General features: G+C 42.8%; 5 protein-coding genes, 1 long non-coding RNA gene and 1 pseudogene across 21 annotated transcripts; 1 reads left to right on the forward strand and 6 right to left on the reverse strand.

Moving 5' to 3' along the window:
- Positions 1 to 452: 452 nt before the first annotated feature.
- Positions 453 to 33,671, reverse strand: CAPRIN2 (caprin family member 2). 7 transcript variants are annotated; one of them, XM_063154035.1, is made up of 20 exons: positions 33,649 to 33,671; positions 32,239 to 32,501; positions 30,506 to 30,568; positions 27,366 to 27,452; positions 25,244 to 25,482; positions 23,786 to 23,868; positions 21,806 to 21,970; positions 21,264 to 21,307; positions 19,093 to 19,938; positions 13,852 to 13,983; positions 13,567 to 13,654; positions 13,068 to 13,123; positions 12,381 to 12,482; positions 10,692 to 10,802; positions 9,906 to 10,058; positions 6,808 to 6,991; positions 5,084 to 5,269; positions 3,707 to 3,807; positions 2,930 to 2,996; positions 453 to 1,365 (listed from the first exon to the last, which is right to left on the reverse strand). In XM_063154035.1, the coding sequence occupies exons 2-20, from the start codon at positions 32,485 to 32,487 to the stop codon at positions 797 to 799; spliced, it is 3,525 nt and encodes a 1,174-aa protein (XP_063010105.1). In that variant the 5' UTR covers positions 32,488 to 32,501; positions 33,649 to 33,671; the 3' UTR covers positions 453 to 796. The 7 variants fall into 7 exon arrangements, with proteins under 7 accessions (XP_063010105.1, XP_063010110.1, XP_063010109.1 ...); XM_063154040.1 differs by lacking the exon at positions 33,649 to 33,671 and adding an exon at positions 33,281 to 33,344 and having other exon boundaries at positions 19,552 to 19,938; XM_063154039.1 differs by lacking the exon at positions 33,649 to 33,671 and adding an exon at positions 33,281 to 33,344 and having other exon boundaries at positions 5,084 to 5,206.
- A 17,601-nt stretch (positions 33,672 to 51,272) lies between these two features.
- SINHCAF (SIN3-HDAC complex associated factor) lies at positions 51,273 to 68,525 on the reverse strand. 3 transcript variants are annotated; one of them, XM_063154043.1, is made up of 6 exons: positions 68,467 to 68,525; positions 58,806 to 58,953; positions 57,312 to 57,411; positions 56,235 to 56,361; positions 54,744 to 54,894; positions 51,273 to 53,845 (listed from the first exon to the last, which is right to left on the reverse strand). In XM_063154043.1, exons 2-6 carry the CDS (start codon positions 58,931 to 58,933, stop codon positions 53,683 to 53,685), a joined length of 669 nt encoding a protein of 222 aa, XP_063010113.1. In that variant the 5' UTR covers positions 58,934 to 58,953; positions 68,467 to 68,525; the 3' UTR covers positions 51,273 to 53,682. The 3 variants fall into 3 exon arrangements, with proteins under 3 accessions (XP_063010113.1, XP_063010114.1, XP_063010112.1); XM_063154044.1 differs by lacking the exon at positions 68,467 to 68,525 and adding an exon at positions 68,007 to 68,342; XM_063154042.1 differs by lacking the exon at positions 68,467 to 68,525 and adding an exon at positions 65,725 to 66,110.
- Positions 68,526 to 87,142: 18,617 nt separating this feature from the next.
- DENND5B (DENN domain containing 5B) lies at positions 87,143 to 192,956 on the reverse strand. 6 transcript variants are annotated; one of them, XM_063154045.1, is made up of 24 exons: positions 192,825 to 192,956; positions 148,989 to 149,054; positions 144,276 to 144,385; positions 138,551 to 139,217; positions 127,096 to 127,283; positions 123,364 to 123,897; positions 121,791 to 122,022; positions 120,881 to 120,967; positions 119,593 to 119,743; positions 111,059 to 111,152; positions 109,950 to 110,060; positions 107,572 to 107,703; positions 106,459 to 106,611; positions 105,933 to 106,011; positions 104,657 to 104,738; positions 100,055 to 100,183; positions 99,218 to 99,339; positions 97,420 to 97,565; positions 95,650 to 95,768; positions 94,413 to 94,600; positions 93,117 to 93,199; positions 92,845 to 92,971; positions 91,942 to 92,116; positions 87,143 to 91,098 (listed from the first exon to the last, which is right to left on the reverse strand). In XM_063154045.1, the coding sequence occupies exons 1-24, from the start codon at positions 192,934 to 192,936 to the stop codon at positions 90,915 to 90,917; spliced, it is 4,071 nt and encodes a 1,356-aa protein (XP_063010115.1). In that variant the 5' UTR covers positions 192,937 to 192,956; the 3' UTR covers positions 87,143 to 90,914. The 6 variants fall into 6 exon arrangements, with proteins under 6 accessions (XP_063010115.1, XP_063010116.1, XP_063010117.1 ...); XM_063154046.1 differs by lacking the exon at positions 148,989 to 149,054; XM_063154047.1 differs by lacking the exon at positions 120,881 to 120,967.
- Positions 192,957 to 206,004: 13,048 nt separating this feature from the next.
- Positions 206,005 to 213,677, forward strand: ETFBKMT (electron transfer flavoprotein subunit beta lysine methyltransferase). 3 transcript variants are annotated; one of them, XM_063154052.1, is made up of 5 exons: positions 207,182 to 207,743; positions 208,503 to 208,616; positions 208,850 to 209,281; positions 211,807 to 211,937; positions 212,658 to 213,677. In XM_063154052.1, the coding sequence occupies exons 3-5, from the start codon at positions 208,962 to 208,964 to the stop codon at positions 213,020 to 213,022; spliced, it is 816 nt and encodes a 271-aa protein (XP_063010122.1). In that variant the 5' UTR covers positions 207,182 to 207,743; positions 208,503 to 208,616; positions 208,850 to 208,961; the 3' UTR covers positions 213,023 to 213,677. The 3 variants fall into 3 exon arrangements, with proteins under 3 accessions (XP_063010124.1, XP_063010122.1, XP_063010123.1); XM_063154054.1 differs by lacking the exons at positions 207,182 to 207,743; positions 208,503 to 208,616 and adding an exon at positions 206,005 to 206,055; XM_063154053.1 differs by lacking the exon at positions 207,182 to 207,743 and having other exon boundaries at positions 208,481 to 208,616.
- Positions 213,678 to 215,211: 1,534 nt separating this feature from the next.
- On the reverse strand, positions 215,212 to 227,541 carry AMN1 (antagonist of mitotic exit network 1 homolog). Its single transcript, XM_063154055.1, has 7 exons — positions 227,391 to 227,541; positions 224,041 to 224,173; positions 221,298 to 221,442; positions 220,714 to 220,931; positions 219,280 to 219,336; positions 217,287 to 217,398; positions 215,212 to 216,717 (listed from the first exon to the last, which is right to left on the reverse strand). Exons 1-7 carry the CDS (start codon positions 227,435 to 227,437, stop codon positions 216,644 to 216,646), a joined length of 786 nt encoding a protein of 261 aa, XP_063010125.1. The 5' UTR covers positions 227,438 to 227,541; the 3' UTR covers positions 215,212 to 216,643.
- Positions 227,542 to 241,270: 13,729 nt separating this feature from the next.
- Positions 241,271 to 242,080, reverse strand: LOC134417926 (uncharacterized; annotated as a pseudogene).
- Positions 242,081 to 257,291: 15,211 nt separating this feature from the next.
- LOC134417972 (uncharacterized) lies at positions 257,292 to 270,263 on the reverse strand. Its single transcript, XR_010027656.1, has 3 exons — positions 270,128 to 270,263; positions 258,959 to 258,998; positions 257,292 to 257,817 (listed from the first exon to the last, which is right to left on the reverse strand). It is a non-coding gene; the product is annotated as an uncharacterized LOC134417972 (long non-coding RNA).
- Positions 270,264 to 277,093: the final 6,830 nt, after the last annotated feature.

A 277,093-nucleotide genomic window follows, 5' to 3' on the forward strand; every position in this document is an offset into this window, starting at 1 on the left:
TCCACATTTATGCTTCATAAAGTTGAATTCAACTTCAAAATATATTGCAGCTGAATAACAGCATAAGCCAGCCCCTTGAGTGACTGTTTGCAGGTTGAAGAATTTCAACTAGTTCACTTCTGAAGGACTGATGCTATGATAACCATGCCAGATTTTGACAGGGTATGTATTTAAAAGCAGTAGTTCTGATGAAGTATGTAGCATTGCACTTAGAATTTTTTGACCTTTAGAAAGAAAAAAGGTAGCTAAACCTTGAATTGATTTTGATCAAGGTAAGACTCTTGAAAAATGGCATTAAGCAGGAACTAAAACAATCCTAGTTAAATACAAATTACCCTAAATTATTGAAACTTGCAGACCAGCTCTATGTAATATTCATATTCACCCCACATCAGGAAAAAGGTCAGTGATGTGTCTTAAAATTAAAACCACGGGCAAGATTAATACTAAAATGCATATTAACTTGTTTTATTGAGGCACAACAAGGCATTGTGAATAGCCCATACTTGAGGCAATCAATAGTGTAGTAAGCTGGACATTAATACAGTTTAGGGTAAGTGCAAACAATATACATTCACAGCTTTATTAGCAAGGCTACATCACAACTGATAAAGTGCCAAATTAGTGCTGATTCAGTACCCCAACTCCATGATTTCACCTTGCAAAACAGGACCACCATTTCCCACCAATAATGGAACCACATATCCTCTATAAAGTCAGTAATAAGTGCAAAGCTAGTCCCACCCCCCTCACCAAGGTGTTTGGAGCAGCTCTTTTGTAAACATTGCACTGGATTTTAGTCCTGATAAAGGAGGTATCCCGAAAAGGTGGAGTATTTCCAGCTGCTTCCATAGATGGCTCCCCGGTGCAGCCGTAGCCAGATCTGATCTCCCTGGAAGAGCTGCAGCACTGCATGGTTACTGGCTGTCTCATGGTCAGGAGCCCCATCGTTGGCATAGGCCGACACAAGGACCTCCTCATTCTTCATGAGATTCACGTACAGAGGGACATTGACAGCCAGTTTCAGCATGTGGAAGATGAAGACGTAGGTACCATTCACTGGACAGTTGAACCTCCCAAGCTGGATATCAAAAGTTTCTCCGAGGTTATTGAGCAGCAGGTCAAACACAATGGGCTGGTCCAGAGTTCCAGGGGCCAGGTTGGATGTGCGGGCGGCGGAGAAGGCGACCCTCATCTGCTGCGGCAGCGGGTACACGTGCACCGGCAGGATGGTGGCGGCCTGGCTGCTCACCGGCATGTCCACGGGGGTGATGCTGCGAGAGTCCCCCTGCCCAGAGTCCCCACTGGTAAAGGTCTCATTGTCTCGTTCTGGGCTGCTCACCTGAGAGGAGTCACTCCACCCTGCTGTTAAAAACCATTAGCAGCAGTGAGTATTGTAACAGACAGATACCCTTAAGCCTGTGGCCATAATCTTAAGTGTACAGGCTTGGCTTTGCAGCAGATTGTTCTTTGAGCCACAGCAAATTGTCAAAGGAGCCCAGTGAAAACACAACTTTGAAGCTGGCTCACATTGATCACACTTGTATTGAGCAGAATGAGACATAACTGAACCATGAACAATTATTTATACTTCCAAGTAGGAGAGGGCAGCAGGTTGTAACACAGGGAACAGCTGTTTTTTCCTGGTCAGGTTTTTAGTGAAGTTCAATAAGGTACCATTGTGTCAAAATTTTGACATGAACGCTCCAGACTAAAAATAGTGAAATTAAATCCTCTGTAATTGTAATTGTTTTTGCTTTTTTTTGCTTTAGTGTATCATATGTGAACTTAAAAAGCATATGCTAACTTCTGAGAAGAAATAAAACGTAATTCTGAAAACACTGACAAAGTTAGAGGCAAGTTATCTTCAAGATCCCAATTTTCACTTCATGTTACTCAACACTGTCATTCCGCAGTTGCATTTCTTGTAGACCTTCTCTACTTATGATGCTAGAATATTTTAAGTCTGACAAACTAGTGTTGTTTAAGTCTTCTGCACCTCACTCCCCAAAATAAAGCTGTTAATCTTTCCAAATATCCAAGTTAAAAGAGTGTAGAATGAAAACTGTATTATAGCTGAGAAATTTAAAGCAGTCACAGTCAAGCTGCAAACCATTGTTATTTCCACTGGAAAACAACACCTTAAGACAGATATTAAAATAAGTGAAGTTGCAGTGAGATCCTAATGCTAATGAGTACTTTCATCAGCTGTTAATCCACCATCATCTCCTATTTAGTTCCCTTCTGAAACATTCTATCCCTCAAGTTAGGATATGACCTGCATCATCCTAAAACAGCTTCTACAATACACTATAATTTCTCAGATCTACAGCTACTCTTCATCTCACTTCTCACCTGTAGCACTGGAAGTCCATGTTTTTCCAGCACACACAGTAGAAACAATTGATCTTTTTTCCAGCTCTTCAAAACACATGCTATTCATGCTTGGACACAACTAGCCTTATTTATTTCTTTAGGTTTTATACTCCACTATCGAAGTACAAAGTACACTTGTATTACCAAATACATTTTCATGGAAAAAATTACTTTACAAAGTCTCTGTGATCTGACAGCCTACCCAGAATAAGGGAGGACTACACACTTCAGGGGAGAAACCCAGTGCTCCTTCCCTGAACACAGGGAACTGCTTTTTTTTCCTAGTCAGGTTATTTGTGAAGTTCAATAAGGTACCATTGTGTCACAATTTTGACATGAAGACTCCAGACTAAAACTAGTGAAATTAAATCCTCTGCTGTGCAATGCTGTGGAAGAATAGCACTCTAGACTCCAGCTAAGCTTGGTTAACTTACACCAGGCTCCATCTGTTAGGTGAGGGATCCTGTTCTGCTTTTCACACTGCTCCCAGTGACACCCCAGCTGCAAAGCTTAAGCACACACTGGACTATAGGGGGGCTGGTGTTGGCCTTACCTCTTGAATTTGCTCGAGGACCACTGCTTATCCCACCTCGTTTATAGCACTGCTGGTAATTGACATCCTGGAAGAGACGTGTTAGAAGATGGCTATAAGCAAATCTGAACCCAACTGAGGTAATACACTTTTTCACAATGAATTCTATCTCTAAAGTACACTGACAGTTCAGAAACAAGATGCAGATAAACAGCTTTACTTATGGAAAATTTACTTATTTTAACAGCTTGTATGAAATTAAAGATCTACTTTGATGCCAGTTGTAGCAAATTAGCTTCTGAACAATTGAGGCTACTGATCAATACCCTTAAATCTCAAGTCTGTTCTAAGTCCATGAACCTGCACAGAAGACACTGACAGACTTGCCTCACACCAGGAACCTTTGCCTTTAAGTTGTTTTTATTATTATTATTATTGGGGTTTTGGCCTAGCCACATTCTCAGCCAGTCCATTTAGGAGTTCATTATTTTACATTAGAGGCATTTTAGTGAACCAACTCTTTTAAAACAATAGACCAGACCCATACAATATATTGTTTACCATCTGTTTGCATTTTAAAGATTCATTTCAGACTAAAATCAACCCATCATACAGAGATGTTACCTGTCTGAAGTGACTTATTTCAGCTGCTGTCTACCATTCCACAAAAAGGTTTGTCTGTGAAACAAAACTAACCTCTAGCTTGTAAGTAATAGTTCAAGGCAATGAGAAACTACCATGTTAGAAGATTTGGCTCCTATACAGTGGAAGACTACTGTAAATAAAGTCAATACCTACCCTCTGAGAATATGGCATTCCAGCATAATCTCTACCAGGAAACTGTAGCTGGCCATAGTTCCCATTGGTTAATGAAGGTGAACCTCTGTAAGCATCAAAACCTGTTCAAATGAAGTTGATTATTCAGTATCATTTACTGTTTGATTTACAGTAAAAGTCCAGAATTTAACTACAGATCTTTTTTTGGCAATTATGTACTTAAAGTTAGGCAGTAACAGTGCTATTCTTAAATTTGGAATTGAATAGGAACCTTGCTATTCCTGTAACAAATGCATTTCATTAGCTACTCATAGCTTACACACTATGGCTACACCAAAATTGTGTATTTAAAAATATTAACATCGGGCCCTATCCATTGCCTGTGATACTAATGGGATGTCAGAACAGCTGAAAAGCTTGCTAAATCCAGCAATGGGATTGAGAAACACTTTCTTTTCTGTTACATACACTGAGCTTTTACTGGTATACATGTAGGGGTTACTAGAAAGCTTTGCCTCTTCAGCTGTTAACTTAAGCTATTACTTAACTACCAAAGCAGAGCTGCAAGTAATTTCATACCAGACACCAGCAAACCCAGGACTGCTGTTAAGTCAGAACTATGAAACTCACCATCTGCACATGTTCCTACAAGGTACTGAGCAGGCTCAGCCCAACAACTGAAGCACCTATCAGAGACTAAGTGCCCTTCACTTCAAAGGGGAATAGGCCACAACTTGCAGCTGGTAGCTACCAACAACCTTATTTTAGTAACTGCTTAAAGTCTGCTGAAACTCTCCATAGTACTTCAGGTAGCAGCCAAAGAATAACTGCTCTGCAGAGACCAAATAAGCTTCCTCATAAAACTCTTCAGTCTGTTATTTGTCTAGAAGGACTCTTCACTACTGGGAGCCACTCCCCCATCCTGGTTTCTGCTGCTAATATTAAAGTGAGCAGTGCTAAGCAAAAATTACTTTATTTTGCACAAACACAGTAAGTGGTATGTGAAGAGGAAACTGGCCTACCCAGTTTGTCAGCAAGATACCAGGAGAAAGAATTAAGTTGGTAAAAAGTTCAGAAAAAGCAAATTAAATTTCCAACAGAAAAGTCCATATGAGTAATCTAATAACCTATTAGTGAAAGTTTCTATCTTCATATTTAGGCAAGCTGTGAAATTGCTCTGCCATTTGGCCTGACATCAAGTCCAGGGACCAGAAAAAAAAGTTAGAATGAACTTCCTTGAATTCTACAACAGAGGGCCCCATTCTCTGCACATTGCCCTTAGTCTTGTTTTGAGACATTTCACACACAGAACATGAATTTAATAGTGTGTTGTGTTAAGTCACATTCTACTGGCAGGACATTAGGTTTTCTTTAGGATGACAGTAAACACAGACATACCTTTGTAGCCACCAGGGGGGCGATAGGAATTAGCCAGGGACCTTCCACCTCTGGCAGACCCTCTGACAGACCCACGACTGTTGAGGTAAGGCTGAGGGGGTCTGGGAATAACATTAGCCTGTGCTGGATAAAAGGCAAGGCTACCATTGCTAACAGGAACAGCTCCATCAGGCTGATAGTTCACTGCTTAAAACAGAAGGCACAGGTAAATCAAAGCTTTGTATAACTGCAGTAAGTTACCACACACAGAAGCAAGGGCACTATTAGGACATTCAGAGACCAGTTAAGCTGCTCTGAATAGACTGTTCTTCTGTCCCTTCATTACTTCATTTAAGTGACTGGATCCTTCCCTTTGCTTGCTAAAATCTACTGTAGACAGCACAGGCTCCGAGTGCAAGCCCCTAATGCATTCAACAGGAGTCAGTTGCACAGTTGAGAACCACCTTGCCAGCAGCATGAAAATACCCAATCTAGCTTAAAATTGTGTAATATTTGATTAAGAATTTCCACTGATAAACTAGGTCACCTCAGTATTGACATCCCTTGAAACAGCAAGACAAACTCCATCACACCTAGATAGCAATAAGAACTACGGAAAGCAGATAGTGGGGTTCAGTCTCTTCAACAGACATTCCTACCATATGCTAGGCCCTTCAACTCCAAGCAAAATGTATTCAAGATTGCTTTTCACTCAGAAGGGTGAGTGTGTGCTTAGCTTTAAACACAAACCTTGCAACCATGAATGCATTCCCACAAGATGCTCCTTTATTTCAATCCAAAAAGCTTAAAATTGATCCAGAACAACAGTATAAACCCCTGTATGCAGTGTGTGCAGAGCCATTGCACAAGGCTATTAAGAATTATGATTTTCCACAAAAAAAACAAACAGAAGGCTTACCACCCATAGTCTCAGCGAGGAGAAGGAACATTGAAGCTAAAGATGCTTTCCTGACTGCTACACTTACACTGTTCTTTATGTCTCATTGACTTTACACACTATATCAGTGTGTTTCTAGTCTAAGACCTGTGAAAATCACTCTGGCAGAACAACACTAGTTCTAAATGACCTTGAGCCATTTCATTACATTGCCTTATAAATACAGACCCCTAGTTGCCACTTGCTTTCATCCTAAAACCTCAAGACATTTAGGGGCCAGTTTCATGCCAAATTTAGCATTAGCTGTAAAAACCCACCTCTTGCACTACCTGAACATCAAGTAAGTCAGGTTTGTGTTGAAGACCCCTTACTAGCTCAGTATTTCTCAGGTCAGAATGAAAACTTATCCCAGATTTCCTACTTAGCATTCAGCAACTCTCAGCACTGACAGCACTATTACCAGAGACCAAATTAATGGTGCCAAATAAGAGTATTTCATCATTGCTACTATTCTAAGCAAATCATTGTTTGATTGGCAAGCATCACCACATATTTGAATTTCTCACCTACTGGGATATTCAGGCATGTAAGTGACAACAGTCTGTTCATCTAATATAGAAACAAGTTTGAACCAGCCTTTCATCCTGCTAGCAGTTTTTAAATTAAGTTTACATACCATCAACTACATTAGAGTTGATGTATGCCTATTATTAGACATTTATGTAGCACCTGTTAAGAATTTCACTGGTTAGAAGTATTCACAGCACATGATAGTGAATTTAAATACTATTATAGACTAATCATATTGAAAGACTACTTGAAATACACATGCAAGTGCAGTTCTCACCTGAAGACAGAGATTCTTGTGAAAGAGAGGTTTGTTCTGCAACATGAGAAGACTGCAGCTGGCATTGAGGAGGAGTCTGTGTACTTGCTGTGGAGAAACTCTGGTTATATCCTGCTGAATATGAAGAATCCTCTTTAATTTCCTGGTCTTTACGTGGAGGCAGTGGTGCATTCACTTTAAACACCTACAACATATTTGAAAACAAGTGCTCAACACTACCAGCTAACATCCCTGCCCAATGCCACCACCCTGCCATGCTGTGGTTTCAATCCATATGCTTGTTTAGGGTACTTCTAGAACACCAGGTGTTTCTTAGAAATAACCAAAAACCCATGCTTTTCCCTCTCAAACTTCCAGAACACACTCCTGTTTATGGAGCTACTACCCAAGGAACAGCTTGATTGGCCATAGCTACTGTACTCTGTCAGCAGAACAATTACCATGCAACAAGCTATTGTCCTGCCATGGGAAATCCTCTGTGAAATCCACTGACTTGCTGTCCTACAACTCAAGCTGAACCTGGGACAGCCTATTCTGAGATGAGATATTCACATTTGGGAAGAATCTGGGTCTTTCTGCATGTCTTGGAACCTGATGTAACACTGCTAGCCACTCAAACATCATATTAGACATCATTTGCCCCTTCAGTAAATGGAGCTTCATCTTTCCTACTCATTTAACATTCTCCAAGAGTAAACACTTAACCTAAGCAAGGCTTGTCATTCAAATATTATAGTCTGGGCAAGACAATGATAAGCAGATATTACTGCTAGTTAAACCTACCCAGACTTCAGTCACTAAAGCAGTGAATGTACTGCTTTATAGCCAATAACACAATTACCAGAAATAATGCTGTCAAAAGTGACAACTAGCATCAACATCAAATAGGCCAAGTCTGTTTTGATTAAAAGTATCTGAATTTCATATAAAGAGCTGCCAGCAGTACTAAGTCTACAGGTGTATCTAACAAGACTATAAACTCTCTGCAGACAGACTTGGGCAAAAGCCACAGCTACATGATGCAAGAAACAGCTTCACAGCTTGACAGTTCTTGCCATTTGCAGATGCCCTTATCATTAAAAAAAACCCCAAAATAATACTTTTTCCAGGGTCAAAAAACCCAGTATTGCCTCTAAGAGGCAGTAGAAATGCCTCACGATACTGAAGTGTTGAGCATAAATTTTGAACCACTGTAAAGTAAAACTAACTTATTTGTTTTATTTTTAATTTTTGATCACTTCATCTGGTAAATAAAGTGATCCAAAGCTATCCTTTTCCTAAAAGGAATTTGAGAAGGGAGGGCAGTCAGGCTGTCAACACCCACACCCTGAGGAATTTGTAGCAAGTGGTCTGCTTTTTCCTGCAGTGAGGGTTACAGGTGGAATTCAAATCAAGGACTAGGGCTACAGGTCAGGCTACAGGTCAGGCCTGCCTTTAAGCTTCCATAAGCACAATAGCAGCAATGGGATGTCTGAGGCCCTGTAATCAGATACTTCCATTACTGTCACTGTGATACTGCTATTTGGCAGGGAATCACCCTGGCTTGTCTACTCCAGTCCAATGGCTGTGCTTTCCTGGCAGCAATGAGAACCTAAGGGAAGAAGAAAACCCTGCACTGCAAATTTCAAGATTTCTACCACTACAAGAGGAATGAACATCCTTGTGACTTAGTGACAGATGTTTGTCAGGCTTCCCCAAAAGTCCCAAGAGCAATCTCAGACATTTAACATCTCTGAAAACATGGTAATAATTCAAGTGAACTTTCAGTGGTACTGTTATGATCAAAGCACTCTGAATACAGACAGCAAGTTCAGACATAACCAGAATGACAGACTGGGACTCCATATTGATACCATAACAGATGCTTATCTCATAGACTGGGTCCCCAAAAGACTCTGGATTCCTTAATCACAGCATGCTGCCACTTCTCCACTTTCAGAAAAATCACCACCCAACCACTTAGCATAATTTAAACACATCCAGCTTAGGAAAAAAACACCTCCCTACGACAAGGTGCTTCATTTGTAACGTGTATCACAATTCTGTACCACTGAGGTAGGTTTGACTTGAGCCTCTTCTACAAATACAGAAAACCAACCAGAAAAAAGTCAATGGATTTTACTACAGACCACACCAGGATGTCACAGAAGTTTTAACTGTTAACTCCTGTGATTAAAAGGCTTTTAGACACCTTCCTCCACCAGTTCCTACCACATCAGTCTCAGTACTGCAAGACAGAGGCCAGCAAGTTGTGAACTACATTGGTACTTCTGTTAAAATGGAGAATGCCTTTGGAGACTCTAAAGCTTGCTTTTTAGAAAAACATTAAATCAATGTTTCTATCATCTTCTGAAGAACGTAACAGGAGTAAATAATGTTACCCTCCTTGTACTTAAGGAAGAGCCTTCCTCTGAACCTCTCTAAGCCTACACTGCAGATTAGTAGGAAGTAGCAACGTTTGATACTATTTTTTCAGGCCATATATCATTACAGATTATATTTGCCTTGAACATCTCAGACTGTGTGGTATATTTCCTAGATATGTACATTGACTATTGTTAACAACAAAGGATAATGAGCAACACCAGTTTTCCAAAAACATGTTTTCCATTATTCCAATGGACTGAATTTTACCCCAGTGAAGCAAACAGTATAACAAGACAAACTCAGGCTTCTGAAAGCATTTTGGCCTAATATCTATATTCAGGATTCCCTTTCTCCAACAAAATCTGTTGTATTTGAAATCTTTTCCCAAGAACCGTCTAAGTGCAGTTCACCTTACTTTAGGGCACCGCTATCAATCTGTTGGTTTCAGGCCTGACTTCTCCCTCTTAGTTCCTTAAGGCTACTAAGATATCCTAGTATTAGTTTTTTGGCACTACACAGAGCAAAACCAGGATCTTTGTTGTTAGATCTGTTTTAAGTTCTGAAGAACTGAAGTTCTGAAGTCCTCTGAAGAGAATCAGAGGACTAATCTAGATTTTACTGCTAAAACAAAATGCCCTATCAAGTTCTGTACTATTCCAAGAGGAGCCAAGTCCTCAATGTTACTCCCAAGTTACTCACAACCTTGTCAGTTCTGTGTGCTGCATACTTACAGTCTGCATAGCCTGAAAGGGAGCTGCTGTTATTGTGACAGAGCTGCTGCTTGCTGGAGGAGACTGAAAGCTTTGTGCTGGTGGCACTGAGGGCATGGGGGTGCTTGAAGTAGGCAATGGTGACTGTGGCTCACTTGGGAGGGGAATTGTTGCCTGGGGGAAGAACAAATGTAATGAAAGGTCACTTGATAATTATCAGGCAGTAACAGAAGCAGTTAATTTGCTCTAAAGCCTAGACTGACAGAAGTCAGCAGTTTCTACAGGATGACATTTGGACATAGTAGAGCTACAAAATAGCTTTTGCTTACAATTTCAAATCTTGCTGTGCATCCTCAGCAAACAGTACTTCTATTGCAGTCTCTGCTGATTAAGTGAAATGTGCCTATGAGCTACTATACATACTATTCTTTGGAATAATATCACAATAAAGAGACATTAGGTATTTTTCTCTCCACTAAGGACACACAGAATGCTTTTGGTTCCATTTAGTAGAAGATGATTGTTTGGCTGATATTAGAAATTACTTCTCTCTTCTGGAGGAACTTAGAAAATTTAGGGGGTCTGATTTTTTTTCCCCTTTCCAACTTAATTATGTTTCAGATTAGAAACAATGCTGAGTTGTCCAGACAAAGTATTAACCAGCATTAGGCCTCAGCTGAGCAGATGGCAAAATGAAGTGTTGATTTAGAACACCAATATTTACACAAAACAGGAGTCAAAAGGGGACATGTCTAGAGCCTTACTATTTCAGCAACTTAAATATTTATGTTACTTGTGATAGCTCACCTGGGCAATTTCAATCTTTTTAGGTATCAGTGGCTCAGAAATACGTGAACTTGTCTGATACAGAGGCTGGGAAGTATATTTCTCATTCTCTTGAGAAAGTGATGTTGATGCCTAGAAGAAGCCATAATGCACCTGCTATTGTGAGTAGTACTACAGAGCTCTGGTAAAGCTATGAAACACCAGTACTAAGGTTAAATCAAATGGATTTTGAAAGACCAGGACAAACATTAATTCCAAAGCCAAAGTATTAAACAGTCATCTTAACCAAAGCTTCAAGTAATTAGCTTTAGAGATTCAGATTTAGATTACTCTTCTTACACAACTGGTTGCACAAGCAGCCCTGCAAAGTCAGATCATTTTAAGAACACTAGATTGCTTCAAGCATTTACAGTGAAGTCTGCAACACACACCTGTCTCACTGAATTAAATGGAAAAAAATGGTAAGCTCTGTTGAACAAGGCCTTGCAAAGCCTGTGTGTCCTAGAGTTAGCTCACACCTGTAATGCTACATATAGGAGTTGCTTAATGCCTAAATACAGAGCCTAGGGCTAAAGACTACCAGTCCTGTGCTCAGCATGCACAGATCACAGTGCCTCAGACAGCACTGGGGTGTACTGCACACCAGGAGGAGCACTGCCACCATGGAGTGCATTCCCTGGTTCTGCTGGGACCAAAACTTAACTACTGCTTTCCCTGGAAAACAAAGATAGACTCTAGTTTTCAATCTGAAGGGACCAGAGATAGGCTGGGCACAAGCAACCCTAATTTCAAACAATAAGGTTGCATTCTACAAAAAAATCAGATGTTCCACTTTATAGTACAGCACAGGCCTTCTGGAATCAGATTGAACAGCAGAATTATTGAATTCTTGTCAGCACAAGGAGACCCATGGTACTGTAGAAGTTGTAGAAAGTGTCAAGAATTGGGACAAAACTGCTGATTCAAGAGCCCTACCAGTATATAGTATATTAAGAAATTAAGTACTACATACACAGTATGCTGATAACATCTACATCAGCAAAACAAATGTAAAAAGCAAGAACATTTCCCATTATAATCTACACACTCAATTATAGAGTCCAACAGGAAAGAGCCAGCTGTATTCTTGAACACAGCAACAAAATTCACAAGAGATTAAGACACTGATCTGCATAAAGTGAAACTTTTCAGCTCTAAACACTATTTGAATGCTATTTGAATGTTTATCTGCACATAAATACAACTAAGCAAGCAAAGTTTTAGGTCTTAGCAGAACATTGGGAAATGAGATTCCCAGTATTTCTTCAGCTAATGTTTGAGAGAATAGATCTCAGTCTTCAGGTTACACACAGAGTCTGCAATTTCCTGACAATACCCATCTCAATTTATGCAACCTCTTTGTCATCATTACTCTACACTGTAACCAAAGCAAATATTTATGCTGCTCCCATGTTCCTACAAGAACATGCACCACACTTTTTAGTGAGCACTTCTCATCCCACACCCTTCCTGTGTCAAGCAGCAGACTGTTCACTTTGCATTCATACAGTATTAGCAAGAATTTGCCACCCATCTTTAAGCATTCCAGACTGTAGGCTGTACTACTTTTGTTACTTGCATGTTGTTCCAGCCCAGTTATTCAGGAGGGTCCCAGCTGAGCTTTCTGTTAGGGCTGGCTGTCACACAGATCTGAATGCCAGGGTATGGTACCTGGGGTGTCACCAAGTCTTCAGCTTCAGAGCCAGAAAGAGCATGATCAGCAGATGCTAGGGAAGTGTTTGAACCATGCAGCACCATTGATGAAGCAGCAGTCTTGCAAGGAGAAAAAACAGATATAAGGTTTGGAAAATATCAAAATTTAAATGTTTGGTTTCACTAAAACTCACACCCTCAGCATGTCCAAGTAAACCTCTGAATAATTCAGGGACTGAAGGGTCTTTGACCAGTCAGTCTTTTAGGAATTTTTGTTCATGGTAAGGAAGCACATTTAAAATCAAAAGTCACAAGACATGCAAGTAGAGTGACTGAATTTAAGGTTCATTTAACCACAACTACCAAAGCTTGAGATACAGTCTTTGGTGTAAGGATCTTGAAGTTGAAAACACTATCTAGGAAAGAAATTAGCTGTTCTTCTGCACATGACTACTGGCTATGACCTGAATCTAAAGGGAAAATATGCAAACTATTTCAGTGTGTCTTCAACATACTTCAAGTATTTATTGCCCCTTTTCAACCAAAAGAGCAGCCAGCTTTGTCAGCATTTCAGTGAGCTTACACTCACAAGCTACCACATTGTATGGAACACAAAACTACTGGCAAGAAAAACAAATCAAGTGTAAGTCCATGCTGGTAAATAACCTCCATCTGCCTCCTCAGGCAGTCCTAACTTCAACTTACTTGAAGGGGCTGTTGAAGAAAATCACTCTGACTTGGCAGTTTCTGCTCTTTTGAAGCTGTAACAATAGAATGCATTAAGCAACATTTACTTCTCAATTCAAACACTACATATAGTTTTGGTGTGCAGTTCTATTTTTTAAAAACATTTGGTATGTGAAGATGCAAACTATTTTTACTATGTGGAATTCAAATATTTAAACCTAGCATCAGCAAACTACACCCAATTGAAGACTTCAGGTTTTTGGTAAAAGAAGACAGGTATTCAATGACAAAAATGTTATCACAGAAAAGATATCCAGATTAAGAGATACTTACCAGATTAAGAAAGCAAATTAACAAACTGGGTAATTGAGTTCTACAGCCCAATATCCACCCATTCTTTCAGCATGATCTGTTTTTTATATTTAAACAATCTATCTTCACCAGGCCCACAGCACAAGCAAACCCTGTTAGTGCTTGCAATATTGTACATACCACTTACACTTATAGTACCACCTACCTACAGGACTACTTGCTGGAGTAACTGAAGGAGGTTGGGATGAACCAATGGCACTTGGTGAAGCTTTATCAAAATCCAGAATGGACTCCTTTCAAAAAAAAATATCACCATTGGGAAGAAAAAAATTAAACTCTAGATACAAATGAAACATTTTCACTCCACAAGCTGCTTTTAGCTAATTAGGGCTAAATTTATTCATTCAGTGCCAACACACATTGTCAGCACTGTTCTCCCTAACCCAGTAAGAGCAGGAGCTTTGTGCTACAGCAGCAGAGAAAAACATACTTGCATGAAGTTGTAAGTCCCTTGTATCTGAGTCATCAGATCCTGAAGCTTTTCCCTTCTCAATACTGGATCTTTTGGAAGAGTTGAAGTAGAGCAAAATTCTGCAGCTGGCTGATGTACAGGTTTAGGCACCTAATAAGGAGAAGTTACATTAAATCTAATACTGGAAGCAAGACAAGCTCCTTATCCAATATACTTCCAGAGTAACCTAGAGGTGTCAGACACTGTGGGCCAAGGAATTCTGTGCTCTTATTGATATTTCCTCAATCACATTTTCACTTTATTAGAAAAAAAAATCAGCTTCCTGTTGCTACAACTAATTAAGCCACAGATTTCATAGAATGGTTTGGGCTGAAAGACAGCTTGAAGATTATCTAGTTCAACCCCCCTGCCATGGGCAGGAACACCTTTCACTAGGAATAATTCACTTCAGTTTCCTACAGCCAAATGCAAAGAAGTAAGTTGCCTGCATCTAGTGCAAAATTAGGCACCTCCATCTAAAGAAAGTCACATTTCAGTTGAAGGCCAGAACAAACTTAAAAATCAAAGCTACATCACTCAAGGTTTACTTCTCCCAATAGAGCCTATAACAATAAGTACAGATCTTTTATTAGGAGGGCATTTCCAGACAATCTGAAGAAACTGCACCTAAGAGATCTATTGCAAGCAAGTAACTCAGGATGAGGCCAAAGTATTTCTACTAAAAAGCCAGATAATCTCAATGCACCAGCTCCTGCAGAAAGTATTACATCCCAGTTTGGCATAAATAAACCCATGCTCCCACACAAGAATCTAACATGGACTTCTGCAGGGCTTTATTACTCCTTGATTATTTCAGCTCATTCCTTAAGAGTCCATCCCAACAGGTTCTCACTCCACTTTAAAAGAGGGAAATGTTTTGTCAGGGAACAAGTCAGTCTAAGGTAACAAAAATCACTATAGTAAGCTCCTTAAGCAGCAGAAGCCCTGTTATTTATAAGGTGACAATAATATTAGACTGTCTAGATGGTCTAACATGTCTTTTGAAAGCAGCATGGAGAGGAGGTAGGCTCATTAGAAGTATTTTAACACAATTTTTTGTGGTTTTCCAAAGATTTACTGTTCTTATGTTGGTCTGTGCAGCTAGAGGGAGGCAAATCTGAAGACCTTTAGTTGCATTATTTTAAATGCTGAGATGTGCAGGAACATGTGAAAGCCTTTTTTTCCCTACAGGACATACAGCTGTGTTTTTAACAAGAGGTTACAACTTCAACATATTGTACAGCAGTGTTATTATTTGCATAGTCATTGGAAAATATATGGCAGAAGGGTATTTGTGCTATGATGACAACTGTCACACTAAATCTACCATAAATTGATGAAGTGCTTTTTGTTCACTTTTAGGACAAGCCTAAAACACTTCTGCATTTCCTTTCAACAGTTTTCTGAAAGCAATCTCTGGCCTTTGCAGGAATTCCAATGCCATGCAGAGGCAAGAAGCTTACAGCACATTACTAACTCTGCAGGACTCAGTTTCTACTATGTGGCCCACATGACAACTGCTTGATGAGCTGTGAGAAGTTTTGCTTTATTCTGTAGTTAAAAGAGTGCATCTTGGTGCAGCTCTATCTTAATTAGAAATTCTGCTGCACAAGCACTACCTTTAACTAACAATTAAATACAAGTTTGTATTGCTATAGTTTCCAATAATCAACAGTAACTACAGCTTTTAAGGATATAAGTGTAGGACAAAAGACAGATTAATTAAGTTAATTTCAGTGAGTTATAGATTAAGTTACTGGCAATCTAGATCTTTCTGTCCATCACTTTTAGTCCTCAGAAAAAGTCTTAATTTTACAGCACTCACTGTCATAGTAAATCCATTCTGGGTCAAACTGATTAATGCTTTTGTTACCCTCTTCTTCCTCCACTACCATTTCCACTAAGACACAGGGACATGACCAAACTGGTTCTGTGTGTTTGATAATAGAAGCTACAGAAGCTTTTCACCTTTAGGTGACCTAACTAGGTCAAGTCTGGCAGGGTCTAAAACTCTCAAGATAGTCCACTTGCTATGTGAGTGAGATTTGCACATTAAACACAAAAAAAGGGTAAAAAAGCACCAAGGACATGAAAGCAGAAAAGACTTGTCACTTTTACTTCCAGATATGATAAAATTCCTGTACAATTTGTCAGAGCTTTTATCTCCTTCCCCAGCTCATACTCCGTGCATTCTGTTGGTAGCATTCTTTACTTCAAGAAGTACAAGAATGCAGGGTTACATATATGATATCAGGGCTTTAGGCTAGGACTGAAACCCTGAGACTTCCATTCCATAGAAGTTATTTTCTAGTTCATAGAGATATTAAAATATACCAGCCAGAAGAAGCTGCAGTGAAGCTACCTCATATTGATTTGCTGTTTTGCTGGTACCTAAGGGTTCAGTACTGCAATATAAGATGATACAGAGAAAAGTATCAGGAAACTAAAGTATTTCAGATTTTATGCTTTTTAATAAAAAGATGCTTTGAAGAAGAGCAGGTACTTGACATTCTTAAAATGTTTTCTTTCTAGCCTACAACTAGATGCTGTTTCTGGTAGTCACTAAAAGCTAGTAGCAGACTCTGACCTATTAGTCTGGCTCAGACCACCTAACATTAACCTGAATGCTGCTGCTTGAACCACTACAGTTGAACAGCACTGGTAAATTCAGAGTTTAATTTGTCATAAGAAATGTTTTTGAAACATAACATCAACACTACTCATACATTCAGCAAAATGTATCTTGACTTACATCCAGAGAACTGACTGACTAAAAGTAGAGGTGAAGCATCTAGAATTTTTTCTAGGACCAGTTAAGTCACTGAAAATAAACCAACAACCACTTTGGAATTTGGCTAGTCAGAATGCAAATTTACCAGGGATTCCTGTCAAAGCTGGATTTTTTAGAGACTGAAGGTTTACTTACATGCAACACTAAGATACCACTTCAGCCATCTCATTTACTAGTGAAACTTCACCCTATGGGACAGGACTTGAATTCCTCTTTAGGTTTGTAGGTTATGGAGTACTAAATGAGGTGGAATGGTGATACCTAAGCTGTAAGTAGTGATTGCCATAGATACACAATTAAAATCAGCTTTCTACTCAGAGCAGCATTCACAGTGGGTATGAATTTAATGACATGCTAGCTGACAGCACAAGCCAAACTGTTTTGCTTTCCCACACCAGGCCACAAATTCAGCTCTAACCAAGCTTGCTGGTCCACAGGTTGCACAAACATTTAAACAGAACAATGGTTAAACAGGCTGCACATTAGCTCACCCTGCTGTCTTAGGCTCAGATTCTTAGGTACTCCACTTTACAGTATATTAAGTTAAACAAGCATATTTTAATATCTCAAGACATAGGTTTTTAAGACTTCAGATCTCTAACAGATTCAGCTCAGAGGCCAGCAGCAGTGGCACAGGTCTTTTATCTGCCATGCCTACATCCCTGCATAAAAGCATTTATAGATTTTTCTCAGAGTCAAACAGATCCAGCTACAGCACTGCATTGCCTCTCTTTTATATAAGCAAGGGCAAAAGAAATTATCTGAAAAGTTTAACATGATTTTAATTGCTCTTCATGTGCACTTCAAGTCAAAGACATCTCTTTTAAAAAACTGGTTATGGAAACTAGTTAGGTTGATAATACCCTGCTTTCTACTCATTCAATATACTTTTAGTATTAGGATTTCTCCATAGCTACTAAGCAAAAATAAAGGCAGTTGATGTTATCCTATGGTTTACATAAATCCAGGTTTGAATACTTTAAAATATGTTTTGTTTACTTAGCTCAGCAATCCCCCTTCAGTAACCTCACATTCCAGCAGTTAGTTTAATTTTGTCAGTTTTTGAAACCTGCACACCACTAGGGAGATTCTGAAGCAGTTTACAAGTTTCTCCAGATGACTGGAGACCCTCCTCTTTACTCACTGCAGCAGTTTTCTCAATCACTTAACCCATCCATCTATCCATCCCATATAAAAAGAACAGGAAGCATCTTCTCCTTAGGAAGCATCTTGCATTTCAGGCAATCTGACATCAGAAATTCCAAGGGACTTTACAAGTGCTTGAGACTATTCCAGTACTTAGTTTCAGTTACAGGAATACTGTGCATAGCTGGGTGCACAACACCTATTTGTGCTCAGAGTTACTTAGTGAGGCAACCAGGTCTTCCACCTGTACCACCACCACAGTGGACACAAGATTCTACTCAGCTTGAGTGTAAAGATGGCCCAAGCTGAAACACCTTAATCCCACATTGTTACCCAGTGCTGCATCATTACATACTTTTTTAATCTCATATTCAGCCTTCGGTTTGCGCTCCCGTCTCTAGACACAAGAACATCCATTTTTTCAGTTTTACCAAGTTTACTGACAAGATACAAGCTTAATCATTAGCCACGAGTAACATGGGATATACTGGTTCCTGCTTTCTTGCAAGAAGACAGTTGTGGTTACAATACTGTATACAAAGAAGTGCTCAATTCCCCATATTTTCTTCCTGAAGTCTACCTTCAGATTAACATTTCTCTTAGTGACCTAAGGCAGACATAGCAGAGCTCAGTTGTCTCTTTTGACAGTGACCAGTGTTGCTGCTACCCAGGCACAGGTGAGAAAGAAGGTAATGTGACCAAAGGGTAGCAGCCTGCTCAGCTGTAAGCCATGCAATGGCTTTTCTTTTATACTTCTAACACTATGCTATTGTTAGACTCCCAGGACAGCAATATGGTTTATGCATTCATCTGGAAATACATATTTAAGCCCCTGTACAGTTGGTATTGCTTGATCTAGACATTAGATCTCTCTTGAATCAGCAGCTATTTTAATCAAAAGCCTAAAAATTACTGAAGTGTTATTCACATACAGCCACAAAGTATTTGATCCCTGGATGAGTCATACCTGCTTTGTACTGCTAACAGAGGCCAGAGCCAATAGCTACAGATGAACCAAGTTAATTCTTCTGTCTTATGCATAAAGCAGTTATTCAAGGCTCAAAACCAGCCATACTGTGCTGATGTAAAAAGCAAAGCAGGCCATCTTGCTATTCAAATCTAAACTTTAGCCTCCAGAATTATTCCCCCAAGAAAGAATGAAACAGGAGTCTATATATTGGCCTACAAAACACACCTTAGATTCCCTCTGCTAATAGGTGGCTTTATTCCAATACACTAATGCCAAAAGCTTATGACAGATAATACTACATATGCCAACTCACTTCTTTGGGTTCCATATCAAACTTCTTTGGGCCCATCTGCTCCTTCTGCCCCACACTGGCAGCTGCCCAGGCCTTCGGAGGGTTCTGTAACTGTGGAGGTGACACTTGCTGCTGCCTGTCAGCTTTCTCCCAAGCCTCTCGAGTCTCCTGCTTCTTTTGTTCTGGCTCCTCCCTAACATGTGCAGCCCAAGCCTTCACAGGCTCCTGCTTCTTTTGCTCTGGCTCTTCCCTAACAGGCACTTCCCATGTTTTCATAGGATCTGGCTTCTTTTGTTCTGGTTGTTCCCTAGTTTGGGTTACCCAAGGTTTTGGAGATTCCTGCTTTTCTTCTGGTTCTTCCTTAACTTTGGTTACCCAAGGTTTTGAGGACTCCTGCTTTTTCTGTTCCTGCTCTTCCCTAACTTTTGTTACCCATGGCTTAGGTGATTCCTGTTTCTTCTGGTCCTGCTCTTCCCTGACCTTTGCTACCCAAGGTTTGGGGGACTCCTGCTCCTCTTGGACATGTGCTACCCATGCCTTTGGAGCTTCTGGCTTCTTCTGCTGCTCCTCCTCCACACGGGTCTCCCACGCCTTTGCAGACTCACACTTCTGTTCCTCCTCTTTACCACGAGCTTCCCAAGGCTTTGGAGAATCTGCTCTCTTGAGTTCTTGCTGTCTAACACGAGCTTCCCAAGGCTTTAAGGTCTCTTGTTTCTGCTTCTGTTCCTGCTCTTTAACATCAACAAGCATCTCCCAGGACTTTGGAGGTTCCTGTTTTCTAGCACACTCGGCTTCCCAAGATCTGGGCTCTTCTGGCTTCTTCTTGACAGAGTATTCTGCTTCAGGCAAATAACGCCTGTTGAGAAACTACATAGACCAAAGAAACTTAATGGCTCCCAAGAACACATTTTGCTACTACAGTTCAGGTCAGTTAAATAAGGTCACCCAGCTACTGAAAACTGCTGACTAAAAGCACAGCCTAGACAGTCTAAGCACTAGTCATAGAAACTGTGACCATGGCTTTATCCTACAACACTGCAGACTAGCTTTGCTCGGCATGCCACAGAGAAACAGGGAACAGTGCTGAACAGCACAAGTAAAACCCAGCTGAGCCAATCTACTGCCCTTATCCTCAATGCTCCTAGGCAGTGACAATATCAAGTACAATTGTGATTTTTACAAAAGTAACTCTCCTTCTAAGCACCTAAAAACCTCTGGTACTATATTAGCAGACATTCTGCTAAGCATCCCAAAATATTAGACCCAGTAACCAAGTATAACCCTCATTCTTGGTGGAGTTTTGATACTAAAATGTCACCAGAGTCTCAGATTAAGTACCACTGGACTTCAACTGCAGGCTGTGTTTAGTGCTAGGTCTGGGAGTTCAATGATGTGCTAAGTTTTTCTAAGTTACCACTTGGTCATGAACAGGAAATAAATACATGAAGTGCAGAATGTACAAGGCTCACTGGCTGAGACATTTTTTCTGGCTAGATACCAGATGAGAGTCAGGTAACAGTGTTAGCAATAAGTTACAAAAACTTGTTCTAGAGTACACCCTCTAGTGGGATACCTGGGAAACAGGGATTCAGCATTTTAAGAACCAGTATTTTCATTTGGAAAAAGACACCCTTCCCCACCTTCTGAACCAGGCCTAATGATCTCTATGCTACTGATAGTCCAAGCATAAGTTCAGGAGTCTGAAGAGCTGCTGAAACAGGTCTACACACTCCTGTGCACACAAGCCTGTCCTGGGTTTCCTACCTTCCTGACAAATCAGAGTAAGACCAACATCATTCTCAAACCCACCAATATCAAGCCTACTGCAACAAGCTTAGCTTTTTAGCAGATGTCTATTTTCTCTATTCCACAGTACACAAAAGATCAATGCTCCCACTCTAAAGGCAGATGCTTTGTTTTAGTCAGGAAAGTGCCAGAGCATTAAAGTACTAAACTGCTTCATGTAAAATCCTGCTCCATTCATCCCAAAATACAACACCAGATGCCATAAATTTGGGGTTAAAAACAAATGCAATCAAGTCTTTAATGCCTCCTGCATCAAGCAACACTTAAAATTACTGTTCAGACTCCCTTTTTAAGTTTAAAAAAGGACAGCAGAAGAGCATTTATAAATGTGTGTCTGAAAAAAATCACAATACTAAAGGCAAGCAATTAACAGTAGAGTGTCTTACCTCCTGTGGCTGTATTTCAGATTTCATAAGCTCCATAATGGATTCTAGAGAAAGGATGTTAATTTGTTTCAACTGATCAAATGCAGAAGGCAGATCAAACAGTAGCAACTCTTTAAATCTATTTAAATAGCAGTACAATTTGCTAAACCAGATATTCTGAAAGCTCAGCTTGCCATTCAACAGGCTATTTCTAGACAAGCTTTTATTTTCTAAGTTTTACTGCTGCAGAAGTTTAAAGTTAAGAAACATCTTATAGTATTCATAATTTTGTTATTCTAATATGTAACTTTCCCTACATACCAGACAGTCCCCACATATTCAACTTACTCAGAAGGCAAAAGCATTCTATTACTATGATTTAAAGGGTTTTTGAATGTTTCTAGCTAAAACAGAGCTGCATGCCCTGAAAGTTCCATTTCAGTTACTACACTGCAAGTAAGCTACAGCACAGCATTAGATTTAACACCAAGCTATGCAAATTCAGTGCTCAGTTCAAGCCCATCCCAACACTGATATAAAACTTGAACCCTGTAATATTTCACCTGATTCTTTGGCAGACTCTCCTTTTGACAGCTGTCTTGTTTTCTCAGGTTTTCTATTTACTTCTTCTTCCAACTCTTTCACTGGCACAGTGGTGCGAGGAGTCGGGATACTTTCAAAGTAGCCGGAGTCTAGAAGTTTGGACAGCAGGTCCTTCATGTGTTTATCTAAAGAGTAAAAACCCTTAAAGTTAAAACAGCAAAATCTGAAATTAAGGGCATTCAGATTACAGATTAAGACTTGTTACTTCCTCCCTTTATATGAACTGCAGTTACTCCAAGTTCACACATCTTATGAAGCTATAGCAAAATGTTTTTGTAAAGGAAATTATTTATTAGACTGCTTAATTTAATGCAGTTGAAAACATCTTTGCAATACCAGGGCAAGGCTGCAGCTTGTGTTTAATGCCCACAAGGTAAACACAGAGCCACCTGGTCTCCCATATGCTTGGAAAGGGCTTTGTTTCCCATGTATAAGCTAGCCAGCTTTAATATTAAAATCATGTGAGACTGCAGCAGAGGTAAAGCTAAACAGTCACAATGGAACTACTCTACAAGACACTCTTGCTGATAACAGGATGGTCCTCAAGAGCAAAGTTAAGAACTGTAGAAACAAGCAGGGGAAATGCAAGGGAGTGATCCCAGAACAAGCTTACTCCTCTGAAGCTGGAAAAGATTCAGAGCTGACATGGGTGAACAAAAGCTTAACTGTACTGTGAGAAGCACTGTCCAGTTTGCTACTCTGTGCAAACGAGAGACAGCAGCTGAAAGTACAGAGTAAGACCTCAGAAGTAACAGCGATTCTAGAAATTGTTTCAGAGGAGCTGCAAACAGGGCAGCCTTGAGAACAGGAAGAACTTTCAGTGAAAGATCACTCCTTCCAATGACAACCACACAAACAAGAATTGTAAGCCAGAATTTACTATTGCTATAAAAAACTGTCTTCCAAGGCAATGAACACTAATAAAACAACCTAACAGCATTATCTGAAGTCTAGCTTGCACACAAAGGGATGCAAGACTGACACTAAAGGGACAGAGATACTGATAAACAATCTATTCATGTCAACAGATACAAGGCTAAGGTTACCAGCCTGCAGCAATCCAAGCCTGCAGTTTGTCCACAACTACATGGGAAGATTTAACACCTAGCTGTCAGTTCAGCTACCTCTGTAGAAATTAAACAGATCACACTAATGCTCTGTTCTAACAGTTACTGACATTGTTGTCATAAACACAACAAGCAAGAGCTGTTTGCAATAGAAAGACACTACAACTCAATTAAGGGCAGTTTCCTCACAAGCAAGTTGTAAATAGGAACACAATGTGTATGTTGGCTTACATCCAGGGATTTTGGAACTGTGCCACAAATGGAAGATCTGTAGAGTCCTACAGATTTTGGTGTGCTTGAAAAGCAAGGACACTTCCATTACATCAAAGAAAGACTGCAATTGTGCACGATGAGAAATCCCAGCAAGTTCCATTAACAGCCTGTGTGGTATCCTGCACTGCAGGGAGACAACAGGTATGAGTCTAGAACTCCTACAAAGAAAGGAGACTCTTCAATGCTGTGGAACCTTCAGCCCAGGGCCAATGAAGCTTTGTAATACATCAGGGTACTCAACTAAGCATTTCATGGCTGGGAACTGTTCCAAGCTTAACCCATTTGCACATAACAAAAAGCTTCCCACTGTTCTGAAAGGTATTCATGCATCAGGTTTTGAATTGCTACCATCAGTATTTCTCAAAAATATGCTAGCATACTAATTGAAAAGTCTTGACTGGAAAAGGAAAGCAGGTGGCATTGATTGACCTGCACTTAACTGAACTAGGAACAGCCATTCATCCTTGGATAATCAAGATACACACATCACCTGAAAGTGGTTAATTTGGTGACCTTCCATGTGTATTCACTGGTTTTAAGATGTTTAACAAGCACACAAATTTTAGATCTTTAAGTTATTTCTCTAGATGAGACACTCACATGTTGTTCCAACCACAGGTTTCTCACTTCCTTCTAGAAGGTCCCAGAAATAGAGAGATGATTGCTCCATCTGGTCTTCAACACTGAAACAAATGACAATTTTACCAGGTAGAACCACAGCCAAAATCAAGTGCTGCACTGTCCCAACATCCCCTCATTTTACAACATTCACTAGTGTCCAACCTTCACTTATTTCCTGCACACACAGAGTGAACATAAGCCCTGAAATCACTGGAAGCAATTCAGTTGTCTCTGTCTGAACAGGATTTAACCTAGAAAGCCTAACTTCTTTTGTTGGTCAATATAGAGATCCTAAGCACTGTCCCACAAAACCACATGGCTGAATTTCATTACAAGTCAGGGTTCCCAAACAGGACAACAACTGCTGTTTAATCAGCTGGTCCCTTTTACTGGATGGACTTGTACAGGTGCAACCAACAATAGCTGCCATTCTCGCTGACTAGCAGCTCCTGGGAAACCTTACTATAGGTCCAAGATCCACCTCCTCCAGAAGATGGAGTTTTCAGTGCACTGCCATGAAACACAGTATCCCAAAGGAAAGGATTAAGCTTCTTGTAGAAGTAATACCATAAGAGTCAACTAGAAACAAAGTTACTTCATTGGGATGAGACACTCCTGTTGTGTAGCTTTTTATAAGCAGCTGTTCTTTGGAAGCAGTTAACTAAAGAGCAAAGATTAGGCAAGTCTAGTGTATGACAAGTGACTGGAATTTTGAGGCACTTAAAGAATTAGTCCATAGTCAAGCATGACTTATCCATAAAGTGTCTCAGCTTACCACCTAGTAACTACTTATTCCATATTCAAATAGAATTCTTGCTGCACTACCCTACCAGACAGGCTGTCACACCAAGCATGAGCCATCACAGCACCAGAGCAGTGCCACATGAGCACTGACACTGACATTACCTCTCTAACACCATGGTGACATGCATGACATTTAGTGCAGAGGTATCAAAAACTTCAGGCAATTTTTAAAAATCACTTTAAATCTAACAGCAAGAGCACCTCAGGAGCACCATGTTACATTCCTTGGAATAAAGAAGCACACCTGAATCATCGATGTAAATGGAATACAGAAAGAGTTCTGATTTAACTGCACTTTTTTCATTTCATGAGCAGTGAGACCACAGAGAAACAGCACATCCCCAGGCTCCCTGCTAAGGATGGTATTGGACTGTGTCCCCTCAGTCCCACAGGGAGATGTAAAAGGGCAAAGTCTGTCTGCAACCTGCACCTGAGGCTGTAATTACTGCAGCTTCCCTCTAAAGCTCCAACTGAGGTAAATCTTTACATTCCTAACCTCAGACAAAAGCAAGTGTACTGAAGAGAATGTTCACATTACAAAACATGGTATTTAAAGACACAGCAGTGTCAAACAGAGGACATTTACCACAACAATTGAAGCATACTAATAGACAAAAATCCCCCCGGACTTACCTCAAGTTCTCATTTCTTTCTGGACATGTCAGTTTTGCAAATCTTATGAGGTAGTCTAGTTCTTTAGAAGGCAGGTATATTGCACCATTCACACCACCTTTGAAATCTTTCTGAACATGCTCTTGAGTGAAGTTCTGTAGCACATACTGGACTTGAAGTATCGTACGCAGCTTCTTCTTCTCTGCTTCCAGCTTCAGTAGGCTCTCTCTCCTCTGAGCCTTCTTCTGTGCTTTCAGCAGCTATTTTAAAGCAAAATCCAACAAACACAATTTAGGGTTTAATCCTGTTTACTAACAAGATTCTAGGACAAAACACTGAGCTCTAGTACTGATTATCCTACAATGAGGAAACCAACCATTCATTTTGGTTTAGATAAGCTCCTAATTATTCAGATATCCAGAATTTTTTAAGCTCCTCCTTTGGAAGAGCTCTCCATTTATCTACTAATCATCTACACATCTAACTTTCAGTCAAACTGGATACTGGTAGCTTCACTTGTGATATGCCTTTGTGATATCTAGACCCTGATTATGCATGCTAGTGGTTTTACTGTAACAGATTGTACAGAAATTGATGGAATTGATACCAATGCATCATTCCAGGCCTAGCTGACCTTTAACATTTACCACAGAGTTAGAGAGGCAGAAGTTATCTCAAGTCTCTCCTAGTAAGACAACTGCTCTTCACTTCTGAATATCCCAGCTTAAAGGATACAGCAGAATCCTACAATCATTTCTGTTGGCAGAAGGCTAAAGCACTCATTAAATAAGCAACAACATGAAATTACAGAACACAGAGAATATGCAGTCAAGCCTCTCATCATGCACTAACAGAACTACCCAGCAGAAGCCATCCAAGTAACTGGAGAATTTAAAATGCCTCAATATGTGTCACAATCTATGAAAATTTTGTTCCCTACAACACACTGCAAAGGATGCAAGGATGCTGTTGCCAGAATGGCCCCTAGTGTTCCAGTAATGGCTATTGACTGTAGAATCCATACCAGCAGAAGCACAGCCAAGTTAAAAACAAGGTGGGTTAGCCTTTAAATACAGCATGAATTCAAGAACAAACATGAACTGGTAGAATGCTGGATTACTTAAAACACCTGCACAAGGATACACTGGGTCACAAGGTACCAGTCCTTCAGCATTCTGTAGAAATAATGCCAGAACAGTGACTAATCATGTTTAGCTTCCCTACCACTACCTTGGATCAAATCTTCTATAAGTGTAGAATTTGCTTGAGCCAAGAGACCAGTATCTCCAAAGATAAAACACTTGCTTGCATAAAAATAATGTATGGAGTGGCTTAAATCCTGAACAAAGACCTAAATAAAGCACTAAATCAGTGTCTTGCCACTATTAGAGACAGCTATGGCAGATTGAGTAGCAAACTCCACAAGCTTCAGGTAAATTTTACTGAGGGATGCACTCTTCATTGAAGTCAAAGTGATTTAAAACCAACACTTTCCCTCACCAGAAGCAGTAAAAAATTCATTTTGGAAGGAATCTTGGGACATTGTCTAGCCCAGCCTCCAGAAAGGGAGGGAATCAAGACCAGATTGTTTGGAGGACAAGGAATCCAAGGACAGATTTTACCACTTCCCCAGGCAGCTTGCTTCTAATGTTTAATCACCCACTGAGTGACCATTTCCTCCTACCTGTTAGCATCTATTTCAAGTAAAGATCATTGCTTCTCCTACCACACCTCAGCAAAAATCCCAGCTCCACCCTCTCAGTATTTGCTGTCTGAAGGATAATTGTGCATCTCCTGGCAAGCCTTCACTTCACCAGGCCCAACAAGCCCAGATGCTCCAGGCTCTCCTCCCAGGTCTCATTTTCCAGGCCCCAGCCATTTAGGGACCCACCACTGGAGTCCTGAAGCCTCTTTAGCCTTTGCCTACCAAGTGATCAGAAACAGACAACTGGTTAACAAGCACCAAATAATCAGTTCTCCTTAATCAACTGCTCCTCATATGCCTAAGTTTCACTGCTGCAGAGAAACCAGACAGGAACTTCCTAGCAAGGGGTACACTGGAATAGAAATGTAGCCATTAAAGTAGTAGCACAAAGTTCTGCAGTTACCTCCTGTCAATATAGAGGAGAATAGTTATACTTACATCTTGGCTAAGCCCTGAAAAAGTCTTGTGAAGCTCCTTGGCAAATTCCAGGTTGTGCACTACTTCATCGTATTTCTCTACTGCCTCCTACAAAGGAATAGATAAAAAAATGTATTTTTCATGCCTAAACTACTGATTGCAACTCTATTGCCTTGTACTTAAATTCTCATGGTGAAGTTGTCATTCGGTGTGTTCTTCTCTGAAACTGTAGCTTTTTAAAGATTCTGTGTCTGTGGCTGGTCCTTTAATTGCAAATATCATTCACCTGTAACTGAGATGCAGTTCAAAGCCAGCTCATACCACCAGACAGATATCCTACAAGTTTGCCTATATAGGTCTTGACAATCAGAGGTAAACAGCTATTTAAAAATCAGACTGGTCTAAAAATCCAGAAGGAATACAGGAGAAATTCAGCACAGATCTTCTACCTTCACGCTTAACTGAACACCTTTAAAGAAAATTTGCTCAAACTTTAGAAATATATACACAAGTCACACTTCCAGAAATAAGTCTTTGCAATTTAGTTCCCACAAAAGAAGCCATGTTCCTGTCTTTACTAATGACTTAAACCAATATTTTACTGGCTAGTCTTCAAAAATAACTGCAGTGGATTATTAATTGCATTATGATATACCCCATTTTAACGGGTTAATTAATTTCTCCAAGTTCCCTTGACAGCTCTGAAGATAGCAAAATGCTGTAGTCCAGACATGCTGCCCATATCTTCACACCACAAGGCAAGAGTAACAAGTTTAACTCCAGTTGTTCACATGTGCTTTACACCCAATCTGGTTTATGCTCCTGACATATCACAGGTTTTTCTAGAACAGGCCCATCAGTCTACCATAAAGCTCGTTCACAGCAGTGTTAGTGTTTCATCAGTGCAGTGACAAAAAGCTTAATCTATTGTCCCAATAAGATCTGGGCCATCTGCAAATTCCATATGTGTTCCTAAGCAAATGGAAAACAAGTTACATATTCATTTGCTCAGTTGGATTGCTCAGTTCCTTTTATTCCCCTGTTTGTCACATACTAGACACCACCTGGACTAAATGCTACTCAACACAAAGTGCAAGCTCTCACCTTGGTGGTTTAGGTTTGTCTTCACACAATTTACCAAGCAGCTTTGAAGTACTACTTAGCAATTCACTTAGCACTTGAGAGAATGACTTCTAAGAATCCAATGCCCACACATTTGAGGAAGACTCACAATTAACACCAACAATTTACTAGTCAGGTTACAGTAATTGTGCTTCTAACAACACAAATTGCAGAGTAAAACTCTGCACCTGAAAACATCAGGAACAGCCACCACTGCTCTCATGGCAGGCTGCACCTCAGCCCACAGGAAAGCAATAGCTTTCTTCTGTCACACCTGTTATTAACATTCATTAACAGCACCTTGGAAGAACAGCACTGAGGAAAATCTGCTCAGCTTGCAAAAAGCACAAGCTGCTGGAAGCTCCTCATTCTTGAAACAAATGTTTCCTAATGTAAGGCTAGCACACACATTAGGTCTGGCAGGCATGCACAGTAAGTAATTACAGCTTAATCCAAATTGCTTGCAAAACAAGTTCATCACCAGACATGCACTTCTTCCTCTGTGTGAGAAAATTAAAGTTATAGATGACAGCAAGTTATATTAGAACACCACTGTATTATAAGGCAGTTGGTTTCTTTAGCTGTTAAGATCTATTAAGCTCTACTCCAGCTTCAATTTGTACATACACCACAAATATGCCTCTGAAAGTTAGAAATGTAGTATTTCTGTATCTTAACCACTGAAGCACGGGACTTTACAAGATGGTTAATTAAATATTGAATGCATATGTGCTTCTACAATGGTAACCTCCATTATAAAGGCTGAATCCAGTTCTTCATTTTAGTAGCCTAAGAAACTCCAGAAACTGGGATGAAGACACTAAAGTTGAAAAGTGAAGCCCAGCTAGGAATACTAAAAACCAGTAACCAAGTTAATGCCATTTTCCAAACACTGTCACCTAACAGCTTTTCACAGTGCAGGGCATATACCAAAGCAGTCAATACATCCAGGACTATTCCAACTTACAGAACATTGTTCAACAGTCTCACTGCTCATGGCAGCAAACAGATTGTGAAGAACACAGATGATCTAAACACAAAAGTTTCTTGCCCACCTGATTGAAGATTGAGTTGAGAGGAATTGAAAGGTCATCAACCTACTCCAAACCATTAGATTTAATTCATTTACTTTTGCACTTGATATGGCAAGACACCACATCAGATTTTGTGGCTAAGCACTAAGTGACAATTTACTCCAACAGGTTTGTTCTGCTTCTAAGAAGGTACCATTTTCCCCCTCTTACCCCACTTATGTCTAACTCTTTCACAAATGATTCACAGTAAGAAAATAGAATTTGTGTTCTCAGACTGCTGCACTGTGATCAAGTTAGCAATCAGTGACATTTTTCCAGCTAGTTCATTAGCAGGATCAGCACTATCACTGAAGTGTCAGTACTCCTCATCAGATAATTACTCTTTAACATGTGTCCACTACATTTTAAAAATGTGACTCCTGGATTAGTAGAGCAATAAACTCTTTGGATTATGTGACACTACTACTCAGCTCTGCTAAAGTTTTCAAGTTACAGAAATTTGGTTTCAGATCTAAAATCCATTCCAGACCAAGACAAAAAAGAGCCAGCACTATCAGTTATATTAACAGCTACTTGTAACCAACAGCACTGTGCAGACAACAGGCAATTTCAAGTAATAGCTGCTAATGAAGAAATCATGAGGATTAATTAGCCACCTCAGAATTCTTGAGGCTTAGGTTCTAACACTGCACTGCCATATAGCTCAGCTGTACACAGTTACCTCATTAAGAAACAGAGGTGCAGAAGCACTGAAGCTGAAAGTCTACAGAGCAAAGATAAACAGGGATCTTCTGTTCCTTCAGGGAACACCATGAAGGTTAAAACAGTCAATGGAGCTTATGGGCTCAACATTCAGCCTGATAACCAATAATTTGCTAATTTGGTTTTGTGAAAAATACCTTTAGGTGCTGCTTCTAGAAAAACACATCTCCTTCAGCAACCCATCCTTCCTGCCAGATCAGAAGGTTTTGAGGCCTTCCACTCCTGCATAAAAAGCAAACTTACCAACTGGTCTTGATTGAGGGCTTCCCCCTTCTTCAGACGATCTTTGTAGTCTTCTAGTTTGAGCTGCAGAAAATTCAAAGTAAACATTACACAGTAATCAATTTAAAAAGTAGGCAAGGGGTATGAGTGAAATGCTGTAACATAGAACAAAAAACCTCCTACTTCCTCTTGTTTCTGAAGAAAGGAACACAGAGTTTTACTATGCCTTTGATTTGGCAATTTCAGTCTGCAGGACTGTCTACTTCCTTTCCCTAGCACTGATCTTTCAGTTCTTACTTGCTACTTTTGTTTCATTTAGCAACTATTAATGCATTGATCCAAGATCTTTAAATGGCTTCAAATACATCCAGTGTCCTTGTTTAAGGAAGGCTTGTTTAGCTTTCCCAAGCCAATGCTGGAATTTAGTCATATCATCCTTGAATAATCCTTGTTACGTCTTTCAAAAATTTGGCTTTAGTTACATCAAAAATTTATAGCCCTGTTCCCTAAGAAAGTTAACAAGTGTATTTCCAATATACCAAAGCATTCTTTAAATGCTGATGTAAATAATACAAAACAAAACTATTTGGTATTGCAAAACTTTTTTAGGGAAAAGAAAGGTGACTTCACTGCCATGAAATCAAATACTATTCCATGTGTGTATCTAGAGCTTCACTGGCACAGTACCTATAGGAGTGCAAGACTAGGAATACTTTCTACTTATTTTACTAAGTCACAGTTTTATTTGCTGATAAGGCCATACTGTCATTCATGCGAAAATCAAAGGTACCAGAGAAATCCACAAGAAGAAGCTTCCTTGGACAGAATCAGAATACAACCCATAGTTGTTTAATCATAAAAAGGAAACATGCTTGTCTGATGTTATTCAAAATCACAGCATGATGCATGACATGAGACAGCAGTAATACTGCATCTCCTGCAGGAGGACCAAGTCCCCTAAGCACATGGACAGATGTCTGATCTACTCTCTCTCCTTGCCCTAAGACATAACTAAAAGCTTTTCAGGCATTTAGAGTAGCACAACATATTCATACAATTGCTTTACTTGTGATCCTGATCCAGCACTGAAAGCAACAGCACCTTCACATCTTTTATCCTACAGAAAATAACATTCTCTCAACTCAAAGCCAAGCACACAGTCACCTGCCAATCAACTGAAAAGCCTTAGAATGCAGAAGTCTGATTAGCCCCAGCTACAATAATTATCTCAGTTATTATTGTTACTAACACTGTTCTGTTCCCCCAGCCTCAGGAAAGCAGAGCTTAAAATGAGTGATCAAGTTTTGGACAATTTCTGTACAAAAGTTTTCCAGTCAGTAACATTAGCCTGTATTTAAAATATGTAAGTCAAATATTTATGCAAAATAAAGGGCAATACATATTTAATATAATCTGACATTTCTACTGAGGAAATGTCAGACTATATTAAATACGTATTCCAAAGAGAAAACACTTGCTCTAACTTCTGATTTTACAAACAATTTACATCTAAATTAATATCAGATGCATATAATTGATGAAGGATCTCTGCAAGACTATAATCACGTTTAAATCAGATGCAAGTTTGTTCTGAACTGATTTGGTCAAGAGAAGCATCTTCAGTTTTGATCAACATACATTAGCTCTCTATATACACACATAACCTTATTCCAGCAGTTAAAAATAATAGAAATAACATGAAATATTATTTTAAAGGCAATAAGCTTTAGTATCGGGCAAGAAAACCGAGTTACCTTCTTCTTCTCGATGTTCCTGATCTTGTGTTTGAGGCAGATGAGCCCGTTGTCGATGTAGATCTCGTAGGCCTGCGAGGGAGAGGCCGCCGTGCTCAGCGCGGACTGCAGGGGGCTGGCGGGAGCCGGGCTCTCCCCAGCCGGGGTCACCTGCTGCTTGGCCGCCTTCATCCTCTTCTCCTCCCCTTCCTCCGACCGGCCTGAAGGTGATGATGGACGATGGAAAGGGGCTTGGGAAAGCCGCACCATTGAAATGGATGGAGCTGCAAAGAAATTCTCTTATTTAGCTCGCTCACACCGTGCTCCCCCCTTTTCAAGTTACGTCTTTTCTTGTCACAGAACATTCAGCCACAAAACTGAGCCTCGGGAAGGAGCGACCACAATTTTTCCACGCTTCTCCCTGCCTTTCAAAATATCTGTAGCAAGAATTTCAGAGCAAGGCAAACTTCGTATTGTTAGCAGCCTCCCCACCCATGCAGACACCAAAAATCCTTTACATAGGCAGAATTAGGCAGCACAGGGGATGATTCCAGAAACTCAATATAGTGACCATATAAAACTAGGCAGGTTTCCTGCACACATTACCCACAGGGGGAAAACTGCAAGCAAGCAATTGCAAATCACACCGCCAGCCCGGCATCCGGGCTGCAGCCTGAATGAAAATTTAGAAGGGCCATGCCTGAAGCTATAGCCCCTCTTCTTCTCTATTCTCTTAAATCTATTTCACCCTTTCATGACCTCTGCAGCAATCCAAGCGAGAACTTACAGTCAATTCAATTAAAAAAAAAAAAAAAATCTACACAGACAAATAGAAAAAAAAGAAAAAAAAAAGAAAAAAAAAAAGAAAAAACGTTTGATAAAGCAAACTAAGCCAGCTTAGTTACAACAGCATCATTCTTCGTGAGGAACTGGTCCCTGCCTACACCCATCCCAAAAAACGTGCCTGTGCCACGGCAAAACATCGGCTACCATTGGAGGGGCCGTAACCTTGAGCAGAGTTTCTGCAAGACATGCTCGGCCACCCTCATCTTCAACTACTTACGGACACCTGCTCCTGGAAAGCAATGACACCACAATTCTGCCTGCCCGCCGCCGGGGAGGCCGCACCACATCACCCCAGCGGGCAGCCAGGGCAAATCCTGCCTTTCCCCGGGACAGCCTCCGCCGCCGGGGGAGCCGGGACGAGCCCTCCATCGCGTCCTTGCCAGGGATGGCCAGGGAGCTCCTCCCGGGGGGAGAAGGGCACGGCCGCCACGGCTCCCCGAGCGGGGCGGTGGCGGAGGAGCGGGGAAGGGAGGAACAGCGGCTCCTTCCTGCCGGGGATTCGCCTCCTGCGCCTCCCGCCGCGCTGCGGGGCCCGCCGGCCCCACACCGCCCGGCCGGCTCACTCTCTCCCGCCTCCCCGCTCACCTCGGTGCCCGCACACGCTCAGGCCCGCCCCGCCGCCCGCCCCTCGCCTCATATAGCGGCGGGGCGGGGCGGCTCGGCGCCGGTCACCGCCCGCTCCCAATGGCCGGCGCCGCCTCACCTGCCTGCCCGCCCCGCGCCGCGCCTGGAGGGCGGGCCCGCGGGGCGGCTCCCCTGAAGGTCGGGGCGTCCGCCCGGCGGCTGTGTGGGATGTCCTGGGCATCCCAGGAGCGACAGAGCAATCTCTCGGGTGGGGTCTGCTGCTCCTGCAGGGACCTGAGTGACGAGCGTCCGGGGAGAGTGGCCTTGTTACCGGCTTCGTGGGGAAGGGAGGTCAGGTGTGACACTCCGCCATGTGCCGTCCGTGAGGGCGAGGTTTGGCACGGGGCCCTGGCAAAGCCACGGTGCGCTGTCGCATGGCGTGGATCGCAGCGGCCTGGCACCACAGTGAGCCCGGGGCAGGCGGGCAGCGCTCCCCGAACAGCTCCACACAAGGGCTGCATCCTCCCAAGGCAAGGGCATCCACTCGGCCCTTTCAGAGCCCACTGTTCAGTCACACCCTGTGACAGTAAAAGTGTTGGTCTGTGCTTGTAAACCAGCTCTGAAGGGCTCCTCTGGGCCCGTAAAAACTCCTGGAGGAGATCTGCAGGACTGTGGGTCATCTTACATAGCAAAAAAAAAGTGAATGTCCTCTAATAATCACAGAATTTATTAGATTGGAGTCCAGCCTATGACTGAGCTGTACACTAGACCGAGACACTGAGTGCCACACCCAGCCCTTCCTTACCACCTTGAGGGACATTGACTCCACCACCTCCCTGGGCAGCCCATTCCAATGTCTAATCACCCCTTCTGAGAAGAAATTCTTCCTAATGTCCAACTTAAACCTTCCCTGGCACAGTTTAGGATTATCCTCTCATCCTATCCCTTGTTACTGGGGACAAGAACCCAATTCCCCACCTGGCTACAACCTCCTTTCAGGCCCCCCCTGTTTCTCCTTTTCTCCAGGCTGAACACCCCCATCTCTCTCAGCCACTCATTGTAGGACAACCCAATGCCACCCAACCATGTAAACTCTTGATAACTACTAAAACCATTTGAAGCTAATTGAATATAAATTAATCACAAAGAAACTTCTGTTAAGCCCTCACAATCAATGCTATGGAAGGCTGGAAGACTAGGGAAAACAGACCTTCCGAAGGTCAGAGGACTAAGCTGGAAATCTGATTTCTGTGTTTCTGGTTTTGTGGCCATTACCACAAAGAATAAATAAACTATATGGCAAGTTCATAGCAATCCTGAAATTTGTGAAAGTAATGAAAATAGAGACATTTTGAAAGAGAGAAGAGTGAGTTAGTGAGGAAGGATTGCAAAGACGGGTTTTACAGAACACAAGATGTATTTATGTAGTGCAATGGATGGATGAGAGAACAGGGGAGGTAAGGTTATACATAAGAAAGATTGCTTTTTAAAATAAAACAAGCAAATGATACATGATTCGAACAATAAGGAGAATTCACAGAGTATCACAGAATCAGATTCAGCTGTATGCAACCACCTGTAGCATCCACAATCTTGCCGCTTCTCAATGTGTAAAATTCTTTAATCACATGTCCCAAAAGTCTACATTTTTTTAAAGCCCTGGCTCCTAGAATGAGGTTGCTTTGTGAGGCAGTTTTTATGACTGAAAAGAAATGCTAATGAGAAAGACACAGCTAATGAGAAATCCTGTGTCTAAGATCAGCAGTGTGCTCTGAGAGTCCTTCCAGTAGATTTCTGTGGGGTTTTTGCAAAGCTAACGCGGATGGGCTAGATCCTTGAAAAGTAATTATAAAATGAATGATCAGTTAATGCATTTGTTAATAATGAGTCATAATTAATGTTCATACACCTGGGACTGTTCTGTAAGTCATAGTTACTACTGACAAACTGCTTCATAGTGCACTTCTACAATTATTTGTATAAAAGAGGAAAAATCAAAAGGAAAATTCACACAAGCCAAATCCATATTTAAAATCAAAGAATATTTTAATTTCATTTTAAAAAATAGAGAGTAGCTAATTGAGACTAATGCTATATACATTTATAATATATCTGTGATCTCTAGAGCGCTGTAAAGAGTGTACTAATGTGGTGAGGTCAAGCCCAGTGAAGTTAGGAAATGCCAGGATTAAGCACAGCCTAAATTAATTAAATTCCATCTTGCAGATCCATTGTGAGATCATCTCTAAGATGGTCATAGGTTATGATAGTCAAGCCATGCATCAGTCATAGCCAGGGGGATCTGTGCCTTTTTCTCTTAGGATCAGAACGAGAATACACTCTAATGGCTGAAGACAATTGTTCTGTTCTTTTTGTCATGTTTGATTGATTCTGCTTGACCCCTCCCACTGGGACTGCCCTAATTTCTCCCAGTCTCAGAAGTTCATCCAGCTCTCATTTTTCTCAGATTCCAATTCCCACTCCTGAACCCCAGGCTCAGTCTTCCTCCCCAGGTCTGCACGTTGTCCAAGTCACAGGCTCCTTTGAGAAGGAGGATCTCCTTTGCACACAGTTCCAACCCTTTGCCCAACCACTTCCAGTTTTCCCACCTGACTCTTTATCCAGCCCACTGAACCCCTCCCTAATGCCAGTGACACTCAATGCCAGCTGTGTCCCGCCAGCTGCAGTGGGCCAGCCCACAGCCAGCTGTGGTGAACATTCACCCCCTGCCATCCCTTCTGTCACTGCATTGTGAAATTCCAGCAAGTCAATGATTAGAATAAGATCAGTTCCTTGTTAACTTCAGGAGAGAAAGAGACAGTGAAGATGTTGCCAAGATTATCCACCAATGGACTAGAGAAACCTGCTTCAGTCATGGAACATATTTCAGACAGGCAAGCTGAGGAATTCTGGATCCAACATGAGATGAATACATTAGGTCTCACAAAGAGGATTGTTAGTCAGAATCACACCCAATTTATTGGAAGGCCCTGGAGAGGAAATATGGTACTACAAGGCTATTTTATGCTGCAAGGAGTTTTTTCCACACATAAACCCTGTGGCTCCCTGTCTGCTGTTCAGAACTCAGAGCCAAGAGGTCTGGAGAGAGTTTGTTCCACTCAGTGTCCACCATTGCCTTATCCAAGTTAGAAATCACTGTGATTTCTAACTTTGGAAATGCTTCTTAAACATACACTTCTCCCTTTACACTCCAGCTCCTTGTCTTCTGTGTTTTCATCACAGGATCCTGATTGCAGTTTCCTTGTACAGAAACTTTTCCTCCTTTTTTGCCTCCATGTTCAATCCTGCCCAGCAAACTGGTTCATGTTCCTGCTCTTTGCATGCAACCAGTGCCAGGCATTTCCATTCCATTTCCTTTCCAATTCCCAGATGGTTTCAGTTGCCTGGCTCACTTCTCACCTCACCAGAATTCTAAATTCAATTGATTCCTTTCCATTCCTCTCATTTTGCTTTTCTTTTTTTTTTTTTTTTTTTTTTCAATCACTTTCTGTGTTTTCATCAGAAAAATTCTCCCAAAACTTTCAAGGGAAAGAAGAAAAGGAGCAACAAAATTAAACAGAAACAGTTCCTGTGCCTGGAAGCAGCCATTACAAGATTAGCCAAATTTCACCTACCTAGCTCCAGGCCAAACAGCATGTGTTTAATTAAGGTCCATGTTAACACCCATAAGATCTGCAAGGGAATGGAGTTATGTTGCCTGGCAGAAGCTGAAATTCCTGTTTCCAGGCTGTGGTTTCTGGAATTTCAGTGAAAGTGTAGAAAGGATCCTGTGAACTACTTGTTTTTTCAGTCCCACTGGGAATCACCAAATGATTGGGGTTGGATGGGACATCTAAAGATCACTTAATCCAAACCCTAGTTCATCTCAACTCAATTTGAAGCACTCACCCAGAATGGAAGTGTTCATTTGGAGCTGAAAAATCTTACAGCAAGAGCAAATTTTAAAAGTTCTGGGCAAGCTTACTTAAAAAAGGGCACAGCTAAGCAGAAAGATTATGTGATCTGAGCAGTGAAAGCAGCAGCACCTGCCTCTCTTAATGTCTCTGTCCTTGCTTAGGAGTTAATAAAACCTCAGTTGCAAAAGATGAAATGTTGCAGAGCAGGCATTCATATGGGTTTTCTTTATTGTCTGTCCATGAGGGAAACGTTTTTTTAAAAAATCACTGATTTGCAGTTGTGAGATTAAAGAGTCATGTGCCTGCAAATGCTTCAAAACAGGGACCAGTCCACGAAAGTGAATTCATTTGAGTCAGAAACATTTCTTTTTGATACGTTGATACATGAACACATGTAGAGTGTTATTTTCTGCACAACACCTCTCCTATCCTCTTTTTCTGTTCCTGGCATGAAAACAGTTGAGTTCAGGATACATTCCTAGGTTTTGCAGGATTTAGAAGATTTACAGTAAATGAGCAAAATAACTGCAGGAAAATATATTTTTATGGATAATGCAAGTGAACATTGACTTTTAAACTAAATCAAGCTGTCTCTGCTACAAACCTCTGAGGAATTTAACATGGATGTGTTCCTCTTTTTCTAGATGAATTAGGATCTGGTTGGAGGTACAGAGCATTCACAGCTGCAACTAGCATAAACAAAGGGGGTGCTTTGAGCATAATATGGGCCTTTGAATACAAATATCCTGGAGATTGAGGAATTATGCCTTGAATTATGTACTCAAAGTTAGTAGCATCTATGACTTTTGCCTGTAGAAAAGGGGGATAATCCCACCTCCAGCATTCACAGGAATGCTGATTTAAACTGCCCAGGTTAATTGTCCATCTGAAAGCAACACTGTCTCCAAAACAGATCTTTATTATTTCATTTTGTTGGTCTGTAAAAAATGTTTTCTTTTTCCTAAAAGGAAAGGAGAGTTCAGTGGTGGAAAGAGTTTATTGAAAAGAGGAGCTATAGAACTGCACATACTCATAGTTCTGCACAGGGATTAAAAACATGTTACTGAAATACTGGGTGTGCTACCTTCATCTGCTTCTCTGGCAGAACCTCCATCATCCAGGGATTCTTTGCTTCCCAAGAAGTGCCTATGAATTGCTTGGTGTCCTTTTCCTTCCATCACAGCCCTAAGAGCCCTTGGATAATGCAGGTCTCCATTAAAATATTACTCTTACCTTGTATTTTCCTGCTGCAGCAATATGGTTTTTTGCTAGGGTTTTCACTTCCATGAAAGTAGTTTTCCAACTGTTTTTAAAAATCTTTCTCAGTTCCTTCCTTTTCAGATTTCTGAGTTCTTATGTGATCACATTTTCTTCTCCCAGAATTTGGTTTTCTTGTCCACTGACTCAGCTGCAGAATCCTTAATGGCTCATGGCTCTGGTCTCTGTGTTGCACATCACAAACATGAATCTCATACTTCCTGTACACTTACAACCAGAAATATTTAAGTTAAATAGGTTTTAAAAATATAACAGCCTGACTTGCTTGGGGTTTTGATCCAGTTAATCATCCTAAGTATGGTTTAGATAGTAATGAGTTTCATGTCTTTTACTTCACAACCAATAATCTGGCTCCTCCAGAGAAGCTAATGGATTTTTATTATTCCCAAGGAAATGCTAATGACAGATTTATTTCCTTCTTATTGCCACCTAAACACCTTTGATCTCAGGCTTTTCAGGTGGACCAGTGAAAAATGTTTTCACTTGTGTTTCCCTTTGAATCCTACTGTGTCACTGATGCATTCTGGGGCTCAATTAAACTTAATTTAAAAGTCTGATTTCAGACCATTGCAGATTATCTCTGCAATTTGGTAGCTTCCTCTGCATCATTACCCAATGAGTTGAGAGGAAAGGAAAAAATAGGCCCCACATTCTGATTTTTTTTCTCATTAGGAAGAAAGGATGAGTGGTAGACAATTGACATTCCTGAAATCTCTCTGTGACCTGAATTCAGGACTCAATTTCTGTGCCTCCATTTTTTCCTGCTTCAAGTTCTGAGCAATTTAATATGCAAAATCTTGTGCATCTGTATGTAATTGAATAAAAAGAGGGGCAAAATTTTGCAACTTCACAAAGTGTTATTGTGAGATTCAGTCAGGAGGGAAAAAAACATCCGAAATTATTAGTGAACAAAGCTAGAAGACTTGAGAAACTTGTATTATCAGTTAACTTATTTCATTCATCTCTGTTCCTGTAAATACTTTAATTTTACATGAAATAACAGGATATTTATATAGGAAAAATGTTGACAAAAGTTTAACATACATGGTAAATAGAAATCATAGGAGAAAATCACAAAGCAGAGATCCAAAACTTCTCTCTGGTACTTTTATAAAACAGAGAAGGGTTTTTGAATATGTGCATGCATATGTGTAATTTTATTTTGGTCATTTAGTCACAATATAAAACAATACTGAACACATGAATGCAAATAAACCAAATCAAGATTTATAGAACAGGCCCTGTCTTTCTTGAAGGCTTCCAATGATTTCCTGCAGAATTCAAAGTACAAAAACCAATTTTGATAATAGTCCTTCATTTTTCTACTTTTTAATAAAATCCAGGCTCTTCATTCATTTGTATTCTAAAAAGATATTATCCTGCAATATACCAGTATTTTTTAATACCAGTATTTTTTAAGACTCAGCAGCAAACAAATTGCTCCTAAATCTATGACTATATTTATAAAAAAGCCATCAATTTTTATGAGAAATAAGAATATCATTGACAATTTTTAACAAGGCTGAAACCATCCCAACAATTTCATAAAGCTCTCAGAGAGCAGCATTGTCTAGGGATTCTGACAAGTTGGGTCTTAATATTTTTATACTATTAAAATTAATTCAATATTGGCCATTGATTTAAACCCCTGCCTCACCTAACTCCCATTTTAATTTACTGTTACAAAGAAAACTCCCTCTTAAAATGCCTGCATAGAAACTAATGTGGTTTTCTCTTACCTTATTAAGTTTTGCCACAAGAAGGAAACATTCACTTGAAGCAACTTGATTAAGTAAAATCAAAGTAATTTAGTAAAATCTAATCTTCATACTTTTTGATTAAGTACTTGGCATTTTTTATGTTTGCTCTGTTGATGTAAGTGCAGTCATTCACATGAGTGTCAGAACATGGAACCACAGGGAGTATAAACTGCAGCTGAACCTGAAAATTATCTTTTTTTATTCAGAACCCTTATTAGCCATCTACATAGCCCATTTTTAACCCTGAGCAATTGACTAATCCCACCGACTTAATTAAGGCAATATGCAAGTTTCATTTTTATTAAAGATTAATATTGAAAAGCATGCAGGTTTTTGCCTTTGCTGTTGTTCCTGCTCACAAGAGTTGTGATTTTAATGGGATAGTTCATCTTAAAGAGAAGTAGCAAGTGCTTCCTTTAGATAAAAAATCTAAACAGCTTTCCAGGGCAGTATTAGGATGCCAATAAAAAAGTTACATGAAAGAACTTTACTTCGAGTGTTTATGGATAATTATTTATTCTTGGTATTATTCCTCCATCTAATTCAGATACATAGGTATTGTTATGTTTTAAAGGTTATGAATACTGGTCAATTCAGACATCCTGTTAAAAAATAAATAAATAAATAAAACCTTAGTGTTTCTGCAGCACTTAGAGCAGACATGCAGACATGTAGTTAAAAAAAAGCAATGAATAATATTGTCAAGAGCATACTGTTCTCATACCTCCTAGAGCCAATGGAATACCAGGAACATTTTCTGGTAAAAAAACATCAGAACCATCTCTGAGGCCTGACAGGATATAGGAGAATAATTAAATTTTCCTGCTTTTCAATGGGCTGCACACCAGATAAAAACCCTGTGAAATAATGAGAGCCTTCAGCCTCCAGACAAGGTAACAGCAGCAGAGTGTTTTCAGATCCTCAGAGGAGCAGCACCATCACTGCTGATAACAAACAAAGAGCCAGGAGTGAGCTTGGGAAAACTATAAAAACCTCATCAAAGCACAAATCTTACAGTAAGGCTGAAAGGCAGCATGGACACATCTTCATGTTTCAGTGATAAATAAATATGTATTCATTTCACAGAATAAAACACCCTGGATTGACTCAAGAGTCAAAAGCATGATGATACACAGGATTGTTAATATAAACTGGAAAAAAAATTCCCCTGTGTGACTGGTGAGTGGATCAGAGCTTGGATGCAGAACCAGGAGCCATTCCATCTTAACCTCCTAAAAGACCCCTGGGGTATGTAGGACTCCAGGTAGCCCTAGACCCAGCAGACAACACCACAGCTAAAATCTCCACTTCCAGAAATGCTCAACCACCTAGAGCTCCCTCTGAAATCAGAAGGAACCAGAAAGGTCCAGCCACTCTGAGAACCAAACCAAAAGCCCCAAGGTCTGTAAGTATTTGTTCACAGGTTTATGTTGAAGTTCATAAATAGTCCTGCAAGACATCACCCAGCCTTCATTGAAGGCATAGGGAATTTTGCTGGGGGCTTCTCACCAGTCAGTATTTTGCCCCTCACTCCCTCTGTACTTAGGTATTCAGTGGAGACGTAAATTTGAATTCTGTGCTCACAAAAAAGCCCCAAACCAAAGCAAATAAACAAACAAACAAAAAAAAACCCCACAAAACCAAACAAAAAAAACAACAAACAAAAACCCCTCATTCTGAATATTTGGGTGTATTTTATGAGAAAGATTTTAAATTAAAAATGTCCATATTCCCCCTTACTTTGCCATGATGCCTACACATGATGCTGCTGTTAGTTTCACATTTCCAAAGGTTTACCAGTTTCAGGTTTGCATGTTGAAAGTTTCTTTTGCTGTGCAGTTCAAGTTTCTTGCACCCTTATGAAAAAGTCCCCCAAGCAGTGCCTGACTGCAGGTAGGTGGATGTTTCTGCTCTCTGCAGGGAAACATACAGTAAAAACTCAGAGGATCTTGAAAATTCACTGGGAACTGCATTACTCATCCTGATTTTATAAAGATACTCAGGTGTGATGGCCATACAAAGTGTCAATATAATTTAGAACTGTTATTTTGGCAGTTATTATTTGTCTTCATTCAGTAGATCATGGGCTGAGTGTCAGACTCTCTTACTGAAGAGCTGTGAGGTTTTTTAAATTACACAGGAGATCCACAGAGCTGGAACATCCCCAGAAATAAAATGGTATTCTCTACACTCTACACAAGGCAGTACAACACTGCTCAGCTCCTGTTCTGCTCTTGGCTTTACATGGTGGGATGTAGCAGAGAAAATTCAATATACCAAACCCCAACAATTATGAATGACCTTAGGGTGGAACCTAAATCAGTTGTCTAAATTTCCAATGCAACTTAAAGAAAATATTTTTATGAAACTTCTGTCCCTCCAGCCTCACAGCAAATGACCCAAACAGCCAAACATTTTTGTGATTATTTACACTGAAATTATATATACAGACTTCAAGTAGAAAAATTATAGCAATTTAATGGGCTGCAAAACATTTCTAATTTTTTTTCATGTTTAGCTGATCTTACTCTTGCTGTTAGGAGCTCATTCAAGGCAGCAGGTGCAGCTGAATAGAACTTCACATGGGAACTTCCCTGGAAAACTGGCATCAAGGATAAAAAAAAAAATGTGTAAAGTAGCAGATTGAATTTTAGCAGATTGAATTTTAGCAAATTGACTGGATGCTTTCTCTGCCTTCCAAACAGCCTGCCCCTCCAAATAGACAGAAGAAGAAGAAGTTGCTGTACTTTTACATCACACTCATCACGAGAGGAACATGTGCTCCCTCTGCGTGTGTAGGAACAGGGGGTGTTTACATTTTGTAGATTGAGAAGAAATGGGAGTATTTCTAAGTAGAAGCATTTTATGTGATTAGTATGCTGCCAGTCCAGCAAAGCACAGGCTTAAGTGCCCAAGAAATTAATTTACTCCAATTTAATTTAGCACCATTATGTGATTTTTTTTTTTTTAGTTTCCTTAGACTTTTTAAAATATACTGATTAGTTAATAAGTGTTTAGACTCATGTTAATTGTTGCAACAAGTACTGTAAGTGCAGCATTCAGACAGAGCTCAGTTAATTTCATCCAGTACCTTTCATGGGAATCTCATGGTTGTCTGGAAGTTTCCCATCCTAGGAGAGAACATCTGTGATGAAGGATAGCATTCTGATGAGGGAGGGAAGCTAAACTATGTTTTTTAATCATCTGTTGATTAGTTTCATCCTGTTTCTTTTTTTTATCCGTTCTTCAAATATTACATGGTCCTTAGGGGGTGTAAGACCTGTGTCCAACACTTGTTCATTGATGCTGCTTCTTTCTCATAGCCCCAGGCTACCTGCTTCCCTTCTCCATCAGACAATTACCCATGATGAAATGTGCAGCATGAAGTGGAGGGAAGGAAAGGATGTCTTGAACTCATTATTTGGAGAGATGCGTAACAATGAACTGTTTGTGATGCCGTTGGAATAACATATGAAATAAATCAAGTGGAATCGACTTTGCAGTTTTGCATGTGATAATGGAGAGTCTTAAAGCAATGCTTTAAAAAAATTATGAAGGTGATTGAAATTATTATACATTTGGGTTCTACCTCATACATTAATAAGAGAGTTGTGGCCATGATTTCTAAATAGATAATAGAGAACAGTGAACTCATACACATGCTGTAAAACTGTGATTTGAAAATTTCCCACTTTGTTGCATAGTCATGAGGCTTGTTACTTGCACATCTAATTTCCTTTGAATCCTTTTAGCCCAGTGAATGTTTATAATTATTAAATGAATGTACTGAAGACTGAAGAATTTGTTATTTTTAAAGCTATCTAGACACTAAGGCAGGTAGAAGTAATGAAGAATGTCTGGGGTTTTTAAAAGCCAAATTTACTGATTCTATTGGACATAAGTTTTCAACTAACCTGAAAATTTAAATGAATTTATGGTCTACAAGGGATGACAGAAAGACAGTGCTGAAAACAGAAATCTCATTCTCCTTAGTGTTTCCCAATGGTTACTCACAACTGCTGTACTTATAAGGGCTATGGCTGAAAACAAGAAGTAGTCAGCTAATATCTGCTATTAATTTATATGTTGGTTTTGTTTGTCTGACTTTGGTGGGGGTTTTTTGTTTGTGGTTTTTATTTCAAAAAACCAAACAAGCTTTTAGAAAACCTGGAGTTAAAAAAAAATTTAAATTAGGTGGAAAGTCCAAGGGGAAGGGACAGCTTTATAAAGTTAGCAAGGAGCCTGGGTAAACCCCCATCTCATGCACATACACATATAACTTACACTATTGCTACACTATAAATGAGAGAAAAGACTGAAACAAAAAGATGCAATTTTCACCTTTTTTGCTGAGACAAAAGCAGACTTGACAGGATAATTTTTGTACTGTCTTCTCACTAGGTTTAGCCAATAACTTGACAGTAACTGGCCAAACTCCTCTAAACAAGGAGACAGGCAATAATTTACACAGTTTAAAATACCATTTCCATACTCATTACAGAGCACAGAGCTGTGAGAGCACCCATCCTGGGTAATAGAGTGAGTTTGTTCCCCTGCAGCCACAGGCAGGCAGAAAGCATAATCCCTTATACAAACACTGCCCTTTCACTTTGGCCAGCTCATAGGTACATAATCTCCACATTAGAAAATCAGGAGAAATCCACCTCATGGTTCACAGCTCACAGGCATTGCTGCTTTTAACCTAACACAAGACATGTAGGAAATAGTAAAGCACTAATGTGGAAGGAGAGTGCATGACTTTCCTGACATTTTTGTGCAGAAAATCAAAATTAAATCTCACTATATACCCTTCTGGGGCCTTCAGAAGCACAGGAGAAAACTGATGGCTGCTGTGTGTGAGCATTACTGAAAAGTTGTTCGGGTCCTGATGCTTCTCAGCTCTTCTCCTATTCACTATTCCCACCTATCTCCATATTCTCTCACACTCTTCCTAAAAGGCACATTCCCCACCTGCAATAGGAGCATGCATTATACTCCTGTTTACATTTAGGGAAAAAACATCTTTTCCTTCATTTAGAAAAAACCCATCTTTTCCTTCATTTACAAAACGTTCTCTTTTCTGTTTTATTTTTAAGAGGCACGTTTGCTTAGTCTTCCTATGAAATCCATGTGGATTCTCTGTTCCCACTTTGCATGTGATCTTTGTCTCAAACGTTCAGCTGGTGCCAGGACTGCCATCTACCCCCAGAGCTGCAGAGTCAGCAGCAAACCCAGGATGATTAGTTATCACTCAGACTTCAAAGTGTGTCCAACAGGCTAGACAAAAATGACAGAAATGTTAAAAGAGACAAAGCTGAGAGAAAGGGACAAAAGAGGGGACAGGATCAGACTACACAGGTGATGTTACTTAGGAGAGTTAGTACACAACATGGTTGGATTTTACTCAGGTTTTTCTTTCTAGGTGCCTTGATCCCTGTTCATGACTATTCTGAAATTTCTAGAAGCTCTGTAACTTTAGAAGATTAAAATAGAAGAAAGGAAAAAAAAAAAAAAAAAGGAGCAAACAGATTCCTATTTTCCTGCTTTATTTCAGTGAGACATAAAGGGGCATAATAAATCTGATGCCCCTTCAGGACCTAAGACAACTGCAGCAGTGTCTATGCCACAGCAGCCTCAAGAACAATGCCTATCTTGTTTTGTTTCCTCCCCTGGCATTTCTGTCCCCATGGCTGGCTCAGCAGGAGGCCATGGACAGGCTGTGTGGCACCAGGGCACTGCTGTGCCCGAGGCACATTGCTCTGTGCACACATGGAGCATCCCATCACACTGACACACGTGGCACTGCACCCATCTTGCCCAGCACTGCAACCCTTCCAGGACCCCAGCAGGTTCCTTGGCACAGAGTCCCCTGAGCCCCAGGGAATTGTCTGCCCCAGGAGGTGGTGGAGTCACCATCCCTGGATGTGTTTAAAAAAGGACTAGATGTGGCATTCAGTGCCCTGGTTTAGTTGAGAGGTCAGGAGATAGTTGGACTCGATGATCTTGAGGGTCTCTTCCGTCCTAGTGATTCTGTGAAAGGGTTGGATCACGGGCATTTTGGTAAATCAGACATAAAGAATAATATCAATAAGAATATTAATAATTAAGAGAGTTAATAATTTACAAAGATCTAATCTGGTCCTCGGGAACTCTCCCTGTGCCAGAGAGTGGCAGCCTTTCTGTGAAGGCTGTGCTTTGCTCTCCCGTTCCTCACAAGGTGGCCTTGCAATGAAAGCAATCCTTGTGAGGAGCCATTAGTGACTGACCTGTGATGCTTCACTTGGATTCAATCCACTGCATTTTCCCAATTACTTAGTGAAGTTTCTCAAGCAGGTGGAAGATCTCCTCCCACCAGATCAGAACTCTGCTGCAGCACCAGACTGCTGTGGAATGCAGTGGCCTAATTAAGGCAATGTTAATGAGCAGCAGGAGCACATGGATGTGAAATCTGTTGGAGTGGAACAGAAGTTGTTGATTCTGGTTACGTAGTGTCTGGGAATCAGCTGCAAATTTCACAGCCATTTAATTTGCACCTGTTCTCAGATGAAAGAACAGGGCCTTTTGACTAGATTTCAGTGGCCTGCATCTTTGAGCAGGGCTTGGCCCAGTGCTCTGCAAGTTATAGATGCCATGTGTGCCTCTGCATGTCCTGCACTCCCATTTCTTGAAGAAAAAAAATCACAGAAGGCATGCCAGCAGTTATGGGGCAATGTGGAATGCCAGAACCTCTCAATGCAGCAGCAAAGCCCACCTACTGGTTTGTGACCAGATGTGTGCTCTCCCTAAAGCAGAGTTGGGAAAAGCCTGTAAGTGGATATAAGATGTATTTCTTTCACAGTGACAGGTGATGGGGAAGAGGTCACAGTCCTTGGTCATCTCATTTCAGGGAGAATTGCAGATCAGAGATCACCCCTTGGAGGCAAACACCCAGAATCCAGCTCCTTGATCAGGCAGAGCCATCAGGAAGCAGTTACTGCCTAGATGTCAGAAGGTGAAACACTTGCTAGGTTAAAATTCTTGGGATCAGACCTGGCAGCAGGGAAGCATCTCCAGCCCAGCTTCTAAGAAAATTGCCTGCCATGTGTCCCAGCCTGCAGCAGTGCTGGGCCCGTGCCCTACTTTGCTGTGGAGGTTGGCCAAGCAGAGAGCTGCTCTAAGAACCTCGCAGGGCAGACACATCCTCAGAACAGGGTCAGGATCACCCTGAGTGTGGCTGTGGCTCTCACATCCTCACAGCAGCTTCAGCAGCAAGGAGAGCACACACATGTGCATATCCACCGAGCTGCTTTCCCTGCTAAGGGATCCTGCTGGCTGCAGCTCCTTTGCACCCCTCTTACAGCCTGCAGCTGCTTTTACCGGGCCAAACCTGGTGCCACCTGGCTTGGGTGACACAATGACGCTAATTTACTCAGGCTGACAACCATGAACCTCTGGTATTGCCGAGATGAAATAAAGGCAATCAAAGCCCCACTTTCCTGTGCCTGTGAGCCAGGAAGAGCAGCGCTGAGGTCTGAGCTCGGTTTTTGCTGCGGGACAGCGGGGCCGGCCGTGCCGGGGCAGGGCGGAGAGCCGAGAGCTGCCGGCAATGCCTGAGCCGTGACAGATCCCAGCTCCACACCGGGGCTCCACCGGGACTGCAGCTGGGCACGGCAGGGATGCTGTGCCCACAGCCGGGAATGCCCGGGACGCTGGCACGGCAGGGATGCTGTACCCATAGCCGGGAATGCCCGGGACGCTGGCACGGCAGGGATGCTGTACCCACAGCCGGGAATGCCCGGGACGCTGGCACGGCAGGGATGCTGTGCCCACAGCCGGGAATGCCCGGGACGCTGGCACGGCAGGGATGCTGTGCCCACAGCCGGGAATGCCCGGGACACTGGCACGGCAGCTCGGAATGCCCGGGATGCTGTACCGGAGCGGACGCCGCCGCTGTCCCCCAGCTCCGGGCCGGGCCGGGCCGGCGCCACCTGGCGGCCCCGGGAGCCGCGCCCCGTCCCCGGCGCCTCCCGTTTATGAGGCTTTCCAAGCTCCTCCTTAAACGCCCGTGGTCTCCCTGGTGTTGTCAGGCCGTGCTGTGGAGGTCAGCAGTGAGAGCCACCCATGCCACCCCCTTCTCTGCAGCCCTCAGAGTGCGCGATTCCCCCATTGCTTTCTAAGTTTCAGCTATGGCATGTTTCCCAGTCCAGTTCCAGCGCTCTCCCATCCTCTGGCTGCTGTAGGGATGCGGGGCCAAGGCTGCAGTTGAGGCATGACACCAAGTCTGTGGTGATGAGACTCCAGCAGCGAGGGAAGGGCTGAGCAGGATCAGACCAGTCCCTTCCCATACCCAGAACTGAGGGTTAGGACACCTGGGCTGTCCCTTTCCAGTCACTCTTCTGCTGGGCCAGAGGCAAAGGCAAGGAATGTCCCACACTCCTCTCCCTCAGATACAGTAGAAAGTATTTGCTAAATAAGTCTCATTAATAAATATAAAAGAGACACAAAACCTAAATTCACAATGCTAGATGGCGTGAAATGTGTCACATTCCTTTCAAGCACATTCAGGATTTGGAGTACACAAGGGATCTGCTTACCTTTCTTTTCTCAGAATGTGTAACTTCTCTATAGACACATAACTTACCTGTTCTCCATTAATGGAGCTCAAAGCTGCTGCTGGTCAACACAAACATGGAATTTCCAATAGAAATGCCATGAAAGAGCAAAATGGGGTTTCCTGAAAAGGCTGGGTTGGCTACACGATGCCCATAGTGACCAAATAGCGCCACAACAGCTTTACAAACCCTACATGTAGTTGTCCTGAAAAGGAGCACTGGTTTTGTGCTGCTTTAATGTAGACTGTTTGAAGCCAGCAGCATTTCCCTGGTGCCACTTCCAGAGAACGAGGAGCTGGACAGAAGCTGGACACGTGCTCCCTCTCTTCTTCATAGATGTCCAGGGGAAAGAGACAGAAAACTAAAGCCAAAAAGGAGTTAGATGTATCTCTGACATTAATACTTGTAGGACCACATCTGCAGAATACTTGTCAGACTGCTCTTACCCCTGACCTGGACAACATAAAAAATTACATTAGATACATTAGAACCCTTTACTTTCAGTTTTTCTTACATTATATTCAAATGAAGTTTTTATATGACTTGAGAAGAGCTGTAACTTTTTGGTCACTGGGACTGGATGGGACCCAGTCATCTGCTCAGAAAGCATGTCTCAGGTTCAGTGTTGTAGAAGTCATAGAGACTTCAAAACTGTACAAATCAGAATAAAATTACTCCGCATGCAGCACCACACAAAAGCAAACAGACTTTGCCTTTGCATGCTTCAGCAGCAGCAGCACTGGATGCCCAGCTCAGGCTTGGAAATCATGGTCCACTGGTGACCTCTAACAAAATACCTTCTTGTCCCATGCTGTTCTTTTCTCATCTTTCAATACAATCCTCTGTAAAGCACCTTTATAGTGCACGCACTGTGAAGCATTTTAGCAACACCACACTTGTCATTGTGACAGCTGACCCAGGTGAAACCAAGAGGGTTTACACCCAGGATTTTGTTTCCCATTGCTCTGAAGATGCCTCCCCAGTGTTCCCAGAGGAGCTTCCTCCTCCACAGCTGAAACCCCGTTGGGTCTTCTGCCCTACAATCCCTCTATCCATCAGCACAGATGTCCTCAGTAACCTCCTGATGGTAGCTGCAGTCACAGGTGTGCAGCAGCAGCCTAAGGGAGAGTGAGAAAAGGAGCCAATTGTTTGATACAGGGTGGAAAGTTGCAAATAATGGGTTACATAGTAGGTGACCTGCTTTAAACCACCTTTTGGTGCATTTGCTTCTCTTCAGTGAGTTTACATGGACTTTGCATTTTAGGTGAACTCAATTGTGCCCAAGGTAGGTATAGGCATCTACAACAGATAGTGCAAGTATGTCAAAACCAGATGCTATTGTCTCACAATCTGGCAGTCTATGCAGAGCTTTCTGAAATGATTTCTACATGTATCTCTGAGTATCATCATGCTCAATTTGTAAGAAAACAGCCAGCACATCAGCAGGAATAAATCAGCATCTCCAACGAAGTCCAAAGTAGCCTCTTGCAACAAACCATCGTGCTTAAGGCTGCAATGTTTTCCCCATTATCTTCTGAACTCAGTTACTCCCTGACAGCTCCTCCCAGAGACCTTGCTCCCACCAGTCTGCTGGAGCTCATCCAGCTGCCCGTGCCTGCCGTGGGAAGGGACACACACCAGGCTCCAGCTTCAACAGAGAAGCACAAGTCTCTTCCACAGCTCCTCTGGATTTTTGGAAAGGGATGTTTCCAAATGCTGTCAGCACCAGCCCTTCAGTGCTGTTACTTCAGCTGGCCTTTGATGAATGCTTTGGTGAGCTAGACAGAGAGCAGGGCCCCTGGGAACACAAATGGAACGCCAGCACCACCCACTGCCAGTAAGGGAATGCCTGACACACACTCAGTGCCAGGGGAAAGCTCTGTGACTCTGCCCCGAGACAGCTGTCTGTCATAACAAACACCACCTCCTTCCCTTGCTCTGCTCCTCTTTCCAAACTAAATAGGAAGGGAATTACCTCACACCCCCTCAAAAAAAAGGCTTGTTCTTGTTCAAATAGGAACGTGGGTTGCCTGGGCTGGCTCCAACACTAAATCCAATTAACAGAAGAACAGAGCTGAAATAAACACATGAGATGTTGCTTATTTTCTAAATAAGACTAAATTTATTCATAACCCTAGTAAAAACAAAGTTTGGATTACAAGTGTCTGAACAGTATAAAAGTACAAAACAGGTTCCATAGATTTCTAATACATTAATACAAAGTGCATGACTACTCATTTTGCATTACTACTGGGAATGGAAGAGGTGGGAGGGAGTAGGGGAAGCAGTTGGCGGTTGAAATCCAGCAATAAATAAATAAATACAGAAGAGATGATCCGTATCAGAGCACATCCTACCACCAACACTGCAGCCTTCTGAGGTGTACAGAATTACTGATGCTGAAAACACAAATTCACATGAAGTAGGTGTCTGCAAACACAGCAAGGACTCTTGCTCAAGCCCTTAATAGACATGACCAACCCAGTTACACCTTTATACAATCAAGTATTCATTGTAGCTATGGCTGGACTCAACGGGCTTCGGGCTTTTCCAACCTGAACGATTCTATTTGGTTGAGAATAAAAGCAAGGTAAGCAGCTTTGTCCTCCCTTAAGAGCCCCAGAGTTTAGGAAAAGCAAAATGAGTCCAAGGAAAGCTCTAAGCTGTAAGGCTGTGATAAGTCAAAGCCCTGTTTCCCCTGATTTTCTTTCTCTCCAGAGATTGGCTGATCCAACAGGAGAGGAAAAAAGAAAGAAAGAAAAAAAAGCTTTGAGGGTAGAGGCTCCTCTTAAAACCTGCATATCTTTCCCTACCTATATTTTAATTTGCTAAGTATTCCTGTTTCAGGAACCGAGACTACATGGAAATCCAGTCCTAAACCCTACCCACCACAGTATTATGCCAATGACTCTCACAAAAAAGGAAAGCTTAGAATCATAGAATATGCTGAGTTGAGGGACCCATCAGGACCAACTCCAGCTCCTGGCCCTTCTCAGGACACCACAAGAATCACAACATGTAGCATTCCATTGTAGGATATCCCAAAAGAGTAATAGCAAAAAATAACCCTCCCTCCCTCTAAAACCAGGAAAAAACCAACCAAACAAAAAGCAGAATTCCCAACTCACACAAGTAAAACCTTCATAAAAGGAACATGAAACAACTGGGAGCTAAAACTGCAGCACAACCTTCCAGGAAGCTGCTTCCACCCTAGAGGCAAAGCAGAGTTTGAAGGAGTGTCACAACGATTTGCACATGAGCTCGTCTGGGAATCTGTGTAGATTATCTTTTGATCACATATGCAAACAGAGCTGCTGCCTTGATTCAGCACAGCACCATTTTTAGCAGGACTTTTCAGATTCAGTATTCACAAATGTGTTGACCTGGCAGTTGCTTAAACAAACAAATGGGAAAAAAAAAAAAACCCAAAACAAAAACCAACAAAACCCAAATACAGAGAAGCACTGCAGGGGAAGGGTTTCAAAACAGTTATTGTGAATCCAAACCCCAGGCTGCAACCAGATTATGTCCCTGGACCAGAGCCTAATTTGCTCAGCAAGGGGTTTGGTTCTTTGTCAGGTCCACAACCAGGAGGAGTCTTGTTTGTGGTCACATTTCAGCTGCACTGGTCCTACAGAGAGCAGTTACTCAGTTTGGGCTGCCATCTACACCTGACTTGGGCATCAAGGGGTTTCTTGGTCCATCTCTAACCATCAGGAGTTACTGCACCAAGCTCAGGGTGCCTGCTGCTGGTTTGAAAGAAGTAACCTCCCATTTTGCTATGTTCAGTTCTTAGGTAAGTCTTAATCCTTGGCTAAGGTGGGGAGCTCTCCCACCCCTTCTCAAGAGCACTTTTATGCTGGAGGCCTCCTCAGATAGCTACAATTGAAGGAGAGATGTGTGCAGATAACCAGTCTGTGCACATGGGAGGGATGAAATATTTGTCTTTGTTATGTCAGTAGTACAGGGTGAAATCGCCACACCTTTAAAAATATATATTTATATAACTAGAGAGGTGACTTAGAACATTTCTATGTATTAATTCATCTTATTGACTCATACATGTCTAAGAATGAAATATTTTCTTGGGAATTTAGGAAGTTTGCCAACCATCTTTTAAAGAAATAAAAAAAAAAAAAAAAAACCAAAACCAAAAGGTTTACAACCACTGCTTCTTTCAGTACAGAAACATGAACTACATAAACTTTAATATACAAACCCCATCCTCATATTCACTTGGGAAGTGAGTGTGGGGGAAAATTAGACAACCTTGCAGCAGCATTCAGCTTTGCCAAGTGTTCCATAGCATCTTAAATATTATGTACAGTCTTTCTGAAAGGATACAAACTGGCTTCAGAGTTTGTGGAATTGTAGCAGTAAAACCCAAAAACAGTTCTAGGGAAGAGTCTTTTGGCAGCATAGCAGGTGTCCAAAGTGAACAGTCACTTTTCTAGTATTTTTCCAGAGAATAAGAGGATCTGTATAACCTTCTGCAGCTATCCAAGGAAGTCACCACTCCTCTTGGGTGGAGATTGCTGGAGATTGGGGTCCTTCTTGTTCTGGCTTTTCAGTGGCAGACTTTTTATTGCTACAACAAGGTTTGAAGAGATGAGTGTCTATGAGGACTTCTCCAAAACGCCCTTTGTAAATAATTCCACAGCAGACCTTTTGCCTGGAAGAAATGGCAGGGAGACAGATACTTTGTTTAGAATATACAGAATTCACAAACATGCAAAAAAGCAAGTCTGACCCCAGACACTACTTTATTGAGCTTCCAGCCCAGAGGACTGGGGCAAAAAGACTGCTCACAAACAGAAAACAGGTAGGTGTCTAAATCCACAACAGCTCTTTGGGGAAAAAAAAAAAAAAAAAAAAAAAAAAACAACAAAGAAAAAAAGAAAAAACCCAAACATGTCCATATAAAAACCAAGTCTCCAACTTTGCTTCCCAGAGAAGTTTCAGACACAACCATTTGGTCTGAACTAACCTTGGCTAGAATGCACTTGCAAATATTATTTGGGAGGAGGCAGCAAAGTCACAACAATTCCAATTGAGCAATTAGCTAAACAAGGGATTACTGTGTCACAACATGCAATAAAAGATAACAAGCTCATCAGCTCCCAGAAAACCTTGTGGCTTTCCTCCCACTCCAGAATTTTTTTGTTGTTGTTGTTGTTTTTTTTGGTTTTTTTTGTTTTTTTTTCCAAATGACTACCATCACAGGTCAACCAAATCAAATGCTGTGTTTTGCTGGCAAGCTGGGAGCACTCTTGTATGTAGCAACACATCATATCTACAGGGCACAGTTTTAAGAGGAGATAATGACAGACAGGAACATAATCTGCTATTCCCAAAACCAGCAAAAATATTTCCCAGCAACTGTTTTAATGTTTAGGGAACTGAAGGGAGATAGGGAAAAATGCTTCAAACACAAGGCATTTCTTTCCAAGCATGAACAGACAGGTGTTGTAAATTATATCCTTATACCAGGATGAAGAGGCAGAATCAAGCAGCATGCATGCAAAGTGAGCCTGCTGCCTGCGCAGAGGACAGGTTCTGGTGCTTTTTACCTTTTCCAGTAGGTGAGATCTAGGAAGGAGAACACGGGTGTCCTGCTGGCCCCGGCACTCAGCTCCGTGTCCGAGCCCTCGTCCGACTGGTTGCTGTAGCAGGGCGACTGAGCTGGGGAGGCACTTGAAGTTGTGCTGTGGGCATCAGAATCTGCAGGGCAAAGAGGAAATGCAACGATCAGGACATGCATCCAACAATTTACCCCCCTCCTGACCTGTGGACTGGGAGCAGAGGCACAGATGTGCTTTAATTAACGAGAAAACCTATCAATGACAATGCATTTATTTCACTTGCTCCTGCCTGTTTCAGCACAGAGAGTGTCAGGATTTGTCAAGGAACCTCCAGAAGTGGAAGGAGTCCTTGTACATGAGGGATTGGAAAGAAGTTCAGGATCAGGCTTCAGCTTCTGGCTCTCAAACCTAGCCACGCTCTGAAATCACTGGGAGATCCCTCAAGACAGTGAAGATCTGTGCTCCAGACTCTCTCTCACTGTACATTTTCTTTCTCACCCTTTCAGGTAAAGTGCTGCAAAGCTCTTCCCAATAGTCCATTTTATATATATTCTATATTCTCATTATGTGTTAGGTAGTGTTGAGCTTTTGCTGGATCAGGACCAGGTACTGCAGACCCAGTGCAGACACACACCTGAACAGTGTCTGCTCTCCCACCTTACAGCTGCCATCTCTGGCACCTACAGTGACAAAATTAAATTAACTGCAGTGCCTTGAATGAGGAGATAAAAGCTCATTGGGTCAGGGCCTTTACTGATTCTTTGGAGACCTCTCCTTTTGACTAGGCAGGATAATTGAAAGAGAGAGAGACCGGGTCAGCAACAGTGAAGAAGCTGGAAGGTTTGCTTTAGGAGAAAAGCTTTAAGTACTGACACACATTTAGAGCCTAACTGGCAGATGGTTTTGTTGGAAAGCTATGAATCCAAATCTCTTTGGAGAGTCCTTGTACTACTGGAAGGAAATCACTGAGACTGGCAGAGGATGGTATAAGGAAACATGGTAGGAATTTAAGGGGGGAGGGGGATAAATCTATGTTTAAAAGCACGTATGGAAGAAAAATACTGCAATGTTTTTTTTGGGAAAAGAGAGCTGAAAATGGCCACAGCACATTACTGAAAGCAGGGAGAAGCCTCTTCCAGCTTCAGTTTCAATGAGATCTTTGCCCAAGATGTTCTTTCTAGGGATATGTCATTTAAGAGTGGGATATAAGCTACTGCCTGCACTTTCAAGCCAGACTCCTCACGCCCCCTTGCCACTTCCCCACCTCGGTCTTGCAGCCCACCCTGCACACGAGCTCCTCCTTCTCATTCCACACTCTCCCAAAACTCTCAGAGGATCAGAGGCTGTGAAAACAGGGAGAGCCCAAACGTGGGAGTGCACACAACCAAATCCAAGCAGTGATTCAGCTTGGCCAGTTCATAGTGAGCTGTGTTAGGGGAGGCTGAAGTTTGCTGCCAGAATCTCTCTGGATCCACTTACTGTGCCGCTTGAATTCCTTCTGCAGTTTGCTGATTTGATTGCTCTTTATTCTGCTTCCAGAGAGGGTTTTCATTTTCTTTGGTTTCAGTGTTGTTTTAAGGCTGGGTCCAGCCCTGGCATCTACCACCTAGGACAGAGAAAATGTATGTCTGAGTACTTGTGCATCATGCTGAGGTATTATTGCCACAGTCAAGACACAGGCACTGACTTAGCAGAAGGTATTCTGAACTCCCTGAGTTAATCCAAGGCAGTTCTTGCACTGACACTCTCCTGTTTCATTTAAATCTGGCTAAATCTCTGCAGGAAAACGCAGCAAACTAGTTTAAAAAACACATTTGGTTCTACTTTTGCCAACTTCCCATTTTAACACATTCAGTTTAGAACCAAATAATTGTTTAAGGTAATGCAGGTCCAGTTAAGAGTGTCTGCCAAGCATTTGCTCTGTGGTTTTTTGTTTTTTTTTTTAGTAATAAATTTAACTTTTGAGTAAAGCCAGTGGTAGTAATAACCATAGTTATGGCTCCCATTACTATCAAGGCATCCTGGATAAAGATTATTATATACACAAGGAATCCTGATCATCCTCCCAGCCTTAGGCCTGAATTGAATTAGACATATCAAAACATAATATATGAGTGAAAATAGCTGCAAGATTATTAGTCATTGTAATTATCTGATTAAATGAGATTGATTAATGTGTTGCTTGAGCAAGTCACTTTGTTCGGGAAAAAGAAAACCCAAACAATTTTGGATAAAGGCCAAACTTGATTTGTTTTTTGGTTTTTTTTTTAATGTCATAAGAGACTTTTGGATGAAGTTATGAGCTATTGAAAACAAGAAATTACAAGGCAAGTTGGTCTGTGACTGCATCTCAGGCTTGCATAATCACCATAAGCAGGCAGGAGCCACACAGTAGTAAATACTCCAGGAAGGATTTAGAGATGCTGAGGGTAGAGAGGGTGATTTAGAGATGCTGAGGGAGAGTGTGGGTGAAACAGCAAACCCCAAACCCCTGCCAGCACCCCCCCCTCCCTAGAAAGAGTAAGTTTTGGGGCAGAAGAGAAATTAATTACTAACATGATTCCAGTTTTTTTTGGATCCTGCTGGTAATTTTTTCCATCTTTTCACCAAAAGAACACAGGCATTGCAAATATCTCCTGAGCGAGCCTCGTGGAGCCTGGCAAAAACAAAAGCAAAGATCACTTAACAACAGTTAATAAAAGCACACCCCACTTGCTACCAGCAACAAGTATAAAAACTGATGAATAAGAAGAGTTCTGAAATTCTGTTTTTCTGACGTTACACTTCATCTGGATTGCTCCAACAGTGCCATTTAAAGACCAGGTCTCACTTTCAGAAAGCACTCTTCCACACAGAAATAAAAAGGTGTCACAATCTGCCTCCAGAGGGGCACTGAACACAACAGTCCCATCACCTGCAGGTTTTGGAATCTTTTCCCCCAAAACCAAGACGCAACTGCAGTGGATTGTTTAAGTTTGGAGCAGGAGGAATAATCATGTTATTCAAACCACACTTGGGAACAAACATCAAAAGCTTGCTCAGGTCTTCACTTTCCCACAGAGCTTCAAGGATGAGTAACAAACATCACCTAACACACTCCCACACGAGCACGGGGTAAGATTTCAGAAACAGCACTCAGTGGAATGACAGCAATACTTGCTCCCTCTAACAAGCTTTCCTCAGGAACCATCTCTGCTGCTAATCCATGCTAAAAGAAATACAACAGGGAAACACTGCACAGCTTTTCAGCCAATTAAACAGGAAGATTTTGGATCATTTATAGATGAATGAGGCAGACTCAGAAAGCCATTATTTGCCCAGTCTGCATTTTTACCTTGGCAAACATATTTCAGACAGCACAACAACGATGGTCCTGGTAAACTGCAAATTGCTTTACTGCAGTTAAAAACAACAACAACCAAAAAAAAAAAAGCAATGGATCTGCACACAGCCTTTGCCTGCCAAGGACAGTAGTGAAGAAATATGATAAGGAAAACTGCCAGCACCAGACTTGTGTACAAAAATCCAAGGTAAATACAAAGCACTCTAAAGTTCACTACAGAAAGAGTATTTCTAGAAGAAGTGAAGAAAATTTCTGAATTTTATACAAAATTTCAAAGCTCTTCAAAAGTATCCCAAAAATTTGAAAGCTCACAATAACTAGTACAAGAAATCTCGAGTATTTATAGCTTTGTTTACCAATGCTTTCAAGTAACATTACCTAACTGGAAAGCTAATCACTTTCTAAGAGAATTGTTTTCCAATGAGAAGTTTTAATAACACATTGCTACATCATATTTGAACCAAGACACCAATATTTGTAACAGGGTACTGTGCATAAACCATGCTGAAACTGCTAAATAATTACTCATCAAGTTTAATCTAACATTCTTGAATTTTCAGAGCCACAGAAAGCCCCCATGGATGTGTAGAGTTCATTATTTTAGGTAGGTGTTTACAGACCTAATCTTTCAGAGCAAGAAGGACACTACATCAGGTTTGCAGCTCAGAGATCAATGCCAAAACTGCTGACCAAGGTGGGAATCTTACCCAAAACAATTCTGGAAATCCTTTTCATAACGTTTGCTGTCAGTGAACCGAGAACTGGAAGACTTTGCCCTGCAAATACAGCAGCCCTCTATACTCCGGTACATCTTCGGTTTGTGAAAGCCAAACATCTTTTCCTCCCAGCTGTGCCCTGTGAAAACAAACAGAAACTGGTGTTAATTATCACTGTTAGATAATGAAAGAAAAAAAAATATGCTAGATTAGGGCATAGTTTATTTTATCGAATGTGTCTTCAGAAGAACAGATGCACCTAGAATGCGGTTGTTGAGAAAATTATATAATTAACAGCTGGAATATTAAGCAATACCCAGCAGGACCTATAATGAGCTCATTTACTGCAGAAATGTACTCCAAGGGCACATGTAGAGGCAGCACAACCCAGATGTGTGAATGCAGCCCACCTGGCCACTGAGGGCCCTGTGCCTGTGGCAGGACAGGCTGCAGTGTGTCCAAGCCATGGGTAAGGAGCTGAACTCTGGGTCACTGAGCTACTTCATCACCACCACCACCACCGGTGCTGGATGGAAACACCCCTGGCAAACTCTGCTGAGAGTGAGTAGGAGTGTTTTAAATGAGCTGCAGTCATTCCCCCGGGCTGTAGGGCAGACATACCTGAAAAGCTGCTCTAAAAACAGCAGGGTGGAGTCGCACCCAGCCCTCAATGGCCCTGTCTGCACTGCAGCACCCGGGAGCACCTCTCTGTTCTCAGGGCCTGGGTGAGCATCCCAGCTCCATGTCAGCACATGCTCTGCTCTCCTGCCTTCCCCACCCTGCTTTCCATGGGAAGGAAACCGAGCTGGGAAAGAAAGGCCAGGGAGCAGGACCCTGGGGCACATCTCAGCATGTGCCTACCACACATGTCCTGCCAAAAGGATGGAAAACTCCAGGCACAGGGAGGTTGTTGCTTTGAAACCACCAGCTCTGCACACTTGGTGCCAGCCCAGAAAGCTGAGAATGCCCTCCTGATCTGTTCTTTTCAGTACACCAAGGCTGGGATTTGCTATCAGAGCAGATATTATACACTGGAGCCATTTTCCAGGCAGAAACTTTTCAAGTCACCATGACCCTCACCAAACCAGCTCTCCCCTATGTTGGCTGCTCCCCAGTGCAGACCCCTGCCAGGCACAGTCTGACACAGCACGAGCACAGTCAGAGCAAACAGGGTTCCCACAGCACCCCAAAAACCCAAACCAGCAACTGAGCAAAGCTGCTGCTCCCCTGGCACTGGGCCTGGACACACAGCAAGTCCTCACAGGCCACACAGCATCATCTCATAATGCAGGCAGGGGCTGTTCCAAGATGTTCTCCTTTGAACAGAGCCTGGTGCAAGGTTTGCCTCCACCACCTGCTGCAAGGGGTGAGCAGCCACCAGCAACCTCTGGCGCTCCCCACACACCAAGGGCTCAGAGAGGGCACAGGCTGCAGGAAGCTCCAGGAGAAGAGGTTCCCACTGCTTTAAAAAAAATTAAAATTGGATGGAGCCATGCAAATAACACAACATTTCCCTCTCTTTCCTTAACAAAAGCCAAGCTGCTGAATTCATTAAGAAGCTAACAAACACCTGAATGACCCAGCAGCTCAGGAGAGGAGCAACTGTGGTGAGAGGGAACTCTCAGTCACTTCTCAGTCCCAGGTAGTACCAAGTCCCAGTAACCCAACTCAGGTTACTGGTTAACACTTGTGCCATAGGCATCTGTCCCCAAATCTTCCACCTTCAGAAAGGTAAGGGCTGTGATCCTTTTACCCTCCAGTGGTACAGAGCAAAATCCTTTTTGAAATCTTGTGCCTACACTGCCAGGACTTGCCACATCATTATGGCAATAAAATATTTTGAAAGACAGGTTCAGGTGAGTTCAGAAACCTGCTTCCACAAAATGTTCATACCCAGCATCACGCTCACCTGACTGACAGGGGGATGGTGTGCAACAGGAAAAGATCCTGCACACTTCTGTGGGACCACAGCAAAAGCTGGGGAACCACCCAGCACCAGGCACAGTCCTCTGCAGAGGTGAAAACACATCCCCCTCACCTCAGGGGGGAAGATCAAGAGTAAAGGAGCACGGCAAAATAAACATGCAGTTTCCCAGACTCTTTAGAACACGAGAAAAGTAAAAATTGTATCCAATATTGTTGGCTAATGCTCTGACACAAAATCCATCAAGGAACCTATTTCCAGCTGAAAGTGTGCATGTTTGCATTTCAGTCCAGCATACAGAGACCACTTGGGGCTCACTGAGGTTGTGGCTCTTTGCAATTACTACTGCACCAACATTCAGGAAGACTCAACTCTCCATAAAGCTTGTCTTGACTTGTAGAGCCTGTGGATGGCAAGGCACTTGCTCAAGCTGAATGCCAAGGAGATCCTGCAGGCCTAGGAGAGAGATGGAGAGGATAAATCCTTCCTTCCCTCCCTCCTGTCCCAGGTCGTGCTGTCTTCCACAGGCTTGAAGTGCTGAATTCTTCACATTTACAGCACAGGGAACTCACCCAGGGTTATATTCTCCCAAGGTTAACTTGTGCAAATATCCAGCAAAGTCACCCCAAAAGGTGTCAGGCTTTTCAGGAGATTCACTGCTCCCTGTATTGGTACAGCAATGGCCTGAAGGCCAGGAGCAGATCTGGTAAGTGAAAGAAGATATCCAAGTAGTGACTGGCTGAATGGACGCATGGAGGGATGGTCAATCTCAGAACTACTCTCAGCCTCTGCTGGATGTGCAGCAAATGAATGCACAGCCAAAGCACGTAAATATTCCTGGCCTGTCAAGAAAATAAACAACAGAGTATCTAGGCAAACACTCAGAGTATTCAGTTTCTTAGCACCTGATGTGCTTCTTTGGGAGATACTCTTGAGGACATTGCCCAACAAGCCTCTGGAGATCCAACAGCATGCTCACCTGGGAATTTTCAACTTACAAACAGCAATTTTAGATGTTGTTTGACTACTCCAATGTTAAATCTGTGGTCTGGTACTTTCCTTCACAAAGTCAAAGACTAATTGCAGACACAAAGGCCACCCATGCTGCCAAACGTAAGTAGCAGGAAAATCTTGACTGCTACGTGGCAAGAAACAACTATCAACAAGGCAGTTTACCTTCTAACCAAGTTTCTTCTAGGAATCCTGCAGTGATAAGATGATCTCTGTCACCAGCTGGTATTTACACCAAGTAGAATAAGATGCATGTTTTACAATGTTCTGGCAAAGACTGGAAAACACTTATATTCTGAAAATATTTTGCCTTGCATCATTGCTGCCATTCTCACAGGAGCAGCCTTTCATCACCACCCTTCAATAGAAGGGAAACTAGTGCCATCTGTTTCCCACTTGATGAATGGTCAGCAATGGCATTACCACACATCATGCCTGAATGGGGAAGAGCTAGCAGCAAAAGCACAAGTTAAACAGATTTCTCTGACAACTGCATCCCAGCGCAGTTATAAATGGAAGGCGTCAGTCCAGTTACACATTTAATCCTAAACAGTTGCCATTTGACCATTATACACTAAATTTTCTGTCAGCTGGGCAGGTTAGTAGATAATATGGACTTAGAAGTAAATATTACTGTGCCATTTAAAAGGTTTAACTTGAAAGCTTTGCAATTTAGATATTGAATTAGAAGCAGGCAGTTAGGATGCCAGCTGCCCTAACACCTGAATCTTGGCTGTGGAACTTGAACCATGCAGAATTTGGGACAGATAAAAAAAGATGGCAAGTAGAAACAAAGTAACTTGCCTAGAAGTTAAAAAGCATTGCACAACATAATTCTGCCAAAGCTAAGCATGCCATTAGTGCTATTTAACTTTGTTATTATTTGCCAAATTTAAGCATGTTATTAAAACGTATCAGCAGTTGCACAGAAGGCACAGATCTCCTAAAAAGAATCCGAAATCTTAGCAGAGCATTATCTGTCATTCTGCAGAAATGAAGATTTACCTGCACTAGTGGGAAAGCAGTATTCCCCCAAGCCAGGGGAAAAGTGATGCTCTTCCCTCCCTGGTGTCCCTATCCACAGCTTCTCCTTGCAGAAGTTGCTATTCCCTCAAGTTCTGCTTTATACAACTGTTTTAGCAACCTGAATGGACTCAGAAAAGTCTCCAGGAAAGTGCTCTCGCCATTCTTCTGCCCTGTCACTTTTGAAAAAGCAGCATCAAAAATAGAAACTTGTCTTGCAAAAGAGAACAGTAAAGTCCGGAAGATAAAAAGTAGTGGGAAATTAAAAAAAAAAAAAAAATCCCCGCACCCTGCTTATTACCTTTGTGAAAGGCTGTACAAAGAAGCATGTGTGTGAAAATGGTTTCATGTTTTTGTTGCCTGTCAGGACTAGAATTTGGTGCTTAATTTTCTTTGCAAAATTTAATTTGATGATCTAAATTAAAAGGAGGCATTGCTTCAGATGCTCATTAAGTTTTCAAGTTAGGGAAGAACTTCTGAACTCTTTCAGATCTCCAAGTAAGCTGAGCCACTTTATTCGCTTTTCCAGATTCCTTCTGCATTCTTTCTGATCACCCAAGAAGAATGAAAACCTTTTATAATAGGAAGGATGGAATTCCTAGAAGACAGGCATGTCTCCCTTTGTAACACAATTACCAGGCCAGTGGGAACCAACACGCTCACCTGCTTCTTGCAAAGCTGAACGAGAAACATTCCCTGGAGTTACAGTCCAAACACAGAGTATCAGAATCCTCCTCTCCTCCCATCTCCCCTCTCTGACCCGGGATCGCTCACCCTCGGTGCAGCCCAGAACTGCCAGCACCTCTGCCAGAGAGGAGAACAACGATTTTATTTCCCTTTTTGTGCCCACAACAGCCTTGGCACAGCCCCCGAAGCTGGGCTAAAGAAAAACACCACCTACCCTACAAATGTGGATGCAGCCGGTTCCTGTCAAAGTAAAACTCTCACAATTGTCGTCCCTACAGCATTTCACTGGAACTAAGAAACACAGTCAAAATTACACCTTTTTTTCCTTTCTTTTAAAGGGAACTAAACAGATGCCTTAATATAGAAAGAATATAAGTGCTCTGGCTTTTGCCTCTGCAGGAGCATACACACCCAGGCACAGGCACACACATGAAAAATGCTTCCAGAGCTGTCCATGGCGCCACAGGCAGAGTCACCCATCTCACAATGAATTCTTGAGCCTGTCCCTCTGCTGAAATAAACTGCAGTACCTCTACTGCAAATCAAGTGCAAGACAGAGAACTGTACATCAGCAGAGGAACTGATCTGTATCAGAGCCTCAACATAAACATACCTCCCCTGAGTTCACAGGCTGCTGCAAAAAACCCTTGGAAGAGAAGATTGGATCCCTCAAAAAAAAAAAAAAAAAAAAAAAAAAAAAAAAAAAAAAAGATTCTGGCTCCCTATATCCTCAGATTTTCCTTGCACTATCCTTCCTCTCTCTACCCAGAACAACTTTACTTGGAGGAAAGCTGCACTTACCAGGAACATCTGAATGTCACAGCATGCTTTCACTGGGTGAGTTCAGCAAAACCAGAAAAGGTCAAAACCACATCTTCAGGAATCTCTCCTCTGACAAAATAAGTAACTCACTCTTTTGCTGGTAGATGCCCACAGCTACTGTTGTAAGTGAAATCTCAGCACAGCCAGTGCACCTAGCAGCAATTACTGAGCATGTATCAAAAATCAAATTGGACACTTCTTTCCCATGTCTGAGTCTCCGTGGCATCCTAGCTGGATCCCAAGCTGTTCCTAGTTCCATTTGCAGAAGCAGTCAAGCCATAAAGAAGCATACTCACCTGTTGGATCTTCCCTGGGAAGGAAGCTCCTAGCTCATTTAGGGAACTGAGGCTGAGCCACGTGGGTGTTCCTCTGAGCTGCCATGTGGCTCGTGCTCCACAAGGGATAGGCCAAAGCATGAAAACAATAATCAGCAAGATTTGCATAAGGGGAAAAAAAAATTCCAAACCTGTCCCACTTGCAGACATTGCAGTTTGAAAGATGACTTCCCCCTGCCTGAAACTCCTGTTGCATAACTCACACCATGCTCAGCCTGAGCCCAGCAGGGAAAACTGGGATGTTCTCAGACGTGCTGGAGTTCAGGCTGAGATGCTTATCTGGGTGCAGCCACCACAGCTGTGATGGTGCTGTCTGCCAGCACCTGCTACTGAAAAAGCATCACAGCCACTCTGGATCATGAGACACTGAACAGCTTTTTTTGGCTAGGTTCTATTATGTTGTTTTTAAAAGGGATAACATACCTGGATGGGGACTTAAACCAAATGAGCAGTAATTATTTGGCAGAACAACTGAGGTGACTTCATTAAAGAGGATACTTTTCTGTGTCCTTAAGCAGTATTACTGGTCATTTCACTTGGACTTTGGACTGAGCACACTCGACAGAAATGCAAAGGCTTGAGTTGTGAAATGGAGCCCTGCCTGGGCAACTTTCAAGTCCCAGCTCACTGGCAACTTCTTTGTGCTAAAAAGCAAGTGCTACAGGGGGTGCAAGAATGAAGCTGATTGTCAAGTAGGATCCTGTGGATGTCGTTCATGTCATTATGAGGGAGGTACAAGAAATGAGGTGTTAAGAATCAATGCAAAGCAGAGTTAGGTAACACAGAAAGCTGTTCAGCACGAGTGAGACAACAAACCGTCACAGTTTAAACTTTATTTTTAGCCTCTGTGAATGTATCAGCTTTTTTAACGTCTTCTGCAAAGAAGTCACTGATATTTTCTTCTTTAAGGAAGACTGAACACCTCGGCAATTAGCTTTTTTAGAGAATGAAGTGAGGAGGAATTTTTCCCAGAGGCTCTGGCACTCAATCCCACCTACTTTCAGTGGGAGCTGGGTGTTGCATGCCTGTGGGTGTGTTTGAAAATCCCGACTTGCTACTTGCTGCTTTTCTACCAGGTACCACTGATCCCAGGAAACCTAGAGCTCACCTGTGTACCAAAGGAGCTTGAGTGTCCACTGGTATCAGCAGAAAGGGACAGACCGCAAACTGGAAACCTGTGGTGCAGAGTTTGTGCAATCTGTAATTTTAAAAAGCTGCAAACTACACAGTGGATCTGCCTGCCTGCAGGCTGGTGAGAAGGGGGTGCACACACCCTGCACACGGCTGCCAGGAGCAGCTTTGGAAGCAAGCAGGAAAGGAGTTTGCTGAGGAACCATCACCCCCACCGACTGCCTGTCCAAAGAGCCGTGTGTCAGCCTGCCACCTTCCTAAGCGCCAAATCAGAGTACAAAAGAGCATCGCAGGCTGTGCCCAAGCACAGCCGCTGCTGTTGGAGCCGTGGGCTCAGGGCAGGACGCTGGGCCCTCTCCCGCCTCCCCGGCCACGCGGGGCCGGCCCGGCTCCAGCGCAGACACGTGTTGGGGCACGGCAGCATCCCGCATCCCTGCCCGCACAGCCACGGCGCACAAGTTCCTGCAATTGTGACGTTAATTGAATAGTTCAGGTCCGAAGGACGGGCCATCGGTCGGGGACGAGGCTCTTTGTAGGATGAACCGGGGTTGTTCCCGCCGGGAGAGCGGCGCTGGGGGGCCCGGGGCGGGCGGGATCCCGGGTTTGGCAGGTCCCTTTAAACCCCCTCGGCTGCAGCATCCGGACAGGGGGCACGGGAGCAAACGGCAACTTTGATGTCTGTAAAGTGAGAACGCAACGCGGAGCGCTTTCCTGGCGCAACACGGCGACTTTAAAACAAAACAAAACCCCACCAAACCCTAAATAACAACGGTGAAAAACGCCCCAAAAAGGCAGAGCTCGGGCCGCCGCGTGGCCCCGGGCACGGCCCCGCTCCCCCGTTAGCGCCGGCGGCCGGAGCCGGGAACAAAGACCCCCCCGGGGCACACGACCTACTTTGGCGGGCGGCGCCGCCGGTCAGGTGGAGCCGCGGGAGCGCACACGCGGGTGGCCACAGCACTCCCGGCCCTGCCGAGCGCTCAGCGCGCCGAAAGACGGGCGAAATCAGAAATAAATGAGAGGAGCCCAGGAAGGGGAAGGCGGCGCGCCAGGGAGGAAAGCCCCAGCGCGGGGGTGGGCGCTGCGAGGCGGCCCCCGCGCTGCAAACGCCGCCCCACCACGCGGCCGCGGAGCTGCCGCCCCATGCGGCGCCACCGGGGCAGCGGCGGGAAGCGGGGACGGAGCGGCGGCCGCACCGGGAGCACCGGGAGCCCCGTTCCGCCGCCGTGCCCCGCCGCCCCCCGTGCTTCACCCCCGCCCCGCGCCGGTTCCTCATGGCTCGGCCCTGACGTAATTCAAACATGGCAACAGTTTCACTTCAAAGGGCCGTCGCGGACCTCCCGGCAACGCGGGCACGCCGTAGCGGGGGCAAGGCGGACCCCGGAGCGCGGGGCAGCCCCGGGGCGGCCGCCGGGCCCTGCCCGCCCCAGCGCCGTGCGCGCAGCGCGGAGCCGTGCGGAGCGCGCCGGCAGCCAAAGTTTCACCGCCCCTCCAAACTCCTCAAAACCGCGGGCAGCCCCTAAAAAACAGCGTCCCGCGCACGACAAGTGTCACCCCAGGGACACCCGGCAGCGCGGGGCCGAGCCCCGCCGGGCGCGGAGCAGCGCTGAGCCCCGGGGAGCCGCGCCGCCCGCAGCACATGCGAGCCCTTTGTTTTCCCTCAGCCGGGCGCTGCCTACGTGCCGCGCCGGGGGCACGCCGCCCGCCCCGCCGCCCTCCGCCGCCCCGAGTCAAAACTTGTTGGCGCCGGCAGGAACGGGAGCCGCTCGCACCGGCGCCGAGCTACGGGAGCGGCAGGACGCCATCGCCGCCCGCCGCACCGGCCCCACGCCCGCAACGCCGCGCTCCGGGCCGGGGGCAGCACGGGGCAGGCCCCACGCCGCGACCTGCGCGACCGACCGACAGCACGTGTCCCGCCAGCCCACGGCCGCACGGCCCGCTCTGTGCAGCGTGCACGGACCCGGACTCCCCCGCAGTTACCAATGATAACTGGAAACAATAAGAGTGCCCCGCTCTCCCCACGTGAAACACGGCGAGGGAGGGATGGCGGCACCGGCGGGTCCCCCTCCCCTCCGCCGGCACCAACTCGAGCGGGCGCTACAGGTGTGCGCTGCGTGCGGGGCGCGCCGGGGCCGCACCTGCGGCACCCGCTCCGCACCGCCGGGGCCGCCCGCGTGGCCAGCCAGGGCAGCCGCGGCCCGGGAAAGGCGCCCTGCAGCCCGGCATCGCCGAGCAGCCCGCTTCTCCCAACCCGCTCCGCACCTTGGAACTGCTTTCGGAGTTAGATTATGGCGAAGTGGCTACTCTTCCCTCCTAAAGACTTGGAGATTTAACCGTGCTTTGGGATGGGGAGCAGAAGTCAGAGTTCCAGGGATGGGTCCGCAACAATGCGGGAGGCGTTCCTCTCCGCTCGCGCATCCTTTAAAACTCTGCTCATGGCAGGAAAACCCGGGCGCAGCGCCGCTCGCAGCAGCCGCACGCGTGTCAAAGCGTTTCAAGGCGGCAAAGTCTTTTTGCCGCTGCAAAAACTGCGGACAAGCTCCGGCGAGTAACTTGGAATGAACGCGAACCACCGGCTGCTGGAAAAAAAAAATAAATCCCAACACCACCAGAAAAAAAAAAAAAAAGAAAAAGGAAACCCACCGAGAGCGAACAACACAGAACAACAAAACAAGCCCCGAACAACAAGCAGCAAGCAGGGGAGGCATCACCCGTCACTCACCGCCGCGCTGCGCCCACCAGGTCCCGTCCGTGCGTGCGGAGCGCGGCGCTCCCGCCGTGCGCGCGCTCCCGCCTCCCCGCGCTCTGCCGCCGGCGGCCGCGCGAGCCCCCCCACGCCCCGCCCACCGGCCCCCGCCCCTCGGCCGCTCTGCGCAGGCGCGGTTCCCACGGCTCCGTTTCTCATCAATCGGGCCCCGCCGGCGGCGCGCGCCCCATTGTCCTTTTAAGGCAGAAAGGGCCGCGCGGGAAGAGCGCGCGCGCGAGGGGGGGCGGCGCCCGCCGTGACGGCGGAGGTGACTTCACCCGCGCGCGCCCCCGCCCCGCACCTGCCTCGCGCCGCCCCGCCCCGGAACGGCCCCCGCGAGACCGCCCCGAAAACACAGCCCGAAACATCACTGAAAATACAGCCACAAACATCACTGCAAACACTGCACAGACCCGCAAACACAGCCCCGAAACATCACTGAAAATACAGCCCGAAACACAGCCACAAACATCACTGAAAACACAGCGCAGACCCGCAAACACAGCCCCGAAACATCACTGAAAATACAGCCCGAAACACAGCCACAAACATCACGGCAAACAGAGCACAGACCCGCAAACACAGCCCCGAAACACAGCGCAGTCCGAAATATCACCGCAAACACAGCCCCGAAAACACAGCCCATAAACATCACTGAAAACACAGCCCAAAACACAACACCGCAAACATAGCCCGAAAACATCACCGCAAACACAGCCCGAAACACATCACTGAAAACACAGCCCAGCCCCAAAACAGCACCGAAAACACAGCACACACCGCAAACACAGCCCCCAAAATATCACTGAAAATACAGCCCAAAACATCACCGCAAACACAGCACAGCCCCGCAAACACAGCCCCGAAACACAGCACCGTAAACATCACTGCAAACACAGCACAGCCCCGCAAACACAGCCCGAAAAATATCACCGAAAACACAGCACTGCCCCGCAAACACAGCCACAAACACACACAGTCCCGCAAACATAGCCCAAAACATCACCGCAAACACCGCACAGCCCCGCAAACATCACCACAAACACGGCCCTCAAACATCCCAACAAACACAGCCCAGCCCCGCAGCATCGCTGCGAACACAGCCCCGCAACAGGGCCCTGCCAGCCCCGGTGACACTCCGGTGACACTCCGGTGACACTCCGCCCCCGTCCCAGCTCATCCCGTCCCCCCGCGCTGGTGCCGCCGCCGCCGCTCCGCACCGAGCGCCGCGGGCGGAGCGCCGCACGGAACGGGGAAAGGTTTTATTTTTATATTTTTTTTTCCGCTCCGGGTTAATTTTAATGTTCCCTTTCTAAAGCGCTCCAAAAAGCCGTCATCGGCTTATGTAACTTTTCCTGCAGCGTCACAATGAGTGAATTGAAAAGTCGCGTCATCGCAGCCTTTGGGTTCACGGCTCCTTTGTGCAATTTGGGAAGGAAGAGCTGCTGGGCGAGGCGGCCGGCAGGTTATGTTGAAATAGATTTCCTTTGAGAACTGTGTCAGACGGATTAGCGTGTGATATACAAGGTAACACCTCAGGAGTTATGATTTAGCACCATCGCAGCCTGTGCCTGCAATAGAGCTGCGAGCTGCTCCCTCCCGGGCTGGCACTCAAACCCAGCCCAAATATGGATTCCTTTCTTTTGAGCTACTTAAAAGTTTAAAAGTTTCCCACAGAATCGACTGCAGCTCTGGCACCACATGCAGGTGTGGTTGAATACTCTAAAACACTGAAATAATGCCAAAAAATATTTCTATAATAATTGGGGTTTTTTCATGACAGTGATCTTTTCAGACTCATCCTGATTTGGGCACAGAATTAACAACTCATCAAGAACTTTTGCTGAAATTATCATTTTGCTTCCATCAACAGCTCTAGTTACGATCTGGGAATTTTCTGAGAGCAGGACAAGTGATTTTCCTTACCTTGGTCTGAGGATTTTGCATCTTCTCTACTTGCTTGTAAATCCATGGTAATTGTACCCCATCTCCTTCCTCAGTGCTGCCAAAGCAGCCACTTGGGGCACAAAGCACAGGAAAACACCATCCAAGGAACCCTCCAGGCTGTTATTTGAATTTTGGGGTTCCTTTTGAATGATCAGAGTGCTGCCTCTGCTACCAGGGCTTCCTTCCACACACACCTAAACCAAATCACATTCAACTTGTGAGCCACAGGTGTACCAAATGCTGAATAATTCCTCAAAATATTTCTGTAATTTTACTGCTTTTAACTGGTCTAGGGAACTCTACCAGCACTTTTGGCAACTTTTGTTTACACATAATGTGTCTGATTTCACCTTCCTCTTTCTTTTAGATTGGAGGGCATGATTCTCCTAGATTTTCTCCCAGTATTTCCCCATTTCTTTATTCTAGCACACTATTTATTCCATTTCCCCATTTCTTTATATTATTCTTCTCAAGCCGCCTTGGTGACATTCTTTTTAGTCCAGCACCACCTAGTTTGGCATTTAAACCCCCAGGTGACAATGAAATGACATTTCCAAGGAGAATTCCCTAAGACACCAAGCAGAACCCAACAGAACAAAATGGATCTCTCAGTGCCCATCAATTGCTGCCCTTGTCACCACCATGCTGAATGTTCACAGAACATCTCAGGGTGGGCTTTGATGGCAAACAAACCAGGGTCAGGACAACTCCTCTGGTATTTATTTCACAGCTCTGTGCCCTTCCACTCCCAATCTCATGAGCACAGGTGTTGCTGTAACCTGGGGAGGATTTGAGTTTCCAAATTCGGTGCTGTGAACAGCTCCATCATCCCTGTCCTCTCAGAGGAAATAAAACCCCTTCTAACCCACAGAATTCCAAATGGCAACACAGAAATGAAAAGCATGGTCCACCCTTCATTTCTGAAGCATCTCTGGTTGCCCTGAGGTGTTTGCTGATGACATTTCAGGGCTCTGCTGTGACTCCACAGTGGTTTGAGATTTCATTTTTGGCTGATAGCCAGCTTGCAAATAAATGAAAGGCACTCAAATACCTGATGAGCTTTCACCAAGGTTCCCCCAGCCCCTTCCCCCTGAGCAAGGCATGTGTGCTCTCCACAGCATCAGAGGGACACCTTGTCTGGCCTCACTGCTGGGAAAGGGTGATGGAAAATAGCCCCAACTTGGGACAAACTTGGAGAGTTTAATTTTAAAATGCAGATATCTGAAACAATGCATGCATCTTCACACTACAGGTGAAGCCTCATTTCACGAGGTTCTGTTTTAAAAAATTAAGCATCTTGCTTTCCACTCAGAGCTTGCTATAAAGCAGGAATATGGGATTTCACAGGGATCCCAGGTGACCTTGAATATGAGCTTTAGACCAGAGGATTTATCCTCATCCAGATCACTTCTGAAAAACATTTACTTTAAGAATGCATGTGGAAAACCAATTGTTTTGGACTGTTGCTGTGCTCCATTTAAACTGGCACCTCCTCTGCCAGGACTCTTAATTATTTTATCTGGAAAGCTAAATTATGTCAATGGTGTAATAATAAAGTGAGCCATGAGGGTTTTTAAAACTTAAAACCTGCATGTGTCATCAATGCTGAGGCAGAGCTGCTAACATGGAGAAAAAGGGGAGCATTTGCCAGCCAAGACATCTGATCCTGTTGTGTTATTTTTCAATATTAATGAATAAGTAAACACAAATAGGCTACTTGTTCTTAGGTGAAGAGCAGCTGTCAAGACAAAGCCCAGACAGCTGTTCCTGCTTTAAGGAACTGCTCAGTGCTCCCCAAACTGTAAAATGCTTTTTTGTAACTTGAGTAATTTAAAAATTTACTTTCTTGGCTTAATGATTGACCAAAAGATTTTGAAAATATTTATCAGGAATTCTTTAAGGGGAAAAAAAAGTGCTGATTGACAAGAGAGTTGTAAATTAGGTTTTGCTAAGGAATACAATTTCAGAGCAAGATGCCATCAACAAATGAGTTCTTTAGTTCTGCTTTCACCAGTTGCCCATGTGAGTAGCAGCATGTTAATTTTTTTAAAGGTGCAAATGCTCTGAAAACTGGTAGTTGTGAGCAAGCAGGTCAATAAAGAAATGGGATTTTCACCATTTTCTGTTTTAGGCCAAATAACAGATGGCTACAAAAACTGACAGCAAAGCTTGATGATGATGAAAATTGATATTATGACATTCATGCTTTCAGAATGAAGTAGTCAAGCTATGAAGCTCAGAGAGACAGAACCCTGGACTGGCTTACTCCTAGGAGCAAGGCAGATCATTTATAGCCCAGCCTAAGAAATCCATCAGGGCTTAACAGAGAATAATAACCTTTCTGAAGCATTTTTAATTGACATTTCAAATTCCTTAAGAGGAAGATAATTCTCTTAAATTCTTAAGGATTCCTCAAATTCCATAGCAAAATGACCATTTTTCATTACTGGTTAAACACCTTTAATGCAGCTTCTCAAGCACTGCTGGTTTCTTTGCAACACTATTGCTTTCATACCCATTAAAGCCAGTAAGACTATTCTATGGGGATTTATATTAAGGAGATTTGAAGACACCATTAAGAAGATCAGCCCTCTCTGCCTGCCAGGCTGTTTCCTGTCAATAAAGTTATCCCCCCTCATCCTGGCATTTAGGGCAGTTTTGAAAACAGAGACCTTGTTTGGAAACATAAAAGAGATTTCTCCTCTGAACAGAGACCCCCATATTTCTCAACAGGAAAAGTGGGGAGCAGTTCCAGATTTTATACTGATGATGTCATAGAAATCTTTAGGGAAGAGGGAGTTGATAACTCCTTTGGAGAGTGCTGTGTAGTGTGGGAACCCAGGGAATTCCTCTGGCTGCCCTGGAGGACTCGAGCCCCTGCCCAGGGGGCTCAGAGACCTTGGCACGGAGCACAAGACCCCTGTGCCTTTGATTTAGCCCTTGGAAAAAACAATTACCAGCCTTGTATGAAGAATTACAAGCCATGAAAGTTTAAGTAGAATGATAGTGAATTTATCACAGGGTGAAAAATAGATTTTTGGGGTTTTTAGAATGGGGATTCAGGGAGGCAAGATGGAGGAATCTGGGCATGTTCTGTCTTTCTCCTTCTTCTTCTTGGCCTCCATCCTCTGCTGTGATGGTGGCACTTTTATATTGGTTTAGAGTAGAAGCTCACTGTCTAACATAGGTGATAGGTATTGGAAAGTAATTGTAAATATTTTACATGTAGTTTTTAGTATAAAGAAATAACACTGCCCCAGGGGTAGGTGGAGTGCCCTGGACTGTCCTGCTGAGCGGACCTCGGCTGGACAGAAGAAAGAATTTTATAGATAAGAAACAATAAACAACCTTGAGACCGAGAAATGAAGAGTTCTGACTCCTTCTTCGAGCACCAGGCTGGGAAAAGAGACTTGCTAATTTTTCTTGGGGGTTGAAATATGTTCCATATTTCAACTAGAGACCCCAAGAGTGTAGGTCTCAGGTGGGATCACTTAGGGACAGAATTTGCTCTTTGAAGTTTCTTACTGAACCAAAGACTCCTGACCAGGTACATCCATCTCCTCAATCCTATTTTCTACCACATGGCCTGAACACAGACAGGGCTGGCTGAGGGAAAATGAAAAGCAAGGCTGGGTGGCTGGGAGAGCATCCATGGTGCCCAGGAAGCAAAGTCAAGTGTGACAGGATTTTCACCTTGACCTCTTTCTCAACAGGAATCAAGGAGGTGAATAGGAATGCTTGGCAATGGAGACTCCTAGGGAAGCAGATTGGTTTTTGTCTGAAATGTCTGATGCCTGAAATGCTCTGCTGGGAGCAGCCAGCATGGGGGGCAGCAGGACCTGCCAGGAAGGGTTTTCTTACAGGTGTAAGGTACTCTGCTAAATACAACCAAGGAACCCGAGGCAGTTCTTTCCAGGCTAAAGCATCACCCATTCTTTTCCAGAAAGGTTTGTCCTCTGTGACACTGCTTAATCCACAGCGCCAGCAGGCAGAATGAAAGGAACAAAGGCACTTTGAGAGGTGACAGAATTTCAGATTTCAGACTCTGACTGCAGAAAGCCAAAGAAAATACAGAAAACCTGTGTCTGTGGGCAGTTTTCAGTGAGCCAGAGCAAGGCAGAGGATGGTGATGTCTCTCCTGGCTCAGGTACAAGTGAGAAGCCTCATGAGGAGAGATAAAGCATTGCTGACCACCTTGCCAAGCTGCCAAAGGCAGACACAGTAATTCCAAGTGTTCTGGTGAGGAGCAAGAGCTGTGGGCAGACTTGGCTAGCCAAGGAAAGGAGGCAGCTGGAGGAGCTGGTCCTTGCAGGAAACCTGCAGGATCTGCAGGCTGGATCACAAGCTTTGATCGAGCAGCCAAGAACCAGGTGGGAATCTACTGCCAAAATCTGGAGGGAGGAGCTGGAGGCAAAAATTTTTGCAAGGGTAGGAGGGAATGGAGTTGACTAACAAAGCCACCACATTACAGAGATAACTTCAGATAGCTTAATTGGACTGAATCAGTTAATTGGGCTGCAACAAATCAACCAAATCTGACACTCAACATCCTCTGAGAAACAAGCCAAGGGCAGGTGGAGGGAAAGAGCAGGCAGGGAGAATGCAGCAGGATACATCCCCCTTCTTCAGAGCAGAGGCATCCCATTCTGAAAGTGAAAAGAAGATAAGAAAATGTGAGAAGATTTCCAGGAGGAAGTATTCGCTCACAAAGCTATGGAGATAAGGGGAGGCCAGAAGCAGCATGAGCAAGCTTCAGGCAAAATTTGAGCAAAAATTGATCATGGGGATCCCCAAAAGCAAATTGGGTCTCATAATGGATGTTCATAGTCAGGGGTGAACTCTACAGGGTGATGAGATAGAAATAAACCCAAAGCAGGAGACACACATGTGACCTCAGTGACATTCCTCAGGTCTGACAGCCTGTTCAGATTGCAAATTACAGCATGCAGAGAAGGCAAGGGAACCCAGATGTTGCCTCCAGGGCAGAGGTGGCAGAGCCAGAGCCACAGAGCCCTGTGCAGCATGATCCCCGTGCTCCAGAGGCACAGAGTGATCTGACAGACACCTCAGGCCCAGCGGGAAAGTTCCTCTGTCCTCACTGTCCCCAAGCTGCAGGGATCACAGGGACACAGTTCCTCTGTGCTCACTGTCCCCAAGCTGCAGGGATCACAGGGACACAGTTCCTCTGTGCTCACTGTCCCCAAGCTGCAGGGATCACAGGGACACAGTTCCTCTGTGCTCACTGTCCCCAAGCTGCAGGGATCACAGGGACACAGTTCCTCTGCCTGCACTGTCCCCAAGCTGCAGGGATCACAGGGACACAGTTCCTCTGTCCTCACTGTCCCCATGCTGCAGGGATCACAGGGACACAGTTCCTCTGCCTGCACTGTCCCCAAGCTGCAGAGATCACAGGGACACAGTTCCTCTGTCTGCACTGTCTCCATGCTGCAGGGATCACAGGGACACAGTTCCTCTGCCTGCACTGTCCCCAAGCTGCAGGGATCCCCAGGGACACCAGGACCTATTCCACCTGCATGTAGGAGAGAAGGGATGCAGGAGGGCACTGCCCTGCAGGCTCAGAGTATTTTGCAACTTATTTGCACCTCCAGGAAAAATGTAAGAAGCCTCTCAGAAAGGAGAGGGTAGGTTTTGAATCAGGAGGGTTTGGGACTTCTATACTACATATCTTTTGCCTCCCAAAGAAGTTTTTTTGGTTAAAGCCACAGCTGGAGTTTTCTGTCTCTTTCTCAGTCAGTAGCGATGCCTTGTGAAGGCTGACCTAGAACAGAAGCTAGGCAGAGCTAAACAATAAGGCAGGGATTTATTAGAAGGCCTCAATGGATCCACCTTGGGCAGCACAAGAGCCCAGCCAGGGCTACACCCAAGATGAACCCAAAATGGTCACAGAAAATGGATGACCAGTCACAGGGTCTCACACTTCTATAAGTTCTGGTCCATTTGCATATTGGAGTTTATTTTCTAATTACTCCATAAGCTTCACCTTATGAAGTCCCATCCTTCTTTTTTTTTTCTCTCTCTTCGGTCCACATGGTTTATGTTCTTGGGCCTGAAATTTGGATCATTTGTCCTTGGTCCCCAGCTAGAGAAGGAATTGTTTTGTCTCCCTACTCTGTGAAGAGAGCTCACCATCCCCCAATATGAGGCTCAGAACTACACACCAAAGCAGCACAGAATCTGAAAAACACAAAAGCTAAAACCTGAGGGATGAGTAGGATGTGACTGGGTTTGTGTGTGAGGATTGGGCTGATTAGGAGAGGAAACATTCCAGCTTGGGCAGAGCTCACCTGGGCAGGCAGGGGGAAGCAGTGCCTGAGGCAGGGAGGGAGGCTCCTTGAGCCAAGGCATCCCCAGCACTGGCTGGAAGGAGCAGCCTGCAGGGATGAGCAGGCTGTGAGGAGCTGCCCTGGGCTGGCATTGTCCTCCAGGCATTTCTGAAAAGCAGCTAAACAAAGTGATTGCTATTTACAGAGTAACACGCTGCCTGGTCAGAAACATTTCAAAAACTGGCCTCTCTAAAACCACCTAGCAGTGTGGTTTCTGAGATGCTATTTTCAACATGCTGTCAAAACAAATCTCTATCCATAGCTGAACTGACTGACTCCTCCTGTCAGGATGACTACCCTTAGCAGTGGTTGAACCAGTCCTAACTCAAGGCTTCAAAAGCAAGAGCAATATTCACTGGTTGATTTGCATTATCTGTAGGAGGAAAGTGGGAAAACAGGATAGCTCTGGAAGTGACCTCTTGTGCTGATCCTTCTTTGCCCTGCATATGTCAGGGCTCAGTGCTCCACTCAGAGTGGATTGGGGAATCACAAACATCCCATTCACATCATGGAGTAAAAAAAAAAAAAAAAAAAAAAAAAGTTTGAACAGGGGTTAAATCCCTCCTGCTTGGACCAACGGCTTCATGGGGAACAAAAGAGTTTGAGGTCCCAGGTAATCTCCTCTGTGCCATCTTGTACCAGCCATAGTCCCAGACAGATCCCAGAGTGCAGATCTGTCCAGCAAGGTGTTCCCTCTACTTCTAGACCCTCAAACTGTTCCAAACCAGAGAGAAGTGACAGTTCAGCCACACAAAAAAGGCAAGAAGGACTCAGCTGCCACCATCAGGAGCAAGGGTGCCCATCCAGCAGATGTGTGTGAGGTGGGAATGTCCAGGTCTTTCCCACTCATGTAAGTGTTCAAATGCTTCTCACTTACACACTCAGGCCAAACTCACCCTCTTATAAAACCCATCCTGTGGTAAATTAGAATAAGCAGCCATTCATAGCAGGTCTGCAAAACAGGAGGAGTTTTGTTTGTGCCATTCTTTAAGGCAGCAGCAGCTCTTTAAAGCCTCTTTTATAAGCTGTGGTAAATGGGCTCCCAGCATGCTCCTAACACCGAGTCAGCTTGTGGATGCTGACTGGGGCACTGGAAACAGCATTCCTAGGGTGTCCTGGGAGAGAGACACCAATGGCCGCACTCAGGAGTCAACTTCAAACCAGCGGCACCCATTTATCTACCCCTCTACTGATTAAAATGTCAGGATGTGAACCTGGTGCAGGCTGACTCAGTTTCTTTGGGAATGACTGGAACAGCTCAGTGCCACAGTCCCCTTTCCTTAAAAACCCCCTGCACAGTGCCCCTGTCCATAGCCACAGACCCCAGAGCTCTGCTGAGCACAGTGTGGGTTTGCAGGCTCTGTGCTGTGACAGTCCCCTCCCAGGCTCCCAACACTCCTTGCCTCAAGGCTGGGATGCTCCTGGCTGGTTTCTACATCCATCCCACCTCCTGGGGATCCATCCCACTTCCTGGGGACTCACTGATGCCTGCACAACTGTTTCCTCCCAAGTATTTTGGTGTGTCTTCATGCTGCCAGCTTCTGCTCTGCAACAGCACCCCTCCCTGCCAGGTTTGTGTAATCTACCGTCACCACTGCTTCCTGCTCCACTGGTTTGAATTCTTTCAATGCAGAAGAAGACTCAGACTCCCCTCCAAGAGGTAGCTGCAGTCATGCTTCAGGCAAGTCATCCTTTAAACAGCCCAGAGGCAGCAGTTGTGATAGCAGTTACTCATTTTCCATTCACCAGGACTGTAATGGTTGGTAGACAATCTGCCTGTGTGAAATTCACATACAGCCCTGGCAAAAACACTGAGAGTAGCTGGCTGTAGCATCTTAACTGCATTTCTCAGAGAAATTTAGGCTGAGTTGCTGGAGTGCATCAATGGGGGAAGGAATTCCCTGCTAAGGAATCAGTCTGATGTGGTGGGGGTTGACAGATTTGAAAACATCCAAAAACTTCCTGAGGAAGCATGACATGTTCCTTTCACTGCTAGCTCTCTGCTGGCACTCAGGGCTTATAAAACCCACCTGTTCTATGTGTGCTCCTGGCACTTCCCTCTCCTTAAACTGGAAATGAGAGTAAATAATTTCTTTGAGGTAGTCAATAACCTGTTGCTAGAAAACTTTTGTTTCTCTCAAGTAGGATCAATAAGCCCAGAACAACAGCCACAGGTAATTAAAATAGCACTCAGCATCAACCAGTTCCCAAGTACCTGTACCACAAAATGATCTTACAGCAAAGGACCCTCCAAAGTGCTCATCAAGGACAGCATCCATTCCACACAGCTGTCCCAAAAGAGACACAGGGCTGGCCACACATGGTGTGTGAAGCAGAGTGGATTTTGCATTTCTGTCCAGGGAAAATAAACTGCACCATTGTGACCAGCTAAGAAATTAATAAACTGCATCATTGTGGCCAGCTAAGAAATTAACCTATCTCTTACCAGGAAGCTGGGGCTGGCACAGAGACCATGCCTTGTTCTCAGGTTGTGAGTGTCTCTGACCAGCAAGAGCACATCCAGGGGGCTAAAGGCAGCAGGGATTATCTTTGGGAAGGCAGAAGGAAGCAGTACCTGGATGTGCAGACTGGTTCTGGTGCAGAGCCAGCCAAGCACACTACAGTTATTCTCTGTTCAGGAATTGGAGGCTGCTCTGAGTGGATGAAAACCACCTGATCTAGATTGTATCAGGTGAACCTTAGTAAGAAGGTCATAAAAAACCTGTCAGCTTTCATGTCTCATGCTGTTCACCAACACAGGATGCACGGGGTGAGACAGAAAGTGAGAGTGATAGAAAGAATAAATCAAACTGGTAATTACTACCTGGTAATTTCTTCCAGACTGTGCAGTTTGTAAGTCCAAGAGCAGCTTACTCTGTATGCACCCAGGTTAGCTGTGCAAACTCTAGGTGCTAAACAAGGCTGGATCTGGCATAAAGCAACATCTTGGAACAAAGTTTTTCACTAGACACAGAGATAAAATCTTCTCCCAAAACTAAAACTAAAAAAAGAGAAGAACTGTGATTTTTGGTTTGACCAAGGCATACAATGATATTTTTGATCCTAGTCTGCTTGCAAGATGGCAAACATTGACTTAGGGGGGTAATTGTGCCTCTGGATCTGATTCTTTGGGAGAAGTAACTTAAACTGAGATTATAGAATGTGATTAACTCCTGCACAATGCAAAGAAAATGCATTTTCAAACATCTGTTCTCATCTGGAACTTTCACAAACCCTTTATGAACTGTTTCAAAAGCCCTGCTCACTGTATTATAACATTTCCCTTTTAGTGAATGGGAAATGCTTTGTTTCTGCATTAAGGCAGAAGCACTTCCCCAAATGTTCCATATTTCAAGAAACAGGTATTTAGGATGGCTCCTGCTCTCTGCTTTGCAAGGCTACAATATGCACGTGGCTTTACGTGCTCTTGTTATCCCAGAGTTCTTAGTTTAGTTACCTTTAGAGGTTTTATATATTCAGATTAGAGTGCTCAAAAATTGGATCAAATTCTTTAAGCTAGTCTGGCATTGCCACAGCTGAAGAATTAAACCAGGCCTGTTCCATAGCATCTTTATCAGGTGCAAGGAACAAGTAAGGAGTTCCACTCACTCACTTTTGCACCAAGGTTCATTCTGGTTCATTCTGTGAATGAAGCACGCTTGGATTTTGATATAAATGTGAATGCACAGGAGCTGTGTCCTAAAATTGGACTTGACTTTATTCCTGGCTTCACATTCATGTTTTTTCCCTTTATTTTACATAACAGCAGATCTGCTGTTGAACAGGCATTGTGCATTTAGACAGAGATTCAAGAACACTCTCTTGTCTCATCAAAACTTTTTCTCCTGCTTTGATGTGTTTTGTCTTCTTGTTACCTTGCTACTTGTGCTAAGAACACAATGCCCTTGGAAAAATCTTGTTTCACTGCATATTCCACACCCTGCATATCTGTGCTAACTCCAGAGAAGGGCAAAGCACAATGCAAAGGTGCTCAGAGTGCTTTGGCCCCTGCCAACTGTTTGCCCTCTGAATTTCATGCATTTTTAATTGTACACACTTCTGTCTGTCTCCAACTTAATGCTTTCATGAAGAAAGCCTGGTATTCACTTGATTTGCAGCCATCCACTTCTTCACAAGCAAAGTCCTGTTTCATAACAGCCTTTCTGTAACTTGGGTGCTGGTTGTACCACAGAACAATGTTTTAATAAATGTTATTTACATTTTTCAGGCTAGCTAGAGGGGTTTTGGTTTTAATTAGCTGAGTAAGAGAGTCATGAGTTGTTATGCAGACACAAAAAGAGCTGCTACCATCATCTCCTTACCCATGGCTCCTGTGCCAACAAAGGAAAAAATAGTTTAGCCCCTTGCAGGCAAGTATTTCTTTGAAAGAGAGGAAGGGGAAATTGATTAAGATGTTACAGTGTGTGTTGTGCCTGGAGTTCTCAGTAGTTTTTCCTTACCTGATTAATTGCCTAAGCCAGGGGTAGAAATTCACTTCAACATTTGGGAGGAGCAAAGGGAGTGCAAACCCTCCTGCCAGCTCCCCCAAGCAGGGCCTTGCTGGGGGAGGCCAGAGGGGTTGCATGGGAACACTGCCTGCTGAGAACCACTTCAAATGAATGACGGACTCCCTCCTGCTCCTCCCTCTTGCTGCTGCTTCCTTCTCCTTCCCAACCCTGATCATCAGCACAAAAGCCTCTCAGAATCCCCCTGCTTGTGACATTTGGAAGGAGCAAGGTGCAAGGGACAGAGGGACATCCAGGGAGTGTGGTGGTGTTCTCAGGGGTACCAGGATGAGGGAAGAGACGAGGATCTGACTCCATGTTTCAGAAGGCTGATTTATTATTTTGTGATATATATTACATTAAAACTATACTAAAAGAATAGAAGAAAGAATTTCATCAGAAGGCTAGCAAAGAATAGAAAAAACAAGAATGATAACAAAGGCTTGTGTCTCGGACAGAGAGTCTGAGCCAGCTGACTGTGATTGGCCATTAATTAGAAACAACCACATGAGACCAATCACAGATGCACCTGTTGCATTCCACAGCAGCAGATAACCAATGTTTACATTTTGCTCCTGAGGCCTCTCAGATTCTCAGGAGGAAAAATCCTAAGGAAAGGATTTTTCATAAAATGTGTCTGTGACAAGGGAGCTCTGTGTGGAGGACCTTGCTCAGCAGCTCAGCTTGTGATATCTCCAGGAACATGGCCAGCTTGGGGGATGAACCAGACAAGGCATGAGGCTTACAATGCACTGTATGAGTTGCATTTTGGTAGCCCTGCACCAATTTTTGATGAAAGCTTCCCAACACTTTGGATGCTCCCAGGAGCAAACAGATCCGTTTGCTCCTAGGAGCATCCAAAGTGTTCAATCCGTTGCAAACAGACTGAACTTCAATGTCAAAGGAAAACTTAATTTGGTTACAGGCTAAGTGCAAGTGAAAGATGGATGTGTGCATCCTGCTGAAAAATGCCTCTGATAACGAGAGGGGACAAAAGGGACATGGCTGTCCTCTGTGCCCAGGTCCTGCTCTGCCCTGGGGAATGAAATGGGGGCTCAGATTTGCCCCCACTTGCTGAGGGGGATCCATCTAGAGCACCCTGCACTTTGTGATAAGGCAAACCCTGCTGTTCACAGCTCTACCCAGAGTCTACACCAGCATTCTTCACCATCAGTGTCCTGCTGTCCCATCCTGTGTCCTGCCACTGCTCTCTCCCAGGCTATCTGGGCTGAACAGAGTAACACCAGGCTGTCCAGTATCTTCCCTAGCACAATTCTGGCCCCTCACAGAGATAACTATTTGTAGTTAAAATGCTGAGATCATCCAGAAGCCAACTCTTATGTGGAGACACGGGCTGTCCTAATAAACATTGTGTGTTGAAAGCAGCAGCAACAACAGTCATTTTAAGATTTTCCCAAAAGAGGGTTGCTTCTCTTCTGTGCACAAACTAATAGTTTTTGCAGACTACATTGTTCATGAATCCCTGTCTAAACTCATCAGTTTTAGGAACTTTCACTGACTTCAGCAAGACATGGTGGATCAACTTGTGTTTGCACTTCCAGGACACACATTTGTGTCATAGACATATTTTATGGAAAATCCTTTCCTTAGGCTTTTGCCTCCTGAGAAGCTGTGAGGCCTCAGGAACAAAATGTAAACAATGATTATCTGCTGCTGTGGAATGCAACAGGTGGATCTGTGATTGGTCTCATGTGGTTGTTTCTAATTAATGGCAAATCACAGTCAGCTGGCTCAGACTCTCTGTCCAAGACACAAGCCTTTGTTATCATTCTTGTTTTTTCTATTCTTTGCTAGCCTTCTGATGAAATCCTTTCTTCTATTCTTTTAGTATAGTTTTAATGTAATATATATAATAAAATAATAAGTCAGCCTTCTGAAACATGGAGTCAGATCCTCGTCTCTTCCCTCATCCTGAGACCCGTGTGAACACAGTCACACATTTGAACTGAAGATCAGCTAGCTCATTCCTCACTTTTTAGCATTGTGCCAGTTAAACAGAAATGACTAAGCCCAGAGCAGCTATCCTATTTCTCACTGAACACAGCCCTGTCTAGCACAAATTCCTGCTGACATCTGAAATTCTCTCCTAACAAAGTCCATTCCTAGGATGAATGAATAGCTTCTCTGGCCTGCAAGTTTTTCCTAGTTCTCCTGTATTCCTGTCACCACGAATGGAAACTTTTTCCACAGCTTTAGGAACTTAAAAGCTGGGCAGAGCCATAGGGCGATGTTTCCACTTCCATTCCCTGAATGCAGTTTTTCTTTAAGCCATTTTATGGGCTGGGGGAGAATATCCTGTGCACCACACCCACTTCTAGCCAGCCTCACACTATTTATACAGTCAGGAACCACAAACCATCTGTGAGGAGTTCAGATCTCAGGCAAGCCAGTAGCCACACTGATTCTGAGCTGCAGGGCTCACATTGCATGGTCCAGCTTAGAGCACATTCTGTTTATCCCATGGGGCAATGACAGCTCAAAAACTGCATGTGTGCAAGAGATGAACTCAGGTGAGAGCACTGAGCACAAGAAACAGGCTAAGGAGACTCCCTGGAAGAGTTCACACTAGCTCAAGTACAGAAGAAGAGTTATTTGAAGAGCCTTTAAATGACTTCCCAGTTCTTTTGAAATTGAATCCATGCCTTTAAAAAAACCCCACAACCAAACACCAGCACCAAAGATGGTTCTCAGTGTACTGACCACTTCTGATTACCATTGGAAATCTCTCCCCAGCACCTCACAGGTCTTCCAGCATGCATTTTCTGGTATGGATGTGGTGGATCTGGTGTGATCTATTTGGGCTTGCAATGACTGTGGGGCAGAGAAAGGACAAGATTAACTCAATGTTCATTAATGTCTGTACCTCCTACAAGAGCTATGGACTCAAGATGAAAAGCCATGGAAAGGTGCTTTTACAAAATATGTTTCCTCCCTTTTGGTAGGGAATCACTGCCATCCCCACACAACAGCCAAGCAAGGATTTTTATGCATTTTTGCAGTGCTTAACAACATTGCTGATACCAACCATAATTCCTGTCTTGTAGTTAAGTAGGAAGAAAGCTTGTTCTTCTGTTTGGACAATTACAAAACTCTCCAACCAAACACAGCTTGCAAGCCCAGAATACCACAAATCAACAGGTTTCACCAATGCCTTTAAACTGGATTTAACCACAGATGAGACCTCAGGGCACTTCAGTCACAGCAGCACTGAGAAGCAGCTCTCAGCCACACAGCAGTGGGTGCTGCAGGGGCAGCTGCTGACCCCAAGGATGGACAATCTTCCTTGCTGAGGCAGAACTGGCTGCAGCAAAGTCCCCCCACTCTGTACATCAGCTCCCTACCTGCAAGATGGAATATGACACAAGCAAACTGGGGCAAGCCAGAGAGACTTGCAAATTGAAGCCACATTTCCTGGTCACTACTGTGTGTCTCTGTAAGAAAAATAAGGAATTTGTCTTTTAAAATTTATATCTAAATTATCATTATATTGTAAAAAATAAAAAACCTGCCTGAGTCCATCACATTTAGATTTTACTCTTGTAAACAGTTTATTTTTTTTTCATGTGTAAATGTATCACAATGGATCACTTGTGTGCCTTTGGAGGAATGAACACTCTATGGGAGGACAGTGCTGGTGGGAATATTCACAAAGATTAATGCCTGCACAGCCTCCAAGGGCAAGCTGCCTCTGTTGGGCTTCTTTAGGCATAATTAAAAGCAGCTAAGTGAGGCCTTGCAAGGCCTACTGAAGGAGCCCAGCTCTTCCCACTGGCTGCAGGGGCAGGGAAATGGCTTTCCTAGGCTAGCACCAGCTTTTGTGGAAACTTCTTTGAAAGCAGGAGAATGCAACATCTGGCTGCTACTGAGTTTAATTTTAGTTTAGATTTGTATAATTTTCCCTCTGACCATGGGAGCAGAGGAAAATCTGCCCCTGAATGTCCTGGGTGAAGATGGGGACATCTCTTACAGATAATTCTGCTACTCAGTGACTGGTGTGAACACCTGAGTCTCTCTTAGGCAAACCACAATTATTTTACACTTATGGATCTCACTGAATCCATTACTGAATGGTAACAAGGCAGTCATTAGATCACCTAGCAGTGAGCTCCTTTTCAGCATGAAAAATACACTGTGGGTAAGGATCTGGGGGGTTTGCTGTGTTTCCTCCTAAGGCTTTTCCCTCTCTCTCCCCTCAGGACAAAGCTGGGCTTGGTTCAAGGCAAAAATAATTGTCCTGGTCATATTCTGACAGAAAAAGTTCATTGAGAGGCTCTGAGATGCCCTGTGAGGTGTGCAGGGATGCAGATGGGCCCTGTGCAGCGCAAAGCCCTCCTGCAGCTCCGCTGACAAATCAGCAGTGGCTTCAGCAGAGAGTTTACCACAACCAGCCACCAGATAGCAGACCCAGACAGGAATTTCCCATTCCCCTCACAGCCTGTGCTGGGCTCACAGCAGCTCATGATACATGACTGAGAGAATAGCAGGGGAGAAATCAGGAATGTCAGCAATGAAATGCTCCCTGACTGCAGCCACAGCAGCCTCTGAGCTGATGGGGTCACAGACAGAGAAGCAGCTTCACTCACCATTTCACTGAACACATTTTTTTTTATTGAACAATCTTACCAGAAATGCTGGAAAGGAACAAACCAGATTGATGAGCTACTTCAACTCCTACCCATGTCAGTTTTCTCAGTTTTCTTCTATTCCTCCTTTGCAGAAAACACTGCAGTGCTCCCAGACTGCATCAATGACAGCACAGTGGAGAGGAAATTATTTGCACTTGCTCACCTGGACAAGCTTAGTTCTGCCCTACTTCCAGTACTGACTGCCTTTAAGATGTCAGATCTCTAATTTACACACATTTAATTTACACACATCTAATTTACACACATTTATTCAGGAGGTGTAAAGGCATGGCCACCCCACCCACTGACATTTGACAATAAGCAGCTCTATAGATTTTATTCACATCTATAATGTTGATAAGCACCAGTATCATCACACAACATATTTCAGGATTCCCACATATATGGTCCCAAGCTCTGAGACTTTCAGTCCTCTCCTGAGATTCTCTGCCTCTTCTAAACAGAGGGTTAAAGTAAGTGAACAGACACGCTGCACCTCACACGTGCCATGCACATACTCATGCAGGGCTCTGCATTTCAAACTGTCAAAGTTTCCAAAAATTCTCCTATTTTTGCCAATTCCAGCATATTTGAAGCTGGGAGGGACATGGGGGAAATTTCTGAAAATCTAGTCCAACTCAGAATAGAGGGCATTTCACTACCTTTTCTTTTTCTTTGCACCTTTTTTGTTGTAGGCATCCATCTCTTGTCCTTCCACCCTCCTCCCACAACATGCTGCCTGACACACTGGAGAGCACAAGCTTCATCCCAGCATTCTAACCCTGAGTTCAAATATCAGAGCAACTCATTCTGAGAGGAAAGAGACCCTTTGCTACAAGTTAATCCCATCCTCCTCCGCCAGATACCAAGGGCAAAGCAACCCTGTTGCTGAGCAAACCTCACCCTGGTAAGAGCTCAGCTTCACTGGGATCCCATTTCTTCCCTGTAATCAGCCACATTTCCCACACAAGCCTTGGAATAAAGAGCTGCTTGGGCTCAGCATGGTCTCTGCCTCCCCTTTGTGCTGGGGAGGCAGAAGGGCTGGTTTTGGGAACAGTCCCTCACACCCCTTCTCCAGCAAATTCCCAGTACCAGAGTCACCACCAGCTGGATCATTCTGTTTGGTTTGCTCCCTCCAGGCTCAGAGCAGCTCCTCAGCTTGAGACCCAAATCTCTCGGTTCCTCTGCAAGGAGAAAGTGACACCAACCATTATTGTCACAGTTTTATTTGTAAAGGACATAGCATGAAAAGCTGTATTTCAATGTACTTCAAAACCTGAAAAACCCATGTCGGTTCGTGGTGTGTATGTTAAAGTGCTTGATATAACAATATTTTACTCATGTTGTCTTGAAAATAATCCAGTTCTTATTCAGTTAGTAATAATGTAAAGACAAAATATACTCAATGGAGACATTTAGGGATCGTTTTAAGCTATACAGGGCACATTTGTACATTTCAAGTGTAACACACAACATTTCCCCTCACAATGCGCACCTTCGTTTGATTGAAAGAAGGAATTCCCTCAAACACGCTGCAACTACCCTAAAAACACATCTTTGAACAATGATAGCTAATTACACAAACCAACTTGGAATAAACATGAGCAGATTTTTCACTAAACAGTACAACTTCATTTATTTCAGAGAATTATAAATACACATTTTGTACATAGTGAGGCATTAGATTCTCTGACTCCCTCACGTTACCATGCTGGCTGTTAGTACAACTGGACTATGCAAACTCAGACAACTGCAGATGGGCATTGGATAGGAATTATTTTTGTTTTTTTACAAAGCAGGTATCAGAGAGCTTTGGTCTTTTCCAAGATTCCCTTTCTCAACCAAAGAAGGTGCTTTAACACTGAAGCAAAAGCTGTGTTAGCTTAGAAGAATCCTGATGGGTTTCTCACCATTCTAGTGGGTAGAATGATTTCTGTAAACCTTACAGAAAAAAACCCTCACAGTTTCTAATCAACAAAAGTATTCCACAAAAAAAAATAAATTATACATAGTAGAATAAAAATTCACTATGAAGAACCATTCTCCCAAGACTGTCCAATAACTACTCCAGGAATCTGAGGCACTCAGCTGTGCCCCTTTCCACATATCTTGGGGTGGTTTATTGCCTGCAAGGAAACATGAGACATACACCATTTTTATTGTATTATTATTAATATGATGTGAAACCTGACAAAACCAAACAAGTCAACACTTGCTGAAAAAGCTGAGGTGAAGTTGTGTTAAGTGCTAAAGGTTTCTTAATGTAGTCTGAAATTGGAAAAGGCCCTGATCTGAATTTTAAAAATTCTCAGGTTTGGACTTCTTTTAACTTAAGAAAGACTTAATGTAGTTATTGCCTTTTTTCTCTGTATGTGGTTTATTCATTTAAATGAATGACCTTTAGAGGTGCCTACATTTCTCCTTTATCCTGCCTGCACTTAACCCTTGCCATGTCAGATGAGTGTTACAACTGCTCCAGTCATACACAGCCTTTGGAGAAGTCTGCAGCAATGTACTTTGGGAAGCTTCCAGCCTGCAAATGCAGATGATGCTGTGAAGAAATCCAAGCACTAAAGAGGTGGTTATTTCAGTAAAATGAAATAGTCACTTAGACTGGGCTGGGCGTGAAAAAAATCCTGTACAGCAGTCATTAGACATGAAAGGCCTGAGTTGTAATAGAAATCAAAACATCCTAAGCAGTCATTACCAAATAATGCTGCCACATGGTTTCTGGTGCTAAATGTATAATTCATTGATAGAGTTAAGTACAGGGACACATTTTTCATTTTCAATTGCTGCTGAAGGGTTGTCATGCTTTGCCTGCTGACTTTAAGCAGACATGCCTGGCTACACAGAAAACCCTAACACCCCAAATTTCACATTTCTGGAAATGTAAGAGATGTCACACAGCTGTGGGCTCTGGCTACTAACTCGAGACAACATTCACAGCCTTTACATTAGTTACTCACACCCACAGCAGTGCCATGGCAGTGCTGCCTGCAGTATTTGGGATGAGTTCAGTCAGTTTAAGGAAGCACAGGCTCAGGAGGAAAGATTGGTTATTGAAAGCTGGAACCCTCACTAAAGTGGAAGGCTCCTTGACAGTGTTATTTTACTTCTTTTTTAGAAACAAAAAGACTTCTATAACATAAAACTCTCCAATGAAACAAAGTTATGAATGAAGAGTTTTCTTCTGGTTGGGAGCCTGATACAAAATTTTGACACTGAAGTGAGTGCTGCTCTAAGAATCCAGCAGCAAAGGGACCACAGGAAAGCAGAGAAACTTGACAAAAGGCAGGTGAGAAAGCAAACCTTAATTTTCATTCTCTTTCTTTTTCCTTATCTCCCATCTCTCTTTCTACCATGTGCACACTATGCCAAGACCTGCCACTGCCCACCATTGCCAAGCCCCTCCTGAAGCCACTTGAGAGCACAGGGCAAGGCAGCACACCCACAGAACCAGTCAGGGGCTCTCCCAAGCCTCAGCTGACTGTGAGACCTCCAAAGAAAGGCTCAAGATTATAGGGAATAAACAAGTGAAAGCAAAAACCTGTATTTAAACTAACTTCCAAAAATTAAAACCAAGTGAAGCTAACTGTGTCATCAGACCCTTCCAACTCCCATCCACAAGAATGGAAAATACACTCTGTATTTACTGCATGGTGTTCACAAGGTGATTTTGATATAATCTCTTGTTCAATTTGTATCATACAGTTGTTCCCAGCTCCTCAATAAGAGCTGTATCTCCATATATACACTGTATTAGTGCATACAAAGAAAGAGTGTAGGAGAGAAGCCTCAAAATACCAACATGAGATTTTTTTTCCCCTCCTTTTGCTTAATTCCTTTTCATTTTGTAGCTGGATAATTGAGAAAAAAAAGTCATCCTGGATCCTGTACTCCCCTAGGAACACTCATTCTGCAGGATAAAGGAAGATTCATCACCTGTCAGCATTTCAAAGCCAGCTGATACAGTTTGGTAGCACAGCAACAGCAGCGTTTGTTGCTCTACAGCAATGATTCTTCTCAAGTACAGCAAGAATTTGGCATAAACCAAACTCCTCATCATGAGAAAAATAAAAAGGTCATCCACAACACAAACTGGCTGAGGGTGAGGGTGAATCATGAGAACATCCAGACAGGGAAGGGACACACTGAGCGAGTCAAGCAAGCCAGCATTCCCCATCTCAGGCTGCAGCAACAAGGCTTCCAGGGGTGTCTCATCCTCTCAGGCTCTGAGGCTGACAGCAGTCCTTCTCTCCAGTGTTTAAGCATTCCAACACTTGTTTCCCCTTTTGAAGATCAACAGGAGTGACACAAAAGACCTTACAGAAAAAAAAAAACAAACCAACAACTCACTGCTTCCATGCATGGAAGGCGAGTCCTTGAACAAACAACAAACTAAGAGAGACTATGTACAGTAGGGTAAACCAGCATATGCTTACAGCATTTCCAAGAGTGACACGATCACAATGGCTACAGAAGGATATTTGCTGTATTAATTTGCAATACCTGAAAAAAGCCCTGCTGAGTTTGCACTGTATTTACACGTTGATTGGCTTCTTCCTCGCAAGCAAGTAGCGGCATCCCTTCCCACCTTAGTCCTTCCCTCCCTCCCCCAAGTCCTTCCCCTGGGTTTAAGCTACTCATAGTCAGAACAAGAACATTCACCCTAAGAAAAATTTCTTAGAGTAATATAATTTCTTAAAGAAAGATAGCATATTTACACACATCTAACACATGAAAATACTCTATTTTTTTGTACTAAATTTCTGTTTCAAATAAACTACAATACTGCATCTTAGCTTTCTGCAGCTTTAGAGGCCAGTCCCCATCGGGCACAAGCTGGGCTTCCCAATCCTGCTTCCACCAGCAGCTCTGCCTTACAGTGGTGCACTACCATGGCATTCAAGTCCTGACAGGTCTCCAATTGTGGTTTGCTTGTTTGGGAAAGGAGTAATGAAGTTCTCAGCAAAGCCACGCTAAACATCCACTCCTTTAATGAGTGACCCTTCTAGGATGATGTTGAAATCCTGCAATGTCTGTAGGACCCGGATGAGGGAGTTGACAGTCATGCGGTCCCGGAGGAGAGCGTTCTCCTCGTACATCCTGGTGATGGGCGGGCACTCTGCCAGCAGCGGGATCCACTGGGACAGCAGGTGGTCCCTGAAAAGGGCAGCACAGGAATTGCTTTAGCACCAACAGATATCACACTGGAATTCTGCTCCAAGAAGAGCACAACCCAAAAACATGCAGCCCCTTTTGGCGAGCGGTGGGTGTTGTTTGCACGTACGAGTTTGCTGCGTAATCGCAACCCTTGATTTGGTTAGTAAAATACTACCCACTGTAGAAATGAAAATTGAAAAGTGTTAGCAGAATTGGACATTTGTAAGAATTCCAGAACATTTTCAGATCAGGAATAGGGAAAGTAAAACTCAAGGAAAAGCTGACAGACTGTTTGCCAACCGGTTTTCCGAGTATCCAGACAGATAAGACAAAAATGGCACTCATTTCTAGATATACCAACTTCTACCCTCCAAAATACAACTAAGTCCCACCCTCCCACCCCTCCCCAAGACAGAAAGTACCCTATTAGGAAAGAAAGGCTCATCAAGAACAGTTCTGTCAAAATTATAACAGGCATCCCATTTTCACAAGCATTTGAATGAGGATTTAGAAATTCACTAGCTCCTGAAAAGGAACTCTGCATTCTCAAAGTCAGTACTTCATCAAAAATAGCATTTCAATAGATTTCATACACATGACTGTCAAGCTAACAGCTATAAAAAAAGCTCAAAACATTTTTAGCAGTTTAGACACTAGCCATGTATTATTAGGGCCTCTTTGCTCCAATTTTTGATGTAGTACTAAAGCTGCCTAAAATAGACACTGGATAATAGATAGGTGTGAGATGTCTTAAAATGGAAAACTAAAGGCAAAAACAATGGTGGAAAAATATTCTTCTACTCTAATGCCAGAGGACACACATAATGAAGAACAGTTGGGTACCTTGTCCCCAGGCAAACCAGGATCTGGAATTTGCCATCCTTTCCAATGTTCCTTGGAGCTGTATTGATGGCATTGACATAATGACAGAAGGTTTTGCATGAAGATCTCTGAAGCAGAAGGGCCTCCTCATTGTCTCCAATCTGATCACTGGTTTCAAAGTAAGCAACAGCTTTCTCTGTGGTAGGGAGAAGATCAGAATCCAGTGAAAAGCAGCACTTCATTGTGACACAGGATCACACAAGGGAATGAATCCTTAAAAACCAACCTGCTGAGAGATATTGCACAGTTCATCTATGAATTCCTGACTCTGAAGACCACAGGCAGGTGGTCACCTCCACCTTTGCCATGGCATGGCACTGGTCAGTCTGGCTGATGTCTAACACAGCTAACACCAAGGAGCAGCACCAGAGCACCCCTCAGTGGTTTCACTCTAAGTGATACCACCAGCAGTGATTTTTCACTTTTTCTGAGTGAAACACCCTCAGGCTGAGCATCTCTGCCTGCAAGCCTGTTCTAAGGGAGGAAGTACATCTTAAATTACCCCTACACAGGCCTGCAGGTAAGGATCACCAGTGCAATGATTAGGAGAGTTCTCACAAAGCAGGAATCCAAACCTTTCACTCCCCGCCCTTTCCTAGCTCTCCCCCCTTATTGCTCCTCTACTCCAACCTCCAGCCTGCCTTGTTTGAACTAGGAACTCATAAAATTTATGTGCAGACTCACACTCTTCTCTTACACAGAGTTTAGTACTTCTCATCTGCCATCAGGTTTCTTACTGACTTTAAGCAACCTGGAGCAGGTGTTTGGCAGGAGAAATGGCGCCCTAGCTGATGAGGATCCAAGGTCTGTGTTTGAGGAGTCATTTTGCCCTAAACCTTCTCCTCCAAACCACATCCAGCTTACCTATGAAATCCCAGATGAAGACATTCTTGTGAAAAATGCGAGCTGATTTGAAGCCATGGTGGAAGACCTGCTCCAGGGCTGCAACCAGACCATTTTCCCCACACAACAGAATGGTAAGGCTCCCTCTCTGTGGAAAAGGGAGAGCAGGTTAGTACAACTTGCCTTGTCTGGATGCCAGAAACTTCTTATCTAAAGGTAGTACATCTACTGGTACTTTAGTGCCATTTCTGTTTATAAAAATTTGCAGGCAAGTAATGAAAAGCAGGAATTACCTCTTTCTCTGGTTTGTGGAAGTGTTTCACAATGTTGTTCACAGCTTCCCCGATTCCCTCTTGGATCTGCCCCGCATTAGGCTCTGTGAAATGATGGAGAGCAGACCAGCTGAAGGTTAATCTTAGCTTGCTTGTCATTTCAGCACTCATGTCCTCTAGTTTTACAGGAGCTGGACAGATGTATGAACAGGATCCACACTGTCCCACCTCTGTGCTTTAGCAGAGAATGCCTTGTGTGACCCTCACAGTCCCGTGTCCTGTTGCAGCCAAGTGCAGTTACTCATAAAAGCTAATTTTAGGGATGTGAGGTCGATGTGCCCTAGGGTCCCTGCAGAGATAAGCTTTGCCAGAAGGCAGCTCCCAGCAGCCACATCAAGCTCTGAGCTGCCCTCAGACTGCAAAGTGAGCTGGGAGGCTGAGCAGCACCAGCTACTGCAGATTCTGCTGCCTCCTCCTCCCTCATCTCATATCTCCATGCTCCAAAGAAAGAGATTATTATCTCTCAACAGTCAAAAGGGGACTTTGAAGAGGCAACATGTACGTCACAGAGCAAACACCAACCACGGAAGGCAGGAAAAGCTCACTGGCTTGCAGCTGCTGCTCTGCACCAAGCCTTGCTTCAGGATGAACCCTCCTGTTCACAGAAGTGTGGAAACCCAGGGCATTGGGAATATTTCTCTGTCTGCTCTGGGGTGCTCTGACCCCCAGGGGAGCACTGACTTTGACGCTCATTCATGGAGAAAGTTTCCTACACTTCAAGATAGACTGGAATCCACAAAAGAGTGAAATAGATTATGGAGAGTAGTGTAGGTGTATCACTTGGTGAGAAATTTAGGATTTGGGATTTTTAGTATGTTGTGGATGGAAGCAATATGGAGAGCACAGGGTGTTGTCCTGGGTTTTATCTTCCTTCTTCTTCATGGGTTTGGGGGCATTTTGTAATTGGGCAGAAAAGTCTGCATTGTGGGTTCTGTGGGATCAGTTATTGGGTTAAAAGGGAAAATAACCTAGGTGTCAGTTCTGAATTGGATAGTTTAGTCTTAAAAGACCTTGTAACAAGAGATTGTTGGCCATTTTGTGCCTTCTAATGAAAAGCTGCCCAACTTACAGTAGTGAGACTGTTTTACTGATAAGAAATAATCAACACTTGAGTCCGAACACAAATTACTCTGTCAAGTCCCTTCAACCCAGACCCAGAAAAACCAATGACTGGTACCCCCACAGAGAAGCTTTTTTCCCCAGCAGCTGGCAGCTGTTCCCTTCCCTACAAGCCTGGGGAGGAAGGCAAGGACTCACTGGTGTTCCTCCCCGTGAGGGAGGTGATGCTCAGGCGCCGAGTCACAGTGGGAGATTTCTGCTGGGGCGGGGTGCGGCACTGCTTGCCCAGCTCCTCGTCGGACGTGGAGGACACCAGCTCCCCAATGAGGATTCTCTCCAGACTGCCATCATCCACGCCTTTTCCCAGCCACCGCCCACAGGGGAACCTGCACACGCCCAGGACAAGCACAGGTCAGCCACACACACAGAGCAGCCTGGTCTCAGAGCTGGGGACAGCTGGCAGCCAACAACACTGCTAACAGGGATGAAGAACCATCTTTGTTTGCTCCCAGAAAATTCTCACCAAGCACAGCTCTGCAGGAGCAGCCCCTGCATCACAACTGATCGTCCTTAGAAACAGGGAAATATGCAAAGCTTGTGTTACACATATTTTATGGTTTGCATCTTGTTTTCTGCTGAGTTATTCTGCACTTGTACCCACAAATGATATGCAGCCTTGAAGAGCACTGTGATGATTAACAACCAAATCCCCACAGAATTTCCACCCGGCTGTGACATCTCCTCCTACTCAAACCTCACCTCTCATTTTACTGCTGTACCTTTGGACCCCATACACAACCCTAATGAAATCCATGCACATGTCCATACCCAGTCATTTTATCCCATGTTCTCCTTTTTTCCCCTCTACACTGCGGCCAACTCTGAGATCTGGAGCTCACCTCTCTGAACTGCAGTTTCCCACATTCACATTTTTAACAAAAACAGCGTCTGCTTAGCCTTGTTTTGCAAAACCAATGGTGAATTAGGAGACCATTTTGACACAGAGGTATGTGCTCAATGTAAGATTAAGAAATCATCAAAATTTTGTATTTTCTTAATATTTTCCCCAGACCGTCATTTCAGCTCTTGGAGTTTCAAGAGTCAATTTGTGCCCAACTTTACCCCACTACTTTAAATCAAGAGATCTAATTACTAGACACAATCATACCAATCACTTCAAAAGTATCCATACTGTCTGTCCTGTCTCAGAAAGATGCAAAGAAAATCCTGCATTCAAATCTCATTAAATATTTATCAGATTATCAGACTTCAACTAGGGCTACTGAAATGACAGAACCAGGGGGGTGGGGGAGACCAACCCAACCCTATCAGGGACTCAAACCAGCTGCAATCAGAGTTAAAGAGAAGGTGAACGCCTCCTTGCTTTCTCTAAATAAAGAATTTCAGACAAGAAAAATGACAACTTGTTGCTTACTTGTACGTGTGTCCTGTTATTTCATTCCTGACCATGACACAATCAACCAGCCACTTGGCCAGCAGCCCTGAGTTGTCATGACCAATCTGAACGGTCGTCAGCTTCCCCAAGTTCTGGCACTGAAATGAGTAACAGTTTTTGCTTCATTTCAAAAAGAACAGACAACACACACCCCCACCACATGCAGGCATATGGTCAAATATAGGCTTTTATTCAGTTTTCTAGTTCTCTGTAGTTTACAGAACAAGTGTTTTCGACCAAATATGCAGAGTATTTGCAAAAGCAGCATAATTATTTTAAGACAAGAGAAAAAGAAATAAAACTCTTAAAAGCTTGTGGAGAGATTATATTCTTTGTTGGGATCACTCACTCTGAATATTTCTGAGAAGTATTAATTACATGTTTCTGTGTAAGGTGATAAAAAGGCGTGCTTTTGCAGAAGAAATAGATCTTTAACACAAACAGCTTTTCAAAAATCCATTTGGGGCATACTGACCTTCAGCTGACTCACTCCACACTATGCAGCAGTCCCTAGATCCTTTATTATCTTCTAAGATTGATTTGCTTATTGTTGGCCCAAACAAAAACCACTAACATGAGACTCAGCATCACAAAGACACAGAAGGAGGAAAACAAGGCACTGTGAATTCCAGAGCAAGATGTAATTGTAGGTGGGGCTGGCAACAACATCTGTTAATGTCACCTTAACACTTTCCTTGAAATACCTTGGTTTTCACTGCTTCTGATGCTGCCAAAAAAGCAGCTTGGGCTGACATTTCTACAAGTGGGTGGCTACCCAAGTTGATATTTTAGGAAAGCTTCAGCCAAAAGAATAATCCCGAACAGAAACAATATGGTCCTTAGAAATATCTAAATATGTCATTTTGCCTGTTAGAAGCCTGGAGATCTTTTCTACAAAACAGTAATATCTGAATGATACGTGGGCATTTATCTCAAAAATATCCTCTCTTTGTCAAAATCAACCTGTATTTGGCAAGGGGCTTTTTTTGCTATTGTTGTTGAAGATCAGTCTGCATATGCTCAGTGGATGCAACCTCAATTTCAGTAGCAGATTTTCCTACAAAATGACTCCTTAATGGATATGGTACAGCCTGGAGCTAGACGAGCTTGATGGGGCTTTCCCTGCAATTCCTGCTACCAGCTGCTTTGGCATGGCACTGAGCCAGCCTGAAATTACTGGGTGGGAAAGCAGAGGAGAAAGCAAAGAGAAAAAAGCCCAGCAAGCCCAGGGGAGAGAGCCCAGGGGGGATGGCAGCTCCTGGTGTGCCACAGACAGCACCTGAAGCTGGGATGTTGAAGAGCAATGCCAGACAACTGGCCCAGAAGAAATTTGGGACTGGCCAGAGGTCAAAAGGGACCTGGGTGGTGGTTAGTGGAAAGAGAGAGTGAAAGAAGGGAAGCTTGGAAGGGAGATGAGGAGGTGGAAATAAGCACTAAAAGGGACAATTAGGCAAGGAGGTGTGGAAGGGAATGAGATGTGGAAATAGATAGGCAAGGTGAGGAATTCTGGGCTGGACAGGGACAGCAGCAAGGCCTGTGGTTAAAAGTGGTGTGTGCTCACAGAAAACCTTCATCTCACACAAGAGGAGCAAGCTATTTTCCTGTACACATTTGAACCTATGTTCATAGTGATGCTGAAAATCAGGACAGACTCTGAAATGCTGTGCTCTTAAAAACCCCTTAACAAATTAATACTTATTTGGAAGCATATTTCAAAGCGTAAGGAAATTGTGAAGAGCATGTACTCACCTCAAACGTCATTTCTAGGTGGTTTTTAGGAATCTGCATGACACCACTATCTCCCAGCTCTCCTGACACACATATCCACGGGTTTGATGTGGTTATTGCATTGCTTAGTTTTTTGATGGGAATTATCACTGACCTGTAAGGGATCACTGCGAACAGGCAGAGTGGGAAGCACGTTAGCCTTCTTTTATTATTTTTCCTTACAGTAATCGCAATTTCTGGGGCAAACCACGCCTTTCCCTTGAAGGCAAGCTCTGGTTGCCGGTCTCGGAGGCGGAGGGGCCCCCTCCCGAGAAGGGCGGCGGTGCCGCACGGTGGAGCTGCAGCCCCGCGGCGGAGCCGGCACCGCACGGGCGGCACGGAGCCGCCGCCGGAGGATGGGGCAGGGAACGAGGGCATGTCACAGCCCTCCAACAGCCTGGCTGGGAAGGGACCTCTAGAAGCCATCTAGTCCAGCCCCCTGCAGGGAGCAGACTGCTCGCAGGCCCGTCCAAGCTGACCTTGAGCACTCCCAGGGATGGGGCATCCCATCCCATCCCCTGTGCCAAGGTCTCAGTACACAAAACGTGAAAAAAACTTCTTCCTTATATCTAACCTAAACTGACCCCCCCCCCCATTTAGTTTAAAAACATCACCTCTTGTCCTCCTGCAACAGGTAAATGATAAAATATTTGTTCCCATCTTTGGTATAGGCCCCCTTCAAGTAGTGCTGACACCACAGCCAGACTCTCAGGTCTGCTGTGTCTCTGTGTACATCCCCCACTTTATTCTTATTCCTGCTCTTAATCCCTTACTCTTCTGCTTTTCAACCTGTGCCACCCATACATGCTGAAGACAAGGACTGCCACCCACCCCAATTTGGATTTGGCTCTGACACTGCACCTCCAGCACTACAAGATCCACTCTCCCCATATGTTTCACAAGCTGCCTTTTGGACTGGGGAAGCCAAGCCAGCCTCTTTTATTTTTGTGTGCCAGCCAATCATACTGCACTCAAAAAATACCCTCAGATTCCAAGCACTTGTCCTGCAGAAGAAAGCTGTTAGGCTGGATACCCCACAGAAATAAGGTAATCAAGGATGAATAAATCTCTTTGTGCTGCGGTAGTTCTGGGGGATTTATTGCTTTTAGAGGGGAAAAAGTAGAATGAGTGCCTGTTTTGACAGCCATGTAAAACTTGCTTCAGTTCACTCTGAACAGGCAGGAAAATTAAAAATAATGGCTGCCCAGGTGAATCCAAATAATTAGGTCACCTAATGGGATCTTGCTTTTTCTGCATTGTCCTGTACTGGAGAGACAAAGATTCATTTCCAGATAGCAATCCAATCTCTGCTCTTCTCCTTACATGAGAGAGTGAGAAAGGGAATCTTTCTGGCATTTAAGAAGAGACAAAAAGAGATTTAAGATACAAAGAGCAGCACAAAGTATTTCATCCTCTAATCTTGCATCTCCTCCTCAGTCTGCGGAGAGCAGACTGCTGTGCACACTTAATGAAGGCCAGAAAGAAGCATTAGGAGGTAGAGGACTTGTCTGGGAGGGAAACTGAAAGAAACCACACAGAGAGCAGCACTCCCTGCTGATTGCTCTCCTTTGTGCAGTGCTCTTATCCAGAGCACTCCCACACAACCTTGGCTCTCCAGCTGGTTTCCCAGAGCAACACCCAGCACCCAGGAGCCCCGCAGCAACAACCAAGGCTCCCAGATAAGGGCTCAGCTACTCAGGCACCACCACCATCATCTCTTACAAACCATGACAGCAACTAATTTTTAGTCAGGGGGAAAAAAATTGATTCTCCAACTCACTGATCGTAGTGAAGACACTTGTGAAGCAGAAATAATCCACAGCATTGAGCGACAGCAGGTGATACAGAAACTGTTCCCGTTCTTCCTCACAGCGCAGGAAAGCGTAACGCTTGTAAAGTTTCCTGGGAGAAACAAGCACATGGCATTTGAGTTGCTGCTGTTGAAAAAGCACCAAGTATCTTAAAAGGTGTTTGAATCTCAAAACACCAAATGAAGAGTGGCTCTTAATGAGACATATGACCCCCCAAAACCAGAAGCTGCTAGAAACCCACAGAGGACATGTAAATGTGCTACAGATATTTTACAGAGCACTCCCACAGCAAGGCTGCTGAGTTATCTCAGTTTGGGGTTTGCTGAAAGCACAGGTAAAAACTAACACTAAAAACTAACACTACTCACAGCAGCAGATCTGAACCAACACACAGCAACCTCATTTCTTCCCCACGCCTTCCCACTGTGGAATGGTCTCCTCTAACAACCACATCTTCCTTCTGCTCCCCACTGTGACAGCAAACTCAGCAGGATGCACCAAGCAGCAGCTGGGGCCCTCCCACCACCCTGTCAGCTCAACATCTGTAGGGCTGCAGTGTGGCTTGGAGCAGTGCAGGCATCTGACCATGAACTAATGCCTCCTTCCTGAAATCTGTGATGTGCTTTCCATGCAGAGGAGCAGACTTTTGCCCTGCTGGGTGGGCAGCACCACCTCTCCCAGCTCCCCCCTGCCCTTCAATCACTTCTACTGGAAACCACAGTACCCAAACAGGGTGCCTGGCTGTACCCCAAGCAGCACCACCTTCACAACATGAAATGAAGGTTTGAAGGAAAGAGCTGGCTTACTTTGCAAGTGCCTGGTTGGAAAGCAGCTGCTTCAGGTGCTGAGACAAAAGCTTCTTCTCCAGAGAAAGTCTAATCCAGGCTCGGGCTCGCCCCACATCCGTCTTTATCTCACTCATGTTCTGAACGTGCCTGAAATGTGTGAGGAAGAAAATAAATAGATGAATCATAAAAATTCTGCATGCTTCAAATGGCAACATGCAGTGTGATGATGCAGCAAGTGAACTGGAAAATGTCTTCTGACATGATTTCTGGAGAGATCCCCAGCAGGGCCCCCAGAACCCTGCAGTGGGGCAATGAGATCCCAGGCTGGCACCAGGACATAGGGCAGCTTTTCCTGGGCATGGCAGCCCATAGGAGCTGCTCTGTGGCTGCCTGGCCAATGTGAGGAGGGGTAAATCTGCTTACCCCTTCATTGTCCAAGGTAGGTGCTTTAATGGACACTGCTAGGACTTAAAAACAGCAATGGGTTGTTTAAAAACAAGTGGCACCTTGTGAGACCCAGTTAAATCTCAGTTACACCTCAAGCTGCTGACCTGAGGTGTGTCTGGGAGGGCAGAAGACAAAGTCCTGAGGGTTTCTCCAAGCCACAGTGGCTCTGAAGGCTCTAACAAAGCCCTTCAAGAGCAGCAGCAATGGCACAGCTGAGAAAAGGAGGACTGCTGAGGCAAAAACAGCAGCAGGAAGCTGCAAGCAGAATCACATTTTTAGGGATAGAAGAAGCCTTCCTGTAAGTGATAATTTGAACAGCCCTCCATATGTTTTATCTGTAGGAAAGCAGAACTGTTCCATAGGGGATTTCTTCTACAGTTACGCGTTTTTCTTTTTAACCTTCCCACATTTCAGTTTGGAGAATGCCAAAACTCTAGCTTTAGAGCACAGGAGTTTTAGAAGAGGAAGAGAACTGCCACGGCAGGACAAAGCTGCTTCCAAAAACTCCCCACTTGGTTAAATAAAAAACAAGAAAAGTGAGTAACAGTTTTCAGCAGGGGAAAGAAAAGGCTCAAATTTCTTAATTTTCATGCAATCTGCATGTTAAGTGCACAGGCAGTTCAGCCCTCCAAATCTCCATGGCAGGCTCCAAGTACCATCAGCTGAAATCTGAGCTAATCCCAGCTGCAATTTACTGTCCAACTCCTGCAACTTCCTTGACAGCCCTCCACGCATTGTTGAGTGTTGTGGAATGTGGCAATATTTACTCCAAAGGAAATCCAACAAAGTCATGCTGTGACTGATGCTTTTTACATTGACTACTATAGTCTCGTGCTTTCCCCCATCTGTTACACCCAAGTGTGTGCTTTGTGTTATATTTAGTCCCTGCATTATTTGAGCAAACTACTCTCTTGTTTATAGAGCCTCTAACAGAGCAAGCCCAGGACCTTTAGGGCAAATTTGCAAAGAACAACTTGGAGCTGTCCAGAAATAGGAGTTTTCTCTGCACAAATGAAGAGCATGCAGAGCCCAGGAGCCCTGCTCTGTGCCAGGCTGACCTGCAGGCTGAAGCCTTGCTCCTGGCAGGGGAAAGCCCTTCCTGGCTCAGAGCATGGCAGCCAGCATTAGACTTTCCAGCAGAGAGCTGGACACGTGACCCCTGCAGTCCTTGAGAAACAGGATGCATGCTACAATCAACTACATCGTGTTGAGACACTCTCCTCAGACATTTCAAGCCTTTTGAGATGGGAATATCAAAGCACAGACTATCATCTCCCTCCCCTTCCCCTGAGTGCTCAGCTTGAATTACATCTAATATGAAACACTGAGCAGAATATGTTATTTCACTGGGAGAAGATTCAAGTGCAGATGGACTCAACCTTATTCCACGCACGCTCTCTGTGCCTCTTCATTACCTGTGTCTGGTTCAGACTAGATAAGCATTAATTGTGCATTTGGGAAAAAAAATAAATATCTGCAAGCATGCAGCTTGCCAGAGATATTAAAAAGATTCAGTAATCAGTCTTGGTGTCAGCAAAAGCAGAGTGTAACAGAACAGAGCATGCAGGGACCCAAATTTATTTCACTGTCAGTTGTGAGAGTCAGAACAGCTCTATTTTTATCAGTGACCTAAGTGTAAGCACCGTATGCTCAGCACTGCACAGCAAATTCTTCTTGTCATAGCACTGAGCAGCCATTTCGATGCAACTCCCCTGGTTTGGACTTGCTTTTAATCCCATTAGTAATAAAGAAAAATCTATTTGCCCTGTCAAATGTAAGCCTGGGGTCTGGTGAACAAACCCTGTGCAAACTGCTGTGCTGACAGCAGAGGTTGCAGCTGCCCAGCACCGCCGTGCCCTGGGGATGCTGTGCCTGCTCCCATGGCAGCACAGTCAGGAAGGAGCCTATAGCTCACCCCAGGCAGGCAGCAGGGCTTTGCTCAGCCTTCTTTTTGAGCACAGCAGGCTAAGGCATCACTGCTGTGGGCCCAGGGGCCAGCTCACATCCTCCAATGCAAGCTCCCTGAGGAGGGAGGCACGACGTGGGCATGAAGCAAGTGCTGATAGCAAGGAAGAGCTTGCCCAAAGGGGAAGGATCAGAAACTTGAATCCAGCTGGACCAAAGGTTTTGGGGAGGCCCTGATGTTGACTGGCTTGATTGGATGCTCAGCAATGCCATGCTGGAAGCAGGCTGTAGCTGGAAGAGGGGCTGGAGAGATGGGGCAGATTGTGCCAGGGGAAAGGCTGGAGGGAGAATCCCCAGACTGGCTTGTGCCACTGGGATTCCATGCACAGAACAAAAATAAACATCCTGAGCATCTTCCTGACCATATTTGAGATGCCTGGCTTTCAGAGGGGAGGCAGAGGACACACCACAGTACCTGTGGCACATGGCACACTCAGAGCATGACTGTGACTCAGCCCTGCTTTTAAGTTGTTTACATAACCTTGCATGAGCCATCAGAAACAAGCCCTGCTTAAGGCAATGCTTAATCCTCCAGCCATTAGTTCAGTCAGCACCACAAGCCCTGCAATTTAACAATTACCCATCCTTCAACTTCAGCCTGGTGTGCAAACAAATATTAGGCAGCATTCCTTCCAAGCAGGAGAAAGTATGCCTCGAGATTACAGATGACAAATTCAACTCACCATCTGCCCAGCACTTTCCTATGACCACACATATTCATGGACAATCACAAATACCCAAGATATTACAAAATATTCTGCTTCTGTACTTCTTCTCTGAAGAGCAGTAAGAAAGACTTTTGTGATTCACACAAGAGAGCTCAGATCCATGCTGGGCTTTCATTACTCCAGTGGAAGACAGATCCATGCATGCAGCAGTGAGCACACACAGCCCCCTCTGTCAGCCACCCCCCCCAGCACAGGAGTTTCCGCTCCAGATCCTCCCTCATCCTTCCCTCACACTGACCCTCTGCATGCCTGTCAGTCTCCCAGGACTGAATTAAGGAGAGAGCTGCCACATCCCATGAGAGGGGTGCTAAAATGGCAGACATATGTTCAGAATGACCTCTTGGCACTACACTCTATGCATTCTCTCTCTCTCTCTCCCTCTTTTACATGTTGTTTTAGCAGTACATGGCATGTCATGCTCTTTGAAATCAGAACAAAAGACTCATACTACAAAGCATCAAACTAAAAGGTTGCACACTGCAGGTGGGGAGTACAGTGATTTTTTTTTTCCCAGAAAAATCTGACTAATCTATCAACCCACATAGTAAAATCACATCACTGTAATCAGGGTTCTCTGAACTAACTACAATAAATCTTATTTTTTACCCTAAGGTTCTTTTGCCATATTTTTAGGTGTGAGAAGAATGTAAGAAGCAGTACTCATGTTGTCTTACACATTTAATTGCTCTCAGCTCTTTACAGATGAGCATTATTGCATTACTCCTCCTCCCTTTTCACGGCATGTTTACCCCACTGCAATCCTTAGCCCTGGCAAGAAAAGTGTCAAAACAGTGGCCTGACCTGGCAGTGGCTTAATCAAGGAGATGCCCTGAAGAACTTCTGCCTGCTGGTGTCACACCAGTCTCCACCTCTTCTGACCCTCTAATCCTTCTGCTTCCAAATTAACACTGCTTGAAAAGGTCTCCAGAGCCAGGCTGTGGTCCACTGGAGAGAAATTGTCCTAACTTCACATCCCAGCTTTAAACTCACCCAACTTCTAGGTCTGATCAAACTTCTAAGCTTGTACATTTATTACTTTCTGCCATGAAATGCTAGTTGAAAAGAAAGAATATTGCTCAGGCATTGTGAGCAATTATGTCCCTTTGCTTTGCCTATCAACTGTACTTGCTGGGTCAGTAATTAAAAAATGAACTGAAACAAACAAACTGAAAATACCAAGGAATTGAACTTATTTGCTGTTATTTGTAGAAGTTGGCTTTGTTACTGGAAGAACCCCCCTGGGAAAACAGAAATTGCAGTAACATATGTGTGGTTTTCATTCTCTGTTCACTAAAAAAGATGAAGTGAACACACAAAAAAGTTTTTCAAAACAGAAAGGCAACACATTGTAGATTTCAATGTGGGCTGAAGAGAAGGTTTAATTCTCCTTAGCCTTTGTAGACCCTAACCCAGTGAGGATGTTTACCTTATGCTACACAATTAAACCCACAATTCATGCTTTAGGAACCAAATTGCATACCTCATGTCTTGTATCAGGGAAACCCTCAATGTAGGCAGAGTAATTCCTGTATCAGACTTTCGTCTTTCTGTTCCACCACCAACTACATGGAGAAAATACACATAGTTAGCACAACTCTACAGTAATAGTCTGCAATACATTTGTTCTACATACAGCTGAAAACAATCTTCACTGGCTGGTTACTGCACTGTTTCTGTGCATTGTCATTAACTCTATCCTGGAAATGTAGAAGCAGACAAAATGAAAACTCTGAATATATTACCTATTCCTTCTTTAACCCAGCACTCAGTTTGGGAGATCTAGCTGCCTTTTTTTGTGTGTGAAATACCTTAGGTTAAATCTGTACAGCAGTGAGTTTTATTAGTGAGAAGTTTCCATGGAAAGCTCACAACTGAGAACAACTCAAATAAAATTAAGCTACAGTAACATATTCAATGCAAAGAATGCTGCGCATTTCAGTTCTCTGCTCTGATCAAACCACTTTGTGGTGACACATTTTGCTCTCAGGAATTTGTGCCTGCCAGCCAGATTGTTTAGTGCATTACTCATTGAAGCTTATTAAAAAGTTCTTTCTTGGGAGAGACTAGTTTGTCCATAAATGCCTCTTTGAGGACTGATCATAAAAGTTTCCATCTGCAGGATCTGAATTGGAGAGTCCTTGCAAGATGACCCACTGAAGTTCAGAGACTTTTACTACAATACCCCATCTCAAAGTTTTTAGAAAACCTCTCTTTAAACACAGAAGTAATTTAGTAATTGTAAGGGGCCAAGCCAAAGCATAAATGGAGCACCTAGACTGATGGAGAGAGATCAATTTCACAATTTCTGAAGTGTACCACCCACCAGTAAAAAGACTTACTGAACATAGAGTTATTCATATTGGGATTTGAGAGACAGATTATGCTCACTGATGGAAAAATGTCAGCTCTCTTATTCCCAGTTCCACACTTTCAGCTTCTTCAGGAATTATTTCTCATGGAGACAATGCTTCTCAAACCTCACTCAATGCTCATTAAAAGGGAATGAAGGTAGTGCACATGCATCAAGTGATTTTCCAGACAAGGATGGGAAATATGTGCCTTGGCCTCCAGTGATTTCAATCCATTTTGTCCAGACATCAAGACATCCCCACAATGATTATGAGAAGTCTCAAGAGGTAAACGTGGTATTAGCAAGCAAATACACCGAAAATCCTGCACAGGTTTCATGTGGTTGCACTGTTCCTACCATGGCAGAGTTCACTTGCTGTGATGGACTGCTCATGCCAAGTACTCACCTGGGGACTCTGCACTGTGCTCTTGCTTCTCTTCTCTCTCCTGGTACTGAAGCAAATGGGACCACAATGCAGATTTCCCCTGAAAATAAATAAAAAAATATACATATAGGCAAAAAAATAACCAGTAATGGCCAATAAACATGGCAGAATAAGGAACAGCATTTGAATGGGCAAAATGTTCAGTAATGGAAGCCAATCCTTCTCTCTTGGGCCATGAAACCTCAGGAAGAGAGAACCACCTCACTGATTCAGCAGTCACACCACCCACCTTGTTTCTTTGTTCTTCCTCTGGGTTTCCTTTGTAAAGGTTGAAAGGGAACAAACCAAACACGTACTTGACAACATCACTGCAATGTCCAGAGGGGAAAACCCCAAAACAATCCCCCCTCAAAAAACCCAAACATATCAAATCTTTGCAAAATATGAACCAGGGACACTGATCCCAAAGACATCTCCTGCTTTATTTTGGGGTTATACCATTGAGTAGCAGCGTAGAATGCAGAGATGACATTCAGTATTTACCAACCTGCTTGACCTGCAGACCATGGCTCCAGATTCTTTCTAGCAGATCACAGAGACTGGCAATCAGTGTGTTTTCCTCCAGACCTGTTATGTTGGCTTCTCCATGTCCCAGCTCAACTGCTTCATGGCCCATTTTCTCTACCAACATGCGCTTAGTCTATCAAAAAAAAAAAAAAGATCCCAACAGTTTCTAAGAATGTTATCCAACAAGGAACAGAATTTACAGATGAATTTACACATTCTTAATCTAGAGACCGTGGCTAACAGAGAGAAACTTCAAACCTATTTGCAGAGACTGTAAATTAACGGAAATAATTATATTAAAAAGTTTTGCTTAATTACTTTGAATCACAGAATACCCTGAGTTGGGAGGGACCCAGAAAGACCATGTCCAGTTCCTGTGCCTGCACAGGACAGCCCCAAGAGTCACACCATGTGTCTGAGAGCATTGCCCAAACACCTCTTGAACTCTGGCAGACTTGGTGCTGTGACCACTTCCCTGGGGAGCCTGTTCCAGCTGTCCTACTTCTATACCCTTTATTAATTGTCTTATTTCATTGCTGGTGATTTATTACCAAGCAGAGTACAGAACACATGCTCAGTCTTACTTAGTTTCCATTTCAATTCTTGTCACAGCTAATAAGTTTAACACTCAGATAAAAGAGTATACTACCAACTCCAACAGACACAAAGAAGTTTTATGTCCATGGCTATGAAATCTTCTTTAACACCAGGAACTGTTATATTTCATTTGCTATGCATAAACAACATGCACAAGCCACTCATGCTGAATTCTTCCCTTTTGACCACAGGTCTCCAGGCCATTCTGTTTAGGCTACATGTAAATATGAACAATTAAAGGAAATCCTCCAGAAGATGTCTGATCATGCTGATTCTCCTTCCTGTCCTTTCTACTTCCATCAACTTCAACTGCATAAAGGGAAGAGAAATGAAAACACGTTCCTTTCAAAACACGTTCCAGCTGTTGAAAAACACTACAGGGCTATCCATCCTGCTACAACCAGGTGCTCCAAAAGAACCATGTCATTCCAGCTGTGAACCAGCAGAACATCTGCAGGTGCCCTTTGAGCTCACTGCAATCCAAGGGATGACCTACCTTCATGCGACATTCCTTCAGCAACCCTTCCACAAATTTCCAGTTGGTCTGCGCAATCACAGCTGGAGAGAGGTCTGACAGTTTGGGCTGCCTTAGGTTTTTACCTAAACTCCTGGCCTCCTGCATGTATTTCTAAAAATAAAGAGAATAATTTTAGATATTACAGGTCAGAGTAAATCTCCTCATCCTAAGCAAGCAAGGTGATGAAAAGAAATGAGCTAGTGTTAATCTAGAAACACAATCTTGATTTGTCTGATGTTTAGGTGTCAGGCTAGAGAAGTGAAATGATCCCCTCTGACAAGAGAAAAAGCAAGATATTTCCCTGGACTGGCACAGAATCAGCCAATATTAGCCAGTGAACCGTGCTGTTAGTCACTAGCATGAGGTTAGGTACAAGTGCATAAAGTGTAATACCTTCATTCACCAATAAAGCCAAAACACCAAGAAAGTTTCTTTCCACTGTTATTTCTCACTTTAAAAAAAAAATGTCTAATTTGTGACCAGACTATATATGAATAGAAAAAAAACCCCTAAAAATAAATTATAAGAAGCAGAAATACACTTAGTGAATGAGAAAGATTTCATCCATTACTTTTCATCTAGATGGTTTATGAAGGAAAAATGAGACTTGATCTTATTCTCAAATTAACTTTTTGATTACAAATGAAGCTCATTTTAAACAGAATTGACACTTGGAATCATTCATGTTCTTACTATGGTAATTGTAAAGTATGGACAAAAATCAGCACACTCTTTAAAAAAAGATCCAAGCTATAATTGCTATAATTGAAGACTTTCAAACTTTCCTGTTCCACTGCATTGTCTTCAGGGTAGGGTATTTTTTGCTTTGGTCTAGTTTTTTGGGGGTGTTTGTTTTTTGGTTTTTTTTTTGTTTTGTTTTAAGCCAAAATCCACAAACCAATCAGCACATGACTTCTGACCCCAGCATCAGTGACAGAGCTACGTGCTGAGCAAGGCTGAGAAGTTGGCCCCAACTATCAAAATGTTGTTTGAGCATTATTCATAATTTTGTCTTAAAAAGAGCAAGATAAAAGAATATTGCCAAATAAAAGTCTTGAAGAACAGAGCTCATAGCCTGGTGTGGGAATGCTCTGTTTCCACAGTGGGTTTGTGTCCTGTTAAGGATGCCTCTCTCGGGGATGGTATGTGACAATGACCAGTCTTTCCTGGAAGGAGCAGGTCACATCCCTCCAGGGAATCCTTGCTGCTGCTGGCTGGGGAACTGAGAGGTCACTACGGCTGCTGCATCCTTGGAGCTTCCTGTCTGGGCAGAAAATTTATTCCATAGAAACATATAATGGTTTGGGTTGGAAGGGACCTTAAAGATCACATAGGTCCAAATTTCCTGCCATGGGCATGGACACCTTCCAGGAGATTAGGAAAAGCAAAACCAAAATCTTAACACCTTGAAATAGCAAATGGCTTCCCCCCCACCTTTTTTTTTTTTTTAATTTAAATAGGAATAGAGTTTTTCTGATGCAATTGGATTTTCTGAACACAGAAATCTGAACAAGAACCACTTAGCACCACCCTAACAGGCCAGACAAGAATATAGGGTTCTGCCATGAAAAAGCTGTATTCCACTAAAATTCTCAGTTAAGTAACTACAGCTCCAAAAATATTGTAAGGATTTTATAATAGTTCAAAAACTATAGGTGGGAATAAAAGAAAAAAAGCTACAGACAATGAAAGTATGTTGTTCAGCAAGCAACCTCACAAGTGACTTCCATCTCAGTGCAAAAATTAACAGCAAAATCAGCAAAAAGTAATACAGGGAATACATAATTAGAAAAATGAATATTTCTTTCTAAATGTGAAGGGATAAAAAGTGTGGTTATAGTCTGAAGAGTACAAAACACAGATAACCTTATTCATTGTATAGCTTCTTATTAAAAAAGAAAAAAAAACAAAATAAAAAAAACCCAACAAATTCTGAGGTTCCAGAGAAGACTAAGGGTGGGCTGAGAGAATCAGCTGATTGCCTTTTGCCTGTTCCAGCATCCATGCACCACCACATTCTTGCACACTGGGATGCAATGGTCCAGCATCCATACAGCAATGCTCTTGGGATGCGACACCCTAAACTGAATTACCAGGTGAGCAACATAGGGGAAAAAAAAAACCCAAAGCAAAACAAAATTCTTGTCTTTTAGCCTTGGAGCCACTGTGTTTTCCAGGGAGCTGATGTGGAAGCTCCTTTCCAGCTACTTTTCTGACTATAACCACACTTCCAAGCGCTACAGGGACGTGCTCATACTCTACAAGAAAGGGGCAGGTTTGAGAGGCAGCAAAGACAGAGGTTCCTCATGCTAACAACATCTCAAAAGCAGCTTTCAACAAGAAGAACTAAAACATACCAGGCAGCATTCAGAGAAGGATTTTTTAGGAGGCCGTGCAGGAGGGGGTGGTCCCTGATCCCACTCCCAGAAGGCCATTGAGTTCTGACGAAGCAAAAGCTCCTCCGAGGGCTAAGAGGAGGCAGATGCCCCAATGGCAGAACAGAAAGAAGAGACAAAGCAAAAGAAGCATGCATATGATCCACAGCCAAAAAAAAAGAAGAAAGTAAATACATGACAAAGTACTGAGAAGGCTCTGCTGCCGTGTACACGCACGAGGCACTGCTTAAAATATACTTGCAAAGCCATGTTAGCAAAAATAGCAACAAACAGGTACAAGTGCTGTTTTGCTGTGTTTCCATGAAACATCGTTCAAAACTATGGTTGAAGAGTCCTCTCATCCACTCAGGTTCTTTTGGAGAGCAAACTCCAACACTGACTATCATTACTGAGTGAGTTTTACCACAAAACAGCATGAGTGTTATATTTTTGCTAGTAACATACAATAGAAGCATATGGACATCAATGGAAAAATGTGGCAGAAAAATATTTAATGGAAGGATGAAGAACTGAAAAGATGGGAAAAAAAAACACATGTGTGTGACTGACATTTACAAGATGCATGGGAGTTTGCAAGCTTTAGGCATAAAAAGGCCCCGAAGTCTTAGCCTTTCAAATATGTAAAATGTTAGAAATCTACGTAAAAGAAAGGAAAAAAGGTTCCTTTAAAAAAAAAAGGGGAAGATCCTGCCTCATTCACTTCTACATGGCTGACATTTACTCAAGGACTTGACTTTTCCAGAGACTTCCACCCTGTCCAGAGTTTGGCAGCTGCACTGCCAGGCTCTGCTGTCTGTGTGCAGTAACACAGCCAGGGTCTACATCAGCAAATCATTTCCCTGGTGACAATGGGGCTGTCTTGTCCCAAAATAATAAAAGCACTTTATTTATGTTGTGTGATTTGAAGTTGTACAGCATTGGTGACAAGCGGAGCAGCATCCAAGCGGGCTACAGAGACCCAACCAAACCACAGAGTAGCCACAAAGCAGCCCCAAGGAATGGGCACATTGCTGTCCAAGCCTCCAGCTCCTGGATCCCAGCTGGTGCTGCCCCCAGAGGAGGCCACCCACCTCCCTCATGTCGTTGTCCAGCGCGATGTGCTCCGAGTGCTGCCGCAGGCGGTCCTTCCTGCGCTGCGTGCTGGCGCTGCGGCTGGCCCAGCGGCTGCAAAACACAGGGGAGACACGAGTGAGAAGGAAAGCAGGGGGGAAAGGCTGCCTCAGGAGCTGAAGGACATCCCATGGGTCTGCAGCAGAAGAAGGGAAAGCCCAAGCTTGGACCTTGCAGTAAACGCGGGTGTGAGCTGGTGTGTGGTCTCCCCATGGGAAACCACCTGGAGGTGACAGACCAGCACCCACCCAAGGGACAAAAATCCCAATGGAAACATGCCCAGCTGCCTGTTAGGGTCTCCAGTGACAGCTCCTGGTACCTGAAATGCAGGTTATGCCACAGCATTGATGCCATCACTGTGCTTAGTTACCCAACATCACTGCTGCATTTGATGAGGTTTGACAAAAACAGCCCCTTTAGCAGAAAACAAAACACAATGATTTATTTTGAGTAGTCATTTCTATGATTTTGTTTTTCTGTGAGAAGTGCTACTTCTCCTTTCTCCACTTTCTATGGTATTTCCAGGAATTATTTGAGACAAACTTCTCTTTGCAATTTTAACAACTGTTATTGGGTGAACCTATGTCTAAAGGTTATAAACAATGCTGATGTTCCTAGGATTAGTCATGTTGCTATTTTCACCTTAACTTTTTGTTTGCATTTAGTTCCCAAGTACCACAGAAAGCCTGGGGTGTTTTTTCCACCTGTTCATGTACACCCAGTTGAACTTATCCTCTCTCCACACATGTGGCATTGGTGAGGACAGCAGTCTCCAGATCCCAAACCCACATATTTCTGTGTGCATTCCAAAAAAAGTATATACAAATGAAATTTGGGATCTAAGAGTTTGGGCAAGGAGTTTCAGCAGATGAATGCCTGGGGAGGAAACTCTTGCACAGAGCTGGACTTGGGTTCTGACAACTTGGGCAAACACTGGGGATGTGCAGGGAGAGGAATCTGACCCAAGAGTAGTGCAGGGATGTGGCCCCTGGTGACCAAAAAAAAAAAGCCTCTATTTCCAGAAAGGACTTTGCAAACATGTACATAAATATCTTCATCAGTTCCTTCAAGAGAGTCAGCAAAAGACTGAATTTTGGCTCACCACACAGATACAAAGGGAAAACAAGCCACAGGAACTGTTGTTTGAAAAGTCAAACTGAAGTCCTACTGTACCTCACAAATAACATCAAGAAAACAAGTACAAAGGAAGAAATCTGGGTCTGCATGTAATTATGGTTCATCACCTCAGTATCCCACATGACAACACACTTATTTTTTAAAGCAATTTTTTTTGTGGCCTCAAGTCTCTGCTAACAAAATGAAACAGCCCAACAGGTGTCTGCACAGTAAATGCTGGTACCTTTTCAGAGGAACACTGAAATCACTGACATAAGTGTCTTTGCACCTCCACAGACATCTTAAAAATGTACAGCCCGAGTTTAATAAGTCATCATTTAATTATTTTTTTTTCAGAAGAAACAGCCAAAGCCTCATTAGATGACAAAGAGGGGGAAAATAAACTCTTACATTTTAGTAATCTCAACAACCAGAAATGTCACAGAAAAACTCTGTTGAACAGAGATAGCAGATATTAATGGGACTTTAGCCACTTGGCTCTGGAGACCTTGCATTTATTGCAAGCCAGGACCCTGTTTATGCTACACACAACAGAATGCCAGTTACACATTGGAAATTTAAGTTCTAATTATTACCCCATATCATAGTTTTCTGCTCCAATTTATATGGTTATTTTCTGAATTCTAGACAGAGCTTGGATCCTCCTCCATCTACATTTCTGCATTTACTTGAAGATGAAAGAATTGCTTTAAGTGTCCTTTGAGGGAAAACACCTCACCAAAGGTGAAAGCAGAATGAAAGCCACAGAATAATTACAAAATAACACACCACTATTAAAGCATTTTAAGTTCATTCCAGAGCTGTACTTCACCTGGGAGACAGCACAGACCATTTTCCAGGTTATTAACCAGAACTATTTGAACGTTTTAATCATATAAATGTGAAGACTGTTGGATGTTTATGAAAAAAAAAAAGACTGCTGCTCATTAGCCGGAGCAATTACACACAGTGAGCTGCATGTCCCCTCTTTTCCAAACCTTAAGTTGAGGAAGAGGAACTGTTGAGTCACTGGGTGAGGTCTGTACATTCAGATGCTGCTCTGAATCTCTCTGGGAGGTTTTGTGAAGATCTAACAGCAGATAAACAGGATTAAGCAGCTAAATCTTTTAAAGCCTTTTCTTTACTGGGTCACATCGAATTTGCTTTTTCCCAAAACAATGCTTCAGTATTACAATAACCATTCCCTCTCCTCAGCAGTGACCGCATTTCAAATTGCTCTTCCTCTCCCTGCAACCACTTGAAGTGATTTTAAGGGGGATTAAAGGCCCAGTGGAGAGCACCAGCTCTCCATGACTGCTGAAATCTGTGTGGGTGCCTCTGCTGGCCCTGTCATCAGCTGCTGCTCTATTCACACCTCAGCCCAGGTGCTGCCAAAGCAGCAAGGAAAGCTGTTCTCCCTCCATCTCCCTTAGACTTGGGCTTTTCAGATAACCCCTGCTGCCTGTGTCCCTCCTCTCCCTGTCCTGAGGAGATGAAGGCCGCCTGCTGCTCAGCCTGGATGCTGCCCACGGACTCCCCAACCCCAAAAATACCTTCTCCCTTTTAGCTTTTTGCTGGCAGGGCCATGAGCATGGACTACTGGCATATTTCATATATTCCTCACAGTGGAAGCATTGCTACAAGCACCAGCTCGGTCTCTGGGGATGGAGCAGACACAGCTTGGGTGCTGCAGGGAGCCCAGGGACAAGCTGCCTCCATGGAGAAATGAGGAAAGGCTCATTTCAGTGTGTCTGTCTGTATCTAACTCCCATATCCACAGATGAATGCTCCTCACCTCCAGGGACTGCAGAAAAGCAGTGATATTTTAGAGCAGGGACCAGGGAACACTGTGCTCTGTTCAACATATGGAAATGAAGTAAGGCACCTCCAACTAAGACCTTTGTGATATAAAAGCAGTCAAGTCAGCATCATTTAGTATCAAATTAGACCCAACAAGCATAGGAACAGGCTTGCAGAGGTTGGAGGGAATGTAATGGTGACATTTGAAACACCCCACGTTAAGTATCATCTTTTACATTTCTATAAGAAAAGAGGTAAGGCAGCCAGCAGCAAAGTTGCACTGTCAGAAATCATCTAGCAGGACAGCACCTCACACCAGGGACTGGCCATGCTGTACTGTGACCACGTGTACAAGACTCTTTCTTCCCATACCTTCTCCCTGCCCTCCCTTTTTAAAGCTCTCTGGAGAAATGAAGATATTATGTCTTCCCAAATCAGACATGGGTGTAGCAGGCAAGATTCATACTGCAAAACATGAACATGCTGCTAGAGAACTTCTTCCTCAGACGGATTTAACCAATATTACCATCACCATGAAAATCACTATTGTAATTTACAGTCCATTTACAGTGATCACAGAGAGAAGGAAAGAGAGAAATGCACTTGTCTATGGGACAGCACCTGAACCTCCTCATATACACCATCTCATGAGGCAGGTTGCTATTTAGGCCTGCAAATCATGACAATACCCATTCTACCTATACAGGTCCATCAAAGGATTTATCTGAGTTTCAGATTTCCAAATTAGCACACAGCTGTAGCACAGCCCCAGCAAGCCCCCTAAAACATGCACACAAACACACACAGCCTGCACATGCAACTCCTGGTAGGGCTCACATGTGTGGGACTGTACACAGAGATTCCAAGCCAAACACATGTCAGACCAAGCAAGAAAAGGAACATTGAAAGTGAGCTCCACCTGATCATGGATGGGGATCCACAGTGTGCATCTGCTCCACTAACACTGCTCCATGCTAAGGAGAATGAAAGCTTAGATGGAGACTTAGGCACCTTTTCCATCTCTGCCATATGCTGAAAGAGAAAAGCTCTGAAACTGCTCACTGGTTGAACAAAAATTAATAAAATGCCTTAAAGAGAGTGGCCCTGCACTGACAGGCTCTTTCAGCAGTTCACATGAAAAGAAGTGATTTTAAAGGGTGGCACACACAGTTGTCATCCTCTGTAAGGAAGAACTGTAGTGAATTGGCAGCATCACCTGCCCTGAGGAACCACTGTCCTGTGAGGTATTTAATTTGCAAGTCCCTTGGGAGAGGAGTACTATTCAGAGGAGAGCAAATGGAATATTGGATGCAAGAATGTCATTGCCCATTTTTCCCTGTCAGCTTTAATTCTGCACAGCTATGTTTAAATGACATATTAACTCAAAGAAGTTAATTGCACTTTTCCTGCCTTGCACCAGTTGAGCAGAGGATCAGTAGCTCAGGAGGAACCCAGCAGGTTCCAAGTCACCACAATGGGTATTTCCTATCTCAGAAACCATCTTTAAGCACAGATTGTCAGTCCCTTTTTATTCCTGAAAATGAATGTATAGGAGTACAAGTGGTTCATATTTTCATTGCACCCATCAGTGGTTTGCTACATAAGATTACCTTGTTTCAGATCTTCTTATGTAAAAGGTGAACTTTTACTACTCACAAAAAGTAAATAACCTCGGTGCTGTTTGTGGATGGCTCATTGCTGACTCATTTCATGCTCTCCTAGATGTGCTGCAGAGATGCCACTCTATATTACTTGCAATTGCTTGGCTTGATTAAAAAAGATTATATCTTCATTTAACACAGCCTTAAAACAGTACCCAACAGACAGGGGGGCAGTAAAAGGCCATATAATATGAAGCACTCATTAAAAGAAAAAGACCATTTGGCATACAAAAAATAATTTAGTTAAAACCAGAACAAATTCTGTCATCACACAGAGACACATCAACTTCTTTGTGTTATATATACATCATATTTCCTTTTAAAATCATTACCTGATGTTAAATGCCAGCAACAAGCAAAAAAGAGCCCTGTTTAAAAATGAGGAGGATCATAGTCCCAGGCAGATAAACCCTGCCCAGTTCTCACCTTGAAGGAAGGGGCAGAAGATGAAGGTCACAGGACAGTGCCCACCAAGTCATGCCATAAAACAGAGCACAAAAATGAATCCCAATTCCATACACTCCTACTGCATAGGTTTTGTAAATAAATACTGACACAGTGGTCAGATCAGCAAAACACAGCTCAGGAACAAATGGAAATGGCCAGGGCAGGAAAGAGGAAACAAGCTAGTCAGGAAAGTCAGCAAGGAGGAAAGCAGGGCTCCAATAAAGAAATGGGAGGGAAAGCAGGCCTAAACAGATAGGAAGGCAAAAAAAGAGTAATTAAAGCCATTTTGTAAACGTGTAACAAAGCAAACCCTTCATTTGAAAACCAAAAGAAGGAAAAATGCAGTCAGTTGTTCTTTGAAGGCATTCAATACAAATTGCCAGAAAGCAAATATATTCCCATGCTTGGGAATCACTGTTTTCCTCTGCAATAGTTAATCTCATTTATCAAGCTTCTTAGTACAAATTAAGTTACTAGGTAATCAATTAGATTGAAAACACAGCTTGTTTCATTGTTTTAATTTTGCACTGTAAGCATATTCCCCCTAATTTAACAATTAGCTAATCAAAAACCATGAAGTGTTTATGTAGCTTGGCTTTTTGTCATTCAAATTCCACTCCTGCAAATGCCTCAGCCAGTGGAGCTCCAGCTACAATTTTAAAGCCTGGCAGAAAAAGCACAGAGGGAAGAAGGGAACACATAGAAACCACAGAGTGGTGCTGGGGTTTGAGAAAGGAAATGAGGGCTCTGGAAACCACAGCTCTTTTCCAGAATAACAGAGAAATAAGCCTGAGGGACTGCAGCCTGTTTGCTCCTGGGATGCTTTCTAGGAGACCTTTGCACAAGCCACTGCTTTACACACTTAAAGCAGCGTGGAGGGGATGCTTTTGCACCCAGAGGAAGCTGCAGCTGCTCCCTGTAGATTCAGAAGGTTTTCCCATGATGTGGGAGATGCATCAAAGGCAAGCAGCACAGAGGGAGTCCAAGTGGGACACTGCTGCCTGATGGGAAGGAGGACAAAACTGGGTTTCGTCTAAATTATTTAAATCACATATAGGATCTAGAACTGAAACTAGAAGTGTTTGTTGCTGCATTATATTTGTGATTTAGATATAATATATTACACATGTAACAGCCCAGTAACTGAGGAATTTCCAGTGCTCCTCCTGCTCACAGGAAGGGAACAGCTACATAACATTATGAGCTCTGGTTATGTATTTGTTAGTTTATCAGCCCAGAAAGGGAAGCAATAAATCCCTGATTGCTGGCCACTGAGGACATCTTTTCATTAAAACAGCTTTGAATTGGTTTATTTGCTGCTGTCCAGCAACAATTGACTGCAACATGGGAATTATTCCCCATTTCCCACAAATGCACTTCCATACAAAATTCAGGACAAAATTTGCTAAGTAAAACTGAAGCCTGCGAAAATAATTCTCATCCACACAGCAATATCCTTTGCATTAATTTTATATTATAAACACACAATAGCTACACCTGAAGAGTCTAGAAATGTAGCTGGAATGTTCTCTTAGCCCATGCTCATAGGCAAACCTCCAGTCCTGTAAGTAAAACTTATCTATCTCCAAGAATCTTACACTGGGAAATTCAAATTAATGGAAGGCTATACTTCAGCTGATTTTGTGGTCAGAAGAGTCACACTGCTTTGGCAGAAGGCAAGGAAAAGCTGTTCTATACATGGGTGTAAAATCAGCAGAATTACATGTCCTAAATGGCAGAGAAAGTGTCTTCTCAGCTGCTCACATGAAAACTAGGCAGAAGAAAGATATAAACAGATGGTCTTGAGATTTTCCAATTACAAGCCTTTTTGGCAACATACAACTGGAGGAATTCCAAACATTTGTCACTTTGACATCGCTTTGTGGTAAGCAATGGGATTTTGGAACTTAGAAATTCTGAAACATGCTGTGATCTAAATCAAAATCACCACTCAAGGAGTTAAAGTCAATTTAGAACAGGTACCAATCTAATGGAAGCAAATCTCAAAGAGCATAAGGAAAACTATTTTTAAGTGATGCTTATTCATAGATTCACTATGATTTTGCAATAGACACAGAAGATTTAAGAAACTTGAAGCAGGCTGGGCACACTCTCACTGTTGCTGACACTGTGAAATTGAAACCCACCCATAAGGATAAGAGCCAGACTGTTAAATACAGCATCTCACAAGATGAAGAAATCCTCCATTCCTCAAAGGACCATTACCCATACAATTCTGTCTCCATTTGCAGGAAGCCTGAAACCAAAGGAACTTTGAAATATGAATTCCTCCTCTGCGGTTGGTTCTGGGGTTTTTAAAATTTCTTTTAAAGAACTCCATTTCTTTAAACCTTCAGTGCTTAAGGATCTCTTACATTACCATTTGCAATTTTTATTCCTAGCAGGTTATTCAAAAGGGCTTAGCTAGCACTGGTATGCACAAAAGGTGTTTAAATAGAACTGAGTGGGCACCTCATGCAGAAGCTCAGAGCAGCGTGTGTGCATGCACATGCCTAAAACAAGAGGTAGCTTTAACATCTGGACAACTGTAGCCCTTGAAGCTCTTGGATTTACCTGTGCTCCCACATTTTGACTACCAGAAACTGAAATTGAGGGCTTCAGCTGATAATTTAATAAGTTTGTAATCAGTGATGCACAAGTATTTTACTTTTGAAGAGGGAGAAACCCCTCATTCATGGGTTTTGCAGGAAGAAAGATTAAAAATAAAGGAACTCACAGCACTTACTTTGCATTATAACTATAAAGCGTATCAGTGCTACAGGTTACCATTTTGCATTAGGTAAATGAACCATGTAATGGCATGCTCAATTCCACAGCTGTAGGTAACACTACCCTCTTATCAAAGTGGGCCACAGAACCATATCAGACTCAAAAAAGAAACCCAGGTACGGAGTCATGTACTTTCCACCCTCACCAAGTTATCCTTCCAGGGTACTCCGATGTGGGAACTGAAAGAGAGCTACAAAATCTCCAGTTTATGTAATAACAGCTAAAGAAAAGAAAGGAACACAGTGGACACTAATTTCATTCCACATGATGGTGTGAAGGTTTTAACCCCAAAATTTCTTTCAGAATCTGAATTTTGGCTTGAGTTCCCAAATTACTGTATTTAGTGCAAAACAGTCAAACAACTCATCTGAAACTCAAAAAACCAATTAGAAAACAAAAACTATGTATGAGAAGACAGAGTAGTTACTAAATAGAAAACAGCAGTGAGGAATCTTCCCCAAAACAGCTAACATCTCCTGACATAACCCAAACTGTGGTCATATTTTCAAAAGTCACAGCCCATGAAACGGGCTGAAAAAAACCTGAAATGGAAACAGCTGTTAGCTTTCCATTCATTAGACTGGCTATATACCACCCAAAATTAGGACTTCTGTCCAATGATGTGAAGCATTTGTATGAGAAACCTGTTTTTAAATCCAAAAAATAAAAGCTGCGCTTACTTGTTATTGGTGGGTCCTGTTGCCAAGACATCTGACTGCAGCTTTGGGAAAAATCCTTGCTCATACTTCCCTTGGCCAATCTTCATGTCGAGCAGGTGGGGGTGGATGGCCGTGTGGTCAATCTTCATCAGGCGCTGCTCGATGGACTGGGCTGCAGGTGACAGTCACAGGTGAGCAATTGTGTCACACTCAGACCCCTAGAAACCCACTAGAGAGTTAAATGGTGACCTTAGACACAATTCTGCCACTCACAGAGGTGAGGAGACACTTGTGCTGTGGGGTTTTTAATTCTGCTTTTAGTTTCTTTACCCAACACAACGAGCACTGGTGCAAGCAAGTTAGCTGTTAAGCAAGCAGGTATTTACAGGAGCCTACGAGATGCATTAGGAACTGATAACAGCAATGCAATCTTTCCCTGAAATTCCTTGTTTGATTTTAAGGCTTCTTCAGCAGAGCAGAGACCTCCAAGGCCAGCTGCAATCTCTGTGGGACTGGGCACCTTGCTTGGCCCCAGACACGTTCCCTGGGCAGATGCTTGCGGGGGGACACCTGAGTTTTGCAAACATCTGGGACTATAAATATCCTCTTCCTGAATTTAGATATGCCTTTACTGGATGACAGGCCTTCAAAAAGCATAGTTAACTGTAGTAAGACCTGAGTAGCATCAGGAGGATGAGCAGATTCTTGGAAACAGGGAAGGCTATGGTAAGATGGGAGAGGGCTCCCCAGGAATCTCAGCTCCACTGAAACTAAAGCAGTTCAATCCTTTGCTTCAGGGATTTGAGGGTGTCAATCTCAAACCTCAAACAGAATGAAAATTAAACCTGTCTCCCTCTTAACTGTGAAGAACTTGGGAAAGGAGGTGTATGGGTGAATTCAGCATTTAATTAGCAACTGTAATATTCAACTCTTTCCAGCCCATCTATTAACGGGCAGGCCTGTTCCTTCAGCGTATCACAGCTACAGAATACATATGCAAAATGGGGAAGCTAAATCTGTTTACCATTTGTTAAGAACAACATATAACTCATTTCCTGCTTTATAAAACTGTGATGGGAAAGAAGCTGTCACAAGATTTACATACATTATCATTAGAAACTCAGCAAGTACTTTTCCCCTCTACAAAAAAAAAAACCACTTTGTATTGTTCCATTTTGGAGAAAAGGAGTGGGTGGTGTGGGGTCAGAGGATTTGAAGGGTTCCAAAAATAGTTAAACAAACAGGTGCTGGATCAGTGCTGGGGTCACATATACTGTGAATGATAAATATGAAGGAAAATTGATATTACTATCAGTTTGCTGCTTTTCACAAGACAGAATATGAGGTTCTGGTGCCACAATATCTGCCAAAACTAGACGCTGAATAGACAGCTGACCTGCAAATTAGAATTGAGTATAGACAGAAAAATTTAAACAGACACAAATTTCTATTTCTGATATGTTTACAGCAAGTAAAACACTGAAGGAGTTAAAAAAAAACCCAAAAAACACAAAACATAAGAAAGATGTTTGCCCTATCTTACTAATACGTGTCCCAACAAATTTAGGAGTATAATTTCCCTGTATTACTTAAAAATATAATAAATACTTGAACAAGCATTAGGTAAGAAATTAAAATATAATTTGGAAAGGCATCCTGTGACAGTAACAGAAAAAAATTCCAATCCTTCAGTACAGTGAATTGTTCATTAACACTGAACATCTATTGCTGGAGGTACTAAATATGCCACACAGGATTACATCCCCACCCATCATCCCCTGCTGCTCTAACCAAATAGTGTAAGGCAAAACAATGTCTTTTTATGGAAGGGAGAGACAGGGCCAGTGGAGCAGACACCAGGGCTCGACTCCTCTGTGTGGCTGGCACTGGTCCCACCACCAGGGTGAAGGAAAGCTCTCCTGGAAAAGGAACAGGAGCTGCCTGAAATGAGAAACTGTGAGCCAGTTCCATTTGGGTTTGGCTTGATTTTATTGAAGGCACCAGCCCAGGAGAGCTCAAAGAGAAGGTAAAGGCTCCTGCCATTTCTGGTGTTTAACAGCATGCTAAAGTTGCTGCTGAGATGAGATAAGGATACTGCTGAGTCCTCCTCAGGTAGCTCTAGGACTTCATCAACTGCAACACTCAGATGACTGAGGACCTACATTTCTTGGTGGCTGACATTGTACTTGTGAATATTTTACCAGCCCATTTGAACATACCTGCTTCCTTCAGAGTGCTGCATTTCTGGTAGTTGGACGTCCGCAGTGCAGGGGCCCTGACATTATACAGCCTTATTTTCTCAATTCTGGAGTCAAAAACTCTCAGAAAAGGGTCCTTCTCCTCCCACTGGGACATTATCTTATTGTCTATGAAGGTTGCAAACATCTGCGTTTCGATGAAGTGTGAAAGGAATGGGAGGTAAGGCTCGGGTTGGTCCGAAAGGAAGGAAGCCTGAAATACAGAACAGCTCATTAGTGCCAAGTTCATGCCCAGCACTGATGTGCCCAGCCATCCTTCAGCAGAGAACTGCTCCAGCAGCCAGCAGGAAGGCTTGGACAAGGCTTCCCCCACCACAGAAACACCTCTCAGAAAGCTATGAACCCATCTGCAAAGGGGTTTGGTTCACAACTGTAAGAAATAAGCAGTCAGGGAGGCTTTGTGACAGCTGGAACAAAGGGATATGGAGTTACTAAAGTAGCACTCATGCTGGGTACTTTTTAAAAGTACCTAGCAGCTCTCACCCCGTGGAATAAACCCTGTGAAATGCATGGCAGACCATCACATGTGCCCCCATGGGACCTCTGGTCTGGGCATCATTTCTTGGGACCATATCACTTAAGGTGTCACATGTATAAAGGGGTGCACAGTGCTCTTCAGCTGATGCTCCTTAGTGATGTTACACAGGGCAATTAATCACGAATTTCCAATTAAATTGACTGTGTGTCTAAATCTCTAACTGAGCTTTGAAAACCCTAAACTTAACAGCCCATTTTATTGCAGAAACACTAGCAGAGATTGCCTAAACAACCCCATCCTTTTGAATGCTACGCTGTTTAATGGCCAAAACCAAACAAACCAATAAAAGGCATGGCAGCAATTTTTGTAAATCAAAAACTGACTCAGATCAGTATTTAGTCAGTTCCTCACTGTTCATCCTCTTAACGGTGTTCCTTTTCCTTAGAGAAGGACTTGGACCTAAAAAAGATGATGGCTAAGAATACTATCTGCTTTGTAGGGTCACTCAGCTGCTGTGCAAGCTTCCCAACATTTCCCATTCTTTTTGCTATCCTCCTATCTATTTATATCCCTATTTCTAACCTCAAGAGATTCCTTATCCCTCTTTTGCATACACGACAATAGAGTCAAAGCAACACTTTTTAAGTGACAACCTTCTTCAGAACAACATTATCCAAACCTCTACCATGAGGATAGGAAAAATGAAAGACTAGATTTGGTTCTTTATCTCAAGTGTGCACCTCTCCTCCCAAAAAAATGAAAGACAGAAAAAGAAGTCACTTTGCATTGCTACCCGTCCACCAAGCCCACAGGAGCAGCCCCACGAGCTGGGCAGAAGCCTGCCAGCTTGGTTTGTACAAGCCAGGATGGCTCTGAACAGCTCAGTGGACGCGCTCCGATTCACTCTGGCAGGAGATCTGGCCCTGTGTAATGGAAACGGACAAATCTCGCAGTGAGGCAGATGAGGAACGGCAGACCAAAGAGAGCCTGGGCTATATTTACACAAACACAGCTATCCTCCCTCCCCCTTTTAGATGGAGACAGGGCTATCTTTACTTTGTCAAAGTTTTGCATTTGTTCCCTGTTTGTCAGCCACGACTCCATGTCGGGGGCAGCCTGGATGACGAAAGCCTCGTAGTCTGCAAACAGCTGCGTGAAGCGGTTGGCGAAAACCTCGCGGAGCTGCACGTTCAGTTTGTAGTCCCTCAGCTCCAGCTCCTCACAGGACAGCTTCCCGTCCTTCTCCTCTGTGAGGGGGGTGCTGATGGTCATTTTCTCCATGGTCACGCCCGTTCTCTTGGCCAGGGCCTGCAGGCGGGCGATGGTCTCGTTGCCTTTCAGCAGCTCGTACATGTTGAGGGCATTGCTGGGGATGTTCCCGTTCTTCTTGTCATTCACCAGGTCGCTAAGGACCAAGTTCTTGAGTTTGGTGGCGCTGTCACTGCAATGCAGGTTGCCTTCTGGAGGGATCCCAAATTGCAGGAGAACCTCAGAGATTTCCTGGATAAACTCCAGCTTGTTGGGGAACTGCGGGAATTCCTCTGGCAGTTCGATAAAATGGTTATCGATGTCTACAAAGCACAAGTTTGCCTGAAATACAAACAAAAGTTTCAAAATGGACACTCAGCACTGAACAGGTTCCCCTGCAATGTAGCCCTTTCTCCCAGACAGAAGGAAGATGCATATGTGTCCTGCACACATATGCAGGACACTTTAGCTGTGCTGTCTAGCCTGTGAAATTTCTTGACTTCACTAAAGCTGAGAGTCAGCTGGATGACAAATAAAGGCTCCTGCATTCTCTTGTTTCCCTAGGACATGCAGACCCCAAACTCTCCACTACAAAGATTTCATATACCCTCCCAGAGCAGCCAAGGACACACCACCAAGCAGGAAGTGCACCACCACTTATCAGCCCATGCAAATACCCTTTGTGTGAATTACTGCATCTCACAGGCACATTTATTTTACCAGGACCCAACTGCAAGAAGCCTCTGCAGCTGAGCTACCAGGAAATGAGATGTTCAGTGAGAAAGATGATGCTGCTTCAAGCAAAACTACAAAAGCGGGTCCCACAGAAATCCTTTGGGACTATGAGTACATCTTGTCCACTAGAAGCTGTCTTGTCTCCCCACTCCCCTGACCCCCTGTTTCCATGGAGGCTTTTAATAGTGGCAATTCCTCTGCCTGAGATTTAAAGAGAGTGCTCTTAGCTTTGCTATGAATGGAGATGGATCTCAGCCTGTAAGATTAAAGTTAAGTGAAGACATTAATCTAGCAGAGCAGATACTTTTACTAGGTAAGTGTCAATGGAGGGATAGAAGAACCCCACAAAAAAATTAATTACATTGCAAATGCACCCTCAGGAATAACAGCAGAATGAAAAACAGTAATTGATCTTCTGAATGGTGGCTTACATCTAAAATTTGCTGTCTGAGTGCACTGTGCTGAGTAAAATCTTAAATCAGGTCAGATTCCCAAGGTGCTGAGTTCTAATGTGTTTTATCCTGGCATAAAACTGCAGAACAAGAGATGCAGAAAACCCAAAGGGCAGCAGCAGGTCTTTGTTAGCTTGATTTGGCCATTAGCACAGATCCTCTGCCTTCTTTGAGGCACTTTCAGCGTTCCTTACTTCTTACCAAACACCCTAGACTAATCTTCAGGTTATGTGAAGACAAATTATTTGTTTTCCTTCATTTTTGAGAGGTTAATTTTCAGCCAGACAACACATTCCACAGCAAATATGTTTACAATATATTGGATATTTCAGGGATGTGTTTATTACCACTTATCATATTTCACACAGATACTTTAAAGCATATTAGGATTCACCTGATGAAGGAGAAGTGTCCCTTCAGCTGTTTTGTATTAAATTTAGTCTGTACAAACAAATGCATTTCTTCATACAAAACAATTTGATTAAACTACATAGCTATTACACAGCTGTGGTATGCATCAGTACCGTTCTTTAGCTCAGGGACTGCCTTCTTATCTATCAATATTTCATTTCAAAGGCTTTTTAATTTCAGCTCTGCATATCATTTACAAAATTTGAAAAATGAGATTTAGACTCAGAAAACCCTTGGGGAACTGGTCTCACTTCTCTCTTCAAAAACATCTCACGATTAAAGTTAATGCAGGGAGATTAGTAACCTTAAGACAGCATGATGGCCAGTTGTTGGAATTTTTATCTCTAACAAACAAATGGTTTATATTTAGAGCAAGAGCTTGAAAAGCTAGCCCCTGGCCTGAACAATAAAGGAATGCTGATGTGAACAGCACTTCATCACTGCTCGCATGCTGAGGGGTTTTTTATTTTTTATTGTCTAGAGGAATTTGAGATTCAAGATCTTTCCTGTTCAATGTGTCTTCTTTCTTCCCCTCTCTCACAGTTGCTGGACCTGTGGTATTCATAAATGCTGATATTTTTCACTCATTTGTTAAACATCATGGAGGGGGCAGATTCCACCCCACTCTTAATCTTCTCTCCCTGGTGATATTTGTTATTCCAACGATACTGCAATACTAAATACTGTCACATTAAAATTTTAATTTAAGGAAAATGACAGCTTAATCTGCTAACCAAAAGCATGTGACTAATAATTTAAAAAATCACAGCAATTATGTAATATTAGCATGGTTTTACTGAGGAGCATAGCAGCCTTGCTTCCACACCAGTGCAGATTTCATGTGCTTCAGTCACTGTATCCAGGAGGTAAAACTTGATTTGCAGTTCCATGACACCAAGGCTGACTCAGCCACCTTCATGCAGTGTGTAAAACAGACTTTTATTAAAAATTCTATTTCCCCTGCCCCGTGTGTATCTCTCCATTTCCACACAAAAACTCCCACTCCTGTATATTCTCCTCTGCTGCTGTTCCCATCTGCCTTCTCAGTCAGAGCAGGTATTTGGAATCCTTAAGGACTCTGTCCCCAGGAAGGTCCCCTCAGCACAGCCACTGGCAGGAGATGTTAATGCTGTATGAACAGGTACTTTTGGGGTTCCCACTGATTTTAAGAAGAAACCTAAGTTTAAAAACACATGGCATGCTCTGGTTCCAGTCACCCTCTGGAATGCAGACAGGTGAGCCATATCCCAAAGACTCTGCTGTATGGCCAGCTTAAAATGTTAAGCAGTTTTAATCACCTTCATCAAATTCTGAGGAGAAAAATCTCCATTTCACTCTCCACCACCGCCACCTCCATTTCAGTCTGAGATTAAGAGGATGACCTCTCCTTCCTTTTTTTTCTCTCTAAGTGGTTCATAGGCACAGTATTAATGCAAGCCTGGCTTGTTTGAGGCCAGGACTCTGGTCTAGTAAGAGACAGCAACACACGGGCTCAGACACGGATGGGATGGGACTGGCAGGACATGGGAAGCTCCTCACCAGCAAGGTTTACACCATCTAGCAACTGCGCCTGAGATCCAGACCCACTGAAATCTTCCCCCAGAAAAATGCTCTTTAGCCCTCCGTCAGTAGGACTGTGACGCTGATGGAGTAACAAAACCTGGTGGAGTGCATGATGTAGGGAAAATCGACAAAAATTCAGTTTTGTCACCACAAACAGGAGAAAGAGAAGCATTTAGAAATCAAAACAGTAAGTAGTGCTCACTAAATTCAGCAATGGAGCAAGAAGGGCAGTGGAGACCTCCCTACTAGGTCACTGCTGCTGGCAATCAGTATCCACAGTGCCAGAGAAGCCTCCCAACAGCAGGCATTGTTTCCCAGCAGTAATTCACACATCTATTGGTCAGACATTTCAGGACAGCCCCCCAAGGTGGACACTGACCTCCTGAGGCAGCTCCAGCTTGGAGCGGTCGGTTCCCTCCTTGGACTGCAGCCCCATCAGGTAGGGAACAGGAGCATCCAGGAAATGCAGGAGAGAGGCAGGAAGGATGGGGACATAGACGTGCTGCCACTGGAACGGGAAGAGCAGCGTTGTGATTCCCTCTGCCACCGTCATCAGCCGCTGATAATCTAGACACGGGAGAGAAAGGCAGATATTGAGTTATCTCCCTGTGTTCTGCTTTTGAGATGTGTTTAGCAAGGACATCTGTGACAAAACAAGACAGAAACCATGTTTATATGGTAAGCTGTTGTTTGGAAAATAATACAGTACTCAAAAACCTTAAACATTATTTGAATCTGTTAAAACTCATTCCTCCTGAAAAGAAACAGCTGAGCATAGATATTAATACTTTATCTAGATCTATTCTGTCGTTAAATTAGTTTATTAAAAAGATACCAAAAGTTCCGTCTCTGGTACAGGATGATAATATCCTAATTCACAAGACAGAAATCGTGTTTATATGGCAAGATGTTGTTTGTAAAATAATAGAGAACTTAAAAACCTTAAACATTATTTAAATCCGTTAAAACTCATTCCTCCCATAAAGAAACAGCTGAGCACAGATATTCATACCTTATTTAGATCTATTCTGTCATGAAATTAATTTATTAAAAAGATACCAGAAGTTCTGTCTCTAGAACAGGATAATAATATTCTAATTCCATAATAAGCATATATTTTTACATGGGAAGAAGAGAAGAAAGAAGTGGATTTCAAGGAAGCACTGTGGTTTCTTGCTTGCTCCTGCCTGCCTGCTTCTGCTCCACTTGCCTTCTATTTCCAAAGCTGAGTGTACTTTCCAGAAGACTTATCTTGGCCACATAACAGAATTAGTTTACAGTCCCTAAGTACATAAAAGCAGTGCTTTTAAGTTAAATCCAAACAGAAGCCCAATATAAACTTAGTTCTCAAATATATTCTGCACAGCTAGTGTATTTATATTATGTTACTTTCCCAAATTTGTCTTTAACCCACTAGTTAATTGCTTTGAAATATTTTGATTTTAGTAAGCACATAGTGCATTATTTTTAAATTAAAATTTCTTTTGGTCCAGCTGAGCTGAATGTTTCAGAATTTGGGTAACAGCAAATTATTTATCAAATATCCAGCTGGCATGATGCAATACCACAAGATATTTATTAATATAAATATTTATTAATATAAATGATAAATTAAGCACAAATTTTTAATGTAAATAAATAAATCACATACTGGTCTTAAAGAGATGGTCATCCTTACAGCAAATCTCAAACTGCAGACCATCCATCTGGAAAAGGTGAAGACCCCGGGGTTTGTGAGCTGCATGGCAGTGTCCAAACCCAAGACCCATCAGTGCCAGGCAAGTCTCACAAGCTCTGGCTTGAACAACCAGAAGATTTTCCCTCTCACAGAGGCCAGACCCAGATCCTGGGTAACACCTGGGTTGCTGCCCATCTCTCTGCCCCACTCCAGGAGATGAAAGATACCTGTATGAACCCCCTGGTGCTGAGTCAGGTGAGAAGGCTTTTTCCTACAGTCCCTTTGACTGCTTTTGCCTGGAGAGGAGCCCAGCTTTACCCTTCCCATTTCCTGAACATCCCAGCCCGAGACCTTGGCAGACACCAACAGCAGCAAAAGCGCTGTCATCTGACACTGCCCAGCCATTAGGAGGTCACTGGGAAGATGTTCTTGAATAAAAATGCAAATTACAACAACAAATTGCATCACCCATTCTCCTTGCTAGCAGCTCTCTGTGGAAAACCAGCCACTATGTGGAGAAGGTCAGCAGGCAGGGCAAAACCATTTTTCCTCTTGTCTTACTAACAGCTATTCAGTCAGTCTGCAAAATTATTGTCATGCACACAAGTCAGTCTCAAGGTTACATCTCCAAAACACTCCCAGCTCAGATCAGTCACTTATGAATCCCTGACCACGCAATGATCCACAACTACACATGTTCATTCCCAGTATTGCTGAAGAGCACTCATACAAACTCAAGATATAATCCCTACTTGGAGAGGCTCAGGAGTCTCGTAACGTTTTATAACTCTGAAAGCTTTAAAGATCAAAAACATCAAATAGAAAAAGCAGCACATCCTAGTCTGTGAAACACCTTCAAAGTCTCTCCTGATCCACATGAAGAAACAGGTCTTGGCAGAAAAGTTGCAAGGATCATTTTGGATAAGAGCATTCAGTTGTGAAACTCCAAGCTGACTTTTCTCTAGTGCTACTGATAATATATCACATGGTCACTAGCACAAATTTTGTAACCAAATTACTATGAGAAAAGCTGGTTTAAAAAAAATACCAAAAACTATTGATATCTATATGATTAGGTTGTTATCATCTAGCAATGCTTGTCAGTGATTAGCAGATAAAAAAATGTTTGTGTACCCAGCAGTTTTCACTGAAGAGAAGGAAGTGCCATTTTCCTCCAGAAAAATAATATACAAAAATCTGTAAATACTTTTTTGTCATCTGTTTAAAGAAGCCAAACTGTAATTACTTTTTACATACTTTCAAGCTGCACGAGGTTAGACACCTATCATATAAAGCCTGAAAAAATTTTTGATGAAGAGATTCTTGTACCTATCATCATTTGAGGGAAACTTATATGGCTACTGAGGACAACCTGGAAATAGTAGATTGAGGAAATGGCCTCAAGTTGTGCCTGGGGAGGTTTAGATTGGATATTAGGAAAAAATTTCTCCACTGAAAGGATTGCTGAGCATTGCAACTGCTGTCCAGGGAAGGGGTTGAGTCGCCATCCCTGGAGGCATCTAAAAGACATGTAAATATGGCAATTAGAGACATGACTGAGTGGTGGGTTTTGCAGTGTTAGGTTCACAGCTGGAGCTGACCTTCAAGGTCTTTTCCAACCAAAATTATTCTAAAGACTCTTCATGTTCAAAGCTCCATTTCTAATTTGTTCACAGAATGTTTTCCAAGAGAAACTGCTCAAGGAGAAGAACCCTGGGGCAAAGTGGTCCCTGGGGCTTCTACTGCAACCATCTCCTCCGAATATCTTAGCTTGATGTTGTAGCATTCACATTCTCTGAAAAAATCCCTTCGCCCACGGTTTTTCTCCTGGGAAGCTGAAAGGCAGCGAGAGAGGCCTCAGAGAAAAGGAAAACAATTCTTATCTCATTTGCTTCTCCTGTGTTGTGCTCATGTGGAATGTGTTTGGAAAATTTTTACCAAAAAGTGATTGCCTGCTTGGATTCTGCTGTGAGTTGTTTTCACTCATTGGCCAATCAGGGCCAAGCTGTGTCAGGACTCTGGAAAGAGTCACGAGTTTTCATTATTATCTTTTTAGCATTCAGTAAGTATCCTTTCTGTATTCTTTAGTTTAGTATACTATAGTATAGTATTTTTTAATATAATATAGTATAATAAAGTAATAAATGAGCCTTCTGAGAACATGGAGTCATGCATCATTCTCTCCCCTCATTGGTGAGAAAGCATTTACAATAGGATGTGGGGCAGTGTTTGCTGTCTCTCACACAGCCTTTTCACCAAGTGAAGGAGAGAGCAGCAGAGTCAAGCTCAAAGGCTCTGGATCCACCTCCCTTTTCCAGCACCATCCTCCAGGGGAACCTGGCCAAGCACCTCAATTCCCTGTGCAGGACATGCCAGGGTTGCAGGGACCTGCTCCACTGCAGGCTGGCAGCTCTGCTGCTCCAGCACCATCTTCAGCTGTGCCTTACCCAGCTCTGGTAACATGCATGTGGCTCAAAGATATAGTGCTTAAAATGTACATCCTGAAGTACAGGAATACCCTGAGGATATTCCTGTAGAATTCCCAATCACTGTTTTCTGCTGGAGATGGAAATGGTTCCAGCACTTGAACATCAGTTCCCTACAAATGTTTTTCTGAGAGAGGACAAAGCTTGACAATTTTTTGTCTTGGTGTTGATTCTCCATAACACAATAAGAGGACAATAATCAGTACGAAATATCTATCCCAAAGATCTTAAAGTTAAAACACAAGCAGTGACTGAAGAAACAAAGTAATCTTCTCTTCATTATACATACTGGGGAAAGAATCTTTGAGAGGTTAAGCAATTCACAAAGCTCAACATAAAAATTACTTTTCCTGCCACAAAAGTCTAATACCTCAAAATCCTTCCCATGCTGCAGCAGAACAAAACCAAGATCCTTTGAGAAGGCAAAAAGACATCAGTGTTACCCCTGCACCAAAGAGCTAAGACCACATATAGGTTCTACCTCCAAAACAGATTCAAATCTTTATCATAGTCAAACGGAAGAGGATTTCACCTGGGACCTTCTCAGCAAATTCCCAGTCACAGGAACTTTGTGCATAAGGCATGTGTAAGGGCACACACACTCATTCTCCCCAGAAATGGTGCTCCTGCTGGGAACAGAGCACTGTTACTCCAGTTTCAACACCTCCAGCCTTCGCAATGAAAGCGCAACTTGGCCATTTTCCAGCTCTCTGTTCCAGTAACCTACCAAAGGTAGGGCAGAAAGCTTACCACAGAGCTGGAGTCGCAGCCTGGATCCTCTAAATCCAATCCAAGGCTTTAAAAATAGACTGCTTCTTTATTTTCCTTTCAAAGTCTCACTTTACATACATTTTGAAAGCACTTGAAGAGATGAGCTACCTGGACACCACTTCCTTTGCTCTACTGCTTTCAGAACACACATAAAGGATAACTGCAGCTTTGCAAAGCCACATATTTAAAAATGCATCCTGGAAGACGATAATCAGATGGTATTCTCAAAGAGCACCTTATCAATATGCACAAAACAATTGTCTTTAAACAAAATAAAGCAAACCAACAACAGAGAAAAGAAAAACATCAATGAACCTGAATGAATAAAGCTAATTCTTTAGAGGGAAACACCTGAACAGGCTTTAAAGCATTCTTGTGACCAATAGTTTTTCCACATGCTACCTCTTCAGTCCAAGTATTATAAGTAATTCTTATGCAACTGCCTTTTTTTGTTTTTGGTAACAAGATATGAGTTAGATGAGTCAGGTATGTAGGAAAAACTGGAAAATAAAAGTATTTTCTTTTCCTTTGAGCTCTGTGTATGAGTCAAGAACAGCTCCAAACCAGACCTGTCTTGGGTCTGGGTACCTTCAGATCTGTAATGTTTATATAAAGCACAGTGCAGATGAAAAACTAAATCTGAAATTCACATCAGAGACAAAAATTGTTTATGAAAGCGAAAGTTTTCAAATCAGATCTCAACAGCTCCACAGAAGCAGCACACACAAGGGCTACAGACATCAAAGTGCCCTGGAAGCTTCCACCTTTCATCTGATTTGCCTGCTGGCAGCTGTGACAACTGACAAGCCAGTCCTGGTGACTTTCAAGAGATGTTCAGACAAAACACACAAAAATGGTGCAAGAAATGTTTATTCACTGCAGAAATCACCTTGCAGCAGTGCTGCATTCAGGGAACCTGGGCAGGTGCCATAACCTGGGGCTGTGACCAGCAGCCTGTCCTGAGGAAATGACCCCTGGCACCCCAAAGGAAAGGTGCATTCACCAGGGAGTGATGCAGCACATCAGTTCTATGATAAAAGCAGAGGGCATTTTATGCAAATATGAAAATACATATTTTCTTAAACAGAAGGGTGAAGACAAGCCTGCATGTAATTGCCTGGAGAATTAGCCTCTCAAACTGGGGCTCAGCTCTGCCCCAAGGGAAACATCCCAGGGCTAATATTCACCAAGGCCAGTTCCTACCCTTCTTCCTTTTTGGCCAATGCTTAATTTAAAAAGCTTCTGCTTCAATACATTTCCATTTGTATAATTTAACTATGTCCCAGCCTGCCATCAGTGGCTCAGCATGAATTAATTTATGATTAAGAGCCATCCCAAGAATTAGCTCCCATTGCCAGCATGGTTAAATCTCTGAGAAGAGTGCAAAAGTCTGTGCCAAGGCTGACAGGTCTGTGCCAGCAGGACACATGAAGGTGCTCCTGAGCACACAGGGAGCCCCTTGCTCTCTCCCATGGTGCTGGGGCAGAACAGGCTCCCTAAGCAGCAGCAAGATGATGGGGAGGACACAAGAGTTCACCAGGGAACAACTTTGGTCATGATCACTTTAGACTGCCATGTTATTTATCTGGCATTTGCCATAACTGCCATGCAAAGGTCTAATTTAACTTTCTTCCCCTCATTCTGAAAAGGTAAAGATGTCTCATTGTGGAAAAGAATAAGATCCAAGTTAAAAACAAAATAAAGTGGAAAGGTTGTGGTGTGCATGTGTGTGCCGTTAAAACAGTGGCCCTACCTCCTTTACAGCTCACTGTGAACACAAACAGGAGTGGGGCTGTGGCACAGACCTGAATCAGATCCTTCTTTTTTCAAAATGCTTTAAAAGCTTCACTTTTCAGGTCATACTGACAGCCAACAAAAAGGAGCAACTTCTAATTAAAAAACAATCTTGCCATTTCACCTAAGTTAAGAAGGAAGACTATATGTCATTCTCTGATTTTTCTACCCAATTACTTGTCCTTTTCCCAGGGAAACATGCACTGCAGACTTTGAGTGTAGGTCTACTGAGGCCATAAACCCAGGTCTCTTCCACAGCACACAGATTTTGTCCCCATATAATTTGCTCTCTGCAATAGCTTTCCATTGATTTGGATGAATATTAGTGCGGAGGGCAGCTGTTTAAATAATGAGTAGAAGAGCAAAGGTTTTCCATGTAACTATTTGATGTAAAAACACTTTAAAAGGCAAACACATTATGCATGCATTAGTTTTTAAAAATCTACCCCAAAACAGACCTCATAAGAAAGATATTTCAGACACTACACTTTCTAGGCAATGACTTTATATATGCATAGTCATTTGTATTGCAATTTCTAAGATAAAAAAAAAATAATGTAAAGAATATTTCCATCTTGGAGGAACAATTACTCAAGCCCTAGAAAAAACAACTTGGAAAACGCTCAAAATTATAATGAGTAGAAACAGCCTAAGCTCTAAGAAGTTTATCTCTGTCTCATCCACACATTCCCTCTCATGCTTAAATCCCTTGAAAGGCAGACATACAAAATGGATTGCTGAGGTTTCCACAGAGCTGACAGTTTAATTCATCTCTCTCCAGCAGGAATCCCACACCAGTGATGTTTTGTTACTTATCCTTTGGAAATTGTAGTAGCTATTGAAGAGTGGACATGAGCAAGACCTTCCATCTGCACAGTTGCACGGGAGAGCTGTGCTCTGAATAAAGGGCACTTACAAGAGCACTGCAAAGACTGCACCCTGAAGAATTGCAGAGAAAGCATATCTAATCCCTCCCCTTGGTTTTCAAAGCTCAAATGTTGAAAACTTGCCCTATTTAACCTTTATGCAGAAGGAAGGAATAAAAATATTCTCTATACACAGAACCTGAAGCTGCAGGAATTAACGTACAGTGAAGGTGATTTAGGTACAGGTTTCCACACCACCTTTGCAGACCAAAGTTGGCACTTCCCACCAGCAGCTGTTGTGATTAACTCCCTGGAAGTCCACACAGTCTCCAGCAGCAGTAAGTGCTCATCTTTTCAGACTTGGTGCAAGCACAGGTCTCTGCCAGTTACTCAGCCATGCAGTCCAAAATACAAGGGAACAAAGCAGCTTCAAAAATGAGCTCATCATTCTTTGCTGCCAGTCTCTCTTCAGCCCTCTGCTCGACCACCACAGCTGTAAAGTGAAGTTACAATCCACTGCAATCCCTGCATTTTCCCAAGTGATGGGGCACCAGTCACCCCTAACACACCATCATCAGTGCAACTGGAAACCCAAAGAGGACTTGTAGCAGCCATGGTACAATCAGCCACTCAGTGCTCCTGTCCCCAAGGCAGAGCTGTGCCAGACACTCTTGTATCACGCTGGGAACACATCCAGGCCAAGCTGGATAAAGTCACCCAACACCCTCACCTCTTCATTGACTTAGATGCCTTTGTTCAGGCTGCTGGAAGCATTATGCCCCAGGGTTAAAAATAAACTTTTTCATCCTCAACTCCTAGTTCCCTTGAGAAAAAACACTTCAGAAAAGCCAGTACACTCTCTGTGCAACCTTTGTGCCAGCCTTTCACTGCTGTTATTATCAGCTGGGCTTCTTTGTATGGTTGGGGTTGTGCAACAATTTATATTTTCACTCCACTTTCCAAAAGAAGCCTTTACTCTATAGAAGAACTAAATTTTTGACAAGCTTAAATAAAAAGCTTCCTTCCAACAGGTCTAGGAGAACCACAAAAAAGTCAGCTTACATTTCCCATATGTGTTAACAGCAGCTCTCACCAAAATAGTTTAGTGAACTGAAGTAGGTTTTGCTCCAGCTCTGATTTCTTGAGTATTACATGATGATGTCAGTGAATTGTGATTTCGTGTAAATAATGCTGTCTTGCTTGAAATTGCAACCAGAGGATCTTCTACTAATCTCTTGTTGAGTTTGAGAGGGTTGCAGCAAGACCAGGCCTCTGGAAACAGAGTCCAATGAGTCCACCTCTCTTTAAAGCAGAAAAGCAAAGAAGGGTGAACTTGCAAAATGCCTCTCTCATTTGTTATTTTGGAACAAGAGATATGTCAGCTGAAACCTTTTCATCTTTCGCCTTGAAAGAAGTAGGGAGTTTAAAAAGTTTTTCTCCCTGCTGGATCTCATGTTAGCATCACATTTTCTGAAAAATCCCTTCACCAGGATTTCTTCTCCTAGGAAGCTGAGAACCCTCAGAGAAAAATGAAAACAATTACCTGATTTGCTTCTCCTGTGTTTTGCTGCTTTGGAATGAGGTTGGAGATTGTTTACCAACTGGTCATTGTTTGATTGGTTTCATGTGAATTGTTTTCACTTAATGACCAATCACATCCAGCTGTGTCAGATCTCTGGAGAGGGTCACAAGTTTTAATTAGACTCTTGTTGGGCCTTCTGTATGTATCCTTTCTCTCTTCTTTAGTATAGTTTTAGTATAGCATTCTTAATTATAACATCATAAAATACTAAATTAGCCTTCTAAGAATATGGAGTCAGAGTCATGACTTCCTTCCTGCCATGGGGGACCCCGAAAACATCACAATCCCAAAGCTGAAGAAAGCAGATTTTGGTACATTCTAGGCTGGTTGTACTTCAAATTGGAAAATGGCTGCTGTTTTCTTTTTCAGGAATTGAAAGACTGACATTTAAAAGAAGCCTCAGTGCACAATTAGGCAAGCACTCAGCTATCAGGGTATGCCAAAACTGAGGCTTTGCACTTGCCCTCCACTCCACATTCCTCACCTCTGGGAATCAGCATTACACTGCTATTTACATAATCACAGAATTTCCCTAACACAGCTATATACTTTCCCCCATGCACCATCAGATTGTGTCCATATTAGGTAGGCAAGTAGAAGTCATGTCAAGGACATCCCTAGATTCACAAATAGAAAATAAGAGAGGGGGAAGAAAAAATTCTGAAATTTGAAGGGTGGAAAGGATTACTTCTCACTATCTCACTTTTCTTAAAAAAAAAAACCAAACATACACACAATGAAACCAACAAAACCAAGTAAACCTTTAAATCTTCAGCAGTAATTGGAAGAACAACATTTATCAAACTTCCGGTGGACATGAAGGCTGAGTCAAAATTATTTAGCACATACTTTCTATCTGTCTCAATGACTATTACAAAAGTAAGGCATATAGAGGCTGCTCTCTACCTGCACAAAATATTGCCAAAATGTAACCTGACAAGCACATTTTTTCCTAATGCTGCTATCTTTCAGTGAGAAAGAAAAAAGAACAAAACCGTTCTCAGTGAGTCTATAAGCAGGGACCAGGGTGGTACTGATGAGCAGGGATGGGTGAGAGGCATTTCAGTGGTGCTGCTGTTTAATATCAAACCCCAGTGCAAAGTGGCAAAGGCAGCGTGATTCAAACTGAGGAAGAAAGGGGATAACTGCACACACACACACAGAGAAGCAGGAGGGAGGGGAAAAGCAGCCTAATCAAAACTAACAGCAGGATTTCTGCTCACACTTCAAACTGAGAGAAGATAAAACCTTTCATTTTCAGTTCTTAAAGCAAACCCCTGGAGTCCATGTGGAGAGAGCCCTGCAAAGAACTATCAACCCTTTGAATTCAGTCATTTGCAGAAGAACTACCTTTTTTCCACCTCCCTGAACATTCTTCCCCATTCTCATTCATTTAGTTATTAGCAGTACTATTACACACTTCCTGACCTTTTCTTTTATATGACAAACCCAAGTGATCCCTTCTGGAACCTGAAGGTTCATTACCCAAAGCCATTTTAGACTATTTCCCATCCTCTCTGCCCGCTCCATTTCAAGCTGTCTGCTGCTCAAACCACTTCTCTTGACAAGCCTAGGTATTCAGCATCTTTTCCTCTTTTCACTAAAAGGCATCCTGGCTCCAGGTTTTTCATTCTCCTCTGATGAAACCACTCCTCCCACCCTGAAAAATTTTTCCCTGACGCACATTTTCCTAATTTAGGGCCAGAATCACAGATGCCATTTGAGAACACAAATTATATGGACAGGCTTCCAGTGAGACTTAGAGGAACACCCAAAAAGTCTGAATGTCCCCTTGAAAGTCAGCAGGAAAACTTGACCTTGACATGTTGGACATCCAAAAGCACCAGGGCTACACTGACAGGAACCAACATCCTAGAGGAAACAGTAATAGCAGTGTAACATCCCAAAGCATGCCCAGTGCTAAGTCAGGATTCCCCAAACCTGCAGCAGAGTGTTGCACTATTACAGAAAGACACAACCATAAGAGAAAATGTTTCCAAAACCAGATTTTCCAAAGCTTGCTGGCACACTTCAACATGGAACATGGACAGGCTCTGTGCAAGCAACTTCTGCCAATGTTTGACCAACTGCATTTTTGTCAGCAACATTGCCAAATACATTAAGCAGGACTAAAAAGGAATGGCCAGTAGTTCCACTCAGTTTCAAAACCCATTAAATATTTAGCCTCCAAGTGCTAAAACCATATTTTAACAAGAACATATCAATCGTATGGGAGGCAGGAAATTACACTAGACTTCAATATGCTGCTGAAATTTGAAAAACAAAGTAGCAGCAAGAGTGTCTTCTGCAAGATGTATTATTTTCTGCTGGTATTTCTGAAGAAGACAGGATTAATTTCATGCTGTCTTGCATGATCAAGGGCAGTATGAGGATAATAATCAAATGTATTCTATTGCTAGCTGCCACAAGTGATAAATACAATGCATAATTAAACAAGCAGCACCTAGACTGCCTGGAGGAAACAAATATTTAATGCTTTCATTAGGACACACTCATTTCTCTCATTTTTTCAATGCATTCTCACATTTCAAAAAATCAACCTTAGCTCCATATAACATGAAATGCTACAAGCTCCTGTGGCTGCAGCTGCCCAGGAACTGCCTGCTGGAAACAGACATTGCTGGATGAGTGCCCACCTTGCGAGTACAGAAGGATCTGCATCTCCAGAAGAACACAGGTGAAGACCTGGACCAGGTTCTCCAGGCCCAGCAGCTCAAAGACCTCCCTCAGAGGGTAGTCAGAGAGGGGCAGCTCGTTGGGGCCAGGTCTCTGGCAGATGATGGGCTCATAAACCCCATAAAACTTGAGCGACCTGCCCGGGGGCGGCAGCGGCACCTCGTAGAGGATGTTGTGGATGTAGCTCTCCAGGGGCAGAGGTGGAGGCTGCTGGGAGGTCACTGCCTTGTAGAGCTGGATCAGGAACTTCTTGCAGGCTTGCATGAAGGGCAGAGGGGTGATGAGGCAGATGCACTTGGAGACGTAGAGCGTGTCCCTGCTGATGTCGTAGGAGTTGTAGCGCTGGAGCTTGGCGAGGGACGTGGCGTCGGCGTCGTCGATGCTGCTGGCCAGGGAGTCCATGCTGCACGAGGAGGAGGCGCAGACGCTGCTGTACTGCTCTGCATTGTGCATCTGGTACAGCGTCTGCATGGCTGTGCAGATCTGCTTGCTCGTGACCTCCTCGTAGAAGGTGAGCACAAAGCCGTACGTGCGGGAGCCGTCCTCCCTGGTGATGATGAACGAGTGCAGCTGTGGGTCCCTGTTGTCTGCCTGCGTCCTGAACGACAGCCCCTTGGGCATACACAGCTAAGAGAGGAGAAAAGAAATAGACAGAGTTACCTAAGACACAATTTTGATTTGCTATTTTTGCTGTACAGGCACATTCTTTCATCCCCTGCATCACAACAAGCCACTTAGCTTTAAAAAAAAAGTATCCAAGAACAAAATCACTGATGCTACTTAAGACGGAGACATGACTGAAGAAAGGAAAGCACCCTCCAAAATAATCCATCCATTAAGTCATTACAACTCATTTTCATTACTTGCTGAAACTGTTTTCACTACTGAATGGTCTTTGTGCCATTTATTTAAGCATCATAAAAACATCCAGCTCTGCTCTCATTTGCATATATATGCCCACAGTACTCTAAAATCAGAGAGTTGAAGGAAGCATCTTATACCACTGGATTTAAATTACATAGACTTCTTGGAATTCTTTGATCTTCCCTAATTTTCTGGGGGAAGAAAACAACAAACAAACCAAACCCCAGCTGACTGGCAGCTATTACATTTACTTTCTTCTCTAAGTGCTAAATAGCTTAGACTGGGTAAAAGGAGGGGCAGGGAGGGAAACACCCAAAATCTATGAAAGCCTCATTTTTGATTTACCACTCAGCAAAATCCCTTGCAGTGATTCTGCTACACTGGGTGTTTCTCTGAAGCATGGCCCTAGTGATAAATCAAGGCATTTTTTCAGACATTCTTTGGGAATGCTATCAACCATCTAACACAAAATAACAAACATCCAGCAAAACTCGTTTGAATTGTGCATCAGCAGGAAACTGCTCATGCTCTAGTTAAATAAGTATATTTATAAACAGAGGACTATAGTTTTATTTGTACCATCTGAAGAAATAAAAGGAAAGAAGAGAAAGAGAACCTTCAAAGTGTTCCTTTTCAAAAAAGGCAACAGTAGAAGCCAACTTTACCACAGTATGTGAATGCAGGCACAACTGAGTGCATCCCCTAATGTCTCACCTTGAGCAGGAATAAATTCTTCTGGCGCTGGAAGAGGCTGGAAGAAATAACTAGATATATTCAGGCACATCCTACCCTGAACTTCAGCAGTGCACCCTGCAGAGACCATTCAAGAGCCTGGTAAACCTGGGAATTAGGCAAGTGGTCCAGACTCCACAACAGGCTATCAGGCCCCTAAATTATCTAGGACAGCTCTTATGTATTGCTCAAAAAGGTAACGTGTAAGGAAATAAGTAGCCTGGAGTTGGCAGAAGAATTTAATTCAATTGATGGGCTTTGCTGACACAAACCATGAAATTGCAGCTTGAACTATTTCTGAAGAGCAGTCACATTTTTATTCAAGAGCTTTTTTATTGAGGCATTAACAGCAGTGCCATGGTTAAGGCTTCTCCAATAAAGTAGTAAAAAATTCTTGTTTCACACTTTATTTAAATTTATTCTCCACAATAAATATCTCTCTTAACCTCACTTTTTGGCAGGCTAGCTTAATAAAAATTTATTTCTAGAATGTGGGCTTCCAATGATGGCTGTAAGCCTTATCAAAGCCAACCAGGCTGAAATCATAGGCTTAAATCTCAATGCTATCAGAGATTAAATTTTCTTCACTTAACAGAAAAATACCTGGACAAGCAAATTAGATATACTAATACAATCAGGCACAGATAAGCATCAGGGAAATTCAGATCAGCTGAGACTGTTTCAGAAGGCTGTTTAAATAAATTTCCTCCAAGTCTTAATCATTATTCCCTCGTCCTTTATGTAGTGGGTAAGCACACACAAAGGGATGCCCATCCATTAAGTTTCAGCCGCAACTTGACATATGCAGAATATTGACCTTTTAACACCCTGGCTGCAAACCTTGGCCCAAAGACTCCTGCTGTTGTTAGACCTATAAGAGGACACAGGAAAAAGCAGAAGAAAAAAATAAAAGATGGGAAGAACTGAGACAGGAGGAATGACCAGAAGTCACTTAAGAAGCTAAGATCAAAAGCCTGTAATCATTTTCCAGCAATACAGAAAGCTTTGAATTTGTGGTTAATGCATGAAAACTTTCATCTTAGTGCCTCGGACATCAATCACTTCCCATCTCATCTGTGTCACACATGCCACAGGAGAGTGTTGGAGAGAAGCTTGGGATGTGCTAAGGGGGGTGAAATTTTAGCCTGCTGGTATGAATCTGGCTCACTAATGCTGAGAACACAGTCAGTCACCTGCATTGCATCTTTGTCTAAACACTGAAACTATCCAAGATTACTGATCAAAGGACAGGATTTTCTTTCACTTAATTATTTGTATTTAAAGGTATCCATCAGCACAACACCGTGGAATTACACCAGATTTGCAATAAGGCTTATAACCAAGGTGGTTTGTAAAAACAAAAGGAAGCTGCACCAGGATAGATAAAGAGCTATCGGCTAATCCATAATCAGTCTTGGAAGTCCTGAGCAGAAGATACCCTTTCCCCAAGTACAGAGGCAGGACACACACTCCCCATAATCCCTCCCTCCTTCTCCCAGCCATCATCATTTGCAGGTATTTCTGATCCAAAGGTCCCCTCTCACCAGCACCGGTTCACCTCTTCTCCACTAAATCCTTCATTTCACTTTTTAAACCTCTACATATTTCTCATGTTCACAACATTCTGTGGCAGCCAGCTCCATACCCAACCCGCACTGTGGGCGAGGGGGTGGAGAGAAAGATGCTTTGCTTTTGTTTGTGTTAAAGCCTGCTCCTTCAAATTCCACCGGGGAACCTCTAGTTCTTTTATTTCAGTACATGAGACATTAAACAGATAATGCTTCCTCGAGTTTCAGAAACACAGCAAAGATTTATATACCTTGGTGAACCAGAGGGCTAAAATAGGAAACTCATATTCTAAAAATTTCTGTATCTCTTTACTGAGAACTTTAGTTTGGTACAACATTTACTTGCAGAATGGCCACAGAACGTGGTGAGGGTAGGCAGGGAAAAATCACAAAAAGAAGCAGGGGGAGAGACAATTTCCTATTAAAGGGAACTCTGTACTTTGACATATACTTTGAAACAGAGAGAAAACATGACACCTTTCCAGCTTGATTGCTTGGAACTTCAGGGGACTATTTTTAAAACAACAGGATGGTTCCAGAAGGCAATTGAAATTCCTTAGGCATCCAGCAAACAGAGTTCTCACAAGTTACCCTTCAAGGATTTATGCATTTTCTTCTCTGAGGAAAATTGCTTCTGGAAGCTCACATAAAGCAAACACATAGGCAGAATTAATACAGCAAGGCAAGATCAGAAAGGCCAATAATTGCCTCAAGAGATTCTGTGGAGGTGGGTATTACTTAAAATGATGTTTCAGATCAAAACAATAAAGAAGTTTTCCAAAAGATAATTTAAAAGATCATTAAATACTGCTGCTGTTAGTAAATGCTTTCTTTTTCTCCAAGACACATTGCAAATGAAAGATGTGTTCAAGGCAGCTCAGTTCACTTATTCTAATAGGTCTCTTGCTGGTTTTAGCATTCCATTTTTGTCCAATACTGTGATCACACTTCATGAATATTAGACATTCTCCACTGTAACGTGAGAGACAAATAACCCAGCAATTCCAGCTGCTTGATTCCTGCTGCACACCCCTCATTACTTCATACTGGAACTCCCCCAACGCAAAGGCAGAACTAAAAGGCATAAATAACCTTGGCAGCTGAGCTATTACCATCTTAACTGCTGACAAAGCATTGCTCTGAATCCTTCATGCCTTCTCTATCACCACATTGATGGGGAGACCAGCCCAAATACCACCCCAACTCCAGCAGAGCACATTTGGAAGCAGGAGACAGAAATCCCCAGCTGTCAGCAGGCAGAGGGAGAGGCCAGGCTCATTTCTGCCCTTCTGTGCAAGTGCAGTGCCACAGTACCAGCTCTCTGTGTCACTGCTGCTTCCAGCTCCTGTGCTTTCCTGTAAATATCTGTCAGAAAGCTAAAAATAAAATTCGGTGGAAATAAAGATGAACTCCAGATTTCTACATCTTCATGACTGCAGGGAAGTTCCAAATGCATTTTTTGCATTTGCAAAAGCCAACTTAATGTGGGTTTTATGTATTCCCCACCTCTCCATCTGCTGGGTGAGGGCCAGGAAATTCTCCTGACTTCTTACTTGCACCACACAATAAGGTCACTCTGTTTTGAAGCAGGTGATGTGCTGTCCTGCCTTCCTCAAATGCAAAGCTCATCTAACCTAGACTGGGGGAAGGCCCTCCCTAATTTTCCAATGTTGACTTAGACACAACTCACATTTTTGAAAACAGCTACAATATTGTTCAGTGTTACTGTCACAACAATTGATTACTCTTAAATTAAGAAGCATATGGCATTTTCTGTACTGGGAAGCTCAAATATCTATTGTCTTTGTCAGGTTATGTTCTTAACAAGTGCTTTGGTGATTTTGGAATCATCCTTTAATTACCAGTTCTTCAGAAAAATTCCCAGTGGATTATTAGTCTTTCAGCTGTCACTGCCTCCACTCCAGGAACTGCTTTCCCCCTCCTTTCCCAGTCCACAGGGCTCAGCCACACAAATGCTCACATCAAATATAACTGAGAGGAAAGAGATGTACAGGAGATGTACAGGTGCAGAGGTGCCATCAAAAGTGATGACCAGCAAAAGCTGTGCTTTAGCTAAGTTCCAGATTCTGCACAAAGATTGCTCTTTCCCCTCTCTGCAGAATCCGGGTGTTTTGTACTCCAAAACCTCACATGGATATCAGGATCTTAAAAATTCCTTGGTTTGCCCCCTTTCCTACCTGGGGATAGGTATCCTAGGTGACCCAACCCCTTCTCAGCCAGTCCCTGGGATGCTGCTGGGACTTGTTTTATCACACAGCACACTCAGAACGAACGAGGGAACACAGCACTCTGCTTTGGTTGTGCCTGGAAGTATTCTGTGTCCTCACAACACCTCTTCCTCTGCAGCTTTCCATGCAGCATGCCCAGGGAGTGCCCTTGGTCCCAGCAGAAGCACCAGAGCCACAAGAGCATCACAAGGGCTGGCTGGAAACAACCCAGGGACCTCTCCAGAGCTGACAATGTCAGTAACCATTTGAGAAGAGAGCTCTTCTCTACCTACCATGTTGACAGCATCCTGGTCAAAGGGGTTCCACTCAATGTTCTGAGGATAATGAGCCAAAACTTTGGACTTGAAGGTTCTTCTTAGGGGACTCTGGTCGAAATTCTCTCCTGCAACAAATGAAGAAATAATTACTTGAAACAGCAGAGAGGCTTCAGAGAGAGGTGACTTGGGTTTTATTTTTTTAAATCAAATCTGATGGACATTTTGACTCTCAGAGGTACTACTCTTAAAAGAGAAACAGAAAAGATTCCCATTCAGTCCGACTTTACCCTCGTTCCCACAAAATCTTACTGCAGTTGCAACACAGCTTCCACTTTAGTATTTAAAGAATGAAAATATATTGTCAGGAGAAAAAAATCACTGCTGAAATTTTACAGAAAAACACCTTGCAATCAACTGGATTCTTGACCTTCTCCAACAGCTTGAGTATCTAGAGACAGCTTTACTTAGTCAGTTAAAGAGCACTTTCCCTCAAGTTTGTCAGAAGCTGTCTTTAAGGTCAACAAAAAATATGAGCACCTCTTGGCTATAATAAATTATGCAAGCCTTCATTATAGATGATATTTTTTACATCATGTGAAAATTAAACATTTATTTTTTCTACATCAAATTTCAAGGACATACATCCTCCACACAAAGAATCCAGCAAGTGCAAAGAGGAAGACTGAAATCAGACTTCAGGCAGAAATGCATCCAGTTATCAGCATACAAATACTGCATTTCACAGTGATGTTGTTATTGGAGTTCTCCCCACTGGATTGTCTACAGCATGCAAAACAGTAATCAAACCAAGGAGTTCTTAAAATTTATTAATTTAATGACCATCTATTACACTATCACACAAAGCCATCTCTTCAAACAGCACTAATATGCAAGTGCATTCTGAGAAAGGGTTTTAAATCTTTCCTTCCCAGGTAATCTCTGAGATTTTAATGATATTGTTATTTTTATACAACACTTATTTTGAACACAAGACTTAGACACATTGCAGCATCATAGTAGTGGAATCATCACCCTTGGAAGTGTTCAAAAACATGTGGATGTGGCATTTACGGATATGTTTTAGTAGCAAAAAGGCAGTGCCAGGTTTAATGGTAGGATTTGAGTATCTATCAAGATCCTCCTCAAGCTCAGTTACAAGTTCAGACCAAATACACCAAAACCAGTGACCATTTCTCTCTTTCAGAACATGGCAGTAGAATAACCTCTCATTTTGGTCCAAAAGCTCTTTGCAGTGCCATTAAAGACACAGTGTCATCCACCATTTCCCAAAATGTCACAAAATAAAGATCCTACCAAGCAAAGCCAGCAAAAATTTTCTCTCCAGGTATGTACCTAGACATACTCAGCAACATTTTTAGTTCTTAGAATCAAACAGTAATTAACACGCTTGCATAATCAAACAAATATGCACGAGGTTATTTCCCAATTAGGTCTTCAATCATTCTCACATCTGACAGAGTTTACCTTACAACTGTGACTTGGCAGAAAGGCAGGTATTTAATACTAAATTTATTTGGTTGCTTCTACTAAAAGTTAGAAGAGAATATCTGGATGACTTAATGAAGTTCTCTACTGCTAGCAGTAAGTGACTGCTGAAGCTTAAATTTCTTTAATGGTTTCCTTTCTCATGACAAAAAAATAGAAAAAAAAATTTTGGTTATCAAGTATAAGTATTACTTTAAGAAATCCATCAGCCCAAACCCAGCAATTACAATATCCCTGTAGGCTGACAACTTGGATTCATTTTATCCAGGAAAATAAATGGCACAAACAACTTACCTTCGTAGAGTCTCAGCAGTGTTTGCATTTTACCATTCCAGTAGTTTAAGAAAAATACAAACTTTAGGTAAAACACACATAGAGAAAATGCTATTCTCTCAATCAGTGATCATGAGGGAAAAGCAAAGAGCCAAGACACCACACTGGAGTAAAATCAACCTGTCATTAGTTTGAGAGGACATGACATTGCACCCACCATACAAAGCTGCCTCACAGAAAGGCAAGGAGGGCAAGCTTTAAGAGGAGACACATAAATTCGGAAAAAAACAATACAAGGATGTGAAGGAGCAGCCTGTGTGTGAGGGTGAAATGCCATTATTTGCCCAAACTAGCAGGAAACAGCCCAAGTCTCAGCAAAACCAGATGAAAAGCATGGAGCACAACAGCCAGCTCCACACTGACAGGCAGCTGGAAGAGAACCATAGGGAGCAGAACCTTCTTGGCAAACATGAGGGAAGGGATCTGGACTGAAAGGTTCCTGATCCTTGCAGCCTTGGTAGCTCTGAACTGCTGAGTCACACCTGGCACAGAGAATTCACTTAGCTGGTACTCTAAATGAACAGTGAATTTTCATTAAACCTCCCACACGCTTCTAAGTGCTTCTTTGCTAACTTTCCAAACAGGATTAGCAAGGCACATTTAAAGTGAACCAAGTATTAAATGCAAATTGAATCCATTTGCTAAAATACCAATGGCCAGATAATACTATGTGGACAGGAACATTGTATTTGATGCCTGTTGCCCATGCAAACAGCACAACTCCCAGATGCAAATTAAAAAATTTGGTTTGAAGTCAATCCTTTTGCTTTCAAGATATTTTAAAAAAATTGAAGTACTTAAAAATATTGTGTAAAACATGTCAGATTCAGCTTCCATTGCATTTGGATACTCCATCCTGTTAATGGTGCTCTTAAACAACTTGTGCCTTCCTTTAAGGAGCTGGCTTTTAAAGGGACATTTAGATTCAAATGAAAAGCAAATAGTGAAGCAATGGATGCTAGATCAAGAAAAAACTGTGCTAATTTAATTTCAAAACAAAAAGATTGCTCAAAATTAGAAGACAAGCCTGATCTGTGTTTTGGATGAAAGACAGATTTACTAGGGAAATGCAGCTACAGTCATGAAGCCGTTAATCATGATGACTTTCATAAGTGTGATCCTACATCAAAATGTAGTGATCTTCAAGTTTAAACAGATCTGTTTCAATTATTGTCACAGTGACAGAGGCACACAAAGCTTTGTACCAAATAGGCAGAGGCATCTTCCACCCTCTGGTCCAGGGAATGCCAGCTATCTGTCACTCCTTCCAGGCTCTGGAACACAGACAGGAATGCCTGTGACTACAGAAACAAAAATATCTTTTATTCCTTTAGAGGAACACAGCTATGCACAGTGCTCATGGTGACCACATCTGTGACAGCCTCCTCTAGTTAAAAGTGCTCAGCACACCCAGCTATGGCCTCTCCCTGCAGATGGAATTTTGTTAAGCTCATTTAATAACAGGATGACCCTGCACAAGAAGCAAATAATACACAATGTGTGAGTGAGAAAACAATGTGGGCACAGGAATAACAGTGCTTGGCTGGGGAGCAAGCAAGCTGTTAATTGTCAGGCTCGGGATCTGGTTAGTTTAAGTAGTGCAGAACTGCTCTGCTGCTTTTCTCCCATGCCTGCCCAGGATGCCAAGGTGGCAGGGAGAGGCTGAGCAGAGTTCAAGGACATTGTAACTCAAAGCTCTTATTTCTGACTTCACATTCTCACAATCTCATAGCAGAGGATGGAGATGATAAAAAAGGGAGGACTGGGACAAGGCAGACACAACAGTTTTCATTCCAAAGGTTTAAAATCTGAGTTGTTTGTAAGACAGTAGTGGATTTTGGGGGACTGAGGAGGAGTGTCATGGACATATTTTCTGAAAAATCCTTTTGTTAGGATTTTTTGTCCTGAGTAGCTGAGAAGCCTCAGAGGAAAAGAAAAACAATAATTATCTGCTGCTGTGGAATGCAACAGGTGGATCTGTGATTGTCTCATGTGGTTGTTTTTAATTAATGGCCAATCACAGCCCAGCTAGCTCAGACTCTCTGGTCAGTCACAAGATTTTATCATCATTCCTTTTTATTCCTTTCCTTTGCTAGCCTTCTGATGAAATCTTTTCTCTTTCTTTAGTATAGTTTTAATATATAATTTTCTTTTAATATAATATATATCATAAAGTAATAAATCAACCTTCTGAAACATGGAGTCAAGATTCTCATCTCTTCCCTCGTCCTGGGGCCGGTGTGAACACCACCACAGTGGAAGGCAGTGTCTAACTTTCCTTTTATATGCCAATATGTAAAGGAATTAATGGATCATATTTAAGCAGGAAATTATGGGGGGATGTGTACCCTATCAATACATCTAAATTATTTAGAATTTTTGGGGGTATGTGTCTATGTGAACCTCACCAGTATTTCTGTTTAAATCTAGACTGCAAAATAAGCTTCCCTGAGGTGCCAGGAAACTTTGTGTCTCTGTAGCAGAATTTGGTGGAGCTGAGCCTTCCAGTTCCCCATATTCACAAATCCACACAACTAAGCCTTGTTAGTTTTCTGGGTAAGTATCCTGTAAAAATGGCCTCATGCAAGATATTGTTCAGTCTATGATGCACAGAGATCCAGCACAGTCTCCTCTCCACCAATATAGTGACAATATACTGACATCACTAGTGGGATTTTGCTGGAGAACCACATCTGCCAAGAGAGCTTCAAGAAATAGAACAAAATTTTCCAAATATTGTTTTAAATTAGGTAAAAGAATTAAAAAATCCAAGAGGTTTGGTTTTGATTTGGATCTGTGATTTTCAATTTGATTCAAGAGGAGTTAGAAGACTGAAAATAAAGAAATAGAGAGGTCCTGATCATTGCTTTAACCTTAACCCCTCTTTACCTGAGGTTTTGTCTGCAGTGTCTGAGCTCTTGCCATGGAGATCTGCTTGTAGATATTGGTACAAGACTACACAACATAACAAACAGAAATAAAAAAAGCAAGTATGAACAAAATGAACAGATATACAATGTACTGGGGAAGGGGAAAAAACATGAATCAGACATTAAATATTCCCCCTCACAATCTCACTTCCCCCCACTACTGGCAAAGGGTAAATCCACAAGACAAATAAAACCTTCCAGGACTGGATTACTGTAGAGGTGTTGAATGCAATGACAGACATGGCAGAAATACTTGTCAAAATTAGTAACAAGATTAAATTCTCAGTACTTCAAACAACACACTGCTTTACAGTTTCCCTATTGTGAAAGACATCTTTGTTCACATATTGAGCCCTTCTAGAGCCTGAGAAAATCAGGGGAAAAAACACATCAGTCCTTCAGCTAGTGTTGAACTAAACCCAAGGAGTATTATATAGTATAATACTGTTAGCTATGTTGTTACACCTTCAATCCTCCACTGCATTTTCAGGACTTACTGAAGTTACCTAATAGCTCTATTCATCATTTCTGTCTCATAACTGGGTGTTTTTAGACTAAGACTCGAATAAATAAGCTATGTTTAGAACTTGGATGAACAATTTTAATGTGTTCCAGCAACAGCTACCACCTCTAAAGGAAGAGCTTCCTGCTAGCATGTCTAACTGAGGCTTCTTCTAACTGGCTTGCTCATCTCCTGCAGACAAACAAAAATGTTTCCACAGATGCCTTGGCACTTCTGTGTCAAAAAAAGGTCACATCCACACAAAGGCGTCACACAATCCTCCTCAAGTTCAATCTTTTTACAGAGCTGGCACCTATGTTAAAGCGGCAGTAGCAGTGACCTCTCTGGTGATTCACTCTCTAGGTGTAAATTCAGAGTGGTTCTGCTACAACCTCCTACTTGAGTGTCAATCCAGACACCAGGGCAGAGGACACACATAGTTCTGCCAAGGCCAGATTTTTTGGGAAGGCAACGCTCAGCAGAGGGCACAAAAGTTCCTTCAACAGAGATTTTCAGATGTGAATATGTATTATAGGATAATTTTCCATTTTCTTTAGGAGGCACCTGAAGATAGCCCACATTCAAATCTTCAGGATGATGTTTCTCCACCCCATATGCCTGAAGTAATTTAGTTCAAACAGCTCAAAGTTATAATGAAAAGTTGCATAAGTATTAAATGAAATGAAATTGTCAAAACTAGAGAGATGCCTTTTGCTAAATGGCCCATATCCACAGTACCTTTACAAGTCTTTCTGCCAGGTTGTCCTACCAGCTCTCCCCTAAAGATTTTAATTCAAAGGGAATTTGGCACTGAGCTTCCACAGAGGCAGCCAGCACCTCTGCAATAGAAAGAGTGAAAAAGAGCAACCATGAAACAATGTATAACCAGATGCTCCAGGACAGGCTCTGGTTTGATGCCCATTTCAGTACTCTGATCATTTATTATCATCAATCACATGGCTAAGCACCCACAGAAGTGATGTAAAAACTCCTGCACAGGAAGTCAAATTGCCAGCAAGGATAAAAACACAGAGCTATGGACACTGCCCTGTGTTGTACCACCTAATGCTTTACACAATGTAATTATACTTGGAAAAGGTGCAGTATTTAAAAAATTCTATTAAAAAGGAGATTTGTTCACATAAACATGTAATTGTACGACTAAATAAAGAAAAGGTTCTTAAAATGAGAAATTTAGTTGGCCATAATCTCCTCCTTCTGTCCTTCATTAAAATACTAAACTATTTGCCTACTGAATAACACTGTACAGCATCAACACTGTCAGTCTTAAAATAGCCCCAAGTCCCAGCTGCCAAGAGATCACAGACAGGTTACTACATTAGTGAGTATGAATTACCCCATCCCTTTTACAGCAAAATTGCATTATAATCTTGTCAAATAAAAAAAAAATCCAATTAGGTCAGTTTGGGTGAGTTTTTGCAGTGGAGCAGAGGGAGCTTAATAAAGAGGTGCCCAAGGCATGGTGCTCCTACACGATTACCTTGGAGTCTGTCTGCAAAGGCTGAAGGCAACAAGTGGAGCAGGTATAAAACCAGACCTGTACTTATAAGTAAAAATTATTTGTACTTTGGGCCTTTATTTTCTCCAGAAATCAAGGTGTGGAATTCACTCATAATTTTCATACTGCCTTTACAAGTACGGGCTCCCAATCTTGGGAAAACATGCCAGAGATCCTTGGCCTATCCTGTTCACATACCAGTGGCATATTTGCTTTTCTGTTACATGTTTATATTCAAACCTGCTGTATCTTTTGAACACTTGATATAGAATGAATGAGCATTTCTACTAATAGAGAAAATGATCCAAGCAACAATTAAAAGTTCATTTAAAGTGAAGTTGTATATATCATAATTCTTAAACTGCTTGCTAAGTCTTTGTTTAGTTACACAGGACACAAGCAAGGTATATAACTACATGAAACTGAAGAGTTTGAAATGCAGCTCTCAGTTCCAAAAGCACATTAATGATGGCAGAGTGACAAATGTTCAAGCAGGAATAAGACACTGGCTCAGGTCCTTAAACACAGCAGGATGCCAAAGCCTGTCCAGCAAGGGGATCCTTGGCTTTGGAGCAACAGACACCTGACTACTGCAGTCTTGGGCTGAACCATGAAGAAAATGAAGGTATTTTAGAAGCCATCACATTCCTGAAAAGCTTGAACCGCTTCCTACCCACTGCAATGCCAGTTTCCCTCTCCTTGTTCCATGTGTTCACCTCCCTTCACAGACAGGACACAGGACCAGGCACCCAGTCAGGCCTTTGGCACAGCACATCCCTCATGCTTGTGCTTTCTACTCACTTACAGGGACAGGGTCAAGTCCAAATGCATCTAATTTCTGTGTTAGACTGGTTTTGAAAACAGTCTCACCAATATAATTTCTGACTCGAATCTTAAAATAGGTTTTGTTCTCTACTCCACTGTAGAGGTACACTACAGAGGTAGCACCAGAGTCTTGTCTCAATATCTGCTTTGTTACAGTTGGCCTTTCTGGAGAAAAGGTAAGGAAAAAACCTACCAAACCTCACAAACAAGTAGAACCTGTCATCCTGAAAATCCCTATACTACTACTGTTGAGGTTTGTGTGCAACAATGCAGGAAAGAAAGAGGAGTTTTTCAGTAAATTTTGCTTTGGGGCTTTTTTAAGGCAGGGACAAACAGTTTTATTTTTATAATTCCAGTCCTTTTTAATCTGAGCTGTTAAATTAGGGTTTTTTTAAGCCACTCTGCAATGCACATACATCATGCACCCATATTAGTCTCCACTCATCAGACTGGCAAGTTCCAGGTGTTTTGTTACTTGAAGTCAGAAGCAATTTCACCAAAAATGCATTTGTAGAACATCTCCTGCCACCCGAATTAAGCTCAGCTTGCAAATCAATACAAGAAAAGAAAGAAGTTTAATTTGACCTGGACTATTTTCAGCACTAAATAACTTTGACATCAACAGAGCATGAAGATGTCCACACTGCAGCTGGTATACCCAAGGGTTAATTCTTGTTTTTATCCACCTTACACAAGCTTGAGGCCTCAGTTCTCTGGACTCAGCAACCTTCCCCTGGGATTTCCCCAGATTAAAGGAAGCCCTTCCTTGCTGATGTTGCCATGTGGAACATCCCTTGATGTGCTGAGGCACACTGAGGATGCAAGGGACCATGGTTGGTTTTTACTCAGCACTGCCCACATGGGCATGCATCAGAAGGAAGCTATCCACAGTTTCTGAGTAAGATTCTTCTTCCAACAGCACATTCCACAGCCCAACACTGGCACACAAGATGGACACTTACAACACCCTGAGAAGGGACAGCCTCACTGCAGCCCTTTGAAGAGCAGGCACACACCTGTGAGGTTTACATAGATGGTTTTCTTAGTGGGGCAAAAGGAAGATTTAGAAAGGTTGGGCCCAGAAGTGGCTCCCCACTGCAGTGAGTTACTTCTTTTGCACACCCTTTACAAGCACAGGGTTACAAGAAGGCAGCTGTCACCTGCCAAAGGCTGCAGCTGCTAGCTTCATGAAAACTTAGTTAATATGTTGTCTTGGTGAGAAAGGAGTCAGGCAAAAAAAGAACTTTGCTGCTTGCAGCCAACAAAGGTCTTTCATTGGCATAAAGTAGAAGCACTCCCTTGTGTAGCACAAACTTTATTTAGGGAGTTTTGAGCAACTGCTGTAAAAGTTGCTGCCAATAAGGAATTGGCCTTATGACAGTCTCCAAGAGCCAGTCTTCCACCAGTTTTCAACAAAGGAAGCCTTTCAGAAGACAAAAACCTTCTGCACACCGAAAAGTCACAAGAACCCTCAGGCAAGGCTTGAAATTACCAGAGCTTCCTGATGGAGAAGGGTGGCGAGCAGGAATGGAGCTGCAGAGAGACAAGGATATGCTGCCCACACAGCCATATTCATCTCTAAAAGCAGATACTTACATTTAAGAGCTACCTGAAAAACATCTCAGTTTGCAGACTGCTCTCAGCTGCTTCAACCCAGCTGGACCACAGTAACTGGAGATCAGCATATTGCTGCAAATGCCTTGAAAGTGGGCAAAGCTGTCACCAAAGGACTAAGGCATTACACACCATGCTGGATGATGCAGTTATTAACTTTGGGAGGGAAAATGGAATTTTGTCAACTAGAAGTGTTAGAACATTGTTAAAAGGAAAAAACCCCATCATCTTGAAAGAAGATCGGTTGTAACTACTCCACAAACATCTCTTCCAGGTGTTAGACAACACCAGCCTAATTTACAATCTGAAGAATGCCAGTGAGTTTACAGAAGGGATCATTAAGTGCATCAGTGCACAGTAATTGTGCATGTAAGCCACGTGAAGAATATTCTTTATGCTTGTGTAAACCTTAAGTAAATTATTACTAGTTAGATACAGCTTTAGGTTTTATTAATTGCTGCAGAGCTCTATTTCACACAAAGCACAACCCCCCAGATTGAAGCTTTATCACTCCTGCCAATCTCGTGGTCAGTTTCCAAATTTACTGAAAATACAGAAAGCTGACACCAGGACCCAGTCACCAGGTCACTGTAAAGTTTCAGGATTCAAATCCAAAGGCTTGGACAAACATTAATTTCTGGATCCAAACTAGATTCCAGGTGGAAAACTCAAAGCACAGCATCATTTCTACCATGTCTCTAGATTTAGTTCAGATCCCTACAAAGGCTGCCAGAACCAAAATCCTTTGGCTTCCCTTAAAGCCTTGGGGAGTATTGGGTGCCAAAGCATGTGTGGAAAGAAGAATCTCACTTGAAAAGGCCAGAAGAGTAATTGTCTCTGGGTACAGCTCACAAATGCCCATGTGTCTCAAATCCTTTCTTCCCTGGTCCCACTTGTCCCCACAGACCTGGAAATGAAGGCAATTCTGCAAGTGCAGCCCTGACCCTTGTGCTTCAAAAACACTGATTTCAAGGTTACTGGTAGATTTTTTTCTCAGGTGTATTTTGGGGTTGCTTGCTCTCCCAACAATGCAGCTTTAAACCCCAGGATATACCTTCCACTGCCATCAACAAGATCTCTTAAAGAACACAGAAAAGTGCAAAAGGCTCTGTCTTACAAGTACCACTGTTGCCAAAGCCCAGTAATAAAAACCAGTGTTTGATCCTTTCTCTCCTCACATTTCTACAGCCACTCCAGTGAAAAACCCTCTATCAATAGATAGTCACTTAAGAATGGCATACATTTCAGGAATGGTTTTAGACCCTAAAGCTAAAAAGGCTCATGAGAGCCACAAAAGGGAACAGGGAGCAATTCCTGGTCTGAAACTGGGTTGAAGAGAGCAGCAGGACAAAGAGAACACACAGAAAGGAGAGTAAGAAATTGAAGCGCACTCTCAACCAAAGTGCATGTCTTACCTATTATTCACTGCCCTCTTAGTAGAGATGAAAGCAGCAGAGAGGAGAGATCTAAACAAACCTAAAATGACTTGGCATTTAAGCAAATGTTTCCTCTTCACCACTAATCCACTAATCTTTTGGTGCCTGGATCCAGGTTGATTGGCATGCTAAAAATACACAGGTAGAAGGCATAGAAGGCATGTAACTGCTGCTCTAATTTTTTACATAAGCATGAACTGTCACCAACTCCAGATCTACTTGAAACCAAGGCTTTTAGAGCTACCTCAGACACCAGAACCCTCCTGGCCATTGCAAACAACTCCTGTTATTTCTGCACAACATAGGTTATAGTATTTTACACCTTCCTTTGGCATAAAGTGGAATTTTATGGAGTTAAATAAAATGCTTCACCTAATGAGGCAAACCATGCCATGCTGTTTTGGAGCCTCAGTAGCTGTTACAAAATTACACATTAGAAACGGAGCATTTCACAGTGAGCAGATCAAGGCTGGATTAGCCACGGACCACAGCTGAACACACTTTAGTACCTATGGTTTCTGTGACTGTACAAAGTCTGGAAGGTCTAAATAAAAAATGCAAGGAAGTACACACAAAAGGAGACAGAATTAACACAATGTATGGGTGTAGCAACACAACTGAAAGAGAATTAACACAATGTATGGGTGTAGCAACACAACTGAAAGAGAATTAACACAATGTATGGGTGTAGCAACACAACTGAAAGAGAATTAACACAATGTATGGGTGTAGCAACACAACTGAAAGTAGTGGTGTCTTAGTGTGACAATGTAGGACAGCTAAATCTGAACATCCTGTTGCAAAAAAACCCAAGAATTTTGTTTTTATGGTTCATTTTGCTTTGGAAAAGCAAAATTTATTGTTCATTTTGCTTTGGAAAAGTTGTTATTTCTTCAAATCAGGGAAGAGAATAATTTTGGGTGCTTGAGGATGGGTTTCAAGAGTCCCCACTCAACATTCCCTATAAAACATAAGCCCACCAACTCAAGATCATTACTCTGTGTAAGAAAGAGCAGCATGCAGTGTATTCACAACCACACACGTGCACACTCCCTTCCCCACAAAGAAAGGGGAAAGGCAGGAACAATGCTCCAGGACAAAAGCACCTGGGGTCTTCCACAAAATGGCCTGAGCAACAATAGACACAGTCCCCAAACCTGGACACCAGCTGGCTCCTAATTCCTCACAGCAATGCAGTAGCATCAAGAGCTCCTGTGGGATTAAAATTCCCATCTCAAATCGGGCAGCATCCACACATGTCAGATTAAAGAGACGCAGGCATTTGCATACCTCTTCAGGGTTTGACAGGTTGGTGGTGATTTATTCTGTAACCTGCAGCATACACACCAGGAGCATCCCTGATGGATGCCTCTCCATGCAAAGGTTAACAGGTCTGTGTGCATTACATTAAATATTTACATTAAAGAAGCATTTTTTTTCATATTTAAATGGGAAGCACACACAAGAACAAAGACCCAAACTAAAAATATTTGTGACAACAAATGATACAGATTTCAGCAGTCACACAGATGTTAGCAATAAGCTAAGCAGGGGATACCTGAGCACAAGTATTACTGGATGTTTGCTAAAATAAATTCTGTAGTTTTACTATCAGAATGAAAAAAAACCCAACGTTCTTGTTAAGGACTATAAGATGATTCACTAATATCAGATTATCACAGTTTATAATGAATATTTCAAGGGTTTCACATGTATACAGGCAATCAGTCCAATGGGGCTGGTCTCCAAGTTGTCACAAGAACAGGCAGTGCATGTGGAAAACAGAATTCCCCTCTGAAATTAAAACCACTATGTATGTATGAGATTAAAGGATTCTGAGCACTCACATACATCCTACAGCTGCAAATTCAAGGGTCATGAAAGAATTTCAAAACAAACACTGAACTTCTGGCTAAACTTATTTATGAGGCAAAACAATAAAGCTTCCAAAACATGCTTCTTTTGCCTCTGGAAAAGGCTGCTTGCTAAAGTAGGACTTCACCCCAAGCTTTGAATTCAGCAAGGTTGATTCTCTGTTTGTACTGATATGACAGCCTGAATGTGACTTATTTAAATGCAGAAATATGAAACTTCAACCTGAATCTGTATTTTGCAGCATCAGAGTATACATTTATAAACAGCCTGAGGAACTGAGTGTTCTGGTGGTGCTCCTGGTTAACTCCTTCCCAAATTATTGCCTCCCTATAGAAACATCTTTCTGCCACCCATCCTGGAGATCTCAACTATTTGGTGTGTTCATCCAGAGATCTTCCTCACCCTTCCTGCTTCCTTTCTTGCACTGGAGCTTCCCAACAAAGCTGCTTTAGGCTGCAGGTTAAGCAGTGAGCCCTGTTTCATTCAGGTCAGAACACTTTGATTTTACAATGAAGGGGAAGATGTACCAATCCTGCACTAAAGGCATTAATCCATGTCACCTTCCCACCTCTCCACTGCTTTCTCCCTGCCTCAAGAGCTGATGGATTTTGATGCAGCCCACAGGAGGAGATCTTGAGCAGGTGAGGTGATGGCAGCAAAACCTGAGCCCCACACAGGTACAGCTCCTCTCCAGGTTAGATCAAAGGGCCATTGCCTTACCCAAACGATAACACACACACTCACATGACCCTGCAATAGTCATCCACGTGGAATCTGAGAGGTTTGCACTTTCTTAGACAAACATCAACACTGCTGCACTTCCCTGAACTGTCAGGGCATGTCAAAGAAGCCATGAAATCAGTATTGTCTAAAATAACCGATGTTTCCTAAGTCTTTATTTTCTGCATTGAAAAGGGATTCAATTGCAACCATGTGTTAACATGTAGAAACAAAAGCACTGACTACTGTTCTGACCCAAGGTCAGTTTTTTCCTTTCCCTAACCTTTTTTTTATTCAATATTTTCAAAATTATGCTCTTTTAATATCATAGCTCAGTAAGGAAACTACAAAACTGTGTATTCCAAACAAAAAGTAACACAAAGCTTAGCAAAGATCCTCAACAGAAAACAAAACTCCCAAAGTCAGATCATGAACTTGGAAATTGCTGCACCTCCAAACATTTCAAGTCCAAACTGTCCCTTTCTTCAAATCCCTGGGCTATGCAAGCTGGGCATACACAAAACTTGAAACACAGGTGGCATTTAAGATGGAGAAAGGAGCTGCACCAGCTGAAATTCACTGTGAGGTGGTGAGGCCCTGGCACAGGTTGCCCAGAGAAACTGGCTGCCCCATCCCTGGAAGTGTTCAAGGCCAGGTTGGAAGGAGCTCTGAGCAACCTGTTCTAGTGAAAGGTGTCCCTGCCCATGGCAAGAAGGTTGGAATTAGATAATCTTTAAGGCCCCTTCCAAACTGTTCTATCATTCTATGAGTTTTCCTGAAGGGCTCTTCTACTTGAAGATGAAGAATTAATTCCTTGACAAGAAGAACAGCTCTGCACTTCTCACAGGGTGCCCTCAGGCAGAAGAGGCAGAGCGTCCAACACCAAAATCTGGACAGTTTTTTGACACCAAAATAAATCAGGAGAGTGTAGGTAAGCAAGTAGGACCTCTGACCTCAGCACTGGCCATCACAGGGAGCATCAAACCCCTTCCACAGTTGTCAGAGACACAGGATATGTTCAAACAGATCTGCAGAGTCTTGCCACTCTCTCCTGAAACCTGGTTTGTCATCACCAAGGTAGGACTGAAATCGTTCCAGCATCCCTTTAGCTGCCATCTGTGCTCCCACAGCAAGGGGGCCCAAACTTGTCAAATGCCCTGAATTAAAAAAAATATCACCTCTTGCATAAGAAATGGCAAGAGGTGGCAACTTCAGGATAACAGCCTAAAGCCACTGGCCATCAGCAGAGCCCACTGCCCATAACTGAGAATGAAAAATAGGTCCCTGCAGAATCCAAGTGTAACAGCTGCACTGGGGAAAGCAATTTTTGAATATCCACACACTAACAGAAAGACTCTGAAACTTAAAGTGGACATTGTTTAGGAACAAAAATACCAGTCTTGAAGGACAGAAGAAAAAGGGGGCTTTGACTTACAGCAAATCTATTTTCTGTTACTGGCCCTACCTCATTTAAACAGCCCAGCCCTCATACAAGCCAAGATGTTCTCAGTTCCTCGTCTCAAAAGAAGAAAATAATAGTAACAATAACCATAACAATAATAACAACTGTAATAATAACAACAGTTACAATGCTGCCTGAATTGGAGACATTCATACATATTTTCCAACAATTTCAGTGACTATTTGAGATGACTATTGGAGGCTCCTTCCAAAGCCCATCCAGCTCAGTTAGTATCCAGCTGGACAGCAGCTTTTCAGAATATTGATAGTCTTTTTGTCTAGCTGGGGTTTTTTTATAAACTCCCACTTAAGAGTATGCCCCAAACATTTCACCTCCCTCAAGGAAACTGGTGTTCCAGAAAGCACTGCTGGTAGCTAATACTCTTCTGTCTAATTAATAATCCCACACCCACTAAATAAATGTTCCAGGCCATCAGACACTGCTGGAGAAGATCATATCATATATCAGTAAGTACAAGGCAAGGCTGGGCCTTTGGTGCTTTTTTCTTCACTAAGACATGAAGGAGTTTTCTAGTGATGAAAGCATTCAGAAGGCTGCTCTGTTCCTGTGTCTCAGTTCACTCAGCCAGGTTTGCCTCTGAAGATTTTTCCCTAAGAAGCAGGACTTCTTATGTTGCGTAGCTTATAATTAATTGGGGCACCCCAGACCAGAAGGTCTGCTTGCTCCCCCTAAATCAGCTTTTGAAACAACAAAAACATGCTTAGCATGTGGCAGGGATATGGTTCAAAAGTTCATTTGGGTTTAGCTTTGTACAAGAAAACAGTTTTGACAGGTAAATTTAGGCAGACTCATATTTAGCAGAGGTTCAGAAGCCTAGAAGGCATTCAAAGCATGGCTGTGCCTGCTGTGGAAAACACATGAGCCCATTTCAGGTTGTTCCCAAGGAACTCCCATAGCTGCAGTCAGAGAAGGGATGACTAACACTGAGCACATACACAAACAGACCCCTGACAGAGTCACAGAAGAAGCTGAAGAATTTCAGCTGCAGAATCATCCAAAATATGTACCTGTAAAAGTAGGGGGACCACAATAACCAGATCAGAAAGGTTATAACCAGATCTAGAGGTTATCTGGTCCATGCCCCTGTTTAAAGCAGGGATGACTTCAAAGCCTAATCATGGTGCTCAGAAGCAAGACAAAATTTTTGAGATGAAAAATTGCAAAGACAATTCAATAGCTGTGAGAAGGGGCAAGCAAAGTAAGACATCAATATTTCAGCATCTTTGGAACAAACAGTGTAAGGCAGCTTCTCTGCCTTAATGCTTGCAGTGCAAACCAGGAGGCACTTGTGAACCTGCAAGGTAAATGCCACGCAGCAACAGAGCCTGTGAGCCACTTGAGCTATGAGTCAGCCCCTGCCAAGCCTCTGGTCTTCTCTTCAACATAATTCCACCTCCTAGTCTTCATGTTTTTTAGTACTAACACATCTATTATGGTAACATAACAGCAGCATCACTAACATCATCTCTTGGCTGGAGACCACACACTGAATTCATTTCAGTGTCTGCAGCCTTGCCTCTCCAGGAGAGGAAAGCCCTGCATCAAAGGCATCATTTGTATCTCCTGGATATTGCACGTCTGCACCTTCTCCTGGCTTTTTAAACTATGGTCATACACAGTAAATCATGCTGATTTCTCAGTGAGAAGCCACTTTTTTTGGCAGTTCCCTGCTGGTTGTGAAAGCCCAAGAAAAAACACACTGCACAGTTTCAGTGCCTTTCCTAGCACAGCTGCATCCCAAGCAGGACTTAGGCTAATCCCTCCCAAACAGCCCTGTTGCTCTGCCTTGCCACAGAGCAGCCTGCTGCAGCCCCTCTGACATTGCTTTAATGCTGATTAGTCCCTACACAATTCTGGTTCAGGCTTCCTGCCAGGCGAGGGAATGAACAAAATTGGTTTGCGCACAGACCAACGACAGCTGCAGTCACTCCAGCTCAAATCTGTTGAATAAGGACCCTTTTCTTGTTTACCAAGATGAGGCTAAATTAGCCCAGCATGAGACAGAAGGACAGAGCAAATCCTAAAAGCCAGTGATGCCAAACTGGCTCTGAAGGTGCGAGATGAAACTTGGTCATGTCCCATCACTTGGGCTCAAGGAAGCCACAGGGGAAGTGTATGCTTTGTGTCCAGCAAACCCCCAGTCCAGGGAAGAGCTACACTTTAAAAAAGAAAGTATTTTGTGGGTAGGATTACAAGCAGAATGCCCCCAGATTTTTTTCAGAGACAGTCAGTGCATACTTTCTTGGAGCATATTTTTCCCCATCCCTTTTTCCTCCAGCCCTAAGAGAAAAGCCTCCAGCCTTCACAAGCTCTGCTATTCTCACACTGCCCTTGTTTCTAAAATGCAGAGGCGTATCCTGTTAGGAAGGTTTCCTGCTCAGGAATGATCTATTGATTTGATCTGGGGTATCACCTGTTTGCAGAACTACACACAGATCTCTTGACATGAATTACAGAATCCAGCATCTTCCCAGAGGCAGCACATGCACAGAAGCAAAAGCTGAATGTGAACTGCTTGCACAAACTTATTGTCAGCAAGGCTGGTATTACTCAGGCTTTTACAAAATGGAAAAGTAACGCTGCTGAGCTTTCTGCTCTTTACAAAGTCTTTAAATCCATATCCAAAACTGGATACAGCACCACAGGATTTTCTTTCTATATTTAAGAAAACCCTGGCTTTTGTCACTTGCAGGGTTGGCTGCTTGCTGATTGGGGGTTTATGGATTTGTTAAATAACTCCTCCTTTTACCAGGGCACCTCTGCAGGACACTCCTTCCCATCACATTTCCTCCCTCAGCCACCAGAAACAAGGCTCCTGCCCATGTCAGCTACAGCTGAGGCACCACTCTCCCTGGTTTCCAGTTCCTGCGTAGCCTGATCCAGCAAGCAAATAAGCTTTAAGTGTTTCACAAGCATCCCCACAAGATGCAGCTACAGCTTTGTGATGGTTTTGGCTGGGGTAGAGTTAATTTTCCTCACAGTAGTGAGCTTTGGCTTGGATTTGCCTTCCCAAGTCACCGTCACACGTGCTGGAGCCCTGCTGTCCTGGGGATGGCTGAACACCTGCCTGCCCATGGGAGGCAGTGAATGAATTCCCTTTTTTTTTGGCTTTGCTTGCACAGGCTGTTTTTAGTTTACCCATTAAACTGTCTATCTCAACCCTCATTTTCTCATTTTTACTCTTCCAATTTTCTCCCCCATCCCACCAGGGGAGAGTGAGCAAGCAGCTGTGTAGGGCTGAGTTGCTGGCTGGGGCTAAACCATGACAAACTTCTTTCTAAGGGGCTGCTCTAACACCAAATAAGAAGTAGAACACATGCCTTCAGGCATGAAAAATGTGTTCAATTTTCTGCTTGCTGGAGTGAGGAGAGACTGCATCTAAATTTCCCTCTCCTGCTTCCCAAAAGAGGTGATATCAACAAAAAATGGCTTACTGCACAACAAAAGAAATGCACCATTGAAAGAAGACAGGCAAGAAGAATCCCAGCCACTATCCAGCTGGATTTTCAGTCAGTCCATGAATATATTTGGAGTCTGCTCCCTGCCTAGCTTCACTGCACTGGGATCCTCCTAACCACTCCTCATTTAACAGAAGGCTCTGCGTGGTATCTCTCAAGTGGTGTGTCTAGCCATCAAAGGAGATCCCAGCAACTAAAGGCATCTAAAGAAACACATTAGTCATTTTAGGTTTACTTCATAGGTCACCTACAACACTGCAAAACAGCAATATGCCATCTTTTGTTAAAAAAAGGGGAAAAAAAGTCAACACAAAATAACAAAAGTGGTGTAAACCAAATTTGCATTTAAAGCCACTTGGGGAACTGTGCAGAAGGACCTGGTCATGCAGAAAGCAGCCTCAGGTCACAATCTAAACACCTTTCTTTCCTTCTCAGTTGATCAATAGCTTTTACACAGAGGGAAAAGCAAAAGCCAGTCTTACTGATGACTTGAAAAGAAAAAAAAGGAAACTTTCTTAAAAGACAGAAATGGACAGAGAAGGGGAGGGGAGGTACAAAGTGAACTTCTATATATCTATATATTGACAAGACAGTAGTGTTACTAATTTTAAATTCAGAATTTATTTGTGCAGTTAACAGTTTTTCTGAAGTTCCCTATTTTACCACCAAGACTTGCTGTGTCTGCATAAATATAACTGTATCAAAGACTGAAGAAGATTTCAAGCATCTGAAGATGAGCACCAATAAACCCCCAGTTTCTGGAACAGTAGTTTCACTTCCCTGAAAGCAGCAGACAGGGCAGAGAGGTCTCTTAGCAGTCAGCAACCGTCAATAAACAGTTCAGTAAATTTACCATGGCAGAGTTATTTACTGCACCCGTGCTGGGAACTCACTTCTGCTAAAAACATTATTACAGATGAAGCTTAGCAGAAGTCTCAGATGCAGCACAGGACGAGCAGTGCCTCCACTGACCCTCAGAGGACAGGCACCCCAGTGAGTCTGTGCCAATAATCCCTTTGCTCCACTATTCCCCGTGACCAAACTGTACCAGTTACCTCTAAATGGACCTGGAGTGACTGATCAGAGGCTCTGCTGGTCTTGAGTGAAACCTCAAAGCATGCAAGGTGCATTGATCACAGTTACACCTCTGGTTTAAAAGATTTGATATGGAAAACTCCAGTGATTTGCCATCAGCCCTTTAGGACATAAGGGCTAGCCAGGTACCAGACCAGCCCACAGCTGGCTGGTTCTTGGGGAGATGGGTTAGAGGGCGACAGGGATATCCAGAGCAGGCAGGTATAGCCAGCTGTTTGGCTAAGCAGAAGGCATCCAATAGAACTCAGCTCTAATTTTCCTTTCATCCCTGTTTTTCTCAGCTTGCAACTGTATTGTCTGCATTTCATTATTTATTTAATAAAATAAATTTAAAACAAAATATCTTCTATACTGATCTCAAGCTGCTTCCCATTAGAAAAGGTTTCAGGTCAAGCACTGGACATAAGATATTGTCTTTCTTTGGTGTGGCTATCCCAGAAATGACAGCATCAGAGCACCATCACTGTATGAAACCCTCTGTCCTCTGGATATTTGGAGTAACCAGCACAGCCCTGAGGTGGCTGTCCCCAGGCTGCAAGGCAGGACACAGGGGGCACACAGAGGGCAGGGGGTGAGAGAACCCTATCAGTGATATTTTTGCCTGACGTCCAGAAGGAATGATGAGGACTCCTCCATCTTATCAGAAGGCTAATTAATTACTTTATTACACCATATTATCCTATATTACATCTATACTACATTACATCTAAACTGAATCTGCCAAGCACTCAACTGCACTCCCCTGCACAACAACTTGTGACTGTGAGCCAACAGTCCCAACACACACATCTGGATTCATTTGGTCAGTGAATCAAAACACACCAGAATCCAATTACCAGTTCCCTTCAGGTAAACAATCTGGCACAATGCATTCCACTTGTGAACAACACAGGAGCAGTAAATGAGATAGGAATTGTTTTTTCTTTCTCTGAGGCTCAGAGAATGTGAATCCCAGAAATATTCATGGGAAGAATTGTGTCTTGCTTTTCTCTGAGGCTCAGAGAATGTGAATCCCAGCAATATTCTTGGGAAGTTGTTCCTTGCTTTTCTCTGTGAAGAGAAATGTGGCTACAGAACCCCAAACCTGGTACCAGGTAATAGCACAGGCTGGAGCCAGCAGCTGACTCAGAGGGCAGAGTCCACACCTAAAGCAATTAATGCATCACAAAGCCTGACTCCAGATAAGTGTATATTGCTACAGTCTGTTGCTTTGCTGCATTCCCTCCCCATATCCCAGCAGCTGTCCTAACCCCACAGCCCCAGGTGTTCCTGACACATCACCAGCAATACAAAAGCATGGATTGCCTCAGCAGGCACCATACCATTGGACACAACTTGAAATTATTCAGAGGAGGAAGTAGACCCCCAGTTCCCAATTTGTAGTCCTCCTGCTTTCCCTTCAGTCCCTCCTAAAAAATCTCCTTATTTCTTTACTTACACATGGCCTGTGTCACAAACAGAATTACAGAGAGCATGAAAGCTTGCATTATGTCATTATAATCAGATTATTTTTGCTCCTTGTTTGCAATGATTTTCTACCCACCCTTTACAATGATGTAAAAAGCAAGGCAAATTCAGTCATCCAGAAATAAGCTGGAATAAACATTGTTCTGTTTTAATGTGTGCTATTAAAACTGCTATTTATAGTAATGTCTATTTACCCTGAGTTTTTTGCAATACAAAAGCTGCCTTGGCCTGCACTCATGCCACAGGCCGGGGTATTTTCACAAGGGCAAAGCTCTTGAACAGAAAGTGAAACTGGGGATACCACTCTGCTGCAGCCCAAAGGTGAGTGTAGGATGGGAATGAGACAGGGAGCAGGATACCACAGTTCTCACCTGCAGTGCCATGTGTTCCTTCCCCCAGGAGATGGGACTCGAGGGAAACCCCAGAAAATGCCCCAGCTGTGAGGAAATGCCTGTGCTCATTCTCAGATGGCAAAAATCAATCATGCACAAGGCAAACCCACAGGAGACCTGGGCTCCATTTGTTCCAGCACTCAAGGAGCTGTGGCTGTTTGCTTTAAATATGTATTGTTTCCACACAATAACAGTTAACATACCACTTATTACTCCCAGCATCTGATAGGAAGGGGTACACTGATGCTGGCTCACAGTTCCCATGCAAGTCGCCTACCAATAACACAGGATCTGTCTCTAGAACTGCACACAAAGAGTGCTCTGCAATTTAACTGGTAAAGGGGGAAAATATAAACCCCCCTGCAAGCAGAACAAAAACCTGTTTCCAGGGGGTGTGTCTCCATCATCTCCTGGCTACTGTTTTCCAACAGCACCAATCATTAATTCTCAGAAAGATACACTTCCACTTAAAAATAAAATACTGCACAGAAAATTAAATAAATTGGAAATTATAAACTTGCAATAATGACAGCAACTGCTACTAGATTTTGTCTGCCCTTCTGGCTCCTACTTAGCAGGTGTCTGTTCCAGTGTAACCATAGGAACAGCAGCGAAGAGCCTCATTTGAAAGCCTTCACTTCAGCTGGTAGGTTAAGTTATGAGACTGCAGTGGGCTTGAATATTAAAAACATTCAAATGCCTGTAAAAAAAGCTCAATTTCTATTGCAGGAGAGAGACATCTGTGTTGTAAACAGACACACTGCCCCACCAATAGATAGAACAAACCAACCCTAGTGATAGAGGTTACTAAAAATCAGGCCCAAGAAACAGGTTAAGAATACAAATCATGAATTAACACACTAAACAGGTTAAGAATACAAATCATGAATGAACACACTAAAACTGACACCATATGTTTCCTGTAGCTGCCTTTTTGTGTAACAGACCATAGCAAAACAACTGGATAAACAATGACAGTTCTCAGCAACACGACAACTTCACTGCAACATTCACCCCAACATGTAAATTAAATATTCTAAGTTTTACTTAATCTTTCAAAGTAAAAAATGACACAGTTCTGGCACATCATATTTCCTTTGGGAAATATGAAAAAACACAAGTCACCTATCTTAGAAGAAAGCCACAGGAACCAAGCCAACCAAATGCACAGCCCAAGGACATAGGGATGTTAAAGGAAAAACAAATAGGAGAACATAGGTAAAATAAATAAATTAGGAACCAAAAAGGTCTACCTTGGGACCTGGTATCTATGCACTCACACCTTTTTCCTAACAAACTTTAGATAGCCACTACCCTGAGGCATCTGTTACTTTTCACACACTAGCAGTGAGACTCAGCTGAAAACAGAGCTGCAGACACCTTCAATTATTCAGCAACAGCTGTTTAAAACACTGTATCACAATAAACAACTGAACAAAAAACCAGATGGGAACGTGTTCATGCTGTATTCACTATAAGGGACCGGCCTGTGCATTATGGGAAAGCAATGTCCATTTCTCATAGATTAGTGAATACCGAAACCTTTAAATTATTATGCCCATAATTCAAAGAAAGAGTAACTAATCTTCAAGTACTTATCTGTGTAATTTACTGCCTCAATTCAGAAAGAGTATTGACATTTTTGAAGCAGTTACAAAACGTATGTAGATGGTACTGAAGCTTCATTTCAGGCAACAGGATGTGCTGTCATTAAAGTGGCTGCAATCTTCTGCTTAATTTCTTATCCCTGCTCCTGCTCCACAGGCTCTGGCTCAGGAAGAGGCAGGAAGAAATGAATATTCTGTTCTCAGGGCTGTCTTAGCGTCTCTTGTCAAGTCTTTAGCAAGGATCAGACACATCCAGATACTTTTTCTTCCAACTCCACTCATTACCATTTCACTGGCTTATTTACAATTTTCTGTCTATTGCTGCTGCTCAAACACACTCTTCAGTCTGTCTTACACACATTCACTTTTAACTAATGCTGAGACTTTGTTCCCACAGGCCACCCTCTGCTTTGCCTGCAGTAATCAGATTTTCAGGAGTGTCTGGGATCACATGGATCCCTGCAAAAGTACAGCTGACATGGTAAATAACATGGAAAACCTCCAGCACTTTTATGTTCTCTTGTATAATATTGGCCATCTCTAATCAGAGCTCCAGAACTATGACCTTTGTAGCATTAGAGAAACTGAATAAAACATGCACATGTCACTGGGAGCTTTTCACAACTAACCCAGAGCTAGCAGCCTTTACTGGCTGGACTGTTGTCAGGAGATTACAGGTGTTCTACCAAGAACATTTGTATGGGCTATAAAAAGGTACCACCAACTGTGCTTGTTAATTTTGGCTTTATTTTAAGAGAGAAATCAAAGTTTTCTATTTCCTGTGTCCTTGTTCTAAACACCTGTGCAGCTGAGTCAATTCACTTTGTTATGAGTGCCACAGAAACCTGGACATCTCTGTTCCTGGTTTTCACTTCTTTTTTTCATTAACAAGTCTCATTATTATTGCAAAGCCCTGTGCCTGATTTATTTACACATGGTAAATTATGCTATATTCAGATCCACAGATAAAATTTTCATGTTAAACATTTGCATGTTAATTATGATATAAAAATCTCCACAAGCTCCAATGGGCTCCATGGGAGGCTGCGATGCCTCCAAGGTGTTTTCAGCTGCTTCTGTTAAAAAGACACCTGGAGGATGGGGAGGATATGAAGAAAATAAAGCAAACAACACCAGCTTTAAACAGTTCAGGGAAACTCTCTGGTTTCCTTTTTAAAGGAAAAGGGATTTCCATGAGCACTGGTTCAAAATATAAAAACAAAAGACACCCATGCTCTCTAGAACTTGAGGCCCCAAACTTGTGAAAGAAAACTACTAGGACACAGAAGAAAGGAAGGTAAGAATGAAATAAGTGAAAACCAACCTGAAATGTGGAATGATGAAAAATACTTAATTACTTCTTTTTGAAAAAAGGTTCCCATAGCTACCTTACCAAAAGCTGGCTTATGAATGAGGAATTCTGTAGCCATCAACTCCCTCTTAAGAGGATACTGCTCATTTCCCCCCTCCCTCCCACACACTGCAAAGGCAGTCCAGTCATGTGCTGTTGTTGGTCATAACTGCTTTTATAATTTACACCAAGGCAACCACTGCAGTGAGAGAAACCTGCACCTGAAGAGCCTGAGGCTCTTCACTGCTTTACAACAGCCTGTGACAAGCTAGGGACATCACCTTGTTTTTTAAAAAATGTATTCATTGTCAAATAACTGCTGCAACCAAGAACAAAAGGCCCTCTTGGAGATGTATGAGCAGTGTTTGAGTTCTCCATATGGATCACCCAGCTGCAAACAGGATGCTCCAAAGCATTGCCAAGACAATCACTACTCACAGTCCTTCATAAAGGATTGAGGAGTGCTTCAAATGGTACCATGCCACTGACAACACTTTAGTAAAGGAAAAACATCATGCCTGGCTAAGCCAGAAAGCCTGTAAAATGGTCACACAGACCTGTAAGGTGGCTGTACCTCCACAGTTCCCTGGTGACACCACTCATCTCACTGGGCTGAGCTCAGCATTGCCAGGTGAAATACCTGGCCCAATCCTCAGCTGGGTAAATCTTGGGGACGAATCCCGGGAGTGTGGACAAGGACTTCAACTCATGTTGAACAGAATTAAAGTTCCTCTCGAGCTCTGCAGCTTTCCTTAGATCACACAGATTTATGAGCCCCACTAAGAAGGCAACGAACAATTGCTTTTTCCTTCCTAGAGGCAAGCTCTTTTCTGGATACAAACCTAGTGACTTAAATCCATGCATGTTGCTGTAGCTGGCACTGCTGATGTCACACTTCACGTTCTGGTGCTTCCTCTCTACTATTCTGAAGAGGAAGGGCAGGGGAAATCCTGTTCACATGTATATTTCAGGATGATCTTTGCCTGCCTGAACTCACACACTGAACATCAAATTCTAACATTTTAATGCGGTGGCTCAGCCGTGTTTGTTGTAATTAAAGTTTAACAAGTTCTTAAAGCAAGATTTTAAGTTCTACATTAATATTTCACAACATGCTGCATTACCTTGTGCCATGCCCGACCAAATACTTTATACAACTTGCAAAAGCCTTCTGTTCAGCCAGATACTGCAGTTCTCCAAGACTCAGCAAAGCAGTGACCTGTCTCCTGCCTTAGGAGAGTGCACTCCTTCACACAGCTCCTTAGAGGCACTAGTGGCCTTACGTCACAACCAAAGGTTTGTCCCTGTAAACTGAAGCCTTGGAAAACAAACTACAGGATGACATTGAAAAGACACCTCATTTTATGTTTTACACCATAAGGATATTTAATCTTTTAATCAGCAATGACTGGGCCAGGAGCTGCCACTCAGAAATCAGACACAGCATCCAGACCCAGCCATGCCATGTGCTCACACAACTTCCAGAGATTTCCCACCCACCTCTTTTCTTCCACAAGAGACTTGCTGTAAGCAACCATCACAGACTGTGGGACCTTAAACTTTACAAAAATAGCCAAATTACTTCATATCCCCTTTGTGACCAGAGTTTTGGCAAGAGGACTTGGTGCCTCCTTGGTCCCACAGATACTGCACACCAATTATGATAAGGAAGCAGTGCTTTTATCTAGAGGGCCAGCTCAGGAATGCTGCCTAGAAAGCAGAAGCAGCAGAAGGGAAGGGCAGGGAAGAGCACACAGCCTGGGAACAAACAGGGCTCTGGAGGAAGCCCTGCCAAACCTTTGCCAGCCTGTGCCACTCTTCCCAGGTGCTCAGAGGTGAAGATCTGCTGAACCCTCAGCCAACCACAACACAAAACCACAAATTAAAATGGGACCTAGAGGCTCTTTTAGCTATTCCTAGAGGATTCCGAGGACCCTATGAGGAATTTTCTATAGGCAAGCCCAAATTAGAGGTCTATAAACAACCACATGTATATTTCATTGGCAGACATGCAAAAAAACCTGATAAAAACTAAGTTTTGCCATACCAAGCTGCTTCCTGTAAGACTGAGACTGTCTGGTGAGAACAGCTGCATAACAAATGAACTGGGTAAAATGAATGCATCAAAGATCAACATATTGATGGACTCATTTGGAAATCAATTAAATCCATACTGATGACTCCACCACTTTGTTTCAGCCAGTTTTGTGGAGGAGGGCATCTTTGATTAATACAATGATTGCACTCAGCTTCTACCTGCTTAATATTTAATTTCTTCATATTCTTGCCTCTGTTTGAAGGGCCATGGCTTGTTAAGCATGAGTAACCATGCACTGAGGGAGTGCTGTACCACTTGAGACAGGTTTCCAAGAGGGTAGGGTACACCAATCCCTTTTGGGGCAATCCACACACTGCTGCTACAGTTTATTAGACTACTGGAGAGGTCCAGCATCTTCCCAAGCTGGAAAATTTTCCTAATATTGTGTAAAAGAGCAGTAAGCATCTTCAAAAATGCCAAATCTGCCTGCTATGGAAGTCTTCAGAAAATTAATCTGGCAGCCTCAAGGAAGCAATCCAAACAACAGTCTCCTCTCTCTCACTTCCAAAAATATCATCAGCTCTGTTGTTTTCCTCCACCTTTAAAGTGACTAAACCACTTTCTAAAATAAGGCTACAAATTGCAATACAGAGGTTATACAGTGATGGGGATAAACCTCCTCCATCAAACAAACTGAAGAAAGTTATACATTAATAATTTCACATGCTGGGGATCATCAGGAAGTGCACAGAGGACAGCAAAACAAAACCTGACTGATTATAGTGGAGAATGAGAAGCCATTGCCCATGTCTGCCATCACAGCACACTGAGCTCAGCAGAGGGATGCACATGCACACACAAGCTCCCTACTATTTCAGTATGGAAAACAACCTTTCCAAAGGGTTACCATGAAGATATGTTCCCTCACACTCCACAGCAACAGCATACACCAGCTCTTAGACAAGATGGACAATGCACCTGAGCAGGACAGGAATTCCCATATAAGAGCTAACCACCATGAGGGGATGACAGACAGCACTCTGAACCATCTCTGGCATTAGGCTGACTGGGAACCTACACAAACATTGATGCAGCACAGAACAGCATCTGTAGCTCCAGCTACTTAATAAACACATGGGATTGCTTGAGTGCGACATCTTAGTTTTTATTTCAACCTTCCAACAGAATTTAACCCAGTGATACAACATATAGCCACAACTGCAGTTAGTTGTCTTGCATTAAATTGGCATGTTTCAAAAAGGAAACTACTTTTCTTCAGAGATGTAGGAAGGTAAAAGAGAAGGCAAAGAGAGTGGAAGACCCTTCTTGGTTAAGTATTGTGAAGATGATTTTCACACAGAAGTTCTCTTCTGAAAGGTATCTACTGTCAGAGCAAGCCCTTGGAAGCCTCTTCCATCACATCTCTCCTTGCAAAACAGGCTTAGAGACCCTGACATAAATACCTCCTTTTTGTTAACACTTTTGTTAAGAGATTGGAGGAAGGGAAAACTTCTTCTGAAAATTGTTTTTGAAGGAAAGAATTTCAGACACCAGTGAACGGACAAAGATTTTGAAAATTGTCAAAATCTGCTCCCCATGAGATTTTCAGTAGGCTAGTTTGGCTAAGTCTTTTGGTGCAGTTAAGTGTCCCCAGATAGGACAGTCACAATCAAGTCATACATCTCCCTAGAATTTGACAAGCACTGGCTGCAGGAACAAGAGAACTGCATGACAGTGCTGCAGTAACCACCAGCACTGCCAACTCAGTCCCCCCTCACTGCTCCAGCAGCAGGACAGCTTGTGCAGCCTGTTCCAGGAGCCTTCCATCACCCTGCAGAACTCTGTGGTGTCTGCAATGCAATGACAAAGATGATGCAGCCCTGAAAACCACAATCTTAGCTGAAAAGACTCAACCTGCTTGGAAGCTTCAAAGAGAAAGGAAAAAGCAATGCTGTCAGCCATGAGTTGCTTCTAATTTCACTGAATGCTTTACAGAACTTGGATGTAACTGAGTTCATACTTCCACAGCTTTCTGAATAAGCTTGGGGAAATGACTCCACATCAGAGCCATATCACAAGAAAAATGTAAATGCTGTACCCATTTACAAAATACTGTGATTTTGTCTGTCAAAGGTTTTACATTAGTCCATCTTGCAGTACAAATATACATATATATATATGAGGTAATCCCTATGTGTCATCTAGCTCAACAAATCCTCTTAGAAACATTTATCAAAAACACTTCCCATTTATGACTTTTTACTTCTTACCTTATAGATTTTGAGGTATGGATTTTATATTCAGAGCCTTAAGAAAGTTAAGAACATGATCTTGACTTATCATGAACATACATAGAAACAGACAGACCCACAAAAACACTGATTTCTTGTTTCACATTTCCACAACTTTCTGTTAGTGGACTGAGGGACAGAGTGGGGGAAAAAAGATGCCAAAATTTCTCTTGTTAGCATAAGTGAAAAGTTTGGAGAGATTTAGAAGATCTATCCTGGTGGAACATTAGGACCTGTGGAATAACGAGGCTCTTCAACAAGCATTAGAATTGGTTGTTATAAAAAAAAGCCAAAAAGTGCCACTGCATGTTCTCCATGTGCAAGACCCCTGGCACCAAATGAAGCAAGCTCCTTCACTCAATCATTGATTGGAGACCTTATGCAAAAGATTACTACAATTCTCTGATCTGGTGCAGAAAAAATGCACACAAGAAGCTACCTGGCTTCCAGGATTCTTCTTGAAGCTGTCCCTATTGGCCATCAAGGTCATTGTCCCTCATTTAGGACAGTCAGAAACAACCAGTGAATTGCCATTAGTGAGTGGAAAAGGGTCTCAGAGAGCTGAGAGCCTGCAGAAACTTTCTTTTCTAACAAACCAGGTCACCTGGGGCTCTTCTGTGATGGGAAGGAGTAACTTGGTCTGCACATGCATCTGTGTACACACACACAGAGTTCCCCACTGATCTGGAGAAAGAACAGCCACCATCACTCTCAGCTTCCCAGGCACTGTGCAGCTTTGCTTTGACTTCCAGCACCCCTAACTCATCACTTCTGTTTGATAATCTTTCTTGCCTTATAACCTAAACAAAGCTATCAGGTCTCTTACTGGTTTTGTTTATGTCTTAAGCTACAGACTTTTTATTCTCTACAAATTTCTGCAACTTAGCTTTTCCAAACAGAGTCTGTATTCCAGCTTTAGTGTGTATTTTAACCTCAAGCTTTGTATCTGAGCTATTTTAGTGCAGTGCATCAAATAAAAGTGAAACTTACCTTAAGTTAGAAAATTACTTCTGCTCATTGCCTTCTATTCTTCACACACACCCAACACTACTCAATTAACTTGAAAGTCATTTCCTCTGTGTCCAACAGAAGCACACACCATTGCCCTTAATCCAAGGCATGAATCTCACACACCCACAGGGGCACACCCACAGATAAACTACATCACTCTGCCTCTTGCTGCATTAAATTCCTCCTTTTTGTCAGGACATCTTACAAATCAGCATTTCAGACAGCACAAACAGAAAGCTCTCATTCCAGGACTGGGAAAACAAACCCAGCAGAGAGTCTGTTTCCTCAAGGAAGTGACACAATCTTCTGTCTTGCTCAGCTGGTGGAAACTGGGCTTGCTTTTCAAAGGCAACTCAAATGTATCCAAATATTGTATTCAAATATACCTGAAAAGCTGAAGTCTCTGCCTTTTTTACCTTAAGAACTTTGAAGAATTATCATTTACCCTGAACCAGAGCAACATACATTTGACAAGGCTATTAAAACAATCTTCCTGCTCAGGCTTGAGCCTGTGCCCTCCAATTTCCTTCTCCACCTCAATTTATCTTCCTCCAATTGAAATCACTGTAACAGCAGATGAGGTTTATCAAGTTTATCAAACAAAAACAGCAGCTCCTACATCCAAATGAAGTCAAATGGAAGGCATTCATTTGCACACCACTCCCCTCCTTCCCAATTCAAGTAAGGACTAATTTGGTAGGATGTGAGCTCCCCACTATCTCACTGGGCAGGCTGGGACTGCTCATCACTGAACTGGTTCAGAACCATCCAGTTGTGTGTGCAAGTGACTGCAGCTTCCACAGCCAATGCTTTCATTGCCTGTACAAATAACACATTTTTTCCAGTAGGCTGCAGGAATGACAGAACATAAAGCTCCTTAGGAGCTACAGTCAATCCACATCAGGACTTGAAATTTAGGATTTAGGCTCCTCCACCATAACCCTTTGCTTCCAGACAAAAGTAATGCTCCTTTGCAGTGGTATGTGAAAACTCCTGCTTTACTCCTGCAGCTCCCAACTGATGTGAGCTTTCCTCCTCCACAGAGGCTTGATCAGATCAGATCCTTTCTCCAGAGCACATCCTGTCTTGCACAGACACTGAGTGCACACACAGACCTCTACAGGGAAGAGAATCCCTGAGGAACACAACTCATTTTTGTGTGTTGGGCACGTGCCAAATGTCCCAAACTGACTCAGGAGGAGGAAATGACCATCACCACCAGGTCAAGAAGGCATTGCAGTGCTGACTTTCCAGTTCACATGGCATTTGCTCAGCATTTTTCATCACTTCTCTGCAGCTCTGCATGCTGCTGACTAGCAAAGGCAGGGGTTGAAACTGCTATGCCAGGGCTTGTTCCAGCTTGGCAAATTCAATTTAGTACAGCAGAAAAAGTTCTTCTCTGATAGAGCCAAAGATTCTTTGGCTAAGCTGACTAAATCAACTGCTGCATCTACAAAATGACAATCCCACCATTTTTGTCTTTACTCTTCAGAAGTTTATTCCCTGCAACTCCCTCTTTTTTATATTTTTTTTTAAGGTGTAGAAAATACAAAGACTACACAAAAAAGATACTGAGGCTCCTATACCTACCACTTCAATAAATTTGATAGCTCCAAAGCTGCAGTATATACACATTGCCAAAAACCTAGAGTCCACAAATGGACTATAAAGAACTTCTTGGCTTCTCAAACTGAATACTCATTTTAAATATAATCATATTTAGACAGCTACCTAGAAGTCCTTGATGCAAATTTTTCTTAAACAAAACCCTTTCAATTTTTATCTGATCCTCTTAAGCTAATGACTGCACTTCTGTGAAGCTTCTGTGTCACCCTGTATTTTAGCAAAAGTCAATAAAGTCTCAGCTTTGGAAATTTAAAATTAACTGCATGAAAATCATGGGCTTCCTCAAGCATACTTCCAAGGGTCCCATACAGGTGTTGGGACTTGACACCATGGCACTGCTGCACCTAAAAGAAGACAGAAGTTTTTCTGCTGCTTGAGAGGAGTTTAGAGTTAGCTGCATGGGCTCACTCCTGGGACATACATTTCATCATTGAACCATCACATCATCTCCAAAGAAAATCATGAGCATCAGCTATCCAAAGCTGTCTAGATTACATATCTAGGCACAACAAGCCCCTCCTTGGCAAGCTATTTAAATTCCACAGAACAGCCAGGTAAATGACATAGGAGCCTGAATCAGTAGAAGCAGCCTGTGTTCAGACTGCCTACTATGGATCAGCTCTCATCTTCATGTAAGAAATGGGTACCCCCTCATTTAAATTAATCCTACTGACCAGAAATGTCATTTTTCTGGGCCTCAGGTCTTTGTCAGTAGTGTTTTCCACCCTTCAGAGGAAAATTTGGCAGAGGGACAGCCTATCAGCTCCTGCAGCAGAAAGCTCAGTACAGAACCAGGCCACCACATCAAAGACAGTCATTTACTCCTTTAATTCCCTCAAAAAAAAAAAAAAGGAAAAAAAATCCTCTTTTCAGTGCTGCCTGCACAGCACTGGCTCAGGCACAGCGCTGTGAGGAGAGCCAGGGCAGGGAAGCAGAGCTGCTTGTGCTGTTTGCCAGCTGATGACTGTTTCCTTCTGCCAGCAGGGCAGGGAAGCCAGCAAGCCCCTTCTCCCACACCAGCCCCCAGCACTGAGCCACTTGCCAGGGCTGGGAGCAAGTCTGGAGAGCAGGTTAATCCAGGAACAGCCAGAAACACAGCACTTGAGCAGCAGGAGCATGAGTCCCAGTGCAGCCTGCCAGCTCTCTGCCAGTGGCTGGCACACACTGGTGTGCAGGAGGGTGACAAGAGGTCCAGGATGTCTGCAGAGGCACACCTTGGGTGCTGTGTTTGGGGGCAAAGGGAAGGTGCCAGTTTCCTTCAGCTGCCATCACAATCTTACTGTGACATTCAGCAGCAGCATATTAACTCACCTGTCACAACACAGCGCTTCCAGCCCCATTTCTAGTGATGCTCCTGTGTACCTGCACAGCTACAGCAGCCACACCAATCACTCCCCTTAATAAAAAAGAAAAATGCACTCTAAGAGTGTTAGGAAGGACTGCACCAGGAGAGCAATGACCAGGACCAGAATCCAGGATCTCTTCATAGTGCCAGAGGTCCTGTTCATCTCCAGCTGTAAATAAGAAAACTGCAAAAACTTTACTTTACTAGTTACATTTGCTAAATCCTGCAGCAGGATGCCTTCCTGGCCTCCAGACCTGGATTGTGCAGCTCTGTGCTTCCTCCAGTAGTTATACATAGAAACAATCCATTAACAGGTTAAGGCACAGCACATAAATAGACTGTATTTGTCAGCATGTCTGAGCCCTACAGGTCGGCTGGTCACTTTATTTATTTAAGAGACTCTGCAGCAGACTCACTGCAGGAAAGCAGGAATTTCCACTCTGGATTATAGGGGCAGAAATGTTCAACTGTTTTTCTGCTGTTTTTAAGGGAGCATAAGACAAAACTTCAGCACAAGAGAAAAATCAAATGAAAGCTGAACATTATTTCTTGTCCAATCTGTGCCTTATATGCTGATGTAGCAGAATAAAGGCAAACAACCTGAATGCAGCCAGATGTTGCATTTCAGAGTTTGGGTGGGGGCTGAAGAAAAGAATAGAACCCACTCTGGGGATCAGCGTACACATTCTAAAACACAAATATTTTAGAAGACGCCAATACATCACTAATGTTATTTGGATGTTCAGCTTGCCTGAGGGAGGGCAAAAGGGAGTCCTGCTATTAATAAACTGTGTTTAGTTTTGAAATTTAAAGCTCAAACATAAGGGCACAGCAGTTTTGAATAGAAAGACCCCAACGTTTTCAGCATGCAAGCTGCATCACTTCTCCACCAAAACTCGCTTTTAGGAACAGATGGCAGCCTGCAAGACCTACAAATCCTTTGTCTGGAGTGGCAAACTAGGCCCTATTGCCCATCAAAGTCAACCGTCACATTGTGAAGCACTGACCCTAACAAATCCATTATGTTTCTTTCTACCACAACGCTAAACCAAACAAAATGAGTCAGACTTACTAAGAAAGGGTGAGGGATTTTAAATCCCTTTCCCCACCATCCCTGCAAAAATAAAGGCAAAGGGGGGGAGTCTGCATTGACCCTCCACTGATGAGCCCTGCCATGAGAGCTGCCCCCTTGGGCCAGGCTGCCCCAAGGAGGATGGATTTGGGGCTGGAGCATTTACAGGGCACAGTGCAATGGCTTTGGGATCAGCAGGCTCTGTCAGTCAAACTACCCACACAGGCAAAAGTGAATATCCCAAGCAGGAAAGAAAGGCCCTTATGCTGGCTGAATAATTAGGTCTGATGTGCTTTGTAGTTTCTCAGCCCTCCCTTTCCAGCTCTGCTGAAGTGCTGAGTAGATGGAGATGGGGAAAGCTCTTCACAGGTACTGCAGGGAAGAGAATATAATGTTATTTCTTGTCTGCCAGCTGAATCCAGGCAATGTGAAGACACAGGAGCTCATATCAAAGAGCTGCTTATCTTCGGTCAAGGGAGAAAACAACAGAGAAGCCTACTGAGGTGGTGATGGACGAGGCAATGATGTGGAAAGGCTCGAAAAGCCTTTTCCCTGCTCTGGCTATTTGGTGCATCCTGACACACAAAAGGAAACACCCATCAATGGTGCTCTCAGCAGACACCTCCCACAAGGAACACTTTTATCAAAGAAAAGATCTCTCTCAATAGCAGTGGGTCCAGTTTATGAACAATTCGAATCACTTTCATCTCACATATCAAAAACACGAAACAACAAGAAAGTCAGCATCATCAGAGCAACAGTTTGGTTGGATTCTTCACACCCTGATAAAAATTGCTCCCCATCCCCCTTCCTTTACTGGTTTGCTTCAGCATAAAACAATCTCTCAAGGACATGGCAACAACGACACTGAAATTCAAAGCATTGAGATCAAACACATGAAGCTGACGCTCATTAAGGGTAAATTATGTCACCTATCCAAAGGCTCAAGCTTATTATTTAAGACAATACAACAGTCATTAATCACAGCCATTGTGTACTGCTCGAAAGGCTCAAGGAAGCTAAAGAATACAAGGGAGATTTATTATGCTACAGCGCCAGATTTAATTACATGGTTTTCTCCTCAGCATCTCGCCACTTGTAGTTCACCACCTGTTTGCACCAGAGGACCTGAAATAAAGACGTGCTGCCCTTGGGGCCAGGCAAGAGAAGCTTGTGCTGCACTCTTCTGCGGCTGCTGTAGCAGAACAGACATTTTGGGGGATGCTGGCAGCCAAATCACTTGTGCTGAGCTACTGTTTTCCTTTGGAAGTTTTAAATTTCCAGTTCCTTTTCATACACATACGCAGAAAAGCCCACGAGCAAGGAGAAACAGGTTGCTGTCTTTTTCCTAAAGCTGCAGCACAAAGATCCGTGCCCTCACCACCACAACAATGTATTTAAGCAGTATGTCTGTCTGCTGGCAGCCCTCTGAGTTTGCATTTTCTTCTATAAATATTTAATGTAGAAGAACTGTTCATGTTACCCACTCTGACCGAAGTGTTTTGACAGCCATGCTCACCACATGACAATGATGCTCTATTTAACACTGCAGCTGCAGACAGGAGAATTTGGTTTCAGTTTTATACAATATTGTGAAACTGATGACCTCCTACAAATAAACCACTTAATACATTTTTAAGGAGCAGAATTTAAATGCATTAGCAAGACAATTGTTAGTAAGCCACTACAAGAAAGAAGAACAGAAATTTAATTCCCGAATGCAAAAGCCTGCTTAAATTTAACTGCAATTCCTTTCTTATTAAACCTGTTCAGATGGTGACAATTAAAGACAATCTAGTCTGCAAAAGCTAAGTAGCCTCCTGAAACTGTTTTCTCTTATAGCCAGAATAATTCCTAAACTTTCTGGACCACATATTGCCATCAGCCCTCAGAGGCCTCTGCACACTTTTACCAGCCAGTTAATTGAATACACACAGATGATGATGATGGCTCAGTGGATCACTGGGCTGGCCCCAAGGGAGGTTTGATCTCAGCCTCTCTCTAACATACAAAGACTCAGCATGGTCTAGCAGCAACTAACCAAGAGTCAGCGTTTCACATCTGAAGACAGCAACATTTTTTCAAGTAAAGAAAAGTCAGGGAAATAAAAAGGCCTAAGTAACCCAGCCAGTCAAACCCACACAAACAGCTCTGCTACTGTTAGCTATGCAGAAAGGCACTTTAACATGGAATCACTTAAGCACAGTTTGGGGAAAAAAATGTAATATAAGAGCAAGAAACTGAGTCAGCAATGTTTATCATTCCCCACATCCCTGGGCCCCCGGGGGTCGTCTCACTTACCCAGGGGCTCATTAATGCATTCATCTGTTACAAGCTCGCTGGAAGCATGGAGCAATGCCACTTTGGGGTGAGCAGATTAATCAAGCACAGATTGCCAACCTTCCACTGCAAGGCAATGCCATCTCCTTCTGGGCTATTCCAGCAGGCAGATTCAGCTGGATATTGTCATTTACTTCCAAGACAACTCATAAATGCCAAGTGATTAGCCATCCCTTGCAGCGCCTTTTACTGGAGTTACTCAAAATTTAATGCACTAAATACAGTTTTATGACTCCTAATGCATCATTAGCACTTTAATATATCAGACTAGAGATTGTCATTCTGAACAATATCATCAGAAAGGTCAGAATAGCATTTTAGAACAATAAAGCATGAGGATGAGCTGGTTTTTTCTTGAATGTAGAAAGAGGGAAGATAAGAAAAGAAAAAGATATTAAAGAACTCACAGAAGCAGAATATGCTGGGGAAGAATCTCCCATTCAGTATATTTTGAAGAAATACAGAGGTGTTTTTCCATAGGCACATCTCTGAATGTAATAGTACCAACACACTCAAGCTCCTACATCCTTTCATTGAGGCTGAGGAAGAACTTGGACCCTGCAAACAACCATCTGAGAACTGCTATTTATTGCCAAACACAGCTTTGTTCCCACTGCCTGTTATCACACTGTAGGAGCTGAGACTGAGCAAGAAAGACTGAGGACAATGGCTTTAGCACAGCTGTAGGTTTTCACAGGTAGGGGTGAATAGCACCAGGAATTATGCAACAGTCACGGTGCTCTCATCTGCAGCTCCTTTTGCTCACACAGGCCTGCTAGCTCCAACAGCCCTTCCTTCCTTCCTTTCCCCTCAGTACCAGGGGCTACCTTTGGGCAGGAGGCAGTGCATGCTCAGCTCGGATCCCACTATGGGGCTGCCAGTTACTGCCAGGACACCCTCATGCAGGGGCCTCCCTTGCTTTAGGAACTGCTGCTGCTTTTCCTGCAGCCTTTGTGCTATTGTGCTGCAGCATATGTCACAGCTGAGATGGCCAAGACACACAGACTATCACCAGACAATTTCAGAAGGTTTTAAGCGCTTACCCAACTGAGTAACACCAGTGCACATCAGGTACCTACCAATACAGAGTAACACCATACCACATCAGATTTTAAGCACTTGCCCATACACAGCACCACCACATCACTTGTCAAGGCTGAAAGTATCTGCCCTTCTTGCTCTCCAACCTTTTATAGCCATCATCCCACATGCTTTACACCCGTGTGCCCTCTGTTCCCCTTGGTGATTGGTCAGTGCCCCTGGGCACCCATTGCCCTCAGTGCTGCTCACCTGTCCTGCACAGCTGTAGCCCATTGGGGATGAGGCTCAGCCACAGCCCCACTCCCAATTACCACAAACCATGTACCTACACTATTGGAAGGTTAAGGAGGATCTCTGCTCTAGCTGCAGGGACTTCACAAAACAAAGAAAAAATCCTCTTTGTTTTCCATTCCATCTCTGACAAAATTAAATTGACATGCGTGCTCAGAAGTTGGTAGATAAGATTGGGGGGAGGATAAGATTGGTTGGGGGAAGGGTTGGTATTTTGACTTTTTTTCAATAAAAAGGAAACAAGCCTGGTGTGATCATGTTATCAATCACTCAAGCTGAGTTTTGAGTGTGATAACACTGCACTATTAACAACACAGATGGTCTCCTGCTTAGTTAGCATCAGCTTCCCTTTTGAGTTATTCAGTGCATCACAAGCAATACTGGGACACGGTCAGAAGTCATTGTCACAAAGTGCTGACAAAATATGAACCAATAACTGAAACCCAATACCCACTTTGAATTGCAGATAGCTTTCAGATCATTATCACCATCATATACGATCTGTATCTCGGACACACCACAGCAATGACTGCTCTGAGTGATGCACTCTCAGCTCTGGGGCAGACCTAAATCTGCGCCTCTTCTCCCTGGTTCCTGGACAAATGGTTCTGCCAGCGCTAGCACGGACCTGAAGGGAGGAGTATGAATACAACCAGGCCCCCAGACAAATGTTTTGTCATTCTTATTCCCACTGAAAGCACAAGAGCTGAACTAATCGGGCCCCGAGCTCCTGGGTCACAGCCAGGGCACCCACGCCAGGGACCTCGGCCCTTTCTCACCTGCTGACAGGGACAAAGCAGGGCTGAGGGGCCTGAGCTCATTAAGGCACAGCTTTCATGGGAAGTTCAGCACACATGAGGCTGAAGGGATTTTTTTTTTTTTTTTTTTTTTTTTTTTGGTGGTTGTTTTTTCTTAGCAGTATTTACACTGAGCAAATTTCAACAGGGTTCTTTCTTTCCCCACTCAACTCACCACCCTGTGGGCAGCTCCAAGTAGAGAGAAACAAAGACATGGGCATGGAAATGACAGTAAGTTATTACCCAGAACTGCTATTGTGAAAGTTAACATCTCCCACCACCATTCCCCTTTGGCTGAGTGCAATAGCAGACCATGGTTACAGCTGCCTCACCCCATGCAGATGTTCATATTTATACAAGAAAAAAATGATTACTTAATAGCATTCCCTACACCAGGATTCTGTAATTCTTAGTCATTCCCAAATTTCAGACACAAACACTAGACAACACATCCCTGCTTGAATTAAGAGAGTCAAACAACATCTGCTGTCATACTCACTAAAGCCAGAAAGAGTCAATATATTTGCAAATATTTCGTAAGAAAAACCCATCTTGAACAGCATCATCTTGGGAAAAGGCTAAACACCCAATCCATCCATGCTGAATAGCTGCTATCCTGATTTCCAGAGATAAATGTTCTCTCTTAACAGATTCATAGCAATAGTAGTTACAGACAAAGGCTGACAACCCCAGAAGGGGTGCATTAAAGACACTAATATCATTCTTCCTGGCCTTGATATTTCTGCAGTGCTTACAAGGCATCACTACAGCAAAATAGATCCTTCACACACATCTACCATCAGTCATTTTTATAAAGCACCTGGCAGTTTTCAAGCAATGTGAGTCATGACCAACATTTAATCTTCAGATCCTGACAAAATTTTAGGGGGTTGGGTATTTTTAGTGTTTCTGTTAGTTTTGTTTGGATTCCTTGGTTTTGGGATTTTTTTTCAAACAAAAAGTGGTACTGAGTATTTTTTTTTTCAAACAAAATACTTGGTACTGTGTATTGTCATATAGCCATACTGGAAGAATAAAAGTGAGAAAGGACAAAAATCTACATTACAAAAAACTCCCATTCTAGAAACAGTGCAGCAGCCCTTTATCTCTTCCACACCAGCCAGCATCACAGCTCAGAGAAAGTCTGTGTTAACAGAACTGGTGTTTTGTTTTTAAGCATAAAATTGTTCTTCATTTTAAATTCATGTCAGAGTATTGCACAGCATAAAACAAACAAGAATACCAAGTGGGAATGCTGATAGAAAAATAGTATTGTGTGAATAACTAACTCATCAGCAAATCCTCCCCTCCCTCAACAATGAAAAGCCAAATATTTATTCAATTGCATATTGCATTCTTTGCTCAAATACTTCATAATTTGAATTTAAAACAACAAATCTCAATTTTCTTCCCTGGGCATCTCAGGGGAGACCAGAGGGCCCAGCAGAAGGTATTTACACCATCTGACTGGATTAATCTCAGCAGCAATCTGGAGAAAAAGCAGGAGAGGGGGGCTCTTAGATGATTTAGACCCTCCAGGCAGGCTCCAGGCCAGCGAGAACACAGACTGCAGAACCTGTCAGACACCTGAAGTCAGTGTAAGCAATACCTATTTGGACCATGACAGCAGCATCCTCTTCCAGAAGGCTCCAGCTGATTCCAGATGCTGGTCAGTCCAAAGCAGGCTGCTTGGCCCATCTAATCAATATTTCATTGAGGAATTACCAGATAAGTGAGTTCTGGGTTTCATCATTTCATTACTTAGAGCTCAGCCCTCTTGTGTTTCAGTCACAAGGGACTCAAAGCACCTCTGACACCTGGGCAGTCTCGTGTAAGGACAAAACATGCAAGGAACAAAAAAAAAAGGTGATATTTGATTTTCCCTTGTAAGTGCAGCTCCCGCTCCCACAGGTGACATGGCATCGCGTGCCACCGCATGCCAACCCGCTTGTACGTGCCAACAGCTCTGCATGGGAATGAGCAGGGCTTTATAGAGATGCTGAGGGGAAAATGCAAATTTACACAAATAATTGCAGTCATCCGTGAAAAGCAGCAGCCACTACACACCCATGGCGGTTGAGCTTGGCTCTTTTTTTTTTTGTTTAATCCTGTCATTGTTTACACAGAATGGTGTTTCAGATTAAGCCCCCTTACCCTTCCACATGTTAGTCTTTAACATGACAAGAGAATACCGAGAAGGGGGCGGACAGAGGATACTTCTGGCTTTCATGCAGTGCAACTTGCCACTCACACAGCTTCAAAGCATGATTTGACTCCATATCAAGCTTGATATAAAGCTTACTAGGTTTTCTTTTAAGTGCTACTAGATCCCAGAATTATTATTGCAATTTGATGGTTAAAATGACTGTAAAGCAAACTCAAATTCATGCTCCAGGGTGAGGGGGTGCTTACTCTACAAGACTGACATATTTAAACATTGCCTCTGAACACAAACCAAGAAGAGCTGACGTGTTTGTAAGAAACTGCGAAGAGAACAAGATTTCTTTACAGATCCACCAAAAACAGACCCCTCTGTCCAATATCATATTCTAGTTAATTTTTGTACTATCACTTGAAGCAGGTCACTGAGATCGGGCAAAGTACTTCAAACCACAGAAGTACTCTTCCTCTTCCTCTTTCCCATGGAATATTCTTCACATTTCACTGTTCAAGCATCTGCTTGGATATTGTGATGTTATTTTTCATGGCTTGGGTAGGCATGGAGGTAGAAGCAAAACTTCAGACCTCAAAGGAGAATGGCTTCATGTTTTCAGCCAGGCACCTCCACCAAGCCTAGGACACCATAATGAGAGAATCTTCAGCTGATCAGGCAGATGATTAAAAATTATCTTTGACTCCAAGCAACAAGCACAAATGGCATTGTTTATATTTTCATACTGGTAATGTAACAGAAATTTCTTCCAGCCGTGCCTATATCTGACACCTCAGCAGTCTATCACACATTAGTCATTCCCCCAGAATGTTTCTTTTACTATGATGACCCATCACCATTTCTTCCCTAATTACTTCTGGGATTATCTATATGGCTAATGTGATCAAAAAACCACAGTGAAGGCTGTTTCCTGACCAAATTTAGTTTTCCTCAATGCAATTTTTCCTACTGTATATATTTTTGCTATTCACTGGTTAAGAGGTAAATAATGGAAAAAAAAAAAACAAGAGAAGGACAAAAATTGTAGGCTCAGTCATGAGCTATACAGAGATTCACATATTCCACACAGTTCCTCTCCATGCACACCAGAAATGGCTCAAAAAGAAACTCTTCCCACATATGTAAGTGGTCCTACATGATCTCAAACAGCACCAGCCAAAGATCACAGCTTTAACTGCATCGAAGTGCACGCACTGTTTGTTTTTTTCCCCCTTCATTCACATTTCTCCTTGAGTCCAGCCGTCACTGCAACAGACCAGAACTGCAGCAGGAGCAGTGTGCCAGCCACATACCCAGTGCCAGCCCACGCAGAGCCTTTGTGGGCTGTACACTTGCCAGCACATTTTAGGGACGAGCTGGCATTAAGGACAACTTGATTAGCCCATGACAAGCAGGTGAAAGAAGGCAGGCAAGAGAGCCCTGACACCCCTGCCCTGCTGGCTTACGTGCAGCTTTCCTGAAGCAGCTGATTTTGGAGTTATTCCTGCATGGAGCTCTGCATTGGCACGGGCAAGCTGTGGGAAGGGTGTCAGGGCACTGGCACAGCTCCTGCAGCACTGGGAAAAGGCTCTGGCGAGGACACAGGAAAACAGCTGAGCAGAGAAATCAATATTACAGTCACGCACCGCCCTGAGCAATTCTGACATACTTATGGTTACTGCTCTTCGTTTGCAGGGCGGTGGGCACCACCTTACCCCTGATGCCTCCATCCTCCAGCAGCCTGAGGACAGGACAGAGGTGGACACCAACACAGGGGTCTCTCTCCTGGCAGCAGGACAGGCTCACACCACCACCACATCTATGCCCTCCCCACCGACACACGACCGTGCCGATCCCGATCCGGCACTGTCACTGTGCTCCCCAGGACGTGCCACGTTTGTGCCACCTTGGTCTCCCTGGGCTCTGTGCCCCAGGCACAGGCTGTGTGCCACCTTTGTCTGCCAGGGCTCTGTGGCACAGGCTGTGGGCCTGGGACCCCGTCTCTCCACAGCCACTGCAGCACTAAGCCGCCAGGATGGGGCCAGCAGTGACTTCAGGCTGCTGCGCAGGAACAAGATTAGGGCTGGATTTAGGTCGTTCTTCTAAAGGACAGCAGCTCAGCCATTCTGCCTGGCACTGCTTTGATCACTGCTGCAATTACAGTGTGTGAAGGAAAAGGGCTGCCCCCTGCAATATCCACGGGGCAGTTCTGGGATCCTCGCTGAAAAAGCCCCTCACGTACACCATCACACCTTCTGCTTCTCGGCCACTGCAGCAGCCACGGGCAGCCAAGCAGCCTCCGAGCATGCAAGAGGCTTTAGTCTGTCTAAGTGGAAATCAAAACAGCAGCTTATCTGGCAAGCAAAGTACAAGAAATTCTCTTTGGTTTAGCATTAGTGAGTCAGTGCTATTGATAGGAATAATGGTGTTTTTCCAAACCCGTCAGTACCTTATTTTCAAAGGAATACAGTAAAAAAAACTTAGATGAAGGCAAATGTGTAACAGAATAGTCACATCAGGGCTGGGTGAGCATTTAAATCCTGCATTTCTCTGGCATACATGCAGATAGAGAATGAAAGTGCTATTGCTGAAACACAGCAATACATCACAAACATCAGCAATTCCACAAACTGGTATGTTATCCAAGCCAGCAAGAGAGAGTTACTCCTTATTAAATGGATATCATACTTATCAATAATATTGACAGTTCTTTATAAAAAGCACTGACTCCTTTGGCTGCAGAAATCAGGAACTAAGTCTTTAATGCATAATTCAGATATTTTTTAAAAATAAAATTAAAACCTTTGTGGTATTACAGTGGAATTCGGGTTTCCTCCAATAGCAAAAAAAGAAGAATGAACCATTACAGCAATTATCCATGTCACCACCTTTGAAGATGTAGAAGAGAGCAGAAACATTATTTCTGTTTCAGCATCCAATTTGGGTTTTCCAAAAGCAGGGATTATCTCCGCGCTCCTTTAACTAGAAAAGCAACACTTTATGTATGCAGAATAAGATTTGGTTTCACATGAACAAAATATTAACCCAGCTTAGATTTTTATCAAACAGGTTTCCTAAATGAATAAACAGTATCTCCCTATTATTACGACAGTTCACAAAAAATGACATTTACTTCAATAAGCTGGCTAGTCCATCCAATCCCTAATCCATGAGACTTGGTTTTTTTCTAGCTATAATGTCAGAAGATTTAGTGCTGCATTTGAGCATCACTTCTTAAGGGGGGCTGGAGAAACTCTTGAATTCCATTCCTCCCACAAGCCCTGCAAAGATGAGAAATCCTAAGCAATCGACCTCAACTGCTTCTGAGGAGCAAGTTAAGCTTTATTAACTCGAACAGCATAAACCATCTCTGCCTCTACTTGCACCATTCTCATCCCCATCCAGGTTACTTAATCTGGACAATCCCTCCAAAAATGCTTTGTGCAAATCTGGACCACACTTAAAAGTGAAAAGCAGAACTTCCGTGGCCTGCTTTCCAGTTGCGTAAGTCACGAACAGGAATCGCAACTGATCAGATATTCCTCGGCAGAGGGAAACTTAGTCTATTTCCAGCAAACTAGGAAAAAATCCAACTGCCTATTTTCAGAAAAGCCACGCACACAAGAAGTTGTATGCCTGTAGTAATGCCACCGAGCTTTCTGGCAGCGCACAGCCCTGGCACGGAGGAAGCGCGAAGGAGAAGGGCGCAGGCGGCGGGGAGGCTCCGCGGGGCGTCAGCACGCAGGTGCCAAGCACACACAAGGACAAAAAACTCTTTTAGCTTTCTAAAAATAAGAGCCTACTAGATAAGAAGAACAGTTAGCCAGACTGCAGCATGCCCTGTTTGGATTTTACCATTTCATTGAAGGGAAATTAATTACCAATATGTGGATATTTTGTAGGGAAACAGCATAAGGTAGAAGAAATGTGCATTTTCCCCAAGACATTCAGCATTTTCAGTCAGCATGACCAGTATCCACTCTCTGCTTTGCTGGCCATTAAAATAAAGAATTTGATCTTAACAGTAGGGTAATGAAGCTCCCTAGAGTTTTCAAGCATACACTGAATAGGACAGTAAGACATTGAATCTTTACACAATGGCCAAAACTAGACAGTGTAATGTAACATTTACAGCTCATGTGTGGAGAAAAACCCTATAAAAATCTTATAAGCAGCAGGCAGGCAGCCATAACTCCACCAATATTCACATTCTAAGACAGAGAAGGCACCATCCAACATGGTCCTTCAAGTCCCAATTCCCACACTGGCTTACTGCACCTTCTCTTCCTCCAAACTGCACCCTCAATTGAGCCCTTCCACTTCAGAACAAAACACCCATCCCTAATTCTCTCCCTACTTTCCTTCAGAACATTAAATTACTTCCCCAATTAAGTATATTTCATGTTCTTTTTAATTGAGTCATGTGTACTATGGATTTTTCTAAATTGTGGTTTGTGACACTCAAACAAGATATTACAAAATTTAACATGTTCCCCAAGCAAATGGTAAAAGCTGCTACAGCCAGAAAACCTTGTGCCCTGCACATATAGGTCATTATATATGAACATGAAATTCACATAGTATGAAAAAACATATGATAGAAACAATTTAATGTACGATTAGGTGGTTTTGTTAAATGCAATGTTAAATATTTACTGTAACAAATTCATATGAGCACATGCAATTCCAAGGCTGATAGTCTCAAAATGGCTTCACCTGAAAGAAGCAGGCGTGAAGAGGAAAGGGAACTGAAATTTATTTTCCATCAGCCCTGCATATGACAGAAAAGCTCCCTTTACCCTATTTTAGGGGAGTTCAACAGGGCACTGAAACCAATACTGAAATTTTCATGCTTTTCAAGGTATTTCACATCAAATACCCTGCTTTTCTTTTATGACCCCTCCAACTATTAAACACCAAGAAATCCTTAGATAGTTTCCTTTCCTCCTTCAGTCCCTGGAAAGAGCCTGGAAAAGAATCCCCAGGGGAAAAAAAAAGGGGTTTTTTCCCTCCATCCTTGAGTGAGAGCTTTGTGATAAGGGCCACAAGTGTTTTGACAACATCATAATCTACACACAATTTTGCTGTGTGCCTGGATACACTACCAAGTTGAGTAATAGGTAAACAGCTTTTAGCTGTTCAAAATTAGTTCACTCAAAAACCCCAAATCAGCCATCTGAAGAGCCAGCTGCAAAGCAACTCACAAAAAAAAAAAAAAATCTGTACCAGAAAACATCATACATGCAAAAGACAAAAAATAATCTAAGCAAAATGAACTGTTTGCTTGGTGGAAAATTCTCATCTACCAAGCTTATTTTAAGCATGAGCATCCATTCAGTGGAACAAGAACTATAAACCAAAATATTCTCCCCTAAAAGCATGTAAAAATGCTATACAACCATAAATGTTGATTTTATTTCATTTTCTGAACAAACCTATCAACACTACAAGAATCAGAAAAGCAGTTCTTTGTTTTCACAAGTAACACTGAAACATTTCACTTCTTGCCTGATGCAGCAGATGAGGATTTTTTGGTGCTTTTTGCTGGTTTTAATTGAAGAGAGTTTTTGTCAAAAGATATTCTGGGCTTCAGGCAAGGAAAGCCTGCACAGTGGGGAGAGTGCCAGGCTGTCCCCAGGCAAGGCAGGGCACAGGTCAGGGAGCTCCAGGTGCCGCCAGAGCTGACTCACAGGCAGCTCCTCAGCACACCATGTACCACGGGGAGCTGCCTGAATATCCCCACAGGGTTCACCTCAAATCCTCTGAGATTTTCTAACTTCTGCTCCTCTCTTCACAGGAGAGGCCCTGGGGCCTCCAAGGCAGCAGCAGAGCTCCTCTTGTCCCTTCCCTCAAGGCAGCTCCATCAGTCAGAGCTGGGGTGAGCAGGGGCCTTGTGAGCACTGGCTGCCAAGGGATTCATGGGTTTGGGGATAAGCAGGTTCTTGATTACTTTTTTTTTTTTTTTTTGCTGAACTGGGGATGATCTGTGCAGCAGCTTAAGTCACAGCAACTTTTCATTGATGCCTTGTGACTTACCTCAACAAGCTCTTCAAGCACAAGGACAGCAAGATGTAGCGACCACAGCTACATAACACTGAATGAACAGGGTCATTTACTTCCACAAAGAATTTTAAGAACATTTTGAGAAAGAATAGCCATTTGTGGGTTTCCTGTGATAGAACAGACTTTCTGCTCCCTCTAGCATCTTTCTCCCCGCCTATTACATCAGAGAATTCTATTGTAGTACCTTAGTCTTTGAAATCTGTAGCACAGATTTCTAGATGGGCTCTCACTACCACCTGCCTACAGCAGCATCAGTACTCCCCAAGCTTTGACAGAAATGTTTTCTCAGCTACATCTCAAACCAGAGTTAATTCTTCCACGGCTGCATTGTATTTGTGGCTCACAGCACTCCCTGTTCCTCCCCAGCATTTCCCACTGCTGAGCTTCCAGCTGATAGCAGAAAGCTCATGTCACGAGTCCCTAAAAATATAACATTGCTCAGTGGCAATGTTAAGTCCCATCATATTTCTGTTACTCCACTTCTTCCTCTATCACATCCCAACCCTCCTAAGGTATTAAGAATGCCTCCAGAACTGGCATTACCAAAAGTGTTTGTATGTCCAAACCATATTGCTGGACCTTGCCTAGTTGAAACCAGCTACAAAGACATTGCTTCAAAAATTACTACTTTTGTTAATTTCTCTTTGAAATTATTCACAGCTGCCCTGTATTTTCTAAATGGGTCTATCCTGTATGTGCCAAAATCACTTTCTTTCACTGAAAAATGAAGAGGGGGATTACTTTAGCTTTGAAATCAGCTTAGTGTTGCTGGAGCAGTCCATCCAAACCTACTGAATGACCACAGAAGAGGAGCCCTGTAGTCGAGGCACTACATTTGTACAAACCCACCACACTCAGGCTGTCCTTGAGCAGTGCTCCCCAAGAACACAGCTGTGCACTTCCCTGGGAAATGGTGCAAAAATCAGCAAAAGACAACTTGGAAAGTCCGGGTACATCAGGGAAACACAGCCTACCAGCCAACACAGCTTTAAAAATAGTTTCTTTTCAGATAGATGACTCCAAGTTTAGGTAGCTGAAACCCCAATAGGTCACACCATGCAAATCAAACCCTGCACACCATCAGCTGGGAGGAGGCTCCTGGGAGTCAGGAGTTTTCTACTAAAAGCAGCAAAACTGAAAACACACAGCTGTGGTCACAAGTACATGCGAAAAAACAAAGAGATGAAAGTACATTTAGCTAATGCTTCAACTTGGAGTCCCCAGGGCCACCTCCATACAGTAGTGTGTGCTCCCTGCCAAGGGTAGAGACTTAGTTACCCTGCCTCAAGATAAGGCTCCCTGGAAAGTTGTTCCTTGGAAACATACGTGCATCCACCCCTTTCACTGGTGACAAAAACATGAACTTCAACCAGTGTACATTGACCAGTGATACAGATCATCGTGTCTTTCTCTTACACAACCAGAAGGCAAGGTACTTCCTGATGCAATAGCTGCAGAGACCTCATTAGGATCCCATCTTCAGGATCTCACTGCCAGGCAGAGGGGCTCACAGCTGCTTTCAACTCCAGCCACACACAGCTCCTTTGCCTGCAGTGAGAACGCACGGGAATGGGCAAACATTGGCACTTAAACACTTCCAAACTCGGAACTCCATGAGGAAACAGCTTCCATGCAATTAAGCCCTGTTATTAAGCCTGAAGTTGATCAAATTTTATATGTAAAAACCTGACTTAGTTTCTCTTGCATAAACAAAAGTGACATTGAGGAAGAAGTGCTGCCTTATGCCAACATAATCAGCTCATATCCAGTCATGAACCCATCAAAAATAAACATTTTAGAAAATGTATTTGAGCCTGCAGCAATAGTTTTGTTCCTTTTTTCTGTAACGTTTTTGGGGTAGAGAAGGAAAGAAGAATGCGGGAAGACTATTTCTGAGTAGACATAAGGTGCGAATAAACATAAGAAAGATGCGATTCCATTAATATATTCAGTTCTCCCGAGATCCCTCCCCCTCCTTTCCAGCGCAGAGACTGAAGAAAACCCATCTGCCCCGGCAGAAAGCTCGGTCATTCGGCTCCCTCCAATTCCGTAACCCTGGGTTCCCTTCTCTGCCGGTGACACCCGCCGGGGGCTGCCTGTCCCCGCCACCGCCGGGGAGCGGGGCCAGCGGGGTCAGCGCAGCCCGGCCTGCGGGGATCGGCGCATCCCGCGGCCGAACGCTCCCCACATCCTCAGGGGATGCTCCACCAGCCCCTCCGGAGGGGGATGCTTTATCCTCCAGAGTCGCTCCCTCCCAGCGGCTCCCACCGGCGCGGCGACCCCTCCTCCTCCTGCCCTCCTCGGGGGGAGCAGACATTTTGAGGCAGCGCATCCCGCACGCCCGCCGAGAGCCGCAGCGGCGCGGGCGAGGCCTCCAGGCTCACCTGCCAGCTCGTCGGGCTCCAGCCCGCTCTCCGCGTCGATGCCGCACAGCACGAAGTAGTGGGCGAAGCGGCAGGGCGCCGCGCCGGGCCCGGGGTTGCCGCTCCCGCTCATCCCGCCGGCGGCGGCTCCGTGAGGCGGCGGCAGCAGCGCGGCTCGGGCCGGTCACGGCGCGCCGCCCCCCATCCCCGGCGGGGCCGCGCAGGCGGGCACCGAGCGGCGGCACCGAGCACAGAACGGGCGGGCGGCCCCGCTGCTGTCAGCTGAGCGGGGCGGGGACGGGCGGGACACGCCGCGCTGCCGGACCGCCCCCGCGGGGCATTTAAACCCTGCGCGGCCGCGGCCGCCCCCGCCCCGCGCCGCGGGCCCGCGTTCCCGGCCTGTGGGGAGAGCCGCGGGCGCCTTTGTCACCCGCTGTATCCGCGATTGCAGCCTAAAGCTCCCCCGCGTGTGAACCGCAGCGGTTGGCTTTATTTAAATAAAGCAGGAGACGGTGCCGCTTCCTATCGGGAATGTCTCTTCCCCCCGCCCCAGGAGGGAGCTCCGCAGCCCCGCTGCCGGAACGCGCCGAGCCCCGCCCGGCGCTGAGCGCTTCCTGCGGGAATCCTGCCGGGGGAAGCGGCTGCTTCTCCTCCCCAGCCCAACGTGCAAGCAGCAGCCGCCACCCACGGGGATGGCTTTTGTGCGCTCTCCATCCCCGCGCCGTGATGGATGGCACCCGTGCCACGTTACGGGAGAGCTATTCCTGGGCTACCCGCACTCCGTTTCAAAGCAAAAATCTAAAATGTTGCTTCGTTCCTAGTTTATTTAAGATTTACTAGCCATTGTGCCGCGTCCAGAAATAAATCAGCATTATTTTACCCCCGCTGCTAGAATTCTCGTTAGGATCACCCGATGCCAAAATAGTGGCAACTCTGTCCGCGAGCGGCACCTACTTTTAAAGGGGCAGAGATGATTCTTTTGAAGTTCTAACCTTTTCTTCTCCAAAGTGATAAGATCCCCCGCCCCATATGTCAATAATTCTGACATCGGAATATCATAAAGATAATTCAGTATTTTCTAGTATTCCGGTATTATCCAACATTCTGGATATCATATTATTCAGTATTTTCACTTTTATCCTTTTGTGTTTCATCTGTTTGTTAGTCTTGGTCCATGCCACCTGTAATAATTACAGTCTTCTCATTTTCTTACTGTGGACTCCTATGACCCCTTTATTTTACCTCTTAGCAGTGTGAATCACGTATTTTCTTTTTATGGTTTATATTTGTCCTTGTTTAGCAAGTGCCTTTGATAAGAAAATGCCTACAAGGAAACTGATAATTCATCCACCTTGTGTCATTTTATGGAGGTACATGGGGTAACTGTCTGACCTCGAAGCCACCTAGGTCAGCATCTCTCTCTCTCTCTCTTTATCTCATCAAATTAACAAATTTTATGCTCTTTTATTTCTCAGCTTCCTCTAGTGTTCTAGTGAAAGCAGACAGGAGCTAAACTAATTTTTTCCCTTCCCAATAACTTCAATCTCCAATAAAGAAAAATTTAAAAAAATTAAAAGGAAGACAAATCCTCTCTCACAATCCCCAATTCTTGTTGTTTTAGCACTCAGTAGCAACCTGAATCTTTCTGGAGCTGCAGAGAAATTTTCTGTGAGACTGGTAAATTTCTCGACTTTGCACCAGAGCTAGGTTGTTTTATTTAGTTTGGTTTGTTTATTAACTTGTATTTGCTTATTCAGCTTTGGGTCAGATGGTAAGAGCTTGACAAGTCAGTCTCTGACTCTCATTCAAAACCAAGTGCTTATATTGTAGGTATGTTTGTTTTTTGAGGCCCAATGGCATGGATGTCTCCAGGAAGTCCAAGACAGAAGCTTCATCAGCCCCTCTAAAGGATGCTTCTAAAAATAACCCAAAAATTAACACAATAGTTCTGACCTTTTTACCTTAAGTAAAAACCAGCTGCTAGCTGGTTCTAGATTGCTTTGGTTTAGCTGTCTTCTGTACAGGGCATTTTTTTCTTTAATAAAGTTCTGTTCACAGACACCTCAATCTCAATAAAATCAGTAGTGCATATAGCATTAAACAAGAGGAAAAGCACAACACATGGGATTGGAGGTGTAAAATTAATAAACTCATCCTTCCTGGGTTAGCTGTGAGGCTGAGCCCCCACTTCTATACATGCAGCTGCCACAGACACATTTTGTGCGGGAATTTTGTGGGGGCACTGATTTGTTCTCCTAAGACAACTGATCACTGATCTGGGCACAAAATTCATCCTAATGAGGCCACTCAGATCTTTTGCCAAGCAGTGCCAGCAGATCCAGCTTGCCTGGGCTCTGGTAAGCCATGTTATGTCCCGAGGCCTGGATTTTCTCACCTAAACCCCATCTAAGTTGTTCTAATATTTCCCCCCAAGCTGATCTAGCTTAGATACTGCATGCTGCCTTTGGTTATCTCTTCTGCACTCTCATGGGTTTTTTCCCACCTCCATCCTGGCTCTCATCCCAAGGAATCTGTAATTTATTATATTTTAGCAGAACCTAGGCATTTTGGTTGTCCTTTCACCATCCAAAACCATCCTGTGGTGATCACCAGTGCCTCCTTAAAAAGGCTGCCCTGCTTTCAATACTTCTGCTCTACTTGCAACACCGAGTGCTTAAATTTTACAGAAGTCACAGCAGGTCCACCAAGGTGCTGTGGAGCTTCTTGCAAGAGTGAGAGAAAAACAGAGATGAGGACTAAAAGCACCACAAAGTGCTGCACATACTAACTAATCAGGCAAATGCCATGAGAAAACATTTGTACAGCCTGGGAGGCAGCAGTGCCTGATAGGATTGTGCCATGAGACACATCTAGGATGATCAGAGATAACTGGCTGGGATTATGAGTATTTTTTTTCCTTTCACCAACAAAAAGTGTTAAAGTTCCACAAGGGGTTTGAATGGGTGTCCTCTAATCAAATCATATTAACAATAACCCCGGGGAGATGAGGTTTGTCCCTGGCACAGCAGAGCACAAAGCAGTGTCAGAACTTCTTATGAGTTGCTCCAAGGAACAGGGATAAGGTAGGACTGAGGATTTCAGATTAGGACAGGCACAACTTACTGGCATAGACCAGATCTGCCTGTGACCTTTCATTTTGGTCTGTTCTCCTATGGCAGCAGCTTTGTTCCTTCACCAGCTGGATTGTCACTGGTACAACAGAGCAAGGGAAAGTTTTTGGCTTGGCAGATTTGTTCTTCCTTAGGTACTTGTATCTCTAGCCATGAATATTTCTCTCAATGTCAATTTGGTTCAAGTTTCCCTCTCAGTAACCTCTCAGTGAGTCTTTGTTCCTCAGAACCCGTTAGTTTAAACTGGGTCAAATTCTAACAAGCGTGTCAGCTCCCCCTGCCCCTAGGATCTGCCATAAAAGATCAGACCATCAAGCTCTTTGTCCTACTTCTGCAAGAAGCCAATGCCCAATGCTTCACAGAGGTGGAAAAACCTGCAATTTAAAGGTTACGTCCCTTCCCCTTGCTGTGACACTCTTGCTTCACTTTCTATTTTCTTCATCGTTCTTCCATGAATTGGAAATCATGCTGCTGTGATGGATTGCTCACTCCTCCACACAGCTCCACAGTTCCCTCTCTAAGATCTTTCACAAGCTGCCAAGCCACATTGATTTTCCATTGAAAGCCTCTCCTGTTTTGCTCTAGTATCTAAGGGGTCAGGAGATCCTGTAGGATGGAAGGAAGGAAAACCACTAAGATGCAACATGAATGTTGGTAAGGCTCAGGACATTCCAACCCTTGGCTGACTTTCAGTGGAGCAGTGTTGTCAACTCCTTCATGAGGATCTGGATATGAATAGTCACGGGATAAGGATGGGTTAAGGATGGACTGTAAGACTGAAATCCAAGTCGTTCTGGCACAAAGTGCAGAAGAGTCTATAGCAGAAGTTGGAAAAAAAAACAACAGCAGAAGATTTTATAAAGAGGTTCATAAAGAATGCAATTTTCATTGCAGTCTTATGCAAAAAGACTGCTTAGAGCATGGGAGAAGTGTTGGCTGCCTTAGGGTCTAAACCCAAATAAACCATAAGGCATAAAGCAAAGAACACTTCCTCCAGCCCAATCCATCGTTGCTTAGAAAGCAGATACTGCAGGGGCATATTCTAATATCTTATCAAATTATAATACCATTAAAGCAAGAAGCTCACCTTCTATAACTGCCTCATATCTATGAAGATTAAGCTTAAATAAAAGCACATGGTTTTCGTCTGCCACATTGTGTAATAATTATTCATCCAGCAGACTTACAGATAAAGTAAAACATGATTACTTTCCAGCATCTCTGCCACAGGACCTCTGAAGCTCCAGTGATTTAAAATTTGAAGGTTTTAAATCTCTAATTCCCTATTGTAGCCCATTGCATTTTATTAATTTTATGTACATTCGTCACACACATGGCCTTGCATTCCAAACACATATAGATGCATTCCACTGTTATCTGCTTTCTGAGAGGATCCTTGAGGGAGAGGTTTCATGAGGCAACTGAAATTATGCAATAGTTTATTGCACCTTCTTCCCCCCTCCTTCCTGGGGCTGGCTCTGTGCTCCCACAGCCTTGTCTGCCTCTCCTGAGTGCATCCAGCTTACCATCAGCAAACAGATCCCAAAACACAGGCAGGGATGGAACTGTGTTGTCTCTTTTCATTCACATCATCATCATGCTGCAAGCCAGGCTTCTCAGCATGCAGCTCATCCCTCTGCTGAGTGGGCAGCTCTGCTTCAGGGCTGGTCTCTCTGGCCTTTCAAACCTCCCCCCATCCTGAATCAGCCTCCTCAAGGGAAGAGGGATGGGGTCTTGGATGGGGGGAAGTGACACAGAGGTCAGACTTCACACAGAAACCCCTCCTAGGTAAGTCCTGGGGTTTGCCAGGCCTGGTTTCTGGAGGTTTTGGAACTCTTTCCCCATGTTCAGTGGCACAGTATGGCAAAAATCTGTGGTGATTCCTGCCATTTTCCTGCCTGTAATTCTATACTGAGCTTGTGAGATGCACCTTCTCCTGCCAAGCAGGTGAGGGCTTGCTCCAGTCCCTCCTCACTCCATGAAGTCAGGAGAAAGATCATATGTAACCATTACCTTTTGTATGGTTCACTGCCAAGATCCTTGGGTCAAAGACCTTATTTTGCTCTGAGAAAGGTACACTTCCTGCTCTTTGGATGTACAAGACACAGACTGTTCCCACTGCTACTGAGATAAAACCTACTGAGCAAAGTACTGCTTGGATAAATCAGCAGCATGTCATGCAGTGATGGAGGTGTTGTGCTGGGACCATCAAGCTAAAGCAGGAACACAGAGATTTCCATCTGTCTCTGACAGCATCCCTCACTCGCTGCATGACCTTGGCCAAATTGCTTGTAACCTGACTTGCAGAAGGCCTTGTGCAAATCAGGTCACTGTGTTTCAACTGCCCTCAGGAAAAGAAAGCAAACACTGCCTGAACATCTGCCAGGCACAAAGCTCCATTGTTCCCCAGGCTGGCCCAATGGCGTTGCCCCAGGAGGCAGATGCACCTCTGCAGGGCAGCAGCCCCAAATCCCTCCAGCCACGCTTCCCAACACCATCATCTGCTGGCAGATGCCTTTCACACCAGGCCTGGCATGAGGCAGGCATTCAGTGAGGACAGCAAACCTCTGTTCTGCATTTCAAACTAATTTCTGCTCTCTGCTGAAGGTGTTTGTTTCCCTGCCTCTAAACTCCAATTGCTCTGTTTTCAGTTCTCCAGAACCCAAACTGTCTGTTACAAGACCTGAGAAGGTGGAAGAGTCTTGCAACATAATACAACTCCCCACATAAAGCATGAGGAAAAGGCTGTGTGCTTCTTTCTAAAGCACTAGAGCTTCAAAGGCACATATTGTGGCAAGGAGAAAGGCATGAGGGGATCCTGGCAAGCTGCTTGGACCACATGCCCACAGCAATATTGTCTGCAGTGGCAGGGGTTCAGGCACAGCTGTGCCAGTGGTCTGTGCTCCCAGTTAGATCATCTCTGGCACTGGGAAAGCTTCCAGAGAAGATACATCCAGGCTGTCACATCTACCTGAGTAACACCATTGTGTTCAAAGCCTAGTCACAAATATTGCCTGCCTTTACCTCAGTTACCAAAAATCAGGTAATCCCATGTCTGCCAATACCAGTGGAAGCGTGAACCAACCCCACGGGTTTCAAGTGCTCTGGACAAAATCTGTCCATGAACAGCAGGTAATCCCTTTGTCAAAATGCCTTTGGCATTATTACAAATGTAATTAGAGTCTGATTCAAACTTCCCTTTGAAGCCTCATTCAGTAAGAAGTGCCAGACACCCTGCATCTACATTACAATGCATCCTAGCACACTCGAAAGCCCAAGGGCAGGCTAAAGAAATCCAAAGCCATCGAATCCATAGCCAATATACAACATGCAATCAAGGACGGATGAAAAGTATTTCCTGCAATGAATATGCATTGTGAATTGTTATGTCATTTAGCAAGGACTGCCTTTCCTCTGTCCTCTGTGTTCACATAATTGCAGTGCTGTTGTTCTGAATGTAGAAGCAGTTCATACTAATCAAGGGTCTGTTTCAATTCCCTTACTAGTGCTTTTAGCAAAAATCTAAACATTTACAACCACAGGTCCAGCCATATCTCTCTGCCACCAGCACATGTCCTTGCAGTATTTGCTGCTCAGGAGAGTTACTACTGAGAGCAGCCACACTGCAGCTTTTCTGTGCTGGCTGTGCTTGTGCTTTACTGGAAATCAGCTCTCAACCAGAAGGACAGACATCAAAGCAGTTTGCTTCTCCTTGAAGATCATATTTCTTAGTGACTTCCTTGCAAAGCAATAGTCACAACTTCTTTAAGCCCAGATCCATGCTGAGCAATTCCTGCAGCTCCCATCAAGCACATCCTTTGGGGGTAGGAGCATTTGACACTACCTAATGTGGCAATGAGCTAGCTCAGTACCTCCCTCCAGGCTAAAATTCAGCTCTTACTGGGAAAACTCAGTAAAAAGTATTTTCCCAGCTAGATCAGAGCCATTGGCTTCCTGGTGCTCAACACTATCCTGCAGGGATGAAGGCTTTGGATGACCTTTGGTGCCAGGCACTGTCAGAGTGTCTGGCAGCTCCAACTCTGATGTCAGCCCATGGGTGACATTGAAGGGAGCCAGACTGGAAACACAACCTTGGGATGGCTTCCTGGGGGTCCATGAATGGACTGAGCAGGACTGTGGGGAGCTAGGGCCAGCCCTGCAGTGACATTGCTTGGGCAAGGACTGGCAGCCCCAGAGGTGCTGAAACAGGGTCCTGAGCTGTGGGTAAGGGGTGGGGGAGAGCCAGGGCCAGTAAGGCCCATTGATGCCTTCAAGGCCCTGACACTCAGCACACACAGCTGAGATGTGCTGATTTCAGTGGTAGGAGTGCTTACCTTCTTGTCTGGAAGATAACGGAGCCTGTGTGCTTCATTATTCTTGGGCCATTCATTCATATTGAGGATTATTTCACTTGCAGGTACTCCTGTCCTGGCTCCCCCAGCACCAGTTCATGGTGCCACAGCTGAAGAGGGTCACAGTGACACTGCTGTCACAGTGACAGAGCTTTAGTGTGATGGTGACACTGCTGCTTCCACTTGATGCAGCTGCTTGCATTGGAGATTGCACAGCAGAAGGTTGGGGGTTCTCAAGTTCCCTTGCTGTTCAGAGCCCTGGGAGCTGTGACAAGGAGGCGTCCAAGCAGCTCCCCTGCAACCTGCCCAGCCTTGCAGAAAACAGGTCCAGCTGGAAGCAAGCTGCTCCCAACCAGCCATTTGGGTTTTGGGTGTCACTGCACCATGTCCTCTGCTGCAGGGAATGAAATTGCAGTGTACTGCCAACACACTGAACTTGCAGGAGCTTGAGTTAGACAAAGACATTATATGTGGGCTAATGTCAGCTTGACTTGTTTTGCAAACCCAGCCCATAGAATCGTTTAGGTTGGAAAAGACCTTTGAAATCCTGGAGCCCAATTACTTGTCTATTCACAAGTGTGTTTGAAATCTATTGACACAAAAGTGACAGAGTTGCCTGTATCCTAAAGCAGAGGTATGGCAAACACCCCATTTTAGAGGATATGCTGCATAAGTATTGGTGAGAATGCCAGTGGAGCTAATGCTTTGTAGAATATCAATGAAACTGAGAGGAGTTTCAAAGACTGAGTTTTTTCAGCTCCTTATGACCTTTCCATGCCTCCATGTGCATAAACAGCAGCTATTCTGTCCTTGGTCACATCCAACTTCAGTTTCACCCTGTTTATCACGTGAGGGAGCTGGCTGGTGTTGTGGGGGAGTTTTGTGTCCATTCCTTTCCTTGCAGTGGTATCACTTGATTTCCATGTCCTCTGGATATTAGTGCAAAATAATGAATAGCACAGGCCCTGACATAGCATGACCCTGACTCACAAATACAGTTCTTGAGGACCCTGACACCCTCCCAAGACACAATAGCAAACATCAGCCAAAAGAGAAAGCATTTGTGTCAGGTCCTTGGCAAAGAGCTTCCTCTAGATGCTCTAGAGAGTAAGCAACACCTGTCTGCCTTGTCTGTCTCAGATCCCCGCTGTTTCCTCTGTCCCTGGGTCCAAATTTCTGGCAGGCTAACATGTGGATGGTGAAAGGAAAAGTTCTGCTGCTGCCTAGATCTGAACACCAGTGGAAAACTAGAAAAGTTGAATTGTGAAAGCAAACCAGCTGCTGTGAACTGATACGGCTCCTTAAAAATATGATTTGCTTACCTTGCCCCTTGGCACCAACTGCTTGATCCTTAAAATCAGATGGCCAAAGGTACGATGGTTTCAGGATTTGTTTCTGGAGCGAGATGGAGCAATTACTCTACCTGGAGAAAAGAGAAGAAATTAGTCAGAAGAAGAAGAATTTGTCAAAGACCAGTTAGAGGTTTAAACCAGTAGTGAATCCAGCCTGCCTGGCAACACAGAGAGCCAAGAGTGGGAAGCATCCCTTGCATTAGGGCCCCAGCTGGTTGTCATGATCTCATGCTCCAGACTAAGTGTTGGCTCAGCTCTGGTCTTTGATGCTTTTTTTGCCTGTCTGGGAAAAGCTAAGGACTAATATATACCCAGAAATAATGAGATTTGCATATCACCCTTGATATATCACACATGGAGTGAATGTGGGACAAAGCCACAGGGAAGACAGATGGGATGGGTTTTACTGTCCCAGGAAGTCAGGAGGGATGAGGTCATGAAGAATGATTTTGTATCATTCAGGAAAACTTAGCTACTTGTTGTCTGGAGACCAGACAGAGACACTCCATGGTGCCTAAGCAGCCTTTTTCTCTGGCTGCCTGTATTCACTCAGCTTCCATCATCTTTCAGGGCTTTGCAGGAGCCATACACACAAAAATGTCTAAAACAATTACATAACCCCCAAACAAAGGCTCTGATGCCAGGCACAACCATTACTCAGCTGATTATTACAAAATATTGCTGTGACCTGAAACTGAGGAGCCCAAGGGTCATTCCTGCTTGAGATATATGAGAACAAAAGTCCCTCTAGCTCAAGGAGACTTCAAAAAATAGGGCTTGAAAATATGAACCCTCTAGTTTGAAGAGAAAAACAAGTATCCAAAAATGGACCAAAGAGAAGCACAAGCCACCTGACTCTGTGCATCTGTCACATCTTCATTCATGCTAAAAATGTACTCTCATGTCTGACTGCACACAAATAAATCCAGCCAGCAAAGGCCAAGGATACTTCAACCACAGACGTGAACAAAAGACAAAATCAAGAATGAGCTCAAAGATAGTAGTTTTCAATTTCTCACTCTTAGCAATAAGGCTCTCACAGAGGAGAGATTTTCTGTGCCCGAAAACCTGAATCTACAGCAGCACAAAGGTCAGATAATACAGTTTATCCTCACTTCATCCCACCTCCACTCTGATAAATAGCTGCACCTTACAAATTCCCCTTCTTGCCTCCACTGCTAGAAGGCACTTGATGGCTTCATCTCTGCTAGCTGCTGCTCCTTCCTGCTCCTAACCTGGCAAGGCAGTGGGGGAAGGTAATCCTATGAAAAGCACATGTAGTGCTTTCAAGACACATCACAGGTAATATGTGATTGTTGTCATGTTAAGATGCCTATTCTTCAACTGCAAAAGATGTACTGCTATTCTAAAATTGGATTGTAGCTGAAGGCGTGACAGAATAACTGAATTGCCTCTCCCTTACCTAGCTAGAGCTCTCAGCTTCAATTTTACCTCAGCTACTTGCACCAGCTACATTCTGATAATGACTTGCTTCCACAGCCTCTGGGCAACCACAAATTGAGCCTGATGTACAAATCCTGACTGTTCATATTGAGTTGCTGGAATGCTTTTTACAAATCAACAGCGTCCTGAATCCATCCATTTTCCCCCTGGTGAATTTGCACTGAGGGCTTTTCACCACAGCAAACTGGAGCAGCTGGCCCTGTCACCTGTACCAGCTGGAAGAGTGACCTGGGGAGGTCACCTGGCTGCTGAACCACTGGCCTGCCTTCCTTTGAGTTTAACATTTGTATCTGTGAAAACTCATGGGTTGTGGGCTTGCTGACGTGAAGGTAGCTCCTCTGTGCCTTGCCTTCCTCTCTGTCCTTGGGCAGCTCCATTTCTTTGTTATTAATTGGCTCAAACAAGATTTCCCCAGACACTTGGGCAGTTGTAGCATCAGCCAGTAATCCCCTAATTCCCTTGGACGCCCGGGAGTCCCCTGTGTGCTACTCTACAGCGGCACTTTGCAAGTGTTGCACTCCTCCATGATAACACCAAATCGATGTTCTGTGCTGATCAAAGGTGTCCTTGTCCTCAGAGCAAATTCCAGCACTCTTCTGGTACTTTGCACAGGATACCAGAAATTGTAGCTGGAATTCTTAAGATGTCACCATCTAAAGCAAAAAGCCTTTGCAAATTAAACTTGTTTTCTCATGGATGGCAGGCTTTGATACTTTACTAAAATTATCAGCACAAAGCTTGTTCTGAAAGGTTAAGACTCTGACAAGAGGCACAGCAGCTATCACTGGTATTGGGGCTTTCTTGTGTCATGCTAGGAATCTGTACAATTAAAACTAATTACTTGTAGTTAAATGAGAAAAATTTCAGGTTCTAACATCCCTGCCAGTGTTACTGGGAAGCAAAGGCTTTACCCCTCCTTTTTCACCTAAGAAATCTCTCAGCTGGGAGTTGCCAGACAACTTCTTTGAGAGGCTGCAACTAGATGATCTTTAAGGTCCCTCCCAAGACGAGCCACTCTGTGGTTTTATGATTCAATCCTTTTTAACTGCCTTTTCAAGTGTGATGTTAGTCTGTATCAGACAGCAGTGACTTCACTGAGGTTCACATAGTACTAAGTAAAACCATATATCAGAAGTTCAGAAAAACCAGATCTAAGAAGGTACTTGTTAAAATGTCAATCAAAGAGGCTGGTGATCTAAGTGTAAAAGCTTCCCTGAGAACCATGTCAGGCATAAAATAAAATGTGCAAGGTAGAGTTGTATCATCACCTGTCAGCATCCTGGCCCCATATCTTCCATGGCATCCTGAGCTGATGTTGATAACATTAGAGTTCTTCATTCCTAGCATGGTGATGAGTATCTAGAGGGCACAATGTTTTATTCAAAATTTTTATTTCACAAAATATTGCATGTTTTATTCACAATTTTGGGTGCTATGCATGTTTTCAACATCTACCTTCTTGGAGAGGACCAGCAAGAGCTGCCGAAAAACCTTTGAAACTTCACAGTTTCCCTGGGGGCCCCAAGAAATAATGTCCACATTAAATAAATCATTTATTTGGCCCACACCAAATAAACCACAAAGGTCCACGTTTATACAAATTCTAAGAAGACCAAGTGAGGGTCTTGCTTCAGAAGAGTAAAAGGCATGCAAGTATCCCTGTAGTTGAACATGTCTGTGGATTCCAGGCTCCTTCGTGTGGCAGGAGGACACCAGCTTCTGTCCTGGTCACTCCACTGCCCAGCACGGAGGGATCACCTTCTCTCGGGAGGCTGCACATCACCCGCATTTAAAGGGGAGATCTGATTTACAAGCAGCTTTCCGACCCTGGAAAGTACATTTAATTGTAACAAGCTCGCAGATCACTAGATGGCCTCGTAACCTCAGAGATTTGGGCAGACCCTGGCTGGGGCTCAGGAATCGCTCGGTTTAAACCCTTGGCACCCCAAGTGCTGCAGAATCATGACCTCGGGCAATGCACAGGAGCCTTTCAAAAACGCAGAGTGAGAAATTTGGTACACTTTGTCCCACTGGGAAGGTAGAGAACCTTTAGAAGCGGTTTGTATTCCCTAAATCCCAGCAGATGGGACGGGAGGTGGAGCAGAGACAAGGTGGGAGCTGTTGGAGAGTCACAGGGGTCTCAGAGAGAGGTGAGCCCGTTTGGGGACATCTCTGTGAACCTCAAAACCTGGGGAATTGGAGGGGGTGCATGTGGGTTTGGTTCCTTGTCCCACACCAATGAGTCCCAGAAACTACCACGTGAAAATGTGGCCACTTCGAGGCCTCGGAGGAAACACCAGCGTTTGTAGTGAAGGTGTGCCTTACCTGCCTTACCGAGCTGTGCCCTCCTGAGGGACAGCAACAACACAGGGTGGGAAGGCCCCTCTCCTGTGCACACCGGAGAGAGTCTGGGGAGAGAAGAGAAGGGATCTTTGGAGAAGCAAAAATACGAACGGGACATGGAACAACAGAGGAGCGGGGAGAGGTCCCACTCGCCCCAGAGGCAGAGCCGGCCCTGGGCGCTCCCTGTGGGAGCTGCCGCTGTCTCCGAGAGGCTGGAGAGCTTTCCCTCGCCCCCACCGCATTGACAGCGCCCTTGATCTGATGTGCGAAGGGCAAAAACGCCCTCGTTTTCCCTGCCGCTCAGCTGGGCCGTGTGTTATCGCTCCTTTTCCCGCGCGGATTTTTATCAGCGTTTTTAAACGCAGGGCTCGCTCGCACTGACGCACGTCTTTCAGAAAAGCCGCTCGAACGCATCGGGAGCGGAGCGAGCCCAGGCACCGAGCAGGGCTGCGGACTGGGAGCGGGACAGGACGGCCAAGAGCAGCGGCCCGAGCTGCAGCGGAGGCCGCGGGGCCGGCGGGGCCGGGCGCTCCGGCGCTGCCGCTTTAAGGGCGGGCGGGCGGGAACGCGGCCCGGCCCGGCCCCGGCACAGCGGCGGCGGCAGCAGCAGGTACGTGCGGGCCGGGAGCTCCGATCGGGCCGGGCAGCGGGCCCGGCTGTCCCCCTGCCCCGGCCGGGAGCTGCCCGTGCTGCCGAGGCCTGTGGCTGCTTTGCCGGGAGGGCGGCGCGGCGGCCCCGGCAGCTCCGCTCGGCCCGCGGCGCGGGCGGCGTGTGGGGAGGGCTGGCATCCCCCGAGGGGATGGGGATGGGTGCTTGGGCTTTGGATGGCTCTTTCTGAAAAAGAAAAAAAGGAAAAAAAAAAAAAAGAGCTTAAATTGCATAGAAATTGAGGTTTTGGTTTTTTTCTTTTTTGATCGGGGCGGGGGGGGGGGGGGGGGGGGAGGGAGGTGAGGCTTTTCTTATGTGTTTTGCTAGGTTTTGTCTTCTGGTCCAAGTTCTACTCACCCACTGATTTAGAGTAAGACAAGCAGTAGTGTCAAATGCCGGTTATCCACCCTGATTTTATTCTATGTAAAATGGACAGGTTAGGAGTGTTAAACACAGGGATATCCATGCTGTTATCCATCCTGGTTTATTCCCTGTAAGATGGACAGGCCAGCAGTGTCAAACATGGGGATATCCATCATGTTATCCAGCCTCATTTCATTCCCTGTAAAATGGACAGTCTAGGAGCATCAAACATAGGGATGTCCATCCTGTTATCCACCCTGGTTTTATTCCTTGTAAGATGGATGGGCCAGGAGAGTCAACACAGGGATGTCCATCCTGATGCCTTCCCTCACTAAGCATTTAAGCTCAGTTTGGCATCGTGAATGCTGAGCTCTTGGCAGGTGTTTCTGTACCAACAATTAATTTCAGGAGAGTAACCATCGTGACAGGCCATGCAAAATAAACACCACAGGATCTCAGCCCTGCTAATTTGCAGCAATTCGTGGAGAAAAGCCAGCATACAGCATTTGCTGACAAGATTTATCTCATCTCTCCAATTGATTGCAGTTAACATCATGCTTCCCTTAGGCAGATGAGGATTATAGAGATCTGCCTTCAAGAAGGAAGGCATTTGCTAATTGCATTCATTAATTACATGGACTCTACTGAATGGTATTCTCCAGTGTGGAAAAATGCAAAATGTTTGATCATGTGTATTTGTTTGTAATAGAAACATAAAGCCTTTAGCCAATGATTTAAACAAGATTTAGTAAGAATATCAGCCTAAAATCAAAGTGTGAAGTTCACAGCTTAACGTTTGAGTAAGTGATGAAACTAAAGTCAGTACTTAAAGCAGAGGCCAGCACACAACAAAAATACAGTTAAACACCTATGAATTTTATTCTAAAGATACAGACAAATAAAGAAAATCTAATCTAATTAATTAAAAAGTGTTAAGATTGTTTCACTGACATATTCTTCCTGTTGTGCATTTGTCCAGTTTTAAGGACAACCTGCACAGCTTGAAGTTGTCCATGATTCTGTTGTTGTGAAAAATTGCTGGGGCTGGGATGAAAGTTGTCTTTCTTCATGCATTATTCTGCTGGTTTGTGAAAGCCGCTGCAGAAGAGAGAAAACATTTACAAAACAACGAGTTCAGTTTCTTGTTTGTTTCTACTTGCAGTCTTGCTGTTGTGGAAGCACAGGCCTGAAATGCTTCCCTGGTCGTCAGTTTCAGGGGAGGTTCAAAAGCCGTGCGTGCCCTGAAGCAAGGAAGTCTGAGTTATTGAAAAGAAATTAGAGAGTAAGGTGAGGAAGGAAAAAGGATATGGAAATATTAATGGATGGGTAAAGGAGATCTAAGCAGGGAGGCTGGAAAATATTTCCTCTCCCTTCAGGACACTTCTTGCTGAGTGTACTCTCAGGATCAGCACAGAAAAGGCCCAGGGTCTACAAAATAAGGCAAGTGAGGAAAGTTTGCTGATAAAGTGCTGAGAGGCTCTTCTTTGCATCTCAATGCAGTACTGTGGCTCTCTACTCCCCATGCTCTTGATTCATAAATGAATCTAAACTCTGACATACCAATCTTTCATTCTTCTTCACTGTTTGTGTGAAGTGTACTACACGCCTTGAGTGGTGTGACAAGGCTGTCCAGTCCAAATGTTTGTCCACCTTTTAAAAATGAATTTACATGTGCTGGGTTCAGTTTCTCTCTTCAGACAGCTTTGGAGCATGTTTATATAGCATCTCAGAGTGGGCTACAGGGATGGAGGTCTGCTTTCTTCTACAACTGGCAGCATCCACATGAGACTATTGCACCACAAGACTAACCAATCCTTTAAAATACTGGCTGAAATGCAATGAATTAGGACTACTCTGGTTAAGATCAGTTTTGAGGATTTTTTTGTGTTTCTCTCAATTTTGGAGTTGGTAGATTGATAAATCTTAAGGAGAGAGAGGAATGCCTTTAAAATAATGCTTTTGTATAAGGATTCATCACCATTATAAAAATGGTAATTAATGGTGTCTCTTCAGACAACCTGCTGATAACCACTGCTGTGTCCACAGGCCCTGCAATGCCAGAGTCTCCCTGCAAAATCTGAAGATTCAGTGGAAGAAGCCAAAATGGGAGTAGATTGCTGTGTGTCTATCTTCAGGGCAGAGGGAGAGAGATGTTAAAAGGTTGCACATTCAATTTTTAGCTCTATTGGCTGTCCCACTAACTGGTTGTTTCTCACTGGATAAGTTCAGAGTACTCTTCTGAATGGGTTCTTGATAGTTTCTTCCTTGAATACCACTTCTTTCAGACTTAAGACTGGGAAGGGGCAAGGCACAAGAGCACAGGGATCTCCTCTTCTTAAAGACTTGGAAGTCACAGAAGAAACATCACTGACATAGCATTTTTCTCCTTTCAGGAATTGTCATCCATCACTATGAACAACAACATCCTGTGAGTTCGTTTCAAACTTTCTTCAGATAAGCTGTGCTCCGAGTTCTCCTGAGGAAGGCTGTTCTCCTTGGGGAAGCATGGCCTTCCGTGGCTGGAGGTGGCTCCTCCTCCTGGGCAGGCAGAACACCCTTGCCAAGGTGTGGAGGAGCAGGAGGGGAGGCCCCTCTGTGTGCTGGCAGCGCTGCTGCCACTGGAGCTCAGGCAAGGCTCTGGCCCCCGAGGTGAGAGCGTTTCTGGAGGAGAACACCGAGGTCACCAACAGCGGGCACCTCACGCCAGAGATCCGGCTGCGCCTGCTCACCCCCCGCTGCAGGTTCTGGAGAGAGAAACCTGACCTGTGGCCTTATGGGGACCCATTCTGGGCCATTTACTGGCCAGGAGGACAAGCCCTCTCCAGGTATGCAGCAAAATTCACCACAGCTGATAAGTGCAGTGTGCCAGGATGTCAGACCTGGCTCTGTTTGTGGTAATTCTTAGTGATGTGTGATTGCCTATTATGGGTGCATTATTCATCCTCCTCTCTGCTTATACTGGAGTGTCCCAGTCCCTGCTGGCTGGCAGCAAGTTCAGCACCTGTTGTGCAAAATAACTTGTGTCTTTTAAATAGGAATTTGTTATAATCATGGCTATGCATGTGTTGGCAACGGGGCTGAATCTGGATCCATGAAGGGCTGTGCAGATGCCATCAAAACCTAGTGAGGTGTTTAATTCTGTCACTCCAAACAAGAGGATTGCTATTTTGTCATAAAGTGAGTGTATGGGTTTTTTGTTGGAGTGTGGATGCGCCTCTGTTGAGAAAAGTAGTTTAATGCTGATGCACTTGGAGTGTTGGTTAGCCTGAGTAACTCTCCTCATCTAGGATTCAGCAGCCTTATTGTCGTGACTTTTTGTGGCTTTTAGTCACATCAGAAGGCACATTTGATTTTGGCTGCTGACTGTCAAAATGTCTTTAAATGTTCCTGATTCAGAAGAACTAGAGTTCTGTTATTTTGTGAAATCATATCTCTCATTTAAACAGCAGAAAAAAAAATCTTAATTTTTACAGCAGAGAACAAGCTGTCAGAGTCCCCACATAGATGAAAGGGAAGAATCTGAATTGGGGCGTTACTGTTTTTCTGCAAGAAAGCATTAATAAGAAGGCAGTTTTGACCAGGTAAAAGATGAGTCTTACTGTTAAATTAAGAGTTGATTATGCCATGTAGATGAACTAGAGTGCTCCTAAACATTGGGTATACAAAATAGATTAGCTAATTTCTATATTTTCTTATAATTTATATACTTGGATATTTGGGTAGCAGTAATAATTATCTGGCATTTCGCTACTTTATTGTCTTACTGTTTAGGCACTGGTTTGATGTATTAAGAAATGTCAGAAACCAGTTGCATAAATTGGAAGAGTAAAAAGGGAGCACAAAAACATATGGTTGCCCCCACATAACTGTCCTCCTATCAGAGCTGGCATTTCCACAGCATCAGAAATCTCCTATTTCACACTACTCTTGGTGTAATTCAAGATTGCTCATTAACCCAGGAGGGCAGAGACACTGTGTGCACTGTGCCAGGGGACACAGCAGCATCCAGCTGTCCTGAGTCACCCAACCAGCAGCAGCAGCTCAGGAACCACTCAGCTGGAAACAAGGCATTTGCAGCATTAGGGCCACATCACACCCTACACAAATTACTAATGGAAAGTCTGGCAAATCCCAGAGGGGCTCCTAGAAAGGAGAAACAAAGCACTTCTGTGGAGATCCCACGCCTGTCCTTGGTCCTGGTGGTAAACTAGGAGCTGTACTTAGGGGAGTGATGGCCTTGGGGGAATGCTGTTAAACATGTGAGCTGCTGAGCCTGGACACAAATGTCCTGCACTGGACAAGCTTACTAAGCCTCTTGGTGCCATTGCTGCTGGTGCTTCCAGGCCCAGACACTTCCATCCATCCATTCCCAATGCACATCAGTCTTAACATTTCTGTCTGACCCCTGTGAAGAGTCAGCCATCACTCTCCCTGTCAGAAGATAACACAAATGTAGAATCCTTTCTTGTTTCTAGTTCAAAAGAAGTTATGGAAATTGGTAGTAAAATTATGGCAGTTTACAGTAACTCATTTCACCCAGGACTCTTATCCCTGACACCTTTCCCCTTGGCAGCAAATTGAATTTCATGGCAGTTGTTAAAGTTTTGAACACTCTGCAATAGTTACAATATGGTTCATAGTATTTAACAATAACTGCTACTTGCCTCGTGTCAGTTCTCCACTTCCAGCTCAGAGGTTTTTCAGGATTTCTCTTGGCAGGTGTCAGCAATTAGATGAAGATAGCCTTTCTGCTCACCACAACTCTAGTCTTTTTCTCATTGCTACTCAGGAACAACACTAAGCAGTCTCAAAGTATTTGCATCTTTATCTGCATGGCTCAGGAAAAAAAAAAAAAAACAGGAGAAAATCCTCTTCTGCCAAGCAGTTGCTTAAGCGGTGTTTCAGATTGGTGGGTGGGCACCATATTCACTGTGAACATACTATGTTTTTTCAGTCAGATTGCTTTTAATTTCTACAAATCCTTACTTCACTATTTCTCATGGATTCTGATGAATTCTATTTACCTAGAAGTGTCTACTTACTAGTTTGTGTCTACTTAACAGATGAGCTCACCTGTCAGAGAAGGGGCTGATTGACATAAAATGTTGCTTACTTGGCTGAATTTCTTTTTGTTTGTGGGTGGGGGAGGACACTAAGAGAGAAAAATTATGGCCCTTGATTTTTATATCATCTGAAACAAATAAGGAGTTTTATGGCAGCTGCACATGTGGAATAGTATTAAGGTACCACACTTCATTACATGTTTGGCAAGAAACTCTTATGCAATGTACTATAAATCTGAGAAATTTGCCTGATCTTGTTCACTGCTTTAACAGCTTTTCTTTTTCAGGTATATTTTAGATAATCCACGCGTGGTTAAAGGGCGATCAGTTCTGGATCTTGGAAGTGGATGTGGAGCAACAGCCATAGCTGCTGTGATGAGTGGTGCATCCCAAGTCCTTGCCAATGACATTGACCCCAGTAAGGCTTTTTTCCATCTCTGTGTAAAGATACTTACTCATTTTTAAAGCACCTTTAACACAGACTTTTCTTTGCTCTGTTTGGGAGAAATTCAAGTTCCAAACAGAATTTTAAGAATGCTAAAAAGAGGAATAGGTTTTGTCAGTACTGGAAGCTGGGCCTCTCTTGGCCCAGGTATCTCTCCATAGCTCCTTAGAACAAACAGCAAACTTTCTGCCAAGTGTTGCCCATACACCACCACAGCTGGTTTGGATGAGAACTCCAAGCACAAGCAGCAAGTTGGCTTCTCTGTAGGACCCCAGCATTTTCCTGTGCTTTCATGTACATCAGGGCCTAGATTTTGCCTTTTTCCTCTAGGCTTTGTCCTTCCATAATTGACTTATGAATACAGTTTATGCATAATTTAGTTACTCTTTAGTTAGGAAGGAAGTATATCCATAGATTAAGGCAGTTATTATATTCTACTTCAATTCCATGATTGGTTTCCACTGGTATCCATTCTAGGAAAACTTTTTCCCTGTGTCATAGTGTAATGAGGATAAAATTTCATCACTTCATGCTAGATTTTTACTCATAATAAAAACTGTGGAAGCACCCTAGATAGGATGAACAACAACATTTAAGAGATGAAACTGAAATATTTCATCACAGAAATATATAAGAGGGCTGAATGGCAGAATCCTAAAATGGAACTTTAATTTTCCTTTGACTTTTCTTCAGTTGCAGGAATGGCAATGATCTTGAACTGTGAACTGAACCACCTGGATCCCTTCCCCATCACCATTAAGAACATCATTAATTCAGAGGCTGGCAACTGGGACCTCATAGTTCTAGGAGATATGTTTTATGATGAACAACTTGCTGATGGTCTGCATCACTGGCTGCAGAAGTGCATCAGGATTCACCAGACTGAAGTGCTGATTGGTGACCCTGGCAGACATCAGTTTTTAAGCCACAGCATTCACAGCCAGCTGCACAAAGTTATAGAATATTCACTGCCTGAGTCTACAAGACAAGAAAACTATGGGCTAACATCAAGTATTGTCTGGAGTTATCAGCCCTCAAACAGCTTAGATGATTCTTGAAGCTGCCTTCCTATTGGGATTTTGTTTCACTTGATTGGCTTTTTGCAGGTATATAACATGAAAATGGGAATTAAACAGTAAAGCAGCTTACTGTACCTTCACTGGAGTGATTTCAGTCATACTCACTGAGGCTTTTGCTCTGTTTGATGTAAAAGCTACATGCAAACTGTATTCAAAGGGGCCTGCACTGAAGTGCAGATCTACAGACAACTTACATGTAGGAGTTTGCATGCTTGATGTTTCCCATGTGTATTTGTGTCCTGCTGACATTACTGTGAAGTGTTTTGGATGTCCAGCATACTGCTGTGGGGAAAGGGCTGTGGCTGAAGGACTACTGCATTGCTTCTACAGGCTTCTGCACTTATTTATAGAAAATTTCTAAATATAGAAAACTATTGCTGTCCCTCATAAAATTCTCCACTAGATTTTTAGCTCATATTATGCTCAACTTGAAGTGCCTTGCTCTTTTTCTGGGTATCTCTTCTGAATGTCAAAGTAACTAATTTAAATCTCCCCCTTCCCCTCTGTAATAAAAATTTCCTCTTCCTTGAAACTGACAGAGTGATTATGTAGGAGTTGCACCCAAATTTAAACTCTGCTTCTTGACTGCCAGCCAGTGTAAAAGCTGTAATAAATGGAAAGTGAATAAATAGTACCAGCTATGGGGTACCTTCCTTCCCTTGAGAGTAGGGTCAAATGATCTACATTCCCTACATTCCCCTTTGCAAGGGTAAACCAGGTAATCTGTCACCTTGGGAAGCTGCTGGGGGATGAAGTCTTTACTTCTGTGACAAACAGAGGGCAATGAAATAAAAACAGGGAATGCAAGTCTGATAGAATTATTTTGCTCTTCTCCTGAGGAGATGCTGGACAAACTCCAGAATCATTCTCAGTTTTATCTGCCAACTAAGAAGAACCAGTTTCATCTGCCAAACATGGTACAAAAAAAATCATCTGATCCTCAGGTAAGATGCTCTAACTGTGCCCATTTGAAGAAGAAACCAATCTTTTCAGAGCAGTCTTAGAGGAAGTGTCAACTTGAGCAGTCAATCATTGAACAAGCAGTGATGGGGAGCTAATAACTGCACCATAGCCCACTGTGCAGTGGTGCCAGGTGCTGTAGTGCAAGCTTACAAATGTGAAATAGTGTGTGGTACTCACTCAGAAAACCATGGGATTCATGAAGTAGGAGGTTTAGGAGCTTAGTCAGACATACATGGTTCTATAATCCAGCAAGTTTTCAGAACTATCAAAACAGCCAACTTCTGAACTTTAATCTTCATAACAATATGTGAATATTCTGCAAGGCTCACAACAACAACAATGTCCAAACAATAGAGAATATGGAGTGGCAAGCACACCCACGAGGTTCTTCTCCCACTTCACCCAGTGCCTGTAAACATTTGTTGAAAATTACTGTGAACCAAAAAACATTCCAGTAGTGTTATGGAAATACTAAAAACATAAGCTCTAATGGTGAAAGATTTAAAGTAACTTTAAAAATAAACCTAAAATTACAGTGTTACCTCGTTGCAGTGTTGAACAGCTTTTTAAGCACCGGGTGAGGATGCACCACTAAGTTGCACATTGAGGAGAGGCTGTAGGGGAAGATGGTAAATCTACAGGCACACTTAAAGACAATATAAGCTGCAATTGCCTTCAACAAGTGACAAACCCAAGGTTATATTAACAAGGAGAAAAAGGACAACTTGGCCACTGAGGTTAGCAATAGCATTGTTTCACAGAGCTGCCTAAACAGCTGTATGATTCACTATCAAAAATAGTGCAACACAGATTTATTGTCCAAGAGTTCAAAGGAATGATGGGTCCTGATTGATCCCAGGGATTCCACAGGGCATAACAAACTACTCCTCAGAAAAAAAAAATTAAAAAAATAAATAAAACCTGGTAAATTTGGTTATTAGGCCTCTATCTGGTGCAAGGATTTGCTGCAGTGACAGCTGCCAGATGCTTGTGGCTACTGTAGCAAAATCAACTCCTTGTATCAATGGTTTGTACTGGTGCAGTTACACCCACAGGGATCACAGGAAAATATTCATCACTGGGCTGAGCCATGCAACAAGAGTAAGGGATTTAGGTGCTGGTCCTGGAAAAATACGCTTTTTCTGACACCTTTTCTAAATAGTCTTCCACTTTCATAAACCATATAATCAACAGAAGAACAAAGATTGTCAGACATCATAATATTATTTAATATTGGCAACAAAAATTACCTTCCATGCAATTAGACCTCAACTTTAAATAGATTAACAGAAGACTGGTTTATTTCTGCAACACTTCAGTGTGGCTATGACAAGAGTTAAATGCTAAAGTAAACATATTCCTTATGGTTGCCTAAACTCTTTATGTTTCCAGATGTCATCAAATCCATGTTAGACCACTGTAGCTAAACCCTTCTACTTCCAGATCCAGAGGATGAACCCAGTGTGCTCCATGCCCTTATAAAGCTAAAATGGCTGGCATTAAGGAGCTAAATGCAGAAATCCTAGAACTCTGACTAGAGGTTATGCTGGTTTAAAAAAGCCAAGGAACATGACTTACAATTGTGATGAGAGCACTGCTCCATCATGTAATAAACTCACTCTACAGTTCAAAAATTATTTCTTAATATTACTATAACTGAACAATAAATTTATTTATATTTTCAGCTTCTGGGGGCCACTGGATATGTAATGAACTGCATGCAGCAGAACACCATCCTGAGATTTATGTGCTCAGACACTCCATTTGGTCCTATTTCACTCACAGATATGCTTCTAAGTACCAGTGTTTTGTTCCCTAAAAGGATTTTCATGTAGAAACAGGCAAAAGCCAGGGCAAATTAAATATTTGCCCATGTATAAAATCCTGTTTCTTGGTCACAGCTACTACTCTGAAATCTGTAAAGTCACCATAACAATTCCAAAGCAAGTTTATGTTTACACATTCACAGGCTGTACTTTAGGGTGTGTAAAAATCCAGCAAGTATTTGATGGTAAGTAAGAACAGAAACCTGCAGCATCAGTAACATCAGAAGAAAGAAACCCATGTTTTTTACTCCAGACCTAGCAGAAGTACACGGTGAAAGGAGATTCTTTGTTACTACTGCAAGTACATTTGTCTCACTGTTAATGCCACCTCCATTCACCAGTTCTGGCTGCTGATTTTTGTTAGATTCAACTCCCAACTTCACAGACACTGCTGTGTGTCAATGTTAGATTTGAACTGGGTACTTTTAATTTTAAGTACCATCCCAGAATACAAACTCAGAACACACACTTAGCTAAACTGGGTTTGTGGCTAAATTGCTAATGGATGCTAAGTAGCAGCCAAATCCAGCACTTCAGGAAGCCTGTGCAACAGCCCTGTAATATTAATAATAGTTTAACTTTCCTCTTAATGAAGTATGATCAATGCAAAGACAGACAGGGCCCCAAGGAAAGTCAATGAGGAAGCCCAGGCTCACGGGCAAGGACTGGAATGGCAATGGAGACCTCCAGTGGGAAGCAGGAGGGATGCAACCTGCTGGAACAAAAGTCACCAGCTAGTTCTCCAAGGTGCTTGTTTACTGAAGGAGCTCTCCACCTGTAAACCTGACACTCACATGTACAGGATAAATAATCAGTAAACAGTCCATGTTAGTTGCTTGATTTTGTTTGATATGATGAGTTGCTCTAAAGCATCTCGGGACCGATCTGAAAAAGAACAAAGGAATTTCTTGTTACTCATTCAGAATATAAAGGTGGTATTTGGACTAGGCACACATCACAGTAAAGGAATTCTACATCTCTATACTACTTTTGCTGTCACAATACCACACTTCAGACACATCTACAGGAATCCAAACCCTCTTAGTTCTTTTTCCAATCACCTAACTGTAAAGCATCACCAACCAACGGAAGTTAAAACACTCACAGGCTGTCCTACTCCATTCCACTGTTTCTTGAATGGATGCTGTTCCACACTTTTGGAATAGAGTAGGGGTTTAAGATGCTAATATTTTTCTGAAGTCTTTGGGTCTTCATCAGCATGTTGATGGGGAAAAAAACCCCATGATTTCCAAACAAACAAAAAAAAAAATCACCTCTCTGAAGGCTGCTGCCACATTTCAAAGCAAAACTCTCACCTTGCTTTGAAAATCTCAGTGTACGATGATTATTTTATCCAGAAAGTTATTATTTGTTTGGGATTACTTATGGAGTACAGTGTGCTTTTCAGAAAGCACTTGATTAGCAAGTAATTATCTTCTTGTGATGAGACCTACCTGTTATCAGTGGGCATCCATGGAACAGGAAAATGTGTATCTTGGGACAACAAGTAAGGACGGCTTCCACAGCGATGTCTGTCAGATTCACACAGCGCTCCATGTGGATCTCCTGTTAGGAAAACAGGAATGACAACAGCCTGTCAGAGCAGCCAAAGTTTTAGAGGCAAAGCTTTCCTTTGCCCAACCCATTTCAGAGATCCCCAACCAGAAGGAATTATAGCATTGACCTCATATGTGGTCCTGTGCAGAGCAGGAAAATACCCTAAGGAAAAATAAGACATCTTTTCTGTAAAGAGTCTAAACTAAAAACATAAAGTCTAAGAGCCTGAGATGAGAGATGTGGGACTCCAGGCAGCTCTTCAAAATGCTCTTTATTGTATAGGAGATGTTACATCAGTCTCAGGTTGTGGGTAATAGAGCCTACAGCTGCCAGCTACAGCTATAGGCAAGCCTCAAGCCACTTTAGTTCTGGTTACAATGTGTTATAGATTTTTCTTTGCTGAGCATCTTAATACATAACAACCAATCAGCATCATTCACAATATCTTTACTATTACCTATAGCCTATCACAATTACTATCATTTGTTACCCTGATTTTTCAAGATGTTCTAAGCCTTCTGATGTTTACATTCTTGTAATGAACTTTCTCACACACTTTATGTAAATAACTCATTGTTTTCCCTTCTTTTATGGAGGAGGAGAAATTTGATGGACTGTTGGTTTGTCCAGGGTCGTTGGATAGGTGGCACTTTCACCCTCCAATCCACTGTCACTTTTGAAAATCTATAAATATTGGAGTCAGAAAATAACAAGTCCCTTTTTACCTTGGAAAGAGCAGCGAGTCCGCATTGTGTTGTTCTGTGTCCTATAGTGACAATCATTACCCTATTACAGTCATTCCTATCCAGCCACATGAGCTAGTATGTTACAGTTTAAGCTTTAAGCTGTTTTTCTGTTTTCTTGCAGTGGAAAATTCTTACATCTTTTTTCTCCTTGCCACACTGGCATGTTTGTTTACCTATGGTATCTTTCCTCTTTTCCTAAGACCTATTTCTGCTTGGTAAAAACATCTTTTTTGTTTGTGGTCAACATATCCTTTGCTCTAGCCATAAAACCTCCTTCCAGCTAGACTTAACCTTTGCTTTCTTAGCTGTCCAGTAACGACTGGCTCAATAATTTTCAATTTAGACATCCATTTTTCTTCTATTTCAAAATGTGCTTCCATCTCTATTCTGTTCTCAGGTTCTACATTCAGAGAGCTTTCTGCCAAGCATACATATCTGTGAAACTTTGATCTTTTCCAACATCAAAGGTGAATTTTCCCAACACTCACACAGCACTCAAGACATCTGAGTAAACTCTTCAAGGAGACTCCATGGTGTTTGAGTCCCATCACTTTGACTATGACATTCTCCTACCAATTGGTTGTCCAGGAGAACAGAACCCAAACTAAATTCTGGTGTTTCCCAAATTTTCCCAAAACAGCCTCTGCTGAAGTTTCTGGTATCTCTATTTATCTACACGGCTCCTAAAAGAAATCAGAGAACTTGTTCAAGATCAGACTAAACCCTGCTCTTTTCTTAATTTCTCTGCAGCTGTACAACTACTGCCTCTTGTACATGCGAGAAAAAGATGAAAAGCAGAATAAAGCAGGTTATTACCAACTTTTTTCTCTGCCTCTGAATTGCCTTGCCTATCAATAAATATAACATATAAGAAGAAATGCAGAAAAAAGACCATCAAATCTAGTGAAAGTAGGATTTGGTAAAATATACTTTGGAGAGTGTAGGATAAAAGAAAAAAAACCATTGTCTTATTGCAAAGTCTTTTCAATTTATAAACTCCAAGGATCTTGAAAGAGGACAGAAATTAAAGTCAGTCAGTAAAACCCCTCCCTCCTAAGTAATGCTGTTGATAATAGTAATTATACTTTTTAAATGTAGGTATTTTCTTTTGTTCAGCCCTTTGTTATTAGGTTAAGTCAGTTACCTTTAAATTCTTTGAACATCTTCCACTCACTAGTGCTACAACGCCATCATCTGTTACCTGAGGGAAAAACCACAATGGATTAAAGCTCAACTTGTTCAAGCACAGCTATTTAGATGCAAAAATCATATTAATTTATTCACTCCCTGCAGTCAGTGAACACACTTAATGCTACAGTATTTTCCTCCCAGCTAAACTAGTAGAGAAAATTATCCAAGGTGGGTTTTTTCACTCTATCAAATACTGTTTCATCTTCCTGCCACCTGATCCAGCCTGGCTTTCTGCAAGGATACTTCCAACTGTGTAACTGTTATTTCTGCAGCTTCCTTCTCTCATTTAACAGTGGGTACACTAATATGGTCAGAGCATAGCACTTGAAATTTACAGGTTTAAAAACCATTTCTGCTCTACCTAGTCCAATTTGGGTTGGGGAAAAAAGTAATCATAGCAGAAAAGTTTTTAAAAAAGTGTAAACAGTAGTTTCTGAAGAAGCTTTTACCTCATTTAAAATACACACAGGGAAACAGCTATTTTCCATAAAGAAAGAGAGGCAAGGAAATAAAGCAATGAAGTAAGTCTGGAGAAATAAGAGTTAAAATGGCAACAAATAAAAAATACCAAATGAAATATTAAGACTTTTTTGATACCCTACTTCTGGAAAAATCAAAAGAAGAATAGCATCTAAAATAAGAACCTCCTACATGATTTCCAGACTGACATTTCATTGTGAATGCTCAGTACTGGACTCACATTCAACATAATTCCTCACCATCAGTGTCAACTGAACGCTACACTTACTGCAAAAAACCTTTCCCTCGCTTCATTATCTCCCTGTAATTATGAAATATGTTACAGGATTGCTTTTGCAGCTTGTCTCCCCCTCCTCATGCTAAACACTGTTGTTAAATCTTCTTCCCTGCCATTTCTGACACTTAAAATGTCATTCTTTCAGTGTTGACTCTGTAATATAACTCTGACAAGCACAATCACTCCTAAAATATCATTTAATTATGGAGTGTTTACTCCTACTAGGGGCTTGTATTGTTTGACATCCTAGACTATTTTAGTTTGTCCTAAATGAAAGCAGCCAATAATCTGTCCAAGATACTACCTGCTTTAAATTGAATATTTTGGGTTACTTTACAACTTAAGAAAATTATTGTAGTAAATAATATGCTAAAAAAACCTCCAAGGTAGATTTTAACAAAAGTTTATCTCTAGTTCACCATACATGCTCTAATACCAAAACATGTATTTTTCCTGTCACTACTAAGCAAAATATACCTTTCCTTTTCCTTAAGAGGCAGAAACTAGAAATAAACTATGGTCCTAAATCTTGTCAAGAGTAAAGGTACAACAATCCCCTTTGAACTTTATCATGACAATCTCAAAAAAGAAACAAACAAAAGTCAATTGGCCAAGTGCCACTGTAGCTACCTGAGTAGATGAGAAGTCCACACTGTGAAGAAATTTGCAGTTTGCTCCCAGTGCCTGCAGAGATGCATCCATGATGCCTGAGCAGCTGCCCAAGTTGACTATTTGCAGGAATTGGCAGTTGAGTGCCAGAGCCAGAACTCCACTGTCAGTTAGATCACAGCACCTTTTGAAAGAGGCTTCACGCAGGTAGGGACAGGACAAGGCCAGTGCTATGACTCCTGCCAAAGAAACAACACTTGAAAGAGTTATTCACTCTCTAACATAGCCACCATGCTGAGTCCAAAGGCTCTGAACAGGTTTTGAGGAAGGAATAATTAAGATAAAGTGGAAAACACGTTGAGCATAGCATGGTTTTAGCAGAAATCTAGCAGGAGAGTAACCTGATAGCTCTCTCCTAAGATAATTAGTGCTCTAGGCCTGAAATTCACACCACTGGAGAGACTTTTAATTAGTACTGGGGTAGCACTGGGGACTTCTTTTTTAAGCAATATTTACCCTAGATATATTCTTTGCAATTTATTCCACTCTAACAAGAAAAATAAGGCAGCAATAAGATCCCAGTTGTCTGTGCACAGATAACACACCTTCTGAAGTAATTCCAAATCTGTTCTCCTTGCAAGAATTTAAGTTGATTTTTTTCAGCTGCTTGCAGTTATAAAGCTGCAATAATGCATTGTCTGAAATATCACAGTCTCGGAGGTCCAGAGACTCCACAGCAGGGTGCAACACCTGAAATGAAAACCCACAGTTCAGTCAATCTCTGCTTTGCCATCAAACATGTGCATTTTTACAGCAAATACTTGGAATATTACACATCACATCCAAGTTTGCAGTAGAGGATGGGGTTACTGTGGTGGTGTTCACGGGGGTTCCAGGATGAGGGAAGAGATGAGAATCTTGACTCCATGTTTCAGAAGGCAGATTTATTATTTTATGATTTATATTATATTAAAAGGAAATTATACACAAAGACTACACTAAAATAATAGAAGAAAGGATTTCATCAGAAAGCTAGCAAAGGAATAGAAAGGAATGGGATGATAATAAAATCTTGTGACTGACCAGAGTGTGACACAGCTGGACTGTGATTGGCCATTAATTAAAAACAACATGAGACCAATCACAGATGCACCTGTTGCATTCCACAGCAGCAGATAATCATTGTTTACATTTCATTTCTGAGGCCTCTCAGCTTCTCAGGAGAAAAGATCCTAGCAAAAGGATTTTTCATGAAATATGTCTGTGACAGGGTTACCAGTCCCAGGAACTAAAACCCAAAGAAAATCTGGTCCATTTGTGCAACAGTTCAGCTCCTACAGCACAAACTGTTTCTGTGACATATGGAACAGGAACACATTAATACTGCCACTTAAACAATGGAAATACAATCTTGGTGGTTCACTTGCTACATGTGTACCCAGGACAATGCCCTCACACTTGCAAGCAAAACTTTGGGGCAGAAATCTGCAATGAAAAACAAAAAATACTGACTTTGATCAAAACTTCAACCTGCATAACAGAGAAGAGTGATATTTAAAAGGAATTTCCCCCCAAAATATTTTTTCACCCATACACACTCTTTTGCTCATAAACAGGCACCCTCATTACCTACCATACCATGAAGAGATACCAAATCCTCATTAAATGGGATCTTTCACTCCCACAAGACCCAGACTGGAATTTTTGGAAATCTTTCCCAAGAGAACATTTATAAAAGTTAGACCCAAAGCAGTGGAAGGCAACAGATTTTAGTAACAACAGCCAGATACTCCCTTCAGCTTGTCACTCCCAGGGATAGAAACAAATTTCCATAAACTAGCAAAGATAACAGCACAGCTGAAAGGCTTGTTAAAGGCCTATTCCTCCTGTTGTTCACTCTAACCATGTACAATAAAGACACTACAAGGCAAATTGGCTGTTTTGCAAGTATATAAGATTTTGAGATAGACAAAGGTTTGTCTGGATGCAGCACACAAAAAAAAAGACATTTAAAAATACAGGTTTATATTTTGTGGACACTTGCTGAATGACTTTATAAAACTTTATGGTAAAAGGGATTTAGAATAAGGAGTTTGGCTTGCATGTGGATGGCTGCTCCAAGCAAAATGCAGAGTAAGGGGGGAAAAAATGCATGGTAACACAAATTTGGACAAGAACACAGAGGTGAGAGATTAAACAGAAGTACACACAAAAGTTCTGATTAACGATTTCAACTGAAATTTAACTTCAAGCAAAATTCTTTAAAAATACCCTTGAAAAACAGAGGAAAGACATGAAGGACATGAATAAATGGGATACAGCTAGCAAAGAAAGCTAAGGTATAATATGCCCAGGGAAAATGATGACAACAAAGGATATAATTGCAGAAAATTGCAAGAACAGAGAAAGGAAAACACATGAAAAAAGAACCAGAGCAGAATTTCCTAGGGTCACATGGAAAATAGGCTCCAAGAGAAGGCACTGAGGAACTGCTGAATGAAGACAAATACAGAGGAGACTTCAGAAAGAGACAGCAGAAATATCTGTAAATCAAGGTCTCTAGTTTATTTCCAGGCTAAAAATATCCTGATGGATTTTGTGCATTCATACACACAATCACATGGCTTTAATTATATCATCTATTATGATGTTTTGAAATTATTCCTTACTGAAAAGCTAGCCTAAACCAGATTTTATGCAGTCAATTTTTCCAAAGAACTTGATTTTCACTCAAACACCTAATTTGTGTAAGCACAAAATCATTTTATCTGAAGCTAAATTGTTCTGTTTGTAAGTTTTCCACATTACTTCTGCCTCTACTCTTGGCTCTTTCTCATGACTCTGAGAAACTGAGAATATTTGTCTCTTGAGTTCCAGGTCTAAGCAGGAATGCACAGGGAGTTGTTAATTTTCTGTTTCACCAAGGCCAACCTTTGGCTTCCTTCAATTCTCACGCCTCCCTTTGAGGCTGAACAAGATTACACTAAACAGATACAAAACAGATGTGCCCCTGAATTTACAGCTGAAGAAATGTCTTTAACTGGTGTCATACTGAAACACTGACACACATCAGCGTGCAAAAGGGACGGGATAATTTGAACTATTGATTCCTAGCTCTGCCATCATTATATTTCAAGGAATCAAAATTTAAATTAATTATATGGGGATTGTGTGCTTAGTGTCAATAGAGTTCTACCAAAAGAACTCTAACAAGCTGCTGAAATCCTTTATATAATATATATATAATAAATTATGCATGAGTATCTTGAAACACACATCACTCAGGAACAGACTGGTGTGCAGGAGAGACTGATTTCCTCTCCCAAAACAGACAGTATGGATTCTTACCTCACTGATATTTTCATCAGTTATTTGCCCTTGCCTACTCATTAATTTGATCAGTTTATCTTTTATATTGGGTGGCAATGACTTAATATCTGCAGAGTATCTGGAAAGGTTCTTTGTCAAACACTGAAGGCATCTGAAATAAAAGAAAGTGACAATACAGTCAAAAAGAGGCATTACATGGTAGAACTAGAACAATCAATCCATATTTTGTCATCTTCTGCACTCAGCTATGGCTCCCTCACACCTTACCAGTTCCAGCTGTTCCATGTTATCACTGATTCAGCTGTTGCCCTTTGGGGTCAAGCTGATCCTTCTGTGAACTGTTCCCTAAGCAGCAGAAAGCAAAAACCAGCCCCTCAACCATTTCCTTCTGTGCCTTCCTCAAGCTGTCTCTGAAATTTGCAGTTGCAGTGTGAGCTGTGAGTTGTCTGATCTGAATGAAAATCCCCTTGACTTGAACTCTGAGGACACAGCAACAACACTGCCAGGACAAGTGGCTGAGTGCAGGGGGCAGCAGCAGCCTGGAGTAATGCCAAATTTAATTCAGCATATAACCACAGCTCTGGAGTCCCTACAGGTAACTGGATTTGCAGCAAAACTTTGTCTGGCATCAGAATGCCACCAAACTGCAGGAAATAAAACTCACACCAAATAATAACTTCAAAGACGTCAAAATATTAATGCTTTATAATCTGAAGGGTAGCACAGTCTTAAGGCAGGAAAGAAGCAAGATTTCCAGCATGGAAGCACATTTAAAAAATGCACTGAAGTTCATACAGTGTAGGACAATCACCTCTAGCAGGTCACTGCAAGGACACTGAGTGGAGGAGACATTTCAAGCAGAACCTGGGCCTTGCCTGCAGACACCAGGACCACCTTTAACTCATTCCTGCAGAGATGTGCAAGAACCTCAGTGACTGCTGGATGAACTCCTGACTGATCAACAGAGAAGCCTGTACCAAGCTCTGTCTCAGGACATAGAGGTTACACCATCCACATTCTTTGTTTAGAGATTAAGCACTTTATCTACATACAACATTCCTCTACTAGACTGCAGAAATTATGAATAGTTGTTTACCTCCTAAAGAAATATCTCATCAAAGATAATAAACACATCATTTATTGTCACCTCTGAAGACCATAGATGTGAACCTGCTCACAAGCAGGATCTGTGCAACATGGTGAGCAGAAAGCAGGGGCTTGTCTCACTAATGCACCTCCAAAAGGGACCTCTAAATCCAAACCAACTGCTTAGTTCAAATCTAGAGAAAATTCTCCAAACCCAACCCAGATACATTGAAATCAATTTGAGCTATGCCAACTCTTACAATGACATATTAAATTTACCTTGAATGGTTAAGATAAGTCACCTTCTTCTCAAAAAGCTGTTTACTATTTTGATAGCACAATACTGACCTGCAGTTTACACAATTAATCATTTAAATGATAAAAGTTTTCACAGTAATTCTACTTTATAGGAAACTATAAAACACTTATTGGCTACACCATGGCAACTATAATCTTATCAGGAGTGCTTTAAGGTACAAATAACAATCTAACTGTGCTCTTTGCTACATATTCTTCTTTTATCTTTCAAATGAAATATTTTATTCCTGTGCAGTTTCTAACTTCCTCCAGAACACAAAGGAATTTAACATAGATAGATAGATAATGCAGAGAATAGAAACACTCAGTTCCTCTTCAGAGTTGCAAGAGTGAGCTTAAAGACCAACCAGCAAATTACATAAAATAATAAAAAAGAAGACACACAGGATGCTAAATGTAGCTGCAACCAGTGGGTAAACAGACAATATGTGCTTTTGTGCAGAAGATATGTAACAAGAAGCAACTGTGCATGCCCTCAGAAAAGTTCAAGGCAAAGTCACCCTTTGCAATGCTGGGGACACTTGGTGACCACCAGAGACCCCTTCAGACCCTCTAGGACCACAATGTTATAAATGAGAAGCTTGACTAGGCCAATATTCAAGCAGCAATCAATTTATTAATTAATATGGTAAAGTATGAGCAATACAGTGCTGGGTACAGTGGGGGAAGTTTTCCCTCCAACTGCTCACCGATAGTTACAGGTATTTATAGGGGTACTCATCAGCTTTCTCAGCAGTTTCTATTCCCAATTTTTACATCACAATTCTGTACACTATTGTGATTTAGTCTTCTCAGGATGTACATCCTGAAAAGAGTATCCCAGCTGGTGGGCTCCAGCTTCCAGATGTGAGTCCAACTTCTAATTGCAAGGACTATAAATCCCATAACAGTGATGTCCAGCTTCCCTTGGTCGAAACTATAAACCCTTGAGTTGATGTTAATCTTCTTTTCTCAAGCTGCTTTTCACTGTTTTGTTAAGGTGTGAAATAAGCATGTTTCCTTTTTATATATTCTAAAGCTATAGTTTCAAAGATCCTTACTACAAGCAATATTCTAAAATTATACTTCAAAAGGTTATGATTGCAAAACTCTTTATGGCTTACCTACAAGCAGAAAGTTCCTGTCAAAAAGCAACATCTTAAAACTAATTCAAATCAACTTAAGGCTTATAAAAGTTAATTGTGAACAAAGGACAGATACAAAGGCTTCTTCCATGCTTTACTTTCCTCAGTTATTTATTAGAATTCGTCTTTATAACTGTCCCATGGTCGGTCTCCGCACATATTGCAATCACAAATACACACATTGCCTGTATGTACCTGACACGAAAAACAGCTTTGCATTTAACAGGACTTCCAGTGAGATGTGGATGTATGAAAATGAGTTCTAGGGTAGTGATGTTTATGTATTAGCCAGCAAGCATGCTTTAAAGAATACCTATGGAATAGACACTTGTAGAGTGTCTATAGAGCACTATGGAATAAACATCTTGTAACGTGTCACAATATACTCACTGAGAGGAAAAATCCTCCAAATGCGTCCAGTTATGCAATAAAGAATGCCTGCTTTCTAATACTTCAAATTGTGTAAGAAAATCTGTTTTCTAGCCAATTTCTGTATGAACATGGATAAAAACTCATAGCAAAACACCATTCAGTGGATTCTCAGGGGCAAGGCGAAGGCAGGGATCTTCAGCCGTCCCTGCACACCCGGATCTGTCAAGTGTCACATCCTGCTACATGCCTGCCAAACCTCGTCACCCCTGTCAGGCCCTGTCACTCCTCTCGAGGGGGCACCTCTGACGATCCCCGCCACCTCTCCCGCAGCTCCCGAGCGCCGCCGGGCCCTGCCCGCCCCGCACTCGCTGCGGCCGCTCCAGCACCGCCGCCCAAGGCCTGCCCCCCTCCCGGAGCCCCTCGCAGGGCGGGCAGGCGGCAGCGTGTCGGTGTCGGGGCGGCACTCACAGGTCCAGGAGGAGCCGGACTTCCTCGCCAGCGCCGTCCCAGCTCATGGCAGGGAGCGGGGACTGCGGCGGGGCCCGAGGAAAGCGGTGGGGAGCGGGGAGAGCGAGGAAGCCGGCCCGGCCTGGCGGTCGGTGCCGAGATGGCGGCGGCGCGCGGAGGATGACGGGAGATGTAGTCCTGATCCCGGCCCGCCTTGGGAGCGCCTCACGAAGCGGCCTGGGGCGCTGAAACACCCCGCAGCAAAAAAACCGGGCCTCTCACTCCCCATTTCCAGAAGCTGATGTAATAAGTAGCAATACGTTTGTTCATTAATAGCTAGATAATTTACATTATAAAACAATCGCTAAACAGCTCTGGTTGAGCAGGATATAATGTATACCTATGTGCAGTCACATATGGTAAAACCTTTAACTTCGTAAGAATTGCTTTGTTAACAAACCCCCCTTATAGGTATAGGAGACCCTCTGTAACTAGATACAGCTACATCTGGTAACAATTATTAACTTCGCTAGAATTGCTTGGTTTGCAAATGCCGCCCCATAGGTGTTATAGATGGACTCAAAGGAGTGAGATTTCCAATTTGAATTTATTAATTCATTGCATACAGCATAAGCAAAAGATTCAGCGCTGGGCGACAGGGGAGTCCCCGCTCCACCAACTGCCGCACCCAGTATCTCACAAGTCCCCTTTTTATACTAGTCCATTTCCGTAGGCGTGTTCTTCCCTTGGTGCATGCTCCAATTGTTGCTAGGGGGTCGTCTTCTACCCTCTGGTGGTCGCTGGATGAAGGCTTGAAGTCTTCCTCAGGCCTGTACTCTTGACCTCGGAGCTCTTGCCTTCCTTATATGGGGAATGTTTGGCTGGTTCCTATTGCTTGGTTAGCTCTTCTTAGTTCCTAAAACCTTAGCCTTTCACATGGTTAGTATTTACGCAATACATGGTTGAATTATAGCAAACAATAGTAACTTGATATATATTATTTTTAGGTTATGCGGTTATGTATTTCTTAATCATATGGTTGACTATGTATCTCTTAATCACAATCATACAGCTGACCATGTATTTCTCAATCACATGGTTGCCTACTGTGTAACGAACAAGAGGCTTTATCTGCTTCAAATATGTTTGTTCATTAATAGCTAGATAATTTACATTATAAAACAATCGCTAAACAGCTCTTGTTTAGCAGGATATAATGTATACCTATGTGCAGTCACATATGGTAAAACCTTTAACTTCGTAAGAATTGCTTTGTTTACAAACCCCCCTTATAGGTATAGGAGACCCTCTGTAACTAGATACAGCTACATCTGGTAACAATTATTGACTTTGCTAGAATTGCTTGGTTCGCAAATGCCACCCCGTAGGTATAGGAGACCCTCTGTAACTAGATACTGTCACATATGGTAACAATTATTAACCTTGCAAGAATTGCTTAGCTTGTAGAATTTAGGCTTATTGATATGCCTTATAAGGAAAGCGGCCAAAGAGGAAGACTTGGGGCCTTCATCCCACGACCACCAAAGGCAGGAAAAGACCCCCTAGCAGCCGGAGGAGCAAGCGCAGAAGACAGAGCACGTCATCCAGGGATCCGGAAGACAGAGACAATAAAAAGCGAACTTTAAGGGGAGAAAGGTGCACACCTAAGAGGAGCGGGGACTCCTGGCCGCCCAGCGCTGAACCTTGCTTGCTCTTGCTTGCATAATAATAAAGATAATTATACGATTCTTAAATTTGGTGAATTCATTTATTACATTAATAGTTCGGAGGAAGCGTTCTCTCAAGCCTGGAAGCAGTACACGGGAGGCTGGGAGCCTTCAGGCAAGGGCCACAGTGGTTTTAAGGGCTTTTTCCTCCTTGCTGCCATCAGTAGAGGCATTCCACAGAACTGGGTTTCCTGTTAGCACATCTATCTGCAGCGATAAGAGCCAGCTCTTTTGTCCTGCAATTAATTTTGCCTTTCTTTTTTGGGTTATATTTTCCGAAAAATCCCTTCCTTAGGATTTTTCCTCCTGAGAAGCTGAGAGACCTCAGGAACAAAATGTAAACAATGATTATCTGCTGCTGTGGAATGTAACAGGTGCATCTCTGATTGGTCTCATGTGGTTGTTTCTAATTAATGGCCAATCACAGTCAGCTGGCTCAGACAGAGCCCAAGCCACGAGCCTTTGTTATTCTTTCTTTCTTTTGCTATTCTTAGCTAGCCTTCTGATGAAATTCTTTCTTCTATTCTTTTAGTATAGTTTTAATATAACTTATATAATAAAATAATAAATCAAGCCTTCTGAAACATGGAGTCAGATCCTCATCTCTTCCTTCCTCCTCAGACCCCTGTGAACATGGTCACAGTCTTGGTTCTTTTTCCTTTCCTTTTTATATTCCTGCTTTGTCTTAGGCTGCAAATACAAGATGTGGCCAGGGGTGTGTATTCTATTGCCATCTGTTAGAGGTCAGGCAGTTATCTTCTGTTAAATGTGCCACCTGTTAAAACCAGGTGGGGCAGTTTTCTTCATCTCTTTCACAACCCATCCTCCCTCCAAAACATCTTCTGTTAATGGGCCATTGACAAAACCCCCTAAAGTCTGCATGACATAACTGCATGACTGATAAAATTAGATCGTCCCATTGTGAGATGCTGTGTCCATGGGGAGCAGCCAAACATTCCTACCTGGATATAATCTGAGATTTGGAACACCAGTCAGCCTTTTCCCACTGGATTCCCAGAGGAGCAGCTTTCTTCTCCCTGGATTCCCAGAGGAAGACCAGGCCACCAGGTCTACACAACCACTAGACCTTCAGAGGAATACTACACCCTTCTGCAGGATCACTGCTTCAACAGATGCTGATGCATGATGATGCTGCAAGGCCTACAAAATATATTTTATGATTGGATAATTAGAAATATCCATTAGTAGGTAATTGGATGATTCAAGTTGTACCATTATGGTGAAAGCTATAAAACCCCCTAAAGAAAAATTGCTTGTATGTGACCAGTTTGGCTGTGAGACCTCATGCACGTAATTGAATATTTATCCTCGCAATGCTATTCAGTCATCATGAGCCAATTGCTGAAACAAAGGTCAACAGGCCAAATAATTTTTGTCTGTTAAAAATGCATTTATGAACCTGGCTGAAAGAAAGCATTGGAGCCCATGCTCCATGAAATGCTTCTATAGAAGCATTTATATTCCATATAGATTTCAGTGGGTTTATACAGCATTTTTACCACCTTTCCCTCTTTCCTTTTTTTGTTAGTGTTCAATAAGCAAGTGGTTATGTCTACATTCCATCAAGCTACTATATTTTTAACCTATTGTTGATGCAGAATCAGCCAGTCTTCCTTATCTCTTACCTGCACATATTGCATCCATCTGCTTGTCTTCCTGTTTTGCCAGATTTGCTTCCTAAATTTCCTTCCCATTTTTAGCTGTTCTGTTATACTGAAATTATTGTCTTTATTTTGTTAAGTTATAGTCATGTCAATACTTTAATTCACATCTGCTAATTACAAGTTCCTGGTTCCACTGGCAGGCCTCCCTGAAGGATCCCTTTCCTGGGGTCAAAAGACACGATAAAGCTGTAGCAAACTGTGTGGTACTGACATATTCTGAGTGACAAACCTAAACAGCACACAGGCCTGTGCTGACCTGAGCAACCAACTCTTTTCCTATTTTTCACAAGATTCAGTTCACCACTTTCTCCAGCAGTGAGTCTGGAAGTGGCTAGTGTTATGAAGTTCTATATGACTAATTTAATAAACAACAAAATTTAATTCAGCAGGAATGTTAATTGAACAGCAATTTTGTATAAATGAATACAGTCAAGTATATTAAATATAATCAAGCATATACAAAAATTTAGCAGTGATTAATTAAGTGTGATTAAGGTTCATATAAAGCATAAGCAAAACCAGCCGGGGTACAGGGAGGGCTTCTCATACTGCCTCACATGGGAAACAAAGGAATCCAAACCAAACCTTATATACTGTATGCTAATGCATATTCACCAATAATTTTCCATAAATCTACTCCTATTTTCAGTTCTTGAACTCTACATCACTGTACTGCAGAGCACATGCTCCACTTGTTGCTAAGGGATCTCCTGGCTTTTTGGTCATCTTTTTGGAGGAAGGCTTGCTGACTTCCTCGCTGTCCTCTGAATAACCTGGCAGCTTGTGTATGTTCATTAAGTTTGTGTTATGTAAGTAAGCATTATGTTCCAAATAAGTCTTATTATTTCATAGATAAGACCATTACTTTAGATTCCACATCTGGAATCATCCCAACTTCGCTCATCCCAAGGCTGATTCTGTTTTAGGATCTTGCTCATCTCAACACTACATCCTGTATCCTGCTTCTCACATGTAACATCTGCAAAGGGCAAATCTGTCTTCCCTTTATTACCTTATAACAAATATTTTCTAAAATATTGGTATAGTTACAATTTAGTTAGCACAGAACACATCCATTTATCACAGCAGTAATATGGCCAGGATAGGTTTACTGTTCCTCAGCTTCTCAGCTGGAAGTAACTAAATAATTAGCCCAGGAGCTGCATCTGAAGCAGGTCATGAACTGCCAAACTTCACACACCTATGCTGTATCTCAAACTGGCATCAGATTATTCCAAGGAGCAGACACAGGCTGCTCTTAAACTGCTTTGACTGCAAGCAGCTACAGGAAGGACTCCAGCCACATCAGCCTGAACATGTGGAGAAGCTGTACTGATAAAGCACCAGGATATAAAGAGTGACTCAGGAAGGTCTAACATTGACTCTCTGCAAAGAGTGAGGCTTGTGGAGGTATGTGGGGTTATTCCTCCCCAGCTGCAGAAAAGCACTTGCCTTGGCTGAGCTTCATTATGTTCCTATCTGCTGATCTCTCCAACCTGTCAGTTGTCCCCATTCAGAGGGACATTGTGATGTTGCCAGACAAAAAAATGATCTGCGCCTTGTGGGCTAACACAATGCCTTTTCTTCAAAAACCACTTGCCTATGGAACTGCACAATTTCCATTCTGCAAGAAGAACTGGAAAGCAACCAGCCCATGTGCCAACTTCTACCAGTTCACCAGACAGTCAGGTATCACTTTGGGGTCAACCACCAGGGACCACCTAAGAGACTCCCAGGACAGAAGACTATGTGCATAAAGGGGTGGGAAAAAGTTAATGATTTCAGGAAAATTATTACCCTCTGTATGTTGATTCTGGAAAAATCAATGAATATGCAGGTAAAATACAGCATTTAAAAAGGAGCTTTTCTTTATTCAGCACGCACAATATTTCAGAGGAGATATCCCCTCAGGCATCCAGCATTGAAAAAAAAATATCAGCTTCGTAGTACTACATTGGTGTTAAGGGGTTTTTAAAGTTATTATTTTTATCCATTTTTGGGAACAATGAGTAACATCAATCACTATTTCCAGTTTTGAACCATCTATACACTTGAGAGCATGCACTTTGCATGTGACAATGTCAAGGTCATTAAGGACGATGTTGTGTGATATAACCTTAGTATTGACACAAGGGACTGGTCTCCAGCTTGTCTTTGTGCTGCTGATCTTTTGAACTCAGACGCTGAAGCTGCTTCCAATCTACCTCACTATATAATTATCCAGTCCATACTGGCCTGGAGAGAAACCTGATCAAGCTCAATGGAAACCTGATCTGGTTAAACATGTGCCTGCTCATTGCACGGGTGTTGCACTAGATGACCTTTAAAGATCCTTTTCAACCCCAACTGCATTATAAAGACTAAGGCAAATATGGCATTCAGAACCTAAATCTTCCTACATTTGCTTTGTAGTGTGAAGTTCTGGTCCAGTTGAATCTCAAAAGGAGAAAAAAAAAAAAAAAAAAAAAAAAAAAAAAAAAAAAAAGTACAAGATGTTTAAGAGAAAAACATCATCATCTTATTGCAGGGGTTCCATACTGTCATCTCCTTATCACAAAAGTTCCATACCTTCTTGGTGTTTCTTGCAGGCACCTCTTCCAAGCACTGACTTATCCTTCTTCCCAAAACAGCCAACTGACTCCTATTCCCTTCTCACCCAGCAACCCAACTCTTTTATAGCATCTTCTTCTCACTGCTTACAGCTGAGGCCTGTTAAAGTCAGGCCTGCTCCTAATCTTTGATAATTGGCCCAGCTGCAACTCCTTAGGGGTAAGATTACTTTCTACACTATCTTTATTTTCTTATATTCTATCCCCCTACAGAAAAAGGTGTTTTTAAAAGTTAGTCTTATATGTGTCCTGCAATGCTGGGAAACATGCAGAGCAGCAGGACAGTCCTCTCTGGTGGAGCCACTGCTGTGCAGCATTCTGTGGCAAGGTTCAATAGCCTCATTGTTCCTCACATCTTTACAGTACTCCTCCAAGTAAAACAAATCCATCCGTCTCTTACTGTACAAACCAAATGTTCTAGAAGGTTACACACTGAGGTTTGCTGAAAGCATTTCACTTTCACACATACCTGTGGGAACAAGCCCTTACAAAGAGCATACACAGACTGCATTGTGTGCACAGCACACATTGTATGCTAAGGTTCAGTGATCCCTCATGCTAACATGTGCTTCTCTGCCACCAAAACCTAAATTCTGCCTAAGTTCTACTTGAAGTCACCCACCTTTGCATTACCTTTCATGATGGCCCACTACAGCATTGTTTTTTACCAGGTCCCTGTCTCATTCAGGAGTGGGTGCACATTTTCTATTGTAGAAGCACTTGTTATTGCCTTTTACATCCCTTGATAAGATTGATTTGGTTTTCCTAACTCATCCTTGCAGAATTAGACAGTTCCTTCTGAGTCACGTGTGCTAATGTCCACCTCTTGTATGCTTCCTTTTCATGAGTTTCCTTCCTTGAGTTCAAGCTCTCCTTGCACATCCATGCAAACCCTCCTGCCATCCTTTCAGTTTCTCCTGCAAAACAGAATAGGCCATTCTTGAGCTTGTAGAAAGTGAATTCCTTGTGAGATACAAAAAAATCCAACCAATCAAAACCAATCTTTCTGGACCTGTTCTCTTTCCAGGATGATATCAAGTGGATTCACCAAAGTAGATCCCTGAACATGCTGAAGTCTTTTGAAATCCAGGACAGCAGTCCTAGCTTTTATCTTCTTTCCTCCTTTCAAGATCCTGAACTCCATTTCAATGGAGTTCACTTCCAGTGAAAACATTGTGTTTACTGTTGAAGGATGCTGAGATCAGCCTGACCAACAATCCTAAGATAAACTCATCACAGGATGTGAAAGATAGATGTTTCCTGACAAAGACTGGCACAAACAAGGATGTGAAAGACAGATGTTTACAGAGGGAGAAAAACAAACAAGTGACAACATCTTCTTTAAAAAAAAAGTTGACATATCAGTGACTAGCCTAGCAACATGTTGGAATGCATGAAATAGAAGCCTGAGTTCCTCAGAGAGACAGGAATCCAAGAATTAGAGCCTTTAGAGAAATGGAGGTATATTAAGTCACATTGACATGAAGTAGCAGTGTAAATTTTAGTTTTAAGTAAGTAGAAATATATCTTAAGTGCCTTAAGAGACTGTGTTAGCTAGTAAAAGGCCCTAAAGTCTAATTTAAAGGTCAGTAGTGTTACCTTTCACAAATTAACTTAGCTCCAGACATAACAAACACATAGCAGAGCATTGCTTGCATTTCTAGATGGAACAGATGGAACTATCTGTGTAAACAGACAAAATTATATGCGTAGATTTTGGGGAAAAACTGACATTGCTTTCGCACATTAGAGTTAAGCTTAGATCAGTTTAGGAAGAATGTTTTGGAGTTGTGCTTTTAGCTGATTGGATGATTTGTGAATAAAATCCCTGTATTGGGGTGAGAGAAAAAGTAGAAGAAGAGGAAAAAACTGTGGGAGCTGCTGCTGCTTTTGTTCAAAACATTGGGACTCTATGCCAGAAAACTTTTAGCACAGACTTTAATACTCTGAGCTCCTTGCCTTCCAGGCTGATGTATTCATGCAATAAACAACTTTACTCCAACCAACATCTGCTCTTGTCTTATTGAAGACCCATGATATTTGATAACCTTGACAGCCACATATGACTGACACTCAATCACTTTGTGCTATAAAGGCATAGTCCCATTTTCCAGCAGGGAGGACTTGTGGGAATGTGTGTGGAGATTCCTCCCTTGAGTGGGGAGGCCCCTCAAGGGCAAAACATATTTGCCCACGATCATCAGTAGAGGTAACACCAATCTACTTGATAATTATTAAGATTTAATTTCAAAGTTTAGAAAGCAAGGGAATCCTTTCTGAACCTTTTGTTTATGTGCATGTACTTCAGTGACAGCCAAGTTGATTATAAAGTCCCCTCTGCTTGCATAAGGCCTCAGAATTTTCTTGATAACCTCATTCATCACATCTTCATTTGATTGTCATCCTCTCTTCCTCATCATTCTTAGTTTAAAGCTCTTACCAGCTTCACCATCCTGTTCCAAGGATGCCCCTCCCAACTTAGTCCAGTGTATCCCAGCTCTTTCAAGCAACCTTCAGGGCTCAAAGAACCAACCAGGTTCATAGAAACCAGAACCCCATCATAGCTGACCAGCAGGGCTGAGGATGCACCACATGGGCTCTTACTCCTCTTCACCACCACTCCAGAGCTATACGTATCATATTTAATGCTATCCAGGTCTCTCTAGTAATTAGAGAGCATTTGATGCCCACATGAGAAAGCAGCAGGCATCAATAATCAGAGAGCCAGAGAGGCTTCTGCAGGCTTCTGCACTATAAATCAGAGTCCCTGAAAAGCAGCAAAGTTGCCCCAGACAACAGGTCAGCAGACAGGCCCCTTCCCTACACAAGAGGGAGCAGCCCTCCTTCTGGTGCTCCTGTGGGGCTCAGGCAGTTCCCTTGGCAGAGCTCTCAGCCTCTTTTTTCCAGCCACAGCACTGAGCATATTTTGTACCTACAATGTGCAGGCAGAGCATAAGTGCTCCTCCCAGCAGTGGGAATGTCAAGCTTCCAGCTTTCACCATCCTGAGAGTTTTATACATCCCAGCCTGACAGAGTCAGCCTGCCCCTCCTTTAGTGCATAACTCTATGGTTTCTTGAAGCTGTAGGGCCTCAGAGAAGATCCAGTTTCTTTCACAACCCCTGATGATGCACAGCTGCCTCCTGCAGCTCCTTGGCTCACTGAAACATTTCGAAAGGTGTCTCTCCCTCTGCTCCACACCAGCACCCACCTTCTGAAGATCTGTTGGGGTTGAGACCTCCAGCATTACAGGGAAAGCTTTTCTAGCTGAGGACAACAGCTTTCAGCACACCCCCACCAGTGCTGGGGAAGTGTGTGCTGCTATGAGATAAGGCACCAGCCCTTCCCACACCAAATGCCCCAAAAGGCCTGTGTGTTTTAGGTAGCCCTCAGGCTGAGTGGGGGACCAGACCCTCCCCAACCAGTGCCATCTGGAGCAAAACCTCCAAGGGCCCCTTTAATCAGAGAACTGACAGTTCTGCCAGCCCTGCTAGCCTTGCTAGAAGTCAAGGCCTCTTGTCTATTCCCTACAGCATCAAGCTTCCCAAAGGCTTCTTAGATGTCCCTTGACAATGATCCCAGAGGGCCCCAGATCTAGAAGCACAAGCCCACACACTGCTGCTCTCACTGTTCACTTCTTTTAGCTGTGCTTAATAAGGGAGATTCTTGGGACTATTAAATTTTGTTAGCAATGGTGCCAACTCTTGTTATTGCTCAGTATTAACATGACTGAGAATTATGTTGGCAAGGAACAAGGTACCAGAGTGCATGTTGGAACAGTAATTTAAAAAACTCTAACCAGCTGGAAAGGAATATTGCAATATCACCATGATCTGATCTGACTGGCAGCCTGTGCTGACATCTGGATACAAAACAAGGGGTTGGGAGGGGACACAGCTAGAACAGCTGATCCCAGCTGACCCAGGGGATATTCCACACCATATGGCATCATGCTCAACAATAAAACTGGGGGGAGCTGGCTGGGGGATGGTGGCCCACTGCTCAGGACTGGCCTCAAGAGCTGGATACATGATCCTACACAGGCATTCCTGGTTTGTTTTCTTTAACGATGGCAAGATAACACTTGCAAACAAAGCATTAAAGAATGCCAGACGGATTCTGCATACCTAGTTGTGAAACAATGGCACACACATAACTAGTTCATTTTGGAACATAAAGGTCACACTGTTTCCCATGGTTGTTATACAATTCTTGACCAAAAGTTACATGACTCAGTGGTTGGCTGATATTCCAACAGGCAGTGCCTTTCTCTCTTAGACATCCTACAAGATACAGCTTTCTAATAACATAGGCAGTGTCTTGCAAATGTGGCATCTTAACAATCTTTGCTCAAGACACCTATGCAAAACAGACATTCTTGATTTAGGGTCAGTGAATAGATTGTGCATGCATTCTTGTCTAAGGTTTAATTTCTTCTAGAGACTATAAAAAAACCACACACACACACAGCTTTTGCATTACAGTTTCTACTATTTGCTTAATCATGGCAGTGTTACTGTCGTAGTAATGTATCAGGTTTACCCAAATGTATTTGATTCCCTTCAGGTTCTGACACCAGGAGGACCTATGCTGAAGTAAGTAATCGTAAATCTTACTTAATTTGTAATTCAGAGCTCTGTTTACTGCTTAAGGAGCCAGGAGGTCACTGAGCTGTATATAAAACAAGGAAACATTGACAGAGTTTAAATAGCAGTAAAACAATTTTATAGTTTCTACTCAATCTTGTTTGACAGCTTTTTTTTTTTTCTCACTTACACAGTGGTGGCTTGGTTATCCAGGCACAAAAGATGATGGGATTCACTCAGTGAGGATTTCATTTTCCATGATTTTGAATTCATGTATTGTGTGGGGTCTTGAGAGAGCTTTAGCCAGCCCAGGTCAGCTGCAGAGCTTCGGAATGACAGCCATAGTGAGGGATTCCTACAGACATCCCTGTGTGGGAGACTGCAGTTCCCAGGGGTGTTTAATGCATCACACATACAGGGTGCCTGGAATGCCTCATTGTAAAGGGTGAAATCTTTTCCTTCTTGGAATAAGATACATAGATAAAGACATCTGCCTAAATGGCCTCCTAGCAAAAAAGGGACATTTAGACACCTCAAAGTAATTTTCAAATAATTATTTATTTACAACTGGCAGACTTTTATTGTACCACAGATTGAATCTTAGTCATCTATCATATTCAGCTTGAAACCTCCAGAATTACTTCCATTTTTTTATACTATAAATCTTGTGACTTAACTATCTATATATTACATACTATATAGACATAATATATACACAAAATATATATCTATATATTTATCTTACACAGTGCCTTTTAGCTCATGGCATGTATTAAGGAGTTTCTAATTACTCATGGAAGTTCTTGTTTTCTTGGACTACCCCATATAAAACCACCCCGAGTTCTTCCAAGTGATGCAGCAAGTGTAACATATTATGTTCGAGGTCAGCAAGAGTGGTCTCACTGCATAATTTTATTTTGAAAATAATATTTATGACACTTCCATGGATAGTTCATCACCATGGTATGAAGAATGACAAAAAGGTAATCTGAAAATGTCTTTTCCAAAATTACCTGCTTTTTTGTTGTTGCAATATACACTTATCCAGAGATAACATTAGACTGCTAGAACAATTCACCAGAGGCAGTGACTTTTCATGGGGATTTTGAAAAATATTCCACCTTTCATTAACTTAGAGAAGTTAAACACACATGGAGGTTTATTGCTTTGACTTCCCAGCTGAGATTTGTAGCAAGAGTATTGCAATTACTCTGAATGGATTAAAAATGTAACATTTGTATGTGAAAGGAGCAGGAAAAACAATAGAGGGAGGGTTAAAAGAATGCCATGTGTTGGTCTCTAAGTAGGAAGATGACTAAGAGCAGTAAAACTGTCAAGCACCAAGGAACACACTGTTCAAGGGTACAGCATGTACCTTATCTCTCATGCCAGAAGGTTTTGTGCCTAGCAGTCTCTAATTTCTGCTGCCTTCTGGTTTGTTAGCCTGTATGAATTCTAAGATGCTCTTTCCATGCTAACAAGCATAGTATTTTTCTTGGGAAAAGTGTCACATTTAGCCAGTGTCACTTGTGTCTGATCAGCGGTCTCTGCCTCTTGAAACTGGGTTTGCTGCATTGCAGTAGGAGAGCAGACCTTGTGTCCTGCTTTTGTTCCTTCAAAGGGTGACTGTAAGTCAGGGGTGGTGGGCTCAAATCTCAAATCACAGGTCATGGGCAGGTAAGGAGGAGGTACTTTGTACAACACTCATTTCAGAGCTGAAGCTGAGCTGGCATTTGTGTAGGAGACCACAAGCAGTGCTGGGGTACAGCCAATTCTATAGTGATCCATCATGATTATTCCTATTGATTACAGTGCGCTTCCTGGAGAATACAGAAACATCACTTTCCCTAGAACTAATTTGCATGCATCTACCTCTTACTGGAAGTCCTTTAATGGTCCTAGAGTCTTGTCTGGAGGGGGCTCTGGTGGTCACCAGAGTGGTCACTGGAGTGTCCCCAGGGTTATAGATGATTTTGCCATTAATTCCTCTTAGCCCTGTTCTTTCTCACTACATGGCTTTGCCACAAAAGCCACTATATCCCTCATTATCTGTTTATCCACTGGTTCCAGCTACATTTAGCATCTTGTGTGTCTACTTCTACATTCTCTAATCTACTTCTTTGAAACTCATTGTTCCTATACCTGGCTAAGTCAGGCATCATTATATTCCATTCCTATTATCAATTGCCTGTCACCAGGAGTGTATAAGGGGGGCAGCTCCCCAAAATACTCTTCTCCCTGCAGGAAGTTGCTTGGTTCATGGGCCCAGCTGATGGATGTAAGTTCCCAGTAGTGAGCAATAAACAAAGTTTTGTGTGCTAAACTGTGGTCTAGATGTGTTGAAGCACTTGCTAATTTTTCCAGGCCTGTTACAATCAGTAAGTGCTCCTTTTTTTTTAAAGTTTTTTATGAGGCTGTACCTTAAGCTGAATAAGATGCCCCTGCTGCTCTGTGTTTGTGGATGACAACAGGCAACAGCAAAGACAGTATTTGTGGGGCAAATGTAGATCTACTGTCTGGCTTGCAAGTCTCAAAGAGAAGCAAGGCAATGCTGTTTACATTGTGTGCAAAATAAATATCAGCTGCTGTTAGGAATTATGTAAGCAGAAGTTAGAGGTAATTGCATATTTGGCACACTGCAAAGGCTCTCAAGTGAAGTAAATATTAAAGGGAATATTACATAGGTATGTAAGGGAAGTGGAAAGTAATTGGAGTAATGCAGGTCTTTCAAGAGATGCAGTTGAAAAGCAAAAGGAAAAACTATGTCTAAGAACAATTTGAGGAGTTGGTATTGGTGGCAGTTGAGTTATTTTGATCCAGATCTTTGCAATAAGTAATTTTTTCTTTGCTCTTTCTGCTTAGCTTGGAAACTGTCAAAGATGATAAAGATTAAAAATTCCTCTAAATAAAGTTCTGTTCTTGAATTAACCTTGAATATAAACTGAACTTTTACAGAACACCCTAGAGTTTTCAGGTGATTGCAGGGGAATGGTTGGCAAATTCTGTTGGGTGACCAAGCAGTATGGATGGACCAATACTGGCTACACACAGGAAGGAAAGAAACATGTTTTTCAACTTCACTGCTTCTCTGAGGATGGCATCCATCAGGAATTTCTGTTCTTGTCTATGCTCCACTGTCCTCTGCTTTGCATTTCTTTAGCTGAAGCTTAACCCTTTGAAACAGTCAGCCTGGCTATCCTTGTCCTTGCCCTTCCCCTTTTCACAGAATCACAGAATGACCAGGTTGGAAGAGACTTTCAAGATCATTGAGTCCAACCCATGCCCCAACACCTCATCTAAACCATGGCACCCAGGGCCACATCCAGGCTTTTCTTAAACACATCCAGGAGTGGTGACTCAACCACCTCCCTAGGCAGATCATTCCAGTACTTTATCACTCTTTTTGTAAAAAACTTTTTCCTAATATCGAACCTATATTTCTCTTGGCACAGCTTTAGTCTGTGTCCTCTGGTTCTGTCAGTGCTGCCTGGAGAAAGAGACCAACCCCACCTGGCTACAGCCACCTATCAGGGACTTGTAGAGAGTGATAAGGGCACCTCTGAGTCTCCATTTCTCCAAGCTAAACACCCCCAGCTCCCACAGTTGTTCCTCGCAGGGTTTGTGTTCCCAGCCCCTCTCCAGCCTTGTTGCCTCCTCTGGACGCGCTTCAGCATCTCAATGTCCTTCCCAAAGTGAGGGGCCAGAACTGGACACAGACTCAAGGTGTGACCTCACCTGTGCCAAGTACAGGAGAAGGGTGACCACCCTGCTCCTGCTGGCCACACTGTTCCTGATCCAGGCCAGGATGCCCTTGGCCTTCTTGGCCACTAGGGCACAGCTGGCTCGGGTCAAGCTGGCTGTCACCAGCACCCCCAGGTCCCTTTCTGCCTGGACACTGTCCAGCCACACTGGCCCCAGCCTGTGGTGCTGCAGGGAGTTACTGTGGCCAAAATGCAGGACTTGGCACTTATTAAACTTCATCCCATTGGACTCTGCCCATTCCAGGTCTCTCTGCAGAGCCCTTCTCCCTTCCGATAGATCGACACACACTCCCAGCTTGGCGTCTCTGCAGATTTCCCAATGAAAGACTCAATCCCCTCATCCATGTCATCAATAAAAATATTGAACAGAACTGGCCCCAGCACAGGCCCCTGAGGGATTTTAAATCCAATTACCTCACGTATGTTGTGCAATTTAGAGAAATTCCATATAAACCATACTTCCAGACTGATTTGTTTCTGTTAAATTGGCACCAAACCTGTAGTGCTGCTGAGGAAATAAAATAACAGCAAGACAGGGAAAGGTGGATGGGGCTGCCTGTTCATGCCCTACAGAAATGTGCATTCTGTGCCAGATTTCTGGGATATTCCCTTTGAAGTAAAATAAAAGTTTGCAGAAACAGCTCTGTGAAATGTTTAGTTAATGGTTGCTCTAGGAAAAGCTGTTGGGATGTGGTTGTCAATAATCTTGCACTAGGAAGGAGACAACAGGAAAGTGTGTCATGGGAAAGAAACCACAGTAGAGAGATTTGAGGATGAAGGTCAGAGAACATATGCTCTTGGCTGCTTAGACATCTGTGTGATCTTTTAGCCTAAATAAGGAGAAGCTTCCTCTAAACTGCATAGTTACATAATAGTGAAACTTAAATTTTTTTTTCAAGTGTCTTCCTCTTGGTGGTGGAAGGAAGGAAAGAGAAAAATAAGGAACTAATGTATTTTACAAAAACTAACCACAAAAACAAGTGGAAAAAGGGTACTTCTCCTTCAAGATAGATTGAGTAAATCTCATTTTTGAAAAGTCTAGTCTTATGACTCTTAACTAACCACAGACTTGCTCACACTCTATCTACTGCCTAGTTTTGTCTTGTGAAAAGCCACATTGTGTGTTACAATGCTTGTGTCTAAAAATTACCAGGAATACTGCACTGTTAAGTTACATGAGCATAGATGAGGAATACACGGAGTGCAGGTAGGCTGGGTGGCAAGGTGCAGGTTGAGCTCTGGGTGCTGGGAGCCCCAGGCCATGAGAAATGACCAGTCCCAACTCTTTGCAGGACGAAGGGCACACGGGGACATGAGGCCAGCTGGGTAACTGGGCACCCAGAGCCATGCCAGGAGCCAGGACTCAAAACCCCAGACTATAACAGGCTTAGACTGTGAGAGTATAAAAGCTCATGGATTCCTTTTGTTTGGGGTCCCTTCTTGGAGGCACCAGCTCAAGCTGTTACTTTAGCTTGTTCTCAACTGAATTGTTGCTGCACCATAATTAAGTTACTTGAAGGAACCAGAGGCCTGAGCCTGTGAAGGAGCCTCAGGCTCAGCAGTGAAAGCCTCTGGTGGTGGGAGTGTGACTGCCAGAGTGGCTCCTGCAGGGTCACACAGGAAAGTTTCCTCAGTGATGCAGTAGCCTTGTATACTCTGAGGCTTGCCCTGCAGGACTGGGGTGATGTGATGTGCACCCTTGACCCTACCTGTCCTTTGGCTCAGACTCACCAATGACAGGCCCTATTGTATTTGTGTTCCCCCCAGACAAAGGAAGGAATGATGAATCTGACTCCACGTTCTCAGAAGGCCAATTTATAATTTTATGATACTATATAATATTAAAGAATGCTATACTAAACTATACTAAAGAATACAGAAAGGATACTTACAGAAGGCTAAAAAGATAATAATGAAAACTTGTGACTCTCTCTAGAGTCCCAACACAGCTTGGCCCTGACTGCATTGAGTGAAAACAACTCACACCAGAAATCCAATTAAACAATCACCTGTTGGTAAACAAACTCCAAACACATTCCAAAGGAGCAAAACACAGGAGAAGAAAATAAGATAATTATTGTTTTCATTTTTCTCTGAGGCTTCTCAGCTTCCCAGGAGAAAATTCCTGGGCGAAGGGACTTTTCAGAAAATATGAATACAACAAGGCCCCATGTCCTTGGGGTGCACTTGCAAGCTGTTAAGCTCCTGTCTTACCTACAAGGGAGTGAAGGCATGTTGAAAATGTATTTCAAAAGATGGTTTCAAAACCCAAAGGTTCAAGATAACCAAAGGTACAGAATGAGATATCAGAGCTAAGACAGGATATTTGTCTTGTTATTGCTGTTGACTTGCAGCCAACTACTTCAGTGCACAAGCACGGACAGCCCATGCAAAGTGTTAAAACGACACCAGGATCCTGGTACTAAAGTATTTCAGCATTTATTATAAGAAAAAGAAAGCCCAAAGCAAGGGGGGCCCAGGCCGAGCAGGAGCATTCCCGTCGAGGATGCTGCAGCACTGACGCTGGGGCTGCTCAGCAGCAATGGCCCCGATGGAGCAGCACAGATTCAGTGGGTCAGAAGCCCCTTTTTATTCTGTTTTTTGTCCCATTGGATTGCTTTCTTTTGGATCCTTCATTTGCATGAAGGTTTAAGGCGCTGGATTGGCCCATTACAGCTCTGTCCAGGCTGGCTCATTTCACCTGGGGGATGCTGCGCTTTACTGAGGTGTGTACATTGAATACCCTATTCCTTCTAACCACCCTTTAAACCCCTTTTACAATATAATAACCCAACTAACACTACATGTTTAACAATTATCAACTATTTTACAACAGTGATGCCGAATTTTGCCCCAAAAGGCGAGAATAACTGCCTAAGAGACTCAGCTTAAGTCAAATAAGCAGGAGGTATTTTATTGCGACGCGTCGGAGATATCACAAAATGGATTTCTAAGTTTCCCATAACAAAGGCAAGCCTTTTATGCAGTTTTGCTATAGGATTACATCAGATCATATACATAATCATATCTTTGCATGAATATTCATATGGGGCGTGGTGTAGGCGGAGCGTGGGCGGGGATACCTCTTTTGAGGATCATCTTGGTGGTCGTTCTGGTTGCCTTCATCATGGGCTGGGGTCTCCTGATGAGTCTTCCTCCTTGAACCTTTGAACCCCTTTCCTAATTTGGCCAATTCCCAGTGTACTTGGCTTGGTCCCCATGGCTTGGCAAGGCTCTTAGGGTCAGTTTGACATTGTTGGCTCTGAACATGCTTAGCCCATCAGTTCTCCTATTCCTATCTCTCTTTCCTGTCATTGTGTTCCATGCTTTAGCTGATTTATTGCTCTATGTGTTTCCTAAATGCTATGCTTTCTTCAAATGCCTCACATTCTATATTTTAACTCATTATTTCTTGAAGGCTATCTGTTTTGGGGCTTCAACAGTTTCTAACCTGTTTTTAACACAAAGCTTTGAGCTCCCTTTGCTGAAGCAGAGGCTGCATGGCAGATACTTCCCTGAGGCCACTCCTTGGGCTTGAGAGATCCCATACCCATGACAGGTTCGCAGGAAGGGATGGGAGCATGCTGAACTCCTACTGTGAAGGATTGCTGACTTGTGTAGGTACTCAGGTGTTTGTGTGGGTAATTCCCTTAAAAGTGAACCTGATTAATTAAAAAATGTGGATATTGATCTAGTACCGATATCCAACTGTGACGGACAAAAACTCTCTAACAGTTTAAAGTTAGAAAGTGTTTATTGTGACATTGGCAGCATTTGGGATAGCTCCCAAACACACACCACAATTTACAGGTGATTACAGAGTCCTTTTATCTATACAAGTATTGAATACCCAAAACACAAATGCATATTCATACCTTTGGTACATCCCATTCCCTGCTTCTATGATAGTTCATTCAAAATCTATTAAGCAATGTGTAGTTTGTTCCTTGAAATGGGTCGGTGGTCCTTTTCATGGGGAGGGGTCCCAAAATGAGGAAGTAAATGAAGTCTTCCTCCTTCTGACCTTTCTACCTTTTCAATGCAGATATGACAAATGAACCCTTGTTAGAACTCCTATTCCCCATCTTCAGTTGGTTTCAGAACAGAGGAGGCCTACAATTGTCTTATGTTCCTAAAAGCTATTTATCAATTTCTATATTCTTCATTAGCAACCCAGGTAACCAAACATTGTGTTGACAAGCAATCAATTATTAGTTAACTACTAACTCTTAACTCCATCAAGGCCTACCCATTTATTTTAATGAACCCCAATAAAGCTTATCTCTAACTAAAATCTTAGCTCCTCTAAAATCTCTCAATTCCCTAAAGTTTATGTCTCAAACCATTGATGGAGTCTGAGACCAAGACAGGATCCAGCTATACCTAGGCTCTGGAAAGGAGTGAGGGGATTTACTCAGCACCTCATGACTCAACAAAACAGTCCTTCTTACTCTTCATGCCTCCAGTCCCTGTCTGAGCCATTCTAACTCAATTTTTCTTTGTATGTCTCCTCCATGCAGTAATTAATAAAGTGAACTTTGTCAAATTCCATCAAACTTTGTCAGAAATCATTATTCTACCTCAATAAAACATTTTACTGCTTCTCTCTTTTGAGTGCGGTGCATCCTTCTTCCATGACAGAATCTGCAAATATTTAATTTAATTTTGGACAGTGGATCCGATTTGCTAGCCAGATTGTCTCTAAAGAGATGTACTGCACACTTATTATGAGCACAATAAAAGCAGTAGGGGAAGCTAGACGTTTTATTCACCCACTAAAGTTAAATTAATCTCCTTCACTGAAAGAAGTTCTGCAAGATTAATCAATAGAACTACAATCACAGAGTTAGCAGACCAGAGTTTATTGGGGATTATAATTAGTCTTTTTATTATTCTAAGTTTCTTAATTGCTTTTTAGCAGTTATTATATATAGCAGCAATGGCTCAAAATGGGGAGTTGCTTTTCAGTCATGATCTGTAGGGCCTGGGTCACCTTGAATCAAACAAATGACACCTTGTAATGTGGGGAAGAGCTATCAGTTTTATTCATTGTGCCTGAATGTCACCGTATGAGCACACAGAACAGATTTAGTGCCAAGAACCCATCTCCTGACATTCTGAGTTCACTGCAAGTTCAGGCGTTGATTCTTCTAAGCTCAGCCTCCTTCTCTGCCAAGAAGGACTTTATTTCATCACACTGTTATATGCTAGAATGAAAAGTTGTACAGTAGGCATCACTATTAACTGTTTTTCACTGTAGCAAATATTAATAAAACAAAATAATGATTGTAAATAAAACAAATTAAAAATTTGTTTCATCGGGGTCCTCTTCTCCCCAGTCATAATTTTCATCAGACCTGACTATAAAAATGTATGTATTCAGTTTGTTGCCTGCAGCTGTCCCCCCTTTGCTGTCCCCCCCGTGGCTCAGCATTCAGGTCACAACCCTGTATGAGTTAAGATGCAGCAAAAGCCTGAGAACAGGTCAGTTCCATTAGCAGAATATTTTCCTCATTCAGATAATCACACAGAGAAGGGATTGAGGATATTGTTTTTGTGTGTTGTAGAATGAGTCAGCAAGAGATAACACATTGAAAGAGATTTAAACTAATACAAAACTGGGCTATGTCAGATGTTTGATAAGTGTATGCAATTAGGCAGAAAATAAACCCCCCACATTCAAGCTTCTCCTCAGAGATCAGAGGGCCTGAGTGAGGCATGTTTTAATTTCTGATTATAACCAATTTGGCACTATAGATTGAGTTCAATAAGAACTTCCATCATCACAGATTAACAAGAAGTGTAGTTCATTCAAGTAACAGGTTATGGATTCTTGTTAGATTACCAGTGATAAATGCAATATGTCCACAAAATATGAGTGTGTGTATTGCTGTGTAGAGGCGTTCCCAGGTACACCCAATGCAGTTTGGTGGAGGTGCAGATCCTAACAAAGAGGTGTTGCTGCTCTGGGGAGGACAGACCAGCCAGCCCACAGTCTTGTCTGCAAAGTGGATTCATATTCTTGTCCTCCCAAAGTAGAGGATTTGAAATATAAAATTCATATTTTGGCAAAATGGAGATGTGACTGTAGTCAAATATGATTGGTTCAGGAACATCATATCCTGCAAGTGCAGGATTCAGTTCAGGAACAGCTGTTTTCTTGTGCTGATATTGGTGGGGATATTTTTAATATTCAAATTAGAGACAATGAGGGTCTTTGGTTACCTTTTTTTAGAAGGAGTTGTGTGACTTATAGAGAAACAGAGGCAGAGCAGAACCGTGACACTTGAGCATCCTCCTCCTCCAGCTGAGGCAGCAGCAAAGGCCATCTGACCTTCCCCAGAGAGCCTTTACATCCTCATCTCCTCAAGGACAAGAGTTATCTCAATGGATGAGGGGGATGAGGCTGGCACAGAGACCCTGTTGTTGTTCTGTGCTCCTCAGAGACAACGCTGGGCTGTGAGGCCTCTGCCTCCTCACAGACAATGCTCTCTTGTTGAGCCTTGCCCCAGCCAGGTGCAGGACAAGCATGGCTTAGCTCATGGTTTTTGTCAACCATCCCCATCAATTCTTCATGCAAATTTTCCTGCAATTATCACTCCTGACACAGCAAGCCTGGCAGATTTCCACAAGTATCATCTAAAGAGCAAATCAGAAGTGTGGATGTGAGCATTCAGAACTGTCATGAACATTTTACAGACATGATGTACTCCGGTTCCTTTTCCACCCACAACACAAATGAACCTGCATGGGTATGTTTTATGTTTTTGAGATCCTACTCTGGCACACAGCACAGTAGGATGGTTTCCTAACCCATCTAAATCTCTTAAAAATTAAATGTTGACATTTCGATATGTTGAATACCATGGGAATCAACAGAGTCCCTGATGAGAGATCAGCTTGCAGTGGGTTTCAGTGAAAAACGTCAGAAGGAAAATTATGTGATTAATCTTTGACAAGACCAATTGACAAATTATTACAAATAGTTTAGAATCATTATAGGTCATAACAAAGTGATACAGCTGCTCTAATATTAATGTTTTGTGTAATGTGTTAAAGATTACCTGCACTCAAAAAAAAAACCAACCACCAACCAAAAAAACAGTAAGTAAAAAGAGTCATTGTGTTATTTTGTTGTTCCTTTTTTAAATATAAAGGATTTCAGTGTCTTACCAAATCTGTTGGTTTGGGTTTTTCAACCTTAATGTTTTACCTTAAAATTGTGAGATAGTGATGGAGAAAGTCACCTAGCCTCACTTTGCAGGTTTTTTTGTTAATAATCAGTAACTATATCTATGCAGCTGGGATTAAGCAGCAGCATTGTGAAACTTATAGAAACTTGTAGGCCTGGCTAATCCTTTGTTTTAAGGAAAAGGGAGCACAATCCCGAGATGAATGGGCTGTCTGGATGAGAGCCATCAGCAGTGAAGTCAGCAGGACTGAGCAGTAACTGGGGAAAAGCATTTCTAGCAGGGGAATTGTGACCACTGACCCACTGACCACCTCCTCAAAATGGGCCCCCAATGCAGATGGAGGAAGAAATGTCCACAAGAACTAATCAGCATCAGAAGTAGAGATATAAATTAGCAAATACAGGTTTGAGTGCTAAATAATGAAAAGCTATGTAATTTCTTACCACTTCACACTGAATTGTTTGGTTGCTTGTTAAAATGCATAAATACTGTGAAGTTTTGATGACTGGGGAGTCAACCCTTTGGGGGTTACCACACATCTCCCTATTTTGTGAAACTGCAATAAAAAATAGAAATAGTTCTGTTTGGTGTATGAATTTGAGTTGCCCAGTGGGTAATGACCCTTCATCTGGGACAGTAAAAGCACAATGAGGACACAAAAAATATGCTAAAAGTAATATTTAGGGGCATATATGTAAAAGCTCATTTGTAGGAGTAATGATGGTATTGTGAGGATGGAAAAAGGCTCTTTGAAAAGTGCATATTATATGGCTCTACATAGATATTTACCATATCTATTTTGTTGTATTGATTAGTAGTGCTGTATTAACATTTTAATAGTATGGTAAATGTAGTTTTGTAGTTAAAATGTAACTTTTGTAGTTAAAATAGAAACTATGTATGTGGGATATTTTTTTAAGAGAGGAATTACTCACACCGAGATAGCAGCCCCAGGACACCTAAATCTTTCAGAGAAAAAGAATTTATTGCTCCCTTATCAGAAGAAACTGACATCTTCCTGCTTTGCTCAGCCATGAAGACCCATCATGATTAAGAGGAAGAAGTTGACACTGACCAGAATCCTTTGTTTGAACGGAATTTATGGAATTTATGCATCATGTCTGAGGTGTATGAATATGCAACAGGCTATTGTTTTTAAGGGTTAATCCTCTGTTTATGTGGGTCCTTTTTTGGGCTTATTTTGCCCAGAAAAAGGTACCCAGACTGTCCATAACTCTTTGTTTCTATTGTTTCATATTGTCCTAAACCTAATTGTCCAAATTTCTATTACTCTATTACTATTTTATAACCATTTTAGTACTATTAAACTCTTAAAATTTTAAGAGTTTAATAGTAATACAGATGATTGGCATTTTTCACAGCTCCTCTCAAGTCAGTTGAACTGGAGATGGCCAAAAGACTGGATTGGCTTTAAGAGGGTTTGGTCACAGGAAATACTCCTGCAGCATTGTATGAACTGAGTAGGAAACACCCTGGTGACTTCATTTGGAACAAACTGAAACAAGCCTCCTTTCAGTCCTCCACACATGCACCAGAGGTGTGTGATGTCCAAGGAGGCCACCCAGGTTCCACATACCAGGGCCTGGGTGTTCAAGCTGTGGGACCACCAGGAGGGCACCATGACCCATCCAGGTCTCCTATCCAAAACTGTTGTGACAGGGAGGACAAGTGATGCTGTGTGTCAAGGACTCCTCAGCCTTGACAGGTGGTTGTTAGCTTGCTGATTGTTGGGCAGAGTTCAGTTTTGTGTCTTCACAGTGGTCAATTGTGTTTTTGTCCCTGGGCATCATCAGGAGTCATTTCAGTTCTTTGTCTCCATGTCTGACCCGTGAAACTGGATGGTTCTTGATGAGCTGCTAGCTGGGTGCTGTTAACAGAAGCTCTTCTCCCTGATGGGTGCACTTGGCTCTCCCACACCCAGACATTCCCATTCACACCAATTACACCCAGACATTCCCAACTATGTCCCATTCACACCGATTTTAGCCTCTCTATTACAGTTCTCACCATTAAGCTCCTGGACATGGTTGTTGTCAGCTGATTATGTTGCAAAGATAAGACCTATGGCCAGGCCTAAATTCCTTTCCTTTGACCCAGAGCAGTGCTCATCACCAGGGTGGTTTTATTTATTTTGTAGTGACACAGCTGTATTGACAGAAACTAAGAAGCCTCAACTATACTAACAAAGGAGTGATCCTGCCAGAGTACATATGCCACTTGAGGATGAATCATTAAAACCAAACATCACAAAGACTCTCTAACTAATCAAAGTTAGAGAGTGGTATGTTTATTACACCTGCACAAGGATTTTTGCCTTCTATTTATTTCCCAAAATAATACATATGCACAACCCCAGCACCTCCCATTCTCGCTTTGTATTAAAATGAAGTTATTAGTCCTTCACACATGCGCAATTCTTCTCTTGAATTGGGTCAATGGTCTTGAACTGGGTCAGTGGTCCCAGGGACGAAGTCAGGAACATCTTTGTCAGGTCTCTGTGACCCTCTGGCATGATCCAAGGACCCCTGCTTCGTGATGGATTGACAGAGTCCAGGTGCTGGGCATTGTTCTACTGGTTTCAGTATGTTCCTAGAATGGTTCACTTGCTCCACTTTCTTCTACAAATGAGCTCATATTATAACAATTAGCTATAGTTTAAGCATCTAATAATCATTAACCTATTGTGTATCTAACTTTATTGGTGCATCTAACTTCAATATGAATTGGTTCTGTGAAAAAGGCCAATCAATTGTTTTTAAAATTTTAGATTTTTAATAGTAATAAAATGGTTATAAAAATTGTAATAAAATTAGAGTAATAAAAATTTGGACAATTAGGATTAGGACAATATGAGACAATAGAAACAAAGAGTTACGGACAGTCTGGGAACCTTTTTCTGGGCAAAATAAGCCTGAAAAAGGACACCTATTAACAGAGGATTAACCCTTAAAAGCAATAGCTTGCATATTTATACATCTCATACATGAATTCCATTCAGACAAAGGATTCTCTGTGGTCAGTGTCAACTTCTTAATCCTGACAGTGTCTTCATAGCTGAGAGAAGCAGGAAGAAGTTCGTTTCTTCTGATAAGAGAGCAATAAATTCTCTTTCTCTGAAAGATTTAGGCGTCCTGTGGCTGCTATCTTGCTGTGAGTCCTTTCTTGAAAAAAGTATCTCACATATATAGTTTCTCTTTTAACATTATGTTATAACCTAAAGCTATATTTAACACACTACTTTAAAAAATTAATACAGCATAACTTTCTAACATAACACATATAATATTCATTTTAGTATTTGTGAAAAGCCAATCATAAAATACGCATTTTCACAGTTCTAACCCTCAACTAAGATTCTAACCCTTTAAAATCATGATTCAAGGAAACCTATATCAACTATGCATAGTTGTCTTCAGCTTTTCTTCATCTTTCTCTTATTTTTGCAATAGCTGTGCCCTGCTTTTATTATAGTTACCACGTAGTGTATATATATATCTGTTGTGGGAAGGATGTCAGGAGTTTTTTTCCTTCCAATGATAACAAGACACTTACTACATGTAGCAATGCTGATCAGGATCCAGAGCTCTGCACACCCAGCCCTGGAGAAGACAGGAATCCAAGCAATGTTTCTTGCAGTCTCACAGCCACACTGTAGAGGCACTTCCACATCTGCAGTGAGAATGGTTGATTTTTCTCTGGGAGGCTGGGGTTTTATTTACCTTGGTATCCTGTTTATTTGTAGATTACCCAGGGGAAGACAGTAGCTAAGATTCTTCACACATTCTTGTTAATCAAGATAAGTTTATTTACTTCAGATGCAGACTAAGAGCTTTTCAAATGTTGCTGTAGGTGTCATGTTTTCCAAAGGGTGCTTCCAATTCCAGATAGCCCTAATACCTTTTTTTGTCTTGTATAGCAGTTTAGAGTTCCCAAATATTCCAATTACACGGGGTCGTTTATTATTTAGTTTACAAATTAAGCTGCAAATGGCTGGCAAATACAAATGTTCTTTCTCCTTCCCCACCTTCTGAACATACTTACCTGCTCTTTACTTTTTAAGTTCATCAAACAAAGCTGTTAAAGCCAAGGAAAATTACATCAGAAAATTAAATCCTCTAAAACCCTGTTTGTCTGGCCTTCCTTCCAAACCTATTCCACCCAGGTCATCCAGCCTTTACCTTGGGAAATAAAAAAGAAGAATGAGCTTTGCTGATGAAAATTTGACAAATGTGTGTTGAAAAGTTTTGTTTTTTCCTGACAAAACTCCTGCATTGCTGCCTGCTGATGCATTTCTGTGGTGCACTGAAGCAGCATACATTGTTTGTGCTGAAAGCAGAGGAAAAGGTATGGGTGTCCTGAGAGCAGAGCTCTGATGGGAAGACTGATCAATGACAGCTCCAGAGGTAAGTCAGCCAACACAATTTTTTTTTCAGTCAGTAGCTTAAAAATAATTGAATGGGAAGAATTCATGACATGGTGTAGGCTCATTTCATCTTACAGACAGATGCTGACTGTGCAATGGGAAAAGCCAGGCAGAAGCCCGGGCAGAGGAGATTCCTGAAGTTTCTGAAGTGGTGCTTGGGTGGGCAATCACAGCTTTCAGAGTGCTTGTTTACCTGTCCTCCATTGGGGAAGGCCCCTCAGACTTTAGCAAAAAGAGACTCAGCCCTTTGAGAGGAAAGTCCCTTGGCCTCTGAAGGGGCCTGAGGGACAGAAGTGCTGTGTCCATCTGCTCCATTCCTGCACAGTGAATGCATCTGTCCTTGGAGGAGTGGCACCTTGAGATGCTGCTTTCTTGTGCAGACTGTGCTAATGCAGCCATAGGTATAACCTTTTATATATTCCCATTATTGATGCCTTGAGAAGGCTGACCTAGAACAGAGACTAGAGTTAAAGAATAAAGTAGGGATTTGTTAGAAGCAGCACAAGAGCCAGCCAGGGCTACACCCCAGATGAACCCAAAATGGTCACAAAATGCACAACTGGTCACAGGATCTCTCACTTTTATAAATTCTGGTCCATTTGCATATTGAAGTTAATTGTCCAATTACAGTTGTAGCTCATGAAGTCCCATCCTCCTTGTTTTCTCTCTTCAGTCCATGTTGTTTGTGCTCTTGGGCCTGAAATTTGAATCATTTGTCCTTGGTCCCCAGCTAGAGAAGGAATTGTTTTGTCTCCTTACTCTGTGGAGAGAGCCCCAATATGAAGCTCAGAACACAGCAAAGCAGCACAGAATCTGAAAAACACAACAGCTAAAACCTGAGGCATCACTCTATGATGCAATAAAAAGCTGCACTTTTTGTGGATTTCCAGCAAGCCCTTTCTGTGCTGAGTCCTCTTACCACAGAGCAGAGAGAACCCAGATTTCCTCTTGGGGCCACAGTGGATAATAGGCTGAATGAGCCTTCCTGAGGCCTCCTGAGGCTTATTGTCCCTTTCAGAAAGTGATCGAAGTGTGTGGGGGATGGAGGTCCTCCAGCCTGCCATTTGTGTAATCCAAGTGGAAGGGAAGATCTTTGGGAATTATCAAAAAGACAAACATCTAATAGAAATAAATGGCACCTTTCCTCACCTTAAAATTATATATAAATAACTGGACTCGATGGTACTACTTCTCTTAAGGCATGAACAGCTTTTCCTTGTTTAGAAAGTTCAGTCCTGAGAAAGAAAGTTCTATTAATCTGCTTTTTATTCAGTGCTTGTGTCACTGTGAGAACATGTAATGCATTTTTTGGGAAAGATTCTTCATTTGGCATAGTGTACATGATTGTACACTGCCAGTAATTTTGCTTATTAGTTAAATGAGGGAGTAAAAGATTGTGAGAATACTCTGTATACATTTTGGTTGGGCTTTAAAGGTCCCTTCCAAGCCACTCTGATTCTCTGATTTTAACATATGTGCCAAGCATTCTGGGAATGCATAACATTTGATTTAACAGGGTTAAAAAAGCAAAAGCTATCAGTACACGGACAGAAGAGAAAACACAATTTAGCATAGAATAATTGGCTACTTAATCTATGTTTAAATTCTTGGGCTGCTTCTCATTTACACCTGATATAACCAAATGCTGTTTACAAGAGAACAATGTCCAGCTACTGATCTGTATTATTTTGATAGAAGTGCCTCCCTAAATTCAGTGATAGTATGTATCCAGGAAAACAATGAGATTTTGTCAGTTTGTTCCCATGAGATGCAAGTAAATCACAGCTTCTCTGTGTGACCTTGCCTCCCCACCTTGCTTTTCATTTATCCAGGCAGAAGGGTTTTACACTGTGCTTTGAGATAGCATTTAAAAGTATGAATTAGCTTAGTTGTCCTTTAATGAGCTGGTTATATTCTGGCAAAAGAGTAGCTATTCACTCATGAGAAATCACAGCCAGGACCACTGCTGTCTCTAGCACTACAGAGAACATGAGCTCAGTGACAGAGCCACCTCTGACACAGAGTGGTCCCACCAAATCCCCTGAATTCCTGGCTTTCCCCAACAGATAATCTTGGACTGAGAGCCATGAGTACATTCAGAGAGTGAAAAAATAAACATGGTTTGAGAAAATTCATTTAAATGGTACCTTACATGCTTGGGATCTTGACAGTCAAGCTTGCAGGTTTAATGTCCAAATTCCCAGTGAGACACACAAACCATGATGGTCAAAATCAGTCTTACTTGACAGAATCAAATACAGGAACATCAATGTACAAGTGCACACGTTTTGCTGCTGGGCTCCTTGAAAATCATTGCTGGTTTTATAGGTTAAGAGTTGCTGCTTAGTGTACATCCCAAATTGCTGGGTTATGCCAGAAGGTCAAGATGACCCAAAGGATCAGTAAAGCATTCAAAAGCATACCTAGGAACAATGGCTTTCAAGGCCAGCCTAAAGATCTTGGCTTCAAGGTCCAACTCAAATCAAGAATATGAACTACATAATTAACTGCTTTGGCTCAAAACCAATGTCCTTAAAGAGGAAGTAATTCCAGCAGCAGGAGATTGTGACCACTGACTCAGGAAACCCCCTGACTTCAAAGATGAGCAGTAATTATGTTGCCTGCAGGACCAGCTAGCAAACAATGAGCAGGTATTAGATAGGGAGAGAGAGAGGCAGATCCAAAGCATAGAGTTGTTAATAATGAATACTCCAATTTAATAATTAAGGAAATTTATTAAATTATCAAAGTATAAATTTGGAAAAAAACACAGGTGAATCGACCCTGAGCCAGGTGATCAGGGTTGGGGAGACTCAGGATTTGGCCTCTATGACACCACACTCCCTGTGGGTCTCCAAAATGTCATTGTGAAGGGATCTGTTTTATACAGTCTTTTGGGCTCTGGAAGGGGGCTCTTCTTTAGCATATTTTAGCATATTATTGTAGTTTCTTCTTTCTTGCTGCCTGGAATCGGTGGATAATTCCTGGAATCCTGTCAGGTGAAAACTTTCTGGGATAAACTTCTGATGATGTCTCTCAAATGCCTCCTGCTGGGGTCTTGTCGGATGAAAAATCCCTTGAAATATACATCCCTGGAGACAGTGTCCTCCTGGTGTTTGAATCTCCATTCTTTGTCACATAGTCTATTACTGCTTGTTGCCCCAAACTGGCTTGGTACACAAGATGCTGTGGTTTTAATTTCCTTCAGCACGAGTTATTGTGTAACATATATCACACAGTCATGCATCTATTCTTCAGGTGGTGTGCCAGCTTTATGGAATTACCTCCTAGCACCCAACCCAAGCCTTCAGTCACGTAGCTGACACTCCTGCTCCTGTTGGACAGGGACATATTTGTCTGCAGCCACATAGCTGAGATCCCCAGGTCCCTGATAAGGGTTTGGTGATCCAGCCCATGCACCCAGACCCCTGATGTGGCTCACCTCCCTTCTAGGTCCTCATTTCAGAGCAACTGGAGTCAAGGTGCATTGTGTGGGATCGGACAGACCTGCTCTGCTGCCTTCTGCTATTTACATTGATTCTTATGGAGCCTTTTTAGGTTTACTTGTGTGAGAAATAGCAGCTCATTTTTCATTGTTTAGGAAGGTTTATTAAACCTTATCAAAAATCTTATAAATGAGAATCTTGACTAGGCCAATATTCAAACAGAAATCAATTTATTCATTAACATGGTAAAGTATGAGCAATACAGAGCTGGGTACAGTGGGGGAAGTGTTCCCTCCAACTGCACACCCATAGTTGAAGCTTACAGGTATTTACAGGGGTACTCATAAGCTTTCTCAGCAGTTTCTATTCCAATTTTTACTCATCAGCAGTTTCTATTCCCAGTTTTTACGTCACAATTCTATACACTATTGTGATTTAGTTTTTCTCAGAATGTATCCCAGAAAGGAGTATCCCAGGTGGTGGTGGTCCAGTTTCTGAAAGAAGGAAGACAAATCCCATCTGGTGGGGTCCAGCTCCCCAGATGTGTGACCACCTTTTAATTGCAAGGACTATAAATCTCATAACAGTGATGTCCAGCTTACCCTGGTCCAAACTATAAATCCTTGAGTTGATGTCCATCTTCCTTTCTCAAGCTGCTTTTCTCTGCTTTATTAAGGCGTGACATAAGCATATTTCCTTTATATATATATTCGAAAGCCATAGTTTCAAGGATACAAGCAATATTCTAAAATTATACTTCAAAAGGTTATTATTGCAGAACTCTTTAAGGCTTAACTACAAACAAAAAGCAACATCCTTAACACTTTAATTCCAATGCTCCTAAATCAACCAGGGTTAATTGCAAACAAAAGATGGGTTCAAAGGCCTTCTTCCATGCTTTACTTTCCTCAGTTATTATTAGAATCCATCTTTATACATGTCCCATTGTCGGTCTCCACACATGTTGCAATCACAAATGCACACATTACATGTATGTACCTGAAACGAAACACAGCTTTGTATTTCACCAAGATACTACAGAAGACTGAATAAAGAAAAAAGGTTACGGCGCTGGGAGCAAAAGATTTTCCCTGCCATGTGCTCAGCCTCCTCACAATGGAGGGTTTTTTCCTTTTTCACCCTTTAAACCCGCCCAAAGTTCTGTCCATCAACCCCTTCTTCGCTGTCCAGTGGTGGAGATCTCCTCCTCAAACCCTGACTGGAGGTCAGGCATCACCACAGCGACAAGCCAGCCCTCCCAGATGTCCCTTGATAACCACGTGAGGGGGTACAACATAACCATAAATCTATAAAACTTTTCTTAACCTATATACATGATATTTGTCTATTAATTGTGAGAGTCAATCATCGCACTACTCGTCTATCACACTTGCTTTACCAGAAAGGGGCTCTTCATTTGGAAGCAGCGTTTGGGGCAGCAGCAGCAGAGAATGCAGCTCCTGGTGTGATAAACGAATTCACTGAATTTAAGGATCGTATAATTATCTTTATTATGATGCAAGCGAGAATAAGCAAGGTTCAGCGCTGGGCGGCCAGGAGTCCCCGCTCCTCTGGGCGCGCAACTTTTCCCCCTCCAAGGTTCGCCTTTTATTGTCTTCTCCTCCCGGATCCCTGGATGACGTGCTCTGTCTCCTGCGCTTGCTCCTCGGTTTGCTAGGGGGTCTTTTCCTGCCTTCTGGTGGTCGTGGGATGAAGGCCCCAAGTCTTCCTCTTTGGCCGCTGGGTGAACCTTCCCTTATAAGGCATAACTGTAAGGTGGAATTTGCAAGCCAAGCAATTCTTGCGAGCTTAAGGATTGTTATCATATGGGGCAGTATCTAGTTACATATGGTATCCTATACCTATAGAGCGGAATTTGCAAGCCAAGCAATTCTTGAGAAGTTAAGGATGGTTACCATATGTGGCTGTATATAGGTACATATTATATCCTATACCTATAAAGTGGAATTTGCAAGCCAAGCAATTCTTGCGAGGTTAAGGACTGTTACCATATGTGACTGCACACAGGTACATATTGTATCCTGCTGAACAAGAGGTTTTAGCTGTTTAGCTATTGCTTTTATAATTTAAATTATTTAGCTATTGATTTAATTAATGAACAAACAGTATTGCTACTTACTACACTGGGCTGAGTCAGGAGTAGGAGATGACTGCTTGTCCTGGGAACAAAAGGGAGAATCATTCCCTTCAAAGGCCACTCAGGACAGAGACATCTAGCAGCTAACAGCTCTTTCAGCAAGATAAAAGCTCTTTCTAGCTCCAGACACTTGTGCTAACTTGCCTGGAAGAGGAACTGCAGTGTCTAGAAAATTACAACAATGATGATGTTCAAGGGAGAGTGAGATCAAAATTTAGGCTGCTGCTGAAAAAGTAGTAGATTTGTAAGAATGAGAGTATTTTCTTGGAAGTGGTGGATTCGCTTTTGATTCAGGAGCAGGAGTGTTAAGATCCACCAGAATGATGTTAGGATCCTACTTCTGGAATAATGTTAGAGTCCAATAATTGAAAGATGCCTCTGCCTGAATTAAGGTGCAGACAAGACCAAATGCCAAAGTCAATGGTACAAATTTAACCTAACAATAAATGTGAGGTAGAGAGACAGCTAGAAATAGGAAGAGAAGCAGATGAAGGAAAAATTACTGTCACCACCACATGGGTTCTTCCATGCAAACTTGTTGCACGGCAAGAGATGTAAAATACCTTTCCATACCCTCCACACAAACCTTTACTTGCTCATCTACTCACAATTTTGTGCCTAAATCTGTTCAAGTTATGTAGTTCAGACAGATACTTTGTGGTTAAATTTACCTGTGACAAACACCACAAGATCAGCCAAATGATGTAAAAGAACTCACCATAAATGTTCTGTATGACACAATGTATGTGCACATGGTTCTAGAACCCCATAGAAGCGCAGGTCATTTACAGAGGCACAAAGCTGGTTCTAGTGGTCATGGCAGATAGGAGTTAATCCAACAGCCCTGAAAATCCTCCCAACAAGCACTAAATACCTACACTCAGGAAAAAAAAAAAAAAGCTCAAAACAAACCAGCACTAAATAGCTATGCTAAAGGAAAAGAAAAAAAAAATAAGAAACTCCAACACTCTAAGGCTTAATTAATCAGAAAAGCCACAGCTTTGATGAGCCAAAGGAGAATAAAGATTCAGTACCACAAAACCCAGGGTCTTCACCATGACTTTTGCATCACTCATGCAGGGTTCCTGCAAATTACAACAAGGAGAAATAACTGTTTGATTGTCTTTGTTGATGCCATTAACCAGCTAGATTGAAATTCTCCCAGAAAAGGGCAGCATGGAGGTTTTTGCCCTTCCATACCTGACAAAATACATGGTTTCCAGAGGATCCTTTCATAAAATCCACTCATGCTTCAGGGAATTACTTAAACTGATTAAAGTGATCCAAGTGTGTGTGGGGAAAAAAAGAGGTTATAAAACACACTTCATGGTAGTAGAAATTCCTCAAGTTAATGAAGATGCAGAGAAATCAAATAACACCACTGAAAAAAACCTGAAAGGAAAGAGTAACTACAACATTTAAATTACCACAGATCCCAGAGGCTGATCCTGTACAAAAGCTGCAGCCAAGCTCAGCCTGTCTGAATCAAAAATGGCAAAGGTTCCCCCTTCAGAGCTGGGGTACTCCAGCAAAACCTCAGACCAATTTACAAATAAACAGGGCTGCAAACTGGCCCTTGAAAGGCAGCATTCTGTTTAGCATTTAGGTAGAAAGGAAGTGTGTTAAAAGAGGGTTTGTAGTCATGGAAGGGACGGATCTCTGAATTACCTCTAAACCTAGCCCTGAACAGGCAAGGCATTACCAATTGAGCTTTGGGGTGAAATATTTCCATCAGACTATATCCTCACTGGGATTCCTGTGAGAATTATGGAAACTCAAGAGAGGAGCTGAACAAATGGTGGCTGGTGTTGTAATAAACCTTATCTCTGCAAGATAACCATCAGAACCCAAGAATCAAGGCCCCTCTGCAAGAAGTGAGAACAAGGTGACACCATAAATCTGCCAAACAAGGAGATAACACTGGAACAAACTATTGATAAGGCCAAAGAAGAATTTTGGTTGAGCTTTTGTGCTAACCTTTAGTTATGTGCATAGTAAAATGCACATCCAAAAGCTGCAGTATCCCCTTACTTAAATAAACCCCTTCCCCACAAAGCATGCATGATAAAATAAATGGTGCTATGCCTTTATGGGAAGGTGAGAAGATCTGCTGTCAATGAATGTGGGTTTAGATTGTTGTGTATAGGGAAAATGCTCCTCTTTCACAGTCTTGAGGCAAGGGGGTTAGAAATTGAAGGGTGATTGATCGAGAATAGCTGTTTAGAGGATGTATATTGCTTGACATTTGCTGTCCTTGCTAAGACAGGAGGAGAGAATGCAGATATTAGGATAAGGGAGGAACTGCTTGCAAATGCAGGATGGAAGGAATGCCAGACTTGCAAGGCTGTTGACATAGGAGAGGCTCCTTGGACCCCAAACCAGCCTAAACAAGCTCTGTGGTTTGAACTGCGACCAGGAGACCAGAGAGCATGAGCAAGAGGAGAAAGTGAACACATCTCTGAAGAAGATGAGGAAAACTCGTTTGCCTTTGGGGCTAGGCAGGACTGAGAAATGAATATGCATGAGTATATTGTGAAACTCGATGCATATGTAACATTTCAGGGAATAAATAGAGGGTTACTTTTTCATTTTTCAGAAGGCACTCATGTCTTTGTGGAGATATCCCACACACACCCAGCACTGAATAAACACAGACCTACTTTACTTTACAACTTTTACCAGCTGTGGAGTTTTTCCATGTATCAGTGTGAACGCATAAAAGCAGGCAGCTGGTCTGCTGAGTGGGTGCTAGCTTGGATTTACCATGTTGCATCAATCTCTGAGCAGACATGAAATAAATACCTGGACTCTGTGGGCACTGGTTTCTTGTACACTGGGTAGACCCCAGTATTTAGGGTTGCACTAGGACTGCTGTAGCTGGCAGTCCCTGGCCTGGTTTTGCTCTTGTTTTGTCACAAGGTGCTCTGTGAGGTCTCAAGTTCTCTGCAGTGTTGTGCATGACACACATATCCTCCAGAGAGGTGAGACAAGAAAGCTGTAAGACTGCTTTTAGGGCATTTGATAAGTTCTGTTCTTAAGATGCTACACAATCCTGGGTTGCTAGGTCCACAAATACTGAATATGCCTTAGCAACTTACAAAACAGTGAATTAACCTATTCTGATAGCATCCTTACTAAAAAGGAGAAGAAATGGAAAGCATAACAGACAATGCACCTCAGAAGCAAAAAGCTTTCCTATGGTGGGTCCAGCTAGAAGTTGTTTGGCAACAGAAGAGACAAATACAACTAGCAATTTAACTTATATGCATGATGTTAGTGATGGATGGTGTTCAAACAGAAAGCAACTTGGAATCCTAACCTGCAAATGAAAATCCCAAACTTTTATTTGGAACTTATGCAGACATTTGCATCATGAAAACACAGGTTGTTATGGAAGTGAGAGTGGAAATGTGCTTGGGTAAGTGGAAATATGAGAAGAAATAGTAGAAAAGTAATAAAATAATGGCATATATTGTTATCTAAGGTCAGAAGTTCACCTGGATCACAGTGCAACCTGTCAATGGTTTCATTCCATGACGAGAGAACAAGAAAATGAAACCATGAGATAAGATGACAGAAGGGTAAAGAAACTGGGCTGGGGCCAGAATGGAACTAAGAAAGGAAAACAAAACCAAAACAATGACCCAGCAGTGTTGTCTGAGACTCACGTGCAGTAAAACTAAATACCAAGATCACAGTCACTGTTGACTCTCCAAAGCTAACAAAATGCTGTTTGTTTTTAGCAATGAAGAGGAACTTAGGAAATGTAGACAGGATGCAGTACTGGCATCTCCTGTCCAACATGTTGTGCACAAACTGTGCTGGCCAGATTACCTGGACACACACACACTGATACTTCTGCTGGTGACAATATGAGTAAACAGAGCCAGCTGATTAATGAAGTAGGAATCACTTTTCTTATCTGACGAGTCTTGAAGTGAGTTTCATCTCACTAACTGCCATATAAGTTGGCAGGGAATCCAAAGTGAGAAGGCAAGAAGAGATCTTTCCACCACTTCATTGTGGAAGGAAGTGGTTAGACTCATTCATTGGAAAATAAAGAAAAGGTAGGAACCACAGATAGTGACTGATAATTTAGACAGAGCATAAAAAAGCTGATTTCTATACAGTCACTGGGCCTCTTGATGCAGAAATTTGTGGTAGGAACACTAAGGTGTGCAAATACAAAATGTGTCTGAAAGCACCAGCAGAAACAAGTAAAAGAGAAGGATTAAAATAATTGTGACTGTTGACAGCACAGAGACCAGATTGTTACCAAGACCCCAGAACATCAGTGAGAACATACCGGGAAAATGAAGGACGGAACTGAAGATGTGGAAAATAGCAGGAAAATGAAGAACAGTATTTGATCCATAAAATCTCCAGAGGGAGACACATGGGGGACTGTATCAGCAAAAGTAGGTCAGGTAGGTTGGACAGAATGAAAGAAAAAAACATTTACAGTCACTGCCAACTCAAGAAGTAGCTTGAAGAGTGAAAGGCACATTCAAAAACCACTTGGTTTTCCCCAGTCAAAAGAGACATGATGGCCACTCTTCAGCTGATATTCCCTTATCATATCCAAGTCATCTTGGCCAGACTCTCTTAGTGATCTGGCCAAGACAAATGAAATATGACAGATATTCTTAGTGGTTGTGGTTTGATGCTATAAGATCACGAATGGGTGTTAAATCAGTATTGTTTAAAATAAAAAGCACTCTCTCATTTTCATTTTGTTGCCCGATTGATAAATGACACAAAACTCGGATAAGTTTTGTGCGGTGCTTTATTAAGGGCCGGGGTGCCGGTGGACTAGTGTCCCAAGTCCGAGCCCCAACTTCACACACGGGTGCTTCCCTTTTATACATGCAATTCATAACAAGGTCTCCAAGAAACTGTTCCCCTTGCCTAGCCACAGACCCCTTGTGATACATTCCTTAGTTCACAAACAAAATCATAAATCTTCTGCTTATCTTATTCTAAGAACATTGTATGCTGCCTCCAGACAGGTTAGAATTCTTACTTTCCTATACTAGTTTGAATATTTATTAAGTTCCTAAGACTACCTGCTAGGTTACACACGAAACCCAACACATACTATCAATGGCTACAAAACTGCTTTTAACAAACCAATTCACACACAACTCATAACTAAACTGTAATTAAACATTTCACTAAATTTCTTTTCCAACAATTTTGCTACATTAGCAGCAACACAGGCTGAGGGAAGCTTATTGAATGAGGAAAATAAAAGCTCCGGGTGGATGAATTATAGGTGTTGGCTGACAATAAATAGGTAGAAATAAAAAAGAGAAAATAGAAGTTTTGTGGTGGAACAGCCACCTGAATATAACTGAAGAACAGGGGCTTGGTCATTGGACTGATGATGGCATGGCACCCTGCACAGACCCTGTCCATGGTGAGGGGGCCAGCTCTGAGGTCACCTGTGCACTCCTACAGTGAGGGCTTTGCTCACAATGTCTTCAGCCCCTACAGCAATCAGATTTGGGATCAGCTTTGGAAACTCCCTTGGCAATACACGCTAATATCCTCATTACATTAATAACCATACAGTTCCTAGGAAGAATAAATGCAGCTGGTGATCAAAGACACATGGTGTTTCCCATGGACAGAAAAATATGCTGCACATGTGCTCATGATTACACACATTGATTAATTAATTACACAATCTTTAAATTACACGTTAGGCTCATGAGCACCATGTGACCCTTGCTCAATCCAACTAATGAGTGGGAATGGGGTCCTGTGGGGGTGCATCCTCACCCCCTCTTCTCTGGCCTGCTTGCGTCTGCTCTGTGATCTCAATAATTGTGGCCTTTGGGTAAGAGCTGAGCAGTGAAGCTCCCCTGGGCTGTACTGGGAACTCGTGCAAGGCCAGGGGCAGCACTGACCCTCCCAGGAACTGCTGCTGCCTGGCCAAGGTGGAAGAGGAGAGTAGGAAAGATCTGTCATCCCCTGGCAGCCCAGAAATATCCCTTATCTGGATTGCAGCCTGAGTGGAACAGTACTACCCTTACTGGTATTTTGAAAATTTCAGTAATTGCCAGTCTTGGATTGCAGCCAGAAAATTTACTGGTGACTGAAGCCAACCATCTCACGACCCTATAAACAGCATTCCTAAGCAAGACCCTTTCATCTCTTCTGAAGGGCAGCGGGCTGCACCAGCATCTCCCTCTGAGTGGGATCTCAATGTGTGAACTCTCAATTTGTGAAACTTGGAGGACCTTTGGCTGCTAATGGGACCTGGGCTAATATCCCAGCTACTCAGCCCTTGCCACTGAGAACCACCAAAAGGCATTAGATGTGGGTGTTTCATTCGTTCTTGAGGGAAATTTTTAATAGGTGTGCCTTTGTAAATGTACATATCTTTGTGTGTGTGTATTGACTTGAACATTCTACAGCAAATATAGTAGACATGTAATAATCCATAACTGTCATTGTTGTAATTATTGAAATTTATTATTGGCTAATTTGACATTTAAGGGGTCCTAAATCCTTTAGACTTAAACCACTGACCAAGTCCAAGCTTAAGTTTGTATCCAGCTGCACCCAGACTCCTCTCTGGAGGGTCACCCTTACCCTTTTCTGCCTTACCCCTTTTGCATCCCTGTCCTCCACCAAAATCACTCTAAATTGATTCTATTTTGCTTTCTGTTTATATGTATTATGCATGTAATAAGTAGTAGGTTGAACCTTGCCATCAAACTTTGTTGTGCTTTTGCAAATTCATAGTGAAATCTGTTTTCACCAAAACCTTTGATGGTGATTCCTTAGGCAAGCGAAACCACTCATTTTGTGACGGGTTCAAGGCAGAAAGACGCCCTAGGACAATTGAAATTGGCAACTTTTCTGCAAGCTGCAAGACTAAACATGCCAGATTCAACACATCCTTCTTAGCCACCATGCCTACTGCATTGCCAAAGGCAATATTCTTGCCACAAAAAAAAAAAAAAAAAAAAAAATCACCATCAGAAAACCAGTCAGCTGCAAATCAGGTGATACAGCCCATGTTTGGAAATACTTAGACAAAACAAATATTCCGGGTATATGCGGTTAGAGATCCTGAAAACCGCTTTAAGGCATAGCTTATCTGATTGACTGGGAGGAAAAACTTTATTTGATTTGGCATTGCCTGAACAAGAAAATACTTCTGAAAATAAATCTCTTGTCCCAGACAGCTGCATCCATATTACAACAGGCTTCAAGTGGAAGAAATGGGAGACAACACAAACCCCAGTAGGTGCATTTGCCCCTACTAAGGTAAAACTGAAATAGACAGCATGCTTATAGAATGGTAGTGGTTGATTCTGCACATCTGATTCTGATACAGTGGTGCCTGTGCTATCAGTATTCATTATTATATTGGAGTTACAACTGTTACCCTGCCTGTGGCATGTGTCTTAATTATACCAGTCTTAATTATACATCTAAACATGGTTCCTGTTCTGATACCAGTCATACACATCCTCAACAGACCCTCCACGTGCCCATGTTGCAGGTCTCTTGTGCAATGTTTGAACTACAGGGTTGTGGTTTCCTTTGACATTGGGCTGCAGCATGCACCGCTTCTGTGGGCTAAAAAAAATACGTTCTACTAGTAAAATTTATTGCTTGCCTAACTAATGTCTTAAGAGCAAAGCATTGCTGTCAGTCTGGGGGCAATGGTAGCAACATGAATAGTTTAAATAATATAATTTTTGTTAGAAATGAGAAGCTTGACTCAGCCAATATATCAAACGGTAATCCAATTTATTAATGAATATGGTAACATATGAGCAAAAACAGCACTGGGTACAGTGGTGGGGGATTTCCCCTCCAACTGCACATTGCTGGGCTTGCTGGTATTTAGAGATCATATTCATGCATATTCATGAGCTCTCTCAGCAGTTTCTATTTTCAATTTTTTATGTCACAATTCTACACTTCAGGACCATAAATCTGTGATGCTGATGTTTGGGTCCTTTCCAATTTCTATACTCCATTGTGATCTATTCCAGGTTTCAAGATCCCAGGATCTGTATCCCAGATGGTGGGGTACAGCTTCCATATGTGGGGTCCAGCTTCTATTTTCTAGGACCACTAATCTATGATAGTGATGTCCAGCTTCCCTTTTTGAAATCATTAATCAGCAACGTTGATGTCCATCTTCCTTTTTCAGGATGTTTTCACCGTTTCCTTAGGAGCTTGGGATAGGTTCACTTCCCTCTTTTGTTTAAATCCATTATACATTCTAAAGCTACAGTTTAAAAATCCTTAATACAAAGCAACATTCTAAAGCTATATTTCAAAGGTTCTTATTACAAAACTGCTTAAGACAATTACAAGCAAAAAGTTCTTATCAAAAAAGCAACATTCTAAAGTTATAATCCAAATATTCTTACTACAAAACAACTTAAGATTTATAATAGTTAATTGCAAACAAAAGACTGGTTCAAAGACCTTCTTCCATGCTTTGCTTTTCTCAGTTGTTTATTAGAATTCATCTTTATAACTGTCCCATGGCAGTGTTCCACACATTTCACAATTACAATTACACAGGTTACCTTTATTTACCTGACACAAAACACAACTTTGTATTTCACATTTTTACTGAAAAAGCCACATTAATTCACAGTTAAAACAGCAGTATGGAAAATTCCTAGTAGCTGTCTCTGTTCTCTGGTATTAGAATCACTCTGGCCCCAAAGGATGACCATGAAATAGGAGATTTGTTGGTGACTCTTGTTCTTTGTTGGGAGAAATTTGATGCTGGTGGTGGAAACTTCCTCTCTCTAGGGTCTGTGCTTCGATTTATTTTTACATATTTTGTAACACACACCACATCTTCCTCTTTCTCCATTGCTTCACAATTTCTTCTTATAACAAAATTCACGGTCTGCTATATTTTATATTATGTTAGACACTTCCTCTTTGTTCTCTCTTTTTTTTTTTCCTTCCCTTAAAACTGGTTTTATCCAGCTTCCAAGGCCACATTCCTTTAGTGGCCAATAACTGAGTGCCAGTAATGTGTTTATGACCCCGGGGTCTCTGGTATCATCACGTGCCTGGGCTTTCAAGGACTCTGCTATCATCCTGCACTCCTACTCTTCTAGGCAATTCTAGGTCACAGACACAGAATCATGACCTATTTGCACTAACCATAGTTTCACAAAAAAAAAAAAAAAAAATTCTAATACAGTTTAGTGTACAATGGCACAAAGTTAACTAATGTCAAAACCAGTTGGATAGTACTATATGTAATCTGATTGTTAGGCAACTGCTGTTACAGCTAAACAAACAAATGCAGAGCCCCTTGCGGGCCAAAACAAGCTCAGACAAAGCAACTCTTGGCAAATCTCAGCCCTGAAGCAGTACAGAACTAAACTGCAGCCTCCTGCCTCTGTACCAGCAAGCACAACACCAATTCACCTGGGCTTCAAGGCTACACCATCAAAATACAGTGTCCTGACAGCATTTCCATCTGTGACTCCATGGGTTTTACATCTATTGACATACAATGCCCTGGCAGCATGGCTCATGTTTTCTCTGATGTAACTTGATGTGCTTTAATATACTCTATCTTGATAGTTTTATCTGGATGTGGAGTTTTAATAGTCTTAGTGCACCCAACCTTCAGAATTCACTTTATTTATTAATGGTGATACAATAAATACATACAACATCTTTTTTTTAAACTGCTTCTCCTTAATATCAGCCTCATTATGGCATATTAGTGGTATGAGTTTCAATTTGATTCTGTTCAGGTCATGATTCCATGCCCTTAGAAAGGAAGGACAAAAATAAGAATGCACAACCACTGTGAAAGAATATCATGTGGGTAAAAGGCTTTGGAGCATGAATTTATAATTTCAGCACAAGCAAAATGTGGCTGGCTGTTGGAAGTTCAGTGTGAAGTGCATTGGATGTGCAGCTGTGAACTCCTGGGCAGATGATCCCAGAATGCAGGCCTGACAGTGATTTTAGAGGTCATGAGGTGAAAGAAGGATGAGTGGTTTGAGATTCAGGTTATTGAGTGCAGGGATTATGATTCTGGATATTTGCTTGAGCCAAATTGCAGTGGAGAGATGGGAAATGGGAAGATTATTTCAATAAGGATCCCTGTAAAGAGATTGATAAATGGATGAATCAGTCTAGGAACCATTTGAGGATCAGATGTGAAAGCTCATCAGAGAAACAGGATTAGGAAACTGCTGAAAGAATGGTGAATATGTCTGTTAGAGACACTGCCAGCCTGGGGCGTGCGATGTGGTCAGCAAAACCAAACATCGGTGCCCAACAGAAACAGGAAGATTAAGAAAACAGGAAACTGGAAATACACCCCACAAGTAGGGTGTATTTGTGAGTCTACAAGTTACTGACTGAGCTGGAGGCCCTGGCTTCAAGGGTTTAGTGACCATGACCGGCCTCAAGGTCTGAGGATGAAGCAACACCAGCAAGCGTTGACCTTCAGCTGTCCTGACTGCATTAAGTGGTGCACAAAAACTGTAACAGAGTCAGTACAAAGACAGTGGACAGGAGTGGGAAGAGCTGAAATTACTGGTTATCCCTGATCTTGACAAAAGTTTAAAGAAAATCAGGTTAATGGGCATTGGGGATTTAGTTCTTTGAAACCCTTTTCTGCAATGCAGATGCTGTTCATTACGCACTCAAGTTCACTAGAAACTCCTTCAGAGCGAGATATTTTAACCTGGATAACTGAGGAAAGGTCAGAGATGCAAAATAAAATAGGAAAATGCAAGAACAGAAATGATGGCAGTGGAGGTGCCCTTTTGAATATGCATATATGCAGTTTCGTGTTTGAAGTTTTTGACAGAACACAATTTTAAGGATAAAGGTGAAGGTCCTGCTGTGGCTATAAATAGGATGTGTTGTCTGTCATATAAAATCAATGAAATGCCATAATGAAAACTGAGTACTTGCACCACAGTTAAAATGGGTAGACCACAAAAAATATTCTGCTGGTTTACATCCCTTTGATAGCTGTGAAAAACAGGGTTCACTCTCCTGGTGAAAGTTAAAACTTTAATAAAGGACAAGAGGAGACAAAGATGATAAAGCAAAGTTTAACAGCTGGGTGCTTGGCATTCAGCCAAGAGCACACCTGCTATTCCAGAGACACTCTTTACATACCTTTTCCATTGCGTCAGCCTATTGCGTATTCACAAACAATTATGCATATTTAGACTTTTCCCCAAACTAGTTTACATGTTCCAAGAACTGTTAGCATGGCTCCTTCTCGATCCACCTTTTTGGACCATGAGTATTCCTTGGCTGTGGTTTTAGTGAATTCTTGTTATCACCTCCAGCTTGGGCTTTGGTCCATACTTCCTACACATGGTGGGTGCTGATAGTGGCATATCAGTAGCAGGGGTCTTCATCAGGGTTCATTGGATGTTATCTCAACCAAGCAGGCAGCTCAACTACCACAAGCATAACTACATCAGCTATTTCACTACTATGTCTAAGTTTAGTTAATAGCAGAAATAAAAACTATATTTTTATAGCAAAGTTACTTTAACATTATACATACAGCATCCATTTTAACATCTGCGAAAAGCCAGTGTTATAATGAGTGTTTTCGACAATAACCATGTTGTTCACTGCAAGGGGAGGACTAGGAAATATTGGCAAGGAGTCAAGGACGGGGCTTGGGGTGCACGACCCAGTCTCAGCTCAGAAATACGAACATCCAGCGCCTGCTGACAGCCATCAGCTCACAGTGACCCCAGCTCCTCATTACTGCAACATTGAATTGCTTGAGTGCAACTGTGTGGGTGTGATAATCTGCTGTCAAAAGGAAGGAGTGTGGAACACTGAGCTGAACCTGGGATGCCTTGCCCAGCTGTGTGTTCTTGCCATGGCCAGTGGGGCTGGGCTGGGTCGGGCACAGCCTCAGGGTCTCTCTCAGCAGGGCCAGGGGATGGACCCAAGCAGGGCTGTGATGTGCATCCAGGTAATAAAAAATGGATACTGTTCGACAGCATCTCCATAACAAGCAAAACACTGTTTCTTTCAGTGAAAACACAATTTCCACCTATTATTAGCAAATATCACGGAAATAACAAGTGTGGGAGTATGTCTGGGAGCTTCATTATTCTGAGAATTCATGTGTGCCTTCATTATTCTGCGAATTATGGAAAGTCAGTGCAATGCATCAGTAATGTTTTTTGTGTTCCAAGATGCAGGGAACAATATTGTTACTGATGGTGGGTTTTCATTGGAATAAAATTAACTGTGTATGGACTACAAATCATAGCGACCTGACCAGCTTATTCAGACTCAATCTTGTCAAAAATCAATGTAATGTAGAGCAATTATAAATGGAATCTAAGCTGGTAGATGAGCTGAAACACACAAATAAGACATGCCATGAACTGCATGTAAACCCAAGACAGAATGGATATTGAAATCAGAACATGTTTGGGCCATAGTACCTCCATTTTTAAATGCCATCATTGGTAATCACTCCCAGTCCTAGTGCCAAAAGATCCCATTCTTCTTTGGTTTTTACCTCATATTATATCTAATTATCCATTTGCTCTTTTCCCTGTTCCTGCACACACCTGCCTGCCTCTGCCCAGATTCCTCCCAAAAAACCCAATACTCACCATAGTAATTCCTTCCAATTTACCTTAATTCTGCTACTGCTGATGTTCCTTCTCAAACTGGTGTTTCCAACACTGCTACTTTGGCAATTTGGCCCAATGCAGTGTAATGCATATAATTGCTGGATTGCACCAGCCTTCAAGTAGAGCATCCTGACACCACCTTCCAATAATTAATTGATGGTGGTATGTGTCATGGACTCCTTTACTTTTTCAGAGTGCTCTCCTGTGCACAGTTCAGCCATGTCACACACCAGGGCTCAGTATACCTGATTCCTGCAGGCTACAAGGTGTAGGTTTCCACAAATCAAGCAGACAGACGGACAAAAAGTTCTCTCTTTTACAAAGTAAAATTCACATGATCCCATCTAATGCATAGCCTCTGCCTACCTAATGCATATTTATTAGGGGATGTGATCTTGCACAATGCTTAAGGGATTTGGGTGAATCTTATCAGTTCAAAAAAAAACCCCAAAATTCTTCCTTAAGCAACTTCCATTGTAAAAGTTATCTGACAACATCAGTTATGTTTACAAAAGTGAGAGAAAATTCAGCCAGGGGGGCAGATACCTTGACTCAGGAGTGCTGGTCACACCTCACTGTATTCCAGTTCCTGTTAGCACAGGAACTGTGCAGGTATACATTACCAAGGAGAATAAGGGGCAGGGTGCCACACCAACAGCACTAGGCTGGGAGGAATGCTCTGACAGCTTGGAATCTGGAGAATGCAAAGGTCAAGGATCCCCCAAAGATTAGGCACTGGCTGGCAAGGAAACTGTAAAGCCTTGGGCAACAAGTAAACAAATACACAATGAGCATCCCAGGTGCTTCTGCTGCAGCAGATTCCTGATATCTCTGCTGTGATGGGAAGTTGTGAGGGTGTGCAAGGGAATAGAAATGTAGCATGGTATTGAGTTTGTTTTAATTCAGAAACAAGTTTTAATTCCTCATTTGCACGGGCCCTTGAAACCCGTTTGGCATGTTGAGAAGGGTTTTCGGCTCTGTAGCAACTGATTTTCAGATGACAGAATCATAGTATATCTCAAATTGGAAGAGACTCATAAGGATCATCATGTCCAACTGTCTGCTCCTCACAGGACTTTCTGAAACCAAACCATATGACAAAGAGTGTTGTTCAGGTGCTCCTGGAATTCAGACAGACTTGTAGCCACAAGCAATTCCTTGGGAAGCTTGTTCATTGACTGGCCATCCTCTCAGTGAAGGACCTTTTCCTAATGTCCCGTGTGGACTTCCCCTCACACAGCTTTGTTCCATTTCCCATTCCTGGTCACCAGAGAGAGGGGATCAGCACCTCCTCCTCCACTGCTCCCTTTGGTGGTGCATTCCATCCCTCAGGCTGGTCTCAGCAATTCCCTTTAGGACTAAGCCTCGAGCCATGACTTAGCAATGAAGCTTCCCTCAGTCTTAACAGAAACTCACTATAGTGGGAAAGACTGTCCTTAGCAGAAGATCCCATTGCCTAACAAAGGACAAGAGATAATCAGCCTTGGAGCATTACCTGCCTGAATCATCTTGGAGACTTCAGGTGACTGAAGCCAAGCATTTTGCAACCCGCAGAGCAGCAGTCTAAAGTGAGACTCAGAGCTCTCCTAGAGTCAGCAGGCTTTGTGTCCCAGCCTCTGACTCCAAGTGGGACACCTCTCAGAGCTGCCAGCTCTCGCACTGGTGCTTGGAGGACCATCTCTGAAAGCTGACAAGAGGGCCTGTGTTCATACAGCACTCTTTAAGGCTCAGCCTTAAATTAAATTAAATTAAATTAAATTAAATTAAACTGACCTCGGTGTTTAATAGGAACCTTTAATATGTTTAATAGGAACCTTTGTACATGTTGCCTTCTGTCTGTGTGTCTGAGTGTCTGAATGGCTTTAGATCCCTTAGAGCAAGTACTATATGAATATTGCCAGCTTAGATTTATAGTTCAGTTACTTTGCTTATGGCAAACTCTATTGAATAATTTTCTAAGTGTTAAAATAATGATTAAGTGCTTCTGAATCCTTTAGACATAAAACTCTTGAGCAAGCCTGAGGCTAAGTTTGGCAAGGGGATCCATTCTGAATATCGTGACCCAATGGGAATGTCTCCCTTACCCTTTAGCACTCTCATCCTTTTGTAACCCAGAGTCTGTGAAAATGATTTTAAACATTTTCTGATCCTGTTTTTCTTTATATGTTTTATTCTATGTGGTAGCAAACTTTGCCACTGAACTCTGTTAAGCCACACTTTCACAAATATATATTAAAACCTCCTTTACTAATAACTTTGATGATGATGATTCTTTAAGCAGCCAAAATATTCATTCATGACATCCCTCTCAAGGAAGTTGTAGGCTGCCATGGGGACACCCCTCAGTCTTCTCTTCTCCAAGCTGAAGAAATCAAGTGACCTCTGCCACTCTTTGTAAAGGTTACAGTTGAGGCCATTCACCATCTTGGTCTCTCTCTTCTGGTCACTCTCTAGTAATGTGATGTTATTCTTACATTGAGGTGCCCAAAACTCACACAACTCTCCCTATAGAGGTGGGGTCACACCAGCACAGAGTAGAGCAGGACAATCACCTCCCTCAAAGGGCTCAAAGTGCCATTGATGTCCTCCCCAGGATGTGGTTGGCCCTTCTGGCTGCCTGGGAACACCATTCATACCCAACTTGCCATCAATCCAAATCACCAGATCTCTTTTCATGGGCCTTTTCTTCAGCCTCACATCCCCGTTACTAGTGAGACATGATTGCCTGAATTAAGGTTCCAATGAGACCATATGCTGGAGTCAACTACATGGACTTTATTTAACAACAAACATGAGGGAGGGAGATAGAAAAATAACTAGAAAACAGAGAAGAGAGAGGAGGAGAGAGAGAGAGAGATATCAAGCAGATCCACCATCTATGGAGCCAGGGGTGTCCCATTGGTCCTTCCCCACTCTGGGCTTCTCAGTGGTGGGGTGATACTTGTTCTTTTGGTGGTCCCACCTTTATGCAGTCCAGGTTCTGAGTATCAATGGAAGTGTGTTCCTAATTTACACATGAAGTGAGGCTGGGTGTGTCTTCATGGCGTACAAAACTGAGGGTAGGCAAGGTCCTCTTTCAGAGAATGCTTCCTCCAAGGCTTTGAGGGGCTTCTGTTGGTTGCAGGTAATGTCTGTCCATAATGTGGGCTGATCTTCCTTTGACCAGGGTTATGTGTATGAGTAGTTGCTTCCTTTCACACAGCTTGCTGCAGCAGAAATTTCTGTCGGGTTGCATTGATCAGGATGTGCTAACCAGATAAAGCCTCCACCAGGCCTGGAAGGGAATCCTTCCTGTTGTAAATTCCTTCTTTTTGTGTTTATCTGTGGAGGGATAGAATGTAAGAGAATAGTGCAGAAGGCAATCTCATACCTGAGGAGTTGCAGCTGTGCTAGTCACCAAAGATTAGGAACAGGCCTGCCCTTCACAGGCCACAGCTGTGTCCAATGAGGATGAGGGCTATAAGAGTGGGTTAGGTGGGTAAGGAGAGAGATGCTGTTTGTTGGCTGTGCTGTGTGAAAGAAGAAGGAGTCAGTGCTGTATGGGGCTGCCTCTGAATAATTACTGAGGTTTGGAGTTTGTTGTACTGTGAAGGAGAAGGTGTCAGTGCTGTGAGGAGCTGCATATGAGCAATCACTGAGGAGGTATGGGACTTCTGTGGTAAGATGACAACATTTATCCTATTGTAAGTCTTTCCCTAGCCTTAAACAGTGTTTCAGGTAGGCAACTGTGCTTTTTAACTCCTTACAGTCCCCAATTTGCACACATAACCAGGATTACCCTATCCCAGGTGATGAATCCAGCACTTGCTCTTGATCTACTCATAGAGTTGGATGATTGCCAAAGCTCTCCAGTCAATCTAGATCTCTCTGTGGGATATCTCTGGAAGTGGGTTGTGGGATTTTGAGGGGGTCTTTGGTGGTCTCAATGCTTTGGTCAACGGTTTATGCCTGCTTCTTGACTTCATCTTGGCACTTGCACTGTTTTGTGGGTGTAGTCCCAGAACAGGGAAGTGGGCCCCAAAAAGGTGCTGCTCCTCCTACATGTGGGCTTCCTCTCCTGCCACATCCTGTTCAGCTTTGCCCACTTGCACTACAGTGGCTACTGCTGCTGTTTTAGACACAGCAGAATGTGAACTCCTCGGTGCCCAGGCTTCTGCACAGGCCCAGCCAGGGACAGGACACAATGATGCTTTATTAGTCCAAAGAAAAGAACAACAAAGAAGCAGATAACAGAATGTAAAAGTATGCACACAAGATGCTAAGTGTAGCTGGAACCAGTGGATAAACACATAATGAGGGATGTAGTGGCTTTTGTGGCACAGCCATGTAATAGGAAGCAACAGCACATGCCCTAAGAGAAGGTCAAGACATGGACATCTGTAACACTGTGGGCACTTGGTGAGTAAAACCACCAGAAACTCCTTCAGATAACTTTCTACAATCATAAGAGGACTTCCAGTAAGAGGCAGATGCGTGGAAATTAGTTCTAGGGAAAGTGATGTTCGTGTCTTAGCCAGGAAGTACACTACAATCCATACATATGAGCATGGAGCAATAAATGCTTTGCTGTAAAGTGTCCTGACACACCTCCTAAGAGGAAATATCCTCCATGTGACCAGCAATGCAATAAGGAATGCCTGCTTTCTAACATTTCAAAATTATGATAGAAAATTTCTTAAAAAAAAAAATAAAAAGAAGGACCAGGCTTTTATATGATGAAGTTACTGACTGCCAGTCATAGGCCAGCTGTGTCAGCCCAGCAACTTTAGATATCTTATCTGTAGTATCACTTGTTGGCTGCTTTATAAGGAAATTTGCATGCCACATCCTCACCTGTGCCATTGTTCTTCACATTCAACAAATGTCAGACTTCAGCATTGTTGAGTTGTCACCAAAATGCAGGAATAAAACTCCCTGACACCAATGTAGTTTTAAGAAGCAGGCATTACTTTGTGATGGTGCAGGATGCACTGGGATAACTCCAGTGAGTTTTTATTAGTCTCCAGTTGTGTGAGCAAATGGCATGAAAGAAACTTGTCCAACATCAATTTTATGTTGATAGGAAAAATATATGCTAATATCTTCACAAACAACTCGATGGGTGGGGGTCTTCACTAATGATAGGAGCAATAGGGTGTTATATCTCCAGGAATGACTGGAAAGAACCAGTCAGGTTCTGGAAGAATGGCAAGGCTGTGGGGGCCTTTAGGGGCAATGGGTCTTCATGTCTTTATGAACATCAAGCTGAGCAAGTTACAGAACCCAGACAGTTGGACCCAGGCAGTTTGATTTTCTGAGTTGAGAGCAATAGGAGAAAGGGATCTGCACAAAGTCTATTTTGGAACTCAGAAAGCCTGAACTTCCGAACTTGAGGGGAAAATGACCATGCATGTTCAAGAGGGAATACGTAGTAGGTGGTTCAGGAAATCCATGCTTTCCTAATACCTCAGCCAATGAGGAAAGGAAC

This window comes from Melospiza melodia, chromosome 4 (genome assembly GCF_035770615.1).
Source record: "Melospiza melodia melodia isolate bMelMel2 chromosome 4, bMelMel2.pri, whole genome shotgun sequence".
NCBI lineage: Eukaryota > Metazoa > Chordata > Aves > Passeriformes > Passerellidae > Melospiza > Melospiza melodia.

What these genes read in the sequence shown, in the direction of transcription:
- AMN1 (XM_063154055.1), bottom strand. Translation starts at nt 227,437, where the DNA reads ATGAGCTGGGACGGCGCTGGCGAGGAAGTCCGGCTCCTCCTGGACCT. An exon ending in GTCCGGCTCCTCCTGGACCT is followed by an intron (nt 224,174 to 227,390) that starts GTGAGTGCCGCC and finishes CTTTTATTTCAG; the next exon opens with ATGCCTTCAGTGTTTGACAA. An exon ending in GATGTTCAAAGAATTTAAAG is followed by an intron (nt 217,399 to 219,279) that starts GTAACTGACTTA and finishes TTTTCCTAACAG; the next exon opens with GAGATCCACATGGAGCGCTG.
- DENND5B (XM_063154045.1), bottom strand. Translation starts at nt 192,936, where the DNA reads ATGAGCGGGAGCGGCAACCCCGGGCCCGGCGCGGCGCCCTGCCGCTTC. An exon ending in TGGACAACGACATGAGGGAG is followed by an intron (nt 110,061 to 111,058) that starts GTGGGTGGCCTC and finishes GCCTCCTCTTAG; the next exon opens with CCCTCGGAGGAGCTTTTGCT. An exon ending in AAGTGTCTTCACTACGATCA is followed by an intron (nt 97,566 to 99,217) that starts GTGAGTTGGAGA and finishes GCCTGTTCGCAG; the next exon opens with TGATCCCTTACAGGTCAGTG.
- SINHCAF (XM_063154043.1), bottom strand. Translation starts at nt 58,933, where the DNA reads ATGTTTGGCTTTCACAAACCGAAGATGTACCGGAGTATAGAGGGCTGC. An exon ending in CCAAAAAAAACTGGAATCAT is followed by an intron (nt 56,362 to 57,311) that starts GTTAGTAATTAA and finishes TCTCTGTCCTAG; the next exon opens with GTGGTAGATGCCAGGGCTGG. An exon ending in GAAGGAATTCAAGCGGCACA is followed by an intron (nt 54,895 to 56,234) that starts GTAAGTGGATCC and finishes TTTGCCCTGCAG; the next exon opens with ATTCTGATGCCCACAGCACA.
- CAPRIN2 (XM_063154035.1), bottom strand. Translation starts at nt 32,487, where the DNA reads ATGGTGCGGCTTTCCCAAGCCCCTTTCCATCGTCCATCATCACCTTCA. An exon ending in GAAAGAAATGAGAACTTGAG is followed by an intron (nt 23,869 to 25,243) that starts GTAAGTCCGGGG and finishes CATTTGTTTCAG; the next exon opens with TGTTGAAGACCAGATGGAGC. An exon ending in TTCTTCAACAGCCCCTTCAA is followed by an intron (nt 12,483 to 13,067) that starts GTAAGTTGAAGT and finishes TCTCCTTGCAAG; the next exon opens with ACTGCTGCTTCATCAATGGT.
- ETFBKMT (XM_063154054.1), top strand. Translation starts at nt 208,962, where the DNA reads ATGGCCTTCCGTGGCTGGAGGTGGCTCCTCCTCCTGGGCAGGCAGAAC. An exon ending in GGAGGACAAGCCCTCTCCAG is followed by an intron (nt 209,282 to 211,806) that starts GTATGCAGCAAA and finishes TTTCTTTTTCAG; the next exon opens with GTATATTTTAGATAATCCAC. An exon ending in TGCCAATGACATTGACCCCA is followed by an intron (nt 211,938 to 212,657) that starts GTAAGGCTTTTT and finishes ACTTTTCTTCAG; the next exon opens with TTGCAGGAATGGCAATGATC.